The 214728-nt window shown below is 34.7% G+C and overlaps 2 protein-coding genes across 9 annotated transcripts; one reads left to right on the top strand and one right to left on the bottom strand.

The window, feature by feature from the left end:
- Positions 1-97852: 97852 nt before the first annotated feature.
- LOC143231077 (PAN2-PAN3 deadenylation complex subunit pan3-like) lies at positions 97853-152740 on the bottom strand. 8 transcript variants are annotated; one of them, XR_013016770.1, is made up of 19 exons: positions 152284-152737; positions 148176-148279; positions 138478-138603; positions 137218-137374; positions 134042-134205; positions 133369-133554; positions 132382-132439; positions 129097-129255; positions 125486-125602; positions 124288-124437; positions 117917-118067; positions 115879-115966; positions 113294-113433; positions 111707-111836; positions 111274-111338; positions 110134-110272; positions 102033-106788; positions 101690-101885; positions 97853-101655 (listed from the first exon to the last, which is right to left on the bottom strand). XR_013016770.1 is itself a non-coding variant. In XM_076465614.1 (17 exons), exons 1-17 carry the CDS (start codon positions 152489-152491, stop codon positions 106633-106635), a joined length of 2298 nt encoding a protein of 765 aa, XP_076321729.1. In that variant the 5' UTR covers positions 152492-152737; the 3' UTR covers positions 97853-106632. The 8 variants fall into 8 exon arrangements, 5 of the variants coding, with proteins under 5 accessions (XP_076321729.1, XP_076321730.1, XP_076321728.1 ...); XR_013016769.1 differs by having other exon boundaries at positions 97853-101606; positions 101690-106788; XR_013016768.1 differs by having other exon boundaries at positions 101690-106788.
- An 18806-nt stretch (positions 152741-171546) lies between these two features.
- Positions 171547-205819, top strand: LOC143231079 (uncharacterized). Its single transcript, XM_076465619.1, has 2 exons — positions 171547-172333; positions 205270-205819. Exons 1-2 carry the CDS (start codon positions 172181-172183, stop codon positions 205543-205545), a joined length of 429 nt encoding a protein of 142 aa, XP_076321734.1. The 5' UTR covers positions 171547-172180; the 3' UTR covers positions 205546-205819.
- The last annotated feature ends 8909 nt before the right edge of the window (positions 205820-214728 follow it).

Genomic DNA, 214728 nt, shown 5'->3' on the forward strand with positions numbered 1-214728 from the left:
ATGGACGGCTAGCGCAGATAGCCCTCGTGTATCTTTGCGCAAATTTCAAACGAAAAACAAACAAACAATGATACAGAAGTAGTTTGGCCGAAAGATTAATAATGTTGGTGCGTTTCCCTGTGAGATATTTGCCGTTTAGAGGTCTACGGATTTACAACGTTAATATCAGGGGTTCGAATCCATTCGGTGGAAACAGCAGATAGCCCGAAATGGATTTGCTTTAAGAAAACACACATACACACTCCGTTCTGAGCATTGTTACTACCACTAAGATTTTGAAAACTGCTTCTGAAAGGTACAAATGACGTAATAAGACCATCGGAACGGCGTCCTTTTCAGCTATTCTTTAATAGAAAAAACTCAGTAATGTATCTATCATATTTGTTATAATACCAGAAATAACACAGTAAAGCCTAACTAATGTGTTGAATCACCCCTTGGAGACATTCTTAATTAAAAATTCAGAACATCCGTAAAGAAAATTGCAAATTAATATTTCGAATAAAACTGAGAGACACCAGCCATGAAAACAAATTGTTAATATTTATAAATATCATTTCATATTATCCTGAAAATAATATTTCGTATTCTTAATAACAGATAACTTACATTATAAAACTATATATTTGTACCACTATCTTTTTCATTAGCTCTCTCCCAGTGTCACAGCGGTTTGTCTGCGGAAATACAACGCATAAAACCGAATTTCGATACCAGTGGGGTAAAGAGCACAGATAGCCAGCCCAGTGTGTAGCTTTGCACTTAACTACAAACAGAAAACAACAACGAAGTTTTCATTAACTCTCGATCGTTCTTCAGTGTATAAAACTACGTATTGCTTATACAGCCCTTATATTATTACGGTGATATAGAAATTATTAGAGTTAATTTCGAATAGTTTTAACAGGGTTTGTTTGGTTTGTTTTTTTATGAACGTCTGTTACGTTTCTCTGTTTACTTTCTACGCAAATAAAACTTATAAATAAAAAAAAACAAACTAAGAGCACTTCTCGCTCTTTAAGTATCAATTATAGCTGCTTCCTCAAAATGTTTCCATTAGATAGCATTCTCATTTGTAACTGGAAAATTATGGATTTCTTTTCAATTTCATACCATATCAGTCTCGTCTGTGGAAAAACACTACAATGTAAGACGCACAAACAACAGCTTACTTCTGTAACTTGTGAATGACTTTCATGACTTTCAGGATCTTTAGTAAGTCACATGCGCGTTCCATTTTAGAATACTTGATAACTGTGAACAAGTAAAATGTATTCAAACATTTGACTTCACCACACTATTTTCACAATTCACTCATAGAACGGTTTTGTGTTATCCATTTATGGTACTGGATTGGTTTGGTTTGTTTTGAATTTCGAGCAAAGCTACACAACGGCTATCTCCATTACCCGTCCTTAATTTAGCAGTGTAAGACTAGAGGGAAGGCAGCTAGTCATTACGACCCACCACCAATTCTTGAGCTACTATTTTACCAACGAATAGTGGAATTGACTGTCACATTATAACACCCCCTATGACTGAAAGGGTGAGCATGTTTGGTGTGACGGAGTTTCGACCCCGCAACCCTCGGATTACAAGTTGAGTGCATTAACCACCTGGCTGTGCCGGGGTATTTTTTGAGAATACGTTTCTTGAAAATTGCATAAAGCAGAAAATGTTGCTTAATATTATAGATATGTAGATGATTTAATTAGTATTAATAATCCTGAGATAAGTAATTTTATTAACGCTGTTTATCCGGCAGAATTTATACCTAGAAATAAAAATAATTAATAATGATATCAATCTAAATACTTTTGATACAAGAAAATATTTTTTATTAATAGTAATACGCCATTTTCTTGTGTTATAAGTATTATAACTTCACAATTATTCAGACTGTAAAATGTGTAATATATAACAAAATTTCATTATTAGTGTTGAAATATTGATGTAAACACCAATATTCAATCGATTTAATAAAGAAACTGTAAACAAAATTATTCATATATTTTGTAATAAATATAAATATGTAATTAGTTTTTGCAGGAAGCGTCCGATACGTTTTTTCTTCCATAAGGTCGTTTAAATAACTTGGCATACTTTTATGCGAGAGATAGAAAATGTGGCAGGTATTTTGGTTTAAGATTGAACTGGCCGGAGATCTAGGTCAAAATCAGCCGGGAGCGCTCAGAAATTTACTTTCTTTTCAACCCACTCGTGATTGGATGTTAGGTTAAGCCACGTGAAAGAAAACAACAAACGTGTGTGTATTTACATATAAAAATACCCACGCACATTATTGACACAAGCATTGGCAAACTGTGGTTATGGAAGGGAAGTAAGCAAGCGGCGAAGGAAAGACCCACAACAGGTGATTATGCGAATAAACATAAAAGGCTGGTGTAAAGTCTGAAAATTAGTAGTTACAGTGGACTAAATGACTCTATACCAGTATAATTTATCTACTTTGCTACCAGTTAAAGTAAGCCTTTACTGCTATAATGGGACTTGATTGTCAGTTCGGGAGATAAGTTTATCTCCAAGTGGCAGAATCGTATTTATTTCTTTTCTTGCTCCCTAGTGGCACAGTCTAGAACGTGGAATATTATTAAGGCGCTCAACTCGTAATCCTAGGGTCGCGGGTTCGAATCCCCGTCACACCAAACATGCTCGTCCTTTCAGTCGTGGGAGCATTATAATGTGATGGTTAATCCCACTATTCGTTGGTAAAAGAGTAGTCCAAGAGTTGGCGGTGGGTAGTGATGACTAGCTGCCTTCTCTCTAGTCTTACATTGCTAAATTAGGGACGGCTAGCGCAGATAGTCCTCGTGTAGCTTTGTGCGAAATACAAACACTCTAGTGTAATACTTCAGTACTAAAGTCGTAGTATCGTAAATAAAATATAGATTAACAAATAGATACTAATTGCTCTTCAGTTACTCGCGATATCATTAAAGCGAATTTTGTATTGTTTGAAAAAATAACACAAAATGCGTTGCCTTTATTTTGAGAAAAAAGTCTATTATACGGCGCATATTATTGTACAATATTACAAAGCTAAGTCTCTCTCTTTCGTTGCCTTATCGAATATATACTCTTCACGATTCTTTCAGTTATTATTATATAAACTGATTAAATTATCATATATACATTAATTCAAATACATAGTAAAATATTTTTCAGTGAAGGCTCTCGGATGCTTTATCAAAACTTTATCTTAAAAATTTCAACCACAACAAACGCTATAAGTAATTATGGGCTTTGTAAAACACACCAGTAAAATATTCTTGGCAGACGATCGCTTGTGTGAAAATGCATAAGAACTCCTTTGTCTTGTTTATCATTTCGAGCATGTATTACACACGTCTACAATATTAGTCAATACAGGGGTGGTTGAAAACGTTCATGTTTATTACTGATGAAAGTGAGAGTTTTGGACCACGTTGATTATTATGTATTCGTACGAATGTTGAACATTACTCATCTCTGATCGACATGTCAGTCATTATTTATACCTTCATTAATAACACTTTTATGTAACTGTATATATATTGTAGGTCAACAGAGACATCATCTTAGAACCACTGTCTACAAGAACTCCAGAAAACAATAGAATGTTTTTTGTTTGTTTGTTTGTTTGTTTTTACGGGAGCGGTGGATTTTTTAAAGATCTGCTGCTACCCATTGCCAGTGGTTAAAGCACTTGGTTCGTAGGATGTGGGTCACGGGATCGAAACCAGGTGATGAACGTGCTCACCTTTTCAACCGTGAGTTCGTTATAGTATGGCGATCAATTCACTCTTTTTTTTTAAAAAAACAAAACCTCACAGTTGATATAGGAAAACATTTAAGGAAAACAAAATCAACCAAAAACACTAGATTCATCATCTGCAGAAGGGTTTAGGCCCAAAACGTTGTTTCAAATTAATGTTCTTGTTTTTTTTATATTTTATAATCATTGTATCTAGTGTTTGTTTTTCTTTCTTAAAACAAATAACTTATCTAAATACCAATAAGCTTACAAATGCCCCTTATCTGTACATAATAATTAAGTTGATTTTTGTTCCCAGAGTTCGGAATTATTATAAACTGTATACATTCATAAATCGAGCAAGAATGGTACCAGAAGCTAATGTTACAATCTTGGTTTAACAGAAACTAATATCATACGTCAATGTGTATATTTAACTTAAAGGTCATTTAAATTAAATTAAATTAAAGATGTAATCTAAACATCGCGGATTAATTTTTCTGTCTTACCGAATGTACTCTCCTTTTGTTCTGCCCTGAGGGCGTTATGATGTGACAACCAATCCCACTATTCATTGGTAAAAGATTAGCCCAAGAGATGGCGGTGGGTGGTTATGACTAGCTGCCTTCCCGCTAGTCTTTTGCTGATAAAGTAGGAACGACTTTAGCTTCGTTTAGCTTCAAGACATCATCCAATCATCAACACTTGAAGTTTCCAGACATGAGCTGAAATATATTTTAAAAACGTGTTTTGAAAAGTAAATTACGTAATACGCAGATGCTTAAATTTACTTGTCAGTAATTCGTAAAGAAATTACCATATGCAGGCTGTAATAGATCCATATTTTATTTGTTAGAATATATATGTATATGTAATTGGAATTTCAATGAATAATTCTCTAACTCTCCTTAACTGTCTTTCATACTGAGATACTGAATCGTAATCACTGGCGAAATGAATGTGAGATTAGATTTAATCGAGAAAATTAATGATCTTATCAAGAGATACATTGTCACTGACATACCGCTGTCCATGTAATTAATTTTACGGACAGCAAAAATAAAAATTACGAAAGGTAAGACTGTTTAATGAAATCAGGTCGACAATACTTCTTCGTTATGGCTGCATGACAGTACTAATTTGATTTAAAAAACAACAACAAAAAGTTAGATGAGTGAGTCATTAGGAGACAGAGAAACGTAGCAATACAATAATGTAATTACTAACATTTTTTTATCATAACAACAGTTTTTAAGTATCTAGTGAAATTTGTTAATCCTTCTAGTGATTCAGAGGTGAGTCGGAAAGACTATAATGCTAAAAAATCAGGTGTCAATACTGGTGATGGGCACAACATAGATAGCCCATTAGTTTGTTTGTTTGTTTTTGCTTAACAACAAAAAGTTCACTCATTTTACTTCGTTTTATTTATTGTTTTTTAATTAAATATTTTTTATAACAATTAAAGTCGTTTTTTACTCCCATTAATTTGAATAAAACATTAATTAAAGAAAAATCACAAAAAGTATAGCCCGGCATGGCCAGTTGAGTAAAGGCTTGCGACTCGTAATCTGAAGGTTGCGGGTTCGCGTCCCCGTCGCACCAAACATGCTTGCCTTTTCAACCGTGGTGGCGTTATAATGTGACGGTCAATCCTACTATTCGTTGGTAGAAGAGTAGCCCAAGAGTTGGCGGTGGGTGGTGATGACTGGCTGCCTTCCCTTTAGTCTTACACTGCTAAATTAGGGACGGCTAGCGCAAATAGCCCTCGAGTTGCTTTGCGCGAAATTAAAAACAAACACAAATAGTAATTTAATTACATTTTGCGTTATATCCCCCCTCTCCAAAGAGTAAACAAATTTTACACTAAACTTTCAAGGATGTAGAACAACGTATATTGTTGTTTGAATGGACTGTTTTGGAGCAAGGCGAATTTTTGGTCAAATTTCTGGAGAAGATTGGTGAAAACAACTCAAATCTTCTGAATAAATTGTTTTCAGTAACTTCACACATTTCCTCTCCTCAAAGTTTACAAAAGATATTTAGGTGTAATCTAGAAGATTCTGGTTAAACAGAAAGAAACAAGAAGAAAAGCTTCATTCAGATTAGAAAGAAGATTTTAGCCATCAAAGTTGGCCCTAAAACTTTCTCCTACATGTACCAGTGAAGGAAAAACTGTATTAGGACTGAAAAGTGAACTCCTTTAATAATGAGTGAGTGAGGTGTTTGGAAGAAATTCGAAACTACTGACAGATATAAATGACCGTAATGTAAGCAAGGATATTTTTTTAAATCCAGGGCATTCCACAATTTTACATCTCAAGGTTTAACTTTACCTCACGGACAACGAATGGTTAGGTTATTTGTGCGTAGTATTCTGAGTAAATAAACCTAAGTAATTCATCCGAATCGTTCCAACATTTTCGTTTAAATCACAACTTTGTGGTACCTGCTTTTTTGTAAAAGAAATCAACTGGAAAAATAATAATTATATTATTTATTAATGCAACTTTTGTTGTACGAAAAAAAAATACCACAAAGCAATTCTTTTTTGAAGTAAACTTCAACATTTAAATTACTTGAAATTTTCACAATTTTTATTATAACTGAGACTGAAAGTTTTGGTAACTCATAAAATTAGCATGTGTAATATTCTGGTTCTTGTTTGTAGTTTGTTTGTTTGTTTTGGAATTTTGTGCAAAGCTACACGAGGGCTATCTGCGCTAACGATAACTCTATCCTAGGTTAAAAGGGTTTGTTCTCGTAAAACTCGTAACTTCGTTATTTCAAAGGAATAACGTAAGACCACACACAGTTCAAAGTTTGTTCAGTCAGCGCTATCTACACCAATTAAAGTTTGTAATACAACACAGTCATAACTACGTGATGTGGTAATGTGACGCCTGACGTGAGATTTGTCCTTTTTAAATTCCTTGTTTGTTTTTTTGAATTTCGCGCAAAGCTACTCGAGGGATATCTGCGCTAGCCATCCCTAATTTAGCAGTGTAAGACTAGAGGGAAGACAGCTAGTCATCACCACCCACCTCCAACTATTGGGCTACTCTTTTACCAACGAATAGTGGGATTGACTGTCACATTATAACGCCCCTTCAGCTGAAAGAGCGAGCATGTTTGGTGCGACTGGGATTCGAGCCGGCGACCCTTGGATTACGAGCCGAACGCCTTAACCCACCTGGCCATGCCGACCCAAAAGTAGTAGTGAAGGGTTTCTGGAAATTATATAAATAAATTATTTAAAACTAGTTCACTGTTTTGTTAACTTAACTTCTGAATAACCAATACGTCAACGCGTTTTTTCAAAGTGCCCATATTTTGTTTTCCACAGTCTGAAATACTTTTTATACTCTATGCACATTTGTAAAGGAACTGTCGTTTATATCGAATTCGACCTGTTAGGTCTCAATCCAAGCTTTCAAGACCGAGTGGGTACACGATTCGATTCCAATATCGATGTAAAAAAAGGGAATACATAAGTCAGTGTAATCCCAGCAGTAAGGAAATGAGATTGAAGAAACCTTCGCTTTAGTTGCTTCTTTTGTTGTCGTGGGAAGCCATTGTTTATTTGAGATAGAACTTTTCTTTTATGTTTTATATGAAGATTCGAACGTATCTGAAGATTTTCTTGTAATCAAACCTGCTTTCCCCAGAATGAACGTAAAGATTATTATACTAGGTAAGATCAGGGGAAGATTACCGTGTTTTGTTTTTTGCATGGCTGTATGCGTACAAAAACCAAATCACTATGCGAGATTATTCGAAGTTTCGGGAAAGAAATATTTTTATTGGGCTGACCCGTAGTTGTACCAAACTAATCAATCCTACTAACACGTCACAACGTATTCAGCAAACACGCAAACTGGATGGGTCCAAAAATTACAGTACAGTTTAATTGGAATTAACAAATTTCACGTTAATTTCTGAAACTTAAATACAAAATTATTTTTATTCAGGTTCTAACTCTTTAGTTACACAAATCTTCATAGTCGTATGAGAAAAAAATATCTTTGCTTTCGTAAAAATTTCGAGTATCAAATAATGGTAAATAGCATAACTACACTTTGTAGATACGTTTGACAGTTGGGCGCGTGTTTAGGTTACGAACATAAAACATCTCAAATGAACACAAAATTTATTGTTATTCTTACTTTTATTAAGACTATTACATGGTTATTATGTTGGCATCACACAATATTTCTTGTTACGCTACCTCGTGGTGGGCCCAGCATGGCCATGCATGTTAAGGCGTTCGGCTCATAATCTGAGGGTCGCGAGTTCGAATCCCCGTTGCACCAAACGTGTTCACCCTTTCAGCCGTGGGGCGTTATAATGTGAAGGTCAATCCCACTATTTGTTGGTAAAAGAGTAGCCCAAGAGTTGGCGATGGGTGTTGATGACTAGCTGCCTTCCCTCTGGCCTTACACTGCTAAATGAGGGACGGCTAATGCAGATAGCCCTCGAGTTGCTTTTCGCGAAATTCAAAACAAACAAACAAACTAACCTCGTAGTGAGAGCAGCGAGCGGTGAAAAACGTGTCACAGCGCTTATTGCCAATGTTCTAAACAAAGTTTATGTTCTCTCTTTGTTGAAACCGTAACTACAAAACACCGTAATGTTGTATCTGTCTACCAAATGCTTTAAAGTATCAAATGAAATAAATACTTTGGCAAAAGCTTGAGAGTTTGCAGAAGGTAGTTTTGTTGTAAATGTATAGGCAGTTGATGAGAGAATCACACAACCCCAACTTTGTCAGCTGATATTGAAAAAAAAACCAAAACATTTTACCATTTCACACCAGTGTCTAACAAACATTAGCAAAACACACATATAAAAAATCACCTGAAACTAGTGTTAAAACAATTCATTTCTCTCTGTGTATTTCCATGAAATGCAATTTGAATACAAAATCTGTTTTTGTTGTTGTTGTTTTGTTATTTGTTATTATGCACACAGATACATAAAATTTTGCTCTGCACACCACAGGTATCAAAACTCTGTTTCTAGCAGTATAGTTCGCAGACGTACTACTGCCATTGAGAGGCTGGGACAGCAGCAAATGTATGGTCTTACGGCTCTAAAATTCAGGGTTCGATTTACCTGACGGATACAACAGATAACCAAACATCTCGTTTTTAGAAGTTAAGCACAGAGCTACAAATAGACTATCTGTTCTCTGTCCACCAGGGGTATCGAAACTCGGTTTCTAACTTTGTAATTTCGCATACATACAGCTGTGCAACAGGGGAGCAAAACGAACTTGAACAACTAACCCTGAAATCAATTTATAACCGTCCTTCCAGAATCATCCTTCACTCAGCTCGTTCATTTCTACTTACCAACTCTAAATATCCAACCTCAACTGTTTCGGGGCCCAGCATGACCAAATGGTTAAGGCACTCGACTCGTAATCCGAGGGAGGCGGGTTAGAATCCCCGTTCGCCCTTTCAGCCGAGGAGGCGTTATAATGTGAAGGTCAATCTCACTATTCGTCGGTAAAAGAGTAGCCCAAGAGTTTGCGGTGGATGGTGATAACTAACTGCCTTCCCACTAGTCTTAAACTGCTGAATTAGGGACAGCTAGCACAGATAGTCCTCGTGTAGCTTTGCGCGAAATTCAAAAAACAAACAATCATCTGTTTCGTTGAACTAGTTAAACGTTGCTAGTATAATATGATAGAACTATTTCATGAACGAAACTGAATATTTTTTTAATATAATCCCACGAAAAAAAATGTGATTAAAAGTAGCTATGTGCCAATAGGATAAGTGAATACCATAACATCGCATGAATATAATACTTATTATCATAGCGTGATAAGCCTTCTAGAAAGTCAATTTGTTTTCATTTACAATCGTAAAGGATCAGTGAATTGGAATACAACTTTGAAGTTAATGTACGTGTTATCCCAGCTAACATCAGATATCTAACCAAATCCAGGTCTTATTTTTACACAAATAATCTTAAGAGAAATAAAAAAAACACACAATGTTCTTCAGTTTCAATTACCCTTGCACTATGTTTTTTTTTTTTTTTTCGTAAGCTAAAGAAAAAAGTAGGTTATAGAGTATGGTACATAACTTTACAAATGATAAATAAAGAAACACGCTTTCTTTTTACGACGAGATTTGCTTACCAATCTTGTAACCAATTTCGCATATACTCATAGGGATAGCCCAATATAAGTGTCGGTATAAACGTACAGTTGGTTAGAAAACTGTACTTTTCGGATGGGCACAAGCAAATAAAAATATTTTATTGTTCAATAATATAAAAATTGTATTCTTTGACCTCTAGGAAAGTGTCCTTTATTTTAAGGCTCTTAATAATATTGAAACGTCATAAGTTTATTATAAAAGAGTATGTTTATTTGCAGTTATTTCGTATGTCTCATATTTGCTCGATATTTTAATACCTTTTAAGTTTACTCGCTCTGACCGTTTTTAATATAAACTTTATCTGGTAAGATTTGGTTTGTCTTGAATTTCGCGCAAAGCTAGACGAGAGCTATCTGCTCTAGCCGTCCATAATTTAGTAGTGTAAGACAAGAGGGAAGGCAGCTAGTCATCACCACCCATCGCAAACTCTTGGGCTATTCTTTTACCAACGAATAGTGGGATTTATCGTCACATTATAACGTCCCCGCGGCTGAAAGGGCGAGCATGTTTGATGTAACATGGATTTGAACCCGCGACCCTTAGATTACGAATCGAGTACCTTAACCACCTGGCCATGCCGCGCCTACCTAACAAGCTAAAGGAGGAATACGTATTGCTCATCCATGGTCATTTTGAACCAAATATATTTTTTGGAAGTTTTATTTTCTTATGTAGGGGAGAAAAGAGAATTACATACATGTGTTAATATAGAATATTGAAGCTACTAAAACAAATAACGTGTACTGCCAGGCCACACACTCCTCGGAGGCCGATGGTAAAATAACAGTAATTTTGTGGTTGTTGCAAACTGGCTTAAAATTGCGTTCTTTAAGAAAACTTTTTTTCGCGATGTGGAGCAAAAAACGATCATTAATCAGTAAGAAAAAGGAAAACAAATTAGGACAAAAACACAGTTTAAGTACTTTTCTGTCTTTGCTTCCTTTTTTTTATCTAACTAATGCAAGTTCCGAAAATTGATGCAAAGTTTAGTGTTTAATGTAGCTAAAACTGCCACCTGAGTCTATTTCCGTTTTCATTTTATCTGAATGTGAATTCCATGGTTAATATAAATTCATCTCGTGTTACGAGGCTAAAGTAACTTGTTATTGGTTTATATACTTCTTAATGTTATCGTGACCTAATTCTCGCTTACATTTAAGAACAATTTGTAAGTATAATTTGTTGGTCTGTTTGTTTAGAATTATGCACGAGACTACACACTGTGCTATCTGTGCTCTGCCTGCCACGGGTGTCAAAGCCCCGTTTCTAGCGATGCAAGTCTGCAGACATACCACTGGGGGGCTCTTTAAGTATAAAGGCCTGCTCTATGTCACATTTTAAAACTATAAAACAATATCATTTTCTGAACTATGCTCTTTTACTTTGCCTCATAGGCCCGGCATGACCAAGTGTAACCTCGTAATCCGAGGGTTGCGGGTTCGAATCCCGGTCGCCCCAAACATGCTTGCCCTTTCAGCCATAGGGGCGTTATAATGTGACAGTCAATCCCACTATTCGTTGGTAAAAAGAGTAGTCCAAGAGTTGGCTGTGGGTGGTGATAACTAGCTGCCTTCCTTCCAGTCTTACACTGCTAAATTAGGGACGGCTAGCACAGATAGCCCTCGTGTAGCTTTGCGCGAAATTCAAAACAAACAAACAAACTCTGCCTCATTGCTAAGCATGCTTATGAAATAGTTTTCTCAGTAAAAGTTTTGCATTTAGAATTAACCTGCTTTCTCTTATTACATGTTCAAACACTATGATATAGTGTAATTTGATATAGACTAGTTGTCTGCTCTTTTTTTTACTGCTGTTGTTAAACGATATAATCTACTGGAAGGTATATCTGATAATTTAAGAAAATTAATTATAAAGTTAGTGGTAAATATATTAGTACATCACTGAGAAAGTGTTAGTGCGTGTAACAAAGGAATGTTTCACTGACTTCAACTTTAACTTTCCGTAAGTTATTAAAAGAGAAAGGTAAATACAAAGAGACCTGATCTAGATAGATTTATTTTAGATATATACTCACATGTTTTGTTGGAAATTAAACTCAAAGCTGCACAACAAATTACCTGTGCTCTGCCTACTACGGGTATCGAAACCGGTTTCTAGCGTTGTAAGTGCTGAGACATTCCGCGATGCCACTGGGAAACTGCTCAAAACTACCAGAAGCCGTGATCTAGTGTATCAGTTCTAAGCTGTGCATGTCTACACTCAGATAAACCTTTCGTAGTCTTGCATGAAACATACCAACAGTAATCATAGTTTAAATGTAACTAGTTTTAAATACTAGAGAAAACAAGTTAACAATATTTATAGTTGTTTTTTTTAAACTATAATGTTAATCTGAACCCAGTGTTAATCGAGACGTTTCGTTCGTTTTGTTTAATACCAGTGATCTGTTTATGATCACCGTAGCTGCTACTAGTCTGAGTTCATCTTTCTATGACCCATGGAGTAATTTATATTACAGTAACGCCTCAATACAGTGAAACGTAAATCCTGCTTCTCCACGTGTTTACTTTAATTTAACGTGACTTGATAATGCATAAATAATCTAATATGTAGTATAACTGAATATCATGCCATCATAGATATACTTATTATAATGGCAAAGATAAGCCTTCCAGAAAGCTAAGCACTCGTAATTAACATGTGCATATGGGATTTCGTGAATCAATTTACTGGCGAGAAACTATTGATAGATCTATGAACCAAATAATAATAAGACATTCCGTTACTAAGTTTTCTCATATATTGACCCCTCCTGCCCAGTGGCACAACTGTATGTCTGCGGACGTATAACACTGGACACTGGGTTTCGATACCAGATAGCTTATTGTATACGTATTTGTTTAACTACAAACAACACTTCCGATTGAAAGAGTAATTAGTTTTAGTGTCCCCTTTTTACGATAGATTCCACGGTTTTCAAGAAAGCTAGGCACAGAATAAGACAGCGAATGGTCTGTTGTGAAAATGTGTTTATTTTGGTGGGTTTTTTTTCGCGAACGAGATGCACAGTTGAAGAAAAATAAATAAGCGGGCTGAGCCCCTAGTCGTGACGTATTACTGTAGAGCTTATGTCTGACGTCCTTGCAAGGGCGTAGAATAATTATCTGTTGTATTGTGAAACAAGTAGAACGGATACGTGTGAAGATGCGTTGAGTTCAAATACTGTCTTCAAATACTCCAAATTCTGTTTAAAAAAAAGAATGCAAATTGTGACTCCATATTTGATTTTTTTAAAAAGCTCGTAATAAATGGCAGATTAACAACTGGCATTTAATCTTCACCTATGGAATGGCTGAAAAGTAGCTTAGAACTTTTAGTTGACTTTGCTTACTTCAAAGAACGCGTATATTGAGGGTTTGAGGTAGAATCTACTGAACTACAGAAACTATTTGTGTAGTTCCGATTTTAGGACAATACGTCAGAGGGAATTCGTCATACCCAATTCGTAGCATTTCATATTTGTCACCTTCAAAATTTGTCTCCCCGTCGCACCAAACATGCTCGTCCTTTCAGCTGTGGGGGCGTTATAATGGGCCGGTCAATCCCAATAATCGTTGGTAAAAGAGTAGCCCAAGAGTTGGCGATGGGTGATGATGACTAGTTGTTCTCCCTCTAGTCTTATGCTGCAAAATTAGGGACTGCTAGCGCAGATAGCCCTCATGTAACAACCAAACAACCATAATTGGTCGCAGTATTTACTTGTCACACAGATAGTTGGTCACAGCTCAATTCGTATTTTCACTTTTAAACATTTTTTTCTTAAACCTGCCTTACGATTGTAAAAAAAAAAAAAAATATTTAGCCCAGTAATTATTACGAATCGAGCTGCGACCAACTTATCTGTGTGACGAATAAATACTGCGACCTATTACGGCCGTGATGAATATTGAGTGAGACGAATTGTCCGGATACCGTATTTCTGCTCGTTTATTTTTAATATAGACGTTCAATAAATTGTAAGCAAAAAAAAAAAAAAAATTCTCAAAACTTAATTAGATGAAGGTTCGCAACAAAAAATGAACCTTGGAACTCCGATAAATCAAACCTTTATTTGGAGAAGAAATGTTCATTATCTGTAAAGCTCTTTCTGTAAATAAATTACTGTCATCACCACAAAGGCTGTAATTTAGAATGCAATAATAAAGAATTTTAAGAGTGTCTTCACGATTATCGTTGTAAAAGAGACCATGAAGAAACTAGAGCTGTGCATTGTTTCAAAACCCAACAAAGAATTTTTGTAACTCGTGTTTCACGTTTCAATAGAGAATCATCTTTAACCTTTATAATATTCAACGATATATCTTATTTTCGTACTTTTATTGAGTGTGAAATACGTTATGATAAAGAAATTGTGTGATTAATTAGTTTGTTTCCTTTTTTTCCTAAACAGTTTAAATTTTGTCAGATTCAGATACACACGAATGTCCTATGCTTAGTTTACAGAACCATAAGAAACTCTTAACGCCTCTAGTTTAATTCATTTAGAAACGGTCGCTGAGTAGGTTGCTTAGCAATGGTTGCAAGGTTTTTTTTCAGATTAGAAATTCCTGGTTTTGTATAAGGGGTAAAAATTGATGTTAAATTCGTATGTTTATAGAGGCAAGAATATAAAATGAATATTATAAGTGTACGTTTTTAAAGTCAGTAGAATGTTTAATAATAAATCATTGGTTTTACTTTCACAATTGATGAGATTTAACACAAGAGAAGACACATCAAAACTGAGCAACAATGAGATAAAGATCTACGTTTTTGCATTTCAAAATAGCCATTAATTAATGGATGCAATAATAATGTATTGTGCTTTAGACACACTGAACTATCTGCTGTGTCCACCGCGGAGATCTGAACCTCGAACTTTAGCGTTGTAAGTACGTGGAATTAATGTCGTTTCACAGGGAAACTAGATGCACATTATAAAAATGACGGCAACGAATAAGGCACTCGACTCGAAATCCGAGGATCTCGGGTTCGAATCCCGGTCGCACCAAACATGCTCGCCATTTCAGCCGTGGGTACGTTATAATGTTACGATCAATCCCAATATTCGTTGGTAAAAGAGTAGTCCAAGAGTTGGCGGTGGGTGGTGATGACTAGCTGCTTTCCCTCTAGTCTTACACTGCTAAATTAGGGACGGCATGCTCAGATAGCCCTCGTGTAGCTTTGCGCGAAAATTCAAAACAAGCAAACAATGGAAACAAACTGAAAACAGAATACCAGAACGAAGTGGGCATTGTGAGAATGTTTTAGAATGAATCATCACTAATAAGTGTGTGTGTGTGTATACTTCCTAGCAAAGCCACATCGGGCTATCTGCTGAGCTCACCGAGGGAAATCGAACCCCTAATTTTAGCGTTGTAAATCCGCACACTTACCACTGTACCAGCGTGGGGTTCATTAATGAGACAGGAAAGGAAAACAAAGGGAAAGGAACTTGGAAGATACAAAGTCGAACAAAGAGTATTTTTTCTCTACATTTATGGCAAAGCCAGAAAGGCTACCTGCAGCCGTACCCAGTTTTAATATTCTGATCAAGGGAAAGAAAACCAGTCTACAACATCCAACCAACTACCATTCAGACTAATGGACTTACCGTTACTCTTATAACACATTCATAGCTTAAAGTACAAAGTATATTGTACAGTATTACTTCAATCCGAAATTCAGAGCTCCACCACAAGGCTGCGTCCTTGAACAGTTTTATTGATTGATTGTTTGGAATTAAGCACAAAGCTACAAAGTGGGCTATCTGTGCTCTATCCACCACGGGTATCAAAACCCAGTATCTAGCGATGTGAGGGCTTGAACAAAATAAAAATTAAAGAACGTGAGGCAGAAAATTGAAATAGAAAACATGAACATTAAGAATAAATATATGTGAAAGGGAAAATTATAGTAAACAAACAAAAACGTTTTTAAAGAGATAGTATAAAAACTAAGAAAATAATTTGTTATAGAATTAGACACAAAGCTACACAATGGGCTATCTGTGCTGTGGCAACCACGGGTATCGAAAACCGGTTTTTAGCAGTATAAATCTGGAAACACACCGCTGTGCCACTGGGAGGGGCAAAGAAAATAATTAGTTTTGAAAGGCAAGACTACACAATTGGAAATTTGTGATATGTTTACCACGGATGAAGGGTTAGAAGAAGAGACAACCCTAGAGAAAAACAGTGATAGAAAATTAACGATATATTCATATATAGGGTAAAAGACAGAAAATGAGACAAAAAGAAAACATTTCAAAACCTGTTTAATAAAAACACTGAGCTAGAAAAGTTAAAGATAGCTTTGGTCGGAACGACATCGTTTAAAACTCACGGATCTGTAACATCCGGTTTTGGATCACCGGAATGCAAATGACACAAGACTTGATTGCTCGGAGCTGGCTTTTTAACTTTGTTAGCATTCATTTCAAACGCCCACTTGACAGCAGTTAACACGTACGGATCATCTTTCTCATCTTATTCACCATCTCCGCAGCCATGCTAACTTGAATTTTCCGTTAGACAGGAATTTCTAATCAGATAGAACAGGACCACAGCACGTCATTTCCATGTTTTTTTTATAAAACACCTCCATATATCTTATATCATAAAAATACTTGAAACTTAGCCTTCATAAAAATGACCTTTCATTGCTATGTAGCTTTATGACTAGGGAAGCGGAGTGGAAAAACAAAATATTTGTTTGTTAAGCACAAAGCTACCCCATGGGGTATCTGTGACGTGTTAGATTTTTTTCTTAATTTCGCGCGAAGCTACGCGAGGGCCACCTGTGCTATCCGTCCCTAAATTAGCAGTGTAAGACTAGAGGGAAGGCAGCTAGTCATCACCACTCACCGCCAACTCTTGGGTTACTCTTTTAACAACAAATAGTGGGATTGACCTACACTTTATAACGCCCCCACGGTTGAAAGGGCGAGCGTGTTTGGTGCGACGGGGATTCGAACCCGCAACCCTCAGATTTAGAGTGGAACGCCTTAATCCACCTGGCCATGCCGGGCCCGTGTTAGATTAATGGAAATACAACAACGAACTACATAACATCCAAACTGAACACAATCTTCTGTTTTGTTTGTATTTAATTCGATCTATTTTGAATTTATATATTTGTTTTATTTCTTCAGTTATTAATAATTTCACTTATACATTATTTCTAATAATAATTTATCAGTAAATCTATATTGGTGAAAATTTGAAGAGGTCACTTTTACTTCTAGGAACAATAATGTAATTGAATACCCTATTTTTTCTCGGTGATCATGGTCTTGTTTTCCCTGTTTCTTGATAACGAATGTACGACATGACTTCCACGATGTGAAGTTTTCTTACGTATCGGAGGGCAGCATTCTTACCAGTCATGTCCCATCCCTGTTCATAGCTTTCCATAAACCAGGGCAGCATTCTTACCAGTCATGTCTCCCATCCCTGTTCATAGCTTTCCATAAACCAGCTAATATCTTAGTTTGTTTCCCAACTAACAAGCGCACATGTAAATAGCAAAACAACTATTCGAGCTATGTCAGGTGAGTTATGTCAGGTGAGCTATGTCAGGTGGGCTTGACTGGTACGTGGTTAGATTTAATTGCCCTGATTCCAGTTTCTTCGTCTATCTTTCCAATAAATATAAATATTTAATTGTAAGATGTAGTTATAATCTTGTGAACCTGCATAATCTTCAAATCCTTATTTATTATCTTGCTAATTATAACAGAAGCTATGTTCGACTTCATTGCAAAGTTCTCTTTCGTAACCAAAGCTTTCATTTTGCAATTAAGGACGTTGCTCCTACTTGCCTTAGGATGTATTTTCGAAGCCACTTCTATGGCGAACGTTGGTTCCCTCTCTCGAAAGTTTCTGTACTATAGCTCTATAATATTTAACATATGTTATACAGTGAGTTGTGATGTATAAAGATAAACTTGAGGATGACGTTATAAAGCACGTTCGGGTGCATTTCTTCGTTACTTGTGTGATTCCAGATTCCATTTCTTTGCACTAGTGAGCACTGGTAATAACGTTCTATTATTTGAAGTTAAATGTTAAATGAACTAGAATGTATTGTAAATATTTTTGTACAAAACCGGTGTTTATACGTTTACATTGGGAGGTTAAAAATGAAGCAACTAAAGGCAGTATAATACGAAACCGAAAGGAAACCAACAAAAGTTAGAATTCAAAAGTATAATAGATATACGAAAACCATATTGCAGTGGCGCAATAAAGCATGTTCGGTTGCATTCCCTCGTTATTTGTAGAATTCGAGACTCGATTTCTTCATGTCAGTGAGCGCTGATAATAACGTAATTTTATTTGAAGTTAAATATTAAATGAACTAGAATGCACAGTAACGCCGGTTTATCTGTGAGAGAAGAAAACCATACAATCTAACGAAATAATACTAAAATAGTGGCATGTTAACCCCACATGAGAAAAAGAGGATAAAACGAGATTCTTAGAACTATTCAATTAACAATATATTCAGTCAGCCTGGTAAAATAAAACCAGCAAAACCATGTTGATTACAATAAATCTACAAATTTATTTTGAAATATATAAAGACCTGCCCACCATGAATATCGAAACCCGATTTCTAGCATTGTAGGCTCAGCATGGCCATGTGGTTAAGGCATTCGACTCGCAATCTGAAGGTCACGGGTTCGAATCCACCTCACACCAAACACGCTCGCCCTTTCAACCGTGGGAACATTATAATGTTACGGTCAATTCCACTATTCGTTAGTAAAAGAGTAACCCAAGAGTTGGCGGTGAGTGGTGATGACTAACTCACTTCCCTCTAGTGTTACATTGCTAAATTAGGGACGGCTAGCGCAGATAGCCTTCGTGTAGCTTTGAGCGAAATTCAAAAACAAACCAAACCAAGTAACTGAGATATAATAGGTCTGTATTACGGACTAAACCGAGACAGGAAACTTCATGGTATTGAATAACATTTTTAATTTTGTAATATTTTATCTCGTCTTTCATTTACGCTCTAATAATCCTACCAATTTTACTTTGGCATGCAAGTAGGTCATAGCAAAATCTTTTTTGCAGCCCTGGTTTTAATGAAGACGACCTTTTGTCATTCAACAAACTTTCACTGTTGCTGACATGAGAAAATACTCGGATAACACGGCAGATAATGGACATGTTTTTATAACTTCTTCCAAACGTATTCGTTATGATTCAGAGTAAGTTTCAGATGATCCACTAAATCTAATTTGCTTTGTTCTTTGTAAAATGATAACGCATATTTTTATGCTAGAAATGTTGCCTGTTCAATTAACTTTTTTTTTTCCCAAATCAAATGAATAATAATATTACATGTTAATACAGAGCTCTTCTTTACAACAAACTTACATTTGCGAATAAGCCGTATCACATGAACGATACTAATAAGTTACATAAAATTAAGATTAGTTGTAAACAAGGTGCCCTCTAACTATTTAACTAATTGTGCATTATAAGAGTAAACTGATACGGTCTGTTTCTATAAATGTAGAATCATTATACAGAGTCAAAGCATTAAAAGCAGACCTGAAACAAAATAAAGAACCCTGACCATGCTTTGATTTTAGTTTTGTATTACACGTGCTTCGGCTATAAAGAAGTTCTGTAATTCGTTTAGCAAAATACATTAATCACATCTATTTAGACACTGTAGTCCATTTAATATCACGTATCATCAGTGAAAATGGTGAATTAAATATATCATAACTATTAACAAGAAACCGTAATCAAATAAGTCTAATAGTATATGATAGTTTCGTGTAAATGGTTGGCCGATCTGTTTACATTTTAATTTCTAAGTACTTTTGCTGTTGCTGGGATTTCGTTAATTGTTTGGTTAAAAACGTAGAGTTAGTTCCTATAGGCCACGATAAACAAAGTACGTGGACTTCTTCAGGTGTTGTGTTGCAATTCAAATTATTAGGGATGTAGGACTAGATTCACAGATATGGTAAACATAAGACTTATGGACTTCTTGTGATGATGCGTTGTAATTCAACTTGATAGGCATGTAGAATTAGATTTCAAGATACGATAAACATTAAGTCGGTGATTTCTTCAGATATTGTATTGTAATTCAAATTGATAAGGATGTAGGGCTAGATTCCAAGGTATGATAATGTAGGTGGGCTTCTTCTGATGGTGTGTTGTAATTCAAATTGATAGGCATGTAGGGCTAAATTCCATGGTATGATAAACATAAAGTAGGTGGACTTCTTCTGATGGTTTGTTGTAATTCAAATTGATAGGCATGTAGGGCTAAATTCCATGGTATGATAAACATAAAGTAGGTGGACTTCTTCTGATGGTTTGTTGTAATTCAAATTGATAGGCATGTAGGGCTAAATTCCATGGTATGATAAACATAAAGTAGGTGGGCTTCTTCTGATGGTGTGTTGTAATTCAAATTGATAGGCATGTAGGGCTAAATTCCATGGTATGATAAACATAAAGTTGGTGGACTTCTTCTGAGGGTTTGTTGTAATTCAAATTGATAGGCATGTAGGGCTAAATTCCATGGTATGATAAACATAAAGTAGGTGGACTTCTTCTGATGGTGTGTTGTAATTCAAATTGATAGGCAAGTGGGGCTAAATTCCATGGTATGATAAACATAAAGTAGGTGGGCTTCTTCTGATGGTGTGTTGTAATTCAAATTGATAGGCATGTAGGGCTAAATTCCATGGTATGATAAACATAAAGTAGGTGGATTTCTTCTGATGGTGTGTTGTAATTCAACTTGATAGGCATGTAGGGCTAAATTCCATGGTATGATAAACATAAAGTAGGTGGACTTCTTCTGATGGTGTGTTGTAATTCAAATTGATAGGCATGTAGGGCTAAATTCCATGGTATGATAAACATAAAGTAGGTGGATTTCTTCTGATGGTGTGTTGTAATTCAACTTGATAGGCATGTAGAGCTAGATTCCAAGGTATGATAAACATAACGCAAGTGCGTATTGAAGGTATTTTAATGTACAATTTACACTCAACTAAATATATATATATGTACATGAAACGTTTCTCAATTCATGTTTCTTCCCACAAAACAAAAATCATTTCACACAAGAAATGCTGCGGAATTCCTGACCTTCTGAAACGCCGTACTTACTGCGAGTCTTGGTGTATGACTAACTGTACTTTTGAAATTGGAAATTTATTCTGTAATGACTTAGAAAGAATAAACATCTGAAACAAAAATGTAACAAAATATGGGGACAGAAACGCAATCCAGTCATGATAGTAAAATTACAACACTTCCTTTTGATTGCGTATTGTTGTAACTAGTTTGTTTCTGGGTTCTTTCTCCCTTTAAAATATATGTGGTTGGAAGTGGGTAATTATACAGCCAACAGGGTATATAATTTATTATTTCCAAAGGGCACTTTTTCCATTAACTTAAGCACCTTTTTTTTGTTATGACCTTTCATTTTTTTAACTCTCAAGTACCCTCGATTATTTTTTGTCCTTGTGGAACGTGCTTGTACGATATTGGGTGTTGAACTTTTGAAATGATGTATTTTACAACGATGTGGTTTCTACCGAATGACATCCTTGAAAATAAACAGGTAATTTTCCTCGTATTACACACACTTAGCAAGCTTACGTGTTCCATTACTCCTTATTACACTTTATAGTAATTGACTTTAATGAGTACAACGTGTTTTATTTGCTCTCTCCACGTCAGTTCTTTTGCTAATTTTAAGAGAGATAAAAGAGAAAAGAATCAAAGCGAAATGAAGATAATTACCATGAAGTAATTACGATAATTCCAAGAGGTATAGGCCTAGCCTTATACTTCTGCGAAGCTAACGAGTACATACTTTTGAGAACCGTGAGTAGATAATGGATCCAAAGTTTTATCACAAAGAGATTAAAGTCCATAATATATATTTCGAAGCAGTAGCTTTCCGAGATATACTTTTTTGGTTGGTCTTGAAAAAGTTCTTTAACGGTACTTAATACAATGGGAATAATTTATTAAATACGTTGTGCACGCTAAACATTATTTGTTCTCTAATCATCCAAACGACGACCTCTTAAACAACCTGTGTTTTAAACACATATCCCTCCATACATTAACCATTAACGCTACCTGCACAGAAAACCATGAGTCAATCCAGTAGTCTTGACAAATCTCAAGAGAGTCGAGCAATCGATTTAAACCGCAGGCCCATCAACAAGACTGTTTGTTTGTTTTTGAATTTCACGCAAAGCTATACGCGTGCTATCTGCGCTAGCCGTCCCTAATTTTGCACTGTAAGACTAGTGGGAAGGCAGCTAGTCATCACTACCCATCGCCAACTCTTGGGCTACTCTTTTACCAACGAATAGTGGGATTGACAATAACATTATAACACCCTCACGGTTGAAAAAGCGAGCATGTTTGTTGTGACGGGGATTCGAGCTCGTGGTCCTCAGATTACGAGTCAAGTGCCTTATCCACCTGGCTGTGCCAGGCCGCAGTAAGATTGCGCATGATTAGCCATTTTTTGACTCATTAAGCTATCAGTTCCTCATGAGTTTCAATACTCCTTACATTGTATTCTTCACCGTATACCACTAACCTAGGCAAATAATTAGAAAAGATGCGATGCAACAGCTAACTAGTTGTTTGAAACCTTTATTTTGACAAAAAAGAAAACTAGTATAAATAAACCGGGTATGAAAATAAAAAGGCTGAAACAGGATATCAAAGAATCACACAAAAAACTTTGTCGGTTCACTCAAGTTTTAATTGGGAATTATTTTTATTCGTTCCTAAAATCTATAGGATAACTTCAAGATATTAAATATTATCCCATATGTATACTGAAATAATGTAATTTTAACTCCAGTTTACTAAGTTCTTAGCGTACGGTTGAGACATCTTTTGCCTGTCCACGCAGTTTCCGTGATTATACAAGGTGTTCGGAAATTCAGTGTGCAGTTTTGTCTGTTAATAAATACAAAAGTGCACAGTGGGTTCGAATTCCACCGCTGCCACAAGGATTCGTAATATAATTTATTATAAACAAATTACCTACAGGTGTAAGAGTGATTGTTCGTTTATTAGCGCAGATAGCCCTCGAGTAGCTTTGCGCGAAATTCAAAACAAACAAACTTTCCGAACACCCTGTATATTGCATAAAAATTATCTTTCATTGCACTGTGAAATGGCATATCTGTATTAAGCACAGTATTAGATAAAATATTTCCAGTTGTGTTTTCGTTTCTGAAACTGTACACGCCTCATTTAATACATCTGTATTGCTACGCACGTTTTCCCCTAAAGCCCTTACTCCCCGAACTACTTTGCATTATCCTTCCGCATTATCACATTTAGTATTTCCATATTACATTGCAGGTTAGTATGTTTTTATTACTGTGAATTAATGGTATTTAATAATTTGCTTGCATAATGCAACTGGGTTGTTGAAGATTTTTATAAATTCGTAATTAACGTACGCTTCCACCAACACAGAGATCCGCTAGTTTAGATTCGCGTGGTGGGCAGAACACAGATAGTCCTCTGTGAACCTTTGTGCTTATCTGCAAAACAGCGAACGCAGAAAAGTAGCGAAGAAATGGAAAGGAACAGCCCTAATATTTGCGTTAAAATTCGTTTAAGTTTTTCTTTGAAGACGATAGACAGAAGACCTGCCAAATGTCGTCCACAGGCAGTTGTCGTCCATTTAACTAAGTTTCATCATCGCGTAAGCTATTTAAAAAAAAAAAAAGCGCTACCTATAGTTATGAAAAATTATAGTGTACTAAAATGAGAAATATTAGAGCAAAGCTACACAAGTGTCACCTGTAAAAGACGTTTCAAATTTTGAAATGATACACCAGAGTGTGTGTGTGTGTTTTTCTTACAGCAACTACAGTCCACCGAGGGGAATCAAACACCTAATTTTAGCGGTATAAATTCGTAGACTTACCTCTGTACCAGCGGGGGACTACACCAGAGTGAAGATAGCTATTAAACAGCTTCCACAGAAAAATTGTTGAGTTATTCTAATCGAATAGATGTGTTAGCTAGTGTTACATACACTACGTTTTACTATTTCAAGTTACCAGAATTTTAATTTGTGCTTAGTAGTTAATTAAATGTTCATATGTATTAAATTTATGTTATTTGCCAGCAAGAGTGATACACGCAATTCACTTTTTAATACAAATATATTTTAATATACAAACATAAAAACAATACAATTCATAATAACGGTTATTACTAATAACAGTTACAAATGATGGATTATATACATAGTTTTACTGGCTTACAAACTACACTGAATCTCATATCCGGTCTAGAACTGAATATTTTATCGACGGTTAGTACATAACGTCAATTATAAGTTCATGTTGTTCCTCGTGGAAATAATAAGAACCGAAGTAATTCATTGAAGTTTACCGGTTTGTAGAGTTCGAAATCTATAAAGTTCCTGGTCAAATTCTGTAGTTTTCCGATTAACAAATGTTAATCACAATTATAGCTTTCTAGGCCTATAACACGCTGACTGTAGCTGACCGACAACATTCTATCGCCACGCCGGTTTTTATATAAGAATCACGCAAATTTCTCGACGCTTGTACAATATTTTAGCGCGTTTGCATAAACAAATATTTTTGTTCTCACTTTCAAGAATTCTCTGCAAGTTTCGAGAACACGCGGGTCTTGCACAATACACAGTCAAGAATATACGTCACATGCAAAACATAGAAACAAGCGTAGGCACTAACATAAACTAACAACGGTAAATCGGTTAAAACACTATTGCACACGGCCCTACAGAGTCAAAAGCGATTTTTCATTTCTTTTTTTCTTTTGCGACAACGGAACTCGAACATGGACCTTCAGTCCACAGATAGATACACTAGCCAGTAGACAATTCTGAAATATTGAACAACAAAAGGCTAAAGTGGTAAAATTAATGCCTGGATTATGTAACCACATTACTAAGTCTAGAGAATGACGTATTTTTAATACTGACAAGACTTTATATGTATGCGTCAGAATTATGCATTCAATAGGCTACAACACAGTATTTCATAAGAATTTCAAAAATAATATTCCACTATTCGTTGGTAAAAGAGTAGTCCAAGAATTGGCGGTGGGTGGTTATGACTAGCTGTCTTCCCTCTAGTCTTACACTGCTAAATTAGGGACGATTTGTGCAGACAGCCCTCGTGTAGCTTTGCGCGAAATTCAAAACAAATGTACGTTAACTCATCAATCGTTAGTTGATCAAGAAGAGGTCTGATGTACCTGACCCTCCTGGGTATTTAACATCAATACCCAAAAACCCACACGGTGAAACTCAATCGTTAGTCTTATGTGAGTGAATAGAAACACCTGTTTGTTCAAAGTTTCACAATAGAGAGATATTAATTTTATAAACCTATTTTGCACTGTTAATAAAATAAAATGATAGTTATTCAACTGTTGTTTCAATTACGTCAGTAACGCAAGCGAATTTTTTAGATATTGTTAACAGTTAACACGTAGGTTTTGTTTTCATGGGAACCTTCCCATCAAAAACACTTCACCCCATTTAGATTTCTTTTCAAATTCTAGAGTTTTGTTTCTAGATAATAAATGTTAACGTGAAAATGTTTTATCATTTTACATATACTTGTAAACTAATCTTGGGGAATGCAACCAGGCTCTATGTTTGTAGACATAATACGTCTTCAAAACTCGAATGACCAAACCGCATTAGTCAACAAATAAAAGAATAAACTTCATTCTCCGCACTGACATATATTATCTTAGCTTTCAAAAGTTCGAATTTCCAGCACAATAACCTGAAATACACATATCTTTTTCATAATGTGCCCGAAGAAATTCCAAGTTTCTTTAACAAGGCGAGCACTGTTGTTGCATGGATCAGGTTGGTAGTCACTATAAGTTATGTTTACTTGAACCACGTGTATCTTTATGGAACCTACATTGGAAAATGCGATTGGATAATACTTATTTATGGTGAATTTTATGTTGGGTTTTATATACATATTTTGATTTTAGAAAGCAACACGGGTGTAACATAGACGTTAGGAACGTTTGTAAATATAAACCCAATCTCTGAGTTTTATTAACATACTGACAATATCCTTAAACAAACGTGGCGATGAATGTTTATCATAAGGTCTTTCTTTCATTTCATTCGGTGCCCCCCCCAGTGGTCTTACAATGCTAGAATTTGTTTGTTTGTATTTTTAATTTTTCGCAAAGCTACACGAGGGCTATCTGCGCTAGCTGTCCGTAATTGAGCAGTGTAAGACTAAAGGGAGGGGGGCACCTAGTCATCACCGCCACCCCGTCAAATCTTGGGCTACTCTTTTAACAACGAATAGTGGGATTGACTGTTACATCATAACGCCCCACGGCTGAAAGAGCGAGCATATTTGGTGTTACGGAGATTCGAGCTACCGACCCTCACATTACGAGTCGAGGGTCTTAACCACCTGGCTATGCCAGGGCCTACAATGCTAGAAACCGGGTTTCGATATCCGTGGTGGGCAGAACACAGATAGCTGCCCATTTTGTAGCTTTGTGCTCAACTACAAACAAACAATCAAAATTCCATTTTGTACCCGTTAACCTGACCTCAAACAAACAATAGACAGTTCTGATATCAATCTAATGATATTTATTCTTTTTTCACATCATAATAATGTCATTAAGTTGTGCGAAACAACGCCCTGATCTCGTGTTTAAAACTAAGTAAAAGTTGAAGCTCGTGTTTCTTAATTAACTACAAGAAATGATAAGCAACGAAACACACACCGGATGAGAAACTTGTGTATATTGTGTGCTTGTTAAACCGATATACAACTTTAACTCTATACACTTATTGAGAATGAAACTTTGAGTATAGAAACGTATCGTGTATTTTCAACCTGAACGCCACCTTATGTGACATATAGGATAAATGATGAAGAAATACAGTATTAAGGTGAGCAGTCAGTCAACAGTATCTGTAACCTTTACCAAGGGCAGCCAGTCAACAGTATCTGTAACCTTTACCAAGGACAGCCAGTCAACAGTATCTGTAACCTTTACCAAGGGCAGCCAGTCAACAGTATCTGTAACCTTTACCAAGGGCAGCCAGTCAACAGTATCTGTAACCTTTACCAAGGACAGCCAGTCAACAGTATCTGTAACCTTTACAAAGGACAGCCAGTCAACAGTATCTGTAACCTTTACCAAGGGCAGCCAGTCAACAGTATCTGTAACCTTTACCAAGGGCAGCCAGTCAACAGTATCTGTATCCTTTACCAAGGGCAGCCAGTCAACAGAATCTGTAACCTTTACCAAAGGCAGTCAATCAACAGTATCTGTAACCTTTACCAAGGGCAGCCAGTCAACAGTATCTGTAACCTTTACCAAGGACAGCCAGTCAACAGTATCTGTAACCTTTACCAAGGACAGCCAGTCAACTGTATCTGTAACATTTACCAAGGGCAGCCAGTCAACAGTATCTGTATCCTTTATCAAGAACAGCCAGTCAACAGTATCTGTAGCCTTTACCAAGGGCAGCCAGTCAACAGTATCTGTAACCTTTACCAAGGGCAGCCAGTCAACAAAGAAAACAAAGAAAAAGCTGGTATGTAAAGCTACGATTTTAACCCATTTAAAACTTCATGTCGCTATTCAAACACTCGTGTAAGAGAAGTAAACCCAACTCGCCTAAGGCACCGTATCCCTGTGGCTCAGCTGTAAGTCGCCAGACCTACAACGCTAAAAACTGGCGACAGGTTCCCCGAGATCGAAAGAGCGTAGATAGCCCATCATATACCTTGAGCTAGAAAAACAAGACATACAGTAACTTTGGGAGATCAAATGGCAAAGACTAAAAGTGATAAAGTGGTATAATAAATGTCTGAATGGCGTAGCCATATTACCAAGGCTAGAGACTGACTTATTAAATATTGGCTATACTTTATATACGTCAAAATAAATTTATAATTTATTGAACCATTGAACGTAATGTGTCACATGCATACCAAAACGAGGCCTTTTCTTTACATTTAGGTCAGCAGATGTGCACCAAGATGGTGTTAGCAAGTGTTTTACTTATTATTGGAGAGTAGTTTTAATCAAATGATATACATTTTTGTACATAAATCTTTTTCACGATTTGTATTTTACGAAAACAGTTCAAACAATATTTTTCATTATTAAAGGCATAGGATGATTAAGGAAATCGCAGACTAGATAAATCTGTGAAATAATTATACAACAGATAACAATGTCCACAAACTAGCGCTATCTGGTGAAGATCATAGAAAATACATTTCAAGCAAGAAATGAGCTTTATAAGGATACAATGTGAGAAGCTTCGTACAATAGCGCTGTAACACTGCTAACGATTTTGGCTTAACCCTAACTATGAAATATTTTCAACAAGGTAAAATACATTGGTATTATTACGCGTTTGTGTTACAAGTGACTGTAGACATTTTACGAAGCCCCCGCTAGTACAGTGGTAAGTCTACGGATTTACAACGCTAAAATCAGGGGTTCAATTTCCCCTCGATGGGCTTAGCAGATAGCCTCATGTGGCTTTGCTATAAAAAAACACACACACATTCGTACGAATATTTTGGATTTCTTTTTATGGCTGGTCAGCGAATAAAATGATTTTAAATAAGTGACTCATTGATGTAGTTTATGGCTCGGCGTGGCCCACTGGCTAAGGCGCTCTACTCGTAATCTGATGGCCCAGGGTTCGAATCCCTGTCACACCAAACATGCTAGCCCTTTCAGCTATTGGAGCATAATAATGTGACGGTCAATCCCACCATTCGTTTGTAAAAGAGTATCCCAAGATTTGCAGCGGGTGGTGATGACTAGCTGCTTTCCCTCTAGTCTTTCAGTACCAAATTAGGGAGAGCTAGCGCAGGTAGCCCTCACGTAACTTTGTGCGAAATTCAAACCAAACGATACGGTTTATAACAAAGTTTAGACTCGGTTTTTAACTAACATTTAGATTAGTGTCTGGTTTTATATTATTTACTACTCTACAGCACTTATGCACTTACATACGGTAAAAGTGTCATTAGCACGGATTTTTATTCTACACTCTAGTATTAATAATACGGTAAATTTTTGCGGTAGTTCCCTTGATTCATCTGCCAATACATATTATTTGTTTTATAGAAATATGCCTCGATGTGACGCTAATACAAGTGTGATTACTTTCAGAAAAGGTTTGAGCTCAAGCAACGAAACCCATTGACTTTATTCGGCTAACCACTCAGTTTTCATAAACCACTGTTCGATATGGTAAAGCACATTCAATCAAATTAATATGACACATATTCTCACAGTGATGTATAAATCATAAAAATATTCTCTGTATTCTTTCTGCTTCTTATTGTTTCCAGGACAACATATATTAGCTTTCTTTCTTTTCTTACATTTGTTGTTCGACATTTGGTTAAATCATGCACTACCTACAACTGCGTGTATTTGTTTTGATTTCTTTTTGTCATGCTAGAGCCACCGATGAACGTTTTAGCATTACCGGGAAGTCATGATTTGGTTTTTCTGAGAGCCAAACTACACAATAGGCTTGCTGCTTTACGCTCTGTCCGCCGGGGAAAATGAAACCCTGAACTTTATCTAAATTTGCCTCTGACCGACTGGTAAATGTTAAGCAAAGAAAAGTGAATAGCCTAACATATTTTGTGTATTTTTTAACGAATTATTAATTAACAAGAAACATTCAGAGCAAATAAAACTTATGCTAAAAGTTATCACCAATTTTAAACTTGTGGTAACACTTTTGTCACTCATGAAACTAATAATTAATTAATGGTTTAAGATTTTACTTTTTGCATATTAAAATCTAATATCAGATATTATCCTTCGAACGAAAAGTTAAAATTCTATATTTCTCTGCTAATTCTCCGGATTTGTTAATAGAGTGTAAGTTGGCTTACTAACACTAATGCTTAATATGGTTTCACGCTTTAATATAACATTATTGACCAATAAGAAAACACAAAAATCACAAACAAAACTATACAAATAGAAACAAATGATGATCACGAACGTGACTATCTTCACGAATGTTGTAAGTCGCCATAATTCTTTGCATCTTTTAAAGCTAACTTTCTAACACACTGAAAATGTAAAGAAGAAAAATAGGCCACCTAATAGTGTTATGTATCAACAAATAATGCCACGAAACCCAAACTACTAATACATTCATTTAAAGCTATTCACTGTCACTGTTGTTTTAATTTGAACGTTTTCTAATTACACTGTCTTCTTCGGTATTTTAACAGTTGATCGTTCAACGTAAATTGAGGCAAATTCGTTAGGGTATACGACTCACATGTTTATTTTGAATTTCGCGTAGAGCTACACGAGGGTTGTCTGCGCTAGCTGTTCCTAATTTAGTAGTGTAAGACTAGTGGAAAGGCAGTTAGTCATCACCACCCACCGCCAACTCTTGGGCTACTCTTTCATCAACGAATAGTGGGATTGACTGTCACATTATAATGCCCCCACGGCTGAAAGGGAGAGCATGTTTGGTGCGACGGGGAATCGAACCTGCGACCCTCAGATTACGAGTCGAGTGCCTTAACCACCCTGACATGATGGGCCGCTCACAGATGGACTCAAGAGTTAGTATAGGATCAACTTCCCAAACCTGCGTGGAATATCTTAGTAGATAATCAGATAAAAAGCACTAATTACTTTGCTTTATAAATAGATAATAAGCGCCATGACACTTTCAACATAATTAATAAATATAAGATTATATAGATTAAAATGGTTCCTGTTTTTGTTCATTTAATTACAACGTCGTATTCCCTGTAGTTGTTAGTATATATATATATATATTACACAAGAACCATTGTAATTGTAGCATAAGAATACAATTATCATTCTATTTTTTAGGGCTGGTTCCTGTATTTAATGGACTAGCTCTTGTGTAATTATGTCAACATTGTACTCATTTTAATTCAATATAAATATAAAGTTAGATAGTTGTCTTTGTGTGTTTTTTTTGTGTTTTGAATTTTGCGCAAAGTTACTCGAGGGCTATCTACTCTAGCCGTCCCTAATTTAGCAGTGTAAGACTAGAGGGAAGGCAGCTAGTCTTTTACCAACGAATAGTGGGATTTATCGTCACATTATAACGCTCCCACGGCTGAAAGGGCGAGCATGTTTGGTACGAAAAGTTAGAGGCATCCTAAAGCGTTACAGCAATAGCTCTGTTAAATATGTTTTTCCAACAATATACCTTAATGTTAGACATTTACAGGTACCTACTACAGTAGTTTAACTTGCCGCTAGCAGTGAAAATAAAGAAGACAAGTTGAGTGAATCGTGTGTGTGTGTGCGTGCGTTTCCTTGCATGTATACACGCGTGTATGCTTGTGTCCGCAATATTTCATCCAGGCCTCTTGGAGTTTGTCTAACGTCCGGCAAATTGTATGAATCGATTTTCTAGTACCAATTGATTGGCTGAAATTTAATTAAGCAAGTCAAGGCTGCTGAAAGCCGCTTGCTTCTTGTGGGGATGTTAGGCCTTCCCCCTATATAGTGCCTGTTGCAGAAACCATCAGAGCGAGCACTGGAACTAACAGCATTTGAGTCTCTTTTGCTACTTTCTCACCGAGCTCACTGGATTAGAAAGTGTATTTTACCGTCCCTGCGGACACGTTAGGCTGAAAGGCCAGTGTTAGCTTGACAAACACACACCCGGAATACGTTATTGAAGCCTTAGGTTCACGTGGCTTTTTATCTAAACAATATCACAGTGATATATCGGACAGTTTATAAATTCTCTCAGGATAGATAGAATCTGGGAATCTTACACGAAGAAACTGACTTTATTAAACAATCAGACATATCAAATAAAGATAAAGGTAGATTTTTAGGACGCCATTAAACTACAGAACGACGGATAACTCTCTTATGTAACATGAATAGATCAGAAAAGATCACTAGAAGCTAAAAGGATGATAAATTCATAGCACTAAAGGTGGCGAAATATTTAAATTTATTTTCCTATTGATTACAATGAACATTATTGTGCAGTCATTGTGGTCTCACACGAACATTTGCTCTTAAAACATGTTATGTTCTAGCCAGCGAATCGGGTTCATACTAAATCTCATTTAACAACACGTCTTCACATTTACTCTCTATGTTATCAATTGAAACGAATAATATTTTAACTGTTAACTAATAACATCTTAACCGTCCACTTCAAAAAGTTCTCACCGTCTTTAAAGGCTGTAATCTCTAAATGAATTTCATTAATGCCACTCAAACGTTTGAAAGAAAGAAGGTATTTCATTATTCAAAATTGTTTTTCCACAACTGACTGCAGTCAATGAATGCTAGTTCAAGCTGTAGGGTGTGTGTGTTTTTTATAGGAAAGCCATATTGGGCTATCTGCTAAGCATACTGAGGGGAATCGAACCCCTGATTTTAGCGTTGTAAATCTGAAGACTTACCGCTGTGCCAGGGCGCGGACCCTAGCTGTAGGTTTAAGCAACTACGTCTGGTCAAACAGTGTTTATCTTTCTTTCGTGTGTGGGTCTGCAAATGGAGATTTACTCCGGTAGATGGATTGATTCATTGATTGATTGGAATTTAGCAAAAAGCTACACAATGGGCTATTTGTATTCTGCCCACCACGGGAATCGAAACCCGGTTTCTAGCAATGTGAGTTCGCAAACATACCGCTTTGCCACTGGAGGGGCCGTCATAGAGGGAGACCTCATCTCTACCGTTGTATAGGTCCTGCATCTACCAGTTTACTAGTGTGAATCTTAGCGTCCTCCATATTGGAGCTTGTAGCCTAATTTCATTTGTCGTCCTTTCGAAAGTTTGTGTGATGTGTTTTCGTTTTGACCCGTTGTCTGATAAGAAGTTGCCTTATTACTCGCACTTGTGCATAGTTTTGTAATTGGTTTGTTTTGTTTTAACTTTCGCGCAAAGCTACACAAGGGTTATCTGCGCTAGTCGTCCCTAATTTAGCAATGTAAGACTAGAGGGAAGGCAGCTAGTCATCACCACATACCGCCAACTCTTAGGCTACTCTTTTACCAACGAATAGTGGGATTGACCCTCACTTATAACGCCCTCACGGCTGAAAGGGCGAGCGTGTTTGGTGTGACGAGGATTAGATCCCGCCTTAACCACGTGCCTACGCCGAGCCTAGTTTAATGATATAAGATTTTATCTTCACATTTATCGACTACAAATATTAAAATCAATTTGTGTGTGTGTATCCCGCAAGAAATGTAAAATATTTTGCTTGTTATTAAGTTGACGTACAACAGTGATTCAGAGGGTGTATTACCTATTACGTTGCAGTGTTAGGGAAAGTGAAAACAATAATCTAGCAAAGTCATGCTACTACTTATGAGAAAAGTGAAATAGTTGCCTTCTTAGGGCTTGCTCTGGAGACAGTGTTTCGAATTTGTGCAATCTACACGTGACTACCAAAGTTATTGTGGCGTCATCTATCGATAACTTTGATAACATAATGAATATTTTTTGTAAGTCTATGTTTTAAGATATCTTGTGTTTTACGGGTAGAACAGTAATATAGTGGTTTAGGTCTAAGTGTGGTTTCTTGTTATGATTGTACTCGTAACATACAATCAAAACAAATAATATAAAAGCTCAAATTAAAAGTGTAAAACTGAAGTTTTAAATTCCCACAGCTGAATAATGATATCATATTTAGATGATTGATTTCTTTATCGGGGCAATTTTCGAAAAAAAAATCAGTACGGGAAGAAATGACACAACACATTAAGTAAATTACATCTTACAAATAAGTCTATCAAACGTTAAGAAATGTATTTTTTTTTATTCTGCTTTGTTTTTCAGAGAAGCAAACAAGCGAGGTCTTCTATCTTCTCTCCATGTATTCCAGTCTACTGTGTATTTCATTATTACGGTGAATTGTTTGTCATAAAACGTCAGTGCTGAACCTTTACTCAAGCAATTTCTTCGCAAAACGAACTTCCTATAATATCCCCCGGTAGTTCAGTGATAATTAACATTAACTTCCGATCAAAGTGTGTACTTAGGGCAAAACGAATAATCAACCTTCAATCAGTATAGCTAATTAAGTACACCCTTCTTACGCTTCTACTAACAAAGAACAGAATACCTTGTTTTATTGGTTGTGTTCCTTGCTGTTAGCGATATTTTCGGCCATAATCCCAACTTTTATCTCATGAGACTCAGCTAACTTAGGAAGTATAGACTAGTTTTAAATAGACGTATTAAATTAACAATGCAAAACAAATTTTATGAAATGTACTATGAATTTTTTTTAAAAAATCGAAAAATGATGTCATTTGATACGCTAAATAATATGACCGATAGAAAGCTTAAGGACCGATAATTCCAGAATTCCGCTTTATTTTCCGCAGCGTATGGAATACAGATAATCCATTGTTTGGATGTGGGCTAAAACAAGCAATTGTATAGCATGTACATTCATATTTATATGGAATGTGTATTTGTTAAGTGTATTATTATAAAGCTTTACTGTAGTTTGTTTACTTGCTGTCAAAAACAAACATTCATTAAAAAGGGTCAGATATTGCCTGAGTCAATTTTTTTGTAATACACGTGCTAAATTGCTAGGTTAAGGAAACCGAATGTTAAAGCAAGTAGAGCCCAATTTCGAACTACTGCAGAGGATGCAGAACCCACCTACTACACGAAATGAGCTATCACTTTTATAATGCACCTTCAGTTGAAACTGAAACGTGTTCAACAAAATTGTTGAATCTTGAACCTTCTCTTCCGCAGCCTGAAACGTTAGTACACTAGGCTACGCCCAGTCCGTTCCTTTCTTTAAAATATTATACTCTAAAAAAGTTGTGTACAAATCAAAGCAACACTTTACATACTTTGTTCAAAATAAACCAAACGTGATGTGTGTTCACTTTTTTGGATAGTTCATTATTCGATTTTTGCACATAATTCTAATAGATCTCTAATATTTGAAGTGTTAGAATAGTAATCTATAAAATGTTCATAAATACAAACATTAAAACTGTCTTTGCTTGGATTTGAATCAAAGTAAATGGTTCCGACTTAAAATTGCAAGCATTATTTAGTAAGTTTCAGACCAAAAACTACATTGGGCCACCAGTTGATTCAACCTCGGGAGATCGAACCTTGGATTTTGGCGTTATCCCTCCGGGAACAAATAAGTGCCTCAAATATATCTTTCTTTGGGATAATTTGAAATTGTGACAAAATCATAAAATAAAATAAACGCACGTTTGACGTCATAGGCCACGAATTTCTTCTCTATGTCACGACGTTAATGGCCCGGCATGGCCAGGTGGTCAAGGCACTCGACTCGTAATCTGATGGTCGCAGGTTTGAATCCCCGTCACACCAAACATGCTCGCCCTTTCAGCTGTGCGGGCGTTATAATGTTACGATCAATCCTACTATTCGTTGGTAAAAGAGTAGCCCAAGAGTTGCCGGTGGGTGGTGATGACTAGCTGTCTTCCCTTTAGTCTTACGCTGCTAAATTAGGGACGGCTAGCGCAGATAGCCCTCGAGTAGTTTTGCGGAAAATTCAAAACAAACGCGACGTTAACCATCAGAACAGGACTACAATAAAACGTGGCTCACTATAATTTCATAATTATGTCAGAGACGAAACTAATTACAACATATTTTAAAATTAATTGCTCGTTTAAGAAACAAAAAACAAGAGCGAAATCGTTTAGAATAATTTCTTTATAAGTTAATGAATTAACAAAATCAGTCTCGACGCTTTACATCCACATGTTATCATATCAAAATAACTGCATGTAGAGAAGTGATAGTCTGAGAACGAGGCTTTTGTTCCTGATGAACTTTAAGACCTTTTCAGAGATAACTACGTTCATAATAACTCATAAGAGTGCATTGCATTAACAATTAATAAAAAAAAAAACATTTCAGGAAAAAGAGAATTCTTTTTTGTCCTTTTAACTGTCTTTGATTGATGGGCTTAACGGGAAAAGTATTTTGGTTCACAATAGAAGTTTGGCTAATTCTTCGGTTTTACAAAACCTAAAATTAAAATGCAGCGAAGCAAACTGTTGAAGTTTTCAAAAGATTCGGCAATTTTTATTGAATTTCAGTTCGCTAATGCTCTTTATGAACTGGATTGACATGAGGGATTATGTCCCAATTACCAAAAGTCAGTAGTAATCTTTACTACAAGAACAAAGACTCGAGTGGATATGCATGCCTAGCGAAGCAGAATAAAAGAAAAATTCGGATCTATCAAAAAGCTCTTAAAACAGAGTATTTGAATAGTGAAGGCCTTATTTACCAAAGTCTTAAAAATAAGCCTGTATTTAGCACTGGTATCTCGAAGCACAGACTATTGCTTTCTTGTATTTTCGGCAAATAATAGTAGTTTATTTTTATTGTTCTGTTTTAGTTGGGTTTTTTTTTAACTGATGGCTTAGTTTTTCTTATCGAAAATAGCCGATACATTCAGTTCCTTAGACAACAGCCTCCGTAAAAACACGCACAAACAAACAGCTTTTGAGTGAACAATCTTCTATATTTACGAAGCACCTGCTACGTAACTACAGTTATGCCACATCTATAATAGAGTTTGTCCCTCTCATCGACAGAATCTGAACAAATAAAACGTGTTCGCATAGTAAATTCGCTTAATCGTTTCGTGAAACTTTTCAATTTTTTTTCTTACAACAATAGAAATACACAAAATATATTGTGCATGTATCTATTGTGACTGATTCTTCTTCATCGGGATTTGGTCAAAGTTTGGGACCAGAATATGTCAAATTAAGCGATGACCTCTTCATCCTTCAATGAAGATAATAATATACAGCGCTTGTCGGCTCTGAAAACACATGCACTTTACTATCTATCTAAGTGAGCAAGCACGCTCACCCCATTTTCAACTGATGTAAACAAAAGTCAGATGTAAATATACTTCAGTAGGCACTTCGTACAGCAACATATGAAAAATTTATCAAAGCTTTTAAGAAAGTCGCAGTTATGTCATAGAATAATATTACAAGTTTATTTAGAGATAGAAAGCACAGAAACAGTTAGCTGTAACTAAACTAAAGCAGAAAATGTACGCAAGTTACAGTGTTAATATATCTCTTTATCGAATGTGGACCGTAATTAATAAAGGCTTAACTAATGTTAGACCTAAGAAAGCGGGCTTATTGATTTTAGAATTATTTTGTGTTACTTTAGAAATCCTGTATTTTGAAAGGTGCTGTTGCAATAAATATACTAATTGAACCACAAATATTCTTTATATGTTTATATAATTACTGCATGTGTAGCTTATCAGAAGACGGGTGGTTTGAATTTAGCATTAGCTTTCAGTTCCACTTCAAAGGCATTGGGCGTTTAAAGTGTGAAATACGCCTTTCAGATTTTTTTGGTTTTTACGCAATTCAAAATATCGATTAATTTTTAGAATTTGTTTCCTTCTCCAACAATTTAACTGGAAAGTAACCTTAAGGCAATTATCATTTAAAAACTTACATATAAAAACTGTTTATATAGTTTTATAAACAGCTCTACTAAACTTTATTTCTATTATATATCTAGGCCTAACTTGTGCCGCAGACGAACCATTTGAAATCGTACGATTTCTTCTCCTCTTCTATCAGTAAGTTCATTATGTCGATTTCCTATTTCTACGTATCGCAGAACCAACCATTACTACACTTCTGAGATAAAAATGTTTTTCACTTTATCTTCGTTTTCCTTCACTGGCAAAGTACTCTAAGAAACAAACAAAAAATAAACACTTTTAGCCATTATTTTATAGTTACGTCGAAGCAAAATCTTCTAGTGAGAAATGTACAGTTAATTGGCTTTCTGAAAGGTAAGTTCCGAGTACTTGTTATGTTGCAATTTCACCTGGTGGTGTGTTTGATAATTACATTTTTACATTGTGCGACACAGTGAAACAAGTTCACTTTTATTGTTCTGGTCCCACCACGTTTTATCTACAAACTATTTATATGTTCTCTTCTAATTAAAAAATAAACAACAACTAATTATGTTTAACATTTCTCAGGTATTCAAAGTTAAGTAATGTACATGACTTACTATCACTTCAACACAAACGAAACTTTCTAAAATAGGTCATTTGAGTAGCTGGATAAATAGTGTTGAGGAATTCATCATTTCTCACGTTGCGTATGAATAAGAAAATCCAGATACACATATTAAGAAAGTACACATATACGTTTAAAGTAAGCTGAAGTATATTGATCATTACAACGTCCAGAAAAGCTTGTTCAGTGTATATTTATGGCCTATTCATTACTGGCAAAACGTAAATGATGCCAGAATTGCTGATATACATTCTGTGACCAAAGCACTTACCATTTTGATCTGAAGTGATCAAAAATCTTTGTATACCTACTGCACAAAAAAAAGTATTCCCGTGGCCCGGCGTGGCCATGTGGTTAGGGTGTTGGATTCGCAATCCGAGGGCCGCGGGTTCGAATTCACGTCATACCAAACATGCTTGCCCTTTCAGCCGTGGGAGCGTTATAATGTTACGGTAAATTCTACTATTCGTTGATAAAAGAATAGCCCAAAAGATGGCAATGGATGGTGTTGATTAGTTCCCTTCCTACTAAACTGTGGGTAATTAGCGCAGACAGCTCTAGTGTAACCTTCCACGACGTTCAAAATAAACCAATTTTTTGCTATCACATTTTATAAACATTTTGCACTTCAGTTTAAATGTTTAAAATTACGAAAAATTTCCAAATTATTAACAAATTTATTTTGTTCAGTTTTCCATAGACACACAGTATTTTCTTTTAAAAATAAGTTTGAAGTTTTCAAATGCCGTTTTGAAACCTTAAACCACGTTCCCCTCTGGGACAACGATAAGTATATGGGTTTACAACAGGGATTCGATTTCCCTCAGTAGACACAGCAGATAGCCGATGTAGCTTTACTACGAGAAAATCACACACATCTTAAAACCACAAATATGTTTCTATTTCACGTATTAACTCCAACTTCAAGCCCCACAAACGCACTAACAATTAAAATGTGTTTTATATGTTTGTATCGTTATAAGGATATTTTAATCATGCTTAAGTTTCAAATTACCTGTGTTTCAGCGGTAATTCACAACGCTACAATCAGGGGTTCGCTCAGCAGATCAATAAGAAAATCAACAATGCATCAGTAAAAACGTCACACTTTAAAATTAATGGAGAAATATTAAGAGTATCGAGTCATTTAACTTTTGTTTTGAGTCAAACATTGTAAATAACTTTTAAAAAAATATTCTAAGTGCAAGTAATTTAGTAGAAGTTATAATATATTTCAAATATTATGATATCAGTCAGTACTGAAAACTCACAAAAAAAATAATAACAGATACGAGATGGGGTCAATGAGTAGTGCAAGAGAAAATTAATCATAAATCTGTGTTAGATATACACGAATGTTTCGGTTTAAGTTTAATGCGAGAAGTGTGATTTAGATAGTATTTATGGTGCGAGTGTTAAATTTAGTTATTTTTAGAAGGGATTGTTTATCGCAAGTTTGTTTACGTAACTGTTTGCGAGTTATAAGTTGTGTATTTCAATAGTTATGGATTCGTGATTCCTTTATCATTGCGTCGTGCTACTAGAAGCTTCTGAGATTTTTCTCGTTGTTTTAATTGAGTTTTATTGTATCGTTATATCTATTAGTGTGTGGAACGTTCTAGATCTCTGGACATAAATACACGTCAAAAATTTGGTTTACGTTTGAGTTTCACCATAAAGAGCGTATAATAGCGATTTTTAAAGTGAAATATCGCAGAATGTATTGTAATAACAGAGTAAAAAATAATAATTTGTCTTGTCAATTGTGTTCTAAAGTAATTGAATCAGCCGATGTAGACTTTGAACAAAAAGGAGATAATTATTTGAATCTCTGGATGCATTTGTGATAAACAACGGTGTAAGGAACATTTATATATATAAGTTTGACTTGCTTTAATATATTATTTTTAAAAACAAATGGACTGTGCGCTGTTTGTTTATTGTTGAAATTTATCGACGTTAAGTGTTCATAGACACAAACGTCCAACTTCCTCTTTGGATGTTTTTTTTATACCCGGATAGGCGGCCCAGTCAGTAACCACATAGGACAGCATGTTCGATAACAGAAGATTCGAACTTTTGTTCTCAGACTGCGAATCGAGTGCTCTAACCAATAGACTATGTCAGACCCAGATACAACCTTCCAACTGCTTTGTGAATGTAACTCCAAATAAAATATCCTTTAACTGTAATTCCAATTTCTCAGTGCGTTATATAAATAATTGTAAATCATAATTCTTAGGTTTAGACATATGAGTAATTAATATGTAACGCTTCAATTAGTTACATAAGTAACATTCGTTTTCTATACATTTTCATTTATAATACATTAGAAAAACGCACGCTTATTATTACATGATGGGGGTTCGCTTCAGCAAGTGTTTTTTTGAGAATTTTAAATATAAACCTTATTTTCCTCTAACGTAAAATTCTGATGTTAGGACTAACATCCTGGTTGAATATTTAATAAAATAATTTAGCATTAGAAACGAACATACTGCATTGAATAGTGGTATCGAGATGGCATTGCTCGTTCGTTACTTCTTCATTGTGAATCTAATGTGGCTTTGTCTACCGTCACGTGTTTAGTTCGTTCTTGTAGTCAAGGGAGAAATTCTCAAAAAAAAAGGTACCCAGCTAGCTGAAGTGGACGAAAAAACGAAAACAAATCTACGTGTAAACATAAGAATACGATTTGAGTGTCAATGAACGAATGTTTTCTGACTAAACGATGAAATGCACGTGCATCTGAATAGTCCAGGCACTAGTACCACCTTATAAAGTAAGTTACGGTACTCATTACCGGTGAGTACCGGTAGAAATTCACCAACTGAATGTAGTTTCGTCTACCGTCAATTGTTGTTGTTGATTTTATTTCGTCATTATGATTTTAAGGGTAGTTTTATCTACCGTCACTTGTTGTTGTTTTTTTCGTCTATGTGATTTAAGGGTAGTTTTATCTACCGTCACTTGTTGTTTATTTCGTCATTATGATTTTAAGGGTAGTTTTATCTACCATCACTTGTTGTTGTTTTTTTCGTCTATGTGATTTAAGGGTAGTTTTATCTACCGTCACTTGTTGTTTATTTCGTCATTATGATTTTAAGGGTAGTTTTATCTACCGTCACTTGTTGTTGTTTTTTCGTCTATGTGATTTAAGGGTAGTTTTATCTACCGTCACTTGTTGTTTTTTCGTCAATGTGATTTAAGGGTAGTTTTATTTACCGTCACTTGTTGTTGTTTTTTTCGTCTATGTGATTTAAGGGTAGTTTTATCTACCGTCACTTGTTGTTGTTTTTTTCGTCAATGTGATTTAAGGGTAGTTTTATCTACCGTCACTTGTTGTTGTTTTTCTCGTCAATGTGATTTAAGGGTAGTTTTGTTTACAGTAAATTGTTCTTTAATTCATCAGTATAAACATTTCTAAACAAACGTTAGCATTAATATGAATTCCAGTACAATTCTTATTGTATCAATACTTCTCTAGTATAGTTTTAAGATAAGGTTCTGAAGGGATGGTAAGAAGGAAAATATAACACTGAAACACGAGTAAGATAACAAATACATGTAAAGTAGTGTTAAGAGTATTAATGTGTATAAGAGTGTTAATGTGTATTTCTACAACAGGAATAACGTTTAAGTCTGAAACATGCATAGAATTATAATAATGCCTTAAACATTCAAATTTCCAAAAGCATTTATGACAAACAGATATTTTTGACAGTTATTTTGTAGATTTTATTAATAAGGCCGATAACACTATGTAACACAAATTTTGTTCCTGAACAGTATGTGTTATTTCTTAATTGCTTATGTTGTAAAAGTACAGAAAATGACCATTATTCCCTTCAAACTTTGCTTTGTGACCTGGATAACGAAATTTACAAATTAACATATTTTCTATATAAAAACGGGCATATTTGCACATTTTCGTTTACATAAGGTCTGAATAAAACAACATATGAATCAAGATTTACATGTATTTGTACTAAAGTTACACAAAAATGTTTAGAAGTGAGTAGTTTTTCGAGATTTGCGACTGTAATGTAAATCACTTTCACGTATCAGCCTCCAAATATAGTCTTACATCATGTTTTCGTTATACGCTCTCAGGTCACAAAAGCGAAGTTTCAAGAGAAAAATAAGTCTTTTCCATTTACTTTAGGCATAAGCAATTGTAAAATAACACTTTCTGATCAGGAACAAGAAAAAATTTTGTTACATAGTGTTATTCATAATATGATGAATAATTATTACCGTTATCCAATTATTTCTCAACAATTATTAAGCTATATAATTATATTTTTGAAATTGTTTGTCAAAGTACACCTAAACATATTAAAATATGTATTTAATAAAATCTAACCTTGTCATCAAAGTTTTATTAAAATTTTCAGGTCACGCAAATTTTGATTTAGATTATTAAGCGTCGCTAATTCAAAAACGAGCTATGAGTTTTAATCAAAAATGAAACTTATGCTCAAGCATTCTCTCTTAAAATTTTCATCATATCTCAGGAGCTAAACTTATTAAAATGTAAAACAAAAATAATTCAAGTTCCATTTTTTCTCAGTCTTCAATTTTTTCCTTTAAATGCTTGTAGAATCTCAATAACATTAGAGAAACCATTGAAATGTTTCTGAAACTTTGATCGTTATGACAAAGTATTAAGTTTCTAAGCCCTAAAATATGTCGAATTGTTTTACAAGTTTTTAAAGAGTGTATGTGTGTGTGTTTTTTTTTATGATTTCTATCCAGTAATAACAGTGCACTTAAATGTACGAATATATTCTACGAAGTTACTTTGTATAATACAGTTAGGATTTCATAATAACAAGAAACCTGTTGAGCTAAGATTAGGTTAGAAAATCATTTCTCAATCAACCGAATAATTTCATTTTAATCTAGTTCAGCAGCTCTCCTTGGCTCAGTGACAAATCTGAAAGATTGTAATGCTAAAAACAGAGTTTCAGTACCGGTGGTGGGTGTAGCACACAAATAGCCCATTGTATAGCTTTGTACTTAGCAAGTATAAAGTACGCGTTCAGTTCTTGTCTTTCATATCCAGCCAGATCTTTGAAAAAAGGCCCGGTATGGTCACGTGGGTTAAGGCGTGCGACTCGTAATCTGAGGGTCGCGGGTTCGAATCCCCGTCGCACCAAACATGCTCGCCCTTTCAGCCGTGGGTGCGTTATAATGTTACGATCAATCCCGCTATTCGTTGGTAAAAGAGTAGCCCAAGAGTTGGCGGTGGGTGGTGATGACTAGCTGCCTTCCCTCTAGTTTTACACTGCTAAATTAGGGACGGCTAGCGCAGATAGCCCTCGATTAGCTTTGCGCCAAATTAAAAAAAAAAAACATTTTGGTATATCAGGCTACTGAAATGAGACTGTTTCTTAAATGTACACGGATAAACCTAACAGATGTAATTCTGTTTATTTGTTCACTTCTAAGCTCTCATTTTGAAGGAGCGCGAGGAAAGAAATATCACAGATAATACGTTAACGTAACTTCTTTGTTGTAACGTATTGCGCATGTGCAGTAGCATCAACAGTAATGGCACTTTCACTTCACAACATACATATTTCTTAGTTTCAGCTGTATCTTTACTGCATCATCGAACACCAAAACTTCATGCAAATTTTGCGTGAAGTACACGATGGCTTAGTTAATTAATTTACAAATGCAAAACGTATTCAGGATGTGCAGAAAGTCATACAAAGTAATTAACTTCACATTGGTTCTTCTATTCTACGTGGACAATTTCATGTGCTACAAGTTACGTGATGAGAACAAAAAAAAACAACTGACGGTTATTACGTTACCATTACTGACAACAGATGGTAGTAATCAGCTATACACCAAACGGAGAAACTGCAATCTAAGTATAACCCCCAGAAAACAGCCCATAATTGACTCAAACTAGTGCAATACATCTCGTGTTGTTATCCAATAATTCCCATATTGGTGAGTTGTTGGTTGTTTTTTTCGAAAATCAACTTCAACTCAAGCCAACAGGTTTCGTTTAGAATAGTAACAATAAATTGGTCTTTCCTTCCAGCTACATGAAAAGAACACAATTTCTACTTCTAAGTTAATGATACCGTAAATTACGTGGGTCTGGAAAACACAACATAAAGTCATTATTTCTCAGAAGAAAGATTTGTTCTCATCAAAGTATGGCTCTTTTCATATAATCAAAATTAATTAAAGCACTTACGTACATATTATATAATTAAAATTTAATTTTATAGAGGGAAAATAATATGAAAAATAATAATAATCACATTGAGAAGAAATTTATGCACATAATATAAAACACAGCCACGAAACAAACGTCTAACATGGAGGCATAAATCATAAGGTGTGTCATTATATAACTATATAATGGGTGTGTGAGCATGTACATACATATATGTCTATACTCATGTGTATATACATACAAATATATACATTTATGAAATGCGTCATACATTATTTTGCTCATAAAATTTGATTGTGCATGAAACATCGCGGATAGACGAAGATAAATGAACAGAAATAACTGGGTAGGTGGATGGACAGGAAAGTCAGGTCGACGGTTTGAATATAAATGGTTATGAAATGTAATTAACTAATGAATTAGTGTTTCATACCGACTGTATTAATTATAGTCATGTTGAGCCATGTTGATCAAATTTAAGCTCGTCCTATTCGTGGAAATATTATGAGCATGGCACCCTGACAAGGCGCACCCTGGTTACAGCTTATGGAACTATGACGTCGTTGTCTTTGATTAAATTATCATCTTTCCCGAGTCCGTCAAGTGTATCGCCCTCTAACGGAGTGTCTTGCAAGTACCGCCCTAACAGCTCACGTGATATTTTTATAAACCTTCTTTACGCCAGTTCTTCCAAAATTAAAAACAAAATGTAAATCACGTTTTGATTCGTCATCTATTTTGTACCTTTTCTAACAGTTTGTTTCATTGGTTGAAAATTTTCCAATATCTTCTTTCGTTGTTGTTCTTAGTGTTCTATAACGTCAGTGAAGTCATTGTGGGAGAGCTTAATGTGATTAGTGTTAACACCTTCAGCCAAACATGTTGTTAAGTTCGTATGTTTATTAATACACAACTGTTAGTCAGTAAAATATCCTACTACAGAATTATATATACCTTATGTTGTTTGTATCTTACTCTTTGAAACTGAAAGCCCCTATACAATTTATTGATTTCTTTTTACCATTCGAGAAAAATTAGATTACAATGTTATTGGATAGTGTGATCAAGGGTCTTTTAAATAAATTATTTCGTAGAAATCCACATTTGAAATATATAACAATGCCTCGTTCAACATTCTTGTCCTCAAATAAATGGTTAGAGCTAAATAACGGAGAGCGTTTGTCTGAAGTAAAATAATGTTAAACATAAAACCTGCAGGATGAGCTAACTATTTAACTGAAATCTATCTCATGAGGTTTGTTCAGACTCTGAAGCTTTCCTTTTTAGGTTGGATGAAGGTGTTAGAAATTAGTTTGATACAGAAAATTCAATTTTTTTTTTATATTTCCTTATGTGTGCTTCCCATCTCGTTTACTTCGTTCAAATTATGTTATTTTGGTGTTGGAGCTAAACTTTGCAACCTAAATGGGCACATTAATAAAAGTTAATGGGGCTGAAAGACTGGATCTAAGGAGTGAAGGCACCAAACGTCTAATATTACTTTATTTTCGTATTTATTTAAACGAGTGTGTAAGAATTCCCAGGGGAGCAGTAAGAGACTAAACAGTCACTTTGCGACTCATAAAACTCAAGCTCAGACATTTTTTGTTTGAACACGCTGGCTGTTTTTATTGTGTTTTCTCTCTCTCCTTCCAGGGACACAGTACCAAGTTCACGGACTCAAAACTCTAAAATCCGAGGCCTATTTCTCCGGCGGTGGCTTTTCCCTAAAATAAAACAAACACTATTTACGTTGGATCTTTGATCTCACAGTAAGATACCTTAACACAAGAATATATTGTTATATTTTCGCAAAATGCAGTGTAGCTTCATTAATAATCCCAACATGAACTTATGTCAGTGTTATGTTTTGTGTATTTAAATGACACTTAATACATACAATATAAGTGTTGAGATACTTTTCTCCAGATAAAAAATACAGGCACGAAAACGCTGTTTTAAGAGGTAAATCGCTGTTTAAAGGGGTAACTATCGAGAGTTTTTTTTACTTTCTAACAATCAAATAGATAGATCTATGGAATGGAAACATTCAGTAAAAATTATGAAAAATATTTTTTTACTGGACCTTTGGTTTCATATCAGGTCATTCTATAACGTTTCGTAAATTTATTTTTGTCACTTGTCAGGTTATTTCGCTTAGACCCCGCTAGCACAGCGGTAAGTCTCCAAACTTAGAACGCTAAAATCAGGGGTTCGATTCCCCTCGGTGGGCTTGGCAGATAGCACCATGTGGCTTTGCTGTAAATAAAACACACACACTCTTTCGCTCAGTATTTAATCGCTATAAAGTGAATTCTAAAAAACGTTTATTCTACAAAATAAAAGTTTCGCAAGACATTTTTTCAGTACTTCCGCAGTCCTGGAAAGATTACTCGTTGATAAATATACTTTTTTACATATGCGACTTTTCTAAACCGTAGTTTACATTCCAAGCTCAATATGGTTTCAAACTTCCGCAATTTCCCTTTTCAGAATCAACATAAAGTTCTCTTCCAGTCACAACGTAGAAAAACGTAAACTTTAATATTCATTCAAGTACAGCGTACGTGTATACCACCTTCTTTAGCAAACACAGTACCGAGAACTAACGGTTAATCAAAACGGGGGGGATGTAGGTTTGTAGTTCAAACCTAGTATGTTGTCATAAGTTTTTTCTCATCCATTGGTTGTAACGAGTTGTTGACACGGAGCGGAAGAACTGGGTGTACTAATGTTTACCGTGCTCTCCACCGACACCCTCGTGAAGAGACAGACGTGTATCCACCATGATAATGTACGACTATCCTTCCACTTCTTCATGTAAACGAAGATATGTTTTAAATTTTTGGGAAAAGTTACGTGATAAACCGCGTGTTTCTCAGAGAAACTATATCAGTTTACTTCATCAAGAAAGACATCAAACTACGGTTTTCGCAAGATAAAAATACATTTTTTGTCACTAATTGTAATCATTGGTATTTCCGTGGTTAGGTTATGGTTGTTTCAGAACAAATCCAGTTTTAGGCTATCTGCTGTGCCCACTGCGGGGAATCAAACATTGGATTGTTAGAGATGTAAACGTACCGCTGTTCCACCGATTGAAGTTGATTAGAAATTTTATACGCCACAACGAATTTTTGATTTATTCAACTCTAATGTATCCTGATTTTAAAGCAGTTATTCTTTATGTTTAAATTTTGAGAAAAAATATATTTAACAATCCATATTGGTTACTGGGGATATTGCAATACAACAAGTATCGTTTCAGTACAATGTACGTATATATACTTATACACACAGAGAGACTTAAAACCCTCTTTTACAAGCTATAGGATGAGTTTATTTGTTGGGCTAGGTATAGCCAGGGGGTTAGGGCGCACGACTCGTAATCTTAAAGTCACGGGTTCGAATCCCCGTCACACCAAGCATGCTCGCCCTTTCAGTCGTGGGGGCGTTACAATGTAGAGTTAAATCCCACTATTCGTTGGTAAGAGCTTAAACAAACGTTTGTGGTGGGTGATGATGACTAGTTGCCTTCCCTCTAGCCTTAAACTGCTAAATTAGGGACGGCTAGAGCAGATAGCTCTCGTGTAGCTTTGCGCGAAATTCAACACAAACATTTAATTTGTTTTTTAACATCGCAGAAGACTATTTGAGAGCTGTTTAGCGTCGCTGTCCTGGAGTAAAAGTCATCAACACCCACCGCCAACCCGTAGAATACTTTTTACCAATCAAAAGTAGGGTTGGCTGTCACAGTAAAACACCTTCACGGCTGAACGAGTGAGCGTATTCAGATGACAGAATTCAAACCCACGAAACGGAGATTGTGAGCCGAGCGCCTTAACATCGGTTAATTCAAAAAATCGAACAAAACATATTAAGGTTTATGGTACATAATTTGCTCGCGCATGAGTAGAGAAAGAGCAAGTTAACTCAGTTTCTTTGTTTCGAATTTGTGCATAAAGCTACAAAATAGACCATCTGAGCTCTGCCAACAACGGGTATCGAAATTTGGTTTCTAGCATTGCAAAGCCGCAGACGTAACGCAGCGAGGGGGCAGTTTACTCAGTTTGCTTGCTTGTTTTGCAATTTCGCACAAAGCTACTCGAGTACTATCTGTGCTAGCCGTCCCTAATTTAGCAGTGTAAGACTAGAGGGAAGGCAGCTAGTCATCACCACCCACCGCCAACTCTTGGGCTAATCTTTTACCAACGAAAAGTGGGAGTGACCGTCACGTTATAACGCCCCCACGGCTGGGAGGGCGAGTATGTTTGGCGCGACGCGGGCGCGAACCCGCGACCCTCAGATTACGAGTCGCACGCCTTACGCGCTAGGCCATGCCAGGCCCCGTTTTTTGTTACATTAGACTTATTTTACCTGTTAGTAAAATAAACACATATAACATGGCCAGGTGGTTGAGGCACTAGACTCGTAATTCGAGGGTCGCGGGTTCGAATCCCCGTTGCACCAAACATGCTTGCCTTTTCAGCCGTGGGGGGCGTTATAACGTGACGGTCAATCCCACTATCCGTTGGTAAAAGAGTAGCCCAAGAATTGGCGGTGGGTGGTGATGACTAGCTGCCTTTTCTCTAGTTTTACACTGCTAAATTAGGGACGGCTAGCGGAGATAGCCCTTGAGTAGCTTTGCACGAAATTAAAAACAAAATTCTGTAATAATATGCCTCAAGTTTGTAGGGTTTTTTTTAAATTAGTTTACTGTTCAAAAAAGTAATGTTGTATGTCAACTATGGCCATCCATTTAATGAAGCTTGTTACTTAGAGCAGATATTTAAGTGTCCTAATTAAGATCTTTAGTTGATCTACAAATTTTGTAGAGCGTCTAAAAAGATGTTCAGAGTTTTCCCTATGAATACACGTTGTTTATCTAGAAAGAAGTAGTGATACTTGTAGAAGGCGAGTTCTCACTCTTTGTCTTGAGTTATAACTTGTGTTTCATAGATGTATAATAAAAATCCATCCAATACTAAACCGTTACAAGAGATGAGTTTCTGCATTTGTGGTTTTAAGAGCTCACTCTTTCCTCTGGCGTAGGTATAATTTTATAAATATGGCGTGATTCATTTCGCTGTCGGATAGGTTATATTTAAAGAAAAAAAAACACCTTAATCCTTGTTATGCTCGACTAAACCTTCACAAGTTCTGTGCTGACGTTTATTACTGTGTTTAGGAGGTGGATTCTCGCTGATAGATGATTCTAATTATTCAACGATACGGTTGAAGCATAGTCGCTAACGTTCATTTTCGATAAGCGTTTCAACCCAGACAGTTCGACGTGCCGCATTATTGATGAAGTAAGCCTACAGCCTGGCCGATTTCAACTGCTCATCCATCTAAGCTAAAATCAATTCTTTGAGACACATTAACATGTGTCTGCTTGTCTAAGCTGTCGTTTCTCCAATGAACTCGTGTGTATTATCAGCTTCCTTGTACAAGAATTTTGCAGTGGGTTATGATTAACTGTCACTGACTTTTCCATACGATAAAAAGGAAACTGTCTATCTATAGTTAGCCAATAAAATAACCTAAAAAAGTTAAATTAATACTAAAATTCTTCTATTAGTAAATACATCAAAAGTGATAACACATTGTTATTTTGTTTTGATCACGTAATGTGGTATAAATATACATATTTAGCTTCGAAGAGTTTTGAAGCTCTGGATTCGTGCGACATGTTTTAAAAGCAATTATAAAGAAATGTTGATGTTGTTGTTGTTCGTTATTAAGCACAAAGCTGCACAAAGAGCTGTCTGTGCTCTGCTCCTGACAAGTATCGAAACCCGGTTTCTAGCAGAAGATGTCTTCAGACATACCACTGTGCCACTGGAGGCATAAGGAAATGAAATAATGAAATCGGCTCCACGTGACAATGTTACATTTGTACTAATTTCAGAATTTTCAAAACAACTTTAAAATCCATAAAAATAATGATTTTTTTTTAACTCTGTATTGTTTTTGTTTAGAATTAAGCACAAAGCTACACAATGGGCTATCTGTGCTCTGCCCACCACGGGTATCGAAACCCAGTTTTTAGTGTGTAAGTCCGCAGACATACCACTGTGCCACTGAAGGGCTTAATCCGTATTACCAAAGTATGCATGAGCAATAACATCCATCCACCGTTTTATAGGTATTTTTCTAGCAACACACGTATTACTTCTCTGAAACAAATCAAAAAAGTTGCAAAACTATATCCTCCAGCCCATGAATAAGCGATAAGTCTGAGGGCGTATAGCGCTAAAAATAGGAATGCGACACCCACGATTGGCAACAGCACAGATACTTAACAACAAGTAAAATAAAGCTGCTGTTGTACCCATGTTGTTTGAATTATTGTGAATAATTGAGATTTCCAAAATGACGCTTAGCGAGCGATAGTCCTGCCTGAGATTAGGCTCGAAGGCATACTTTGTCTGTGAGAGAGAATAAATGTAGTTAATAAGTAGTTTGAATATCTTAAATTACCTTACTAATAATAGTTACAAGTTACAATGTGGTTAATAAGTAGTTTGTATATCTTAGATTGCCTTACTAAGAATAGTTACAAGTTACAATGTGGTTAATAAGTGGTTTGTATATCTTAAATTACCTTACTAAAATAGTTACAAGTTACAATGTGGTTAATAAGTGGTTTGTATATCTTAAATTACCTTACTAACAATAGTTACAAGTTACAATGTGGTTAATAAGTAGTTTGTATATCTTAAATTCCTTACTAACAATAGTTACAAGTTACAATGTGGTTAATAAGTAGTTTGTATATCTTAAATTACCTTACTAATGATAGTTACAAGTTACAATGTGGTTAATAAGTAGTTTGTATATCTTAAATTGCCTTACTAACAATAGTTACAAGTTACAATGTGGCTAATAAGTGGTTTGTATATCTTAAATTACCTTACTAAAAATAGTTACAAGTTACAATGTGGTTAATAAGTGGTTTGTATATCTTAAATTACCTTACTAACAATAGTTACAAGTTACAATGTGGTTAATAAGTAGTTTGTATATCTTAAATTACCTTACTAACAATAGTTACAAGTTACAATGTGGTTAATAAGTGGTTTGTATATCTTAAATTACCTTACTAACAATAGTTACAAGTTACAATGCGGTTAATAAGTAGTTTGTATATCTTAAATTCCTTACTAACAATAGTTACAAGTTACAATGTGGTTAATAAGTGGTTTGTATATCTTAAATTACCTTACTAACAATAGTTACAAGTTACAATGTGGTTAATAAGTAGTTTGTATATCTTAAATTACCTTATTAACAATAGTTACAAGAATAATCCCTTACTTGTGATGGCATGGCCAAGCATGTTAATCTGAGGGTCGCGGGTTCGCATCCCCGTCGCGCCAAACATGCTCGCCCTTTTTGCCGTGGGGGCGTTATAATGTGACGATCAATCCCAATATTCGTTGGTAAAAAAAGTAGTCCAAGAGTTGGCGGTGGGTGGTGATGACTAGCTGCCTTCCCTCTAGTCTTACACTGCTAAATTAGGGACGGCTAGCACAGATAGCCCTCGAGTAGCTGTGTGCGAAATTCAAAACCAAACAAACATCCCTTACTTGTGATGGCATGATACTCACTTAGACAAGTACCAGATTCACCTCTAGAATGTGTAAAATTTGAATTACCATATCACCACATCTAGGATTTAAAATAGTATATCTAAGACTTTTGACGTGTGAGAAGTATTGGATTCAACCCTGAAACGTGCAAAAGTCAAATTACTACATTACTAGTACTAGGTTTTAAAAACGTATAGTACATTATTTACGTATTGACCCTGCAACTACTGTTAAATGTATTGCGTTATTCAGAAATATATATTTTTTTTTCATAGCTTACTAAACCGTCATTACTACATATGTGCTGTAGAAATCGGAGTTTTATAAAACTACACTATAACATTGAAATCACAGCTTGTTTGGTATATGAAGGAAAATACGCCAAAGTTTTTCTACTGTGTTTTAATAAATAAGACATTCAAAAGCAGTATCATGACACACTAAAGAAATGCATAGCCAAGTAAATGTGAATGTTTGTTTCAGTAGATTATTTGTCTTATTCATTAACATGAACTCAGCATACATGCATAAGCCGGATTGTTAATGTTTGTACTACGGAAAAATTATACTTAGAATCAGAACACAAGCTCAAACCTTTGAAAGGTGCAGTAAGGAAGTATTTTGACGTCACAAATCTTTCCAGTGAAAGTTTGGAATATTGCAAATGTTTGTTACATATCATCGAAATTAATAAAATTGTTCAAAAACAAACAGTTAAATTTTGTGTGTGATTGCCATCTCGAATTTTGCGCACACGCGATTATTGAGAAAGATGGACAAATTAAATCAGGATTTTATATTTCATAAATTGGAAACTATGTTCCTTTGAAACTATTTATACAGAAAACTTTACTGTTGAGACACTGATAGAGAATGTAAACACTGTAATTACTTTGATAAACACAAACGGCTCATAGCGAACAATGAATTTTAATATAGTATTCTACATTAAGCCAGTTGCTTCTATCTCATATATGCTACTGGCTTCAGATACCTTCCTTTGGTAGAGGCATCTGAAAAAGTAAAACAACAACAAAAAAAACTATTACAATCCTTCAATTTCAACTATAAGTGTCACAAATTTTCTATAGCTCACTGTTAGCCAAATATTCATTCTCGTGAATGTGTGCACCATGCAGTTTAAACAACAGGTGCAATTTCGACATTTGTATTATTGAAATCTCCCAAAAATTGCTTTTCCAGAAAATGTTTTATTTATTTATTTTTCCTTTCAGCTTCAAGGTCCATTTTAGTCTTCCATTTTTTTTTCGAAGACCCACAGCTTCCGAGAAAATTGAATCAGGTTGAAGGCGATCCTTTACAAATTGGTTATTACGATGGTAATAGACGGCTTTGGATTGTTAAGGAGAATAGAATCGATATCTTCTGAGCATCAAAGATAACGAAAGCTTGGTTTCGAAAGTAGAAAAAAGTAACCACACTAGAGAGATAGTTTGTTTCTTTCATCTGTAACGGAAACTAGTCGTTTGTCTTGAAGTGATTGTGACGTCGACTGTAGTTTCCAACATGTTGTAAGAAAATTTATTAAATATCAAAACGACCAATAACTTCAGAAGATTCCATCAAAGTGCTCATTTTTTTGCTATGCAAATACTGGTCGTTAGATATTCAATTAATTATAGAGAAATAGTTAAACCCATATAGTTAAAACTCAGACAATCATGATGTGTTAAAATAATTATATTAACTATTCTAATGTCAATTAACTAGTTATTCCTTTCCGAAATGGCCCGGCATGACTAGGTGGTTATGGCGCTCGACTTGTTATCTGAGAGGCGCGGGTTCGAAACCCCGTCGCACCAAACATGCTCGCCCTTTCAGCGACGGGGGCGTTATAATGTTACGATCAATCTCACTATTCGTTGGTAAAAGAGTAGCCCAAGAGTCATCGGTGGGTGGTGATGACTAGCTTCCTTCCCTCTAATCTTACACTGCTAAGTTAGGATGGCAAGCGCAAAGAGCCCTCGTGTAGCTTTGCGCGAAAATTCAAAACAAACGAAGATTTCCTAAACATCGTCTTCATAAAACCAATATTCTTAAGCTAAACAGTACTTCATGGAACGCATAGGTTAAAACGTCAGGCGCAAGACCCAAAACACCAGATACAGCCATCCTTAATTCAGAGTTTCTAACCACACGAAAGACATCTTGCATTACTTTACAGTCTTGCCCCCACCATCCAGAAACTGAAAGCATGGAGTGTGTTTACTGGCATATGACATTTCGAACCCTGAACCTTTGGAGCTGTAGCGCGAAATGGTGTTCAGCCACCACCACCACCACCACCCAATAAATATTTTATTTGATATTAACGAAAACTTTTTATTTTATTTCTTTTTATAAATCAAGGAACCGTCATGAATATTTTGTAACGTTTCCACACGTCATTATCCAGTTAGTTAAATGAATCGTGCTGTACATAGTAAAAGTAGAGATACAGTCATATGAAAAAGTTAGGACACCCTATGAAAGCCTGTGTATTTTTGTAACATTTTTGGATATATAGATATTTAATCTCAATTTTAACAATACTAAGAGATTATAGGAATATAACTAAACAATTAAAACTGAAGAAAAGACTTTTTAAGACATTCTGTAAATGTAATTCTACAAAAATGCATATTCTAACTGAGGAAAAAGTTAGGACGCCCCCACATTTATTCCCACTTAAAATGGCTCAACTCACACACAGGTGTATCACACCATGTGCACATGGTTAGAAGATCGTTACTCAGCATTTTGAATGAGACTTGCCCTATTTAAACCTCAGACATTTAGTTTGGTGTGCTCCTGACTGTTGAAGTGAGAGTGAGCACCATGGTGAGAGCAAAAGAGCTGTCTGAGGCCTTCAGAAAGAAAATTGTAGCAACTTATGAGTCTGATAAGGGATTTAAAAAGATCCCAAAAGATTTTGAAATCATCCATTCCACTGTCCGGAAAATAGTCAACAAGTGGAGAGCTTTCAAAACAACTGCCAACATGTCCAGATCTGGTCGTCCAAGCAAGTTCACCCCGAGAGCAGACCGCAAGATGCTAAAAGAGGTCTCCAAACACGCTAACATGTCATCACGGGACCTACAGCAGGCTCTGGCTACTGTTGATGTGAAAGTGCATGCCTCTACAATCAGAAAGAGACTGCACAAGTTTAACTTGCATGGGAGGTATGCAAGGAGGAAACCTTTGCTCTCTAAGAGAAACATCAAGGCCAGACTGAAGTTTGCCAGAGAGAATGTAGACAAAGACTAGGACTTCTGGAATAATGTTCTTTGGACAGATGAGTCCAAAATTAAATTATTTGGACACCAGAACAGAGGACATGTTTGGCATAAACCAAATACAGCATTCCAGGAAAAGAACCTCATACCAACTATGAAGCATGGAGGTGGTAGTGTCATGATTTGGGGCTTCTTTGTTGCAGCAGGACCTGGACAGCTCACAGTCATAGAATTCACCATGAATTTTACTGTGTATCAGAGGGTGCTTGAGGATCGTGTGAGACTATCTGTACAAAAATTAAAGCTGAAGCGGAACTGGACCCTGCAACACGACAATGACCCATAACATACCAGTAAATCCACCAAAGACTGACTGAAAACTAAGAAATGAAGAGTCCTGGAATGGCCGAGTCAAAGCCGAGTCTTAATCCCATTGAGATGCTATGGGGTGACTTGAAACGGGATGTATATGCAAGAAACCCCTCAAATATCTCACAGCTCAAAGAATTTTGTATTGAGAAGTGGGGCAAACTTTTTGCAGACCGATGTCAGAGACTGGTAGATGGCTACAAGAAGCGTCTCACTGCAGTTATTTCAGCCAAAAGGGTAACACTAGCTATTAGGGGGTAGGGTGTCCTAACTTTTTCCTCAGTTAGAATATGCATTTTTGTAGAATTACATTTACAGAAGATTTTGAAAAGTCTTGTTTAGTTATATTCCTATAATCTCTCAGTATTATTGAAATTGAGATTAAATATCTGTATATCCAAAAATGTTACACAAATACACAGGCTTTCATAGGGTGTCCTAGATTTTTCACATGACTGTATATTTATGCATGACTTAACATCGGAAAACCCGATAGAAGAGTGGAGGTGACCTGATGCACTTTTATAAAAACATCTAATGCGATAAAAGCATCTTTCAGTTTTTCATAACGATAAAAAATACTTAGTAAGCCAAAGCTATTTTCCTCCATTATCACTTTTTGATTGTGGTCGTCTTTCTGCCACAGATAAGAACAAATAAAAATCATCGTTTTATATATATATGTTGGGGCATGGATCCATAAGGCACAGATGCAATAACATCACAACCAGTGGCCTCAGTTCTTTCAATCGCTTCTGTTAGACTTACTACGATCAATCGATACCAGCTGCGACTCGAACAAGAGAGAAAGAAGGCCACGGTTAAACTAACGTTTTCCTTTCTTGTTCGCCATTGACCAGCCTAACGGTTAGTCACAAAGGAAACCTCAGCCGGAGTCGTCATTGATAGAACTGTCATCAATTACCACCTTTTGTTCAACACATTTTATTTACTGACAGCTTTATTGGGTCGCTGAACTCCATTACAGTTTGGCACATAGCATTTTAGTCCAAATCTCCAAGCTGTTACAATAAAGTTTCCTGCGTGAGACTTTCGACACTTGTCTTTAATACCTAAAAGGAATCTATGAAAAGTGAGATATAAAAAAGTTGAACTCTTAAATAAATGAAAACTTTTTTTTTCTTAGATCGGAATGATTGTTGGAAGAAAAAAACACGAAAAACTAAATCACTGCCTTTTTACTGAAATGCCTGAGTATGTTTACAACACACACAGGAACACTTTTCACACATAAAAAGAACTAATGCAGTACAAAGGTCATTTACAGGAAAAAATATTGAAACTTATTTTTAAATGACACTCAATGCTTAACACTTCTTACTTTTGTCACACTTAACAATAAAGAAACGTTTGTTGCAAGAACCCCTAAGCTTTGTTCTCGTTTTGTTTTGAAGTTAAACACAAAGCCATATAATAGGCTATCTGTGCTGTGCCCACAACTCGTATCTAAACCTGGTTTCTAGCGTTGTAAGTCCGCAGACATACCTCTCTGCCGCTGGGGGACATGTTTGTTTTGTTTGTTTGTTTTTGAATTTCGCGCAAAGCTACATGTAGCCATCTACATCTAGCTAGCCGTCCCTAATTTTGCAGAGAGAAAGTTAGCTAGTCATCACCACCCACCGCCAACTCTTGAGCTACTCTTTTACAAACAAATAGTGGGATTGACCGTCACGTTATAACGCCTCCACGGCTGAAAGGGCAAGCATGTTTGGTGCGACGGGAATTCGAACCCGCGACCCTCAGATTACGAGTCGAACGACTTAACCAACCTGGCCATGCCGGGCTCAGGGAAACATGTATTCTCAACTATAACGCGAAGAAAAATCAAACAAATGGATTAAAAGACCATTGCATTTGCGTTTAGTATGAATAGTTTTTCGACATTACACACTGTCAACACGAGAAAGCAATGAAAGATTTAGGTGTATATTAACCACAATATTTTGTATGTTCGGTATTACGTATTTGTTGTTGTTTATTATCAGTTGAGCTATAATTTGCTGACAATTGTTTCAAATACACTTCACTAAGAAGGTTTAAAACAAACCCGTGCTGATACTAGAATGTAATAGAAGTTTAAATATGGTTTCAAATTTAACATTGTTTCTTTTTAATTAACCACAAAGCTACACATGGGCTATCTGTGCTCTGCCCACCACGGGTATCGAAACCGATTTTTAGCGTTGTAAGTCAACAGACATACCGCTGTGCCACTGGAAGAGGGATCGTAATAGTAAATGATACAAATAGTGTGTGCGTGTTCTTATAGCAAAACCACATCTGCTGTGTCCACCAAAGTGAATGTAACCCCTGATATTAGCGTTGTAAATTCAAATACTTACCACTGTCACTCCGGGGTATGATACAAAGAGTAATAACCAGAAGGTAAATTAAGCTAATAAAGTTCCATTGTTAAAACATACACTTAACAGCATACATACTTGTTACTTTTTTACCAATACAATGAAAAATACTTGATTTAAATGTGATCTGATTTCAGATTAGCTACGTTAAAAATAACATCAATACTGAAACTGAAACCTTGTAAAATTGCTTGAGTAATTTTCTTGTCAATAATTTTGTTTCCACTCATGTCACTGTGCCTAATGTCTGTGTATTTTAGCATCTAATATATATCGCGTGTATGTTTCGTTGGCTGTCTTATAGTAAATTAGGTATAAACAAAATTAATCGTTCAAAAAGTCACAATGTTCAAAACTCATGAACCATAAGAGAAAAAGTTGGCTTTGAAACTTAATCATTTGTATCCCACTGGTGAGACCTTTGAAGTTTGACTGGCCATTAAGCACAAAGCTATAAAATAGGCTATCTGTGCTCTGTTCACCATGGGCATCGAAATCCGATTTCTTGCGGTGTGAGTCTGCAGACAAACCGTTCTGCCACTGGAGGGCCCTGGTGGGTCAGGATGTCCACAACTTAAATTAGGATGTTAACCACCGACTAGCCCTGAAATGGACCTGAGTATGATGTTATACTTTTACTCTGGCCCAAAGCTTTAAAAAAAAAAAAAAACCCTAAAGACAGACGCTATAATCGTTCGGGAGGGAGGAAGAGGTCAAATGTACCTGACCCTCCTGAGTATTTAACAACATCAATACCCAAATACCCACACAGTCAAACTTGAGCACGTGGCAGCCACGTGTGAAGTTCAGTTATGCATTTTCAAGCATGAAGCCCATCCTGTCTCAAAGATGGCATGAGTTGACTTCAGTATCATTTCTGTGACAAATTACTCTTGCCAGAAGCAAAGAAAATGTGAAAGACGCTATTCATTGGTTATCTTAATTTTTTTATAAGAGAGTGATTTGTACAAATCGTTTAAGGATAAAATTGTTCTAGATGGTCTATCACAAGGAAGTTAGGTTTAACTTTGACTGTACATTAAAATTTGACTCAGTGCGTTAAAATCTGTCCTTTTAAATGTGGGTTATGAACGACTTGAGGTTAAACGTATTTGGATGCGGATCGCAAGACCATAAGTTCAAGTCACGATATGCATGAACGTGATCTGTTAGAGGAGTTATAATCGTGACAGTCAATACTACCACTCACTTACGTCTAGTGACGTAGGTAGTGAATGATGCTGACTAGTTGTTATCCTTATAGTTGTCAATTCTAAATTATAGGCAGCTATGAAAATATCGGATGTTGTAATCTGTGACCTGGCCACTTAGATCTTGCGTAGCCAAAGCAACACAAGGGCTATCTGCGCTAGCCGTCTCTAATTTAGCAACGTAAGATTAAAGGGAAGGCAGCTAGTCATCACCACCCACCAACAACTCTTGGGCTACTCTTTTACCAACAAATAGTAGCATTGACCGTCACATTATAACGCCCCCAACGCTGAAAGGGCGAACATGTTTGGTGTGATGAGGATTCGAACCCGCGCCCCCTCAGATTGCGAGTCGAGCGTTCTTACCACCTGGCCTTTCCGTTTTGAACAAGGAAAGAGAGAAACACGTTGTTTTAATCGTAAAACATTACACTAAAAATCTTGTGATTTCAAATTTAATACACGGATCAAGTCAGTGTCATAAGAGTACAACTCGTCTCAAATAAAATGTAATTAGTTTAACTCAATCTACTTATTATGCATAATATAATAACAAGTATTTATATCCATTGTTACCAATGTTTACCAATGATTATTACATACTAGTTTGTACCAATATCCACTTATGTTCAAGTTACTTCCTTTCCGTGAAAGGAAGTTATTTGTTTGGCTACACGGATATAAAGAAAGTATACTGTGGGAACTGAACTACCTGTGATCCACTTCACTGAGAAAAACATGGACTCTAGTTTCTACTGTCTCTTTGTAAGCTATGTTTCTGTATATATAATAAAAAAAAATGTTGCTAAATTTTTGTGGGTTATCTTTCCGTGTTCGAAACGTTACTGTGTGTTGGTTATATTTCTGTGTAAGAAACGTTTCTGACTGCATACAGGTCATGTTTCTGCATAAAAGTTACTGTGCGCATACTAAGTTTCTCAAGGTCCGTGACAATGAGAAAATATAATAAAGATCCTTAATTTCAAATACTAAATAAATATAAAAATGTTTCAAATACTGGTGTTAAATAAATTCTTAAAATTGTTTCAAAATTACATTTTTTGAATACTGTTTGCTTTACAATGGATGATATAATTATCTATTTGATACCCCAATATATATATACGTATATAATCCGCCCTTATTTTTAATTATTTATCAACATATATATATATACACGCGCTTCCTTTGATTGTTTGTTTAAAAATAATGTATATTTAATGACAGAGAACTTATTATTTTCTATAATTAGAAATATTAAACCGTAGAAAATAATAATGATTTAAAGCCTCATTTATTGAGGGGCTTTGATAGTTACTAAAATATCAAATGTTGTTTCTATGAACTCAAACAATACCCCGCTTGCGCATAGCCACCCCTAGTTTTGAACACGTAAAATAGATAAAAGGTAGCTTGCTACTCAGCAGTACTCACTGCCAACTCTTGCCAGCTTTGACAGAATAGTGAGCTTTTTCTGCCACTCTTGTATCGCGTCAACGGCTCCGATACACGTCATCATTAATTACTTCGCTCAATGTTAAAATAAAAGGAATTATCTGACCAGCTAGTAGCCAAAAAAGAGGAAATATTTCCTATATCGGAAGAACAAAACTAGTTTGTAGCTACTTACTACGCGGTATTCTTCGTATCACTTACCCACTGCCCGGCATGGCCAGGTGGGTTAAGGCATTGGACTCGTAATCCGAGGGGCGCGAGTTCGAATCCCCGTCGCACCAAACATGCTCACCCTTTCAGCCGTGGGGGCGTTATAATGTGACGGTCAATCCCACTATTCGTTGGTAAAAGAGTAGCCCAAGAGTTAGCGATGGGTGGTGATGACTAGCTGCCTTCCCTCTAGTCTTACAATGCTAAATTAGGGACGGCTAACGCAGATATTTCTTGAGTAGCTTTGCGCAAAATTAAAAAAACAAACAAACACTTACCCCCCGTGACACCTTTTATCAGGCGCGTTATTTACTAATCTGTATTTTGTGGTGTGAAGCGATGTGCAGTTATGATTCTTCCCGTATACAGGTCATAAACTGATGGTTAGGGGACTCGATTTGCAATCTGTAGGTTCAATTCCCATCAACGCACATATTCTCTCTATCAGCCGACAGAGCGTTATAATGTGTCGGTCAATCCCTATTTCTTGATAGTAAAATAGTAGCCCAACAATTGATGGCTAACATGCTGCTTTCCCTCTCTAATACAGTGAAGACAACGCTCATATAGACCTTGTATACCTTTGCATGAAAAGCCTAAACAAGCAAAGAAACAGATGATATTTTATCTGTATAAATATAATAATAATATCTGTTGTATATCCATGTAACTACTTCGCAGGGTGTAAGTGAATATTCACCAAATTGGATATGGGTGTCATTAGGTCCATGCAGGGGTATACAAAATTTTCTATTGTGCTGTTTGTATGGACATTTATAAAACAACTTGGTCCCCTGTTTTGCGGATCTTCACCCAATTTGGCATGGAGGTCTGTTGGGTCCCTTCAGAGATCCATGCAACTCATTTATCAAATTTCTGAAATATTAAAGTTTTGTATTCATAACTCAAACTATTGTTTTGTTTTGCTTATTCTATTTCTTAAGGAAATACGAACTCGATTTATTGTTTGAGAAAGATATAGATTTTCCATTATATACTCAGTCTGTGAATTCTATTGTTTATGACGAACCGATAACTCCATCTGAACTCCATTTTTCAGGCCATATGGTTTTTAGGAAAAATTTGTAATTTTTTCGATTTCACTTTACTGTTGCAGAGAAGACAAAATCTAATATTAGTGTCTGTTGTATGTCCATGTCACTATTTCACAGGGAGTATCTGGATCTTTATCGTAACTGGTGTGTGGGGCTCATTCGGTCCATGTGAGGGTACATACGAATTTAAAGTTTTGCATTTTGCGTTTTATAAATTCTGGGGGCATTTTTTTTGTATTTTTGTGACTTTTTTACTAGTACTAAAAGCGGAATTTTACCAAATTTGGTATGAAGGTTTGTTGTGTTCTGTTTTGAATTTTGCTTTTCGCTAGTGTTATAGGCGTTTGGGGTGGGTTAACGCTGCTTCGCCCTCTTTTCATGGAGATTCACCAAATTTGACATGAAACTTTGTTGAGTCTATGTGGATATACATGAAAGCTTGCAGTTTTACATTTTGTGCTTTGCAGTTCTATGAGTGTTTTTGCTTTTTTCTACAATTACACATAAGAAGAGCAAGTTTCTATGTCATAAGATAATACTTCATTAATTTCATGAATTTACATGGCCTTCCTCCATGCGACGGGTGCCCCATCTAGTTAACAATATATCATTAGCTACGTCAGATGTTCAGATAAAAATATTTCAACATAAAAGAGTTTACAGCATAACACATTATGTACAATGTAATATTAATTGTGTTTTGTTGTAACACAGTAAGACAGTTCAGGGTTTCCTTAACCTTTGAGTTGTTGACCCGTTGATGAACCTTTAAAGTCGTCATGGACTCTCAAATTCATAATGGTTTAACAAGCGTATGAATACTGAGTTGTAGGTTTGTGAGTTTGCTTCTTCGTCATTGAGCCTGTTTCTCTGTTTGTTCAGAAGTCCATTCACGTTGTTGAATCCAGCTCTGAGGATGTACAAATTTGGAAAGGTTTGTTTGTTTGTTTGTTTTGAATTTCGCACAAAGCTACTCGAGGGCTATCTGTGCTAGCCGTTCCTAATTTAGCAGTGTAAGACTAGAGGGAAGGCAGCTAGTCATCACCACCCACCGCCAACTCTTGGGCTACTCTTTTACAAACGAATAGTGGGATTGACCGTAACATTATAACGCCCCTACGGCTGAAAGGGCGAGCATGTTTGGCGCGACGGGGATGCGAACCCGCGACCCTCAGATTACGAGTCGCACGCCTTAACACGCTTGGCCATGCCAGGCCTCAACTTGGAAAGGTGTAAGGAAGTTAGTTTCGTTGACTGATCAGGTGTAAGGAGGTTAGCTTCGTTGACTGATCAGGTGTAAGGAGGTTAGCTTCGTTGACTGAACAGGTGTAAGGAGGTTAGCTTCGTTGACTGATCAGGTGTAAGAAAGTTAGCTTCGTTGACTGATCAGGTGTAAGGAGGTTAGCTTCGTTGACTAATCAAGCTACGATACTGACACTTAACAGTTTCAACCTATTCACGACAGACATATTTCTAACAAGTTAGCTTCCCTTCCATTATAAGCACCGTCACTCAGTCTGGCTTCCGACAGTGACGTTATTATTTGTGTAAAAACTATTACCAATTATTCAGCTAGTTGCAATATTTTATAATTCATATACGACCTGCTTGGCTTGATAATATTTTGAATCAAAGTAGAAATTATTTCAAAATTAAACCCCAAGATAAATTGTTTCATTTTGGGGAATTATATATAAAAAACAACAATTTTTATAGCACCACGTTCCCCAGCGAATTAGCAGTAAGTTCACAGACTAAGAACGCTCAAAAGATGGACTCGTTTATAGCCTATTGTATAGTTTTACACTAAAACGAACAACCAAATAAATACAGCGTGTTCGGAAAGTCACTGTGCAGTTTTGTAATCATATTTTATTCAGTCTATTTCAAGCCAGCAACTGACAGCGGTGTTTAGAAACAAAATAAGAAGGATCCAGGCCTGTATTGATGCCAACGGGGGTCACTTTCAACATTGTTTATAATTGTCATTCATATTTACCTCCTGTATTTTATATTGAAACATGTCTGTTAATAAATATATAAATGCACAGTGGCTTTCCGAACACCCTGTACAATACTAATACAAAATAACCTAACTTCACATATAACTTAATGAAACTTTAAAAACAATGTCTACATTAATTCGTCTCCTATTGATAATTACAGTTTTTGAGTGTTTATCTTTTGATAAGCACAAAACAACACAATGGACCGTCTGAGATGTGTCACCACGTGTATCGAAACCCTGTTTTTGATGCAATAAACCTTCAAAATCTCTGCTGCACCAGTTACGGGCTCTAAACGGCAAGTTTCTTTGTTGTTGTTTTTTTTTTTATTTCGGGTAAAGCTACACGAGGATTATTTGCGCTAGCTGTCCCTAAATAGATAGTGCAAGGCTATAGGGAAGTTAGCCAGTTATCACCATCCACTGCCAACTCTAGAGCTACTCTTTTACCAACGAATAGTGGGATTGGCCGTTTCATTATAAGGCCTTCACGGCTGAAAGGGCAAGCATGTTTGATGTGACTGGAATTCGAATCCTCGACTCTCAGATTACGAGTCGAGCGCCCTAGACACCTGGCCATCCAGTCAGGCCTTGTAAATGATAAGGTACATCTCGATCAGGACATCCAAGTATTGAGTGCGTACCACAATTGCGCTAGACGTTAATGTATTTGGTATCAAAACCAATTTATAATTCCCCAACTTCAGTTTTGATAAACCTTACTTTACAAATCTAACGTAAAAAATAGTAAAAACTTGTCAAATATTCTCGGTCATGTTATTAGCACTGTGTTAACTTCTACCAGACCTTCGAACAGCTGATAAAAACTCGTTTTTCAGCTTCCTTCATTTCGACAACTGAGGTAAGTGGGAGGAAATACAGTTGCTTCCATTTTCAAAATTGAACAAAGTGATATACATAATGAGTGAAGATTCCTTGCTTTTATTTTTATTTCTCTAGTGACAAGAAACCCAATATTAGTTAGCGTTTGACACATTAAATATAAATCACCGAATGGAATACTCAGTAAACGAAGTCTTTGTATCGACATCAGTAAAAAAAAAACACACAAAAAAAACGAGTCGTATCAAAGAGTGAGTAGACAAGCGCTAGTAATAATGGCATTGTTATGCCTCGTGCACTACGTCGGCTGGATAGCAGAACGAAATGAGTTCGATTTTTATAAACTTGTTTAGATGCACTACTAGGTTTTACATAGAACTTCCATTAGCCCATTTATTCATCGTGGATCAAGTAGTGGTGCTATTGATCACGACAGAGAGGTGGGGGGGTTGGGGAGAGAATTGGGTTAAAAAACAAAAGCCGTGCACTTCTTTATTCCGGTATATTAAAAAAATGTCACTAATATTATGAGTTTTCTCCTTTGTTCTGTGACATTAAAAATTCTCATTAAACTTCTAAGTGATTCGATACATACTTAACAAACTTTCAATGGCTGTATCAATCACGAACATGTCCACGAGGTTGGCTAAAAGTGCTAAAAGAGCTATAATTTTTCAGCACTTTTTTTTTTCCAAAGACTTTTGATGGCCTTCAGAAAAAAGTTTAAATGAATCAAAGAGAAATTAATCAAATGTACAATACTCAGAATTTTGGTTTGTTTTGAATTTCGCGCATAGCTACACGAGGGTTATCTGCGCTAGCCGTCCCTAATTTAGCAGTGTAAGACTAGAGGGAAGGCAACTAGCCATCACCACCCACTGCCAACTCTTGGACTACTCTTTAACCAACGAATAGTGGGGTTGACCATCACATTATAACGCCCCCAACGCTGAAAGGGCGAACATGTTTGGTGTGACGAGGATTCGAACCCGCCACCCTCGGATTACGATTCGAGTGCCTTAACCACCTGGCCATGCCGCGTCCTCAGAATTTTGCGACGCGTAAATAAGGAAATGATGAATTCAGAACGCTTTCCAGCGAGTTAAAAAAAACTGTGTCCTGCTTCCCGAGTTAAAATAAACTGTGTCCTGCTTCCGATTTTCTTTTTTTTTTCAAACTTTTCCGGAGATATTCTACAGCTATGACTTTGTCAGGCTAAGCTTAAAGTTTTAGCTGCGTCCCCAATGTTGAATAAGTAACTCTTATTTAATGTCGCTTGGTTACAGATATATCGTTAGGTGGCGCTCTAGAAACTGGCGACGACATGTACAGACTTCACTATTCGAATGAAGGCGAGCTAATTAATTAACAGTCCAAGTCGTAAATGTAGAGGAGCTATCAACAAGGAAGTTTCGCGTTGTGAGAGCTTCATTGGAGAAAATGTTATGAAGTTGTCATCGTGGAAAAGATGCGTGACAGTTTACTGTAATAATGGAATAATTTATCAAGAGCTTTAAGTTGGGTGACTTGATTATGAGGAAATTTAAGAGATTAGCAAAGTGAGATAAGCGCTTCCACAAGGTCAAAGTTTGAATTTTGCTGTCTAATCATATGGTTTTGTAACACATGAGTACAGAGAGCAATGTGATGCATTGTCCTTCGAAATCTACACCGTAAAGGATAAATCTCTGGAAATGTGTGTAAAATATAATTACATACATTTTCCAAATGGATGCTTACCAATACGGCTTAGCGCTACTGAAGACGAGATGTCATCAATATCCATTTATCGAATACTCCAAATCCCAAACCGTAATTTATTGAAGTTGTAACTTGGAATTATGTCCGCAAAATTGTAAAGAAATGTTTATAAAAACAGAGCCTTTTGACACTTTGCTGACATAAACAACAAGAGTAAATAGGAAAAGTCATGCAAGGAAATTTAAAATACAATAATATATCAATATATAGAAATAAAATGACCTTGACTAGTTGTTAGGTCCATTGGAAGAGCTAGCTGCAAAAGGAAAAGCTTAAACACCAATATAGAGGTCTTCCCTTCATGATGCATTTCTACAAAAACATGAGTTAAACCTAATATATGTTTTACCACAGAGGGAAAAACAGACAAGTAAATCTTGTAACGTGAAGTTTTCACCTCAACTTTGTAGCTCCCTAAAATGTGTTCAACTTCGTAGTTTTCTAAAATGTGTTCAACTTCGTAGTTTTCTAAAATGCGTTTAACTTCCTAGTTTTCTAAAATGTGTTTATCTTCGTATTTTTCTAAAATTTGTTTAGCTTCCTAGTTTTCTAAAATGCGTTTAACTTCCTAGTTTTCTAAAATTTGTTCAACTTTGTAGCTCCCTAAAATGTGTTTAACTTCCTAGTTTTCTAAAATGCGTTTAACTTCGTAGTTTTCTAAAATTTGTTCAACTTTGTAGCTCCCTAAAATGTGTTTAACTTCCTAGTTTTCTAAAATGCGTTTAACTTCCTAGTTTTCTAAAATTTGTTCAACTTTGTAGCTCCCTAAAATGTGTTTAACTTCCTAGTTTTCTAAAATGCGTTTAACTTCGTAGTTTTCTAAAATTTGTTCAACTTTGTAGCTCCCTAAAATGTGTTTAACTTCCTAGTTTTCTAAAATGTGTTTAACTTCCTAGTTTTCTAAAATGTGTTTAACTTCCTAGTTTTCTAAAATGTGTTTATCTTCGTAGTTTTCTAAAATGTGTTTAACTTCGTAGTTTTCTAAAATGTGTTTAACTTCGTAGTTTTCTAAAATGTGTTTAACTTCGTAGTTTTCTAAAATGTGTTTAACTTCCTAGTTTTCTAAAATGTGTTCAACTTCGTAGTTTTCTAAAATGTGTTCAACTTCGTAGTTTTCTAAAATGTGTTTAACTTCCTAGTTTTCTAAAATGTGTTTAAATTCCTAGTTTTCTAAAATTTGTTCAACTTTGTAGCTCTCTAAAATGTGTTTAACATCGTAGTTTTCTAAAATGTGTTTAACTTCGTAGTTTTCTAAAATGTGTTCAACTTCGTGGTTTTCTAAAATGTGTTTAACTTCCTAGTTTTCTAAAATGTGTTTAACTTCCTAGTTTTCTAAAACTTGTTCAACTTTGTAGCTCCCTAAAATGTGTTTAACATCGTAGTTTTCTAAAATGTGTTTAACATCGTAGTTTTCTAAAATGTGTTTAACTTCGTAGTTTCGTTCGGAAACTACTTTTTCTGTTGCTATTAAAGCTACTTCCTTTTTCTGCTTTACAATCGTTATCTTATTTCTATTTTGATAACAACAAAAGCATCTTAATAAAATCCTTACTTTACATAGCTGAAAATATATAATATATATATCAGTCAAAACAAACATCTATATACAAGAACTTAGCTAAGACTTCAAAGTAGAAAGAACGGACTGAACTATGCTTATGAATAATTGGAGAACATATAAATATGTTACTTGGATCATTTCCTTGTTTGTTTGAACGTTCGCGCCAAATTACAAGAAAAACTATGAGTGCATAGCATTCCCTCTATTTTGAGCTCACAAAGTCAAGGGAACAGCTAGTCAATTCTTGTTCTACTCTTGCGGCCTAGCGCGTTAAGGCGTGCGCTTCATAAACTGAGGGTCGCGGGTTCGCGCCAGAATCGCGCCAAACATGCTCGCCCTCCCAGCCGTGGGGGCGTTATAATGTTACGGTCAATCCCACTTTTCGTTGGTAAAAGAGTAGCCCAAGAGTTGGCGGTGGGTGGTGATGACTAGCTGCCTTCCCTCTAGTCTTACACTGCTAAATTAGGGACGGGTAGCACACATAGCCCTCGAGTAGCTTTGTGCGAAATTCAAAAACAAACAAACAAAATCTACTCTTGCGTAACGCGTCTCTCGGCAAAAGGCTGCGAACATGATATCCTCGGATACACAGCTCGAGCAGGCTCACCACGATACCACAGTATGTCTTTATTTCCTATTGTAATTTTTAGGTAAGAAAAACGACAAACGTTTTTTTTAATCGCTAACTCCGCGAAGCAAGAATAATTAATATATTTACAGTTACAAATAACATAGACGGTCCCTATATCAGAAATTCTCATCAGATTACAAGCCGAACGCCTTAACACACCTGGTCATGCCTGGCCACAAACATTAGTGTACTTAAGATGTGTGTAATTCATGTATGTATATATAGTACGTATATTATTAAGTAGAAAACTATACAATGGGGTATTTGTGCTCTTCTCATCATGGGTATCGAACCCTGATTTTTCACGTCGTAAGCCTACAGATTTAACGCCGATTCACCGATAATAGGGGTGTAGCACTACATATATAACATCTTGGAAGTTTTTCAATAGTTATCTTGAGAAATATTTCCCGACGTGAATGTTTTCTTTTTAATTACCCTCTCTGTTTAAAAACAATAACTCACGTAACCGCACAAATAATACTAAAAAAAAAAGCCAATTGCTCATTCGATTTGTCTTAATGTCATTCCGTGAAGCAAAGCGTTTTTCATTTTTATCCCGTAATTTTATGACATTTTAACTGTATTTGATGACCAAAAGATGTATTTTAGTTTCTATTATAACGAATGTTCACGTACAGAAGCCTCAATCTTTTTCCTTTTGTGTGTGTCTTAACAAGCAGCTAGCTAAGTCGAAGATTTGAACTACATGCTACTTAGAGATATTTTTATATGTTTTAACGTTAACTGGGATCTAGGTCTCGATTATTAACCTTAATTTTACTTTTCAACGTTTTTCAGAAATTCAGTTGTTGAAATTGAGTAGAGGCGTGGGTGGAAGTGTCTGAAAAAGTGTATAGTGCGTTTGGAAGAAGAAATGGAAGAGGGCCCTCAAGTCAAGTCAGCTTGGAAACGTTTTGATGCTTTCACTTAAAATTACACTTTTAGCTGGTACGTGGTGCTGTTTTTACATATTTTAAATCTGTTTTATACATGTATGGATATGATTAACAGTGGGCCTGGCATGTCTAGGTGGTTAGGGCGTTTGACTCGTTATCTGCGCGAGCCGTCCCTAATTTAGCAGTGTAAGACAAGATGGAGCCTTCCTAGAGGGAGCTACTCATCACCACCTACCACCAACTCTTGGGCTACTCTTTTACCAACGAATAGTGGGATTGACCGTCACATTTTAATGTCCCCAACGCTGAAAGGACCAACATGACAGGGATTCGAACACGCAAGCTTCAGAATACTGGTTGAGTGCCTTAACCACCTGGCCATGCCAGGCCGTCATAAAAAGGATTTACTGGTGTCATGACAGCAGCAGCTACCAATTGAAATAAACTTTAGTTCTTAAGCAACTATTGTTACTTACGCCCACAGTTACCAATGATAAATGAGAAATTCTATAAATAGGTCTGACTGAACATGGGTAAGACATTATGAATAAATAGGTAAACAGCGATGTTTGTGTGTGTTATACTAGACTATTTAAAATCGAATATGGGTTGTTAACGTCCTCTATAAATGGGGGTAGTTATAAACTAATTACTGAAAGTCCAATAAATACTTCGAGGTAATAAATTCTCAATGTGAGGCGGGGAAATATGAATGGTGAATTAATCCGCTATACAGAATCGAATTAATTGTTGGCTCATTTCTTATCGAAAGCTAATAGTTTAGTTCTAATCTATATTGTTGGCTCATTTCTTATCAAAAGCTAATAATTTAGTTCTAACCTATGTTGTTGGCTCATTTCTTATCAAAAGCTAATAATTTAGTTCTAACCTATATTGTTGGCTCATTTCTTATCAAAAGCTAATAATTTAGTTCTAACCTATATTGTTGGCTCATTTCTTATCAAAAGCTAATAGTTTAGTTCTAACCTATATTATTGGCTCATTTTTATCAGAAGCTAATTATTTAGTTCTAACCTATATTATTGGCTCATTTTTTTATCAGAAGCTAATTGTTTAGTTCTAATCTATTGTGTTAATTTACTTTTGATCAGAAGCTAATAGTTTAGTTCTAACTTATATTGTTTGGCTCATTTCTTATCAGAAGCTAATAGTTTAGTTCTCATCTATGGTGTTAGTTCACTTTCGAACAGAAGTTACAGTTTGGTTCTTATCTATAGTGTTAGTTTACTTTTGATCAGAAGCTGTTAATAATGTACTAGAGGAATAATCAGAATATCGTCGTCGTGACTTTGAGAAACGTAATTATTTCAAACGTTTCGTTTTGTTTCTTGACAGAGAGGAATTGCTTTCTTTTATTTACTAATGTTGTCTATCTAGTACTGAACAATTTCGATAAGAAATCCTCTACTTTCTGTAATGGTCGGTACTATGAATTCACGAAAACTAAATTCTGTGAAAATCCACTTTTCTTCGAAATGCTTTTAAAGTCGCCCAACTGCACAACCGGGTCTAATTTCAATGAATCTCTCACAGTAGTTCACTAGTGATGCAACAAGTATCCTCATACTGGATCAGCAGCAACTCTGAAAGACAATAACGCTAAAAACCGTACTTCGATACCCGTGATGAACACAGCACAGAATACCTTATTGTGTATTTGTGTGCTTAACAACAAACAAAAGATAATGAGTGATTTGCATATGATAACAATCCTTTTGTTTAAACAAATTGTCAACCTTACCTGTTTGTTTTGTGAATATATTTGCTTTTTAACGTACGAGCGTTGAAGCCGGTACTGTTGTGTAAGTTCACATTCAGCTGCCGTTTTTATAGAAAAAAATATTGTTTAAACGGAATCAACGGCAGGATATTCATATCTAGTATTCGTATTACACATCATATGTCCGTTTATGTTTTCTTACTTTGTGGTAAGCATGAATAAGTTCCATTAAAAATACATTCAACTACAATAATTATTTGTTTCAAAAAATGCGAGTTGATAAAAAAACACGTGTCTACCGAATTATGGAAACTTTTTCCCTCGGTCTAAGGTCAATTGTTTGAGATTTTTACTTTGCATTGCAAGATTTCTGTAATAGTTTATAACTAATATCAGTCTATATTTTCATGAGGTTTGGTTGAATAGACACAAGTGTTTCTACAACAAGCAGTTGCTGTTCATTCAACCAATTTTCATTATGAATGGTCTGCCTGAACAATCTATGCAAGGGTCTATATATTATTCTAACGTGTGTGTCGCTTGCTTCGGTAAAGAATTCCTGTTTACTCATGCGAATTTCCTGTTCTTAACCCTAGCATAATGAGTTTTGTCCTTTATTTTATATCAGTAAGATATAATAGTAACTCAAGATCACAGAAGCGTAAACTCATCAAATTTTGCATTTCGGCAAGATGATAATAAATTTTTTTTCCAGTAATAAATAGTTTGGTTCATCCACAAAGCGCCCACTAGTGGCACAGTAGTAAGTTTGTGGATTATACCGTTAAAAAAACCGGGTTTCGGTACTTTGTTTTATTATGTGATTAATAGTAAACAACAACAAGTACACAAAGTTTCGTGTATAAGCAGATTATCTGAAAGAGAGAAGGTTCGTGTATCGTTTAGAGTTTTCATATTCTAGTTGTAATAAAAGTTAGTTATCTATATATAAATCTCCATAGAAGTTTTACTCGGATGTGTGTGTATATGTTCATATTATGAGTCGTACGAAAAAGTATATATAAATAATGCCAATACATTTCGATACTGAGACGTAACTCGTTCGCTTGTAGCGAAATCTTCTTGCGTCATAACGGTTGAAAGGTGTGATGTTCAGGGCTTTCTCTCATTAGATTGACATGCTTTGAATTTCGGGCAAAGCAACACGAGGACTATCTCGCTGACCGTCCCTAATTTATCAGGTAAGACTAGAGGGAAGGCAGCTAGTCATCACCACCCACCGTCAACTCTTGGGCTACTCTTTTACCAACGAATATTGGGATTGCTCGTAACATTATAACGCCCCCACGGCTGAAAGGATGAACATGTTTAATGCGACGGAGATTCGAATCTCCGACCCTCAAATTACGAGTCGAGTGCCTTCGTCACCTGGCCAAACCGGGCATTTCCCATTAGATAATACAAAAAACTTTGTTTATTTTGTATAGTTTGTCTCTTTATTTCAAATTAAGTACTAAGCTACACAATGGGCTATCTGTGCTCTGTCCACCACAGGTATCGAAACCCGATTTCTAGCGTTGTAAATTCACAGACATGCCGCTGTGCAATTTAAGGGCATGTATGTATTGTCCTGCGCTTTGCAGCAGGAAGCAGTATTTTTTGTTTACAAACAAACGTTTGCCAAATTTACTTAATCTATTCCGTTTGTGACTCATTCAGCAACGTGAACATATCAACATGATACTTTATTAGAAAGAGATCATAGATGAGATCCCTCCCATTTCTATATTCTAGGCTTATTACGGGTCTTTCACAAGCTAACAGAGGATGGCAAACTGAAATCGTACTGTAATACAGCATACACCCGTAGTGTTACACAACTACCTCTTGTTTCTTGTGTGAAAGTGGTAATTGAAGGTGACAGTTTCTCTCAGAGACCTTCACGTGATCGTAAATAATTTAAAAGGTGTGTTCAGGTTAACGTACGCTGTGAAAAGACGAATTATTTCTTCTCAATTTCTTTTCGTGTGTTTGAAAAAACGAGGAAAACAAATGATGTTTTATTGGGGACTCATCCAACTATACAAAAGTAGTTTTACTACAGTCCCCCACATATTCCTTAAACTTTAACTTGTCTGATAGGCCAGTTTCATTTACCGAACGGAAAAGGCGTTCGCTTTCACGTTGAACCTTTCTTATTACACAAGTTGCTTAGAGCAGCACAAAGTAGATACAAGTTCAGAGGCAAAGTTTTCAAGACTAGTTTACTGGCTGAGTGCATTCGTTGAAAGACCGGATTACCATGAAACAAGACTCGGAAGGTCCCCCCGGCCCCCCTGGTAGGGAACTCGTTGGTTTCACCAGCACGAATATCCGTATATTCCACGAGAAGAATTTAATTCTACAACATATCTTGTTACCTAATGTGAAGGATGAAGTCAGTAAATTAGTTTATAATTTGGTCTTTGTATCCTAGCGAGCAGGACATTAACTAAGAAATTGTTAACCACGCAATGAAAGTGACCATTATTTCCGTTTCATTCCTATTAAAGGTCATTAAATAAATGAAACCTGATGCTATAAAAATATTCCAGAGTTAAGTGCACGTTGCAAGTAATATTAGAATTTTTATAAAGAGCTTTTACGTAGGTATGAAGTGTCATTATATTTCTCTAAATGCCTTTTCTGCGTTCATAGAATTCTATAAAATAATGGTTGGTTGGTTTGGCGTTTTATGGCGCAAAGAAACTAGTCTATCTGCGCCAAACATCCGGTAAAAAGTTAAAATTAACGTTAAATTGTTAAAATTCGTAAAAACGAATCAAAGTGAAACAAAGCAAAGTTTAATTTCTGAATTAAAAACATGAATAGTGTTTAATCCAATTTTTAAATCTAGTTTACAGCAGTGAAAAACTACAGTAATATAAGTTGTAAAGAATTTTCTGTAGCGTAATATTAATTATCATAACTCGCCAGGAAGACTAACAGGTATGTTCAAAAACCACCGTTAGTCACCTGAAGTTGGCCTTTCCAGTCCTGGTTTTGAGTTATTTGATGTTACGGCCTTTTTCTAATTTCAAATCGAACTAGATGAACTGTGACTCTTAAAATGGAAGCATATTAAAAAAAGATATCATTTGTAAATTAAAAACTTAAATAGCATGAAAGATTAATGGCCTTTAAAAACAAAAAAACATTTGTAAGGTGGTAAGTGTCACCAGCACCAATGACACTGTCTAATGTTAGGGATAAACCTTGGGACAAAACATGTTTAAAATGGTGCCGTCGTTGAGAGTCGTAACGACGACAAGACAGTAAAATGTGGCTTATTGTGACCGGAGTTTTACACAAACTACACACTGGTGCATCAGTACCAGATAAAAGAAAACGATGAGTTAAAAAACTGTGACCAATGTGTCGTCTAGTTAGAACAACTTCATCTTTCCGATCCTTACGGAAGCAAGACGGCCAAAGTCCAATGTAGGGTTTTACACGGAAAAGCTTGTTTTCACGCTACCCACTCCAAGTCGACTGTCAACTGGCACGGAGCCGAGCCTTGAATATAGGATCATAGTTCATGTATGGAACAGACACAGTAGTGATAGTAACAGAGCAGACAGATTTAGCTATGGTGTCGGCGAGCCCGTTCCCGCGCATACTAACGTGGCTTGGTATCCAGCAAAACTGGATAGAAGTAGATGTTAAAGAGAAATGGACCAGTCAGTTTTGAATTTCGGTGAGAAGTAACGTGCAGTTTGAGTACTGCTTAGCTTATATGTAATCCAGGACAAGATGAATGGCGTATAATTCGGCAGTGAACATAGAAACTATAGAGGAGATTCTGCGCGCAACCACCGAACCACAACAAACCATGGAAGAGTTCACAGAGTCACCTGATTTTGAACCATCTGTATAATAGGAATGTAAGGATGGTTCAAAAGATGTTCAGCAAATAGCAGACAGTATTTCCAATCGGGAGTGTCTACTTTTCTCAGATGACTCAAAGAAAAGTCACATTTGGGGATTGTAAAAAGCCATGGTGGAATAAGCTTACCAGTGGATACAGCAATGTTATTCAAGGACAGACCCAATTCATCCAACTGCGCCTGGATACGAAAGCCAAAAGAAACAATGGCAGATCGTCTGTTCTGAAAACGTATGGCCCACCGAGAAAGGAAAACACAACCCCAGGTGGAATGCTGTGGTAAGATTGGAGTTTTGAAGCATACAGTAAAGACAGTTACAAACAGCAGAGGTTTAGAGGAGGTTCGTGAGACTCTGTGTATAAGCTCTGAACTGGGGAAGTGCAGAAAGCCCAAGTGCAGAGCCGAAGTCCCTGATGTCGAATGGGGTTCAGCATCTTCAAGGCCAAGGTCCAGGCAGAGTCATAAACCAGTGACCCGTAGTCTAGTTTTGATCGAATAAAAGCACAATATATCTTTAGCATAGAACATCGATCTGCTCCCAAAGTGGTGGAAGAGAGGACAAGGAGGATGTTCAGTGCTCTTGTACATTTGACTCGCAGCTGATTGATGTGTGGTATAAAGGTCAGCTTGCGGTCAAAGATAACCCTCAAAGACTTTGTCTCAGAAACCACAGGTAGCACAATTTCACCAATACGGAGTTCAGTATCAGGATGAATACCCCTTGGTGGCAAAAGTGTACAAACGGTTTTAGAGAGAGAGGAGTAAAAACCGTTTGCTGTGGTCCATTTCAGTAAACGACTAAGGGCAGTATGTAGCTGCTGCTCAATATACCTCATGTTCGACGACTGACATGAGATGTGAAAGTCGTCGATACAGAGCCTGTACGCAACAGTAAGAGAGAGTTGTTCAGTGATAGCATTAATCTTTATACTGGAAAGTGTGACACTCAAAACACAGTCCTGAGGGACTCCAAGTTCCTGTAGAAAAAAGGGAAAGTATCGAACCCACACAAACTTGGAATCGCCTGTCCATTAAAAAAATTGTAATAAAAATGGGCAAATGACCACGTAACCCATATTGATGGAGGTCTCGCAAAATTTCATACTTCCATGTAGTATCATAAGCCTTCCCAAGGTCAAAGAATATTGATACAATGTGTTGTCATTTGAGAAAGGCTTCTCTGATTGACGTTTCAAATCGAATCGGATGTTCATGGTGGAGCATGGCCAGTTTGAGTTCCACCAGTGTAAAGGGTCAGTTATAGTCATAGAAACAATGAGCTCGAAAGGAAAGAGGTAATCGCTCTGCACGATTCTTGATGGCTAAGAAGGTGGAGGATGAAGCAGAAGTGCTAGACACCCGGCAAAAATTTTCACCTAGAGTATCCGCGATGCTCCGGGTATCAGCTACTTCCTCGCCATCAGAGAGCAAGAACGAGAGGGGGACAGAATTAGATTGCCCACTGACCTTTCGAATCTTGTTCCATATGACTTTGGTACTGGTGGTAGAAGATATGCTGGTTGTGAACTTAATCCAAGATTCCTTCTGACTTTGACGTCTTCCCCACCGAGCATGTGCACGAGTTTGCTGGAAAGCGATGCAGTTCGAAAGTGTGGGATATCTACGGAAAGTATCCCAACCCCTTTTATGAGCCTTCCGTGCCATGTGGCGGGCAGGATTCAACCACAGATGAGGATATAATGGAAAAGGTGTCGAGGTTTTAGAAATACATTGAGCAGCTGTTTGTATAAGACAGTCAGTTACTGCTGTCACACAGTCGTCTACTGACGGCTTACAGACGATGGCAGGATCAAGTTCTGCGAGAGCAGTGAAAGAGGACCAGTTTGCCTGATCCAGCTTCCAACGGAGCACGCGGGTCGGATGGCATCAACCACGGCCAGTCTCTCTCAAGATTATAGGAAAATTATCACTGCCTCGTGGATTATTGTCAACCCTCCATGAAAAATGGGAGAATAATGAAGGGGAGCAAACTGAGAGATCAATAGCGGTAAAGGACTGACTAGGTGCATGAAAATAAGTGGAAGAACCAGTATTGAAAAGAGAAAGGTTGTAATCAGAGAGCATACGCTCTACAAAGCGACCCCTCCTATCAATATCAGCACTTCTCCAGAGGGGATGATGTTCATTAAAGTCCCCCAGGATTAAAAAGGGAGACAGCAACTATTCAATGAGAGCATCAAGGTCTAATTGATCATATGTCTCTCCTGGCGAAAGGCAGAGAGAACAAACAGTGACCCAAGGAACACGGATGACTACGGCCTCCAAGGGTGTGTCGAGTGGCAAAGATAGGGTGGGAATATTAATCAGTGAAAACCCACTTGTAGAGAAATTTATATGTAAAAACGGCTCGTTTGGGTTGAGAAAATATTTTACATAGAAGAGCGAACAACGTTTCGACCTTCTTCAGTCATCGTCAGGTTCACAAAAAAAGAGGTAACTGACCGGAAGCTGACCACATGTTTGAAAGGGGTTGTGTAACTGAGTGCCGGAATGTAGAGGGCGGTGTTAGATGTTTGAATATATAATTTTATTTATTTTATTATATTAATATAGGTATAAAGGCGTTCCTTTATATTGGTTTATTTTGGGTTTAAGTTGTTGTATAAGTAAGGCTTCTTTAATTTTGCGTTTGTTTATGTTTGTTTCTTTATTTAGTATTTGAGTGTTTTCTATGGTTATGTTGTGTTTATTTGACTTGCAGTGTACGAAAACGTGTGAAGGTGACTTTTTATGTTCTTTGAATCTGGTTTCCATTTTTATACTTGTTTCTCTAATATAGAAGTCGTGGCAGTTATCACATTGTATTTTATAAATAATGTTGGTGTGGTGTTTGTCAGTGTAGTTTTTACATAGTATAGACCTCAGTTTTGTGCCTGGTTTTGAATAAATTTGGTATTAACTGGAATATCATATTTTGTTACTAGTTTTTGCCAAATGTTTGTTATTTTTCTGCTGATGTCAGGAATATATGGTATACAGCAGTATATGGTTTTGTGATTTTTTTTTATTCGTGAGATATATTTACTTTTGTTGGTTGATTTTGCTTTCTGTCTAGGTGTGTGTGTGTGTATAATGTTTCCTACAGTTTGTGGAGGAAACTTATTGATGTTGATGAAGCATTGTTTTATTTTCTCTAATTCATCGTTAATTTTATCTGGTGAGCATAGTTTTATGGCTGTGTTTATTTGGTTTCTTAGTATGTTGAGTTTTGTTTTGTTTCATGTGCTGAGTCCCAAGGAATGTATAGTCCAGAATGGGTGATTTTTCGGTGAATTTCTGTTTTAAATTGTGTGTCGGTTCTTGTAATTTTGAGGTTAAGAAATGATATTTGATTGCTTTCTAACTGTTCACATGTGAAGTTAATGTTGGGATGTATAGCGTTAATGTGATTGAAAAAATTAAGTGTGTGTTCTGTAGATTTGAATTCCGCAACCGTGTCATCTACATATCTGTACCAGTATAGTGGTGGATGTAATGCTGTGTTGATTGCTTGTGTTTCAACTTGTGTCATAAAAATATTGACTAGAACTGGTGATACTGGGTTGCCCATGCTTAGGCCATTTGTTTGTATATAATTTTGGTTGTTGAACATGAAGTTTGTCTTTATCGTAGTGAATTCTATGAGGGTTGCTAATTGGTTACTGGGAATGTCTATAGTTGGGTTAGGGTCTCTGATATAGAGTTCTAAGGCTATCTTGCATGCTTCAGTGGTTGGAACTTCTGTAAAGAGGGATATAACATCGAAACTGGCCTTTAAGGCTTTATGATTAAGTTGATTTAGATTAGACTTGAAATTAAAAGAGTCTTTGATGAATGAGCTGGCTGATGTTGCATATTTGGAGAATGCCCATGCTATGTATTTACCAAGATTGTAATTAAACGATTCATATGTGGACATTATTGGTCGTAATGGACAATCTGGTTTATGAGGTTTGGGGATGCCGTATATTTGTGGTGTGCGTGAGTCGGTTTTACATAGGTAGGAATAAAGTGTTTGTGAAATTGTGTTGGCTTTTTTCATTTGTAGTAGTAATTTGTTCAGTTGCGTCTCGTGTGTCTTTGTTGTATTTGTGTGTATTGGTTTAAATTTGTTCGTGTCTGATAGGATGTTCATTTTTTGGGTGTGTTCATTCTCTTTAGAAGAAAGAAGACAACTTAGATAAAGAAGGTCGAAACGTTGTTCGCTCTTCTATGTAAAATATTTTCTCAACCCAAACGAGCCGTTTTTGCATATATAGGGTGGAAATATGCTGATCAACCAACAGTGCCACCCTTCCATGCTCTCGTTCATCACATAGCCTGTCATTTCTATACAAAGAAAACTGCCGAAAGCTGACTGTATCAGCAGGCTTCAGAAATGTTTCCTGTAAGGAAAGACATACAGGATGGTAAGAAGCAATCAGTGCTTTGATGTCATCCAGGTTAAAATGTAAACCTCGACAGTTCTATTGTATCAGGGTGGTCATTTTTATTTATGTGTAAGTGAATTGGGTGGAGAGCTCATCTGTTTACGACCACGTCTTTTTCCTTACTTTCCTTATTCGTGAATCCTGCCCTGGGTCGAATGGTCAGGTCTTTGCTGTTGGAAGGGGATTCCAGTGACTGAGGACACAAACGAATGATTGTTTTGCATCTTGAGGTGGGAGAAGAAGATGCATTTGAGGAAATTCCTGTATTAGGAACCAAAGAATGTGGATCTTGGGATTTGCTGGATTGAATGTTAGGGACAGAGATGGGTGTTGAAGTTGTTTCATCAACTTTTTCAACCATGGAGATCAAAAGACTTTTCATACAGTTTGAGAACGATTCTTTTGGAGGCACAGAAAGATCTGTTTGCACTCCCAGTATAGTTGTAGAACAGCATACGTCCGAGATTAAGTGGTGAACAGCAACTTTCGAGCCTCGAAGTAACTAATATTTTGAATCGTCTTCAAACGCTGCACCTCTTTTTCTTCCAACCGCTTAAGGCTGGAACGAAAATAGGATGCGTGAGAGCCATTGCAATTGACGCAATGAGGATCTGTTTTACGCTCATAGGTATCGTAGTCCTTGCCACCGCAACCAGCACACATCAAGAAACCACGGCATGTCTTCTGGGTGTTTGTTTTGAATTTTGCGCAATGTTACTCAAGGGCTACCTATGCTAGCCGTCCCTAATTTAGCAGTGTAAGACTAGAGGGAAGGCAGATGGTCATCACCACCCAACGCCAACTCTTGGGCTACTCTTTTACCAACGAATAGTGGGATTGATTGTCACATTATAATGTACCCACGGCTGAAAGGACGAGTATGTTTGGTGTGGCATGGATTCGAACCCACAACCCTCGCATTACGAATCGAGTGCCTTAACCACCCGGCCATGCCGAGCCAATATCTTCGAGTGACCAAACTACTGACACTGGAAACATCTAAGAGGGCTTGGAATGTATGACCATAACTTGCAATTAAGATAACCTGCCTTGATGGTGGCAGGTGGACGCAGTGATGCAAATTTTAAAATGAGGACATTGGTCGGCATCATAATTCCATCTTTGCCAGTGGAGATACGCCTCACTGCAGCAACTCCTTGGGTGGAGAAACCAGCGGGAGTCTCCGACTCAGGGTTGTTCTTCAAATTCCTCTGAACAATAACTCCTCGTGACGAATTCAAAGTAGCATGGGGCGTTTGTTTTTAATTAAAGGTAGTTTATCATGACTGTACGCCCCCCCCCCCAAGTGGCACAGCTGTATATCTGCGGAGTTACAACGCTCGAAACGTGGTTTCAATACCCGTGGTGAACACAGTACACATAGCCAATTGTGTGGCTATGCGCTTAACTACAAACAAAAAATCCTCCGGTGGGACAGCGATAAATTTTGGGACTTACACCAATAAAATTAGGGGTTCGACTCCCTGGACACAGCAGACAGCCAGATGAGGCTTTGCTGTAAGAAAACACACACGCACACAAAAAATGATTGTACGTTGGTATTCACTCTTCGTTTGTTTGTCAAGACTTCAGTAGTCAGAGGAGTATAGAATTACTTCGTAACACTTCTTTTATTTAAGTGTAATCACTTTGGAACCACAAAACAAAAGCTGAAATAATTTTGTTTCTGTTTTTCGATAAAAAATTCACGAAAAACAAAAGCTGAAAACAATCACCACAATTTTAATTTGCTCAAAGTAAAAGTGCAATGGGAAAAATTGGGTTAATGTCTATAACATACAGATACAATCTTTTACAGTCAGATACAAAACTATATGATACGTATCAGTTGATACCGTTTAATGTAAGTTTCAGACGAATGCACGTGACAGGTAATTCATGTGTCCTCTTTAACGTGTCGGACAGTGTCGTGCTTGACCCCTTTTAATCTTCTCTAATTAGTATTGAAAAACTGCCTTAAACAGTAAAGTTGGATTTATTCTAACGATCCAATAAGAATGCAAATTTATTTTATGATAACTGTGCATTTCCTAGGTGCGCAAAGAACACATTTAAAGTATTTAAATATATAATAATATATCTCAAAAACAAATCACTCCTTTTTCTGGTTATATAATTGCTATCATCAAATCATTGTTGTTTTTATCCCTTCCTTCTTGACATCCTACATATATTTGCTACAGGTTTATCCCTAACGTTTGACAGCGTCATTGGTGATGATAACAATGTCCAACTTGGTTGTGTTTTTTTTAATTTTACGAGTCATTGACCTTTTTAATTATATTACATTTCTTAATTTTTGGACACTGTTTAATTTTTTAACTCGATTTATTTTTTATATTTTTATGGAACTTTTATTTTTATAATTTTTACCGATCGTTTGGTGCAGATCAGATAGCCCAGTTGCTTTGCGCCCGAAAAACAAACAGCCAAACCTCCAACCGACTTTAAATGTTACAAAGGAGTAGTGACCCGACATGGCGAAGGGTGTTAAGGCGTTCGACTCGTCATCCGAGGGTCGCGGGTTCGAATCCCGGTCGCACCAAACATGCTCGCCTTCCCGGCCGTGGGGGCGTTATATAGTTGTGGTCAGTCCCACTATTCGTTGGTAAAAGAGTAGCCCAAGAGTTGGCGTTGGGTGGTGATGACTAACTGCCTTCCCTCTAGTCTTACACTTCTAAATTAGGGACGGCTAGCACAGATAGCCCTCGAGTAGCTTCGCGCGAAATTCAAAAAACAAAACAAACAATAAAGGAGAAGACCCCAAACAGCAATCACATCAAGATTCAACGGACGTTATTTGAAAAGTGACGGCAACCTGACAGAACTTTTTATGTGCTTTATTAAAAACTAAAGGAAAGGTGGCTGCGTAAAAACGATTAATATTATTTTTAATCATAACGTTGGAATTATTGCAAAAGTAAAATTAATTAATTGTGAAGTTTGAGTTTTTAATTTTTATTATTTTATTTAATTAGAACCCATCCACACGTTTTTGTTTAATTTTTAGAGCAAACCTACACAGTGAGCTATCCTACGCTTCGCCCACCGCAGGGAATCACTCCCAGCATTTTAACGTTGTAAGTCCGTACACTTGTAGATGGCCACCCGGAGGCTCTAACAATACATTCGTTTTAATTCTCCAGACATTAATTTAAACATAGTCTAGTCAGTTAGTTCGTTATTACTTTAAAAATGTGTTAACGAGTGAAAGAGAGTCGGGTCTATTTCTTAACATTTCAAACTATGAAGTACTTACGATTCTAAAAAAAAATAAAAGCATTCGTTACAACTTTATGATGAAACTGCATATATTCAATAATTTCTTCGATGTGACTGGCATGGCCAAGCGTGTTAAGGCGTGCGACTCGTAATCTGAGGGTTGCGGGTTCGCATCCCGGTTGCGCCAAACATGCTCGCCCTCCCAGCCGTGGGGGCGTTATAATGTGACGGTCAATCCCACTATTCGTTGGTAAAAGAGTAGCCCAAGAGTTGGCGGTGGGTGGTGATGACTAGCTGCCTTCCCTCTAGTCTTACTCTGCTAAATTATGGACGGCTAGCACAGATAGCCCTCGAGTAGCTTTGTGCGAAATTCCAAAACAAACAAATCTATGTGACTGCTCATAAGTAACAGCAAAATACACATTAATAACAATAGTCCACTGGGGAAATACTCACTTAATAAGAAAAATGTTATCTGTTATCAGTCACTTGAAAAATGTATTTTTTTTTTATCTTTTGATACAATTATAATATTTAAAATAGTTTACAGCTAACTTCTAATTTTATTTATTTATTTTTGAGTTGGAATATTCAAACTGCGAACGGATTTCACATATAGAAGTTGCGATAATAAATCTTCCGTCATATTTCAAACAATACATTACTAATACGAAATATTCGAATGATTATTTTAATGGAAGCATAGAAATATACTACGATTCGCGTTTAATTGAATTATCAAAGATCTTAAGCCTGCCTGGTAGAGTCCAAGTTAAATCTGATATACTTTTGATGAAACAACAGCAAATTCAGACACGAACCAGACAGAATTTATCACTTCACTTTCTTAGAGCATAGTTTAAAAAAATTGTGTGACGTTTTTACCGTAGAATGTGTTTGAAAGAGACGCTTTCGAATGATTGAGTTTTCTCAAATTAACTTTCAGTATATATCATCGTTCAATATCTTATCTTCAATGCTTTTAATTACCATGCTTAGCTAGTTTTCGAAGCATCTGGCAGTACGAATCAGGTCTTTTAACTGGTATATATATGTATATGATACGTTGATGATGGACTTCGAAGCTGCCTTAAGACCCATATCTAAATGAGGTTCGTGTGGATAAGAGTTCGTTTTCCACATACATTTTTATTCGTTCATCTTATCAGTATTTTAACATCGTTTTGTTGTTGTTGTTTTGGGTTTTTTTTTGTACAGCGCCACCGTGTGGCCCAGAGAAGAGGAACAAGCACCATGTGTCGCACACTTCTTAAGTGAGAGTAATCACAGTTCTGGAGCGGAAGCATTAGCACAGTGGGATCACGTAACTGTGTTGCACCTACCCTAAATGTAGACTTTCTTTCGCAAGATAATAATAGCCATTTATTTAGAATTTAAACCTCAATTTTGTAGCCTATTTTATTTTATCAGGCAATTTCGATATACCGCGAAAAGAAAATTTAAAAATGATTTATTTTTGGAGCTCAAAAGTTTATCATTTATCTGATTTAATGTTTAAAGAACTGGTTTTCATCAAATGTATTGTCTATGTTATACCAAAGCCACATCGGACTATCTGCTGTGTAAACAGAGGAAAATTATATGTATTGTTTGTAACTCATATATAAGTTTTAGGTATTTAAGTAGCACTTTACATGTGGTTCGCATTCCCGTTGTAATTTTGTTCTAAAATGTTATATAATTATGAATGCCTTTCCATTAAAAATATCCTAACTCCATACATCATCGGGTTTTAACAGGTGAGGAGCGTCAAAACCTTCCCAGGATTGGTTTGGTTTAGTTTTGAATTTCGTGCAAAGCTACTCGAGAGCTATCTGCGTTAGCCGTCCCTAATTTAGCAGTGTAAAACTAGAGGGAAGGCAGCTAGTCATCACCACCCACCGCCAACTCTGGGGCTATCCTTTTACCAACGAATAGTGGGATTGACCGTCACAGTATAACGCCCCACGACTGAAAGGGCAAGCATATTTAGTGCGACCGGGATTCGAACCCATGACCCTCGGATTACGAGTCGAACGCCTTAACACACTGGGCCATGCCGGGCCATTCAGAGAATTAACAGCGGTTAATAATTTATAAATTAATGAAGCCAATTCTATCTAATGTTAAGAATTGCATAATACTATATATCAATAAACAAGAAAATTAAAACCAACAATTATCAGAACAAAATGAATCGTCAGATACGTACCCTAGCTTTTTACAATATTTTCGAGCGTTATCTTAAGGACATATTACAAGGTTCGGCCACCTTAGGAGACTCAGCTTAATACAATATAGCTAGCAGTACAAAATAATTTTCATAATTGCAAACATTAATAATAGTAGTTTTTATAACGTTTTTCTACTGTTTCGCTAGACCTCTGTGATTAAACCGTAATTAATGATAAAAATGATCAAGTTATTTTAAACATTATAACCCACAATGTTAATAAAAATGCCTTTACAGAAGAAAGCATTATTATTATTATTTAGCTTAATGTTGACTGGTTTAATACGTGTATATAACAACCTGTTATAGGTCTGGTATATCATAATATATCACATTTTTATTCATTAAAATTTACGATACATTTTAGCATATTTGTTTTCTAACAAACATTTATGCGTAATTAAAATAAGAACTACTGAACTTATTCGTGTATTATACTTAAATCTATTTTCCAAACCTTGAAGTAACTTAAAATCACTGTAACAGATTATAGATGATTAAAATAGATGCATAATATACTCTTCAAAAAAAAGAAACTCAAAAGGGATATTTTTGTTATTTTAAAGAGAAATATATGTAATAACGTTACAAGTTCAGAGTATGTGATGTTACACGTGTTAAGGCACTGATTGTCAGACCAAAATGACAATAAAAGTTGTGCACTTTGAAAACGGAGAAAAACATCGGATCTTTCGCCATAACGCATTCGTGTCCAATAAATTTGTTTGAGAGATCTGCATGTTCTGCAAGTGCAACATGTGCAAAATCCATATAAAAGTGACGGGTTCTCGGTTTCCATAGCTCAGTGTTAAGCCACCGACACGCAATACAGTTACGCCAAGACTGACTGAAGCACAACGCAACAACGCCATTGGTCGCTTGGAAGCAGGCGAATCTCGATCAGATGTTGCCAGAGCTGTGAATGTCCACCCAAGCACCATCACAAAACTATGGAATCGTCACCAACAACATGGATCAACTCGTGACCATCCACGATCTGGCAGACCTTGTGTGACCAAGCCCGCACAAGATCGCTACATCCGGTTACGTCACCTTCGTGATAGGACCACTACTGCGACGTCTACTGCCCCAACCATACCAGGGCTGCGTAGGATTTTCGATCAGGCCGTACGCAACCGTCTACGAGATTCTTAGGCCCCATGTGCAACCCATCATGGTGAACGTCAACGACGTTTTTCAACATGACAACGCCCGTCCTCACACAGCCCGACTCACCTCTGTCTTCTTGAGACACCACAACATCAACGTTCTTCCCTGGCCCTCCAGATCACCAGATTTAAACCACATCGAACATCTTTGGGACGAGTTGGACCGACGTCTGCGACGGCGACAACCTCAACCGCAGACTCTACCTCAGCTTGCAGCAGCTTTGCTGGCTGAGTGGACAGCCATTCCACAGGATGTGATTCGTCATCTCATCGCTACCCTGGGCAGGAGATGCCAAGCAGTTATTGATGCTCACGGGGGGCATACTCGTTATTGACGTTGAGTGACGTTAAACTTCAACTAGTGAGCGTGGACTTCGCCTTTGCAGACGTTGGATGTTCAGCAGTGAATGTGCAAAGTTTCACACATGTCATACAGAACTACCCGCAATAAACTTGTTAACAATATGTCTCAAATTTTGCCTTTTGCGTTTCTTTTTTTGAAGAGTATAAATTAAAGAGTGATTTAAATTTCTAATGAGTAAAAATATAATTACTACCTTCACTTGTTATTCAAACGTGCTCAAAAAGATATTGAAATAAAAGGAGTAACCCAAAAAATTAAATTCCTAGACGTATAAAGCTATTTTAAATTGGACTTCGATTTATATTGAAATCATGTGCGGTAGCGCAAAATTGTTTCTAGTATAGGTTAGTGTACTCGGACTACGAATCCAAAGGTTTATAGATCGGGATTTGCTGCCACGAGAACTCGCGCTTCACGTTTAGGCTTTGGTGCGGTATACAAGTAACAGTCACTTTTCTATCGGGCAAGAGTAGCCCAGATCTTGGCAGTGTATGCTATTAAATAGCTACCTTTCCACTTAGTTTATCAGTTCAAAATTAGAGACAATAATATGCAGCTAGTTTTTTCGTACGATTCCAGCAATTCTGCAGCAAACAAACAAATATTTTTGGTCAGTAGATTTCAAACATTTATGAATTATTCGTCAACAGTTATAACCATAGTTTAATATTTCGCTCCTTAGCTGCTACGGAGCAAAATATTAAAATACCGTACGTGACTAGGCGCGCCATCTACCTTTCATTTGTAGCCATTATATTGCTCTTTTTTTTTAAGATAAGAACTGATTTAATCTATTTCTCGTTATTGCTAATAAGATACATGAAACATTAAGAAAATACTAAACCATCAGAAAAAGCTTAACTTCTATATAAAACTATTAAATTAAATGGTACTGTTAAATTAAGTTCACTATAATTGGATCCTAAGTTTAATCATTGAAAATAAAAACAATAGATATAACAATTGTTTAAATAAAAGTTTGGAGACAGCTTGACTGAACTGAGGATGACAAAATCTTCTCTAAACTTTGTATATTTATAATGAGATTTTTTCATTACCCAATCAAGCCGTTTCAAAACTTTCATTTTCTGAGTAGGTTCCACGTTATCAAGTTATAAATAAGTTTATTCATTTTTCACAAAGCAATGCACTTTCTTACTTTTTCACTTACTTATTCATAGCAATGCAAAACATACACTTAGCACATTATTTCAATCACTGTCCTAAAAATGTTTTTAAAAACTAAATTCGTAAAGGGAACACGAATGATTCGTTGCACAATCAACAAGAACTTCTTTCAAAGTACATTTCAAAAACGAGCTTTTAGTTTTTGTCTTTAAATGTCTGTTTCTGTTTGTAACATTTCATTACAACTGCTTTACGAATAAAACGCGTTTGACAGCTTTGGTAATTGAAGTACTTTGAAACTGTTTCGAAACAAAGTACAATGAATCTTTTAATCTATGCTTGCCATATTTATTTTGTAGATGATAAATTAGTCTATCGTGAATCTTTTGTTACCTTTAATGAAAATTATTCTTTTTAACAGTCTTCAGACTACATTTACCATTCTTTCATAAAAGATAATTTTCCTGTGGTTGAAACTTAGAATACGAATTATTTCCCACCTCTGTTTTGAATTGTCCCAGTTACCTTTACTGGCTTTTCAAGGTGAAGTGTTATCTTTAAAAAAATATCAGCCATTCCCTGACGAGCTAATCTCTTCAACTGTACTGAGAGATGTGTTAAATATTATTGGAAAAATTGCGTTTAAATTTCTTGATTAGAATAATGTAAGTCCAATTCATATAACGATAACAAATTTCATTAGTACTTGCATATAGTTGTAGGCCTAAGTTCACAGGTTACGTTTTCACTCTCAACACTTTGTTTTTCTAACCTACTGAGTAACTTAATACACTATAAACACTGAATATACACGATCACTCACTAACTTCTCTATGTTCTCATTTACTACTCAAATGAATACTTCTCTAATTCATTCAACTAAGTATTCACTGTAATTATTATTACTAATATACCCATCTGTATCTTACTCAAATTTAATAGATCTTAGTATCACGCGCCCTCTAACTAAAACGTTGAAAATATAACACAAAATAACGTTATGCTTATTAACAGAACCATACAATTTGAACTAAACTTTCAGGTAGATGTTATTTACCTACTTAGTTCCTTTACATAGAACAAACGTGACCACGTGATCAAGGATGTATGAATGGCATACGTTAACACAAAAATATGTTCTGTAATTTGAAAGTGTGTGTATACAATGATAATGACAGTCAAATCCAACTATTCAATCAGAGAAACGTAGTAGAAGAGTCGGTAGTGGATGCCGTTGGTTATCTACTTTATATATATTCTATTACTTCAAAATTAGGAACTGGCATATGCAGCTAGTCCTTGACGCGTGTAGTACTTTTCCTTGAAATTATGTTTCTGGACATGTAACGTTATAAACCTGGCTTCTATACTAGTGGTGAGCAGTGCGCAGATAGTTTGCTGTGTAACTGTAACACTTAACTACAAACACACGCAGATTTTAAAGTAATTTATTTTAACCTGGCGCGAGATTTCTTAAGAAAATTGTTATCAACAAAACCATTAACAAATTTTAGTAGAAGAACATGTTTATGTACGTCTATGTTTTCTTTAAGTTCATGTCAAATCTACTGTTGCTATCTGTCGCATTCTCTAATTTTTAACTACTGACCAGAAAGAAGAAGCTAATCAACAGTACCATACCATTAACCATCCACACTAAGGAATTGAGTGTCACTGCTTTAATGCACCCACATTTGAGAGTGTAGGTGGAATATTTCGGGATATCACGAGTTCGACACAGTTTGCAAGCCACACGATATAGAAGACAAACCCAAACCTTGGTAAGATATAAATATATATAGTGCCAAACGCTAATCAGAAAACCAATATATGTATATACAGATTTTTTAATTATACGAAACATACAGAAGACGAAACATACTTTTTATTGAATAACAATTGAATAATAATACAAAACGACATTTTTTGTAGCTTATAAAAAGATCATCTCAATGGTACTGAAGCACTTTTAACCTTTGTAAAAGACTGACTTGTTACTGCTAGCAGCTCTAGAAACTTTGGATCCCGAAAAGTAATTCACATAAGATCATATATAAATATATACACATGCAAGTAACATTTTGAAATGCCCGATCTCTTAGCGGGACTTGATTTGTTGTATCTTTATATATACATATAATAATACTGTCTGTTCTATGTCCATGTAAATAATTCGCAGAGAATGACTAGATCTTCAACAAATTAACATGGACATTCATTTTGTCAATGACAAAATACATACAAATTTCTATGTTTTGCGGTTTTCATGGGCATTTCAGAGTTTTTGCTACTACTTCGCGCCAGTTGATGGATATTCAACAGATTTGGTACAGAGGTTTAATGGGTTCACACGGAGCTATAAGAAAATTTGTGGTTTCATGTTTTACAGTTTTTGTAAACATTGTTTACAATTACGTATAAGCAAATTTCCATGTCTTAAGATAATTTCATTTATTAAGAATGTACATAACTTCCGTTCATAACACAGATACTACAGCTAGTTTTCAATACTGTCTTTACCACGTTTGTGAAACATTAAAGTTTTGTGTTTATTTATCAAACTATTATTATTATTATCATCATCACCATTTCATTCCATCAAGGAACATAGGGCCGCAATCGCTTGCGGATTCTTTAACAGGTATTTAAGCGAGTAGGTTGTTATCCCACTGTACCGAGCCGTCCCTAATTTAGTAGTGTAAGACTAGAAAGAAGGCAGCTAGTCATCACCACCCACAGCCAACTCTTGGGCTACTCTTTTACCAACGAATAGTGGGATTGACCGTCACTTTATAACGCCCCCACGGCTGGGAGGGCGAGCATGTTTGGCGCGACGCGGGCGCGACCCTCGGATTACGAGTCGCACGCCTTACGCGCTTGGCCATGCCGGGCCCAACTATTATTATATGTTGATTATTCTATTTTTAAAGGAGGGTTGAATTTGACTTAGACTTTATGAAAACACATATATTTTTGATTAACTTCTCATTCTGTATTATTTTGTCAAATTACAACCACATCTGAAGTTAGACGATAAAGTTGTATAAAAATATACAGTTATTTCAGTACTTTAAAAAAAAAAAAAAAAAAACATTTTTGGGAAAAATGCTTGAGGCTTATTTGTTTGTTTTGAATTTCGCGCAAAGCTACACGAGGGTTATTTGCACTAATAGTTCCTAATTTTGTAGCGTAAGACTAGAAGGAAAGCAGCTAATCATTACTACCCACTGCCAATTTTTGTGTTACTCTTTTACCAACGAATAGTGGGATTGACCGTCACGTTATAACGCCCCCACGGATGGAAGGGCGAGCATGTTTGGTGTGACGGGGATTCTAACCCGCGACCCTCAGATTAGGAGTCGAGTGTCTTATCCACCTGGCCATGCCGGGCCGGCTTAAAGCTCGCGAATTTGATTTTTGAAAATATTTCGTATAATTTCGATGTTCTTCAATGCGAAACTTGTTTCGAAGTGTGCTTTTTTTTTTCAAAAATTGTTCTTTGTTGTTTCACAAGCCGGTATGATTATTGGTTTATATATTAAAGTATCTAGAAAATCCGCATACAAGAAATCGTTTGTTTTTGTGAAAATTCATAAGGCATTTATATTTGTGGAAAAATATCTTTTTACCATAGGTCGTCGTTTTTGTTTGTTTTCAAAAGAATGTTTGTTTGTTTTTTTCGCTCAAAGCTACACGAGAGCTATCTGCGTTAGCCGTCCCTAATTCAACAGTTCAAAACTAGAGGGAAAGAAAACTGTGTATTGGGTCTGGGCTATTCAAATATAAAACTTTATTCCCTAAATTGTCATTTTTTTGAAGCAATAATGCTTTTACGAAAGTTTTGTCATTTCTTCGATTCCGCTTGAACTTGCTTGTTTGTTTGTTTTTGAATTTCGCACAAAGCTACTCGAGGGCTATCTGTGCTAGCCGTCCCTAATTTAGCAGTGTAAGACTAGAAGGAAGGCAACTAGTCATCACCACCCACCGCCAACTCTTGGGCTACTCTTTTACCAACGAATAGTGGGATTGACCGTCACATTATAACGCCCCCACGGCTGGGAGGGCGAGTATGTTTGGCGCGACGGGGAGCTTACACTTACAGAGAAGACAAACACTGTTGGGAATTGCTAATACTGTATTTTGTTTATCCATTTTGTGAAATATTAAAGTTTGGTGTTTATTTAAAATTTTGTTTTCCTTGTAAGTAAATTCTGTTTTTTTGAAAAATTAATACCTCATCTGTACTTACACATTACTGATGCATTAAAATAAGTAGTTATCTTAACACTTAAAATAATTCATTTTTGTTAAAATATCTAAGGCTATAATCTTTTTTTTTTAATTATTATAAAAGAGTTCGATGTTCTTCTATTGAAAAGTCGTATTCGTTGTAGGATTTTCAAAATTAATAATTTTTCAGAAAATGCACTGCGGTTAATTGTTTGCATACTAAAATGCCCACTAAGTCCTTATTATTGATTATCGATTTCTACAAAATAAATTATAAAGGGTTCGATTCCATTCTGTGGACTCAGCAGATAGCCTCATGTGGCTTTGTTATAAGAAAATACACACACATTCACTTTACTGTTGCAGAGAAAACAAACACGGTGAGAAATCTATATAAATACAATAGTACTGTTTGTTTTCTATTGCATGCGAACCACTACGTCGTATAGTATCTGGATTTTCATTATAATTGGTATGGGGGCTTATTCTGTCCATACGAATTTTAAGTTTTCCGGTTTTTTTATATTGTTATTTTTTATCACTACTTTATCTCCTTTAAATGGGTTTTCACCAAATTTCATAGGGAGAATCACTGGTTTCATGTAAACATAAATACAAATTTTCTAAATAGTTGTTGTATTTACCACCACCTCACCTCCTGTTTATTGGTCTTCACTAAATTTAGTGTGGAGGTTTGTTAAGTTTCGTTTTGCATTTTGCTGTTGTTATAAATGTTTGGGTGTGTGCGTTCATTTTAACGTTACATCGCCTTCTATTGATGAAGATTCACCAAATTTGACACGAAAGCTTGTTGAGTCTATGCGGATATACATGTAAATTTGCAATTTCACTTTTTGTGTTTTGCAGTTACGTGTAAGGGAAGCAACATTTCATAGTCTTAGATAACCTTTTATTTATCATGAATTTGCATAACTTCCATATAGGGCCGGGGACAGGTACTTTAGCTTGGTTTTAGTGAGGTTAACTCACTTTTCTTTTATTTCGAAGACATGTGCGACAGAAATTAAAAATCCTCGCCCTCATGCAGAATTAATTATTTTTGTTGTTACTATAGATGTCATAACAAAAACTGTTTGTTTGTTTTGAATTTCGCGCAAAGCTACTCGAGGGCTATCTGTGCTAGCCGTCCCTAATTTAGCAGTGTAAGACTAGAGGGAAGGCAGCTAGTCATCACCATCCATCGCCAACTGTTGAACTACTCTTTTACTAACGAATAGTGGGATTGACTATCACATTATAACGCCCCCACGGCTGAAAGGGGTGAGCATATTTGATGCGACCGGAATTCGAACCCGTGACCCTAAGATTACGAGTCGAATTCCTTAACCTATCTGGCCATGCCGGACCTAACAAATATTGTAGCAGTGGCACAAGCTATTCGTAATAAATCATCATTTCAATAATATCACAAGATATACAGTAGAAACAAAGCCTAATTTTGTTTACATCAAGTGATAGAAGGAGTAATTATTGGTTAATTAAATTCAGAGCGGATGGTTTCATTTTAGCTTACTTTCAAAAACAGTGTAGCTAATAGTTGTTCTCATTTAGTTAAAAACAGAAAGCTTTAGATGATTATAGAGATAGAGGTAATTGCGTATACAAACTCATTTCAAATAGCGTTTAAATTAACTAGTTTTGAATTGCGCTATATAACACAAACACGTAGATGTACTAGATTTATTGTACTCCATTATATACTGTTGTATTCCCACACAAGCGTACAAATAAATTTTTGAAATATTACACATGACATGTATACATACCAAAAAGTTTCGATTTTTGTAAATTATAATTTAATATTGTTTAAAGTTTGTTTGTTTATTTGTAATTAAACAGAAAGCTACCCAACGGTTACCTGTGATCTGCCCGCCACGGATATCGAAACCCGGTTTCTAGTGTTGCAAGTCCAAAGACATGCCGCTGTAGGACTCAAAGTTTGTTGTTCTGATTTGTGGAAGTTTCACATAATACATACTCAAGAAAGTCACCATGTTACTTTATTCTTAACTGTCTTTGGTTTCTGTCATTTCCTTGAAGTAATAGTTGGTTCGCCATTGGAGACACAGCTGTAAACAAGTGTCTAGTGCCTGATCATCGATAGCAGTATCCTTCTGTAATAGATCAGATAATGCTTTTAGGTTAAGATTATGTTTGAATGGAAACGACTAGTCACGTGAGTAGCGTAGTAAGTAATGTTAGGCTTCAACAGGTGAATGTCCGGGCCCATTAGAAAGAGACTGATGGTTTATTATATTAGACCTAGCATCTGGAAAAAGACGAGCCGGGCTTGATGACGAAAGCAGACCTACAAAATTCTTTCAACACGAGAACTGGCTTGTACGCGTTTTGCTGTAACGTTCAAGAGGCTAAAGGGATTTATATTGAAGGTACTCTGATGGCAGAAGTCCCTGATATACGTTGTTGGTGTTTAGTTTGGTTGCATATTTGAGTCTGTAGATAATAACCTGAAAATAGGATTCCAGAAGAGAAAAAAGGCAGGCTTGAAACTGAGACCAGGAAAATGTGCATTCCGGTACAAGAAAATAGAACTTTTTGTAAACAGATATCGAACCTACACACCTTTTAAAATAGTAACAGTGGAAAACTGGCCTCTATTTATGACAAAGTGAGAATTCCGCAGTTTCTTTGTCTTAAGTCATACTATCATTGGTTTGTAACCAACTTCTCTATGATCGCTAAACTATTACGAACACTAATTAAAGTTCAGATGCTTTTGAGACGATTGTTTGTTTGTTTTTGAAATTCGTGCAAAGCTACAGGAAAACTATCTGCGCTAGCCGTCCCTAATTTCGCAGTGTAAGACTAGAGGGAAGGCAGCTAGTCATCACCGCCCACCGCCAACTCTTGGGCTACTCTTTTACAAACGAATAGTGGAAATGACCGTCACATTATCACACCCCACGACTGAAAGGGAGGGCATGTTTAGTGTGACCGGGATTCAAACCCGTGACCCTCGGATAATGAGTCGAACGCCTTAACACACTGGGCCATTCAGAGAATTAACAGCGGTTAATAATTTATAAATTAATGTTTTGGTGTGAGGGAGGTGCGAAACCGCGACCCTCAGATTACGAGTCGCACCCCTTAACTCACATGGCCATGCTGGGCCTCTTTTAAGACGAAGTGAGGAATTTGAGAAAAAAAAATCCACTCCCTAAAATGCGCCTTAGTATAAGACCCGGTGTTAGTATATCCACAACAAGATTACCAGTTTTTTTAAGATACCAATGCTAATGATAGTGGAATTTAAAGTGTTATTGTAGTTGCACGATTGAGTAAAACATGTATTCACTTGTGTTGGTCATAAGTTTGCGTCTCTTAGCTTCAGCTCCAATATTATAAAGACAGAATTGCTTGTAGCTTCTACGAAACTCTCTCAGTGCTACTTCTACAATCCAAAGTTCACTATTCAAGTGGAATATACACTACCGAAATAGTTGAACTTCAAGAATCTGGAAGGGGCAGTAACTCATTAAATAACAGTGTTGCAAAAGACTGATTTGGTCATACTATATTTGATTTGGTTCTGCAACAGGGATATGGTAATGGATTATCTCAAAACAAGGCAAGATGCTGTTCGTTTGTTCAATGTCCAGATTCTGGTCACTGCGTGGGATTTAAAACCATTTCTGACATAACAGTAGGAAGCTCCACTCATATGTGAATGTTAATCAGCAGTTCAGAAATATAAGCTGAACGACCCAGATCTAGAAAGGGTCTATTTGTCACGTAGCAAAATAAAACCTGACCAACTCAGATCGAGGAGTGCAGAAAAAATGCAAAAAACACACCAAACCCTATGGCTTTTGTACGAGCAGTTTTGAGAGCAGGAAGGTGTGTTACCTTATTTACAAGCACTGAGCCATGGATTTCACTCTGCATTGTAACTGGGGATTCCCAGAGCTTTGATATACAACATTCTCCAAAGTCTGGAGAGCTCCAAAACATTGCCCACATTTCTGCTAACATTCTATAGTAGTTCTACGAGCCTTACTTGAGTCGACATGTTGAGCACAGGTGTTGACATGCTGTATGGTAACACCCAGGGAAAAAAAACAAACTAACTAACATAAACAAGGTAAACTACAGGAAAGAATTATTTCTTCCCTACATAGCATAGCTCTAAATATCACTTCACTCCAAGATACAAAATGAGGTAGTAGCTGTACATATACATACTTGTAGTCATAAAATACTTCACAAAGTGAACCAAGGATTATCCACGTATAGACACATTAACACAGTCCATGACTAATGTCTTGATAGAGGACCTGACTAGCCTAATTCAGAACATCTAGAAACAACCAAGCGAAAAACATAAGATGTGGTGAAGAAGCACATTTGACCATATCACCTCCAATCTGATATTTAACAAGTAATGAAAACCATCAAGTTTATGTTTTCTAAACATGTTAATCATGAAGCAACCAACAGATATTAATATTTACCATGTGCCATATTTCAGGTGTACTATCCAAATGAGCAAAAATCACCAAATTATTAGGTGAACAAGTTTTTCTTGGATAGGGAGTTTTGTTCCCTGTAGATGTGATGTATTGCCCTTTTTCTATGGCAAATATCCCTGATTTCCTACAAGTACATGAGAAGTGGTTAAGATTGATTTTAAATAATGCATATCATTTTGCAGATAAACAACACTAAAAGACTGCCACACAACAGAATAGATACTATGATAAACCATGGAGAAAGACATACCAGCATGGACTGGGTGTGGCTTTGGTACATACCAGCACCACAGAAAGTTTAGTTGAGGTTGGAATGGGCCTTACTTTATATATATAATGTATTTTATATCGATTAGGTGACTCAAAAGACCAAACAGCCATATTAAACTATTCTGAGCCAGTAGAGGAAAAAACAAAAAAACTGAAAGTACTTAACTGACCATTAATGATAAATTAGATGTTGGACACCTCTGATAGTTGGTCAAACTGCTGGCAATAGCCTTTCAATTGATATGGGTGGGATTAAATATAATTATTATGCTGCTAAAGCAAACATTTAATTAAATACAACTAAATAAACCCATTGTAAACCTTGCTTTCCAAGCCATCAATGGATGTTGTATGGTACAGTGTACGTACCACATTCTATGATTATTACAACTTGGTTAGGATGATTTGTTGATCATAAGATCAGCTGGACTGACACAATTTTATGATCCTTACTTTCCGAGTTACTGCACAGATTCATTGAACAAAATATTTCTACATTACTGATTGATAGGACATTGATTAATACAGTTTTGGATGGTTAGTGCCATTACACATGATGCCTAGTGATTAACAGTTTGCACAACTGTTAATGATAGCTAAGGATTCAAATATTCAGCTGAAAGAACACTGCAACTCTTTCTTTTTGAGCTATTGATTGATTACCTGTGGCAGAATGTCATCCAGTGGTTTGTTAAAATTGATCACTAGAGTGTGGGAGTTTTATGAAACCTTACTCCATAGTTCTCACTAAATCTATCTCCATAAAACTAAAAGTGACTTCTCCACATGCAGAGGGAGTTTATTTCTACCATGTCAAAACAAACAAAAGTGAAAATATCAATGAGAACTTACATTAAATTTAGTCTTAGTTGAATTATATAGGTGATCAAAATAGTCACCAATTTCTGTAAGACAGTCTCCCATTTTGTGGTTAGAAAAAAAATTAGAGAAAACCCTCATTAAAAGTTATTCATATGTAGTTCATCTGTAGCAATACTTACCATTGTTTTCAATAATTAGCATACATAAATTAATTCTGTTACACTGTTACTACTTCCATGTTATTATTACATGACATAAAGACTGTTGCTTTAACAGTAATCCTACAGATTCAATAGACATTGAAAAATAATTCACAAATAAAAGGAAACCAGGTAAGGTTTAGATTTTTTTATTTTCATCCTCATAAAAATAATTCACCATCAAGCATTTTTACAAACTTGTTAAACATATGCAGTTTTATAACCAATTATCATCTTTGCTTCATACCTCCTAATCTGCCTGCAAAAGAGACTCCTCCGAAGTCATCATGATAAAACTTTTTTGAAAAAAGATCAGCTCAAACAAATGCTTCTGTTTTTCTTATCATATCTAGTCCTAAATAAACATTCATCTTTGTTCATGTATAAAATACAAATACATTTGCTTCTTGTTAAGCACAAAATTATGCAATGATCTATCTGTTCTGTGCCCACCATGGGTATTAAAAACCCAGCTTTTAGTGTTATAATTCTGAAAACTTACTGATGAGCAATTATGGGGTTAAAGTACAAGTTATGCTTTATCCTGTACTTTTAAAATAGCTTGGCTAGTACAGTAATTACTTCAGAGAATATTTTCAACTGAAACACAAAGTAAATGGTTGTACAACTGTACTCTTCTAGCAGCATAGATTCTGAATGGAACTACAAAGTATCTAAATAAATCATTTTGAGAAGTTTCTTTAAAGTAGTAAGGAGAATTACTAAACAAATGAAATATTTAAGTAAATATAACAAATTCAATGTAATGTGAAAACATTGTAATTTCTTGTATTTTTAAAAAATTTTAAAAAATTTCCAAATAACCAGTCTCTTATTTGTTTACTGTGTTCTATCATAAATCCACACAACTGTTAGGGCTCTGTCCTCTAAGAAAAATAAAACATATTTTAATGCTTTAAATCTGTAAATTAACTGGTAATCCATTAAGATACAAACAAGTGTCAAGAAAAATGTTAATGTTTCATAGCTTCAACTGTGACCGCAGTGATAATTCACATGGATTTATTCAGTTAGGTTTATTTAGCAAGTGTTAACATCTTATTACGCATGTGTACGAATATCAGTGCCTTATTCACGCTATGGAATACATGTGGGATTTTTACATTAAGATTTCATTCATTCACTTCATATTTATAAACCTAATCCTGTCACCTATACAATCAGGTACTGAGAGAAACTATCATACTACATTCTTATAAAGAAATGCAGTTCATATATTTCCATGAATACTTAACTAAGAACATTAAAGTTTGTACGGTTTTGAAAAAACGAATTTTAATCTAGCTTGGCATAATTCTCACCTTCCTTGACACAATCGCTCTGGATAACTTGGATAACATATTTTGATGTTACTGAATCTCTCTTATATGACAGCACATGGTTAACGCTAACAAACAGCACAACCATACACCAGCTTATAAATACAGAGTAACACCTGAGCATTTCATTTTGAAAGATATTTGCATTTTGTATTTATAGGAAAGCTACAGCACATATCTGCCATCTTCCCTACTTTGTGAATGGAAAATAACTGGAGTAAATACTTTTATTTACTTACTGAGCACTAATTGTATAGAGTTTCTAATTCCTTTGCATCTTGTACTTACACCAAAGCTACTAGAACTATCTGCCACTGTAGCCAATTTTGAGATAATGACCAAAGGGAAAGCAACATGCCAGCAACCCCCTACAACTCGCACTAATGAATTGAAAATTACTGTTATAATGTACCAACAGCTTAAAGTACTGGTTATTATTAGATATATTTTACTGTATCACACAGATTTTGAACCTGTCTCACCAACTCCAAAATCCATAATTCTACCAGAAGGCTAACCCATGCATTATGTAGAAAAAGCCAAAAGTGTATTAATTTAAAATAAGAATACTGCAGCTGGTACATTTGAATAATTAAAGGCTTTACATGACCCAATGCTATAGTTATTATTATACTTCATAAACTTAAAATACTAGTCTCTGTTGCAAATCAAATTTTAATGCAACATGAACTTTGAATGGTATTAATTGCAATATAATAATCATTCTAGAGGCGATAAAGTATTTATATGTCTTTGAAATACAAATCCTGCTACGGATATTATGAAAAATGGCAAAATGAAACATGTTGCTTAAAATTCTTACTCAAGAAATTATGTACATCAACTTGTTCAGCTCAGGTGGCACTGCTTGCATGTCTTGAATAGGTAAAAAATAGCCAACTACACTACACACAGTACTGAGGCTTCCTTAGAATTTTTGTCTAAATCTTTCAGATAAAGAAATTTGTTCTAGTTTCTCACTTATTCTAAAACTGAGTTTGACTACATGATAGTATATAATTTCTAGAAATATTCAGAAAACACTACAGTTACAACATTTAATTTATATTTTTTGGAATGAAAGAATTAACTGCATTCCCTGTCATTTATTTATTTCATTGAATATGATATGCATATTTAAAAAAAATTCTTAGGTTCTTTGTAACTCTTAAAGATGTTGTATGACTAAATTAAAAGAAAGTAATTCTGAGTTTTTCAGGGAACTTAAAAAGCTTAATAAAAAGTCAGTCCAACAGATACTAATGTAAAGTATTTCAAAGGGTCTAAAAACTGTGTGTAAACTTGACTTACAGTCATTGTAGCCAATAAGTGTAGTCTTAAATATTTCAGGCATACATGATGGAAGGTCATTTAGATAGTACTGACTTACAAGTTTACAAGAAATGATTATATCATTAACCTAAAATCTTTATAAATGGACTCGAGTTTAATTTGCAAGATAATATAAAATCATACAGTGAAAGCAAAAACCTATGTGCAGTTCAGGATTTCAGCTAAGTTGGTACATAAGTGTACCGTCTAACTGCATATAAAATAGAGAGATGAAGCACTTTCGAGTCGAGTCACATGTGCCTTATGTCCTTATTTCTGATTTCAACACTTTATCTTATTTAGTTATCAGTCACAAAATCACTTTTATATCATACCTAGTCATAAAAGAAATACTTCAGCCTAACAACTATCTTTTTATATCATTCAAAAGCTGGTCATGTTATTACCATATACCATATATTCCATGTTTGTTGAAGTTATTGAGAAATAAGCACTACCTAATGTTTGAACAGTTTTTAAGTTAATTACACCATTACCCATTCATTTTGTATCTCAGACATTACTACAACATGACCAGGGTGGTCTTTTATACTTAACCAAGCTGTTCAGTATGTCGAGTTAATGTTGGGAAATGTAAGTATCCAGCATACCGTGTAATGAAAATTTCAGATTTATGGTCTCATCTGTGCATTTTCAATCCAATCCAATGTGCTACAAAAAATATGTCTAAAACATAAGGAATCTTTTACATCTCCAACACACACACAAACACATTCAAAATATGTGTTAACAGAATGTGGTAGTTATGCTCTAAAACACAAGCTCTTAGTTGAACAATATAATCATTACATACACTACACTAAACGAAATGTAGTGAAAACAATACTTTTAGAATCACAGGTCCTTATACACATTCATAACATTAAGAAACCACATTGAAAAAAAAAAAAGAAAAATTTTTCACAAAAATACAAAACCATAACCCAAACATTTTTTCAAAAGGTGAACCTTTCTTCATCATGAGCAAACAGCTTACCCCCTAGTGAAAGAAGGACCACCTTTCAACAGTACGAGCAAACAGCTTACACCTTACGAAAGAAGGACCACCTTTCAACAGTACGAGCAAACAGCTTACACCTTACGAAAGAAAGACCACCTTACAACAGTACGAGCAAACAGCTTACCCCTTACTAAAGAAGGACCACCTTTCAACAGTGTGAGCACACAGCTTACCCCTTACTAAAGAAGGACCACCTTTCAACAGTGTGAGCACACAGCTTACCCCTTACTAAAGAAGGACCACCTTTCAACAGTACCCCTTACTAAAGAAGGACCACCTTTCAACAGTGCGAGCACACAGCTTACCCCTTACTAAAGAAGGACCACCTTTCAACAGTGCAAGCACACAGTTTACCCCTTACTAAAGAAGGACCACCTTTCAACAGTGCGAGCACACAGCTTACCCCTTACTAAAGAAGGACCACCTTTCAACAGTGCGAGCACACAGCTTACCCCTTATGAAAGAAGGACCACCTTTCAACAGTGTGAGCACACAGCTTACCCCTTACTAAAGAAGGACCACCTTTCAACAGTGCAAGCACACAGCTTACCCCTTACTAAAGAAGGACCACCTTTCAACAGTGCAAGCACACAGCTTACCCCTTACTAAAGAAGGACCACCTTTCAATAATACTTGGATTATAATTTTGTATTTTTCTGTTACATATAAACATTCTTGATAGAGTTTCGCATGATTTCAAAGCAGAAGCTTATGCATGTTTTTCCATAACACTTGTGATCAAGAGAGCTTAGAATGATAATCTGGTTCTGTTAAGAAACATCAATGTACAAACACTAGCAAAGACCAAAACAATGTTTAACAACTTCTCTCAGTGATCTTTGATCAGCCAATACATGCATGTTGATCACATTTATATACAAAATGTACATTGTCACATACACACACATATATCACATGGGAAAATAACATGAAAGTTTTAACCTACAACAAGTTTAATGTACCATATGAATATTTAACTATACATTATGAAAGTGCAGTAAACAATGGCCACCTAGGAACATCTCATTATATGCAGCAGAACCTTCACATATGCTTTAGCTAGTTATAAGGAGTTCAAAACTCTAAACTGTATTAACTTGCAATGGAAGCACTGAAGAAAACAAACACCATGTGAAGCCAATACATGAACACATAATTTCTTGGTTAAAACAATGACTGGATAATCTCAGTAGAGACAATTTATATAGTTTATATTCAAATCAAATATAAACCTAAAATAAGTTGTAACTATAGTGATATTTCATAGCCTTAGCCCTTCTTCAAAATGTAGCATTTCCCATTTGGTTTTCAGGTTTATTGTTAAAGAAATTTAATTAGAAAAATAACAAAATTCTCCTTAACATTTCACCAGTAGATATTAAAAGGTAAGGACTTTTGTTTTCTCAAATAACAGGAAATTCAATTTTCACTAGAATTTTTGTCATTTATAAGTTAATACTATCTACAATAATAATTTGACTTTAATTATCATTAAGAAAAATGGTAACTTTTACAGTAACTACATCAAATTAAAACTGCTACAATATTGAACTTAGTTTCTGTATATTTTTCACAATGGTCTTTGTTGTACTTTGTTCTGATGAATCTTTGAACTAATAGAACTGCCCATAGGATTACATATATTTAATTACCATATCTAAGAAAACTTTTGTTTCTAAAGAAATTTTTTTTTCACTAGCAACAAAAAGAAAAATATCCAATTTTGTAGCCATCTGATGACTTCCCAAAGTTCTCAGAAGATTTCATTGATGCATTTTGCCATAAACTTAACTATGAAACAGAAATAAATTAGCTACACTACAGTAATCATGACTATTTGTAGTCTCAAATTATCTTCCTCTTTCAGAATGAGCCCACTGACAATTCTACAAATGGTTCTTCAATAATAATTTTGTAAAGCATCCAATCATAAAGTGGTTTGCAAGTGACACACACAAAATAAGGACAGAGACAGATACTTCAAATCTACCAATAAGTTATTTTTAAATTTACACAACTAGACAGTCATTAACAACAAACCAGAACATAATACTTTATTGAAAGGTAATGTGTTTTCAAAGTAAACTAAATGTTGTTAAAATAAGCCTAATACATAAGGCAACTACAGACTATAACAGGCCCACTGAATTAAATTTTGAGCCCAAGGACAGAACAGTTAATGGAAACCTGCTGACTCTCTAAATATTTTTTTTACCCAAACAGTAGCAGAAGAAAATGGGCAATGATATACTTTTTTATTTTAAGCCTTAATTTTAAATTAAAATCATACCTATCCAATTAGCACAGGCTGCTGGGCAGCTGTCCTCTTTGACACACCTCTCTATTGGTGGGTTCTTACAATAATATTCATTTTTATTATTTTAAACAGTGTGCATGTCTTATGATTTGAAATGGAAAACCTGAACATTGTTATCTTTCACCTCCAGAGAAATAAAATTCATGCAATCATTAACCAATAAAATGTGTTTTTTGCCATAATAATTTGCAAAACCATATAATAGTAATAGAATTAAGTTACTAGATATGTTATTTATGAAGCAAAGATAGAGTTTTTTTCATGTTAGCCTGCAGATGTGTCTTTTTCTTAAGTTCTTTTTAGCCTTATGCACATGAATGGGGATCAAAGTATGCATACCCTGACCTACTACAGAGTGCCAATCAATATCAACATAGTATTAAGTACCTTACATCAAAGTTATAAACTATTCATTTTACTCTGCATTGCTGATTTAATGACAGATTATGCTAGGAGGGAGTAAATACCATATACAATATATGAAGTACCAAAAATAAACTGTAGATATTTAGACATTAGGCTTACTCTGTTTTTATATCCATACAATAAAAAAGGCTTCAAAGATTACACATTTCCACTGAAGAAAGGTTAAGTGTGCAAATTTGTTATACTGCAACAATTTCTGATAAGACCAAGGACGGTTAAAACTTGTTATTTGATCTCTATCCACTCGTTACGTTGGATTTAGAGCATCTGCATAAACAACCCATCAACAGTAAAAAAAACTGAACTAGGCCATAACAAAAGTCATAGTTCAAACCTTATATTTTAATGAAGGTGATAAACTTATTGATGACAAATATCTAAATTTGTCATCCTTGGAAAAAAAGAACAATTACATTTCATAACCAGTTGTGTACTGCCAACCATAACAATATAAAAAATTCATTTATTATTGACAACATTTAAAAAAAAAAGAATTAGAAATATATTAACTCTAAAATCTAGCATCTTTGCTACTCTTTACACCAGATGACTCTGGAAACACATTTGCCTAGAAAAATTTTCAAAAAACTTTCTCATACATTCTCCCATCTTTTCTTCACATAGTTAACAAATATAATGCTCTTATTTCTGGAGTAAAACAGCCAAATTTCTTAAAATGTTTGACACTTCCATGTGGTTTTTAGTAGTTAACAATCACATACATTAAAACTGTAAAGCAGCCTGTGATGCATAACTTTAAAGTTCATTGCACATCAAACAAAGATTTTCCTCATATTTAACTAAACTATCATCTTTTCTGGCATTCCTTTCACATGCTCCTTATTATGCTTTGCCATTTATTATATTTGTTTCACGTTTATATTAATGTGCAAATGTTCTTTCTTTTTTTTTCCACAAAATATACATACGCTAAATATGCCTTTTTGTAAGACTGAAAATCTTTGTATTAACCTAATTCTCATTGGTCAAAAAGTGTAATAGTTATGTGCAAAATGTTAAAACAATATAGAATATGTTATCTTACAGGACTGAAACAGGACAGCATTTGTTTAAAAAACTATGACTCTGATTACGTTTTATGTTTGGTTACATTACTAGAACAGAAACATACACAATAAAGTTTTAGACCCTCCAATAACAAAACTCTCTCCAGATTTTGAATCTTAAGAACAACAGCTTTAAAAATGAAAAAAAATATACAATTTAAAGACTTGCTGTTTAAGTATCTTACTTGTTTTTTTTAATTACATTTTACAGACCATCACTTATTTCACCCCACTTTCTATTTTTTTTTTTATAAATAAGCTTATAAGAAGATTGTATCCTTTGTATTAGAGTTTAAAGGAAATCTTTACAAAGTGTATTCCAGATTTAATAAAACTTTACAACTTTAGTTAGAATTCAAAACCTAGAATCTTTCCAAATGAATAAAGACAGCATTGTAATATTACAATTGTGGGTTAATTAATTTGATAACATAACTAATTGCAAAATAAGAAATAAAAGAATTAAAGCTTCCAAATAAAAACTGCTACTCTACTAACTCCTTTCAAACAGCAGATAAATGCTATCTTAACACATCCAATTTAAACTGCTATTTGTGTAAACACCACAGTCTGGTATTGTACTGGAAATTCGAATTATAACCCAATGCTATTTCAATTCACTAATATCTTTGAATAAATCTGAGAGCATCATTAACTAAGCTTTAATTTGATTACTGTACAAATTCACCCTCGTATGTAATTTTCAATGTAATTTTCAATACTTTAAATTCAGTAATGACAGTATCTAACTAATCTTTACCAACCAGTGATAACTTCACTGCAAAGATAAGGGACAGCAAATGTTATACTTTAAATTCAGTAATGACAGTATCTAACTAATCTTTACCAACCAGCATTGTCTGAGTCTAGATATATTTTCCTGTAATGAAGTTTGTGTATCTACTGGGATAAGTGTGTAAATAAAAACAAACTGTATTTCATGAACAAACTTTGTTTGTTTTTCTTACCAGCATTAAAGACATTAACTTTACATTTTCACTCACTTAAGGAATGTATAGATTTAGAAACATGACCCTGTGAACAGTACATCGTTCTATAATAAGGTCTAGATGGTAGAACATAAGCTTTAACTGGGCATACATATTTGCAACATTCAGAACAGACATCACAATTCTTACTTTCCATAATTTTGCTTGGAAGATCACGCTGATGGGTGTTACAATAAAAATTTCCTTTGAGGATCAGGCTGAAATAACATAATTCCCACTATCCGGAACTTCCACCAGAAAGTGAGGCTGACGTATGTTACATCCAAATTCATATCGAGGTTCCAGTTGAGCACAAACGACATGAAATTTGAATATATACATATTTCTTGTGCTTGTCACATATTTTACCTTCACAGCTTTGAAAGAGTTTTTGTCCACTTAATTCCTTTTATGTAATAAGCTATATGTGAACATGATCCTTTGGAGCAGTGGCTGCAAGTAAAAGTTCGTTAAAAGATGATTCAAAACACTGTTTTAGCTCAGCATAACTCAAAACTAGAATATTCTGTTCATCACGAGACGTGAGGCAGATCTTGTCATGTGCACCAGAATCTAGCTGTAGTCAGATAGTAATAAAAAGTTATTATTAAAAAATATACACATTTTACCAACTTCATACTATTTATTTTCAGACATTTAATATCACAAGAATGTAGATTGTATTCGCAAGATGGCCGATATGGAGCACTTTACCATAAAATAAAGTACAGAACGTTTCAACCTTCTTAGGCCATCTTATTTAACAAAGAAGACAAGTTTCACAAAAATTCCATTGGCAACCAACAACCTACCTTTCCAGGTAAAACTGAAAACATTTGTTTCCCCGAACCATCTCAAAACAGTATTTCAAACAACTTTTTCAAAGAATTTTCATGCAAAACCATCAACATAATTTCACAGAAAACTAAAATCAACCTCAAACGAAAAGATATTTTCCATAAACAATCTAAAACAAGACAACATCAAAATTCTAAAAACAGATAAAGGCAATGCTATAGTTATAATGAACACAAATACATCTAAAAAATGAACAACATCTTATTAGATACAAACAAGTTTGAGCTTCTAAACACAAATAAAAAAAGTACATGAAAAACTAATTAAATGAAATACTATTACAAATGGAAAAACTAACACAATCATAGAAAACCTTTATTCCCACCTACGCAGGACCAGCTCACACACACCACAACTATACGGCACCCCCAAACCTCACAAATAGTGCTAATCCATAATAACGTGAAAGTCAGATATAGTAAACTACTAATAAATATTTGGAAAAACCCACAAAGAACCTTGTAATGTCTGTTTAGTACACCAAAGAAGTATCTCAAGATGGTTGATATGGGTATTAAAACTTTTATTAAAATAAAGTATAGAACAGTGTTTCGACCTTCTTAAGTCATCTTCAGGAGGTCAAAATGTTGTTCTCTACTTTATTTTAATAAAAGTTTTAATACCCATAACAGCCATCCATAGATACATTTTTACTTCAAGCAGGTTTCTCGTCATCACGTGGTACACTAAAGGTTGAACCTATATTTTAAACATAACTTAAATAATTCACCATAGCCAAGCTTGTGAAATAAAATTATTCCAAACTTAAGAGTGAAACCAACAAGAATCTTATCACACGATAATGACCTGCTGAGCAGTAAATGATGTTTTAGAATATTGAGTATGGTCACTTCACCTTCACCCCGTGACTAAAATAAATGCAAAAGAATGAATGAGATCTAGAACATTACTTCAATCTAGAAATGTTTAATGAATATTGTTTATATTATCTTAAAGTAATATGCATAACAGTAACAGTTTCCATTTATTCATTCAAAAATAACAAAATGGAATCATTAATAACTTCACTGGATTTAGCTCCTGTCAGTGCCTAGTTTGTAGACTAATATGCAAACATTCTCATCAACAGTGTAACATGAACACACAAATGCTTCTACAATTATATCATAATCAGATAAAGACTAGAAAACACATTTGATCTAAATTTTGGCAAAAGGTTGATCATATAAATATTCTTTCTTTTAGAGTAAAGTATAACTTTTTCCATTTCAATTTTATCTTACGACTATACTCAAGTACCATATAGCATTCTGATTTTTATTCTAAATATTCTCTACTAATGTTAGGACCTTACAGAGTGAATGACTTAGAACAAAAATGTTAAACATCACCAGCTCTTATCTAGAAGGTAAGGTGCCTTAAAATCCACAAACAGGCATAGAAATCATACACTAGACACCAAGTTTGTTGACTTGAATTTGAAATTTTGTTGAATTACTATTTTACAAATTTATATCAATAAGTTTGGAATCAAATGGTAGATTATAATTCAAACTTTAATATAATGTACAAGTTAATTCATTAATTCAAAAGTAAACATTAAAAGAACACATCTAAATATAGGTTTTAGTAAGTCACATAGTATGTTGAATGCAGCACTGTTTAAAATTAAATGTTTGTAATGTCAAAATACTAAGTCTATAGTTTTGTACAAATTAGAAACTCAAATAACTAATATTAACAACCTAGAATATAAAATAAGAACCTCATCTTTTTATCTTGCTGAGATATGGCTTATGTACTGAATCAAACATGGTGGTCCTGTTCAACTCTTTCAATTTTTCAAAACAGTCCCTTATACACCCACAACAGTATGTACACATGAATAACCAATCAATAGCTTAGAATGTCCCCACAGTAGTTTTCTTAGCCATTTCAATTTATGAAAAGGTCATCATGTTCTTTCAATCCAAATTTTCAAGTTGTATCTTTTGTTTGTTCAAAGTTTTGCATTTGTTAAAATCTAAATTCATCTTAGTTGCTAAGCTTCAAAAATTTTTGAAATTCTATGTTATCGGTGTAGGTATTTATGATTTTTTGGTTATTCAACTGTATATGTAAAACCTAGAAAAAAAACTTATCTAATATCTTCCATGTACAGAATTTTAAAACTCTTAGCAACCTATGTTCAATAACAACTGTATACAAAGGTCATAGCAAGAAGATAACTGTTTGCTTTACCTCTTGATTTATTGTTCTATATTTTATGAAAAACAAGTTCAAAACATTTTTAAATAGTAATAATATGTATATATATAAATAATGTATAATAATTAAAATGTGGCTGTGTATTACAAAATACAAGTCCACTAAAACACAGCCAAAACAGGAAAACTAAAGGTCAGCTTTATATTACTGGATATGTAACATAGGTGAATGTGCATTGACTCAATGCAAGTTACATAATGTTAGCTACACGTGACTGGAAGGTCAATATGATAAAAAAATAAATATATAGTGCTATGAGACTTAAACAACTATGACTAAACACTTATATTTTCATGTTATAATATGTAATCATTCAAGCATGAAAAAGCATAATTTATATTTTTCCTAATTTTTTTTTTTTTTTTTTATGATGGTTACGAGGTTCCTTAAGCAACAGACGCCACATAGTTAAAGTACAAAAAATATCAAAATATAAAGTTTTACTGAAAACAAACATTTGAAATGTACTTAAGAGGTTTTAAAGATTACATAAATAATGTTCGAGATTTTTGAGACGAAAAGTAGATTTTTTTTAAATGTAACATGAAATCAATTTGTACTCACACTAGTAATGAAACAAACTATTTTCACAAATTAATCTTCAGTATAAATATTCCATTAAAAGTTCTGATTTTTTGTATACAAAATATTTGTAATGTTTACTAAACACATACCAAATATTGTGGAGATACACATGTTGTATCAAATGTTATAGTGCATAAATGTAATGTGCAAATTTGTAGACAAACTTGTGTATATTATACTGATCCCATAAGGAAAGGGTTAATCTAAAGCAAGTAATTCAACAGATAATCTAAAAAATACTAGCTACTACCTTATTCAAACATTGCACGATATGAGCCATGTCTATCCACGGTTGACCATCTTCCATCACCTGGTGGAACACGTAATCTCGAAACAACTTCAACATGTAGCGATCTCCAGTCTCAGCCCAGGTAGGATCCATATGAAACCTAAGTACAAGTTAATGTAGTGGTTTGTATTTAAAAATCAGACAGTACTGAAAAAATGTGTAAACCTTTCATACTAATTATTCAAAATGTCATAGATCTATAGAAAGTAGGAACTAAGGAGCATTGGTCTACAACAGATAAACAGTACTTAAAAGAATGATTACCTGAACTGTGAGTAAAAGTTAAGACACTGTTTCTCAAATGTTTAATCTAGGCTTTACTATGGATTGGGACCACATCCCACTAAGTAGTCAAAGTAATTGGTAAAGCCAAACATGAGATGATGTTGCATGTAAAAAAAACAACATACATTATACCTTCACATGAAGCCTATATTAAACAACTGTTAAACAGCTACTGATATTTTACTCACAATGTAAGAATAGTAATTTATCTGTCATGCTCAACTGTGTAAAAACATACTTGTGTGTGTGTGTGTGTGTGTGTGTGTGTGTGTGTGTGTGTGTGTGTGTCAAAAGGGGTGATTTTACTGCTTATTGTTCACAAGCTAAATAAAACAGTCATGTAATGCTTTACATGTACATGAAAAAATCATGTGTATTTGTATTTAGTTCGAAATCAATGTTCCTTCTGTTGCCGTTGAATTAACAGTAATTGTAATCAGTGACTGTTGAATAAAAATTAAAATGTACATGAAAAAATCATGTGTATTTGTATTTAGTTCGAAATCAATGTTCCTTCTGTTGCCGTTGAATTAACAGTAATTGTAATCAGTGACTGTTGAATAAAAATTAAAATGTACATGAAAAAATCATGTGTATTTGTATTTAGTTCGAAATCAATGTTCCTTCTGTTGCCGTTGAATTAACAGTAATTGTAATCAGTGACTGTTGAATAAAAATTAATATTTCCAGATTCTTGAATTGTACAAGTGAATATTTTGACTACTGGGTAATAATATCACTCAATATTCCTCTAGGTTAGAAAAAAGAAATTCCTTATTGAGCCAGTAATCCACAAAAGATTGTAAGATGTCATACTCGGGTCTTTCATTGATGGCTCCGAGTTTCATAAGCAATCGAACTAACCTCCCATTTTCGACCTCCTGTGGAATAGAGAGAAAAATAAGTTTTACGCATTTTTTATTACAGAAACAAATATTATTATAGTGTTTAGTTTCTGGAATTAGAAAAAAAGAATTTCAAAACATTGGTCTATTATTTTCTACAGGAAAATCACACTAGTGTCTGTGCAAAAATGTTAAGTAAAAATAAATCAGTTTTATCTGTATGAAAAAAACAATAAATAGAAATATCACATGCATTAATCACTTACTGTTGACCAAAAATAAAGTCAACTTTAAATAAACTCTAGAATATTGGTAACCTCAACAATACAACATACAATATTACTTATATGTCCAGTTCTTACAAATATTAATATATTTTAATATTTGTTTTGAAATATACATACTCCAGCAAGCTCATTTTCAAGCATGTCACTTCTCATTTGTACGGCATCAAGTTGTGAATAAAATCTGGCCCCAATCATTGGCATGATTTCATTGATGCTACATGTATGATTTTGACTCGACAGCAGGTACCTGAGGAATATTTTTTTTTCATGCTTGAATCATTTCATCGATTCTACGTGTTTAAGAAAATTCACAATTTCATTGATACTACAACCATGATTTTGACTTGACAGAAGGCACTAGTAAAACATTGTTCCTTGTCTAAATCACTATACAAGTATAAAACTACCACTGCTATAATATTTTTGATAAAATAAAAATACACTAAACAAAAACTGCTCAATAGATACATCACACAAAAATTACACAAAGATCAAAATAACAACTACGTACGTGCAGAAGCACAAAAATATTGTTAACAATATATATTTATTTTTATTCCATTATCATGTTAATAGATAATTACATACACTGCTGCAATGTAGTTAAAAACCGAACATATTATACAAGTTTATAATTCCACTCATCTTTATGTTTAAAATGATATTACAAGTAACTCTACTGAAAGCATGCTTCAACTTCTCTAAATGGTTTTCCTGAGAAACATTTATTCTGGAGTTATCCCATATGTTTCAGTAGTAAATAAGGTCAAAAAACAGCTAAAAATATGATATAAAAGAATTATTAAAAACACACAAATCTTTCTCTGGCATTAACCGAGCATCAACATCAACATTTCTTCTAGTATAAAAGTTCATTGTACATGAACTCAGATGTTATTGTACAACAGTACTTATCACAGGATACAAACATATTTTACAACTACTAAAACTGGTTTACATTAAGTAATGAACCACTAGTTGTTTAGGAATACTTTACAAAATGTCACTACTGCCACTACACTATTTGTTTGTTCTTGAAACTGATATAATTCTTAACAATATAAATTTGACTATGCACTGTTAACCAGTATTCCCATTTACTGTTCCACAATAAAACACTTGAAAATTAAGTAGGATAAATGGCAGTAAAATAAATATTTGAAATGTTTTAGGTATTTCCATCTGATAATATATAAAATGCCTAAAATGACTTGAAAACAACAGCTCTCAAATTCTAAGCGTGTAAAACACAGATTACATAAATGTGAAAAAAATATTTCTTTCTCTTAGTGGTCTAAACAGCTTTACCATCTCAACATTTAAACATTATGCAACAATATAAAGTTACAGCAACTGTCAACTCATAGGTATTAAACTATAACTGGTCTATTGACAGTATAATTATATCAACTGTGTGTCATAAGTAAGTACCGAGTAACACAGGTTTATACAATGAATGTTGCTTAAAATTACATATCAATCAAACAGACCTGTAACAACATTAAATACATGATAAAAATTACTGAACTTAAGTAAAACTAATTCATTATGGGTAAGACAGCCACTGATGCAACAACATATGTCCAAATTAGTTGTGACTCTGGTTCGACCCTTGAAATGGGAGGTAAATAATTCTTTTAAAACCCACACCTGTGGAAGTCTATATAGCCATGAACAATAATAAAAACAACAATCTATACAAACATCAGAAGATTTCTCAGGTCAGCAGAATAATTTCTAGAGACAAGTTCCATGGATGCTTGCAGATTTTCCTGTTGTACAGCTATTAATGAGCTGCAGGTTAGAGCCAACACAACCTTCCCAAAGGCCAGAAGATCTTCTTGCTAAAATTGATACAATTTAAATGATATGCATTAATGATATATTCACACACAAAGAAACATCATGAAAATGAATAATATAAATTTTAATGGTAAAGACAGAATTTTTTTCATCGTTCAGGATTAAATAATTACTTAGTGAATCTCTTCATGTCAAATGAATCAGAATACCTTTCATATACAATGTAGTGAATAACTAAATATATTACACTATTTGTACATAAACTTACAAACCAGTAAATTTAACAAGCTTTCTATTTCAACATAATTCCATGCAAATTTCATAATTATTTTTCCAGAGTAGCAGGAATTAAGATTGCTTGGGGCTCAAAAAGATCCCATATAATAGCAGGTTCATATAATAATAATATCACATGCATTCATTAACAACTTCTCAGCACATCACAGATGGATTTATAAAGAACAATAATTATTTAAAAAGTTGTATGTGAAGTTTTGCAACTTAGTTTTTACTAATAACCTAGGACAAAGCTATTCATAATAATAACATAATATTCTAATACACTTTTCAGTTCTTTGTGTTACTGTTATTTTAATAAAATTCATACTCTGTTCTGAAATAGTGTGATTTATTTACAGTCAACTAAGAATTAATTTATTGTATATACTGATACATCTACTTAAAGATGTCCTTTTCATTCTTTATACATTATACTTTATACATTAATTTATTGTATATTCCGATACATCTACTTAAAGATGTCCTTTTCATTCTTTATACATTATACTTTATACATTAATTTATTGTATATTCCAATACATCTACTTAAAGATGTCCTTTTCATTCTTTATACATTATACTTTATACATTAATTTATTGTATATTCCAATACATCTACTTAAAGATGTCCTTTTCATTCTTTATACATTATACTTTATACATTAATTTATTGTATATACTGATACATCTACTTAAAGATGTCCTTTTCATTCTTTATACATTATACTTTATACATTAATTTATTGTATATTCTGATACATCTACTTAAAGATGTCCTTTTCATTCTTTATACATTATACTTTATACATTAATTTATTGTATATTCTGATACATCTACTTAAAGATGTCCTTTTCATTCTTTATACATTATACTTTATACATTAATTTATTGTATATTCTGATACATCTACTTAAAGATGTCCTTTTCATTCTTTATACATTATACTTTATACATTAATTTATTGTATATTCTGATACATCTACTTAAAGATGTCCTTTTCATTCTTTATACTTTATACATTAATTTATTGTATATTCTGATACATCTACTTAAAGATGTCCTTTTCATTCTTTATACTTTATACATTAATTTATTGTATATTCTGATACATCTACTTAAAGATGTCCTTTTCATTCTTTATACTTTATACATTAATTTATTGTATATTCTGATACATCTACTTAAAGATGTCCTTTTCATTCTTTATACTTTATACATTAATTTATTGTATATTCTGATACATCTACTTAAAGATGTCCTTTTCATTCTTTATACTTTATACATTAATTTATTGTATATTCTGATACATCTACTTAAAGATGTCCTTTTCATTCTTTATACATTATACTTTATACATTAATTTATTGTATATTCTGATACATCTACTTAAAGATGTCCTTTTCATTCTTTATACATTATACTTTATACATTAATTTATTGTATATTCTGATACATCTACTTAAAGATGTCCTTTTCATTCTTTATACATTATACTTTATACATTAATTTATTGTATTCTTTATACTGTATATACTGATACATCTACTTAAAGATGTCCTTTTCATTCTTTATACTTTATACATTAATTTATTGTATATTCTGATACATCTACTTAAAGATGTCCTTTTCATTCTTTATACATTATACTTTATACATTAATTTATTGTATATTCTGATACATCTACTTAAAGATGTCCTTTTCATTCTTTATACACTTTTTCCATACTGATGCAACTACAATGAAGTTATTTCAACTCCTATTTACCATACTTATTAAGAGTTTATACAAGTTCTCGAGAATGAAAGTACAGCATGTTGCTATGTAGATATCATATATCAGATATGTTTTATCAACATGGTAACTGCATAAATCTAAAATCATCTAAATAAATGAAAGAAAGCTATTGAATGATATTATGTTGCTTACGTACAAGTTGAGGAAATATGAGTTATCTTTATATGACTGCACTGCAACCTATAAAACATTTGTTAACCCTTAAACAGCAGGAATGTTATAGATAGCAGCATCAGTTGAAGATGGCTGCCGTTTAAGGGTTAACAACAGCAGTACAAGTTATGTAGAAATCTAAAATTATTTTAGGAGCAAAAAGAGAGGCTTCAAAACATACAAATAACACATGGTACTGGGAAAACAACAAATGATTTCTGGCAAGTTTAGCTGAACTAATAAAAAACGTTCACTTGCCTGGAAGTGATGCATGTGAGCTTTAAAGTTTTGCTGACTGGCTTCATAACTGAGCACATCAAAAATTCCACAACAGTTGAGTTGTAACCTATTAAAAACAAACATAACAATAAAGTAAGCACTACTGTAAATTTTTCGAGCCTCTTGCTGTTTACCTACACATTGTGTGTACCACTAACAATATGTTTTATTGTTACCTCTAAGTGTAATAGTTTTATTAGGTTTATCACTTCAAAATGTGAAATACAATCAGATGTCTACTGAGCAGTTCCACCAAAAGAGCAAAAAAAACAAACTTTTGAAAATATTTACACACAACTTTAATAATTTCTACTGGTATATTTAGAATTATTAACAAAAATATTAAATAAACTGATCACTTTAAAATTATGTATTTTCATCAATCTTTAAAAAATCAAACTGTGAAATATTTGTTTTCACCACTGAAGATTAACACTAAAATAGAGTAGAATATCCTGCCTTATGATAATTGTGTTCTTAAATTATTTGTCAAATATTTCATATTTTGAGATCCTGCATCAATGGCTGCTTGGAAAACTCAGTTTTTAATGTTTCTGTGTAACAAAATTACAAACATCACAACTGAGAAATCCAATGTGGTTAAAAAAATATCAAACTTCCTTAAACTTCTGAGGATAGACAAAAACCATACACTTTGTGGAAATAAAACTATTACCATGGTCTGTCTGTTGTTAAGCACAAAAACACACGATGAGCTATCTGTGCTATGCCCACCACTGGTATCAAAATGCAGTTTTAAGTGTCATAACCCTTCAGACTTACTGCTCACTCAGTATTACCATGGTAAAGCCAAACAACTTAGATTCAATATACAGTGTTTTTGTCAACATCAAACCTGCAAGAATAGTTCTAATTTTAATCACATTGGTGGTCTTACTTTCAGTTATTTCCCTAGATTTAAAAGTTTATGATTTTTTTGCAAAAGTGCTGCTGGAACAATTAACCTAGTAGCAAACTTTAAGTTGTAAATGAAACATGCTTAAAGGGTCAGCTGAAATTCTAGTTTTCTGTAAAATGTCTCTTCCTTCTGTGAGACAGAAGGTCGGAGCAGTACAAAGAAAACTATTCAACATAACAAAACTGGCTGGGTAAAGAGCAAGAAGGGGATGATGAAGAAAAATTATATTAATCTGACTTGGCTAATTTTACCAAAGCTGGCTGCAAAGAAAAGGTTTTGTGTACGTGTGTGTGTGTGTTGTCCTATGATTATATTTCAGTGAAAAATAACAAATCACTAGTGAAAATGAATAATTTTCTCAAGCATAAAAATAATTCCAAAAATAGCAGTAAAACATTGCTTCCTCAAAGTGAATGTTTTCACATTCCTTCTTTATAAACATGTACATTAATTTACTCAAAATTACACAACAAACCTTGAGTAGTCAAAGCAAATATCTGTATTGTCAATAAGCATTAGAAACAAGTAAAAATCAAAACACTCACTGCTACATAATTTCTGGTACAAGATTTTAAAACATAAACATTCTAATGTATGTAATAAAACCTCACATTCTTATAATTACTGTTTTAAGAATCTTTAATGGCTGTAAAACACTGTGTAATCTACAAAAAAAATAAGTTAACTTAATCAGTCACATTTTATAAAACTGGGAAATAAATATTACAATTCAAATGATTCAACTCAAAATTTATATACATGTATCAGTCTTAGCAAAATAAACATTTTACAAACACACACACTAGACTGGTTTTAAATTATAAAATACACGTGTATTTATTTTAAAATCTTACTATGTTATCTTATTGAAAATTGTTTACTGCTATAACATTTAAAGTGTCATTTTATTTCTAATTAAAAATTTCTGAAAACCAATCAGAGTATGAACTAAATATTTTTTCTCTATCACTATAAACACGTTGAATTGAATTATGATACAAAAATATATACACAGAAAACATGAACTCGGAAAAGTCAAATACAAGAATCTAGAAATCATAAAATACCAACCTTCTGTATAACTAATGAAATACCAACCTGGACTTTCCCGTGATAAGAATCTTCGTAGGTTCAAATGTTCGACATGCTAAGCCAGCAGCATGAATTGTACGTAAAGCTGAGCTTAATTGTACGATGTAGGCCCATATCTGGCTTTCAGGCAGAAGGCCTGAATGTTGTCTCAGACTACCTATAGATCAGAATTTTAATACACATTTGTGTAATGTATACATACAGTGTCCAATTCAAGAAATTATATTGTTTAAAATGGTATGAGCAATTAAATCATGAAACAATCCTACTGTAACTGTTCACATATATAAATATATCATAATCATGAAATATAGTCCTACTGTAAATGTTCTCATACATAAATATATCAACTATCATCTGACTGATAAAGTTTCGGTCTATTTCCTCAAACTACTTGTTTTACACTAAATTTTTAACACTACTATAACTGGTTTTACTTTTAAAATTCTTAATTATTATATTTTGCAATTAAAAAGAGTATGAACTGTTATATTCTCATAATGCAAACCTCATTCTTTAGAACATATGAAACACTTCAAAATGTATAAAATAATAATTTACAACAGCTATTAATGAACAGTTTAAACTATACTAATAAAAGTAGATTCTGATTTTAAAACAGGCAAAGATAATAAAAAATATATACAATGAAATACTTTAAAGTAAAATGCAAAACTTCCTTCTATAACCATAGACGAGTGTCAGTAAATTACACATTTGCTTAAAAAAATGCAATTACTACAATCACCTTGGACAAGTTTTATAACCTAATGCCTTAAAAGACAGGCCAAGGTCTCCACCTTTGGTTAAAAGAAGTTTCCAAGGCTATATCACGCAAAAATAATCTCCACTAACACTTACTTGTCCTGGTAATAACATTGAATTGAAAGAATACTGATGCAAATGTACTGCATAAGTATGAGTGATAAGTAAAATAACAAGTTATCATACAGCTCTGTATGTTGTCTTGATAGTTAACTACTCAAATATGTTACTAACCCTAATTCAATTTTCAGAAAAAAAACAACAAAAAACAACACTCGCTACCCATACAATCTGCACATAAAGTACTGCAGGGATAGAAATGTTCTAAATTTTCAGCAGGACACATGTCCCGCTGACAGCGAAACTTGCCGGGCACCTAAAAATTGTCACCAGACATTACCGAAAACAAAATATCAAATAGAGACGATTATTATATAAAACAATCATTTTATTTATGGCACTGAAACATTATTTCAAAGCAAGTGGCAACAAGCCTTGTATCCATTAAAAATTACACATCAATCAAACTGGTAGATTTAGTCATCCAGCACTAAGACATCAGTTGATGTAGACTCAGTATCTCTATTGTTTCTATGTGTGCGAGTTCCATGTAGACCCGCAAATCGTCTGGTTTTTTTTTACTGTCCTTCCACCAGGATTCTACAGACTTGCACAGTAATTCTGTGCTTGCAAGATTACAGGTCTTATTCTTAGCTAATTTTATTGTCATCAAGCCATTAAGAAGATTATTTATTAGTTTGGGCTGCCAGTCATCCTTAATAACTGCCATCTGGGAAAATCCACATTCAGGTTCAGCAGATGACACAGAAATCACCTGCATGAGGCACACCAAGGCCAACACTGTTGATCCAGAGAAAGGTTTACCATCCTCAACAGTAATTTGACTTAGCATGTGGGCCCACAATCCACTTGCACTACTAGCCAGGAACTCATCTGATTTGGCAAGTCTTGTGGCTTTGAGCAGTGTCTCACGTAAGTCAGCTTGGCAAATATCAGCTGCAATGTTGAAACTCTTAGCTTCTAGCAGAGCACCAAAGTGTTCCAATAGTGTTTGGAGTTCTTTATGGCCATAAAATGACAATGCTTCCTTGCTTTTAGGCCAGTTGCTTGGTTCAAAAATGTGAAAGGCACCAATAAAATCCTTATCAAATTCTTCAAATCTCCCATTCAGATATGTGACAATTTTACCTATGAAGATGGCAGTTTCTTCAGCCATGGATTGAGCAACTGTCTCTTTTGAGGCACTTTTTGAGCCTCTGGCTCTTGTCTGACCACTAATAGCAATCACCTTTCCTCCATGTAACCACTTGCCAGTTTGTTCACATGTTGCGAACTCTTTAACAATTTTCTGGGATCTCTCAACATGATTCAGATTGCCCAGCTTCTCTTTGTAAACAGTAAGTTTGTCAGAAACAACATTCACAGTAGCAGAATTGTCTTGCATTTTGAGACTAAGAGATGTCAAAACAGGCAGAACTGCCAAGAATATGTCCATGTACAGGATGACTTAAAGGCTTGTCAAAGTACTGAAACTCCTGCAGCTTTCTGTCCATGTTCCCCTTTGAGAAACTGACTCCAGAGCACGCTCTTTGTAGGCAACCCACCAGGTTCCTGTCCTATTTGTTGGCTTTACCAGCTTCTTTGAGGCCAGCCCAGTTCTGTGGTGAATTGTCATAAAACTTCCATAGGTTTTCTAAAAAATGTTTGGATACTATGAAGGTAAGGGATGTCCTTGATGGTCTTCTTAATTGCAAGTTCCAATCTGTGACTAACACAGTGGATAAGGTTTTTGCACCTTCAATCTGTTGACAAGTCCTTTATTTGTGCCAAAATTGACAGCTGCCCCATCAGCTGTCAGGCATACGAGGTCTGTTCAAAAAATACGTGGACTGACGTCATAAAACAAAATGTACTTTATTTAGAAGTTACAGGTCTGGGACCCCTTCAAGTTACTCTCCTCCCCAACGCACACACTTATCCCAACGGTGTTTCCACTTGTTGAAACAGTCCTGGTACGCTTCTTTTGTAATGTCCTCCAGCTCCTTCGTCGCATTTGCCTTAATCTCGGGAATCGTCTCAAATCTTCTTCCTTTCAAGGGTCTTTTGAGTTTGGGGAACAAGAAAAAATCGCAAGGAGCAAGATCAGGTGAGTAGGGTGGGTGGGGAAGAACAGTGATCGAGTGTTTGGCCAAAAAACTCACGAGTTCTGAGAGCTGAATTTCGCAGCAACGTGGTGCATCTTCAATTTTTCGGTCAAAATCTCGTAACAAGATCCAACTGATATCCCACACTCTTCAGCAAGCTCCCTGACAGTCAGACGTCGATTTGTCTGTGCCAGGGTGTTGATTTTGTCGACGTGTGTGTCGTCAGTTGATGTGGAAGGACGTCCAGGACACTCATCATCTTCAATGGACTGTCGACCATCCTTAAAACGTTCATGCCACTTGAAACATGCCGTACGCTTCATAGCAACATCACCGTAAGCCGTGTTAAGCATAGCAAAAGTTTCAGTCGCAGAGTTTCCAAGTTTAACACAAAATTCCACAGCAAGTCGTTGCTCCTTCAGGTCATTCGTTCTGAAATCCACCAAACGAAAAAATCGCACTTCACTTAAAACCGCGTAGCTAATACAAAAATGAAGGTATCTTCAATCAAGAAATTGCGTCGTAATCAATTGATCTGTGTGAACCTAGCGACACCAAGAGGATTCTCCTGGAACCAACTGGAGCGACGCAATTCAAACAGTCCCCGTATTTTTTGAACAGCCCTCGTACAATTGATTCAAGCCAGTCGGGAAACTTGTCATATATGGACAATGCTGCAAGTACCAAAAATTAGTACCAGATATCAGTTACTTTCTGTAAAAAAAGTAAATTTGTACTTTGGAAAATTTAATTGCTCTTGTTATCTATTACGCTAGTTGTGTTACGTTAAGCTCCAAATCTGTCAGTGGTAAATACATGGTTCTTCTTGGTTTAAATCAATTGAAAAATGCTTGAGTTTTCACTGATGCATATTAATAATGGAATGACTATGTACCTGAATTAAAACACAAATGTACATGAAATATTGTCCATTTTAATTTTTCTTAATTAGGAATTCAGGATAAATCCAGAAAATTCTCATCCCAGGTAATTAAGAAACCTTTACCTGAACTTAGTGCCTGTAGCAAGTGTTCAGAATCAGCCTTCTCAAATGACTGCAGACACAGGAAGTGGGTTACCAGGTGACAGTCACTGTCCAAGTATCTTACATAGACTATCTCCTGCTCAATGTTGGCAGTGTCTGTTGAGCTGTCAGTCATAATGCCAAAGAATAATGAGGTGTGCAGACAAGATCTGACATTAATTCTAATTGTTTCTTCAATATACTTCATAAAGATAACTGCTTGTTTGTCATTGGCATAATGTTCTGTTAAGTTCATACCAAAGTTGTGCTCCTGCAGCAACAGAAGCTCTTGAAAAATTGCTCAATGGTTTGGCATTGGCATGACAGTTTTTGCTTTAACACTTGGGCCTGGGTCAACAAGCTTGGGTTTTTTCACTCGGGGCTCCATAGTATTGTCTTCTGATTCATTAGTCTTGCTCATGAAGTCAAATTGAAATAAATCGCGAGACTTTCCCGGTTTTTTACTATCAGACGTTATGGTCAGATCGTCGTGAATGTTTGGCAGTCACGTGACTATCGGGAAGGCACGGATAAGGCAACCTAAAAAGCGTATTTTGCGAGTGTTCACGACTGTTTTTTAAAATTTGCTTTTTTTTGTCTTAAATTTTGCAAGTTATTTTCCACTCATTATGGAATATACTTTTAAGCAAAATCTTTGAGCTGAGCATACATAGCTTTTGCCTCGCTTATTTTTGAGGGGACGATGTATTTGTGTCCTATATTTTAGGAATACGACCACCGGTCACAATGTCCAGTGATAGATGGGAAAGTGCCAGCCAAACTTGATTTTTAACAGACATGTCTGGCTTTAAATAGAAAATTTCGATCCCTGTACTGGATGAGCACCAACGAGACAGCACATGAATCACTAGTAATAATTTATAAATGACAAATTTAAGTATCCAAGACAAAAGAAATCCGAGAGAATAGTTAAATCAAAATCAGCAAGAATAATGATCTGCATATACACAAATACAAATCATTATATGAAACATAGGAAATCAATTTATCAACTTTCAATGTCACTCTGTTAAAAATATGGTGTCTTTTACTATAGTGGTGAGCTGAACACTCGGCTATAATTAGGTTGTTATAAGAAGAGTCGAAACCTATTTTAAATTAACCAAAAACCTACGGTGAACCCAGATCTTTTCCTAATGATTTTTTCTAACTGTATAATTACATTTAGACTTCATTTTTTAATACATGATGCCTTATTACACCTCGTGTACAGATCTAGTAAGAAATAATCCAAAAAAATGAAGAATATTCTAGTAAATACATTCATTTATCAATTTTAGAATGGAACTTTACAATACCACTTATGTTTTTTTAATATTTATCCACTCACATATACTTGGGTAAATTTTAAAGAGCACAAATATTTTCACAAGTGCACATTTTCTGAGAAACTACGCACTATAAAATCCCCCAAATAAACACTTTATAAAAAAAATAATTATGAATCTTGCTTATGAGACGTCTGCAATAAATGGTGTATATTGTTCAGTACATATATAACAGACTTTAAACACAAAATCTAATCATACAACATCATGTATAACAGACAGAATTTGTAGAAGGTGCTGCACTTGTTACAAAGGTTTTGCAATGTTAAAAATCAAAGAATAAAGTTGTTATGAAACCTCCAACATTATCAAAGTAGACAGTCAAACACATTTTGTAACATAATGGAAAAGTGAACTGATATAATATATAAAAAAAATGCACAAAACATTCAAATTAACAGGAAACTCGAATTAATTTCAGGAAAGTTGTTCAGTCAACTAAACATGGCTGAATTTGAAGGTGATTCTATGAAAAAAATTAAAAGCTTACTGTTAGTACTGTTTTAACATGATGTAAATAAATGCAACTTTAGAGAAAGGTTAAACTTCATGCACAATACATCAAGTCCTATTATAATGAAAATATTAAATGTGTTTCTGGAATTAAATAAATCATATGATGCAGTATCATATCACATACTATTAGATTAAATGAAAATTCTAAGGATAATAAGCATTTGATTAAAATGGTTTAAGTCTTATCAATATAATATAACAACAATTTTAAAAATATCAAATAACTTTAGTGATATGATTTTTTACAAGATCAGCCTTCATAAAATATGGGCAAGTAAAAGTGAACAAAATCTCATGTAATGCTATTTAACAATTAAAAATTATGATATAAAACAAAACACGGACAACTGATAAGTTGAAATTGGCACATGACTAACTAACCTCCAGCAAGAGTGTGTGTGTGTTCTTATAGCAAAATCACATCGGATTATCTGCTGAGCCCACCGAGGGGAACTGAACCCCTGATTTTAGCATTGTAAATCCACAGACTTACCACTGTACTAGTGGGGGGCTCTAGCACGAGAAGTAACATGTTAAATAAAAAAACAAAAACACCACCTTTAGTATGGCTATAGTGTCTAGTGATTCCTTCTCCATTACTGAACACAGCTGGTGGGTATCCATTAATAGCAGTCAATTCTGGCTGACTGAAATATTGGTTCATTAGAGTAGTAGCTCCAGGGTGGTAGTCAAAGACAAACACTACAGCTAAAAAAGACCATTATATACATCAGATTTCAAGTAGCATTCACAATTGTTAATGTAAAAAAACATTATAATTTAACAGGTAAAAATTAAAACAAAATTAAATAGGTCAATATTTGCTGTTGAATGCACATCTCCACCACTCAATCCCAACATGGCCAATTTTGACACCAAAAAGAATTGAAAATTGTCCATATCATTGTTTGAGACCTGCAAGAATGTATCTTTGTACCAAAACCCTTGCAAGTTGGTTTATGTACACATGAATCATACATAAAAAACAAAAACTGTGCTTTCCTTGTAAAAAACTGAGCAAAAGACAAAACTTCCAAAACTGTCCACATCTTCATCTTTGACTAACAGGACTTACAATTGGTCAAAATATGCTATGTAACTGACCAAAATTCCTAGTTATGTGTTAATTAAACCTTTTAATTCCTTCCCTATAAAATGCCAAAAATAGATATATTCCACATTTTTTCGTATGTATGTATAAGAGACCATTAAAAAAAAAAACCTTTGTACCAAATCCCATGTAAATTGGTCAAAATACTGCTGAGTAATTGACCAAAAATTGTTGTTTTCTTATATAAACTCTGACATATTTTCACAAAACAAGATATAACTTAAATTCATCTACTCATCTCTCTAACTTCATATTTTTGTTACTATATCAATAAATACCAACAAAACTGATCCCATTTTGAAATACAAGAGATGCTCTGAACAATAAAACCATAATAATTAAAAATATAGATTAACAGAAATGAAAAAAGTTTACCTTGGTTAACTCAATGAAAGTATAGCTTTTTCCCAATTCTTTTATGCCTGTTTTTAAGACTAAAATGTCATTCAAATAATCCAATTATTTTTGTCATATAAGTATAGCATTTGCTTTAAAATGTAATAAACAGTTTACAAACAAGAGATTCTAAGCCACTATTTCAAAAGGTAGGGCGTGTCACATGCAAACTCTGAAAAATGACCGTAATTCTTAGTTTATGGTACTAAACCTTATCTATTATGGTGCAAAAAATGGAATTTCACTTACAATGATCACCAAAAGCTTTAGTTGTAAAAACATCTCTTAGATGCACAAGATTTGAGTGCTGAACTTTCTTCCATGCTTCTACAACTGTCATACACTTTGTATTTGTCAGTTGAAAACCTATTTATTTACGACATAAAAATATTCACAAAATACTGCCTAGAAATGTGTACTTTAACAACACCAACTCTTATCGAATTTAACAAAAAAAACAACATTTGATCAAACTTTAATTCTTAAATATTTGGCAAGTTGCATAAAAAAAATGTTTAACTAATCTTTTTTTTCTTTTATGGAATAGGCCTTAAAAGGCAAGTATAAAATTTTTAATATTCACAGCAGAGACTGTTTTAGTGCCTAATGAGTGTTTATTACACCATATTGACTTACACAACCACATGATTGTTACTAAAACACATTTGTACCAATTCTCTTTCAATTATTTTATTTCTTCATCTTATCACTTCAATGTATAATGAAGAAATTATAAAAACTAAGCCTAACATATTGTTAGTATTATCCATGCCTTAATTTTACTTCAAATATGAGCAATATATTTTAGATGCACATTCAGTGTTTATAAACATTCTCTTAGAAAAACCAAATTTTAATCTTCATTTGAATAATGTGACAAATTCTGTAAAATTCTCAATCCCTTGTAAATTAAGTTTATTAAAGTTACCATAATAAACTGTAAAAACAGTAACATTACAGTTACAATATATCTGCATCACAGTGACTGTGTTGTTATTTTACAATGCACCTATTTTTACATTAGCTTTACATAATATAACAATAATGGAATACAAATCACAACCAAAAAAAAAAGAAAGATAAGAAAGCCTACATCATCCACCTTACTTAGATTCTTCAGAAAACAGGGAGTGTTAGCTAATGTGGAGATAAAATACAAAAACTGAAACCTTCACAACTGCTGTTCAAGACAACAGTGTAGATAAGAATATGAAAAATAGTATTTCTTCAAAATTAGTGAGGGAGGGGAATACAGCATCCACCTTTGAGTCCACCTAACTGATACAAACAGAGTCAACTGAGCATAGAAGCCACTAAAGCCTGGATACCTATCTTGAAAACATTCATAGTTGATTCATACCAGTATGGGAAAGACCACAAATGAATGAATACAACACCAGCCTTTTTATCAAGAACACCCACAACTAAATCCCAGCCCTGCTGGCCCCAAAACTCACATGAAAACAGAAGCAAAAACACTGGATATAAAGTAGTTCATAATTAGCATCTAATAACAAAAAATACTGACTACTTAATAAACACAATACATAATAAATTATGACAAAGATTAATACATGATTGCCAAAACCTTACCATAACCACCTCATGACCTTTTTTGACTCCAGAATTTGTAAGAAATTTAGAAATAATTAGTATAAGTTGGCTAAATATATTATATAATTTTTCTCAGTTAATATAAATAATAATATAGTTCCTAAACTACTTGAGATCAAATAACCTGTGAACCCCCTATGACATTAGAGTACCTATACATTTAAGTTCTAAGATAGGATTAAATATGACCATAAAAATAAACACAAAACAGAATAATTAAAGGAGTCTATGTCAGATGATTCATATTATTAGACAGTACAGACTACCAAAATAGAAAAACTATATACAGTATTCCCTCGCTATTCGCGGGGGTTACGTTCTTTACACCCCGCGAATAGCGAAAAACCACGAATATTGGATGCAGTTTTAAAACTTCTATGTATGAGATTATATACGGTACTAAATGCTTCCCAGACACTTTCTAAAGACACTCTTACTCATTAATACAGTAATAATGTAGTAATATTGCATGCAGTCATGTATTTCACTAATGTAGTAATGATAATGTAAACACATTTTAATTTTGTACTGCAACAATATTTTAATCAAAAAAAGCGTAAGTACAGGAGGACAGTAACACGCATAGTATAGTTACCCATACTGTATTACTGTACCGTAAAGTCATTTTCTATGCGTACAACACACGTATTAGAATTGACAGAAAGTGGAACAAATTTAAAGGCAAACTTAGACAGATAAATACAGTACGCACAGTTCAGGTAATACAGTACAGTACAATTCAGTAATAATTGTTCGATAAAGACGTCAATCGATAAAACTGCTTGAGAGAGTAAATACAGACATACCCTCGAAAAGCGCTTTTAGTCTCTATGACCTACAAAAACCCGGTTTACCGAGCATTCATTTTTATGACGTTATGACACTAGCCTGGTATACCGGCATACGATGCGATGGGGTTAAGAGCCTAACCCGCGAATATGCAGGGGCGAATGGGGAACCGCGAATAGGTGAGGGTATACTGTACAGCTATTCAAATTTCAAACCAAGACATACTAAAGACATTCATCTAAGGAAATTTATAAATCCAGTCTTTAATGATAAAAATAAGAAACCTTAAAACAGTAGATACGGCAAAGCTTAAAATACTTCAGATTCTGCTAATGGTAATTTTCTTACGTTTGTTAAGCTTATCTTATATAAAAAAAAAAAAAGCATCAATTTAGATATAGCTGCAACCACAGGCACAAACAACCTAACATCCCTAATAAAAAAAATTACACTCAAGAACTTAAAGAAAGACAACTCATTCATCAAACAAACAACATGTGACTGTGTTTGGACAAAGAAAAATACAACAGCCAGCTGCAAACTCTAGTTGAAGATGGCCAACACACAAAGAACTCATTTAACCCATATTAAATATAGTTACTAACTTTTCAAGGAAAAGTAAAAGGAACTAGAAAAGAAACATTCAAAGAACTATCGAAACAGCAAAGTACCACACCCACATATTTTATTTCTGAGATCAAAAGTGTGAATTTTTAAGGTTCTATAAGCTAAATTTAAGCTTATTAGCAGTTTGACCATTTCTAACATAATTTATTTTCTGACCAATTGTTTTTATTCCAGAGTTTTGTACCATAGTAATTTATTTAACACAGTTAAAAAATGTTTTACATATATTTATCAAACAATCTATAAAAAATTAAATCAACAGAGTTCAGGTTCAAATCTTAAAATTCCTTACTTATAAAAAGAGTAGGTGTTTTCCTATATATATATAATGTGTGCTTAATTGCAAAAGTTCTTATTTTTTTTTTTTTTTTTTGTTTTTTTGTTTTTTTTTTTTTTTTGGGGGTATTTCTTCATGAAAACACCAAATGGGGAGAAAAAGTAGTTTTCAGATGTATATATTATTTCAGGTATTTCTGGGTGTGACCCAAGATATCCATGCCAGTCTACTTTGTAGAGATTAGTAAAGCAGTTATGACAACATAAGTTTTCCAAAAAATATGATGCAAGACTTCAAAGTTTCTCTCTTGTTCTTTTTTGAAAGAACCACATTAAAATCGACATATAGGTCTAGTTTTCATCGTGTAGCACATTGCAAGCCTCATTTTCTTCATTCCTAACAATATAAAAAAACTTAAAAACCCGATAAAGCTAACAAACATAATTAAAACAGTCCACGTGACTATAATACGTGTGTGTGTGTGTGTGTGTGTGTGTGTGTGTGTGTGTGTGTGTGTAATTACTTTTAGAAATAACAAAAGTCATATTCTCACCCTGTATTCTTCTAAGACAATAGTATACCCCAGTCTTGACGTTTCTGGCTTTGTAAACTGTAGTATGTAAGCGGAATGTCACAGATTTCCTTGAAGACCCATTTATTATGGCTTCCAAAGGGCTTAGATTATGATAATTATCCACTTCTGCTGGAAGATCTGTATACAGAACTAGTTTAATACACCACATCTCTTGTTACTCTTAACGCCACCTAAGATTTCACTTAATCCAAACCAAGAAAAAAAAACTTAAAAATAATTTTTTTGTGTAACAATAAAATATCTAATCTTCATAAACTGTTCTTAGCATAGAAAGATATATTTTTAATAGTTGTGCAAAGTCACAATCAAATAAAATAAAAACCTTTTAAAGTTTATTGTGAAAGATTTTGAGTGTTTGTGTCTATTTTACATGAGAAGAGGCAAGATACTAATATAAAACACATTTATAAATGTTGAAAAATACTACCCTTTACTGATTTCACATTCAATGTGGTGCATTTTCTACTCTCAATTAGTGCACTATATTCAGTACATTTCAAAAACTGTTAAGAATTATATTTTACTTACAGCAAGATTATAAAACAACTACTTGAATGGTAGTAGCAACTTGTCTTTACCACACACACACAAAACATAATTTTTGCAGTCTTTCATTTTTGTTTGGAGTTTGTTTTTTCTAATTTATTTATACATGCATACACATTTAAATTGTTACTGTATTGTAATAATTATATTTTACACTGAAGTTGGTATTCTCTTACTTTAAATAAAAGATACATTGTCTAACAAAAACTATTAACATTCAAAAGTAATTTTTTTTCCATAATAAACTGAGACTAAAAATAACTTATATATATACATATATACAAAAATCCAACTGCTGTTCAGGCATGTAAAAACAATACACTATTAATTTACAGAAACCATATTTCTAAAATTGCAACATACAATAGAATAACAGTGACTTTCAGTATTAACATATAAAAAAAGGCCTATACCCAGATTAGAAAAAATTTGGGCTGTAAAACTGCCTAATCAGTAGGATACGTACCTATATCTTTGAATAAATAAAGCATTTCAAATCTAAAATTGATAAATAAACATCATTTAATACATAAAAATACTTTCCTCCAATCTATATCCATGAATATTGAAGGATTTTTTTCATTTTTAAATTAAAACAGAAACTAAGACGACATAAAACATGAATTGTTTTTTTATACGGTTCACAAAACAAGTGGTTCTAATTGTGCATATTAGTCTTTTAGTGATTTATATTTAAAGTTTAATAAGTCAATTTATTATTACTACATATCAATAAAATTTATATTTCAAATTTTAATATGTGTATGTAAAGCTAAATATTGATTTGTGCGTGTCACATATCACCTTCTCATGTCTTGTTGCTCTGTTTATGTTTTTTTACATCTGCTACATACATCTAGAATTGATAAAAATGGCAAGTTGTACTTCATGTGATTCTAACAGTTATTTGTAAAGAGCTTGGAAGAGAAAAATAATTTCATCAAGACTGTTGAATGCTGATGATAAAGTTGATGCTTGGAATGGATATCATTGTTTTTATCCCATACATATTTTATATATAAAACCAAGCACATTACAGATGTTTTGGGTGTCCCAATGTAGGAATTTAACATACTTTTTCTTTTTAAAATGCATATTTGAAGCCTACAAAAATTATATTCTCTTACCCCACATCTGACAAAAATAATGAAGAATAATAATAATAAAGGCACACAAGGGCAAAATATTTATCCTGTCACCGTAACTTCAAGTAAGTACTAGAAATCGTTTTCTTTGTAATTTTCATTTATTGTTCTTCGTTTTAAAAAATAACTAAAATTTAAGCATTTATGGCTATATATATGTACTGTATGGTGGCCAAAATATGAGTTTAGTTTTCAAAATATTGGTGTTAGAGTTAGATTTGTACTTTTTAGGGCTATGTAGTTAGGCCTACTGAGCATGTTTTTCTAATCGTCTAAATTAAAGTAAAGTAAAAGCAAATGATGCAACATCAGAAACTTTACAACTTATATTTATTCATAATATTTAGAAATGTGCAGTAAAAGAAGCCAATGAAACATTGTATAACTTCATCTATACAAATGTATGCAAATATTTACTCACAATGTACATTCAAAACTTAAAACAAATGTACAGTTATACAAGGTTGTCCATATTCTTGAATAGATTGTATACAACTGTTCAAGAATGTGAGACACCATCAGAAAACACGTTCAACACTATCTATAAGTGAATTCCAATTTAAGCAAGAATGTTTTCCAAAGACTAGACCTATAATGCTTGCCAAACAAAACAAATAGGATAGGTAATACTGAAACCCGAGTTTTTATAGGTTGACAAATAAGTGTTTAAAAAGAGAAACAGGATTTTCTAAGCATGTGCTCAGATAACATCTCTGTACATCTATGCCACTAAATTCTAAACACCATAATATGATTACCAATATTGAAAGAAACACAGCACCCTAGTTGCTCAGCCGTATATGTCTGTAGACTTACAATGCTAAATACCAGGTTTCGATACCTGTGGTGAGCAAAGCACAGGTGGCCAATTGTGTAGCTTTGTGCTTAATTCAAAAGAACAACAACCGAAACTTTTGTCCCCTGTTGGTACAGTGGTAGATCCACAGATTTACAATGCTAAAATCAGGGGTTTGATTCCCCTTGATGGACTTGGCAGATAGCCAGATACGGCTTTGCTGTAAGAAAACACACATTTAATATGACATTTAGACAAATGCTCTTTACAACTGAATGTACTTTCACAGGGTTCCCAACAGTGTTCTGTTTCAAGAGTACATAAATCCAAAATTAAGTGTGATAAATACTTTTATTTCTTGCTTTTGAAGTTCACATGTTACACTGTGATGTGGCATATGAGGTGCATAATTCTTCTAATTTATGGCATGTTCACATTTTACTTACCTCATGAAAGTGTAAATTACAAAGTTTAGCAACCCTTATATGACTGACTGACTGACAGACAACACACTACTGTAGAATGGTGGAAGTGGTTAATAGGTTAAAACAAGTGACCCTTCCAGGTAGCCTTCAGCCCCTTTGAGAAATTTACTTCTGGAAAATCCACCAAAAAACAACCCAAGTATTTCAAAATTTGTTTTGCTTGTTAAATAATTACTGCAGGAAAAGTTTGTAAATATGAATACATAGAATGATGGTTCGAGAATTCTTGTGGTATCACATGAATAGAAATACAAAATCATTCATATCATACCTGAATGTAAGTTAGGATTAACTTGAGCCAAGGTTAAACTTTGTCTGTGTTGAATATCCTGAAAAATACAGGAAATAACAGTTTAATCCCCTATCATTAAAACAACTCACTTGTTCTATTTGTAAAAATCATAAGGACCTCTAGAAAATTCATATGCCAAATCAGTCAAATCCATATACAATAGCAAAAAGTGTGAAAAATAAAATAAATTTAGAAAAATAACTGTTAGAACATGATAAGCAGTTTAATTGTAGTGAATAACATACATGGCTAGATGTGTTTTTTATGAAAATTACATAAATTTTAAAAGCAATCTGCCAGAGTAGGTACACTATGTGTTAAAACCTTAAAAGAAGTATTTTATAAAATTAAAAACACAATTATTCAATAAAATTGACTTTGTTCAAACTGATAGACATAATTTTTATAAAGCTAATCTTCTCTCTGTGCAAAAAACTATGATAATTGTATCTAATCTGAGTGACTTGTGAAACTGTAATTAATATTCCCAGTTCTATAAATAAAAAAGCATTAAACAAACTTAAATTGTTTATTAAAAATTAGAAAAATTGAATTGCAAATATTTATATGAATTATATAAAGTTATGATTACACTTGTAAAAAATGTTGATACATTATTTCAGAAACTAATCAGGTAAGATTGTTTTTATTAGACTAGGGAAAATTTGTTACTGAAGACTGCATTATGGTATACAGTAACAAATTAAGGACTAAAACCAGTTTGTCACTCAGCCAAAACACTAGTCACATCTGGCTCTGTAAATCTCTCAACTCAGGAAACATAGTCTTAATATGGAGAACATTTATTTTTGGAGTTGTGTTGTAGGTTATGGTAAGTCCTTTTATAATAATGTTATGGTTGAAAATAAACAAGTTTTTAACTCTTAACCCTTTAAGAAAAATACGGACTTTTAGGGCTAAAGTAGTCATACACCTAAGCATAATGTTAGCATAAGAAGCTATTACCATTCTAAGTTCATCAGAGAGAAAAAATGAAGAATCAATGGTTTTTGGCTTCATGTGCTCAGTGTGAACTGAATTTCCTGAGTACAGAGCAAAATCTGGCACCACAACAGGTGCAGGTGACTCTTTGGAGCTCCCACCAGTTTCTTCTGCTGTGAAAAAGTAGGTTGTTCCACCAACTGATTCTTGCTTCATTTACACACAAAAAATAATAAAAATGAGAGGAGAAAGATAACTCAAGCATGTGATGTAAATATGGAGTATTTCAATTTTTAACATCTACTAAAACTTTAAATGAAAACTCAACATACATTATAAATGGGAACTTATTTTTAGTGAAAATAAAGATGAGTTTATGACAGTATGTCATCCATGCTAAACATGACTATATTCAATGCCATAAAGACATTTCAGAGCTATTCATGAAAGCTGAGAAAGAACATATAATATCTATTGAAATGCTATTTATATTAACTAACTGCTTGACAATTGTCTCATTGTGAACAGGTTTAAATTGGTGATCTTAATAAAATTTTACCAATTTCATTAAGATCACAACACATCAAAACTAGTGAGAGGAATTTTTAACACCATGCATTATAAGTTATTACTTTAAGTTAACTTTTCATCACATAGATTTATGACCAAACCAAGTTAGTTTTAAGAAAACCCTTACTTGATAAATTGTTCCTGATGATAGAAACTGGTCTTGAGTTGTAGAGTGTGCATCACTTAGAGCAAGGTCTCCAACTAGAGGTGTGGTTAATGGAGACTGAGATTTTCTATTGACTAATGGGGAGTGGTTAGGAGACATACCTGGGCTATGACATTGTGCCACATCTGTTCAAGCAAAAACCATAACAGGATAAGTCTTATTTAAAAAAAAAATTAAATGCAAGATTTTCAGCTATCAAATGTACTATATCAGGTCAGGTGTTTGAGTTTTCCCTCATTTCCTTATAAATATTCCATCTTTGATTTCAAGTTTTCAGTTACTTAAGTCATACAGTGAGCTTCAAGAATCAGTCTCAAAACAATCTAACTGAAAAAAAAATTAGAAATCATGAGAGATGTAAAAAAATTAATTAGATAATTAATATAACCAAGCAATAATTTTAAAAACATTTAACAGAAGAACAGAAAATTTAATGTCAGGTACAGTTTAAGCACCAGACTGTAATAATTACAAAATAATACAACTAATCTAATAAATAAGTAAATGTTATGTCTTTACCACCTATAGAGTAAAAAATTTAACCTGTTGACTGCCAAGTATTTCAGCTGCTGCAATATAACTCTAATGCTTCTTCATTTTGTAACTTTTTCTTGTGATACCATTTTAGATCGAAAGTGAAACAATTTGTAAGTAGGTCAAATGCATGTATGGTGCTGACATCTAGCGTTGAAGTTAGGTATTATTGAGAAAGAATGAACTCGTCCGTGTCACTGTTACCGATCGGCTTGGACAAGTTATCTCATCTACGGCACTGAACAGGTTAAGCCCACTACCAAATTATGCCTTCTTTCATGTACACTCTAAGTTGCTAAGCCTGATTTAATAATTTCAATTGTTTATCTTACTTTTGTGGTCTTTGTCTTTATTTCATGTGAATGAACTTACACAATCATTAAAGTCACATTTATGTCAGTTCTGAAATGTTATGAGTTGGAAATGTAATGTCCCCTCTTTGGAACCCAGTTGCATGTGTTTTTACAACATCAAAAGTTGATAAAAACATACAATAATTTTTTTCAACTACTAACAACAATTATAAAAATAATTTCACAGATACTTTTTTATTAGTTCACAGCAAATGTAGTAATTACTGCAACACAAATTTGCAATTTGAAATGCAACATATTGAAAACACTATGTAACACAAATAATGTTCCTAGATAGTATGCATTATTTCTTAATTGCTTAAGTTGTAAAAGTAGAGAAAATGGCCATTATTCGTTCAAACATTGCTTTAGTCACCTGGATAATGAAATTTAGAAACTAACCTATTTTATGTGTAAAAAACAGGCAAATTTGCACACTTTCATTTACATAAGGTCTGAATAAAACAATATATGAATCAAAATTTACATGTATTTACACTAAAGTTATACAAAAATGTTTAGAAGCCAGTAGTTTCTTTTGAGATTTGCAACTTTAATATAAATCACTTTCATGTATCAGCCCCCAAATATAGTTTCCCATCAAGTTTTTGTTATATGGTCCTTGGTAGTGGAGTTCAAAGTCCAGTATATCTTGGTGGAAGTGCTAACCTTGCTACTCTCAGTATGCTCCCACGTTCTCCTTGAATTTATCAAGATGAGCATCAAGGATATACAGACTTTCAGGGACATCCTGCGGCCAATTTTGCCGTAGTTCTTCACCAGAGCCTCAACCAGTTTCACAAAATTTTCGGCCTTGTGATTGCCCAAAAACCCTCGAACCACTATGACAAAGCTGCCCAAACCTTTTTTTCCCTTCTTACTTAGCTTCTTGGGTAATTTTGTGCACTCCACAATCTTCTTTATTTGTGGTCCAACGAAGACACCAGCTTTGACCTTTGCTCCAGACAGCTTAGGGAAGAAGTCTCGAAGGTACTTGAAGGCTGCAGACTCATTATCAAGAGCTGTGACAAATTGTTTCATAGGACCAAGTTTTTATGTGCATTGGTGATAACAACACCTCCTGGAGGTCCACTAGTGACTCACACTTGACACTGTGCCTCCCCCACAGAAAACTCAGTCCACTGTGGCCAGTACTTCCTGTTGTAGTGCACTACAGTGTCTCTGCTGTTCCAAAGACAAAGATAACAAAGAAACTTGGTAAAGCCTCCATGGATAGGTCTAGGTGTTCACTTAGGCAGCTAGAACTAAATTGAAGTAGTGAGTGGTGAAGCCCCTGTATATATATTACTATGGAAAATTCTAGAAAATTTTAAAATGCTCTTGAAAATTTTCATGAGTTCTACAACATTCTAGAAAGTTCTTGAAAATTCTTGTAAATTTGAGAAAATTCTCTATCAGCTACTCAGCACTGAATCTACCTGGAATGTTCTGGAAAATATGTAAATTTGAAAATTTCATTATCCAGGTCACAAAAGAAAAGTTTGAAGAGAAAAATAGGTCTTTTTCCACTTACTTTAGGCATAAGAATTGGGAAATAACACTTTCTGCCTGGGAACAAGTAAAAATATTCTTACATAGCGAAATCTTTGAGATATAAAATTAGAAAAAGAGTTAGGTATATTAGTTTGTTGCTCAATATATAAAAGTTTATTGTTAGTTACTGGTACTGTTTCCTCATGCACTATTATAAGATACTACACATGTACTGTTAATTACTTACAGATTTTCTTCAGTAGAAAGGTTGTTTGCTTCACACCTTTAAAGATCTCTGTACTTGTATTTATGACATTTTTGTCTACTGTTGAAGCATCTTTCATTCATGTAAATCAGTTTGTACCAGAAATTTATACTGTATCACAATAGTAAAGGTATATTGTGGTATAGTGTATGGGTTAAATAATGATATCTCTAGCTCTGTCATCTGCAAAGCAAAGAAAGTTAGACATCCTAAACCACAGCTCATATATGCTTGATATTTGATGTTACTTTACTCAAAATTTATTGGATTTTTTAACGATGATTAGAAGCAAGCCGAACTTAGGCTAAAGTAAACTAAGTCTTTACAAATGTGAAAATGATTAATACTTAATTTATACAGTAATTTAATACACCTGACTACCCAACCTATACCTACAATGGTGACTTGAGAAAATAACTAATGTATTCATAAATACCAATCAATATAATGACTTTCATTTCCATACATTAGGAACCCAATGGTATAATCACCAAATCTACCAAATGGTGTACTGGCAGTCACACCAGCAGTGCTTAAGGGATAATGGAAAAGATAAGGTATTGCACTCATGCTGTGTGGTATACTTCCTTGAGGAGGTCTCATGACTGATGACATTGGAACAAATTCTGCTGCCCCAGGATTTGGAGTCTGAAAAAAATGTTTCTTTTGTAAGAGACTAGTTGAATTATCTGAAAATGTAGTTCACTACTAGAGCTGGGTGATTAGTGGAATTTATTTATCAGTTAATAAGGAGGCTCACTAGCCACTTGCAGTAAACTAATTGATTGTTCTCGAGCAAAGGCGAAAACACCTCACAAATGTTAAAATGAAATACTGGATTTTGTTATCTGTAGTAGCAAAATCTCATACTGTTCATTTTGTGGCTTTTCACTAAACAACAAATATAATGGAAATATTCTAATTAGTGGATAGTATAATCAATTGGAACTGTTCTAAATTGAGGATAAAAAATCATAATAGCAATATATTTATAAATGGATATAGGAATAATTAAACACTAGTAACCATTACTTTGTTATTTTCAGGACATTCATCAGTTTAATTGTAATTTAAATAACTGGATAGTTTGAACTCAGTAATAAATGAAAACATTAATTTTGACTAGTTTATAATTTTCATGACAATTGATTTAATAGTAATTTTGAGTACTGGACAGTTGGAATAACCTACAACAGTAATCATAATCAGATAAACTAGTTGATTATATTCATGAAACTTACTTAATCATAATCAAGTTACTAATTATTTCATCTGAAACTAATCATTACAAATGATTCTCATAGGTAATCAATTATACCAACAGGTATATAATTTGCCAATAAAAACAACCTGCGACTAAACATTGTTACACTTATTAAAATTTCTCACAATGATTTTATTAAAATCATATGTAATAAGAGCTGTAATCAAGTGTTTCAGAGGATAACAGTATTCTCCTCCTTAAAATATTATGTGGAAACATGCAATACAAGCAAACAAACAGATGGTCTTACAAAAAGTTAATTTCACACATTGTACAGCTACAACTTTACACAGTTATTTCACTTATTAAATTAAAATAAACATTAATATGAAAATATGCCCAACTACAAATTCTGATTATATTACTTAAAATGGATTGCAATGTTATTCATAATTCTACACCTGTTTAATTTTAATAAAAAACAACAACTAAATAATGGTTTGGAATAAACTCAAAAATTGCTATAAACCTGCCACAGGTACAGTACCTTTCCCAGTGTTTCAATAGCAAGATTAGCCATGGCATTGGTGACACTAGTGGAATGCAAGATGGGGGAAACCGATTCAAAACACCTGGGCTTCTCTACTGACGGAGACAATTTGCACGGAGTTGTCTAATGGGCGAAAGAAAATTTGAAAATTCACTTTATGAAGCAGCAGACTGAAGCAAAATTCCTATAATAACCGAGTTCCCTTTCTTCTGAATAAACCATAAAATAAAGACACTGTTAACCAAAATGTAATAAACCATAAAATAAAGACACTGTTAACCAAAATATAATGGCAATTAAAAATAATAATTGCTGAAATGTTCAGAGTAGGACCACTAAGATGACACCTGAAATGTACACACTGTTGTGTAGCATTGTTATTTTGTATTTAAGCATAAAGCTACACACAGAGTTACCTGTGCTCTGCCCACCACGCATATTGAAACCCAGGTTCTTGGGGTACAAGTCCACAGACTGTGCCATTGGGGTAAGGGGTACAGAAACGGGTTATGACCAGTGAAATTGTTTTATCTTCAAAAAAAGAAGAGTTTGTGAGGATCTGATTGGGATTTATTAGATTCTATAGTAAATAATTTGTTCAGATCACTTAAATCATGTATCATTATATTAGGCTATTTTTACATTCTCCTAACAAGTAGGGCTGCGACAATTACAGACGTTTGTAACCGGTTAATCTTTGTCTCGTAACCGAACCGTAACCGGTTAATCGTGTAATCGTCACAGCCCTAGGAATTTGCACGTGACGGCCGCACCGAACGTTAACAAAAACTCTAAAGGCTTTCAACAACAACAACAAAAATTCAACCAAACAAAAAGGCAAGCAGTTCGTAAAATCACGATAGGCAAACATACCAATGTCAAGGTCAAATAATGGAATATTTACACGCAAATGTCAATAATTGTATTGTTTTCCCTCGTTTATTTTTCTCGGAAAAAAATCTTAGATTTACCGGTTAGAAAATCCGTAACAGGTTAAGAGCAGTAACCGAACTGTAACAGGTTAATAGTGTAATCGTCACAGCCCTACTAACAAGTTATTCTTTATGCAGTAACTGGACAAAAACAGCACATTCTCCAAATGGGATCTCAAAGCAAGACTACATTTCTAATCTTATATTCAAGTTCAAAAATAGAATCAATAACCATATGTGTCACTTTCATCAATACTAAACACACTGCAGAGAGCATCAGGAGTTTATCAGTAGTCACACCTATACCTTATCATTACACTAATGTTCCTTTAATACAAAAAGATTCCTTTCTTTTTAAAATCACCAAACCCAAAGTGCATAATTTAACACTACTTAATATTAAATCTCCTATTTTTCAATAAGAGAAGCATTTTCAACAGAATCAGCAAGTTAGATATATCACAAAACAATCCATGCTATTAAATACTAGCCAACATACCTGGCCAGTGAATGGGGAAGACACAAGTGTCCCTTAAGGATGACATAGGAGATGCAAGATCTTTATGTTACCCCGTTATGTCACTGCTTAAGGGTCCCTAAAAGAACATACCAGGTTTAGTGGCAATCCTTCTACTAGTTGGCCAGTTGTGAGTGAACAAACACAAACATATTTGTCAAATCACAAACAACATTCTTGAAAGAGGTTACTGAGGGTCAAATAAAAAATAATCATTTATCACTACTTTATTTTCCACCACTAATCGCATACAAATCTTATAGGGGGTTTAAGGATCAGATCGACTGGGGCTGATTTTTTCTATTGGAAGTATTGTGGTTACAACTATAGACTAATGCAAAAAAAAAGAAAAACTCATAATGAGTCTTTTTAAACCCAAACCTACAGTACCAATAACCCTTGTTGTAATCCAATCCTGGTCATGACAAACTCTCTTGTGGGATAATTTAAAAGGCTTTCCGAGAATCAAAATATACTACATAAACCAGGATCCAACTGTTCAATTGATTGATTGAGTGTTTTATGGCACAAAACAGCTAGGCTATCTGCACAAAACGTCCAGTTGAAAGGTTAAAAATAAATGAAATGTAGTAAAATATATAAAAGGAAATGAAGGTAAAACAAAACATCATTGAAAAACAGAAAAAGCACAAAATCAATGTTGACACCTAGTCTACAATGTTAAGAGAGAAAGCAGAGTAAGAGAAGTTGTAAAGGACTTTCTCTAGCAAAATGGTAATGATCATAACCCGCCAGGAAGACTAACAGGTAAGTACAAGAACCACCGTCAGTCACCTGAAGTTGGCCTATCCACTCCTGGCTCTGGGTTATGTTGTCATAACAGCCATTACCAAAAAGTAAAATAAGAAAAGTGTTAAAAGACATGTAGCAAAATTGTAATAAAAATTAACCAAATGTCCTGTAAAAAGGTAAAAGTAAAGTAAATGTAGTAAAATTTGTAAAAGGAAACAAAGGTAAAAACAAAACAGCAATTAAAAGATAAAATGGTGTAAAACCAATGTTGACATCCAGTCTACAAAGTTGTAAAGGACTTCCTGTAGCAGAATGGTAATGATCATAACCCACCAGGAAGACTAACAGGTAAGTACAAGAACCACCGACAGTCACCTGAAGTTGGTCTTTCCAGTCCTGGTTCTGGGTTATGTGTCATTATGGCCAGTACTAAAAGGTAAAGTAATAAAAGTGTTAAATGACATGCAGCAAAAGTGTAATAACAACTCGCCAGGATGACTAACGAGTAGTTCAAACGGATAGTTCAAACAGCAGCATTAGTCACCTGAAGTTGACCTTTCCAGTCATGGTGTCTAGTTATTTAATGTTCTGGCCATTTTACAATGTCAAAATGAACAAGAGAGATTGAGACTCTGAAGAAAAGGGAACCACAATTAAAAAGGTATAATGAATAAATATCAAACACTTAAATGAAGGTAAAAAGATTAATAGCCATTAAAAAATTAAAAACTTTATCAAGGTGGACAGTGTCACCATCACCAATAACACTGTCCAATGTTACAGACAAATCCTGGAACAGAACATGTTTCAAATAGTGCCGTTGTTGAGAGTCGTAACAATGGCAGGAAAGTAAAATGTGGCTTACAGTGATCTGAGTGTTACACAAACTACACACTGGTGCATCAGTTCCAAATAAAAGAAAATGATGAGTTAAAAAACTGTGACCAATGTGTAGTCTAGTTAGAACAACTTCCTCCTTCCGAACCTTACAGAAGCTAGACGGCCAAAGCCCAATATAGGGTTTTATATGAAAAAGCTTGTTGTCACGTTACTCCAAGTGGACTGCCAGCTGGCACAGAGCCAAGCTTTGAATAAAGGACCATAGTCCATGTACGGAATAGGCACAGTGGTGATAGTGCCAGAGCAGATAGATTTAGCTGTCATGTCTGCAAGCACATTCCTGTGAATACCAACATGGCCTGGTATCCAGAAAAACTGGATAAAAGTAGATGTTAATGAGAAATGGGCCAGTCAGTTTTGAATATCAGTAAGAACAGGGTGTGAGCCAACGTGAAGTGATTCCAAGGCCAGTAGAGAACTAAACGAGTCAGTATAAATAGTGCAGTCAGAGTACTGCTCAGCTTCAATATGATCCGGGGCAAGAGATATGGTGTACAGTTCAGCAGTGAACACAGAAACTATAGAGGGGATTCTGTGCACAACCACCGAACTGCAACAAACCATGGCAGAGCCCACTGAATTATCCCATTTTAAACCATCTGTATAAATTGGAACGGAATGATTGTTTGAAAAATGTTCAGTAAATAAAAGACGGTACTACCAATCGGGAGTATCTGCCTTTTTCAGATTACTTAAAGAAAGGTCACATTTGGGGGCTGTAATGAGCCATGGGGGATGGACTGACCAGTGGATTCTGCAATGTTTTCCAAGGACAGACCCAATTCATCCAATTGCGCCTGGATGCGAAGGCCAAAAGGAGCAATGGCAGATCATCTGTTTTGAAAAAGTAAGGCCCACTGAGGAAGGAAAACACATCCCCAAGTGGGATGCTTTGGTAAGGAGTGAAGTTTCGAAGAACACAGTAAAGACAGTTGCAAACGGCAAAGGTGCAGAGAAGGTTCGTGAGATTCCACATATAAGCTCTGAACTGCGGAGGTGCAGAAAGCCCCAGTGCAGAGTCGAAGTCCTTGGTGAATGGGGTCCAGCATCTTTAAGGCCGAGGATCTGGCAGAGCCATAGACCATTGATCCATAGTTGAGTTTTGAACGAATAAGAGCACGATATATCTTTAACATAGAACATCGATGCACTCCCCAACTGGCAGTAGAGAGGACACGTACAATGTTCAGTGCTCTTGTGCATTTCACCCGTAGCTGCTTTAAGTGTGATATAAAGGTCAGCTTATGGTCAAAGATCTTGGTCTCAGGGACAACTGGCAGTGAAACTTCACCGATATGAAGTACAGGATCAGGGTGGATATCCCGTTGGCAGTAAAAGTGCATGCAAACGGTTTTAGAGAGAGAAATATTAAAGCTGTTCACTGTAGTCCATTTCAGTACACAATTGAGAGCAGTTTGTAGTTGCCGCTCGATACATCTCACGTTCAACAACTGACACAAAATGTGAAGGTCGTCAACATGGAGCCCGTTTGCAACAGTGAGAGGGAGTTGTTCAGTGATAGCATGTATCTTTATACTGAAAAGTGTGACACTCAAAACACAGCCCTGAGGGACCCCAAGTTCCTGTACAAAAGAATGGGAAAGTGTCGAATCCACACAAATTTGGAATCTCCTGTCCATTAAAAATTTTTTAATAAACATGGGTAAATGGTCACGTAACCCATATATATGGATGTCTCGCAAAATGCTATACCTCCATATTGTGTCATAAGCCTTCTCAATGTCAAAGAATATTGAAACAAGATGTTGGCATTTGAGAAAGGCTTCTCTGATTGATGTTTCAAGTTGAATTATGTGGTCCGTGGTGGAATGCTGTTGTCGGAACCCACACTGGGTGGGCAAGAGGAGGTTGTTTGATTCGAGTAACCAAACAAGACAAGCATTAACCATCCTCTCTAAGGTCTTACAGAGACAGCTTGTCAAAGCAATTGGACAGTAGTGTGAAGGAATCTTGGGATCTTTCCCAGGTTTAGAGAAAGGTAAGATCATAGCCTGGTGCCAGGCATCAGGAAAAACATTCTCCTGCCAGATCTGGTTAAAAACAATTAGAATAATATCAAGAGAAGCAGGAGAGAGATAGCACAGCATGTCATAGTGTACATCATCAGGTCCAACAGATGTACTGCCAGACCAATGAAGGGCCATTTTCAACTCCACCAGTGTAAAGGGACAATTATAGTCAAAAAGACAGTCAGTTCGAAAGGAAAGAGGTGAACGCTTTGCCAGAGTCTTAATGGCCAAGAAGGTGGAGGAACAAGCAGAAGTGCCAGATACCCTGCAAAAGCTTTCACCTGGAGTATCGGCGATGCTCCAGACATCAGCTACCTCTTGGCCATCACAGAGTAAGATGGAGAGGGGGACAGAATTGTAGTGCCCACTGACCTTTCAAATCCTGTTCCATATGATCTTGGCACTCGTGGTAGAAGATATGCTAGTTGTGAACTTAATCCAAGATTCCTTCAGATATGTGGCTTTGACGTCTTACCCACCTAGCATGTGCACGGACCCGTTGGAAAGTGATGTGGTTCGAAAGTGTGGGATATCTACGGAAAGTATCCCAGACCTGTTTTTGAGCCTTCCGTGCCACATGGCAAGCGGGATTCCACCACAGACGAGGATATCGTGGAAAACGTGTCGAGGTTTTAGGAATACACTGAGCAGCTGCTTGTATAATACAGTCAGTTACTGTTGCCACACAGTCGTCTATTGATGGCAGAATCAAGTTCTGCGAGAGCAGTGAAAGTGGACCAGTCTGCCTGTTACAGCTTCCACCAGGGCACGTGGGTAGGATGGCATCAACCATGGCCAGTCTCTCTCAAAACTATAGGAAAATGATCACTGCCTAGTGGATTATTGTCAACCCTCCATGAAAAATGGGACAATAATGAAGGGGAGCAAACCGAGAGATCAATAGCTGTAAAGGACTGACTAGGTGCATGAAAATAAGTGAAAGAACCAGTATTGAAAAGAGAAAGATTGTGATCAGAGAGCATACGCTCTACAGAGAGACCTCTCCTATCAATAACAGCGCTTCCTCATAGGAGATGATGTCCATTAAAGTCCCTCAGGATTAGAAATGGAGATGGCAACTGTTCAACGAGAGCATCAAGGTCTGAGTAATAATATGTCTCTCCAGGTGACAGGTAGAGAGAACAAACAGTGATGGTATGACCCAAGGAAACACGGATGGCTACGGCCTCCAAGGGTGTTTTGAGTGACAAAGACAGGGTGGGCACATGCTGATCAACCAATAGTGACACCCCTCCATGTACTCGTCCATCACACAGCCTGTCATTTCTGTACAGAGAAAACTGCCAAATGGTGACTGTATCAGCAGGTTTTAGAAATGTTTCTTGTGAGGAAAGACATACAGGATGGTAGGAAGCAATAAGTGTTTTGATATCTTCCAGATTAGAACGTAAACCTCGACAGTTCCATTGTATCAAGGTGGCCATTTTTAATGACAGGTAGGCGAAGTGGCTGGAGAACCCTTCTGTTTATGACCATGTCTTTTTTTCCTTACTGTCCTTATTCAGAGGAGGTCTATCAAACTCCATGGATCCTGCCCTGGGTCAATTGGGCAGGTCTTTGTTGTTGGAAGGGGATTCCAGTGACTGAGGACGTGAACGAATGATTGTTTTGCATCGTGGGGTTGGAGAAAAAGATGTATCAGAAGAAATGCCTGTATTTGAAACCGAAGGATGTGGATCTTGAGATTTGTTGGACTGTATGGGAGGAACAGAGATGGGTGTAGAAGTCGATTCATCAACCTTTTTAACCACGGCTTTTCATTTGTTTTGAAAACGATGCTCTTGGAGGTAGAGAGAGATCTGTCTGCACTCCCACTGTAGTTGTGGAACGAAGTGCAGCAGCATATGTCCGAGATGGAGTGGCGGACAGCAATTTCCGAGCCTCAGGATAACTAATGTTATGGGTTGATTTCAAACACTGCACCTCTTTTTCCTCCAACCATTTTGGGCAAGAACAAAGGTAGGAAGGGTGGGAACCATTGCAGTTGACACAATGTGGGTCCATGTGACACTCATAGACATCGTGTTCCTTGCCACCACAACGAGCACATGTCAGGAAATCACGACAGCACGTCTTTAAGTGGTCGAACCTCTGACATTGGAAACATCGAAGAGGATTTAAAATGTACGGCCGTACCCTGCAAATTAGATAACCTGCCTTGATGGTGGCAGGTGCACGTGGTGATGTAAATGTCAAAACGAGGATATTTGTCAGCAGTGTAACTCATTCTTTGTGAGTGGAGGTGCCTCACTGCAGAAACTCCTTGAGTGGAGAGACCAGCGAGAACCTCTGACTCGGGGATGTTCTTCAAATCCCTCTCAACAATAACTCCTCATGATGAATTCAAGGTAGCATAAGATGTAATCTCAATAGGTACATCCCCAATTGCCTTTGAATTCAAGAGGAGTTCACTGTGTTGGGATGTGGATGTTTCAACCAATATGTCTCCAGATCGAAGCTTCTTCACTGACTTTGTAGAGCCAGCAAGTTCCTCTAGACCCTTCTGTATAAAAAAGGGGGACATTTGTCATGAAAGTTTTTCTGAAAGAGAATGTAGTATAAGAAAATGGGGTACAGGTGTTACAGATGTTGAAGATTGCTGCTCAGAGTCTTCAAGACCTGGTTGTTTACCTATTGACTGTTTTTTCACTATTTTATTTAAATTTTTTGTTGGAGGATCCATAGGAAAAAAGGAAAATTTCGGTACCCACTGGCCCCACCCACCATGGAGTCCTACGAGGGGATGCACTACAATGTCATGCAAGGACGTTGCAGCAATGCCAGGGTTTTGTGAGCACTATACCCAAACAAAAGCATCAGACACAATGTCCACAACACCCGTTGAGAACTTCCAACACTGGTACTTGATTGACTCTAGCCCAAGTGGACCAGCCGAGTGACCAAAGGGGGGCCACCCAAAGGCTGCCCGTCGACAGGAATTCAAGGCCAAAGTGGTGTGTTAAGGTTGGATCCCTCAACCACCAGGATCCTCTCCTCCCCTTCACGGGTCGCCACGCACAGCAAACACGTGGGTGGATGTTTAGATCCCAGAGGAGGTAAACTGAAAGAACAGAACCTTCCCTAGGAGGTCCCCTCACCATATACAGGAATCCACACTGAGGGGTCCAACTGTTCAAAGAAGCAGAAACCTGCTCAAAAAAGCTATTACAATATTAAAAAATAAAAATAGGAGTTGTATACTGCAATTACTGCTGTAAAGAGTATAGGAACAGTAAACTAAACACATAAAACTTAACTACAGAGATGCCAGAAATATTAAACATGATGAATAAATTTCACAAATTCACTGAAAATCTACAATCATACAAAAATACCAGTCAAAATAGCACAAGATATTTGATACTTGTATTTAAATTGTAGTGCTTTAAATTACTTATTTTATCAATGATTTATTCACTGTTGCATTCAACTATCAACAACCCTATTTCACATATCTCAGTCAATATTAAAGAAAACAATCAGCTGTTACACAAAAATGCGTCTTTACATGTTCATGGACCAGAAAAATATAGGTTTTTTTGACTTTATGTTTAATTTCTCTGGCAAATAACCAATATTCCAACCTTAATCACTCATAAAATCACAATACTATTGGGACCAAATTAAATTTTTAATGTTTTTACAAAGAATACCAATTTATCACATGTTTTTATAAGTTTTGTTTTTGGTTTCTTTTTACCATTTGCAGTAAGGAACACACTTCAGTCCAGTCCTCTTTTTAACACATTTTTTTTCACAACATAAAAATACATATATAGGTACTACTGGGTGGCTGAAAAAAGTATAGATTTTAAGACCATATACATAAAACAGGAAAATTCTAAAAATATGAGCTTCAACAAGTTTTTAAAAGGCTCACTTGTGAACCTGCTATTTCAAAGAAAGAAAATATATATATATAATGTGTCATGAATGTAAGGTTTACTAAATGTGCTTGTGTTTAACAAATTGCAGTGCCATGTGTGCTAATATTAACTTACATTGATCAATCAGCTCAAGTGATTCAGAATACTACATATTTATGTTCCTAATACTAGCATTTTATGAAGCATAAAATTATGACCAATGTTTGCCAGTTTAGAAAAAAAAGACATTCACACCATAACAGTTCAGTGTGTGTGTGTGTGTGTGTGTGTGTGTGTGTGTGTGTGTGTGTGCGTGCAAAACTTAAAACAACAAATGGCAACAAATCAAGTGGATCTGAACATATTTTCATCTACCCCTTAAAAACATTTAATCCAAAGATTGGGAACATTTTAGGTTTTATAAAATTAGTGATGATCTATTTCTGATAAATCAAATTGTTTACAGCTAAACACAATGGTTGGTTCACATGACGTATAATTTCTCTTTAAATTGTTTGAATATTAATCAGTGATTATTAGTTATTTTCTAACACATCACTGATGATAACTTTCACAAGCAATTCCTTACAATACTGCTTTCTAACAGCCATTATTGTGCCTTAACTGCATGCATATACAGGTGTATATTACACGAAATATAAATCCAGGAACTTACATGTACATTCATATATGTTTGTAGTTTTGATTCAGGAGGAAGTCCTGCTGTTGGTGCAAAAGCTTGAAATAAAGGATCCATGCTTGTGACTGGGTTAGAAGATTCTGAGATTTCATAAAAACACATTGTACAGTTTCTAATTAGAAACAACTGACAAACAAATCTGACAAAAATTTATTCAAATTAAAAATATTAAATTATTACTGTTTATTATGGAGGAAACAAAATAATATACAAGTACTCAAAACCACGTTTTTTTTTAAATGTTGCATTTGAAAACACACCTACATTATTTTTTCTAAAACTAAATGTCTTTAATTAAACATATGTTATTATTTAAACTATTTTACATAAATTATGATTGATGTGGATTGAAATTATGTACCTAAGCTACAAGCATTACTGACACCCACTCTATACTAAAAAAAAAAAACTGAATTTTTATTGTTAAAACTGAAAATGTAATCAACAAATGCTGGCAAATCATTACAGGCTAATAGGCCTAACATTTATGGTAATTACAAAGTAATGAAAAAAATATGAACAAAATCTACATTTTTAGTTAATTTTATGTTATTTTTACTTTTACTGAGTAATTATTTCAGCTTATTATTTCTGGCCATAATGTCAGAAATACTTAAGAGACTAGATGGTATTGGCCCACATGTTAATGACTTTGCAACAATTCAAATGAGTTGAAATTGTTGTCCCCCCATCACCATTTCCTGAAACTTTGCGTGGATGTGAGGTGCAACTCAGAGAGGGAACTCATAAACAAAGCAAATGATGTAAACCAATCTTTTTAATCACAAACTGTAGTAAGCTGTTCTCATAATGTGGCAATATCAGTAACTGAAATTCACTTACATTGATACTCAACAGTAAAAACTTACAAATCATTGTTTCGAAAACCGTTTTGTTGTTCAGTGCAAATCCATATAATGAACTATACACACATTGCTCAATGTGATATCAAAAGATAACTTATTGCACTGTAAGCCCTCATATTTATTAGTAAACCACAAAAAGAGAATAACTTTTAATAATAAAATACATTATTTTAGTGTACATTGATCACCAATATTGCAATACTGTACAGGATGATCCGTAAGTCCCTACCCATCCATATAGCTTATGTACCCAGTGTATCTGTGTGCTGTCCCTCATTCTCACTGCAAAATATTATGCAATGATTATGTCACAATACGCTCTTCAAGTGTAAATGGGCTTACATCAGCCACATTTCTCTGAAAAAAAAGACAAATTTATAATACATGCATAATTGAATATAACATAATAACATATGGATGGGTAATGTCTTACGGGCCACCCTGTAGAATTCATTAATTTTGTGACCTAAATACACCAACTTCTGCTGAAATTGAGCATCTTTTAACTTTCAAATAATTAAAATAAGAACAATGTAGCAGATAATCAAAGCAAGCTTCAATATTCAAAAACATGAGGGAATAAAACATGACAAGTGGATTTATACATACAATAGGATGTATACATATTAAGATTCAACATGCAAAATGATTGCATGTAACACAAGTAAGATTGTTGGAAAGAAAAATAATGTTCTTGCAGTAGACCTGAATTTGCACATGGAAAAAAAAAAAGCAATAATTTCCTAATATCTTCAAAATTTAAGATTATGATTTTATTAGATTTTTTCTAGTGGCTTCTAAGTGCAACTAGCAAAACTAAAACAAAATAGCAATTCCCTAGCCTACTAGTATTAATTTCAAGCCACTCTTAATAATAGAACTTAAACTACTTGTACCTTGTTTGGTTTTTTTGGTTTTCTTAAAGTTCTTTTAACACCATGATAAGTTTTAGAAAAGCTGTTAAGACCTCAACAACAAAATGATTTGGAATACCCATGAGTACAAGGATAGAAATAAATTATAGGTTTCAATGTAATTAGCCCATTCTAACTTGGTAGAGTTTATATTTTTACACACAAACAAATGCAAAAGTCATATGGCACTGGTCCAGGCAACTATTTCGATCTATTAATTAAGCTTAGTGAAGAGAAGAATTGTATCATTTTCCAGTAACTGTGGATAATTTCTGGTCTAAGAAGAAAACAGCTGATGGGCTGTTCTTAAGATAGTTCTAATTTTTTTGGAATGACAAAGAAAAAGGCCAGAAAAGGTTTATTACAAGAAAGTTCACTTTCCAGGATGACTGAAAAAGGGTACTTGGAATACATAATAGCCATTTCTAAAACAAATTAAAAGGTTAAAAAAAAACAGTAAAACCTCTGGAAATGTTTGGAATATTATACCACTTTTACTTTAGGCTGAACAATTGCTAAAATAATAAAAAATGTGAAGTCTCTTTACTGAAGACACTGATCATGATGTCAGAATGCTCAAGTCTGCTACAACAAAAGGAACCAAACCCACAGAAAATAAACTTAGATGGGCACCATAAAATCCTTTGAAAAATATTAAAAGATCTTTCCATACAAACATATCTTGAAATGGTTAACACAAACAATTCTAAGATAAGAAGTATGTGGCATTAATTTAAACAGAATATAAAACAACAAACCATATATACATATGAAGAAAACAGGTGCAAGTTTGCAAATTAATTTCAACTATCAAGAAACTGATAAAAAATTAATAATAATTAGATTTGAAAATACAACACTGAGAAATATAAACTTGTAGTAATGAATCCTAATTGCGTGCTTCAAGCTGAAGTACACAATGTTCACTGCATGCTATATTCTAAAGGAGTCCAATGAGACTGAATTCCAATTAGTACAAACTTGCAAAAACAGCACAAAAATTTTCTTCTTACAAGTGAAACACCATTTGTCAAATAATGGCTAGTTTCAACCTTGAATAATAATGCTGATAAGAGTTCCATATTAGGACACTACTTACGTTTTTTAAGGTATCTTTTTATGCAGCACAATTCTTAAGATCTTACAACTTAACTGTAAGACAAAGAATTTAAATATTTGAATATTTCATAAGCTATTACCACAAACAACTACTTGGAATTAACACTTGTTTCTGCACCATTTAGGTTTCAGAATAACATGCCTTCTTGCCACGTACATTGATTACAGTGTAAAATAGGATGTAGACTCATTAGGTAGAGTTGTTTGTTTAAGATTTGAAGCCCTGACGCTAGAGTAGATACAATGTATAGCACGTCTACATAAGCCAGGATAAGGATAAGCCAGGAGCTATATGTTCATGTCCCAATCATCTATTATAAAATCCTATAATATCTATGATGCATTAGATACACAGAACAACTGTGTAACAAGAACAATATAATTTCGTGGAAAGAAAAAGTATATGTTACAAATACAAACACTGTCACTCACTTGTGATGTATCATGACAAACAAGAAACATGGCCTTTCAAGGTTGTTTCTGCACACTCACTCTTGAGAAGTAAAAACTGAAACCCACCCTTTATTTTTCAGGAAATCACACCAATTCCCATTTTAAACTTTTGTAAAGTGTTGACCTTCATTACTGCTGATATCCATTCATTCTATAAGCCAATCACTCTGTTAAAAAAATACCTATCTTAATTTAAGCCTAGCCAGTATTTTCCAAATATTAAACTTGTATTTTTCATCCAGCTGTTTCCAAATATAGCACAAAGAAATTATAGTTCTTTGTCCAAACTAGATACAAAGAGCCAGCTGTTTAATTTTTTCTGGCAAACAACCAATATTCCAACCTTAATCACTCATAAAAATCACCAAAGAACTTAGAGCCCACAACTCAGAGAGTAAGTTTAAAATCTCATAACGTATTTTCTCTTGAGAAAAAATAGGTGAACGATGATCTTAGCGAAATTTAAAGGCTTGTCTAGGGCTATAATAAACACTACGGTACAAAGCCAATTGTGTCAGTAAAGCTAAACTGTTATAATAGAACGTAGCCTAGACTGATTTATCCATCCATATTGTTCATAACTCGTATTCACAGAATCTAACCTTATATAAACTTAAACTTACAAACCCATTAGTTAAATCCCACTGTGCATTAAACTTAAAGCTGTTTTTAAACTTATACTGTTATTAAGATTACTCTACACGTTTTTCTGTTGTTTTGTTTTTAATTTACCTTCTGCAAGTCTAGTTAAAGTCAAATCTCTGATAGATGTTGTTTGACCTTCTGTCAATCCAATTTCAGTCGGCAGGACGCTAGGGTTAAGTTTGGTATGCAAGAATTGGCATTCGTCGCCGTAGAAACAAGTTCCACTTGTTACAAAATATCGACATATGTTTGTTTTCCGACTAGTTCCAGAAGGGCCGTATATACTGGGAAGCATTATGCGTATATTTTATCAATGTCCTCTCACGTTAAACTAAACTGTAAATAATTGTCTCTTCATTAACCTACATTAACTCATGATTTACCACCCTTAACATTAAACAAAAATCAGCAGTTGTCATGCGCATTAGTTTCATACTAGCTTTGGGAATTGATTTAAAGTTTAACTTTAGAATATCTTTTTCTATATAACTAAGTGGACAATATAAAACCTGTACACGATATATTTACAGGAAACACAGTATGATATGATTGCACTCCACAATAAATACTGTTTGTTTTATTTTTTCGCTATTAAGGATTCACCAGAAGCATGCTTGATGGCGTCCAACTTATTCTCGCAGTGAACTTTGAAAAGAGGAATTTTCAGATATAAAATGATTTATGACACTTGCTCGCATTGCATTAAAAAAAAAGCCACTGCATAATACATCTTGTTATCTCAGTAATTGTTCATGATTTATCAAAATTAATCGCATGAGTAGTTTTTATTTTTTACACAGGACCATCTTTATGCTAATTAGGCCACAAACAAAGGGGCACGTCTGCTAGGTATTTTCTTTTTCGAGTTTATGAGAAGATAACGAGTGATATTAAATGGTTTCTGTTCAATATGTCTTCGGATTTACAACGCTAGAAATTGGTTTTCGATACCCGTGGCGGGCAGATCATATATAGCCTATTGTGTAGCTTTGAGCTTAATTACATACAAACAAACTGTTCAATATTGTGTTAAGGAAGAATGTTTCGTTACTTTTTACAGGAGAGAGGCAACATAATTATGTTCAAATTTCACGAATATATTAATAATAAAAAATAAACGAAAAACACGATAATACGTTTTTAAAGAAACCTCAACTTAACGCTATTCCATTTAGGTTTCTAATTCATAAATTGTTGTGTACGTAGTTGATTAATATTAATTTCCAATCAGAGCAATTCACTTACATCAGAACTAACAGTCAGTCTGGTAATGAGGATAACTAATTAAATATCATTTTATTATGTTATTACTTATAATGTTTGAGATGCATAGTTTCCCCCCTCTGTTGCGACAGCAACGATAAGCCTAAGTACTCATAAAACTAAACATGAGCCTTCGATACCCTGTAGATAAAGAACAAATAATCAATTATGTAGCTTTGTATTTAACAATAAAAAATGTTGATTTATCAGTGTATTCTCTCGCTGTCAACGACGTTTACAATGATAAGTTGTTCCATTTATTGTCATTGATGTGGTCACGAAATCAAAAAAGTTTAAATTAAGGACGCATAATTTTGTGTATACAACTTAGTTAACTTTAAATTTATGCCCATCTATGTTTCACCTTCAAACAAAAATAGGATAATTTGATAATGAATAATTTGGATCGACCTTTTTCCTCTTGAAATAATTTAAGCATTCATAAGATAATAAGTTGGTTCACTAATGTACTTTTAGAGAACACGAGTTTTGAAGATAAAAACGTTCGAAATTTGTCCATAAAACGGAAAGAAACAAGAAAAATAAAAAGTAAATTTTGTGTAACTATTGCTTACATATAAGTTATATACCTCCGAAAACTGACGAATGAAATTAGGGAAAATCTTATTATTATCTGATAGGTGGCCTACATAACGATTTGTCTTAAATAGCACAGATTTGGAATATCTTCTGAAACATATATACAATCTATAATTCATAAATGTGCAGAAAAACACAACTGTAACTTACTCTAGTACACAGGTTTCCCGAAAGGCAAGAGTAGGGGCCGATAACTGGAGCAGGCCTGGCCCTTGAGGTGGGCGATGTGTGGTTCCGCAAATTACTTTCACCTCAAGGGGCGCCAAAATCGATATTCCATTTAAGAGTTCTTGTCAGTTTTTCTGGGACAGAGGCGTCGAATACAAAGTTCGTACTGACCACAGTTTTATCTAGGGTCGGCTGTGAACACGGTGAATACCACGTAACACAGTATTGATCTTTTATTCTAAAAACAGATAAAAACAATCTTTAATTGGAAGGAAACAAAAGGAAACTAATACAATACACTAATATGAAATAAAGGCAAGTGCTTTTGTAATGATTATGTTGGACTGGTGTGAAACAGAGAGATGGAGAAAAACAACTGTTGGTCAAAGTTCATGTTTATAGACTTACACGTGCTCATGCTTGACTGGCCTGTACAGAACAATCACTATTACATGTAGACAGCAGAGATCCTTGGATCTCAGATCGTCACTGATATGATGATCCATAGCTACCGTGGATTTTTTTTTCCATTTCCCCTTTAATACAATCTTGTCGTTAAACAAAACAGAGTCTGAGTCCAATAGGAGAGAAGCAAGACTACAAAGTAATGACCCAATAAAAGGACTAAAATAGATCAAATGCCACATGAGTATTAATATTGTTTTCCTATTGTTCATTATCACCAATATTTCAACTTCCTTCTGTCTTTCTTAAACTATAAGCTCAGTACAGAGGAGAGCAATTACATCTTGCTATGAAGATGTTATTTCTCACTTCCAGTTGTACATGCACGATTTGTATTTTAATGCATGGTAAGTAGCTGTGTGCTGAGAAGTGTTGAAAATATATTCAACAATCTATGTATTTTTTGTAATATTTAAGTCTGTCAGTTGAAAATATTCCAACATAATTAAATAAAGCTTTGAATACATCAAATTTTAATTTGTTATATTATCTCGTACTGTTATGAACTTTACCCAACTGCTAGCAAAACAAATCATATTGGTAACACTCATCGACCACTGGCACCTTGTGTCTAATTCCTGGTTTAATGACGGGTTGCCACCATTTATAGAAAAGCTTATTGCCTCTCCACTGATTACCACCAGATTCTTTTACCAATACAAACTGTCTAATCTACTGGCAAAGCACCAAAGAACTTGAATTTTTCCTTCAGGTATGACATTAATGAGAGCTGTGGTTCCATTTCTCTCGTCAATGAGCTCCTTGGGGTCCTATATAACCCATCTCATTTTGTCTTTGGCACCCTAAACGGCACGAAACCTTGACAATCTTCAGTCATCTAAGTTCTTATCATTTTAAGGTTACATCTCAGGTGGAAAAGTTTGTCAACTTTCTAAGTGCTCGAAATAACTCATTCCCTGACCAGAGTTTGTAAAAGGATAACGATGACTTTTAATGATTATCTTTGCATTATCACTAAAATACCAATATATAGGAGAAATGTTCTCCTGGGACTTCCCAATCTACATTTTCTTAGGATACTTAGTATACTTTCTGGAGTTCAGAAAATCTTGTCACATACCCAAACACTAATAAAACATGAATCTGTATTACAAGGATATCCATGGTCATGCACCATAGCTTTTCCTACCCTGCTACTGTGTGGTATGTTGTGATACACAGATTTATTACAGAGGAAGAGTAGGGTCCACTTGCTGGAGGTTCAATGGTACCAAGTAATACTGATGCTTTGAAAATTCTGATTAAACTCATCATCCAGTAATGAATCAAAACATAAAAATGAGAAAAGGCGACTTCTAATGAGGAAATGAAAGACGGAGATAGAGACAAAAACATAAAACAAAACATAGATAAATGTTTTGAAACAGTGTGATGAACTGGTAAAAGAGAGAAATAAAAAGAAACCTTAGTGATTTCTCTTTCACAAGTGTGAACCCACTTTTCCAGTTGGATTATTTGTAATTTTACGGACTTACAACTCTAAAATCTAGGGCATGATTCTACACAGTGGACACAATATACAACCCAGTACGACTTTGACAAAAAAAAAAAAAAAACAGTCTAGCCCCTCACCTTTATTTAAACTAAAACAAAGTTACAAAATGAAAATAAACCTAAAACTCAAATGAAAAACAAAAACAAGGATATTCTCCAAAGTTAAGTCATGGGCTCAAAACCCAGATTAAGCAAGACGGTTAAAAACTCTTCCTAAGTAAAAGTTAAGCTATCCAAGTTTTAAAGCTCAATGTTTATGTTAAGGTCTGAGAAAAATTTGGCAAAATCTGCCTATTAGGGTTGAACTTGGCTTTCAGCACAAAATAAATGTTAACCAGATTAGCTCACCACTAAAGTTCGCATATAGGACCTTCATTGCTCAATCACACGATTCGCTGTTGAAAAGACGAATTTCTACTCTAGGACATCATGAGCTAAGTTGTATGCAAGAAAATGCGGTTAATTGCCAATTAGTGAATCTAGGTCACAGGTAGAGCTAACATGACAAAAGTTTATATTTGTTTACTTGAGCACCTTTTCGTTCGTAAACGTTGTACACTGAAAGTACACATTAATTAAACGAATAGTAAATATATGATAGATCCTACACTACAACACTATGCATTTATTTTGAATACAAAAATATGCAAATGTTTTAGCTTCTATGACCAAAGGTTAGAATAGAATAAAGATAAAATTTTGGTACTTATTCATAAAAGTAAATATTATGCATTTATAAAAAAAACTTCCATGAAAAACCTAGTTTGGCCACCAGAAGATAAAGAGAACGAGAACTATCTAAAAGAATCTAATCTTTATATCTATCTTCCACTAGGTTTTCTAATAATTATTTTCTGAGTAGACAAAACCACAATAAGTTATAACCCAAATATACATTGGGCACATATCAAGCAAATTGAAACAAATTACTTTGTTTAACCTGTTTAAAATTCATATTAAAAAAATGTATCTTCCAAACCTGAAATGGTCGGGCACGGCCTAACTATTAGCGTGTCAGTAGTTTACAGGATTTAATTTCGTGATATGTTGTTGGATGTTCTATGCACTTTGAATTTTAGGGATGTTATAAAAATGACAGTCAATTTCACTATTTAGTTAAGAGTATCACTTTAGAACGAGAGCTATCGACTTATTTCCCTCCCACTGGACAGCACCTCAAAATAGACATAACTTCTTTCTGTGCGTTGGGACCACTGATTTGACTACTTCGCCCATGTGTCGCATGTCGAAGTTTAAAACATTGGAATGCGCGGACATGTAAAACATATACAATATTTGATAAAATACATCATATTACGGTATTTGGAGAATAACAAAAACGTGTATTTTGAAAGATGTACTGTACGTTTGAAGACTATACTATTACCTTCTAATTGGATGTAATATATATTCTCAAAAAGACATGTAAAAATAACATATAGTATTTCTTCCATTTTAAGTCTTAGATAAAAAAATGAAATAGGTTCCTTACTGATTTTATTTTACAATATATCTAATACCCTATTACAAACACTTATTATTAAACAGTTATTAAATGTGTGGGTGTTTAATGCTATACAGAAATAATTAATAAGACATACAGAAGTAACTGTATATCAGTTGGAAGATAATAATACATACAGAAGTAATGGTATATCAGCTGTACCGTGAGAATACACTATGAAACGTCTTAGGAATTCGGGTCGTACAAATAACAAAAATTCTAGCATGAAAAATATAGGCAATCCAGCCATTTTTGATTGTGTTTCATCTATAATGGATCGTTGGAAATAAATGACAAATGACATGGCCAGAGAATGGATGTTTTAGTAGACTTACAGGGTTACCTTTCTTAAGTTTCTTATGATGACCTTCTTTTTAGGTACACCAACATTTCCTATCTTCATAGAATTCTATTTAGTGAACACGGTGGTATACGTAGTATACAAAGCTGTCCTGCAACAGAAACTCTATTACCCCTGTTTTATATATTATTTTATACAAAACCATCATTACACTTAACTTGCTGTTGTTCCTGTAAATGAAGTAACTTTAGGCTAACCTTTACAAATGTAAACAAAGAAACAACAACCATGTAGTCATAATTTCAGTGTAAATATATTCTTCGAGATTTATGATTCATCTGTTTCTTAATTAGGTTAGCCTAAAGTCACTGTACACCTTCAAATCTAATCTGTACACCTTCCAGTGTTTTATTAATGTATTCATAAATCAAATATTTTAACGCTCTTGAATCATTAATATTTGATTTTCAAAAAACGTATTACTAAATTCACTCCAGTAAGTGTATTTTTTTCAAGTATGACGTTTCAAAATATATTTCTTAGAATGAGTTTCGTTGAGTTTTTATCTTATACTTTCTCGCATACATACTCCTAATTTTAAATCGATAATCAACAGCATCTACCGCCTACTCTTGTGTGATTGGCTAACGAAATTTGACATTTACTCTTATAGCGCATCCACAGTCTTTGAGTGCGAAACGCGTTTTCTTTCATGATGCAAGGCGAAGACAATAAACTGGCCTGGCATGGCCTAGCGCGTAAGGCGTGCGACTCGTAATCCGAAGGTCGCGGGTTCGCGCCCGCGTCGTACCAAAACATGCTCGCCCTCCCAGCCGTGGGGGCGTTATAATGTGACGGTCAATCCCACTATTTATTGGTACAAGAGTAGCCCAAGAGTTGGCGGTGGGTGGTGATGACTAGCTGCCTTCCCTCTAGTCTTACACTGCTAAATTAGGGACGGCTAGCACAGATAGCCCTCGAGTAGCTTTGTGCGAAATTCCAAAAACCAACCAAACAAACCAGACAATAAACTTTTAGTTATGAGACGAAAACAAATGAATCAAAATAACTCTTGGACTGTTAATAAATAAAAGACAAGTATTAGATTGAGTTGATTTTAAATCCATCGACCACATGTATAAACAAAGCAATTCAATGGAAGTTTGAAACTTCTCAACTCGACCAAACGACCGACCACAACTCTATACACAGTCTGGAACTGCAGGTGAGTTTCATCCTTCCTTAATTTCAGAGTTTGGTTGAATGAGATCTTCACAGGGAAATAGATGGGCAGATTTGATCCCTAGAAACGGAATGGACCCCAAGATCTCCGTATTTGACTCTCACATTTTTTTTTTTTCAAACTGCTTAAGACACGTGTGTACAAAGAAAAGATCAGAGGCACCGGACATCTAAAACAACGAATTGGGAACCGTTGACAATAACACAAATATCCTTCGCATGTGTTGAAAAAGAATGAAAATATCGTCTCCAAATATTTATCGAATTAAAGTACAGCACGTGAAACACATTCTATAATATTCGTGGGCATGCTTGTTGTGCAAGACTTTTTGACACCCTGTATATGCACATACAGAATGTTATAAGAATATCCAATGCCATTGTCAGATACATCGTACTCGAACCATATAACTCTGTAAACTCACATTTTTTTTACTGCAGATGCATTTGGGACTTTTGTTTGTTTTTTAAAGTTCAGAGCAGCAGATATTAAGTTAAACCTTAAACTAAGGTATTAGGTTTATAAAGCAAATGCCAAATATAAACTTGCCCAAAGATCAGAATATTTTACGTGTTGTGGAAAATGAAATCATTTGAATTTTAATAAATGATCTATATAAATGAATACAAATTTTAAAAAAAAGTTTACATAGACACAAATGTGGACTCAGTTTATTTAAAAATAAATTGTATGTATAGGTAAGAATTTTAGTTCAATGCACGGAAAATCGTTTTATAACAAAAGAGGTTAGGTTCGTTTGCTTCACAAATTAATAACTTGTCTTAGACAGTTTAAAACTTTTCTTACACATTAGTATCGCAAAAAAACTATTTCTTTAAATAAATAAAATAATATCAAAACAACTGAATACTTTTTCCTTGTTTTAAAACCGTCAATTTCTTTCAAGTGTTGTTAAAACTTATTTCTAGTAACGTCAACGCACTTTTGTATGGCGCAACTTGAACACAGACTAAGAATTAGAGACGAATTAGAATGTATTAGACATTACACATGACCAAAACTTCTACGAAATGTACTTAGGTAGGTGTATTTGATGTTGTTTCTTGCACTCATTGTGTCTACGGCTCAAATTACATAAATATGATTAGCACGTTCTTGGCAACATAAAAAAAATACAGCTGAAGATTGTTTGTTTGTTTTTTTTGTTTTTTGGAATTTCGCACAAAGCTACTCGAGGGCTATCTGTGCTAGCCGTCCCTAATTTAGCAGTGTAAGACAAGAGGGAAGGCAACTAGTCATCACCACCCACCGCCAACTCTTGGGCTACTCTTTTACCAACGAATAGTGGGATTGACCGTAACATTATACATCCCCACGGCTGGGAGGGCGAGCATGTTTAGCGCGACGCGGGCGCAAACCCGCGACCCTCGGATTACGAGTCGCACGCCTTACGCGCTCGGCCATGCCAGGCCATAGAGCTAAAGAAGTGGCTCAAATTTATTATTTGTTTTCTTGTGTAACACATATATTCTTTGGATTTTCTGAAATTACTCTGATGTATAATTTTACGTTGTCATATGGCTCTTTTAACTAGCAAGTGTTTCATGAACACTATAATTGGTAAGGGGCATGGGCTCCATAACCTTTTCAGACCCTTTTCTAAAATTGCTTGTGGGTCCACGGCTTTAGGGGTTACAAAGTCCCTGTGAGTCATCCACAAAAATAACAAACATTTAAATTAATTTCACTAATTACTGCTTAAATTTTCTATAAGTTTTACACAGAAAATTAATGATCTTATTTCGTTTTCACGCTAAACGTTTCGACTCGTAAACTGAGGGTCGCGAGTTTGAATTTCCGTCACACTAAACACGTTCGTCCTTTCAATCCCACTATTCGTTAGTAAAATAGTAGTCCAAGATTGGCAGTGGGTGGTGATGAATAGCTGCCTTACCTCTAGTCTTACTCTGCTAAATTAGGGACGGCTAGTGCAGAAAGCCCTTGTGAGAGTTTGCGCGAAATTCGAAACAAACTAAATAAACACTAAACATACTAGAAAACACAGAAAAATTGCTCAGTATAATGTGAATGTAGCCTTAGTGGACAGTATAAAAATAATTACTAATAATTACTAAAAACTTACACAAAATGTATTCATTAAAAAATAGCTCATTTTCAAATTATTATTATTTCAAAATGTAAGAATTGCACCATGTGTAATCAGACTTATAACGAAAATTATTTTACATGGTATTAACTGATATTACAATCCAAAATAAATAATCCTCTAATTTTTTGTGGGAATTTATTTTTGAGACTGGGTGCGATTAGTAACAGAGAAAACATTGCCTCAGAAGTATAACCACTCCCTTATTAAGATCGGCTGAAATTTTAATCATGTATTGAGTTTTACAGCAAAAAATAACAACAAAAACTAATCTTTAAATCCGACAAAAACATTAGATAGCTCTTCACGATGGAATAATTGTACACACAGTTATAGTTAAAGATTTAGATGATTTTAACAACGTTTCACACCATCATTTTTGATATGATGTAAATAAATCTTTTCATTCCGAATTAAATGTATTTTTGTAAAAATAAATATTAACATTAATCCATGTGTCATCGCCACACAGATGGAGGCTTTATTAATATTGGTTGAATTTGTGTAGTCAAACATTTTTAATTGGTTACTTATCAATATGTAACCATCTGTTATTATAACTGGCTACTTCTACAGGCTCAAAGTTGGAATCTGTTGATACAATTGGTTATTTCTCCTGGTCCAGCGTTGGTATTTGTTGTTATAATTAGTTACTTCTACAGGCACAAAGATGGTATCTGTTGCTATAATCGATTACTTTTACAGACACAAAATTGATACAAAAGGAAATTTATGTCAGTCAGTATGACAGGTCACATCTGATCACAGTTATCACAGAAAAAATATGTGGATGTGTGGTGTTTCTTGGTTATTTATAAAGACACTAAGTCATCACAGAAATATATATTTCTTGGTCTTTATTACTGGTTACTCCCATACATACAAAGCTGTCTCGGAGTGTATCTGTCATTAGGACTGGCTACTTCAAAAGACACAAAGATATGACAGAAAGCTGGTTGGTTAGTTATTGTTAAGCACAAATCTACACAATGGGCTATTTGTGCTTTACTCAACACGGGTATCGAAACCAGATTTTAGCATCGTAAACCTGTAAGTTTATTGGTGAGCCACTGGGGGAAGACGTGACAGGAAGAAATGTCATCGCAAAGTTTATGTCTTAGTGTATAAATACAGTCGAAGTTGTGGCATACATTTTTGGATCTTGTAACATGAAAACATGAAATAATACAATATATTTATTGGTGTAATATCTCACAAAAGCTGTCGTGGCAGCAAAATGAAGGAGCATCTAGTATTATATTTTAAGATAAATCAAGGGCACCGCTCTAAAGCCACTTATTTCCAGATGGATGCCCCTGAGGTACAACCAGAGAAAAGAAGACACAGTTCGCTCACGTGAAAATCCAGTAAGAAGGAAATACACTCTGAGAACAAACATTCTTTGTGCTTCTGTAGTTATTGTCTTCATGTTTTGTATCAGATTATACTATCCTGAACTGTCGTCTGAAAAGCACTTTTGAAAGTAGCTAAAAAAGAATAATGCATTTCTTTAAATCTCTCTTGAACTTCTAGAAGCAGCTGCAAGGAATAAACACGTTTTTTTTCGGTGTCTCTTTCAAGCTAGACAATTACGTCTTGCTATATTACTGAGTTTTTGACTGGACTGCATCCTTGTAAGGTACATTTGGCCTTTCGAATAAAGCTTTTTAACCTCATCATCTTTCCAGTATATAAACTGTGTATCTAATGAAATAAATCTGATTTATTTATAGTCTTAAAACAGGGTTGGCTTTAGGTATTTTGCCGTCTTAGACATAACTTTAAAATGTCGCCCCCCCAAAAAAAAACAGCCTCTTTACCATCACTGTTTCTAAATGTGTATACCTACATTGGAACAAAATTCTCAATGTTAAACTTTGCTTTAGTTGCTTTATGTACTTCAGATTGTTTAGAATCAGACGAATTTTAATTTTTCTTTTCTTTTCCTTTAATGCAAGCAACGAGGTACCTTTTTCTAAAGTCTAATTTTTGGCCTCCTGGTAGCTTTACGCTGAAAAAAAAGTTCTTGAATTTAGCACACGCTTGTTTTACGGTAAAATAGATCGGTTATTCTACAGTGTTTTCCCTATGAAGACAATTACTAAATCGGTAACAAGTGGTACACGATGTAGAATAATTTTACTACCTATCTCGTATAGCCCTGAAAGCTTCTCTTGCTTTAAAACTAGTTTCATGGTCACGACTCCTTCCTTTTCTATTCTCGTCGCACCAAACATGCTCGCCCTTTCAGCCGTGTGGGCATTATAATGTGATGGTCAGTCCCACTATTCGTTGGCGGTGGGTGGTGATGACTAGCTGCCTCCCTAAATCTTACACTACTAAATTAGGGACGACAAGCGCAGATGTAGCTTTGCGTGAAATTCAAAACAAACGAAACCTTTTTATTGTAGTTCTATTATAACTACAATAATTGTTCTGGTTCTGTTTTAGCATCAAACCGTTCTGAAAATTCGATCTTATTTTAGTTACAGTTTAGTAATTTTAACTGTAACGTACAAGCATACACTGCCTGTTATTTCTTTAAAAAAAGATATGGCATGGTACGATTATAGAAGTGTCTCTCAATATAGATATATATATACACACATACGGAAAGTTTAACACGATAAGAGATAGGGTGTGAGGCATTGTCCAAAGGTTTGAGTTAACGATTTCACAATTTTCAGCCCTCGTTATTTTGGCGACATTACCCAGAAATGGGTTGAAACTAATGGAGTTTGAACTGTCTTTTGACAAGTAGTGATACGATATCTCCCGAACCAATCGACATTACCATTAAGTTCTATTTTGGGTTTAAATTCACGCGAGGTTCCACTTATCGTTCACAATGTATGGTTTCCTATCCCACGTTTGCGTTGTCTGCTAGCCTTGGTGACGTCTTCATAGTCATGTTCATGACTTCCACAAATTATTTAACGAATCTGATGCCACCCGCATTGTTCTAAACGAAACTCTGTAAGGGCTTTAATAATAATCTTTATTTTACGACACAAAATATTTCTCAACTTAAAATAAATTAGTAAAACATATATTTGTATAACAAGTACTTTAAAATGACTTTTCTTAACGCTTTTTTTGAACAATAAAAATTTAGACTCATTGATTATATGTTTTTTTTTATTTTGAATTTCGCGCAAAGCTACGTGAGAGCTATCTGCGCTAGCCGTCCCTAATTTAATAGTATAAGACTTAGGGAACCAGCTAGGCATCACCGCCCACCATCAACTCTTGGGCTACTCTTTTATCAACGAATAATAGGATAATCGTCACTTATAACGCCCCCCACGACTGAAAAGTTTGTTTTGTTTGTTTGATTTTGAATTTCGTCCAAAGCTACATGAGAGCTATCTGCGCTAGCCGTCCCTAATTTAGCAGTGTAGGGGTAGATGGAAGGCTGCTAGTCATCACCACCCACCGCCAACTCTTGCGCTACTCTTCTACCAACGAATAGTGAAATTGACCGTTACATTATAACGCCCCACAACTGAAAGGGTGAGCATGTTTGGTGTGACAACAATTCGAAACCGTGATCCTTAGGTTGGGAGACGAGTGCCTTAACCACCTGACCATGTCGGGCCTTTGATCAGAGTAAATTATCTCAGTTGGTCTCACTTTGTGAATATAGAGAGGGTGGTTTCTGTGAAAAAACCTCTTTTAAAATTATGAACGGTAAGAAAGGTACAAAAATCTATCGCTACTTTTACCTCAGCAGGAAATAAGAGCTTAGAAGCATTTTAGTGCATTAGGCCTAGCAAATATGAACTCTAACACTTATTTTTTAAAAAAAAAAGACACGAATTTTTGAAGTTTTTCACACATAATATTCACCAAGATGTTGTCATGTTTGAAATCGATAAATATCGTAACAGGCAAACACTGATTGATTGAAACTGATGAATATTTTCGCTGTCAACACGAATCGAATCAAACGAATGTTTTTATTGGCGGCATTAATTAAAAATGGTGAGAATTTCTGTTGATGAAATTTATTGTAAAAGATGAACATTTTCGCTGTCAACACTGATTGAATCAAACGAATGTTTTTATTAGCGGCACCAATTAAAAATGGTGAGAATTTGTGTTGGTCAAATACTGGAAATATTGGTCCGTGTTTTATTTCGTACTATTACCATTTTAACTTCACGTTCTATAAAATCGTCTGATCATATAGTTCACAAATAAATAAACGTTACTTTAAAAAAAAATGAAAACTTTGGTAAGTATAAGCAGTACCGTAACTACAAAAGATGCATCCCCTCGTATAAAAATAAATCAGGTCCCATACATTTATTTCCTCGTAATTGTAGTTGCGATTCTGGGCGATTCGCCCCCCACCTCACCTCACAATTGCGAGATCATTCTTATGTTTGTATCAGTTAATGTCACCGCCAGGCATTAAAATGTCCTTTTTTTATGAACATAACGCTTGCTTACTTTTTTACCAGAATTTAGGCAGATTTTATGTGAACGATTTTGTATGTTAGTACAATTACGACAACTCTGAAACGTTTAGAAAAAAAAAGCTTTATATATATATATATGCATGGTGATGTTCTACTGCACATGCGAGACGTGGCGACAACGCTGAGGTGTTTAACAAAAGCTACTTTCAATAGTGTTTCGCTGCAGATGCAAGCAGTGGCGCCAAGGATGATGTGCTTAACAATACCTATACAGGTACTTCACAGCGAATTCTTGACCTTTCGACAGTACAAACGCCACCAGGGTTAAACTTATCAATGAGGATTCACAAAATATTTTCTGAAGATAAATATTCATACAGCAATATTTAGAGATAAAGGACAGAACAGTCGAAAAACAAACCTTCATTAGTTTCGATGGTCGCGGAAAAACTTCTATATCAGAGTTGGTTTGGTTTGTTTTGAATTTTGCGCAAAGCTACACGAGGGCTATCTGCGCTAGTCGTCCCTAATTGAGCAGTGTAAGACTAGAGGGAAAGCAGCTAGTCATCACCACTCACCGCCAATTCTTGGGCTACTCTTTTACCAACGAATAGTGGGATTGACTGAAACATTATAATGCCCCCACGGCTAAAAGGGCGAGCATGTTTGGTGTGACGGGGATTCGAACAAGCGACCCTCGAATTAACGAGTCAAGTGCCTTAACCTCCTGGCTATGCCAGGCCCTATATCAGGGTGTTTACTATAGCAACGGGCTGAAACTACATCCTTATTCAATAAGTTGATTCACGTCTTCAAACACAAAACTAAGTCTATGCTTACGAAAAAAGAACACTCAAACGCTACTTCAGTAAAATTGGGCATATCCCTGATACCGTTAATAAGTTCATAACGAAATATTTAAAGCTAAGACACCACCATCCATTTGGATCATATATTTACCAAGTCCACTGATGCAGCTCAAATTGACGTTCGTGCCATGAAGCTAATCAAATATGGTGTTAGAAAAACTGTATTCCCACTTAAATAGACGGGCAGTGGAAAGGTTTTATGGATGCGTGATCTATAACTTACTTTTTTGTCTTCTTCTAATGGAAACAGTGATATTAAACAATAAATACTGTGTAATAATAGTTCTCACAGTGAACTAAATCAACATTGAAGAAAGCATTTCGAAAAGTTACATGGGACCTGAAGCTTCCTTCTTTTGAAGCTTAATTAACGAAATAAGGTACAAGACTTCAGCCCAGTTTTTCTTTAGGTTATCGAATAGGAAATCTAAAATAAAAATTACGAAGAAAGTTTTTTTGTTTTTTTTGTTGTTAAGCGCAAAGCTACCCAATGAGCTATTTGTGTCGTGCCCATGACAGGTATTGAAACTCTGTTTTTAATGTTCTTAGCCATCAGACCTGCCACTGTGCCACTAGGGGGTACAAAGAAAGAAATTGTAAGTTATGCTATGAACGTTATAAAAATTTCATTTTTTAATATATTAAAACATATTTATTTCTTTACGATTTTGATGTTTAACGAAACTATTAAATTTGTTACACTATTGTCTTGTGTTAAAAGGCTTTAAGATGCGTTTGATTAAAAGTGATTAACAGATAAAGTAATTTTACACTTTTATCTAATGGTTTATTTATTGATTGATTTTTCTCGCAAAGATATTCGCAGGTTGTCTGTGATGACCATCCCTAATATTGCAGTGATAGACTAGCGGGAAAGCAGTTAATGAACTCCACCTAACTACGTGGACTACGTTGCTCTTATAAAGTAACCACAGCCCCAAAGTGCGATAGCGATTTTTGTTTTAAAGGACAAAGGGCAAAGGGCACAAACCACAGTTTGCCATATATATATTCAGTTTGCTAAAGGTCTTGCTCTACTGTGTGTATACCGCCTCTTCGATAATTCAACGGTTGGTCAAAATACCTTGAACTCTATAAATCAGAGTTCGATACCCACGGTGGGTTCAAAAAGATAGCTTAGTGCAATGAACAAACTCCATACATATATATATATATATATATACACACAGAAATAACTATAATCATATATATATGCATATGAGTTTCGTCATTTCTCTTTATTTATGATGTTTGAAAAACCCGCAGGTTCGAGAAGTCTTTATAGAAATGAAATTAAAACCCTATAACCCGAGAGCTGTCAAAAGGTGGACCTTTCTTCTTCAGGGTCAAACTGAGAGTCCCACCTTTTATTCTTTTCTATTACATTTTTCTTTCCATGAAAAAAAACAACAACATTATTTGTACCAGTTCTCTAGAAGATATTGCAAATGTTTTAAAATGAGTAAACCTACGAAGATTTGACAATGATTTTGAAAGATATATTTTCATGCCACGATATTCTATATGTGATATTGATAGTTGTTGCTTCATAGGTGTTATATCTTCTTACACTCTTTCATTGCAAGGGTCATATAAACGTGCTATTGCAGAAAATCAATTACTGAGAGCTACATTTTCAAACGACTCTCTATGTGAGTATTACTGCTGGTTTTTAAACTAGTAAGACAAGTTATCTTTAAAATGTAAGAATTTTGTAATTATTTATATGATATCAGTTAGAAACAGGGATATGTTTTCTGACATTGTCTGTCTAAAAAAGGATCTTAAGGTGGCTAGAAACAATGTCCAGATGATAAGTAAGTGATAAAATATATACTAGTAGAAACGAACTGTACTTTTTAGCCGAGAAGTAACTTAAAATATGTAATGTATTTAATTAATATTGTATTGGTTTGCCGAAGGATAAAGCTAATATGTTTATAACACAGTTTAGTTTTAAAATGCACTATATATCTTTATTTATTGAAAAATTAAAACTTATATTTTTACCGTAATGAACTAATTTAATTTGATATAAAAAAAGTAAAGGTATTTTACACAATGTGGACAACAGATGGCGCAGCACACGAACAATATTTGATTCTATAGTTAGGAAGTCTCCAAACGACATACAAATCATAACACCACAAAATTATTTTTAAGAAACTCCTATCTTATTACTTTTTATCACTATAATATTTCTAGTTTTTGCAGTGGCTTTGAAAAGAGCAGGAAGCATTAATTATACCAACAATATTTCTTACAGCTCCTAACTTCAAACCTTGAGGCCCGGCATGGCCTAGCGCGTAAGGCGTGCGACTCGTAATCCGAGGGTCGCGGGTTCACGCCCGCGTCGCGCTAAACATGCTCGCCCTCCCAGCCGTGGGGGGTGTATAATGTGACGGTCAATCCCACTATTCGTTGGTAAAGAGTAGCCCAAGAGTTGGCGGTGGGTGGTGATGACTAGCTGCCTTCCCTCTAGTCTTACACTGCTAAATTAGGGACGGCTAGCACAGATAGCCCTCGAGTAGCTTTGTGCGAAATTTCCAAACAAACAAACAAATCAAACCTTGAAAATAAATGAGCCCGACTTTAGCTTTCCTATATATCACTGTTTGTTAGGCTTAAAATAATTCAATTACAAGGTTCCTTATTAAAAGTATCAGTTTGAAATTAAGCCAATAAATTCGCTTAATTTAAATTAGAAAAATCTAAAGCCAAATGCGAGTAATATTCGAGCAAAGCTAGAAACTAAACTGTCAATGTGTGATAAGACAACAAATAAATAATAACAATAATTTAATTCAAAGTAGAAAATATAAATAAATTTATTCTGATAACTTCGAAGAATAAACTACAATTGAATGCAACCAACTGGTTTGAAGTTGAACTAGATTTTCCAAGGCCACCAAAAGAAAAATTATGAAATATTTATAACACATACGGAATGTTTCTCTCTAACCAGTTCCACGACTATTATGAAAGATTTTAAAGATATATAATTAGATAACTGTTTCGTCAAAGATCGAGGAAAGAGTGGTTTTTTTGTTTTTTTTTTAATTTCGCGCAAAGCTACATGAGGGCTATCTGCGTTAGCCGTCCCTAATTTTGCAGTGTAAGACTAGATGGAAGACAGCTAGTCATCACCACCAACCGCCAACTCTTGAACTACTCTTTTACCAACGAATAGTGGGATTTACTATCACATTATAACGCCCCCACGGCTGAAAGGGCGAGCATACGTGGTGCGACGGGGATTCGAACCAGGGACCCTAAGATTACGAGTCTAACGCCTTAACCCACCTGGCCATGCCAGGGCCCGGAAGTCCCACTGAGGGAAAGAGAAGGTTTGCATTAGAGATGGAAATAATCTAGATTAAGAATTAAGATGTCCCCGCCTAGCTACACAAATATTACGATTATGACCATGAACCAAAGCAGAGAAATTCTTTTTCAGGTATAAACAGACGATAATGTTTATAAGTCTGCATAGATAAAATGTAAATTCGAAAACTCACTTCTTAATAAACGTTTGGTTATAAAATTTCGGGAAATTTATTCAGAAATTGTAATGTAATATAAAATTATAACTCTTTTGAGAAGAATGTAAGGTCTAAGTCGTGTTTGAACCTTTAATGTGGAGTGAGTTTGTCTATTTTTTTCGAGAAAAATAAGGCCAGTAGTAAATTTATTAACAGCAGTTTTGCTTCTTAAGTGCTATTTTTCCCATAGGTTCTGCCAAATAATGTATAATTTGGCGTGATAAATATTCCACATAGCGTTTTGATTGTTTACAGAAAACTGACGAAGTCTTAGACCGTGTTTCGTCAAACCAAACAATTTCTAGAAACATCTCTACTTTACTTTATTATTTTGTTTCACAAAGAATGTTAATATTGTTGGTCTTCAGCACAAAGGTACACAGTAGACTATTTTTTACCACGAATATTCGAACTCTGGATTTTAGCATTGCAAACTTGAACTATGGCTAGGTGATTGATTTGAACGCTCAAATCGTAAGTGAAGCGTCGTGGATTCGAATCCCAGTCACACCAAACACCTGGGGGCGTTATAATGTTACAGTCAATCCCACTAGTCGTTGGCAAAAGAGTAGCCCATGAGTTTGTGATGGGTGGTTAGTCATCAGCTGCCTTTCCTCTAGTCTTACATTACTAATATAGGGATGGCTAGTGCAGATAGTTTTCGTGCAGCTTTGCGCAAAGTTCTAAATAAACAAACAAAAGTCTGGATTTTGTTTTCTGTTAACACATCAATGTACAGCGAAAACAAATGTTTTTAATTATATTCCAAGTTGCTATGAGAGAGTTTAAAAACTTGCAAATAAAATAGAATTGTCTTTTTCCTTCCTTTTCGTTTGTTTGGGCTACTCTTTTACCAACGAATAATGGGATTGGCCGTTACATTATAACGCCCCTACGGCTGAAAGAGCGAGCATGTTTGGCGCGACGGGGATTCGAACTTGCGACCCTCAGATTACGAGTCGCACGCCTTAACAAGCTTGACCATGCCTGGCCCGCTTTCTTTTCACTGATCATAACAAAAACTTCAATATGGTGGTCAGAAGAAGATAGGCAAATATTAAAGAAGTCAGAAAAATGTCCTCTTCTCTTTTGAAACGGAGAGAAAGAAAGTAAAAGAAGTGAAAAATATAATAGGTAACTTCTAACAACACGCCGATTTTCAAAACTGAAGGAAAAAACTTCCAAATTACAAGTGAGACACTACTTGGCATGAAGTCATATCAAACACCACGTCTTAATTTAATATTAGGTGATAAGGTTTATTATTCTAACCCGTGTATCAGGATAGAACTTTTTTTTATTCGTTGGTTTAAATAGTAGAAAAGCGGGCAGGCAGCTGTAGTCACAGTCTAGCCTGCACTGGGATGGGAGAAGTAGCAATGAAGCATGCGTGTTCTTTAAACAAGTCTTACGACGGTGAGTGGGGGTACATCATGTTCCTGTTCGTATTTCAATGAATGTGTGCCATAGGACTAAAGTACTGAAGTTAGCAGACTGGAGATTTGCCTGCTTGTGTATGTCTAGTATCCAGTACGGTTCATTCCATTGAAATGGGAGTTAATAATAAATCTACAAATTAATCTTTTCGACGGATGCAAATAAACGAGTGCGAACAATAGCCTACACCGTGTGTGTTTTTCTTACGTTATACTCAGTATACTAATTACTATAACACTGTCGCCAGAAGTGTTTAATTTACCCATTCTGCATAAGGTTCGAAGTCATTCTGCTCAAGATAATATTCGGAGTTATTTTTGAGTAGCAACGATCGAGAGATCCTTGGATAAAACGTGTTATATAATATTTGTGGGTTTTGTTGCTCGTAGAACAAGATAGTTCAGAGTGCACTCTGAGAACCTCGGAACTGTTGGTTTTATTACACGCGCAGAGAACTGAGGACTACCACTAAGGTTTTCTTATACAGACTGAGTAGCCTGGTAGATTTGTGGATTTTTATCTATCATGTTTTCATTATCTACATGTCTCGCTTTTAGCACGTGGTTGTGCCTCTGTCCATATCACACGCACGCTGTGTCTGCTAGCACGAGCAGACAACGATTGCAGAGTCTTCTAAGCCTGTCATCATACTCTAGTTCTGTAATACCAGAAAGTAAGGTAAGTTGTTCCTTCTTTTTTGTCATGTCAACTGATTTAGAGTACGAACCGTTCCTGAGAATCTGACGGACGTATCAACGCTTCTTTCTCTGTTTTAGGTCATATGTGTTTTTCAGTTAGGCTGTATGTAGTCTCTGACGTGTGTAAAGTCTAAACAACTTCGTTAATAAAATTTCTTCAAAATAAGATTTCTTTTTTTTAATTATTTTTAAAAGTGAAATGTATATTGCGATAACCCTTTCCATGTACATCTCGAATACGCAATGAAATATTATCTTCTTGTTGGCCTGGCTTAGACAGGTGGTTAAGGTACTCGCCTCGTATTCTGAGGGTCGCCGGTTCGAGTCCCCACACACCAAACATGCTCGCCCTTTCAGCCGTGGGGGCGTTATAAATGATGGTCAATCCCAGTATTCATTGATAAAAGAATAGCCCAAGAGTTGACGGTGGGTGGTGATGACTAGTTGCTTTTCCTCTAGTCTTACACTGCTAAATTAGGGACGGCTAGCGCAGATAGCCCCCGTGTAGCTTTGCGCGAAATTCAAAACTAACCAAACCTCTTCCTGTTAAATTACACGAAGTATTATATATTTTTTATAACTTACATAATGCTTTGAGCTAAGCCATAAGCAATAATAATGTGTGACTGTTCGTGGTTATGTGAAGGTTGGTTCATGAGGTTCTTTACTGTGGCTCATTCGTGTTTAATTTGTTCTCGAACTTCCGTCGTAAAACACTTACAATATATAACGCGTTTTTACAAATCTAAATGAGTCGATAGTTATCAAAATATATGGGATATCGAATGTATTTCATTTAGTTCAGGGACAATAAATTCTGGTTTTTTTCCGGGTCAGAATGTCTTGATGTTAGTAGCTATAACTGTTGGGGTATGTGAATAGGTTAACAAGTGTGGCGTTTAACGACTTCTAAATGAGAAAAAGGCCTGGCATAGCCAGGTGGGTTAAGGCGTTCGACTCGTAATCTGAGGGTCGCGGGTTTGATTCCCCGTCGCACCAAACATGCTCGCCCTTTAAGCCGTGGGGGCGTTATAATGTTACGGTCAATCCCACTACTCGTTGGTAAAAGAGTAGCCCAAGAGTTGGCGGTGGGTGGTGATGACTAGCTGCCTTCCCTCTAGTTTTACACTGCTAAATTAAGGACGGCTAGCGCAGATAGCCTTCGTGTAGCTTTGCGCGAAATTCGAAACAAACCAAACCATGAAAAAAACAACAAGGAAAGCTTTTCAAACTCCATTTAACCTGAATTCCATCACATAACCGTGGACTCTGCGTGAGGGCATTTTTTTTATGCCAAGTGTTACATTAAAAGTAAAGATTATAAGCGGTACACATCAGTATTGTCAGTCAATTCCATCTTGTCAGTCTTGTTTTACACGAGTTAAAATTGGCGTGCTTGTTGTATTATTAAATATATACAAGAAACTCGGCAAATCTAGTTAATGGTCGAAACAAAAATTAGTATGTGGAAGGGTTTTGCAACAACACTACAAAAAATCAGTTGCACGTGTCTTCAGTTGAGAGTAAACATTTATATAACATGAATTTAGCGTGATATAACACCTAACTTTTCACACTTTAAATTAGCAGTAAGTTGCACTTACAATCATGTGTACATCATATTACTACAAAGACAATCAGATACCACACCTTGACGAAGGGTTATTTGATTTTGTTATTGACGCTCATTGTTTTAGTATGGCGCTAGGTAACTATTAGCGTTAATTACAACCTGGATTATGTGTCCAATACCTGCTACCAACTGTTGATACACTGCTATCCCTCTTACGAAGCAGTTCTATAATTATTTAAATTTATTAGTCTGTTCTTCCCACTCCTTATTCCGTATTTCACAACGTCATAGGGCGGTTGTAGTGAATACAGGTTAGATTTCTCATGCTACTCATGTGTATTCTGAATGGTATTTTCCTCAAGCTATTGCTAAGGATAGCGTAGAGTATTCTGTAAGACGTGCAAGTCTCCATTAAAGAATTATTTGTGTGTTTTTTTTATAGGGAAGTCCATCGAGGGAATGAACCACTGATTTTAGTGTTTTAAATCCGTAGACTAACCGCTGTAACAGCGGGGAACTGCAGAATTTCAGCGGCGTATACTGTGTGTCTTTGCACACACACACAAAATACACAACAGAATAAGACTTGTATGTGTATCTGAAATCTCATCAGCCGAGTAGCTGTAAAGAAGTCCGCATCTTGATGTTACTCTTCTAAATTAGGATAACATAGTTATATCCAAGATATTTATTGTGTTGGCATTAAATCCAAATACACCCATCCAAAATAAATACGAATTTGCACAATCCGTCGTTGTAAAACCAACGCTTTGCATTCATTGGCTGTAGCCCATCTATGGAATCCAGCAGCACGAAACCCTCTGCACATAATGAATGCGGTGATTTTAGTTTGAAACTCTTATTAAAGTTATTATAAATAGAATTAAACTAAGATGTGAGGGTTTTCATTCTTTTTTTAAAAAATATTTCGAAGTTCATGTGGACCAAGGAGTGATTTACTCTGCCTAGATGTTAATCCAAATGGATACGTTCATAGATGTCTCAGTTCTTCAGCACACGAACTGTTAAAGATCTGGGTACAAGTAGTGAACTGAGATACATTGGACACTCATATAATCAATATCATGTCCAATAATTTATCCGCTTTCGAGATTCAATAGTTCTTCTGGACACACCCTAGTTGGCTGCAGCACTTGTTGGTCTTATCAACCCTAAGCAACATCCTATTGGATAGACATACAAATTTAATGGAGGTAAAATGAGAAAGAGCTGCTCTGTATGGCTGTCCTCGCTATTGACGATATTTTCGGTCGTAAACCCAATAACATCTCATGAGCTTCGGCCAGGCCAGGAGGCTTAGGTTATTCTAAATCCATATACGAGTTTAAGACTGTAGAAAAATAATTAAAATGAAATAATACAGATATGCATGCATTTAAGGAAAGACTAACATGCAAATGTTCATTTTATCCAAAAATAGTAACAATCTTTGTTGTTATCATTACTCATATTTATGCAAAGTATTAATTAATTTCATCAGAAATGTTAGTATAACAACAGGTAATTTTTAAATTTTAAAATAATGCGTATGAAATGTGTGAGGAATATTTTGTCATGAATAATCATTAGATGAGCATAGAAACTGTACATTAAATATGTGTTGTTTCCATACACGCGCTGTTAGTATTTACAGCCATGCTGTTATCCAAAAGTGTCACAGATCTGGAATGATCCCCAGAAGATATGGCACTCAAAGACTGCAAATGGGACCATTTCTAAAATGCATACATGGTAAAATGTGAATATTTACTGTATGATAACCTGGAAATTATTTACCTACTCCACCAGATGACGCCCCTCTGCTTCCCAGGTTTCTTCAGTTAAGTTTTCTGTTTGATGTTTAATACATTTAGTAAGTAATATTAAATCAACTTTGACTCAGTTAGGCCTCGCTTATAATCGTTTTGGAAGAAGTACTATTTATTACCAACAAAGGTTGGTTGGTTGGTTGGTTGGTGTTTTATGGCGCAAAATAACTGGGACATCTGTGCCTACCAGCAAAGAAGTGGATCTTCGGTGAATTGTTATGATGGATGTAGGAACGAGTGTGCAAAAAATAGTACATTAGTTGAACTACTTTTATCTCTGTAATATGTCATACGTTTTATTTATTCTAGAGACCTGCAACTAATTTGCAAATTAGTGAAAGGCCCGACAAATAATTTATAGACACAGTTCTTTAAGATTTGCGAATTCATCCACCTCACAGGAAGTGTGGCGTTCATTAAAAGGAATGTCTCTTCATTCAAACTATCACACATGATACACATTTTCTAAATATCAATTTCTTATTTCTTTTTTGCGAAAGCAAGCTTTTTTTGAGGCTGTATATCTCGCGCAACCACTACACGTGCTGCGTGTTGTCATGAATCATCATGTTATTGCTAAGAAACAAGTAACACTTTAACTGTATCAAAGAAGTCATTATGATTATTTGAACAGTAAATCTAACGAGCTGAGCTCTTTAGTGAATACGTGTTCAGTTGTGATCCATGTAAGGATCTCGCTTTGATTAGAAATGGATATCAATTAACCTTGAATATTAATATTATTCGGTTAGAGATTGTCTCATGTACTTTACATGACATCGGGATTAACTTCTCACTATCTACACTGAAAAATATGTGAAAAATATAAAACTAAAAATACTGAAAGTTAAAATATACTGGTAACAGAAAACCGAACATCAAAAAACTTGGTAATTAATCGTGTAGAAATTCTTGTCGTTAAGAATTTGCTGTCATAATCTTACATTAGAAGAAAAGCATTTTCACATCAAGCAGTTTATTTTAATTTTATATTTGATTTTCACACAAAGCTACACGAGAGCTATCTGCGCCACATCAAGCAGAGCCGGGCGTTTTTTAGTGTTTATAGAGCTCTGAGACTATGATTCCGAAGGTTCGTGTTTCACGGTTCGTTGCCACGAAAAAAAAGCTCTCTGATTTTCGGACTCACTGGTGCCTTATGTGACTGAAGACTTAATCCCACAACTCCCATAACAGTACCTTAAGAGTTGGTGATGGTAGATGTTGTTGTGACTGGCTGATACCTTATATCTAGTCTATTAGTTCAAGTGTAATAACAGTTATGGAAAAATAGTTCCTTACACAACAACTGAGAAACAAAAAATACATGAAGCAAAAAATACAGCGAAACAGTAAAGAAATATAAATTCGTTTGAAGCTCACCCATGGAACCATATTAAATAACGAAGCTCACCCATTGAGCCATATTAAACAACGTAACAGAACCATTAGTGAGGTGTGCCAACCACACTGAATTTGCATCTCTTTTATTGTTCCGCCATAACCGCTTTTTGGTTTTAAATAAAACTGTTTCGGTCTGTTTGAAGTTAATCACAAACTACACAAGGGGATACCTATGCTCTACTCAACACGAGTATTGAAACCGTTTTGGTTCCCTTAATAACCGAACGTTCCTTTAATATTCAAATAATTATAAGTCTGAGTTCCAATCTGTTAGTTATTTATTGTAAATACACAGAGAATGAAGCAATAAGCAGTTTGCATATTGTTTTACGTTATTGTTTTTTTATTTTTTTATTGTTTTGATCTAGGTAACCTAACCGGTTATTTCAACTTTGCGTAACTGTACAGATAAAACTAAAAATTAAAAAAACGAAACCAAAACCATAGGAAACGTTTGTGTTGTTTTTTTTTTTTTTTAAGCTACGGAATAGTTGCGTAGAACTTCTAGTTGTTGACATTAGTTCTTGTTTTATTCACGTTGTAATTTTATAACCTTAAACGTGGTCACATTCGCACATTTCTTATGAAAGATTTGATTTATCTAACCACGAAGCTGGGAACTCTTTTCCGTTAGCCGACACAATCAAGTTCGCTTATTCTCGTATGTATTGTTTGATCAACAACCACCCTGTGTTCTCGAGTGCTGCCTCAAGTCTCAAAGAAACACATTGTATGTTTATATGTACTTGACCCAATAATATACATATATATCTATACTGTTAGGTAAGATAAAATTATATGACTACAATATTCACTATGTTCTTTTGTAACAACCTGATAATTCGAAGATCTATTTAATCTTTCCATTTTTGAATGAACTCAAACCCTCTGAAGGAAAAATAATCCCCAAAATGTGGGCTTGGCTGCAGTACAACTCTTCCTCTCAGTGACTCAGCTCTAAGTCACTGAACTTATAAAGTTGAAAATCGGATTTCCATACCCGCAATAGTAAGAGGACGCATAATTTATTGTGTAGCTTTGTGGCTTATAATAAACAAAAAACAAGGCATGAAACTAAATGATACATTGTACATATTGTGTAAATTAACACAATATTTTGATTATTTGTTGGTTTTGGAGCAAAGCTTCATTGGGCTATCTGCTGGGTCCACCTCGAATTTTAGCGTTGTAAGTCTATAGACTTACAAACGCAAGTTATACAAGGGTAAATAATTTAATCGTTAACTTACGATTTATTAATTTAATAATTTGTTTTTTGTTCAGTTTTTACCACAAATTAGTGTTTACCACGAAACTGAACGCCAAAGCCTAAAACTTGTACTACGTTACATACGTAACTATTCAACATAAAGTATAGTTTTGTTCATACTACGTTACATATGTAAATGTTCAACATGAAGTATAGTTTTGTTCAGGAGAATTAAGTTACACATTTTTTTCTTCCCATCAGACATGTACCGACAGTGACAAACTTACAGAGAGCTGATGCGACCTGACAATAACACTCAATAGCTTATGTTATAATGCAAGCAATATATCAATTGAAAACGTTCGATATATAATTTCCAATTAAAGCTACTACCTGCATGGATCAAACCTAAACATATATGCCTAGTGATGAGCATGAAAACATATAATGTTTATGCTACACTTCTTATAATGACCAAATTATATTACTTATAATAATTAAAATGCTTTGTTTCATCAGTTGGTTTTCCTAGCTGTTAACGATATTATCGGCCGTAAACCTAATAACATCTCATGAGGTTCGGTCCGCCCAAGAGGCTTAGGCTATCCTGAATACATATACGAATTTAAGAATGCAGATAAATAATTATAATGAAATAATACATATAAAATTAAGTAATAAAAGTAAATATATTAAATATTGTAACCCGTCTCGTGTTCGTATTGTTGACAAAAAATGAAACTTCATGGAGTTATTTAGGACAACATTTTGACAAGAAAAGGAAATGAATTACTGGAACTAAAATGTAGCACTTACGTTATGTATGTAACAAGTGTAAGTGTTAGTAACTCCTGATGGTGAATTTTTTTTAATAAATTGAACTAGTGTCACGTAGCAGCAAAATGAAAGATGACTATTCTATTTTAGGTGTAATTTTCAGCACAGTTCGAAAGTGAAGAATAGAATTGGCTATATTATACAAACGAACATGCGTAATACTTTAAGAGTTTTGCCCGTGTGTGGTATCAGAACTGTGGTTGTGTATGTTCTCCTTCGACTGTCTTCTATACGAACTCTACTTTGATGGTTCTCCCGTTACCATCTTCTGAGCTAATCCTGATTGTGGCTCTTTTTTAACGTCTTCCATATATACTCTGATTTTAGTGGTATTCCCTTTTCTATAAGTACTCTGGTTTTAGTGGTTTTTTTACCTTTTCTATAAGTACTCTGGTTTTAGTGGTTTTTTTACCTTTTCTATAAGTACTCTGGTTTTAGTGGTTTTTTTACCTTTTCTATAACTACTCTGGTTTTAGTGGTATTCCCTTTTCTATAAGTACTCTGGTTTTAGTGGTTTTTCCCTTTTCTATAAGTACTCTGGTTTTAGTGGTTTTTCCCTTTTCTATAAGTACTCTGGTTTTAGTGGTTTTTCCCTTTTCTATAAGTACTCTGGTTTTAGTGGTTTTTCCCTTTTCTATAAGTACTCTGGTTTTAATGGTTTTTCCCTTTTCTATAAGTACTCTGGTTTTAGTGGTATTCCCTTTTCTATAAGTACTCTGGTTTTAGTGGTTTTTTTCCCTTTTCTATAAGTACTCTGGTTTTAGTGGTTTTTCCCTTTTCTATAAGTACTCTGGTTTTTGTGGTTTTTTTTACCTTTTCTATAAGTACTCTGGTTTTAGTGGTTTTTCCCTTTTCTATAAGTACTCTGGTTTTTGTGGGTTTTTTTACCTTTTCTATAAGTACTCTGGTTTTAGTGGTTGTTCCCTTTTCTATAAGTACTCTGGTTTTAGTGGTTTTCCCTTTTCTATAAGTACTCTGGTTTTAGTGGTTTTTCCCTTTTCTATAAGTACTCTGGTTTTTGTGGGTTTTTTTACCTTTTCTATAACTACTCTGGTTTTAGTGGTATTCCCTTTTCTATAAGTACTCTGGTTTTAGTGGTTTTTCCCTTTTCTATAAGTACTCTGGTTTTAGTGGTTTTTCCATTTTCTATAAGTACTCTGGTTTTAGTGGTTTTTCCATTTTCTATAAGTACTCTGGTTTTAGTGGTTTTTCCCTTTTCTATAAGTACTCTGGTTTTAGTGGTTTTTCCCTTTTCTATAAGTACTCTGGTTTTAGTGGGTTTTCCCTTTTCTATAAGTACTCTGGTTTTAGTGGGTTTTCCCTTTTCTATAAGTACTCTGGTTTTAGTGGGTTTTTTCCCTTTTCTAAAAGTACTCTGATTTTAGTGTTTTTTCCCTTTTCTATAAGTACTCTGGTTTTAGTGGTTTTTTTCCCTTTTCTATAAGTACTCTGGTTTTAGTTGTTTTTTTCCCTTTTCTATAAGTACTCTGGTTTTAGTGTTTTTTTCCCTTTTCTATAAGTACTCTGGTTTTAGTGGTTTTTTTCCCTTTTCTATAAGTACTCTGATTTTAGTGGTTTTTTTCCCTTTTCTATAAATACTCTGATTTTAGTGGGTTTTTTCCCTTTTCTATAAGTACTCTGATTTCAGTGGTTTTTTTCCCTTTTCTATAAGCACTCTGATTTTAGTGGGTTTTTTTTCCCTTTTCTATAAGTACTCTGATTTTAGTGGTTTTTTTACCTTTTTTATAACTACTCTGGTTTTAGTGGTTTTTTTCCCTTTTCTATAAGTATTCTGGTTTTAGTAGTATTCCCTTTTCTATAAGTACTCTGGTTTTAGTAGTATTCCCTTTTCTATAAGTACTCTGGTTTTAGTAGTATTCCCTTTTCTATAAGTACTCTGGTTTTAGTAGTATTCCCTTTTCTATAAGTACTCTGGTTTTAGTGGTTTTTCCCTTTTCTATAAGTACTCTTGTTTTTGTGGGTTTTTCCCTTTTCTATAAGTACTCTGGTTTTAGTAGTATTCCCTTTTCTATAAGTACTCTGGTTTTAGTGGTTTTTTCCCCTTTTCTATAAGTACTCTGGTTTTAGTAGTATTCCCTTTTCTATAAGTACTCTGGTTTTAGTGGTTTTTTTCCCTTTTCTATAACTACTCTGGTTTTAGTGGTTTTTTTACCTTTTCTATAAGTACTCTGGTTTTAGTAGTATTCCCTTTTCTATAAGTACTCTGGTTTTAGTAGTATTCCCTTTTCTATAAGTACTCTGGTTTTAGTGTTTTTTTTCCCTTTTCTATAACTACTCTGGTTTTAGTGGTTTTTTTCCCTTTTCTATAAGTACTCTGGTTTTAGTAGTATTCCCTTTTCTATAAGTACTCTGGTTTTAGTGGTTTTTTTCCCTTTTCTATAAGTACTCTGGTTTTAGTAGTATTCCCTTTTCTATAAGTACTCTGGTTTTAGTGGTTTTTTTCCCTTTTCTATAACTACTCTGGTTTTAGTGGTATTCCCTTTTCTATAAGTACTCTGGTTTTAGTAGTATTCCCTTTTCTATAAGTACTCTGGTTTTAGTAGTATTCCTTTTCTATAAGTACTCTGGTTTTAGTAGTATTCCCTTTTCTATAAGTACTCTGGTTTTAGTGGTTTTCCTTTTCTATAAGTACTCTTGTTTTTGTGGTTTTTTTTACCTTTTCTATAACTACTCTGGTTTTAGTGGTTTTTCCCTTTTCTATAAGTACTCTGGTTTTAGTAGTATTCCCTTTTCTATAAGTACTCTGGTTTTAGTGGTTTTTCCCTTTTCTATAAGTACTCTGGTTTTAGTGGTTTTCCCTTTTCTATAAGTACTCTGGTTTTAGTGGTTCTTTTCCCTTTTCTATAAGCACTCTGGTTTTAGTGGTTTTTCCATTTTCTATAAGTACTCTGGTTTTAGTGGTTTTTCCCTATTCTATAAGTACTCTGGTTTTAGTTGTTTTTCCCTTTTCTATAAGTACTCTGGTTTTTGTGGGTTTTTTTACCTTTTCTATAAGTACTCTGGTTTTAGTGGTTTTTCCCTTTTCTATAAGTACTCTGGTTTTTGTGGGTTTTTTTACCTTTTCTATAAGTACTCTGGTTTTAGTGGTTTTTCCATTTTCTATAAGTACTCTGGTTTTAGTGGTTTTTTTCCTTTTCTATAAGTACTCTGGTTTTAGTTGTTTTTCCCTTTTCTATAAGCACTCTGGTTTTAGTGTTTTTTTCCTTTTCTATAAGTACTCTGGTTTTAGTGGTTTTACCTTTTCTATAAGTACTCTGGTTTTAGTGGTTTTTCCATTTTCTATAAGTACTCTGGTTTTAGTGGTTTTTCCCTTTTCTATAAGTACTCTGGTTTTAGTGGTTTTTTTCCCTTTTCTATAAGTACTCTGGTTTTAGTGGGTTTTTTCCCTTTTCTATAAGTACTCTGGTTTTAGTGGGTTTTTTCCCTTTTCTAAAAGTACTCTGATTTTAGTGTTTTTTTTCCCTTTTCTATAAGTACTCTGGTTTTAGTGGTTTTTTTCCCTTTTCTATAAGTACTCTGGTTTTAGTTGTTTTTTTCCCTTTTCTATAAGTACTCTGGTTTTAGTGTTTTTTCCCTTTTCTATAAGTACTCTTGTTTTTGTGGTTTTTTTTACCTTTTCTATAACCACTCTGGTTTTAGTGGTATTCCCTTTTCTATAAGTACTCTGGTTTTAGTGGTTTTTCCCTTTTCTATAAGTACTCTGGTTTTAGTGGTTTTTCCCTTTTCTATAAGTACTCTGGTTTTAGTGGTTCTTTTCCCTTTTCTATAAGTACTCTGGTTTTAGTGTTTTTTCCCTTTTCTATAAGTACTCTTGTTTTTGTGGTTTTTTACCTTTTCTATAACCACTCTGGTTTTAGTGGTATTCCCTTTTCTATAAGTAATCTGGTTTTAGTGGTTTTCCCTTTTCTATAAGTACTCTGGTTTTAGTGGTTTTCCCTTTTCTATAAGTACTCTGGTTTTAGTGGTTCTTTTCCTTTTCTATAAGTACTCTGGTTTTAGTGGTTTTCCATTTTCTATAAGTACTCTGGTTTTGTGGGTTTTTACCTTTTCTATAAGTACTCTGGTTTTAGTGGTTTTTCCATTTTCTATAAGTACTCTGGTTTTAGTGGTTTTTTCCCTTTTCTATAAGTACTCTGGTTTTAGTTGTTTTTTCCCTTTTCTATAAGTACTCTGGTTTTAGTGTTTTTTTCCCTTTTCTATAAGTACTCTGGTTTTAGTGGTTTTTTTACCTTTTCTATAAGTACTCTGGTTTTAGTGGTTTTTCCATTTTCTATAAGTACTCTGGTTTTAGTGGTTTTTCTTTTTTCTATAAGTACTCTGGTTTTAGTGGGTTTTTTCCCTTTTCTATAAGTACTCTGGTTTTAGTGGGTTTTTTCCCTTTTCTAAAAGTACTCTGATTTTAGTGTTTTTTTCCTTTTCTATAAGTACTCTGGTTTTAGTGGTTTTTTTCCCTTTTCTATAAGTACTCTGGTTTTAGTTGTTTTTTTCCCTTTTCTATAAGTACTCTGGTTTTAGTGTTTTTTCCCTTTTCTATAAGTACTCTGGTTTTAGTGGTTTTTTTCCCTTTTCTATAAGTACTCTGATTTTAGTGGTTTTTTTCCCTTTTCTATAAATACTCTGATTTTAGTGGGTTTTTTCCCTTTTCTATAAGTACTCTGATTTCAGTGGTTTTTTTCCCTTTTCTATAAGTACTCTGATTTTAGTGGGTTTTTTTTCCCTTTTCTATAAGTACTCTGATTTTAGTGGTTTTTTTACCTTTTTTATAACTACTCTGGTTTTAGTGGTTTTTTTCCCTTTTCTATAAGTACTCTGGTTTTAGTAGTATTCCCTTTTCTATAAGTACTCTGGTTTTAGTAGTATTCCCTTTTCTATAAGTACTCTGGTTTTAGTAGTATTCCCTTTTCTATAAGTACTCTGGTTTTAGTAGTATTCCCTTTTCTATAAGTACTCTGGTTTTAGTGGTTTTTCCCTTTTCTATAAGTACTCTTGTTTTTGTGGGTTTTTTTACCTTTTCTATAACTACTCTGGTTTTAGTGGTTTTTCCCTTTTCTATAAGTACTCTGGTTTTAGTGGTTTTCCTTTTCTATAAGTACTCTGGTTTTAGTAGTATTCCCTTTTCTATAAGTACTCTGGTTTTAGTGGTTTTTTTCCCTTTTCTATAAGTACTCTGGTTTTAGTAGTATTCCCTTTTCTATAAGTACTCTGGTTTTAGTTGTTTTTTTCCCTTTTCTATAAGTACTCTGGTTTTTGTGGGTTTTTTTACCTTTTCTATAAGTACTCTGGTTTTAGTGGTTTTTCCCTTTTCTATAAGTACTCTGGTTTTTGTGGGTTTTTTTACCTTTTCTATAAGTACTCTGGTTTTAGTGGTTTTTCCATTTTCTATAAGTACTCTGGTTTTAGTGGTTTTTTCCCTTTTCTATAAGTACTCTGGTTTTAGTTGTTTTTTCCCTTTTCTATAAGTACTCTGGTTTTAGTGTTTTTTCCCTTTTCTATAAGTACTCTGGTTTTAGTGGTTTTTTTACCTTTTCTATAAGTACTCTGGTTTTAGTGGTTTTTCCATTTTCTATAAGTACTCTGGTTTTAGTGGTTTTTCCCTTTTCTATAAGTACTCTGGTTTTAGTGGTTTTTTCCCTTTTCTATAAGTACTCTGGTTTTAGTGGGTTTTTTCCCTTTTCTATAAGTACTCTGGTTTTAGTGGGTTTTTCCTTTTCTAAAGTACTCTGATTTTAGTGTTTTTTCCCTTTTCTATAAGTACTCTGGTTTTAGTGGTTTTTTTCCCTTTTCTATAAGTACTCTGGTTTTAGTTGTTTTTCCCTTTTCTATAAGTACTCTGGTTTTAGTGTTTTTCCCTTTTCTATAAGTACTCTTGTTTTTGTGGTTTTTTTACCTTTTCTATAACTACTCTGGTTTTAGTGGTATTCCCTTTTCTATAAGTACTCTGGTTTTAGTGGTTTTTCCCTTTTCTATAAGTACTCTGGTTTTAGTGGTTTTCCTTTTCTATAAGTACTCTGGTTTTAGTGGTTCTTTTCCCTTTTCTATAAGTACTCTGGTTTTAGTGTTTTTTCCCTTTTCTATAAGTACTCTTGTTTTTGTGGTTTTTTTTACCTTTTCTATAACTACTCTGGTTTTAGTGGTATTCCCTTTTCTATAAGTACTCTGGTTTTAGTGGTTTTTCCCTTTTCTATAAGTACTCTGGTTTTAGTGGTTTTTCCCTTTTCTATAAGTACTCTGGTTTTAGTGGTTCTTTTCCCTTTTCTATAAGTACTCTGGTTTTAGTGGTTTTTCCATTTTCTATAAGTACTCTGGTTTTTGTGGGTTTTTTTACCTTTTCTATAAGTACTCTGGTTTTAGTGGTTTTTCCATTTTCTATAAGTACTCTGGTTTTAGTGGTTTTTTCCCTTTTCTATAAGTACTCTGGTTTTAGTTGTTTTTTTCCCTTTTCTATAAGTACTCTGGTTTTAGTGTTTTTTTCCCTTTTCTATAAGTACTCTGGTTTTAGTGGTTTTTTTACCTTTTCTATAAGTACTCTGGTTTTAGTGGTTTTTCCATTTTCTATAAGTACTCTGGTTTTAGTGGTTTTTCCCTTTTCTATAAGTACTCTGGTTTTAGTGGGTTTTCCCTTTTCTATAAGTACTCTGGTTTTAGTGGGTTTTTTCCCTTTTCTATAAGTACTCTGGTTTTAGTGGGTTTTTTCCCTTTTCTAAAAGTACTCTGATTTTAGTGTTTTTTTTCCCTTTTCTATAAGTACTCTGGTTTTAGTGGTTTTTTTCCCTTTTCTATAAGTACTCTGGTTTTAGTTGTTTTTTTCCCTTTTCTATAAGTACTCTGGTTTTAGTGTTTTTCCCTTTTCTATAAGTACTCTGGTTTTAGTGGTTTTCCCTTTTCTATAAGTACTCTGATTTTAGTGGTTTTTTTCCCTTTTCTATAAATACTCTGATTTTAGTGGGTTTTTTCCCTTTTCTATAAGTACTCTGATTTCAGTGGTTTTTTTCCCTTTTCTATAAGTACTCTGATTTTAGTGGGTTTTTTACCTTTTTTATAACTACTCTGGTTTTAGTGGTTTTTTTCCCTTTTCTATAAGTACTCTGGTTTTAGTTGTTTTTTCCCTTTCTATAAGTACTCTGGTTTTAGTGTTTTTTTCCCTTTTCTATAAGTACTCTGGTTTTAGTGGTTTTTTTCCCTTTTCTATAAGTACTCTGATTTTAGTGGTTTTTTTCCCTTTTCTATAAGTACTCTGGTTTTAGTAGTATTCCCTTTTCTATAACTACTCTGGTTTTAGTGGTTTTTTTCCCTTTTCTATAAGTACTCTGGTTTTAGTGGTTTTTCCATTTTCTATAAGTACTCTGGTTTTAGTGGTTTTTCCATTTTCTATAAGTACTCTGGTTTTAGTAGTATTCCCTTTTCTATAAGTACTCTGGTTTTAGTAGTATTCCCTTTTCTATAAGTACTCTGGTTTTAGTAGTATTCCCTTTTCTATAAGTACTCTGGTTTTAGTGGTTTTTCCCTTTTCTATAAGTACTCTTGTTTTTGTGGGTTTTTTTACCTTTTCTGTAACTACTCTGGTTTTAGTGGTTTTTCCCTTTTCTATAAGTACTCTGGTTTTAGTAGTATTCCCTTTTCTATAAGTACTCTGGTTTTAGTGGTTTTTTTCCCTTTTCTATAAGTACTCTGGTTTTAGTAGTATTCCCTTTTCTATAAGTACTCTGGTTTTAGTGGTTTTTTTCCCTTTTCTATAACTACTCTGGTTTTAGTGGTTTTTTTACCTTTTCTATAAGTACTCTGGTTTTAGTAGTATTCCCTTTTCTATAAGTACTCTGGTTTTAGTAGTATTCCCTTTTCTATAAGTACTCTGGTTTTAGTGTGTTTTTTCCCTTTTCTATAACTACTCTGGTTTTAGTGGTTTTTTTCCCTTTTCTATAAGTACTCTGGTTTTAGTAGTATTCCCTTTTCTATAAGTACTCTGGTTTTAGTGGGTTTTCCCTTTTCTATAAGTACTCTGGTTTTAGTAGTATTCCCTTTTCTATAAGTACTCTGGTTTTAGTGGTTTTTTTCCCTTTTCTATAACTACTCTGGTTTTAGTGGTATTCCCTTTTCTATAAGTACTCTGGTTTTAGTAGTATTCCCTTTTCTATAAGTACTCTGGTTTTAGTAGTATTCCCTTTTCTATAAGTACTCTGGTTTTAGTAGTATTCCCTTTTCTATAAGTACTCTGGTTTTAGTGGTTTTTCCCTTTTCTATAAGTACTCTTGTTTTTGTGGTTTTTACCTTTTCTATAACTACTCTGGTTTTAGTGGTATTCCCTTTTCTATAAGTACTCTGGTTTTAGTGGTTTTTCCCTTTTCTATAAGTACTCTGGTTTTAGTGGTTTTTCCCTTTTCTATAAGTACTCTGGTTTTAGTGGTTCTTTTCCCTTTTCTATAAGTACTCTGGTTTTAGTGGTTTTTCCATTTTCTATAAGTACTCTGGTTTTAGTGGTTTTTTCCCTATTCTATAAGTACTCTGGTTTTAGTTGTTTTTTTCCCTTTTCTATAAGTACTCTGGTTTTGTGGGTTTTACCTTTTCTATAAGTACTCTGGTTTAGTGGTTTTCCCTTTTCTATAAGCACTCTGGTTTTAGTGGTTTTCCCTTTTCTATAAGTACTCTGGTTTTAGTTGTTTTTTTCCCTTTTCTATAAGTACTCTGGTTTTAGTGTTTTTTTCCCTTTTCTATAAGTACTCTGGTTTTAGTGGTTTTTTTACCTTTTCTATAAGTACTCTGGTTTTAGTGGTTTTTCCATTTTCTATAAGTACTCTGGTTTTAGTGGTTTTTCCCTTTTCTATAAGTACTCTGGTTTTAGTGGTTTTTTTCCCTTTTCTATAAGTACTCTGGTTTTAGTGGTTTTTCCATTTTCTATAAGTACTCTGGTTTTAGTGGTTTTTCCCTTTTCTATAAGTACTCTGGTTTTAGTAGTATTCCCTTTTCTATAACTACTCTGGTTTTAGTGGTTTTTTTCCCTTTTCTATAAGTACTCTGGTTTTAGTGGTTTTTCCATTTTCTATAAGTACTCTGGTTTTAGTGGTTTTTCCATTTTCTATAAGTACTCTGGTTTTAGTAGTATTCCCTTTTCTATAAGTACTCTGGTTTTAGTGGTTTTTCCATTTTCTATAAGTATTCTGGTTTTAGTAGTATTCCCTTTTCTATAAGTACTCTGGTTTTAGTGGTTTTTCCCTTTTCTATAAGTACTTTTGTTTTTGTGGGTTTTTTTACCTTTTCTATAACTACTCTGGTTTTAGTGGTATTCCCTTTTCTATAAGTACTCTGGTTTTAGTGGTTTTTCCCTTTTCTATAAGTACTCTGGTTTTAGTGGTTTTTCCATTTTCTATAAGTACTCTGGTTTTAGTGGTTTTTCCCTTTTCTATAAGTACTCTGGTTTTAGTGGTTTTTCCATTTTCTATAAGTACTCTGGTTTTAGTAGTATTCCCTTTTCTATAAGTACTCTGGTTTTAGTGGTTTTTCCATTTTCTATAAGTATTCTGGTTTTAGTAGTATTCCCTTTTCTATAAGTACTCTGGTTTTAGTGGTTTTTCCCTTTTCTATAAGTACTCTTGTTTTTGTGGGTTTTTTACCTTTTCTATAAGTACTCTGGTTTTAGTGGTTTTCCTTTTCTATAAGCACTCTTGTTTTGTGGGTTTTTTTACCTTTTCTATAACCACTCTGGTTTTAGTGGTATTCCCTTTTCTATAAGTACTCTGGTTTTAGTGGTTTCCCTTCTATAAGTACCTGGTTTTAGTGGTTTTCCCTTTTCTATAAGTACTCTGGTTTTAGTGGTTTTCCATTTTCTATAAGTACTCTGGTTTTAGTGGTTTTCCCTTTTCTATAAGTACTCTGGTTTTAGTGGTTTTTCCATTTTCTATAAGTACTCTGGTTTTAGTGGTTTTTCCCTTTTCTATAAGTACTCTGGTTTTAGTGGTTTTTCCATTTTCTATAAGTACTCTGGTTTTAGTGGTTTTCCCTTTTCTATAAGTACTCTGGTTTTAGTGGTTTTTCCCTTTTCTATAAGTACTCTGGTTTTAGTGGGTTTTCCCTTCTAAAAGTACTCTGATTTTAGTGGTTTTCCTTTTCTATAAGTACTCTGGTTTTAGTGGTTTTTTTCACTTTTCTATAAGTACTCTGGTTTTAGTTGTTTTTTTCCCTTTTCTATAAGTACTCTGGTTTTAGTGTTTTTTTCCCTTTTCTATAAGTACTCTGGTTTTAGTGGTTTTTTTCCCTTTTCTATAAGTACTTTGATTTTAGTGGTTTTTTTCCCTTTTCTATAAGTACTCTGATTTTAGTGGGTTTTTTCCCTTTTCTATAAGTACTCTGTCTTTACTAATTCCTACATTTCATGTCGACTGTATGAATTCTGAATTTTATTATTCTCCCATTTATGTCTTCTATATGAGCTCTGGTTTTGGTGTATCTTCTACGTGAGTCCTGTTTTCGGTTATTGTATCCTTTACGTTTTCTATATGAAATGTAGTTTCAGTAGTTCTCTTAAGCCTTCGATATGAATTATTGTTTCAATTACTTTTCGTTTGTTTTCAATATGAGATTTGCTTCCGGCGTTTCTTCCTTCTATTTTCGTGGTTCTCTCTTTATGTCTCTTCTATGAGAAATATGATACACATGATAATGGGGAAATGATAAATATTACTTAGAAAAAATAGATATTGACAATAGGGGGAAAACAACGTATATCAGACGCCCAAACTTCCCATGCACTAGTAAATATATAGATATACATGTACATCTTTCAATTGGCGAATGAGATGTGAGTATTACATTTAGCTAGATATTTTCAAACGTTTATTTTCCTTTAGTGATAACATGAAGGGATGGTTATAAATCAAAATTATGCCAGGATTATTTTAGCATCTAAATAAATATAAATGTTCACTGGGTGATATTTTTGACTTAAGCTCTAGGTACATCAGTAGGAACTGATATTGCGAGTCGAAACTGCATTCAGTTCAGAGAGCGTTCTAATGTACTTTCCATTGCAACGAGTTGTATGTTTTTTTTTATTATTTAGAGCAAAGTCACATTGAACAATCTGCAGTATCCACCGCGGTGAATCGATCTCTGAATTTTAGCATTGTAAGTCTTTGGGCTTGTTGCTGATCTATCGAAGAACATGTTTACAGTCTGAAGAAAATACTTAACCTGAAGATAACCTAAGGAGGTCGAAATGTTGTTCTCTCCTTATCAATAAAAGTGTTAATACCCATACCAGCTGTTCTGAGATACATTTTTATTTCAAGTGGGTTTCTCGTCATCAAAAATGATTACAGTCTGTTTGTTGTCAAAAACAAGCGTACATAATGGACTATCTATGCTGTGCCCACCACTGGTCTCGAAACCAGTCTTGAAAGTATTCGTACTTAATGTTGAGTCGCTGATAAGCCCTGTTCACAAACACAAAAATATAATCCCAAAATATTTCTTTATATGAACGGGACTAATAGGTTTATAACAACTTTAAAGGGCCATTTTATAAAGAGTTTTTAACAACCTACATGTTTCTAAGTAAAAAAATATTAAACAGTTTTGGCATACTGAAATAATCCCATTGGTTTGACTTTTTAATATATCGAAAGTTATTACTTTTTAAATTTATTTCTGTTGCCATGTTGATTTGTATTGTTAACTTAAGATACGTATTTAGGACTAAGCTAATTTTCCTAAGCTGATCGAACGTCGTGAATTATTATTGGGATTATGGCCGAATATATCGTTAAGAGATAAGGTAACCAACTAATGCAACAATGAATTTCTGTATAAGAATGTAGGAAAAACAAACTTAATGAGCTATACTGATTTTCTTTTTTTACTATGGGTACACAACTTGCTCTAATCAAAAATTCATATTAATTATTATAATTGAAATCTATATTTCTGAATTTTTATTGTGCCCATAAATAAATTTAAGAAAAGCTTTTTGGATGTTTATCCTCTTCGCTTCAATTTTAACTTTTATTTTGAAATCTAAACTGTTATTATTATTCGAAAAATCTGTTACTGCTACTATCACTAATTTAATAAAAACAAGAGACCCTTCAACTTTGTATTCTACCGTCACCAATTTAGGAAACAGGAAGGTCCATTGCTAAAGATTTTGCGTCTTTGAAGTATGTGCAATCAATTGTACACAATTAAGGCCATGTGTTAGTATTAAAGAATCTAACCCTCTCTACACTGAAAGGTTAGTCCAACGGCTTCTGGCAGTGTGCCAAAGATAACAAAAATAAGAGAACGTTGCAGGTGTAGGTGATGAGATGTTGAACTCTGGCAGCTACGGTAAACAAAACTAAAAGACATGAACAGCTAGGGGTCTGTTACCCCAGGCTCTGTCAAAAGCAAGATCCGCTGGCCAATACCATCATTCAACATCATTTATAGATTACAATCATTCCGTCACTTGTCGAATATTAGCAGTTCCTAACCCTCTCATTATTTCTCAGTCGTTTCCCACATTTGTGTTGATATTTGGGAACTTCTGAGTGCCACCACATGGTCTGATAGCGTAGAGCTGCGGTTTGACAGGTGTGTTATTGTAGCTTCAAGAACATGGAACGTTTATTAGACTACAGAAATTTAATAATATAAAGCGTTCATATATAATAAGAGCTAATATATTTGTGACAAAAGAAACAAATTATACTTTGCTTTTAATAATATAATAAAACGAGAAGCAGCGATTGAAATGGGAAAAAAATGTTGACTCGAAATAATAATTCCATTGTTGGAATTGAGATTTTCAAACAGAGATTATTAGGGTTCAAGTATAGAAGTCTGTAATTTTGAATTACTACCCAAAAGAGATAAAACCAGCTAGTAGCACCCGCCGCCATATAGGCTTTATTTGATTCTTTTAGAGCATCCACGACTGAAAGTTATTATAACCTAAAAACGAACCAAAACAAAAATAAATTAGAAAATAGTAAACAGAAAACGCTGTACCAGTTACAAAGATCTCAGGATACAAGCTATATATAAATTTATATATATCGAACCCTGGACCTTACATTTTAAAGTCCGATATGGTAACCTCTAGGCCATTGTTATAAATTCAATCCGAGATATAATTATCAAACTGTTAGGATATTGGATATAAAAAAGATTCCAAACACAATATTATTGATTTACTGGTTAGAAATGACTTGGGTGAAAGGACATTGTTCATTGTAACTTCATGTTGCTCAAGAGATACTGAAATATGACAAATGCACAGATCTTCGTTCTTTACGTCTAATCGTGTGCAAATTAAATATTTAAATACAAAGCTAACCAGATAAAACAATATGTACGCACATGACGCGTATTATACTTTTGTAAACTATGGATCACCTCACTTTCCGTACGTGTCATACCAATGTTCTAACACATTCAAAAGAAAGTAAAAAATAAAAACACAGAAATTAAACACACTTATTCAGATAGCTGGTGCAGGGTTTTGTTTTGGTTGTTTTTGTCTTAGTTACTTCCAATAAAAATGCCGACCGATGCAGCATGGGAATATTTACTTTAGCTATAACAAGAACACGAAACGACCTTGATGGATAACTTGAGATTATATTAATGTGCTTGTGTCATCCATCCAGCGTTTTGGGTCAAGTTAACTTCGTAATGAAACAAGTACAATAATAATAATACAATAATAAATTCCACTTGAAGAATGTTCCTTGATACAGTCATATTTAATACAAGTTTGTATTGATTCTGTGGCTGAATATTACACCCATTCCTATAATTATTAAATGTTCATTTTATAAAATGTCACCTAATATTTTAGTTTTATTAAAGCGCATGTAAATTATTAGCCAGTAATTTTTTTATTGATTGATTCTTTTGTGTATATTTGTGTATTAATAGAAATTACAGCGCTTATTCTTAATACTACATGATTGGAAAGATATCATATAACAACAAGCTGGTGCGGCCTAATGATTACTGTGCTGGGTTGTAAATCCAAAGATTTGTGGTTCGAGTCTCGCTGACACAAAATTATCATTGGCGAATTATATTCTATCAAAGTATCTCAGGAGTTATTGGTAAGTGCTGTTCACTTGCCGCCTTCCTTGTGATATGCTAGTTCGAAATTATGGAAGGTTAGTGCAATAGTTCTTTATAACTTTGCATGAATATCTAAAACAAACACATATATAACAATACATATCAAGAATGAGCCCCCAGATTTTCAAACATCAAATGGTTAATTCAAAAGTTGCATAATCATACTTTAAAGGCCACGTCACAAGCTTAGCCATATTCATAAAATTGTAATAAAAAAAAATTCATCTCAATATATTTGTAACATTGAGAGAAATAAAGGACATTGTATTTAAATAATTAATTTAAGACCAACTTTACATATTATAAAAATAACTCCAATAGGATTGTTTGTTTGTTTATGAATTTCGCGCAAAGCTACTCGAGGGTTTTGCGCAAAATTCGAAAACCAAAACCAAACATTAAGATCTTCCGTGTTCTAATGTTATCCTATATGGTAATGTGGCAAAAAAAAAAAACCAACGATAATTAAAACTTAAATCCTGTTATTGTATAAGATAATCGCGCCTTAAAGTATCAATTTTAGTTGGCTCACGTTATGGCAAAATTTCCCTTTTTAACTAAAGCAATTTCTCATGTTACAACGTGTTTTAATTACATTACCAGTGTTACAGAAGAATCAAGATACAGGGATATTTTCTTCCGCGTTATTATAAACGGTAAAAGGGTGTTTGTGTTTTCTTTTAGCAAAGTCACATCGGGCTATCTGCTGATCCCACTGACGGGAATCGAACGCCTGATTTCAGCGTTGTAAATCCGTAGATATCCTGAAAGTACAATTTGACAGTTGTTGCATTACGCCTTTAATATTTCTACATCAGCAAAGAATGTTTTAAACATGTCATGCAAACGGCCTAAGTCTTGAATCAGTCAGTTTTGTATTATTAAGAACGGATAATCTGAATAATGTATTAACATATTTTACATCGAGCTTTAATTACCCAGGAATCTAATGTAAAACCAAAAACTTGCTTGCAATAATAAAACAAATGTGGGAATTGTATATGACATGGAACTGGGTAAACCGCATCAGCGAACCAGGAACTTTCTTTGAAGTGAAATCTAACAACAAAAAAAGTAAAAATTCGTACATGAGTCATGGCTAATTTTATTTATTAAAAGAAGAAAAAAAACGCGGAATGGGGTTTATTTACTTCTAACAAAGAATACTGTTCTCTGATGATTCATACAAATCATTTTATTATACAATAAGTGTTGTATTTCTGATACATATGTATTTTTAGTCCCACAGAAATCCCATCTTGGAAATATTTTGATCGTGGTTCATTTACTTACAATCTATAAACATTTATTTCCAAGATGGTACAGCTTTCACATTGTTTCAAAACATAACTTACAAGTCAGGTTTTGAGGCGCAACTGTTATTGTTATGAGCACGTTTCGTGATTTCATGCTGTGCTATATGACCTTTAAATGTTTAAAAGGTTATTTATTTTTTGTTGTAAAAAAGGTACGTTTATATTATAGATTCTCTGCAAAATAACGTCCTCAAGAGTGACATTTGAAGTCACAAAATTAGTAGAATTAATTAATTAAGAAGATAAAAAGTAGAAGAGCTAACTAAGTATCGTAGTTGTATCAAGACCCAGGATACCGTGTCGTGCGGCCAAACAACCTGCTATAGGATACTTGTGTTATTAACAGGGGGGATAGTTTGGCGATTTTTCACGTTCTATATTTTGGACTTTTTAATCCAAACTAACATTTTCAGTTTCGATTGAGTTTCATTTTTCTTTCTTTTTTTTTCTTCGCACCGAAAGTAGGAAACTTTATTTGATAAAAACACCAGTTTAACTTTTATGGATTTTTTTATTCATATCTGGTAAACTTCTAGATCTTTTCAACTTGAAATTTTGTTTTTTTGTTTTGAATTTCGCGCAAAGCTGCTCAAGGGCTATCTGCGCTAGCCGCCCCTAATTTAGTAATGTAGGACTAAAGGGAAGGCAGCTAGTCATCACCACCCACCGCCGACTCTTGGCCTACTCTTTTACCAACAAATAATGGGATTGACCTAACATCATAACGCCTCCACGGATGAAAGAGCGAGCACGTTTGATGCGTCGGGTGAACTTAAAATTAAAGAGTCTCATTTGGTGCATAGAAAGCTATTCAAGGAATCCGCTAAAATTTGATGAAAACTTTGCGCACGCCTACGCAATAAGTCACAAAAGCTATCGGTATAACGTTTTCATTAAAGCTTCATCTGAGAGTGAAAGTGGACTGTTTTCAGTATTTTGTCATTCGGATTTAAGACGGCTGATTTAGAGCAGCTAAACTATAAGGTGAAAGAACAAGCAAATACGTAAGTATTAGTTAGGCCAAGCAAACCACATTAGCAGTTTCTATCTCAAGTTTTCAAAATAATCATATAAGTAGAAAGTTATTATTAATTATTCATTGCCAATTTTTCAGCACAATTTTATTAAATTTTATTAATGTATTCTAATTAAAAAGAGTTTAGCGTCACGTACTATTAGCTTAAGCAATTTACGTAAATAATGATGCTTTAAACGACTGTACCAATTGCATGGGACAATGACAAGGAACTGTTAATCTAAATTCCATGGCATTACTATAAAGAAAGCTATTAAAACTGTTTTACAGAGGAAAACTACCAACATATACTTTAACTAATCTAATTGGTTCTGTAAAATAAAGGTCTGTTCGAATAACAGATTTGCAATCCTGAAGCTAATGTGGGTTTTATTGCGTAACACTTCCTTACTTGCTAAGATTTGTTTGTGTGTAGTGAGAGAAAGTCATGATTCCTCCACAAAACACCTTATCATAAAAAAGTGCAGTCCAAAATTAGTTAAGCTTGCGACTTGAGGAAATGAAGTCAATACTGGTGGCCAAACTGGTAGCTACACTTATAGCAATGATAAGAATTTCACAACAAATATTCATTCTTTAGTTAACCAGGCTGCGTTTATTCTTCAACTTGGGGCATGGTAGTGGGTAAAACAAAATACAGTTAACTAATGAATGAATACTTCCTGTTAAATTCTTATCATTGCTATAAGTGTAGCTACCAGTTTGGCCTCCAATACTAATTTTATTTCTGTAAGACGCGCACTGAGCACTTTCTTGGACGCACCTTTTTTTCCACACCTAAGGTGTTTTTGAGTAGATTTGTGTAGCAGTGAATTGTAAAAATCCTGTTGTCTTCATGTTGTTTGTACTCAAAAATAGGGACGTCATCATATCACCTGAATTGCGCACTAACAAACGTGCTAAGATAGATTTGTTTGTTTTTAAATTTTGCGCAAAACTGCTCGAGGACTATTTGCGCCAGTCGTCCCTAATTTAGCAATGTAAGACTAGAGGGAAGACAGCTAGTTATCACCACCCACCGTCAACTCTTGGGCTACTCTTCTAACAATGAATAGTGGGACTGACCGTCACATTATAACGCCTCCACGGCTAAAAGGGCGAGCTACAATAGAACTCCGTAATTTGAGGGAGAGGAGCGGTGCTTTTATCTGAAACTCCCTTAGCATGTAATCATAACTAGTATATCAGTAATAATAGAATTTGTTTGGAATACAATGTCCAGAAGAAAACGTTTCTTCAGCTAAGCCTTTCTTAGTCACTGAGCTTTCATATCATAATTTTACCACAAATAGAAAGATATTGAGAAGTTAATCTCTTTTCTTGCCCTTTCGAAGGGTGATGTAGATGTGGGACGTTGTGGGCTTGAGAACCCACATCTCGCTCTCCTAATTTTTAATTTTCTTATGTGAGACTAACAAATTGAAGATTAAGATTGATAGACGGTGTATCCCCACCGCAATGTCGGTCCCTACGTTTTCAGTCACCTACAAAACCGAAGATACATTTTATAATCCCACATTGTAGCTTATACCCTAAGATCTCTTTTTTAAAAAAATGTGCAACGCATTTAATTAATGTGTTTTGTTTATGGCTTGAATATTTTATGATTATAATATACGTATATGTATATATATATAAGTGTATTTGTATACTTTGCTGCATTTCGTAAGACATATTTTCAGTAATATTCAAATAAATACGCATTGAACGTAACTATAAATCAAAATGGCTGCACGAAATATCGCTAATATTCGACAGAAAAGTGTATAAACTGACTATAAACTAACATAATGTTTTTAAATGTAGTCTTTAAGTTATCGCAACACTTCATACGTTAAGTGAACAGGTCGTTTTAATTTAAAACAGTATTCTACTATGCGTTAACTGTATAGTTCAACTAAAGTGTCCTTGATTAATATGCACGAAAACTGTAGTCAAACATAATTATGTGAAGTTAACTTTCATTATCTGAGTAACTTTTGACGTTACTCACTTAAGGCCGTCTATTATGATGTTAAAACAAAGTCAAAGACAAACATTAGACAATAAAACAATGCTAGTTTTGCTGACAACGAACTAACTGTATCGTAAAAAAAAAAAAAGGATATGGACATGTAATTTTTGACGCTTGGCTAACGGAGGGTCGTTTCACTGCGACTTTATTTGGTGTAGTTCTTAAGATGAACAGTTGGTTCAGTAGATCAGCGACATGAGGAACAAAACATTTTTTTTAAATGAGTGAAGTGTATAATACATATCAAATTACTTCTAATGCATTGTGTTCATTAGTATGATTAACAGTTGGAGCATCTGTTACTTACTGTCCAGCCCTCGTAAGTTCGACGACCCACTCGGATGAATTAAAGCTACCTCGTACTGATGAATCAAAATGTCTTTTAATTTTGTTTTAATTTATACTGTAACCAATTTGTTTAGGTACATTTGACATATCTACTTGTTATTTAAGGAGTGAGTAGAAATAATAAAATGATACGTTAAGAGCACCAGAGCAAAGGTTTTGCATTATCATTTTTGTTTATATATATATAACAGTCAATCCTTAGACTTAGTATGCCCTAGGGGGCGCCGTACACACCCGGAAGAACTTCGTGAGTGTTCTGCAGCAGTGGTTGAAGCAAAGGAATTTGTGGTTTTCTTAAACTGTAAAGTCTTACATGCTTAAACAAATTATGCTTGAGGCCTTCATTTAACATAACATTTCTGAATAATATATAAACAGATTTTTCCCAAAGACATGTGCAACCACTAACTATTCCAAGAGCTGGATGAATGCATACATTGACCATTTTAAACACGTGTTTCTGATCTGGCAAGACTGCATCATGCATGTGATGCAACATCTAGTGTCAGTTAACGAACGCCGTCAGAAATAGGTTCGGTTCTGAGCTAAGCGCATTCAGACATTAGCTTATGAGACAGATTTATTCTCTACTTAGTAGAATAACTTGGTGTTGATAAATCCATTTTTTGGACTGTGTTCATCCTCCCTGCTTGCTGGTTTTCTGATAGTAATTAGCGTTTATTTTGGAATATTGTTTTTATGGTAACCGTCAATGCGTATGGTGGCTTCTTTCGACTAAGTTGTTGTTTTACTATTTACTGTAAAATAACTTTATTCATTACTTTTCATGTATCTCAAACTTATAATTTTTGCAAATAATAATTACTCTGGTAAGAATCTTGACGGAATTAAAAAAATCTCAGCCGTCAGCTTGTCGGACTGTTACCGCCAATAAAAATCATACCCTGCTCTTTAGGACCAAGCCCGGCATGGCCAGGTGGGTTAAGGCGTTCGACTCGTAATCTGAGGGTCACGGGTTCGAATCCCCGTCGCACTAAACATGCTCGTCCTTTCAGCTGTGGGGGCATTATAATGGTACGGTCAATCCCACTACTCTTTTGAGTAGCCTAAGAGTTGGCGGTGGATGGTGATGACTAGTTGTCTTCCTTCTAGTCTTATACTGCTAAATTAGAGACGGTTAGCGCAGATAGCCCTCGTGAAGCTTTGCACGAAATTTAAAAAAACAAACAAACTTTAGGACCATTATTGTGTTTTAAATGTAACAGTCAAATCCCATTATTTCATTTCTTAATAATTAGCGTAATGCTTGCCTCATCCGTTTATAAGCTCGTGAATAACATGTACAAATTATCACTTGCTCAACTTTGTTTCTGAGAAACGATAGCAAAGTTTAAAAGCGTTTAGCTGAAGAATGGTTATGAAAGCACACTTTGACACAGGATATATTTGATTAAACTTCTGTCCCTTCGTACAGTATATTTCTTAACTACCACAAGAACTGTACCCAGGGGCACAGGTGGGGTACATAACTGACAGAACAGAAGGTATCATAAAGGGAGGTAGTACGAATTTTGTTGTAACAATGTGCTGAAAGGTAAGATAGAAGAGCTATTTAATAAGTACAAGGCACTGTCAAGAATTAATTGGGGCAATAGAGTTACAAGTTTTTGTTTTGAATTTCGCGCAAAGCTAAACGAGGGCTATCTGCGCTAGCCGTCCCTAATGTAGCAGTGTAAGACTAGAGGGAAGGCAGCTAGTCATCACCACCCACTGCCAACGCTTGGGCTACTCTTTTACCAACGAATAGTGGGATTGACCGTCACATTATAACGGGTCTAAATGAACGGTAAACAAAAACTATCACAAAATAAAAGAAGTGAAATTCGCGATCTTACAAACTTAACTACAATTCTTCGTGTAAAACTTTCGTTCGTACAAACCTTCGAAAACCTGACAACGGTATGAACCTTTTACACAAACAAAAACTGATACAAAATAAACGATTGCTGCTTGTATTCTTTTCACCCCATCCTAGAGGTGTCTCTTAATGACACAGAGGTAAGTCTGCGGACTTATAACGCTAAAAACCATGTCTCAATACCCAAAGTTAACACAGCGCAGGTAGCCCCTTATGTAGCTTTGTGATTAACTTCAAACAAACGGGCCTCATCGTCACAATCAGAATTATATTCAAACCAACTTTAGAACCTTAACCAGTTGTACGAAGGGGATTTTTTCTATAGTGACATTTTCTATAGTGGTCGAAATATCGTTGAAAATGAAAGATAACGTTTGTGTCAAATTGTAAAGGTTGTCGATAACTGATAACTCTAATATCAGTCTGTAGCCTATTTAATAATCCATTTTTTTCTTACGTGTCATAGAAAAGGGAGCTGGAAACATTGGGTATTAAAGAAAGTCAAGAAACACGAACGTGTTGAAGAACGCCCGATTTGTGATGGTAAACTTAACTCCAGCTTGGGTTATACTTGATTTAAAAACATATACCGAAACACAACATCAGGCTATACTATACCTAGATGTTTGTAGTAAAGTCCTACACTAAACCTAGATGTTTGTACTAAAGTCCTACACTAAACCTAGATGTTTGTAGTAAAGTCCTACACTAAACCTAGATGTTTGTACTAAAGTCCTACACTAAACCTAGATGTTTGTATTGAAGTCCTATACTATACCAAGATGTTTGTACTAAAGTCTTACACTAAACCTAGATGTTAGTATTAAAGTCCTACACAAAACCTAGATGTTTGTATTAAATTCCTACACTAAACCTACATGTTTGTACTAAAGTCCTACACTAAACCTACATGTTTGTATTAAAGTCCTATACTACACCTACATGTTTGTATTAAAGTCCTATACTACACCAAGATGTTTGTATTAAAGTCCTATACTACACCTATATGTTTGTATTAAAGTCCTATACTTTTTACATAACTTTGTATCTTTATCTTTTCTAGTTCGAACGCGTCACACGAAACAAAAAACCTAAAGGAAATGTGTTTTTTGTTTTGTTTGTTTGTTTTTTTGCAAATGTGGATTTTAATTGTAGTTGAAACCCGATGATAAAATATAATCATGAAGAGCACAGTTATTCTAAAACTTTGTTTCTATCTTAGAAATCGAACAGTTTAGATTTTTTCGAATATTAAATTTGGAAACCCTAAAAAATACATTAAAGTAAAACTTCAGTTCGTCAAACGAATTGAAGAAGCATTACTAGTTTTAGGAAAATGCGACCTCTACCGGTTGTCTGACAGAAGGAAATACGACCTCGGTTAGTGGTTCCCTGGGTGAGTACACAGATATGAAAAACCACTTTGAGAAGCTTGAAAATGAGTTTCATAAAGGATAAATTTGTTTGAAATAAGCAAAACTAACGTTCTTTACATAAGTATTGTTGTTACTTTAGTTGTTTTAAATATAGGTTCAGTTCGGGTTAGATTATTTTTTACATAAACATTTATTGTACTTTAGTTGTTCTAAATACAGGTTAGGTTCACGTTACACATATGGTCCTTTAATGCTTGTTGACATCAAGTGACTTGACGGTAACCTTAATAGCTTATAAAGTTACAAATTGGGGTTAGATACCCACAATGGGCACAGCGCACATAACCCATAGTATGACTGTGCTCTTAAAATCTGACAGCAACTCATAACTATAATAATCGGTGTCATGTACACGCAAGGTAATAACACAGGTAGCCCACTGTATATCTGTACTCTTAAGAAAATCTAATAAATAAAGATAAAATGGTATGTGTCATGGTTATACCTGTTATGTGGTTTCGAGCTTATGGCATTTATAAGTTTCACACATGTGTATGTGTAAATATACATATATATATATACTGATGGCCAAAATATTAAGGCCAATGAACATAAAGAAGAAATATGCACTTTGCGTTGTTAGACTCAACCACTTATTTGAGTAGAGCTTCGAAAGATTGAACTAAGAAAAGGAAAATATTTTTTATTTTTTTTAGTATTTAATAGGGAAAATGTGAACACTATGAAATTAGCCTAAATACTAGTGGTCAAAATTTAAGACCGTACTGAAACGAAGCACTAATCGGGAAACACGTAACGAAATTTAGTTACTTGTGTTCAAGCATTAGCGTTGTCAACATCTTCCACTGACATCTCCCGTGTTACATTGGGTAAAAACATGACAAAAAGTTAAAAGTTGACAGAGTTTCAACGTGGCAGAATTGTCGAGCTGAAAATGCAAGGTCTCTCTCAACGTGCCATCACTGGTGAGATTGGGCGTAGTAAGACCCTGAGGGATAAAGAAAAAGAATTTCAAGTGGTCGGCCCAAGAAACTTTCGCCGGCGTTGAGCAGGAAAATTCGACGAGTTGTCCGGCAAGATACCAGCCGATCGTCGAACCAGATTAAGGCCCTTACGGACACAGAATGCTGCTCAAGAATGATAAGACGGCGTCTACGAGAGAAAGGCTTTTTAAAACCGTAAACGTCTTCAAAGGCCACGCCTCCTTCCACAACACAAAACAGCTCGATTAAATTTAGCTGAGAAGCACCAAACATGGGACGTAGAAAATTGGACGAAGGTTTTGTTCTGTGATAAGAAAATATTTAACCTGGATGGTTCATATGGGTTCCAACGTTACTGGCACGATAAGGATATCCCACCGGAGACATTTTCTACACGACACAGTGGAGGAGGTTCCATCATGATCTGGAGTGCTTTCTCCTTCCATGGAACAATGGAACTCCAGGTTATACAGGGGCGTCAAACAGCAGCTGACTACATTGGCATGTTGGAGAGAGCATCCTTATTGCCTGAAGGCCCTCGCTTGTGTGGAATTGACTGGATCTTTTAGCAGGACAACGCTGCAATCAACAATGCCCGCAAGACAAAGGACTTTTTTCATGGCGAATAAAGTAATTCTTTTGAACCATCCAGTGTGTTTGCTCGAACTAAACCCCATTGAAAATGTTTGGGGTGGATGGCAAGGGAAATCTATAGAAATGGACGTCAATTCCAAACAGTGTGTGATCTTCGTGAAGCCATCTTCACCACTTGGAATAACATTCCAGCCAGCCTTCTGCAAACGCTTATTTCGACCATGCCAAAGCGAATGTTTGCAGTTATTCGCAATGATGGCCGTGCAACTCACTACTGAGACCTCTTGTTGGGCATTTCCTACCCTGTTTTATGACATCTTTATGTTATGGTCTTAAACTTTTGACCAGCTAGTATTTAGGCTAATTTCATAGTGTTCACGTTTTCCCTATTAAATGCTAAAAAAAAGTTTTTTATTTTTGTTTTCCCTTTTCTTATTTTCATCTTTCGAAGCTCTACTCAAATAAGTGGTTGAGTCTAACAACGCAAAATGCATATTTTTCCTTTATGTTCATTGGCCTTAAGATTTTGACCAGCAGTGTATATGTCCCCAAATGTTCTACAGATAAGAAAAGACTTAAAAAGCTGCTTGAAACACTGTGCCAATCAACATCAAGTTAGCGGGTGAGTTGTCAAATAACTATGCACCTAAAACGTAAACACTTTATTTCTTTTATCTCGGTTGTCTAGACGATGATAACCTAAAAGGTGGATTTCACAACTGAGAAGAATGAAAAACAAATACGATATAGGAAAGTTCTCTGATAATGTATATTATTCTTTTAAATATGTTGAACTTGGCAACAAACGTCTGTAAAGAAAAAAAAATAAAACGCCAAAAGAACGGATTGGTAGTTCTTACACTCCGTAAGACTAGGCCTAAGATTCTTCCTACAGTCGCATAAATAAACAGCCGAAGTATTTTACTCTTTTACGTTTAACGTAACTGAAATATTACTTTAATAATAATTATTATTTGTAAAAAAATAAATTGTTTGCAAGCTAGAAAGACTGTTTATTTATCTTATATACGACTTTCAGATTCGTATTTTTTTCCTCTCAAAACATTTTTTTCCGTACTTAAATTCTTCACTGAATGTTTTCTAAACAGACTGAAGATATTTTATTAATACGATTGTTATTTTGACATAATTTCTGTTACTACAAGTAAATGTTTTCAAACTTTAAGCATGGCAGTATTATTTCTATGGTTCTCAACGTGAATAACCTGACTGGTCACTTCTGAACCTGATACTTTTATAATACAATGATAATATACTTGTTTTTGGACAAATTACTAAAAGTTGTTTTATAGCAAATTAATGGCCACATTATTCCAGTTCTTATATTCCTTATACTTTTATTGAGGCCAAGAAATAACGTTCATCTCTCAGAAGCTTTGGAACTCACAAAAGGGTGTATAAGAAATAAATAAACGGTAAATAAATAAATAAATGGTTTACAAATATTACCTGTTTTGTTTGTTTTTGTATGATTCTATATAGATTTTATGTGCAGAAATCTTAATTCACGAGTTTTATAGCAATTATGTAAACAAATCTTTCTGGAGTTTTTGTTTAACCGTTTTAAGGCAATACCATCTTGAGTATCAGCTGCGTTCATTCACTGCGGGAAATCGAACCCCGGACTTTAGTGTTTTAAGTCCTCAGACTTACCGTTGTCCTACCGACGGACCTTTCAAGTGTGTGTTTTCCTTATAGCAAAGCCACATTGAGCGATCTGCTGAGCCCACCGAGGAAATCGAACCCTTAATATTAGCGTTTTAAATCCGTAGACTTACCGCTGTTCTAGCGAGGGGTAGGAACTAGGGGTAGAACCTTTCTAGCGAAATTAATAAATATAATGCTGTTTAATATGAAATCTACCAATTAAATTTCACTGGAAGAAATACTCATGATACATTTCGAAGTACTCAGCAAGAGGAAATTAATTATTGGAAAAAAGAGAAACAAAATATTCCAAGACAAAGAATGTTTCAAAGTTATAAAAACATTGACCTCTTTTGTCGGTTTTCTTGATTCTTTAAGTTCTCAAAAACTCTCCATGGTTTTCTGTGAAGATAGCCTTACACTTAAATACAATAACGTACTCGTGCTAAAAAACTGAACGAAGTCAGGGGTTTGTATGGTTTTACAGCTTTGTTACAAGAAAAATGAAATTCAAGCTTGAAATACCAACTTGGTAACTTGTATCGCGGCTGTTATTTGTACTAGAACAAGATGTATTTAGATAACATTGATTAAAGAAAGTACTAACAAGATTTTAGATGTATTTTAAAAGGTTTAATTCGTTTATTTTATGGAGAAAATATATATTGGTTATTACGTATCAAATGTGCATAATTCTAGGTTATCAAATTTTATAGGAATACACCGATTGGCCACCAGTGGGTGGATCTGGACAATCAAATGACGGAAACAGAAGTGAAACTGTAAACTCTTATCATCAGTTCTATCAGACGTTCTACGGAACACCGGAAGCAGTGAATAATTTGGAAAGGACATATGGGCCAACAGGACGTGAGAAAGTTTTAACTACCCAAAATATTCAACAAAGTAAGTGTTCAATTAGGTTTCTACAGGGCGTGTTTCTTCACCTTTCGGTCCGGAATGGCCAGGTGGTTAAGGCACTCGAGTCGTAATCCGAGGGTCGCGGGTTCGAATCCTCGTCACACCAAACATGCTTACCCTTTTAGTAGTGGGGTGTAATAATGCGATGGTCAATCCTACTATGCGTTGGTAAAATAATAGCCCAAGAGTTGGCGGTGGGTGGTGATGACTAGCTGCCTCCTCTCTAGTCTTACACTGCTAAATTATAGACAACTAACGCAGATAACCCTTCAACAGCTTTGCGCGAAATTCAAAACAAACCAATTTATTTAAATCGTTTTATTTTTAGTCTTTAACTTTAAAATGTTTTTTAGAACATCGCATTACCTAATTTTAATGTTTTATTTCCAGACTAATTCTCCTATACAATCGCATTTTGCAAAAATAAATTTATTTTTCATGAACTACGACGTAATTTTCCCAAATATATCGCGGGAATGATTTTTCGTCACAGGGAAACGAAAGTCAAGTCAGTTATGTCTCTATTTATCAACTTAAAATATGTTATTGAAAACTCTCAATTTCAAGTGGTTCCAGAGTATTTAGTCATGTAAATATTCTAATTGGTTAGAAGACTAGCCTTGAATTCTTGGCTTATAATACTATGCCTATTATGTCATTCATTGATAATTTAAAACGATTATTTTTACTGTTAATACTTAGCCTTATAATCATTATCATTACGTATCCATCCCCTACATAAATTTTTATGTACTAGTACTTTGGTTACTCCCATTAAATAGTTATTACATGGAATAACCTTGATGTAAGTCCGTGTGGATAATTCCACAAGCTATTAAGATCTTTTACCATGACTATCGAGTTGTTCAGTTGCTATTTTTTATAAGTTTCGCACGTTATACATAAACAATAAATTATCTGCAGTCTTGATGTTTCAGACAACCTTTTCGTATGACCCAGTGAGAATGAAAACGATATCTACTGATAGTTATAAGTAATATGTGTGGGTTAGATGTGAAACAATGTGCACCCTTTGTGGAGCTCTTGGCCCCACTTTATACGAAAAGGATGCACATTGTCATTCTATGTAATGTCACGAGATAACCTTCCGATACGAAGTACAAGTTTATAGGCAGAATGTTTCATCACTGACAGCTGATAAAACAGCGGTTTTGTCTAATACGAAAGAAGATAAATTTCTACAAAGAAGCAATACCTTTTAACTGAAATACCACAAATTCAATACACGTCGGTTCAATGGAGGTCAAAGTGCAGTACACATTGGACACGATTCTTATAACGACGGACGAACTTAACATTCTTGTCTCATTTGCTTGCGTAATAAGCGTAACGTGGTCTGGTGGATTCTGGAACTCGACTCGCGATTCACGGGTCGCAGGCTTGGTTGTTCTTTCAACTGTGAGGGCGTTATAAAGTTACGGTCAATCCCACTATTCGTTAATAAAAGAGTAACCGAAGAGTTCGCGGTGGGTGGTGATGACAACCTGTCTTCCCTCTGGTCTTATCCTGCTAAATTAGAAACGGTTAGCGCAGATGGCCCTCGTGTAGCTTTGTGCGCTATTCAAAAACAAACCAGACAAGCCTAACCTTTCAGCTGTGAGAGTGTTATAATGTTTCGATCAATCCCACTCTTTGTTGGTAAAGTGCAGCCAAAGAGTTGGGAGCGGAGCGTGCTGACTAGACTCTCTATTCTATCACTTACAAATTAAGAACGGCTGGCACAGTTAGCCCTCGAGCAACTTTGCGTGAAATTCAATAAACAAAGTAACAAATTATTGTGTTATTAATGTTTCACTAGCGTTACGAGGCAGACTATCTAACACACGTTTAAGGCAACTTCAACATCAAGTGAAAATAAAGGATTTTTTTAACGTCCATTTTCATAACTATTGAAAACAATGTTATAAAGGTCGCTACTAATACTGATTGAGCCAGTAGAGTGATTACATTGCAGGACGGCGATGAAAGCAGACAGAAATTCACTAAAGTAAGACCGTGATTTAGCAACAGAAGTAAAGTAAGGTCCAACTGCGTAAGAAGAACAAAATTTCTATTATTCCTATTAATTACAAAAACTCTAATTAAACCACTTCTGTAAGACCTAATGCTAAGAAACTCCACATACTTCACTGAGGTTTGAGGTTTAATATATGCAGTTGGTGTTAAAAATACATTTAAAATATTGATTTATATTCTACGAATTTATTTCATAAAAGGGTTTCTGTAGCTCAGCAAAATGACTATTAAAAACTTACGCCAGTGTCTTCAAAAAACATGGTGCTTTTGATTGGAGCTCATAATGTAGTTTTAAACAGTTTAAGCTCTAAACATTAAGCCTGTGTTAGAGTTTCGAGCTCAGTTAAGCATTGCTATAATGAAAGAATGGCTTTACAAAATAAAATATTTTTGACATATAGCTTAGAATTATGTAACATATGAAAAGAGATAGTTTTTTCCCAAGCGTGTTAAGGCGTGCGACTCGTAATCTGAGGGTCGCGGGTTTGCATCCCCTGTCGCGCCAAACATGCTCGCCCTTTCAGCCGTAGGGCGTTATAATGTCACGGTCAACCCCACTATTCGTTGGTAAAAGAGTAGCCCAAGAGTTGGCGGTGGGCAGATGACTAGCTGCCTTCCCTCTAGTCTTACACTGCTAAATTAGGGATGGCTAGCAACAGATAGCCCTGGAGTAGCTTTGTGCGAAATTCAAAAACAAACAAGATAGTTTTTTCATACCTATATATATATATATATATATATATATCATATTTCTCAACCATGGTCATCGGTACGTTTAACAAATCATAAGCTTACAGTAATATGTCATTGTAAAACGTAGTAATGTATTTACAGTTTATAATAACAAATTATTAAAATGAGATTACTCTTTTCTAGAAAGTATTTTATTGACCTAACGTAGCATAAAATCTTAAGTTTACATTAGCATGCTAGCGATGATTCACTTTACAGATAGGTGACGTTCTTGTACGGCTTCAACAAATAACCCTTTTTTTGTGTGTGTGTTTTTTAAAACAGACAGTCGTCAAGACCACTGAACCACGTTTTTGCTAATTGGTTAGTTTTGAATCTTCGTGCAAAGATACACAAGGGCTATCCGCGCATAGTTGTGCTAATTTTGATCTGCTGAACTAGATGGAAGGCAACTCGTGCTACTCTGACACAAATAGAGCACCCATCGTTCCAATGATGAGCTGACTTAGTGATGTTTTTTTGTAGCTTTTTTTAAACAATACTGTTGTCTCGTTATAACACATATTTATATTACAACAAATAACTGCTAGAAACGCCCCAGGAAACATTTTTTTATTAAATAATTAATTGCATGTGGATAATTTATCTTGTTTCATTTACTAAAGTAATTACTGAACTAAAGAAGGGAATATTATAATTCTGTTGGTTTGGTTTTTATCTACGTTTGTAAAAGCTATGAAGTTAAAGTTATGGGTCACGTTCAAGGGCACAGGAGAGAATAAAAAAACATTAGTGCAGTTCATGTAACAGATTTCTTCGAATAGCTGTTGTGTCTGCTTTCAGTTAATTAAAGCCATGATTGGCTTCACTCAGATGGCCTATCTTATATAGTAACGTAATCCTCCAACAACTTTATACTGTGAATTCTAGCCTGGTTTTAATTGCTTCGCAAAAAGTTGAATCACTTTTCTGTCACGTGGTGTATCAAAGTAACATATGGAGATCATGTTTCAATGGTAAAGGACGGGTTACCTCGTAAATATCACTAAACGCTATTTCATCTTTGCATGCTAAGTTCAGTACCTCCTACCTTGCTAAAATTAATATTACTAATAGTCATTTTTTATTCTATATAAAAAACATCAAACGACCACACTACAATAATTTCTACATGTATTGTAAGCATGAAGGTAACCATCACAATATTCGTGATATATATTGCTATTAACTTATGTCACTATATCATACTTGATAGTTATTCTCTTAACAGTCCCCCAGTGAGTTAGAAGCAACTTAAAATCCAAAACTCGATACCCTGCGATGAACAAAGTCTGTTGTGTAGCTTTTCACTAGTGTTGTTGTCTGTAATTAAGAACAAAGCCACCCAATGGACTATTTAAGCTCTGTCCACCCCAGGTATTAAAACCCGATTTCTAGAGTTATAAGTCCACAGACATGCCACTGGGGGGACTTTTCACTAAGAAAACGACAACAACTTTTGTTAATCGTGTAGCATGTAATATCTTTTCATTTTTAATCTCTATTACATTATTTTACCCACATTTAGCGGATTATTGTACGTTCATGTATTTTAAATCAATATATGGTATATTACCCAGCTAAAGAAAATATATTAATCTTCCATTTAAGTGAGATAATAAGAAGGCAATCTCTAAAATATCCTTTAATCTAAGTTTACGATACTCTGCTCCCCTATGGGACAACGGTAAATCTACGGATTTACAAGGCTAAAATACAAGATTCAGTTCAGTTCGGTGAACAAATCACAGTTCGATGTAACTAGACGCCTCTTCAATAGGGCCCGGCATGGCGTGTTAAGGCATGCGACTCGTAATCTGAGGGTCGCGGATTTGCATCCCCGTCGCGCCAAACATGCTTGCCCCTTCAGCCGTGGGGAGTTATAATGTAACGGTCAATCCCACTATTCGTTGGTAAAGAATAGCCCAAGAGTTGGCGGTGGGTGGTGATAACTAGCTGCCTTCCCTCTAGTCTTACACTGCTAAATTAGGGACGGCTAGCACAGTTAGCCCTGAGTAGCTTTGTGCGAAATTCAAAACAAACAAACAATCGATGTAATTATGCTACACACTCGAGCATTAGATACACACCTACAACTAAAGTTAGTTTACAAATACCCTAGCGATAGTTTTCATGCACTTCGCTTGAATATTGCTTATTCTATTTTTGAGCATGGTATTTAAGCTACGTTTTCTTGCAGGCATTACGTGTTAGATCAATAAATCTTGGCCCATTTGAAAATAAAACTGCGTAAACTTAAATGTATTTAATAAAGTAAAGTAAACAGTAAAGCACAGTAGTAATATTTATAATAGTGTGCAAAATATGAAGCAGTAATGAGACTCAGTGTATGACACGGTTTCAGGAGATAAAACAAAGAAACTCAAAACAACGAAGAATTAAAAACCCGAAATAAAGAACAAAACACATAAAAGGTGTTTATAGCAGAAAAATAAACGAACCGAAGCTAAATTATTGCAAAGTAAAGTGAATATAAAGTTGTAATGAAGGCAAATTTAGCTGAATACACAGAAGCGTTTGAGTAGTAAGGATATGGTTTTCAACAAACTGCACATGCGTATTTTAAATCTGAAGTCAAGAATGCCCGTTGCTATTGTATCTAGTGTAATATCGATTTTCTTGAAAATTAACGTGGGTCAAATGTTGGTTGTGTTATATACGCTGCATATAAAAAAAACTGAAGTTAGAATCGTAACCAGTCGTCACGTGATAACACAAGACATTGTGCTATCATGTAGCATACTCGTTGCATTAAGATGTTGGATTAAGTTTAAAAAAAAAAATGGTGATTCTGATTGAAAAGCCAATATAACATCCGGCTCTTCGGACGAAGACATTTCTAACGATATGATATTTTTAGCATTTCATCAAAACATTTTCGACAAACTTACCGGACAGACAAACGCAAGCATATTATTTATACGTGTATACAAGATAAGCTTACAATATTCAGTATGTACGTTGAAAATAGTTTCTATTACCGTGAACTATTGTTATTATTTTTATAAAATAGTACCGTGAGTTATGAAATGTTTATTATGAAACACATCTAAACATATTCTCTTTATGTCCCTGCGTTTATCTTTCTGTTATTATTTGTCCATTCTATTTTTAGGTGTCTTTAGCACCTCCTCTTAAATGTATGTGTTCTCACAAATCAGTCCTTTAAAACAGAAACAGACAGATAATGAAATTACCTTTGGTTCATAATCTCACGAGCGGCAGATTTGAAGGTGCATTTCAGGGACTCATGGATTCCCTATTTTTCATTTCGGGGACAGATTATGTGTTTTGACTATTTTTCTATTTCAACAACAGATTATGTGTTTTGACTTTTATTTTCAGGGACAGGTTATGTGTTTTGACTATTTTTATTTAAAGGATAGCTCATGTGTTTTCACTATTTTTTATTCAGGGACAGGTCATGTGTTTTGACTATTTTTTTATTTAAAGGATAGCTTATGTGTTTTTACTATTTTTTTATTCAGGGATAGATTATGTGTTTTCACTATTTTTTATTTTCAGGGACAGGTTATGCGCCTTGACTTATTTTCAGGAACAAGTTATGCGTTTTGACTTTTTTTTATTTTCAGGGACAGGTTATGTGGTTCAGTATATTTTTGCATGTTCCTTCTCATATACGGAAATTGATAAGCTAATAATTTTTTATTCGCAATTTTCACGTAAAGTTACCCAAAGTGTTATCTACTCATAGTTATCCATAATTTTGAACATGCATACTATAGAGAGAGACTATTCAACAACACCCACCGCCAACTCTTCTTGACTACTATTAATGAGAGCTCAAGCTTGTTTACCCCTAAACTACGGTCAGTCCGTTACCTTAATAGAATAAATGTCTTATTTGTTATGGTTGGTAAAGTGTGGTATGGTTTTGTAAATAAATATATATGTGGATAATGATACGCATATGGTTAAATTATGTGAATACTAATTTGTTAAAGGAGAAGGAAAGATACATCATATTATATTATACATATTTATAGGTCGAGACATATTGCATATACCTAGCTATCTGGAAAATTCATGGATAATTGTAAATGGATTTCTTGTAATGTCATTACATACATTAATATGTATTCTTCTTCGTTTTCATATTACAGGTTCTTTTTCTTCAATCAAAGGCTACCTTATAAGCATTTCCTATGTAATCCCAACTTCCAGACGTGTTTTCTTATTTCTTTACTATCTAATAACTACACTGTTTCTCCTAATAACTATTAGTGCGTAAGTAAGAAATTCGCCATAATTTTCATTCACTTCGATACCTGTGGTGGGTAAAGCACAGTAGCCCATTGTGTAGCCTTGCGCTTAATTACAACCAAACAAATTGTCACTAGGGAAAATAAACTTCCGTTATATGAGAGTTTACAGTTTCTTTGACAGCTATATAAAATGTTACACCCGGAAAAACTGCTTGCAAATGTATTGGAAACTTGTTTTGGTGTTACCCAACATAAATAAATGGATCACTCAGGCCATAACCGTATGGAAAGCTTACATCATCACTACCTATCTTGTTTATTGATGAAGAGAAAATATACATTAAAATATATATCATTCACTTCTCTCAACATATTTAGTAAATATATCATTAATATTTTGTATTTTATTTTTCTTAACATGGTAAATGACTGAATGTTATTAAATTCTGTAGTAACATCATGAAGCTACTAACAGCCTAAAATATATATCTATTGGGCTAGTAGGTGAAACATATTTTGTTGGTAGTACAGTGGTCTCATCGTTAACGCTTTAATATTCGCCTGTGTATGCGGTGCATGGTGTGTATGCCTGCGTGAGAACCTCGTGCCAACTATGAGAACTCAGAACAACGTGATCTCGCGCAAGTACCAAAGTTAGAAAGGAAAAAAAGAGGGAACGTTCATTATAAACAATAACATTAATATATGGCATTTCTTTAAGCCTAATGTAGTCGAGTTCGTCTGTACAGCAGGTCAGCAAAAATAAGGCATTGAAGAAAATTTTCAAGATTTGTATAACACAATTTTGCATCCAGAAAGTCTGAAAACAGTAATGAAATAACTTGTCTTACTTTTATATATGTGTGTTAGTATAAAATAAAGCCGTTTGCCACTTAAGTTTAATAAAGCAACAGTATTAGTGTATTTAAGATTTTGATCCTTGCTATGTAGATGATTGCACAAACCTGCCCGGAAAACCTACCACCAACATTGAAGAATCATGAAGGACGTGATCATGGAGTGTTACACAAACGATCAAAAGGGACGTAACACCTACTGTTTATATAACACTTAGAATGACCGAACGTCTGCTGAAGTGATACCTATATAGCGTGGTATTCACACACAGCACAAGTGAAATGTCATTTGTTAATTAATATGTGAATAGGAAGAGTAAAAGATAAACTGACAGCTTGCGACCTGTACACGTGCTATTGTGACCACTACTAGGATTTTAATGAACTGCTAAAAGTGACTACATAAGAAACGGAAAAGAATGGTACCAGGAAGTGAGAATATATATATATATATTTCATTTAGTGATTCAAACGTAGTTCGCTTTAGGTATCGTGTCTGACCTGACCACTACTTTGTACAGGTCACGTGCAGTGATTTAGGACAACTGGGAACTGGTCACGTATGTTTCTATGTATGATATACCAAAGGTTAATGGTTAATGAGCCGTCGTTTTGTGTTCAGAAATTTATAAATTATTCACTAGAGTATACAGTGTAGTAAACGTACCCTAATTTCTTCATGGTTGTGTGTGTGTAAGAAATCAATGCTGATTTTATCAACACCGTATTTACTATATCAAAGGTGACTTACCCACTTGTTTATTTAGGTCACAGAAATTATCAGTCATATATATCGGCAATTACTTCAACACAACTGTATATTTATGCACCATCGCTGTTTAGACTTGTATAAGACAGCAGTTGGTTTGATCGATTAGTAGTGAGATCCATCGCTTGACGGCGTTAAAGATTCAGAAGCCATTCAACTTCGTCAGATAGTTATGTATAAAAAAAACAGACATCTTAAACCTTTGAAGAAAAAAATACAACCCATTGACAACACTGTGTCATCACTGTCGTGTAGGCGTATTCACTTATTTACACCGTTGGTCAAAGTATATAATAACCTCTGTCTGACCACTAAAGAGTACAAAATGATGTTACAATATCATTTACTAAAACCACTTTCATGGACTAACCTTGCTTTTGTTCATTTGAGCATACGCATTTCTTTGACGTCAAGTATATTCCGTGGCAACATAGCATACGTTTATCGATGCTGTTTGTTTGTTGTTAACCGCCAAGCTACACAAGGGGCTATCACTGCTGTGCCCGTCACTGGTATAAAAATCTAGTTTTTAGCGTTACAAGCCCTAAGACTATGGATTCGAAGGAGATTATATTAATATGATGGTTTGGGAAATATTTCATTTTAGAGTTT

The sequence above is a fragment of the Tachypleus tridentatus genome, chromosome 10 (genome assembly GCF_004210375.1).
Source record: "Tachypleus tridentatus isolate NWPU-2018 chromosome 10, ASM421037v1, whole genome shotgun sequence".
Taxonomy (NCBI): domain Eukaryota; kingdom Metazoa; phylum Arthropoda; class Merostomata; order Xiphosura; family Limulidae; genus Tachypleus; species Tachypleus tridentatus.

What these genes read in the sequence shown, in the direction of transcription:
- LOC143231077 (XM_076465613.1), bottom strand. Translation starts at nt 152,491, where the DNA reads ATGCTTCCCAGTATATACGGCCCTTCTGGAACTAGTCGGAAAACAAAC. An exon ending in ACACTATAGCCATACTAAAG is followed by an intron (nt 118,068 to 124,287) that starts GTGGTGTTTTTG and finishes TCTGATCTATAG; the next exon opens with GTAGTCTGAGACAACATTCA. An exon ending in TTGAAAATGAGCTTGCTGGA is followed by an intron (nt 111,339 to 111,706) that starts GTATGTATATTT and finishes TCTATTCCACAG; the next exon opens with GAGGTCGAAAATGGGAGGTT.
- LOC143231079 (XM_076465619.1), top strand. Translation starts at nt 172,181, where the DNA reads ATGTTTTCATTATCTACATGTCTCGCTTTTAGCACGTGGTTGTGCCTC. An exon ending in CTGTAATACCAGAAAGTAAG is followed by an intron (nt 172,334 to 205,269) that starts GTAAGTTGTTCC and finishes CAAATTTTATAG; the next exon opens with GAATACACCGATTGGCCACC.